The sequence below is a fragment of the Suncus etruscus genome, chromosome 17 (assembly GCF_024139225.1).
Source record: "Suncus etruscus isolate mSunEtr1 chromosome 17, mSunEtr1.pri.cur, whole genome shotgun sequence".
NCBI lineage: Eukaryota > Metazoa > Chordata > Mammalia > Eulipotyphla > Soricidae > Suncus > Suncus etruscus.
Window position 1 is genome coordinate 38,667,772 of NC_064864.1, and position 288,358 is coordinate 38,956,129.

Below are 288,358 nucleotides of genomic sequence, written 5' to 3' on the forward strand. Positions count from 1 at the left end.
GGGTCTTCAGAAGTACTATCTTCAGGCCCTACGTATGGTTGAGCTTTATGTTGCTTTCCCATTGTGATCTTACCCATGTTATGATTTTTTTTAATGTGTTATGATGTGGCTCATTGACTAGAAGAAATGTGCAGCTGCTCTATCATATCTAAGGGTCTGGGGCTCACTAGAACCCAGTGTTGTGGCACTGCTTGAGGCCAGTAATATGAGAGACTACCAGTGCTATGTGGTGGTGCATGATGGACCATATGGGATGCGGGGGTTTGAACCTGGATTGGTGCAAGGCAGGCACCCTACTATTTCTCTGATCCCTAATATGTGTACTAAAAAAGGTTAGTAGAACTTTTTTCTTAAGTGCACATTTCCAAATACATTGATTTTTTTTCTTTCTTTTGCTTTGTAGATAACAAAAATTATAATCTCTACATCCTAGTCTTTACTATGTTGTACGTACTATTTAAAACATTTTTATTATGGTAGTGTGAAATTGATTAGATGTATCATTAATAAATCTTTGTTTTTAGATTCTTTTTCTCCTCAATTAAATAGACACCAACAAAAACTCCCATTGATTATCAACTGATCTTCCAAACTGGAACTGAGATAACCTAATAATAATCTGTCTCTAAATAATGCTTCGCTGTTCAACATTGAGAATGTATTCATAATGTATTCATAATATGAGAAAAGTTAAGAAACATTTTCTCTCTTCCAAGAGACTATTTTGAGAGAAAAAAATTCCTTTTATGTATATACAGTATTCCCTTGCCTTAGAATGGAAAATCATTTTTTCTTTACTTCTTATGGAAATGAAATTTGTAACCTCTCTTGATCAAACCTAGAATTAATCAGGATGTAGTCTTTAATAAATATTTAGAGGCATGCCTGTAGCGTTGATTTCACCTATTTCAGTTTTCCCAATTAAGGTAAATATATTTTATAGGAAAGAATATTTTGAATGAAAAATAAACAATATGTTTATAATAGGTTTTATTATAACAGCTCATAGAAATGTAGTCCATATATTAAAAGAAAGAATATTTGTCTTTGTCTGGTATCTCCTAAATTCAGAGAAAATAAGTTAAAACTGAATTTTGAGTTGGAGTGATAGTATATTAAGTAGGAATCTTGCCTTGCAAGCAGGTAATCCAGATTTGATTCCTGTCATCTCAGATAGTCACAAGTCTGCCAGGAGTGATTCCTGAGTAAGTCTTGAGGGGCGTAAGGCTTGAGCACTGCTGGTTCTGATCCTAAACAAAACAAACAAAACTCCCCTGATTTTTTTTTTTTTGCAGAAAATGAAATAAAATGGTAGTGTTTTCAAATAATGAATGTATTTATACCTGACATTATTCTCTCATTTATCTGGACTGTTATAGTTGTTCTTATTATTGTAAAGTTTCTTTATTACCTATAAAATTTTCAATATTTTGGATATTATTAATTAGAGAAGAGATACATGGGATATTTGTGGGGCTTCCCAAGCAGTGCTCACGGCCTACCCCTGACTGACTGGATCTGGAAGCTCAGTGTTTGAGATAGGTGATGCTGGCCCATGTGCACTGTACGTCACTAGGAAAAGTAAACCCATATTGTGCAGGGATTGAATTCTGGAGCGCTTAATACTAGTCAGTCATTCTAGCACTTTGGGCTATCTCTCAGTCCTTTATAGCAGATATTTATCACATTATTTATATACATACATGGTTCTTTTTTCTTTTTTTGTATTTTTTTTGGGGGGGCCACACTCGACGGCACTTGGGTTATTTATAGCAGATATTTATCACATGTATTTATATACATACAAGGTTCTTTTTGGTTTTTTTTTGGGGGGGGCACACTCGACGGTACTTGGCTTATTCCTGGCTCTGCACTCAGAAATCATTCCTGGCCGGTTTGGGGGACCATATGAGATGCTGTGGATTGAACTCCGGTCTGTCCCGAGTAGGCCATGTGCAAGACAAACTGTCCTACTGCTGTGATATTGCTCCAGCGCTGTATTCTTGTTCTTTAAATGATTTCTACCAATTAGATAGTATTTGGTTTCATAAATATATTCATATATTTAGGGGTTTGAGTTACACTAAACAGTGCTCAAGGATTTCTCCTAGCTCAGCACTCAAGAATTACTCTTTTATTTTTCTTTCTTTAATTTTTCTTTTTTTTTTCTTTTTTTCTTTTTTGGTTTTTTTTTTGGGAGGGGTCACACCCAGCAGCATTCAAGGGTTACTCCTGACTCTATGCTCAGAAATTGCTCCTGGCAGGCTCTGGGGACCATATAGGATGCCAGGATTCGAATCATTAACCTTCTGCATGAAAGGCAAATGCCTTCCCTCCATGCTATCTCTCTGGCACCTAATTTTTCTTTTTTTCTTTTCTTTTTTTTTTTTCTTTTTTTTGGGCCACACCCGTTTGATGCTCAGGGGTTACTCCTGCTAACCGCTTAGAAATTACCCCTAGCTTGGGGGGACCATATGGGATGCTGGAGGATCGAACCGTGGTCCTTCCTTGGCTAGCGCTTGCAAGGCAGACACCTTACCTCTAGCGCCACCTCACCGGCCCCCCTAATTTTTCTTTTTTTATAAAAATAAAATTGACTCTTTTTGTTTGTTTGTTTTTGGGCCACACCCATTGGCAAATGCCCTACTGCAATGCCCCTAAAATACTACTTTAGCCTACTTTTGCCCTACTTTAACCCCTAAAATAAACTCTTTAATTGGCTCATCATGAAAAACACAGTCACAAAGATGTTCATGATTGGGTTACAGTCATACTATGTCCAACACCCATTCTTTCACTTGTGAACATTTCCTACCAGCAATACCCCATTTCCCTTCCATTCTCCCCCTTGACTTCTCTGCTGCCTGCCTCAATGTCAGAAATTTGTCTTCTTTATCTCTTCCTTTTTTCTTTTTATTTTAGACACTGGTTTGCAATATTGTTACTGAAGGGATATCATACTTATCACTTTCAGCATCCAGTTCTTGACCCGCGTGATCCTTTCCAATTCTCATTGTCATAGCGGTCTCATCTCTTCTTAATTGCCTTCCCTACTATTTGTGGCAAGCTTCGCTTCTTACCATGAACTGACTTCTGGCTCTTGTCTCCTTTTTTGTGGGGAATTATTACCATATTATTTTTTTACTATCCCACAAATGAGTGTGATCATTCTTTGTTCCTCTCCCTCTGACTCATTTCACTCAGCATTATGCTTTTGTATCCATCCATTTTGTATCCACTTTGTATTAGCAAATTTCATGATTTAATTTCTTCTAGCAGCTGGTAGTAATATGTTGTTCATTTATTTTGAAAAGTTTATTTATTATATTAATTGCTTTATTGAAAGACCATGTACTACATAGTCCATCATAATAAATTTGCTTCCATGAAAGTGGGAACAATTAATTAAAAAAAAAAGAAGAAAAGAACAGTAAGAAAGGGGCCGGAGAGATAGCATGGAGGTAAGGCGTTTGCCTTTCATGCAGGAGGTCATCGGTTCGAATCCCGGCGCCCCATATGGTCCCCTGTGCCTGCCAGGAGCAATTTCTGAGCCTGGAGCCAGGAATAACCCCTGAGCACTGCCAGGTGTGACCCAAAAACCAAAAAAAAAAAAAAAAAAAAAAAAAGAACAGTAAGAAAGAAAAAGAAGAAAGTAGTTCAGTAGTAAGAAAATTTGTGAAAATTATTGTATCTATCACTAGTTGCTATTTGCTTTCTGTTACTTCTTTTGTTTCTGAACATTCGGTGGCTTCAAATACATGTTGGTATCTAAATTGATATGGAATGACAGTATTAAAATTTTGGAATTGTCCTGCAACCCTGTCCAGGATTTCCAAGCACTGTGGCTGATACTGTGGCTTTTGTGGGCATGTTTTTGGTTGTGAGGAAATATGAAAAGTCCACACTGAGTCCAAAAAATCCTGGTTACTTAAACCCACATACTGGCATATTTGTAGTTTTTATCAAATTGGTATCTTGCAGAGAGCTGTAGTTGAGTGTTGAGGATGGGCAATTCTTTTTTTTTTTTGTTTGTTTTTTTTGTTTTTTGTTTTTTGGGGTCACACTCGGCAGCACTCGGGTTACTCCTGGCTCTATGCTCAGAAATCGCTCCTGGCACACTCGTGGGACCATATGGGATGCTGGGATTCAAACCACAGACCTTCTGCATGAAAGGCAAATGCCTTACCTCCATGCTATCTTTCCGACCCCAAGGCTGGGCAATTTTTAAGCAGCGATTATAAGTGGTTTGTGTTGCTAGTATTGCTTTTCAGTTTTCAAGATAGCCAGCTTTCAGTTATATGGCCAGTATACACATACTTTTTTTTTTGGCTTGGTTTGCATTTCATTTGAGAGTAGAATGAGTCTCTGGAGTTGAATAAATGCAGACGTGGCATTCCTAGGACATACTTCTCTAGATGTGCCATAGTTTGTTTCCATATTTGGATTATTGTGAATAGTACTGCAATAAACGTAGAAATAGAGGGCTTTTCTTCATTGTGTTTTGGGGCCACTAGGGCATATTCCCAGGAACAGTATTGCTGGCTCATAATGGAAGCTCAATTTGAGGAATGTCCACATTGTTTTCCAAAAAGGCTGGAGCAGTTGACGTTCCCATTAGCAATGAATGAGAGTCCCTTTCTTCTCACATCCATGGCAGCACTTTATTGTACTTCTTTCTGATGTGTGGTAGTCTCTGATACTGCACTTGTTTTGGGGGGGTGGGGGGAACACACCTGGTGACACTCAGGGTTTACTCCTGGCTATGCACTCAGAAATTGCTCCTGGCTTCGGGGACCATAGGATGCTGGGGGATCAAACCATGATCTGTCCTGGGTCAGCTGTGTGCAAGGTAAATGCTCTATCACTACGCCATTGCTCTGGCCCCATGCAGTGTTTTTGATATGCATCTCTCTGATAATTATGTAGAACATTTTTCATGTGCCTTTTGGTTTTCTGATTATCCCTTCTCATTTTTGATGTGATTAGATTTTCTTCTCTTGTTAAGTTCTGTGAATTCCTTGTATAGCTTAGATATTAACACCTTATCAGACGGATATTGGGTACATAAATTTTTCCCATTCTGTGGGCTGTTTTTGTATTCTAGTCCTCTTTTCCTTTGAGATACTGGTTCTTCTTAATTTACTGTAGTCCCATTTGTTTATCTTTCCTTTCACTTGTTATGTTTTATTTCATTCTTGAAGGTATCTTTAGCTTCAAAGTAATGGAGAGTTCTGCCTATGTTTTCCCTGAATACATTATGGTTTAAGTTCTGATACCAAATTCTTTTTTTTTTTTTTTTTGTGGTTTTTGGGTCACACCCAGCAGTGCTCAGGGGTTATTCCTGGCTCCAGGCTCAGAAATTGCTCCTGGCAGGCACGGAGGACCATATGGGACTTCGGGATTTGAACCGATGACCTTCTGCATGAAAGGCAAACGCCTTACCTCCATGCTATCTCTCCGGCCCCTGATATCAAATTCTTTAATCTATTTTGTTTAGACTTTTTTGTGCATGGTCTGAGTTTTATTTATTTATATTTATTTATTTATTTATTTATATTTTTAAAATATGGAACACTTCACGAATTTGCGTGTCATCCTTGCGCAGGGGCTATGCTAATTTTCCCTGTATTGTTCCAATTTTAGTATAAGTGCTGCTGAAGCGAGCATGAGTTCATTTTTTTTAAATATAGATGACCAGTTTATCCAACATCACCTTTTGCCCCATTCTGATCCTGCGTTTTTATCATAAAATCAATTTTTTCTTTTGGTTTTTGGATCATATCTGGCAGTGCTCTGGGGATACTCCTGGCTCTACACTCAGAAATTACCTTACTGCTTACACCACCACTCTGGCCCCAACAAAATTAAACTTTTAAGAAGATTGAAGCTTTCTCATATATCTTAGCTATTTTGCATAGCAGGAAAAATATTTGTGGTAAGAAATTATAGATGAAAGCAATTAGAGACCACTGTAAGTGTATTTAATTTTCTTTATTTAAATCACTATCTTTTCGAATGCCAGTGGGTCTGCAGCTGTACTCATAACATAACTGAATAATATTTGAGGATAAAAGGTTTTTACATTAATTATTTTAAGAAAGGAAGAATATGTTGATTCTGGTATTTATTTATAACCCTGTTTTCTTATTACTAACCTATGGCATGTTTTTAGAAAGAAATTTTAGCAAAAGATTGGAAACATAACACAAAAATGCTCAATAGGCATTTAAAAAGTGCCTATTAAAATATTTTGTCACGTTTGTTTCATTTCTTTCTTTTTTTTTTTTTTTTTGGTTTTTGGTGCCACACCCTTTTGATGCTCAGAGGTTACTCCTGGCTAAGCGCTCAGAAATTGCCCCTGGCTTGGGGGGACTATATGGGAGGCCGGGGGATCGAACCGCGGTTCTTCCTTGGTTAGTGCTTGCAAGGCAGACACCTTACCTCTAGCGCCACCTCACCAGCCCCAAGTTTGTTTCATTTCTTATTGATAGGGTTATGCATTCAAAAAAGTAGAGAATACTATAGTAATGGTTTTAAATGTTAGTAGAAATGTTGACAGTTATGACTATTTGGGTAAGATATGTTAGTAAAATGTTTAAATTTAACTATTTACTTTAGGTATCGTGTTAACAGCTAGCTATGCTCAGAGCTTATTTACGGTTCTGTGCTCAAGAACCGCTCTTGGAGGGCCCATGGGACCATATGAGTGTTGAGAATCAAATTGAACCCAGGTCAGCCACATGAGCACCTTACCCACTGTACCATCTCTCCAATTTAGGAAATTGTTTAAATTTAGATGCTATAGATGTGCAAAATAGATTGGAATCTAAAGCCAGCCTATCATAGGTACAGTTTTACCCTTGAAAAATATTTTGAAGAATGTTTCAACATTTCTATCAACGAACTGGCTAAATTATATTTTTTTGGTAGATTATTGAAAACTGGACTTTGATAGCTGATATCATAGAGGACAATCAAGGACATCTTCCTGTAATTTATCTAATAATTTATTGCATTCTTATTTATCCCCTCACTGTAATTTAGATTGCCTCTGGGATAAAAGTGGCTTTCTTTTTTTTTTTTTTTTTTTTAGTAGTGTTAACAAATTAAAGTATCTCTATCCCTTAGCATGGTATAATATTAATAATGATAAAGATTTAATAATAAAAATTGGAAAAAAATCTGTGCATAAAGTATATTTTTACTTACCTTAGGAATATGAAGCACGAACAGGAAGGATTTGTAAGCCACCACCTCAGTCCTTACGACGAAAGAATTTTGAATTTGAGCCCCTCTCTACCACCGCCTTGATTCTTGAGGATAGACCATCGTAAGTATGATCATCAGACACACAGTTTATATTTTTTTCTTTTCTTTTTCTAGCCACACTCAGCAATGTTCAGAGGTTACTTTGGGCTCTATACTCAGGAATTACTTTTGGTGGTGCTTGAGGGCCCATTACGGATGCTGGTGATTGAACCCAAGTTAGCCGTGTGCCAGGCAAACAGCCTACCTTCTGTCCTATTGCTCCAGCCTCACATGATTTATATTTTGAATTTAAATTTAAATTTCTTACTGTTTTACTTAAGGGATACAAAGAAATTAGACATTAGTTTTATTTTTTCTTTTTTGGAGAAGACACACAGTGGTTTTTAAAGAACACACACAGGGGATCTTAGGAGCTACTCTTGTTTCTGATACTCCTGGTGGTCTTGCTCAGAGAACCATATCATACCAGGGTTGAAATCTGGAACTCTTCAAATCTAGAAAGCATGTACTTGAGCCCTTTGACCTATTTCTTCAACCCTAGAAATGACTTTTTCCCCTTAATTTTTTATTTAAGTGTCAATTGAATATAACAAACTATCATAGAAGAATCCAACCCTTATACATATTTTCTATAAGTCTGTGAGCTGATACATGAAACATAAATCTTGGTTTTGATATTTGTATCTATTTCAGTTCCCCTCTGCCTTATTTTTCATTTCTTGACATTTAATCAGTACTTAAGGTATATATGTTTTTACCTTTTCTGCCATGTAGCTAACTATCAATCAATTGTTTAGATATTATTAAGAATAGATTGAGGGCCCGGAGAGATAGCACAGCAGCGTTTGCCTTGCAAGCAGCTGATCCAGGACCAAAGATGGTTGGTTTAAATCCCGGCTCCCATATGGTCCCCCGTGCCTGCCAGGAGCTATTTCTGAGCAGACAGCCAGTAGTAACCCCTGAGCACCGCCGGGTGTGCCCCCCAAAAAACAGAAAAGCAAACAAACAAACAAATAAGAAAACTGTAGTCTGAACAACCTTGTAACCATAGTGTTTTAAGTAAAAACCAAAACCAAAACAAAACAAAACAAAACAAAACAAAACAGAAAAAGAATAGATTGAGACAGTTGCCATCTTTGTCCAGGGCCAGCTACTCAAGAGAGATATAAATTAAAACATCGTGGGTACACCACCCACATAGCTGAAAGCTGGCAATCTTGTGAGGAGAGGGCGGGCCAAGCCCCTGTCCTGTCAAAGCCAAACCTGTTTTATTCATCACCCATAATTGCCACTTTCCCTATAGCCAGCCCTACTTCACCACTTCTCTATGACTCTCTAAGAAGACACCACTCTGACCAAAATTCAGATATACCAGTATTTGTGCTGATACCACCAGAGCTTTTTTAGAAAGTATGCAGGCAGCTCTTCCCACATCATCCTTCTTCCGGGAGGCCTGGCAGTTGAGAATATAATCCACAAAAGCTTATGTATCATTAAATAGTGCTTTGAAATCCTGGACAACTGTTTGTTTGATGTTGTCATCCCCATAGGAACACACCATGCCGATGTATAGTTGACATCACTTAGTGTTTGTAAACAAATGAAATAATAGAATGGACAGCTAACAAGAGCTTTCTAAATCTTCTGCCATATTGGAAATACAATAATTTTCATAAATTTGCTGACACTCTACTTTTTTCTTTTTGTTAAATATTCTTCTCTTTCTTTTTATTTTTTCTTTTTTCTTTCTACTCTTTTTTTTTTTTTTTTTTTGGTTTTTGGTTTTTGGGCCACACCTGGCGGCGCTCAGGGGTTACTCCTGGCTGTCTGCTCAGAAATAGCTCCTGGCAGGCACGGGGGACCATATGGGAAACCGGGATTCGAACCAACCACCTTTGGTCCTGAATCGGCTGCTTGCAAGGCAAACACCGCTGTGCTATCTCTCCGTGCCCTTTCTACTCTTTTCCCTTTCTACTCTTTTTTTAAGATAACTTTGTTCTCACTTCTTTGGAAACAAATGTATTTTTTTTCTATATATATTTTGTTATTTAGGTAACAATATCATAGTTGGGTTACAGTCACAAACAGAACATCCCCCTTCACCAGTGTAACACTCCCCCTCCCCCCTTTCCATCCCCTGCATGTATTCGAGACAGGCATTCTACTACAGTTATTTGTTTTTAAATTCAGTAAATTGTTTTTTTTTTTTTCCTTAAAGGATAAGAGTAAAAAAATATAGTAAAGGTGTGATAGTGGCAATCGCCATGAAACAAATGTATTTTCTAGTGACCTTTTTGGATATAAAATAATCTTCACAAATTTGCTTATTGTACTTTAGAAAATTATTTTCTTCTTTTTAATTTTATTCTAGTTTTTGTTTTTGGGCCACACCTAATGGAACTTAGGGTTTACTCGTGGCTCTGCACTTATAAATCTTTCCTGGCAGGCTTGGGGGACCATATGTGATGCTTGGGATTGAACCTAGGTCTGTTCCAGATTGGCAGCATGCAAGGCAAATGCCCTACTACTGTGTTATCACTCTGGCCCCATTTCCTCCTCCTCCTCCTCCTCCTCCTTCTTCTTTTTTTTTTTTGCTTTTTGGGCCACACCCAATGACACTCAGGGGTTCTCCTGGCTATGCACTCAGAAATTGCTCCTGGCTTGAGGGACCATATGGGACACTGCGGGAATCAAACCTTGGTTTGTCCTAGGTTAGTGCGTGCAAGGCAAACACCCTACTGCTTTCACCACCACTCTGGCTTCTTCCTTTTATTTTTAATTACTTTGCTCTCATTTATCTGGGAAAAAATGTATCATGGACAACTGTGTGGTGCATTGTCTTGAAATAAAGTAGAATAAAAATAGTAGATTGAGGCACTGGAGTGATATAGCACAGTGGATAGGGCATGTTCAATCATTGCATGTGGTTTACCTGGATTTGTTCCCTGGCATCCTTGATAGTCCCCGGAGCACTGCCAGAAATGGTCCCTGAGCGCAGAGCAAGGAGTAACTTCTGAGTACCACTAGGATGCCCCTAAAGCTTAAGAATAGATTGAATAGATTTTTGGGCTAGGAATGTGGTTCTGGTGTTAGAACACATGCCACATTCCTTGCTTACTGGAGAAATTTGTCTCTTGGTATTGCATAGCACCTATTCCTTAGCAGTGGCCCTTTGCCCCTGATCACTACTAGAGACAGCCTCTGCAACAAGTTTTTAAAAATTCTTAGTATCCAAGAGCTGGAGAGATAGTACTGTGAGTAGGACATTTGTCTTGTGTGTGCCAATTCCCAATATCCCATTTATTCCCTGATTACATCCAGAAGTAATTCCTGAGTCATTTTTATGGTTTTCTGCTCTTTTTGCTCTTTTTTATTTGATTATTATTGATATTAGATTGTGCTTGGGAGCTACTCCATGCTTTGTACCCTGAGGTCACTCCCAGTGTGTGGTGCTCAGGAGACCATGCAGTCCACGTGGGGATGGAACTTGAGTTTCCCATATACAAAGCATACACTTAGCTCATTACATGCTTTCTCTATTCCCAGTCTGCCAGTTATTCTGATAAACATAATAGTATCTTGATTCAAAAAAGAAAAGGGTGGATCTTTCTTAGAAATTTTAAGAAAATAAAGGCTAGACAGAATACACTATTTCTGATATCTTTGGTTTTCATTCTAAAAAATTGTGATCCTAATACTTATTTAAAGAATAAGATTTGGCTGAAATTTTTGTTTCTGGACCACATTCCATGGTGCTCATGGGTTATTCCTGGCTCTGTGCTGAGAAATCACTCCTGGTGGGCACAGGGGACCTTATGGGATGCTGGGAATCAAACCCTGGTTGGTAACATGCAAGGCAAATGCCTTCCCCACCAGTATTGTTGCTCTGGCCACTGGCTGAATATATTTATATTCACTTTCCATCAGTTAAAAAAGCTTTTCAGAAACTTTGTTACATGAACATGTCCACATTTTATTTTACTCTTGCTGGAAGGAGGAATTAAGCAGGTAATTGAAAGAGTGGCTAGATGTGTAAGAAAATACCAGGTGAGAGGTGTTTGGACTTTGGAGTGGTAATATCTGTGTAAGTCAGTATAAGCAAGTTCCCAGCAAGGAATTTAAATTCCTTCTTACCTACCAAGTCCTATGAGGATTAGCTTTTATCTTTTTCTGTTAAGTTTTGACTTTTAAACTTCAATGATATTATTAACCTTAAATATTTTTTGTAATTTCTACAAGTTGTTCCATGAAATTAAAACTTGAAATAATAGGGGATGATTGGTAGAGAACTTACCTTGTACCCAGCTAACCCAGATTCTATCCCTTACACTGCATGTGGTCCCCTAAGCACTGCCAGGAGTGAGCCCTGAGCAACACCAGCTGTGGCCCCAAAAAACCAAACCAAAACAAAACAAAATCTTGGAATAATATACTAGACAGAGGAATTTTATAATTCATGTTAGGTACAGTTGCACTCACCTCTGTGATATGATGTTTTTAAAATTTTTTGACTAGGGGCCAGACTGGTAGTACAGTGGGTAGGGCACTTGCTTCACATGCTGTTGACCTGGGTTCTATTCTTGGTATCCCGCATTTAGTCACCTGAGCACCATCAGGAGTGAGCCAGGAGTAAGTAAACCCTTTGTACCATTAGCTTTGACCCCAAAACAAATAAAATTGACTATCTGAAATAAACACTAATTTTAATAAATGTTAAAGCCTTTTTTTTTTTTTTTTTTGGTTTTTGGGTGACACCCGGTGATGCTCCTGGCTATGTGCTCAGAAATCGCGAAATTGCTCCTGGCTTGGGGGACCATATGGGGCGCCGGGAGATTGAACCCAGTCTGTCCTAGGCTAGCACAGGCAAGGCAGACTCCTTACTACTTGCACTACCACTCTGGTCCCAAGCTTTTATTTCTTTTATGATTTTTTTTAATCTGTGATATAGAGACTCAATAGCTACGATTCCACTCAGCATTGAAATTTTATAATTTAAAATATTGTTTAACTTATTTATTTGTTCGTTTTGTTTTGGGGCCACACCCAGCAGTGCTCAGGGGTTACTCCTGGCTCTATGCTCCTGATACGCTCTGGGGACTATATGGGATGCCTGGAATTAAACGTGGGTCCATCCCAGGTCAACTGCATGCAAGGCAAATGCCCTATCACTGTGCAATTGCTTTGGCCCGTTTACCTCTTTTTTTTTTGCTTTTTGAGCCATACCCGGTGACTGTCAGGGGTTAGTCCTGGCTATGCGCTCAGAAATTGCTCCTGGCTTGAGGGACCATATGGGATGCCGGGGGATCGAACCACGGTCAGTCCTAGGTTAGTGCGTGCAAGGCAAATGCCTTACTGCTTGTGCCACTGCTCTGCCCCCCCCCCCCATGTTTACCTTTTTAACTGTAAGAGGTTATTTTATTTTATGTTTGGTAATTGATTAATTTTTTTTTTTTGTTTTGCTTTTTGGGCCATACCTGGTGGTGTCAGGGGTTACTCCTGACTCTGTTCAGAAATTGCTCCTGGCAGTCTCGGGAGACCATATGGGATGCCATAATCGAACCTGGGTCTGTCTCGGGTTGGCCACATGCAAGGCGAATGCCCTACTTCTGTGCTATTGCTCCAGCATCTGATCAATACATTTTTTGCTTATGTAGCTAAAACAATCCCACAAACAGAAGCTCTTCATGGTGCTTGAATAATAGAATGCATAGTCATTTATTGGTCTGGTTCTACTTTTTGTTTTGGCTTTGAGGTCACATCTAACACCTGCCTTGTTGCTTGTGGGGTTATTTCCACCATTGGTTGAAGATCGGGGACCTTGTGGTATTGATCAAATCTAGGTCTCCTACATGCACAGCATGTGCTCAACATTTTCTTTGTCACACCCAGTGGCACTTGGGTTAATCCTAACTCTACACTCAGAAATCGCTCCTGGCAGGCCGGGGGATGCCAAGGATTGATGGGATGCCAGGGATTGAACCCGGATCCATCCCGAGTCGGCTGTTTCCAAGGCAAATACCCTACTGCCGTCCTATCACTCTGGCCCCTGTGTTCAACTTTTTTGAGCTATTTCTCCATCCCCGTACTAATTATTTATTGCTTATTTTTTCTATTGCTCTTTCTTTTTATAGAGATCCATCCTGTGGTGCTTAGAGCTATCAGGTTATAGATGGAGGTTCTCTGAGGTCATACAGTGCTGGGGTTCTAACTTAGGGAATTGTGTTTCATGTTAGGCATGCACTGTTATCTTTGAGCCATATTCCTGGCCCCTTCCATTTTTAACAATTGAATAGATAAGAATGGACACCTAATTTTTACTCAGGATAAAACTAGATGAAAGGGTATTGGTATCACCTGAATATTAGTTGATTTTTTTCTTCCTCAGAATAGTTGACATTTGGGATAGCTAACACCTATCTTTTCATAGATGAGAAGTTGAGGCAGAGACTTGTCTAATCAATATGCTTCCCTCTGTTTTTAGATAAAGTAGTTTCTGGTATCATCACTATTAAGGTAGTGATGGTAGAGGAGGATATGGTGCTGAAAGGTGGCAAAGTATTATGTTTGAAATCATATCATTTGCAGTACTGTAAACGACAGCATAGAAATTCATATATATATACATATTAAAAAATAGTGTTTTGCAGAAGCAGACTGATGGAAGGCAAATGGGTGGGGTCCATTGGTGAAGGGACATGGACACTAGTGAAGGGATTGGTGTTGAAACATTATATGTCTGAAACCCACTCATGAATAACTTTGTAATTTCATGGTATCTAATTAAAAAGATTAAAAAAAAATGTGTCCCCCAATCACCACCCAATGAATAAGGTAGTGCCTGAAGGAGTTTTACTTCAACATGAGCTAATGAAAATTTCTTCTGTAAAAATCAAAACGGTGTTACAAGGAAGGATATTTCCCTTGTGAATTAGCACTACTTTTCTTTTTTTTTTTTTTTTGGTTTTTGGGCCACACCTGGCAGTGCTCAGGGGTTACTCCTGGCTGTCTGCTCAGAAATAGCTCCTGGCAGGCACAGTGGACCATATGGGACACTGTGATTCGAACCAACCACCTTTGGTCCTGGATCGGCTGCTTGCAAGGCAAACACCACTGTGCTATCTCTCCGGGCCCAGCACTACTTTTCCTTTTTTGTCTCTATAATTTGTAGAGACATAATTATTTACTGCATAGAGGAGTGGTGAGTGGTGATGATGGGTGATGGATGTAGCAGGTGTGGCTTTGATAGGTTGGGACTTGGTCCACTCTCTCCTCTTTTTTTTTTTTTTTTTTTGTGTGTGTGGTTTTTGGGTCACACCTGGCAGTGCTCATGGGTTATTCCTGGTTCCAGGCTCAGAAATTGCTCCTGGCAGGCATGGGGGACCATATGGGACGCTGGGATTCGAACAGATGACCTCCTGCATGAAAGGCAAACGCCTTACCTCCATGCTATTTCTCTGGTCCCCACTCTCTTCTCTTAACATTGCCAGCTTTTGGCTGTCTGGTGTACCCATGATTTTTTATGGCTTGGTTTTATATCTCTTTTGAGAAGAGTGAGTCTATGGAGCTGGCCCTGTGCAACATGGGGACTGCCTGGTCATTTTATTAAACCAAAATACAGCCTCTTATTTAAAATGTTTGCTCTAATCAGTAGAACATCAGTTTGTTATAAAAGTTTACTTGCAAGGGGCCAGAGTGATAGCACAGTTGGTAGGGCATTGCCTTGCACATAGCCAAACCAGGTTTGATCCTCAGCATCTCATATGGTTCCCTGAGCCTGCCAGGACTGATTTCTGAGCACAGAGACAGGAGTAATCCCTGAGCGCTGCAGGATGTGACCCAAAAAGAAAACAAGCAAATAAACAAAATTTTCTTGCAGAAATAGATGGAAGGAAATAGTCCTAAATTGGAAATAATTTAAAATATTATTTACAAGGATACTTGTAGTACTACTAATCAATTAACTTACTAATTGAAAAGAGCTTATTCACATGGGTAATTGTAGTACTACTCATCAATTGAAAAACATTCTTAACAAAAGAAGTCAAACAATAGAATCTATACAATATACTTTAAAAGGTGAGCAGGTAATTTATAGAGATAGAAATCAAGAGACACACGTGCCTATGTAGGACATATATAAGTATAAAGTGCAAAGTAGTTACAAAGAAACTGAAATAATGGCCGTATTCTGTATCTTCATTAGTATTTTAGTTAACGCTGTTATGTACATTACTCAAATTCTTTAAACTGAGCTCTTAAAAGAAGTTAAATTATATGTGAAAAGTTATTGGAAACGCTTGTTCAATATGAAAATATTGAGTAACATGTTTAATAGTTAAGCATATATATATATATATACATATGATACAGCAATACCTAACACACATATTAATAATCTTGATTCAAATTTTATTCTGAAATTTAGAGTTTTTTTTTTAATTTTTTACTTTCTTAATGTCTGAAATGATATTAGCTTAATAATTTGTTATCACTGGCATTAACAAAAATTAGATAATAACTTTAAATCATGCCTTTAAAAATTGACTTAAAGGGACAAGAGGATAGGGTCCTGCCTTGCACACGACAAACCAGTGTTCGATCCTACGTATCTTTATATGGTCTCATGAACATAGCCAGGAGTAATTCTTTGAGTGCCAGGCCAGGAGTAACATCTGACATAACAGGGTGTGGCCCTAAAACTTAATTCCGTAAAGACTTTTATTTAAATCCCAGAAATCTTCCTGCCAAATCTGTGGAAGAAGCTTTACGTCATCGACAAGAATATGATGAGATGGTGGCTGAGGCTAAAAAGCGAGGTATGCAGTTTAACTTGAAGTTATATAAGTTACTGATTTTAATAGGAAATTAACTTGGTTAATCTCAAAAGGAAATTAGATGATGAATTGGTCAAGCTGGTAATTAAAGTGATGGTGATCATTTTTTAACTGAATTTTTCTTTGAAATAAAATATCATAATGGGATTATAATGGGGTATTTTCACAAGTATTTTCTTTTTTAGAACAAATACAAAGAGGAGGTCCTAGACTTTCTAATATGGTAGCTCCCACGTGAGATAAAATTATTTTTAAATGTGTGGATTTATATGATGAAATTTGTAAACCTCTACACTAAAACAGTATTAGTTGTTATTAACTGTTAAATTTTGAATTAAATTATGAAAAATTTTGATTAACTTATTAAATAAAAATAGAAAATTTAATAGAGTATCTGTTTAAGTTAATTTTTGTCCTGCAATATTTTTTTCACTTTTATAAAACAGATGGTAGAATTTTTAAAAAATAAGTTCCTTAATTAATCACTGTGAGATGCAAAGTTACACAGTTGTTCATTATGAGTTTCAGTCATCCAGTGTATAGAACGCTTCACCAGTGTACATTTTTCATGACCAACGTCCCCAGTTTCTCTCCCACCATCCCCCATGTCTCTTCTCAGTGTGCCAAGCACAGATATTTTTTATTGTGTCCTCTTTCTCTTTTTTAATAGTAGACACTGTGGTTTGCAGTATTATTACTCATAGGGTATCAAGCATATCACGTTGTCTCCTTTCAGCACCTCGTTCTTGTCCAGAGAGGTCATTTTCAACTATCATTGTTATTGTGGTCCCCTCTCTGTCCTAACTGCACTTCCCCACTTTGTGGCAACCTTCCTACCATGGATTGGTCTTCCCAGTCCTCATCTGAATTGTCTTTGGATATTACTATCATGATATCTTTTTATCCCCTAATATCCCACACCTGAGTGTGACCATTCTATGTCTTTCGCTCAGAAAAATACTCTTTGTATCTATCCATGTATAAGCAAATTTTCATGACTTCCTTTCTCCTAACAGCTGCATAGTATTTTATTGTACCATTGTACCTATTATACCATTTTGTCTATCTGCTCATCTGTTCTTGGGCACTTGTACTTGGATTATTTCCAGATTCTGGCTATTGTGAATAATGCATCAGTGAGCATTTTTTTGAGAAACATATTGACTTCCAAAAAGGCTGTACAGTCAACATTGCCACCAGCAGTGAATGAGTGTACCTTTCTCCCCACACCCGTGCCAGAACTGCTTGTTCTAGTTCTTTTGGATGTGTGCCAGTCTCTGTGGTGTGAGATGATATCTCAGTGTTGTTTTGATTTGCATGTCTCTGATAATTAATGATGTGGAACATTTTTTTCATGTACCTTTTGGCCATCTGTACTTCTTCTTTGAAGAAGTTTCTATTCATCTCTCATTTTTTGTGGGGTTGGATGTCTTTTTTTTCTTGTTAAGCTCTAGCATTGTCTTATACATCTTAGAAATCAACCCTTGTATTGGATGGTGAATAGTTTCTCCTAATTCTTAGGTAGTCTTTGTATTCTGGACACCATTTCCACTGAGGTGCAGAAACTTGTTCGTTTAATGTAGTCCCATTTGTTTATCTTTGCCTCCACTCACTTGGTCAGCGGTGTTTCCTCCTTGAAGATGCTTTCCGCTCCAATTTCATAGAGAGTTCTTCCTAGGTTTTCCTCTATGTACTTTGGGGCTTCAGGTCTGATATCAAGGTTTTAATTTATTTTGATTTGACTTTTGTGCACAGCATTTAAGAGAGGTCTGAGTTCACTTTTTTTCTTTGCATACAGCTGACCAGTTTTCCCAAGACCACTGGAGAAGATGCTTTCTTTGCTCCACTTCATATTTCTTGCCCCTTTGTCAAAGATTAATTGAGCCAGTACCTCTGGGTCAGTATAAGGAGAGTCAATCTATTCCATTGATAAGAGGGTCTGTCTTTATTCCATTATCATGCAGTTTTTATTATTACCAGTTTATAGTAGAGTCTGAAGTTGAGGAAAGTGATGCCTCTCAACTTCTTTTTCCCAAGGATTGTGTTAGCTATTAATGGAGGCCTTTTTGTTCCATGTGAATTTCAGAATGTTTGGTCTACTTCTTTAATAAATGTCCCGGGGGCTGGGGGCAGAGCGAATTGGCGCAATGGTAGGTTTGCTTTGCATGCTGCTGACCCATCTCGGATCACGGTTCAATCCCCTGGCGTCCCAGATGGTCCACTAACCCAGGAGTAATATCTGAGCTGAGAGCCAGGGGTAATCCCTAGTGTCACTGACTTTGCCTCACCCCTCAATATACCACAGGTATCTTTTTAGGGATTGCATTAAATCTGTAAACTCTTTGAGAAGTGTTGCCATTTTAATGATGTAAATCTTTTCAATCCAATCAGCCGGGGATATGTTTCCATTTCTTTGCCTCCTCTTTTATTTCTTGAAGCAGTGTTTTGTACTTTTCTTTGAATAGGTCTTTTACCTCTTTAGTTAAGGTGATTCCAAGCTGCTTGATTTTTGGAGGCATACTTGTAAATGGGATTGTTTTTTGATACCTCTTTCAATGTTTAGGAGTATTATTATTTTCCTGAGGTACATATTCCTCAATAATTAAGAAATGACCGTACCTATCTCTTTAATTGTTTGATCCTGATGTTCTGTTGTCTTATATTAGTATGGCCACCCCAGCCTTTTAAGGGATTTATTTATTTAAGAATTGTCTTGAATCTTTCACTTTGAGCCTGTTTTTTCCTGATCATTCAAATAAATGTGTTTCTTGCAGACAGCAGAACATTGAGTTCAATTATCTTGTTCATTCAGCCATTCTGTGTCCCTTAATCATTGCATTTAGTCCATTGACATTGAGAAAGATTATTTGGTGATTATTTGGTGATCTTGGGGCCTTTTATTTGGTAGAAGTTTGGTGTGTTTGGGGCTGTGTGTCTTATAAAGTGTCCCTCTCAGTTCTTTAAGGTTTGTTTTGAATCAATAAACGTTTTTCAGGTGCTCTGTTTGTGTCTGAAGCTATGTATTGTTCCTACATGAGAGTGTGGCTGTGTAAAGTGTGAAGTATTCTTGGTAAGGAGTTTATTTTGTTGTTTTTTCTTTTCACTATATCCCACCAATGCCTTTGGGCTTGAAAGGTTGCTTGTCAAAGAAATTAGGAGTTTCTTTTTTTTTTTGGGTCACACCCGGCGTTGCTCAGGGGTTACTCCTGGCTGTTTGCTCAGAAATAGCTCCTGGCATGTACGGGGGACCATATGGGACACCGGGATTCGAACCAACCACCTTTGGTCTTGGATCGGCTGCTTGCAAGGCAAACGCCACTGTGCTATCTCTCCGGGCCCAGGAGTTTCTTTTGATCTGATGTTTTCAGTATTCTATCTATGGTTCTCTTCCTTGTGACTAGAGTGTGCCTTGGGATGTTTTTATTTGTATCTCTTTTAACTGGTTCTTAGATGTCCAAGATGTGGGAGCATGTATTCTTCAGCTCTGGAAACTTACCAGCAATGATGTCTTTGACTATTGCTTATTCATAGGTTTGTTTATTTTTTTCTGTCTCTCATTGGATCCCCTATGAGTCTTATGTTGTTTTTGTTGAATTTATCCCAAAGTTCTATTATTATCCATTCATTTATTTTGAGGATATTTTCCACCTTCTGCTTGTTTATTTTATAACTTTTTTCATCTTCAGCTGTTGTCTGGAGGTGTTATGAGGTAATATTTGATTTTAAGGATTTTTTAGCATATTACTTTACTGATACTGCCTTGTAGTGAGTTTTAGTTTTACCTATCTAGTTTCTCAGTTCTGTCATTTTGGTTTGAAGTTTTCTCATTTCTACTCTTATATCCTCCTGAGTTGCATTGGTGTGTGTGTTCTTGTGTGTTTCATGGTTTCTTTGAATTCTTTGAACATTGTCAACATTTTCTCTCTAAAGTCCTTATTAACGTGGCTATATAGGTGCTGATGCTCATGCTCATTTGTCTTCAGAAGTACCATTTTCATTTAGTAAGGTAGGGTTCTTTGTTTGCTTTTCCATTGTGACCTTTGTTGTGATGTGTCTCATGAGTAGAAGAAATATGTGATCACTGTGATTGACTCTGTAGCCAGCCTCTTCTCTGTGCATATGGACCTACATTGAAAATGACTCTTCTGAGTCATAAAGAATACCTTGCTGCTCGTGTGTCTGCCTCAATTTCTTGGCTCTCTGTTCTTCCTCTTTTTTTTTTTGTTTTTGGGCCACACCCGTTTGACCCTCAGGGGTTACTCCTGGCTATGCGCTCAGAAATCGCCCCTGAGTTGGGGGGACCATATGGGACGCCGGGGGATCGAACCGCTGTCTGTCCTACGCTAGGGCTTGCAAGGCAGACACCTTACCTCTAGTGCCACCTTCCCGGCCCCCAATATATATATATTGGTTTTTGGGCCACACCCGGCGGTGCTCAGGGGTTTCTCCTGGCTGTCTGCTCAGAAATAGCTCCTGGCAGGCACGGGGGACCATATGGGACACCGGGATTCAAACTAACCACCTTTGGTCCTGGATCGGCTGCTTGCAAGGCAAATGCCGCTGTGCTATCTCTCTGGGCCCCATTCTTCATATTTTTAAGAAAATATTTTTTTCTTCTTTCCTCTTTTGTATTTTTCAGAATTTTCTTTTTCTCTCTTCCTTTCCTCAAAGATTGCTCCTTTTTCCTCTTCTACCTGTTTAATATTATTTTGTTTTTATAAAAGCCTCTTTTGTAAACTTAATAAAAGGAGAAGGGGGTTTGATCTAGCTTTTTTGCATTGAAATAATTATTACTTGTTTAAAACAGAAATTAAAGAAGCACATAAAAGAAAAAAGATAATGAAAGAACGATTTAAACAGGAAGAAAATATTGCAAGTGCAATGGTAATTTGGATCAATGAAATTCTGCCCAATTGGGAAGTAATGTAAGTAAGCAAACTTTTCCTGAATTCTAGTCTATCTCTAAAACTTTTATGTTTCTATTTCTATCATTTTTTTTCCAAGTTTGTTTCATGTTTTGCCTAAATTGTGCTATAAAGAAATGTATGAAAATATTTACATTTGTTTCTCTATGCTCTGCTTTGATAAATTACTCAGTCATAATACCTTCTTTTACTTAGCTTTCTCTGTGTCTGGCAGGTGCTTATATTCTTTCAATCCCATATTAAATGCTACTTGATTCATGAAATTTTATTTGATACTTTATTTCCTCAATTACCATATTTCTTAATTTTATATAACATCAACTACATGATGGATTATTAATGTAATGGTAAGATTTTTGCACAGAAGACATCAACTGTGTGTGTGTGTGTGTGTGTGTGTGTGTGTGTGTATTTTTTGGTTTTTGGGTCACATTTAGTGGTGCTCAGGGGTTACTTGTGGCTCTGCACTCAGAAGTTGCTCCTGGCAGGCATAGGGGACCATATGGGATGCTGGTCTTCGAACCATTGTCTGTCCTGGATTGGCTGCATGCAAGGCAAATGCCCTACTGTTGTTCTATCCCCCAGCCCCAATTGTATATATTGTAAGGCACATTTATTAAAGGTTAAAATAAGTAAAGTTATTTTAACATACTTCCCTCAATGAGTATATAGCATATAGTACAGTAAATATGATTTTACCTTTTTGTAGTGTCACATTAAACTTTGATACTAGTATAACTGTTGCTTTACTTTGCCTTTCTTTTTTGGGCAATGCTTACGGATTACTCCTGGCTTTACAGTCAGGTATTACCCCTGGTAGTGCACAGGTGGCCATATAGGTTGCTTGACATTGAACACTGACCAGCTGCATGCAAGGCAGCACCCTACCCACTGTACTGTTACTCTAGCTCCTATTTTGCCTTTGGTGATTTTATGTTTTTTTTGTGTGTGTGTAGTTCGTATCTTCTCTGTAGAGAAAGTTTAGATGTCTTCTGCAATAGCTAGTTTGTATAGGATATGCTTTAGGAATATGTTGACTATTGGTATGTTTTAATATTACAGTCTTTTGTGGGGGAGGTGTTTGGGCCATATCCGGCAGCGCTCAGGGGTTACTCCTGGCTCTGTGCTTCGAATTTGCTCCTGACAGCAATTGTTTATAATTGTTTATATATGTGATCTTGTTCTTGTTTGTTTGTTTTTATTGTTGTTTTCTTGGGGGGGGGTCACCTGCCAGCGCTCAGGGGCTATTCCTGGCTTTACGCTCAGAAATAGCCCCCAGCAGGCTCGGGGGACCATATGGGATGCCAGGATTCGAACCACCATCCTTCTGCATGCAAGGCAAACACCTTACCTCCATGCCATCTCTCTGGCCCCGTGATTTTGTTCTTATGTATCTATTTATCTGTCTATATTTATTTATTTATTTTTGGGTCATACCTTGTGACGTTCAGGGGTTACTCCTAGCTGTGCACTCAGAAATCGCTCCTGGCTCGGGGACCATATGGGATGCAGGGGATTGAAACAAGGTCCATCCTGGCTTGGCTGTGTGCAAGGCAAACAACCTACCGCTGTGCTATTGCTCCAGCCCCTCCCTTTTTTCTTTTTTCTTTTTTCTTTTTTTTTTTGGTTTAAGCAGCTAGAGAATGTTGTTTCCTTAAATCAGGAAATCAGGATTATACCTATAGATGAAACTGAAGATTCTAACATCTGTCTCAAAAGATTTGGTGTATTGGCATTACTTAATCTAAATTTTGTAAATATGTTCTTAAGGACCATTTGATCACTTGGTCATAAAATTGACAAAATATCCTGAAATTACTACATTTGTATAAAAGTAACCTTTTTTTTTTCTTTTCCCTATCCTTTTAATTCTAGGCACAGTACAAGAAGAGTTCGAGAATTGTGGTGGCAGGGATTGCCCCCTAGTGTTCGTGGGAAAGTTTGGAGTCTAGCTGTAGGAAATGAACTAAATATCACTCCTGGTTTGTATTCTCTATTCAGTTACTTGCACATAAACAAATAGCAATCTACAAAATCACAAAGCAAATAAGTAGATTAGCTATTTAAAAGGACATTATATTTATAATCTTGTTAAGCGCAAACTTTGTTCTCTGTCCCTCCTCTAAAATTTGTTTTTAAGATTATATTTTTAATTATATCTTTATATTTTATGTATAGTTATTTATATAGTTTTATATTTTACATATATTTATATGTCATATTTTATAAATAAGACTGTGGATTTTCCAGTATTTTTCAACCCTGAATAGTTTATTGATATCTGAATATGTTAATTGTAGGTAATATCAGAAAAGTTTGGCTTTCTAGAGAGCAATGGGTGAATAAATATATATAAGAAATAATAAAATAATCTAAGTATGGAAACATTTATCTTTCAAGGTTGCCCAGTCTCACCATGTCTACTACTCAATATAGTAATGGAAGTATTTGCCATAGCAGTTAGGCAACAAAAAGATATCAAGGGCATCCAGATAGGAAAGGAGGAAACAAGCTCTCACTGTTTGCAGATGACATGATACTATATTTACAAAATCCTAATGACTCTACAGAAAAAGGTTCTAGAAACTATATTCTTATAAGTAAAGTGGTAGGCTTCAGAGTTAATATGTAAAATCTGTGGCTTTTCTATATACAAATAATGAAAGAGAAGAAATATGACAAAAATAATTCCATTGGAGGGCCAGAGATATAGCACAGCGATAGGGCATTTGCCTTGCAGGCTGCTGATTCAGGACAGAGGGTGGTATGAATCCCAGAATCCCGTCTGGACCCCTTTGCCTGCCAGGATTGATTTTTGAGCACTGAGCCAGGAGGTAACCTCTGAGTGCCACTGAGTGTGACCCCAAAACAAAAAACAGCAAACAAACAAAAATAGCCCCATTCACAAGTATGCCTATGAAAATCAAGCACTTGGAATCAACTTAACTAAACAGGTGAAAGATATGTACAAAGAAAATTACAAAACACTGCTTCAAGAAATAAAAGAGGGCTGGTCTGAGTGCAGTGGTGTTTACAATTAATTGATCACAGCCAGTTACAGATTTCTTTGTTCCTTCTCCATTCCCACTTGACTAGCCTTAAAAAAGAAAGAAAGAAAAAAAGAGGAGTAAAGAAATGGAAAGATATCCTCAGCTCATTGGATTGAAAAGATTTACATCATTAAAATGGCAATATTTCCCAAAGCGTTGTACAGATTTAATGCTGTCCCTAAAAAGATACCTGTGACATCTTTTAAAGATAAAGATAGACCCTCTTTTCAGTGGAATAGATTGACTATCCTTATACTGACCCAGAGGTATATGATCAATTAATCTTTGACAAAGGGGCAAGAAATATGAAGTGGAGCAAGGAAGCATCTTCTCCAAGTGGTCTTGGGAAAACTGGTCAGCTGTATGCAAAGAAAAAAAAGTGAACTCAGACCTATCTTAAATGCTGTGCACAAAAGTCAAATCAAAATGGATTAAAGACCTTGATATCAGACCTGAAACCCCAAGGTACAAAGCGGGAAATTTAGGAAGAACACTCTATGACATTGTAGCGGAAAGCATCTTCAAGGATGAAACATTGCTGACCAAGCCAGTAGAGGCAAAGATAAACAAATGGGACTACATTAAACAAAGAAGTTTCTGCACCTCAGTGGAAACAGTGTTCAGAATACAGAGACTAGACTACCCAAGGATTAATCGGGAGAAACTATTCACCACCCAATACAAGAAGTTGATTTCTAAGATGTATAAGACACTGGTAGAGCTTAACAAGAGAAAAAAGTCATCTAACCCCACAAAAAATGAGAGGAGATGAACAGAAACTTCTTCAAAGAAGAAATACAGATGGCCAAAAGATACATAAAATGTTCCACATCATTAATTATCAGAGACATGCAAATCAAAACAACACTGAGATATCATCTCACACCACAGAGACTGGCACACATCCAAAAGAACTAGAACAAGCAGTTCTTGCGCGGTTGTGGGGAGAAAGGTACACTCATTCACTGCTGGTGGCAATGTTGACTGTACAGCCTTTTTGGAAGTCAATATGGATGTTCCTCAAAATATTAGGAATTGATCCTCTATATGTCCAAGCAATACCACTAGGAGTGGAATATACTCTAGGGTCCAACAAACACAAAGCTTTTAGAAAAGCCCTCTGTACTCCTTTGCTCACTGGTGCATTATTCACTATAGTCAGAATCTGGAAATAATTCAAGTACAAGTGCCCAAGAATAGATGAGTGGACAGACAAAATGGTACAATAGGTACAATGGTAGAATGAAATACTATGCAGCTGTTAGGAAAAAGGAAGTCACGAAAATTTGCTTATACATGGAAAGATACAAAGAGTATTTTTCTGAGCGAAATTAGTCAGTGGGAGAAGATACAAAGAGTATTTTTTCTGAGCGAAATTAGTATGAGAAGGATAGACATATAATGGTCACACTCAGGTGTGTGGGATATTAGGGTATTAAATTATTATATTATGTTAATAATATCCGAAGACAATTCAGATGAGGACTGCAAGGACCAATTCATAGTAGGAAGCTTACCACAAAGTAGGAGAGTGCAGTTAGGACAGAGAGGGGACCACAATGACAATGATAGTTGGAAATGATCTCTCTGGACAAGAACAAGGTGCTGAAAGGAGGTAACGTGATATGCTTGATACCCTATGAGTAATAATACTGCAAACCACAGTGTCAACTATGAAAATAAAAAAGAAATAGAGAAAAAAAAGTTTGTCACAAAGGTTCACTGCAGGGAGGGCCTGGGTAAAGGTGAGAGGGAAATGGGACATTGGTCCTGGGAAATGAAACTGAAACTCTATCATGAATAACTTTCTAACAGTATCTCATAACAAGTTGATCAAAGAATTCTTTTATAAATAAATTTTAAAGAGTAAAATAATTATAATAATGAAAATGAACCCAAATAATTAAAAATACTTTAGTAAACACTTTAGTGGTGAAAAATTTTCTTAGATTTTAAAAAATAAATATTAATGGCTCAGTATTTGCATATAACTTATTACCTTCTATATATCTAAGTTATTTCTAAATTTTTTATGATGACTAATGTAATATAACTATTATGCATTTATTGTGTTGAACTATTTAAGGAATAAAGACCAGAATTACATTTATCTTAAGTAGAAATAGTAGCCATTGTAGGCTTATCTATGTAATAGTTATTTCCATCTATTAATATGGGTATCACATATTGAGATCAAACAATAATGAAAATGAAACAGAAAGGAAGCTAGGTGAGAATAATAGTGTTTGTAATCGATCTAGTTAATTACTTTATAGTGGTCTAATTATTAGCAATGAAAAAATCTTATGGAATGGTTGTATGTTGAATCACTGCAATTGTTTGGAGTCCTCTAAAACAGATTTGTCCTAGTAATATGGATCTCCATGTTAAGTGCACTAAATCAGGATGCACTGCAGTATATTGTGTAATTTTGTTTTGTTTTGTTTATGAGTCACACCCAGCAGCACTCAAGGATTATTCCTGGCTCTATGCTCAGAAATCGCTCCTAGCAGGCTTGGGGGACCATATGGGATGCTGGGATTCGAACCACATAATTTCTGCATGCAAGGCAAAGGCCCTACTTTCATGCTATCTCTCTGGCCCCCATGTTGTGCAATTTTTTAAAATAAATGATACAGCTGTATACTTGTATATTTTCAACTTTGAAAGGGATTATGAGAGCTTTGTTACTATTGTTGTATTTGAGAAAAGAAGTTTATTTTCACCTTAATGTGTATGAAAACTCTTTGGAATCAAAATTCAAATGAAGGTTAAATGAAATAAAGAATGTTTTTAGTGGGGTGTAGAGATAGCACAGCGGGTAGAGTATTTGCCTTGTATGTGGCCACCTCAGTTCAATCCCCACATTTCATTATGTTTCCCCAAGCTCGCTAGACATAATTTCTGGGCCGCAAAGTCAGGAGTATCCTTTGAGAGCTGCCAGATGTCACTTGAAAACAAAGGAAAACAAAAGAATAGAATGTTCTTAATGTTTTGTCAACATATATATGTTGGATGTTAGACAGAAAACAATTTTATTCTGTTCTTTGATTAATGATACTGTTTTAATATAAAGTATAATTGTTAGAATGTAAAGACCACTATTATTTGAGAACTGAAAAATACTTTTGTTATGATTTAATAAGCTCTTGCATATGTAAAGGTGGAGCAACAGAAATGGAACCAAATAATGGAAACAACAGTTGGGCCCTTAATAATTTTAGGATGCAAATTTTGATTTTGACTCTGACTATAAGTAATGTTTTCAGTAGTTTTGTCTAGGGACCAGAGAGATAGTACAGTGAGTAGGACACTTGCTTTGCACATGGCTAACTTTAGTTTGATTCTTGGCATCTCATATGGTCCCCCTAATCTTACCAGATGTAACTACTGAGTGCAGAGCCAGGAGTAACACCTGAGCATTACTGGGTGTGGTTCAAAAACAAAACAAAACAACAAAAATAGCTTCTTTTTTTATTTTTAAATAATTAGCTTTGGCTAGTTTAAGTAGTTTTAGATAGCATGTCATGATGGAAAAGGCACTTTTGAAACAGAAGAAAGCAAGAACTAGAACTTATTGGTGGTTTGAAATGACTGGATAATTTATGTTGTTAAAGCATCAGTATCCTATTAAGTACGTGTTATTTTCTCCATTTTATACATTAAGAAAGCCATGTTTTAAGAACATCAGTGCTGGCAGGGATGTGGAGAAAAAAGAACTCTTTTTCACTGGTGGGAATGCCTTCTAGTCCAGCCTTTATGGAAAACAATATGGAGATTCCTCAAAAAGTGGAAATTGAACTCCCTTATGATCCAGCTATTCCACTCCTAGGGATATACCCTAGGAACACAAAACGACAATTCAAAAATCCTTCCTCACACCTATATTCATTGCAACACTATTTACAATAGCCAGACTCTGGAAACAACCAAGATGCCCTTCAACAGATGAATGGCTAAAGAAACTGTGGTACATATACACAATGGAATATAATGCATCCATCAGGAGAGATGAAGTCATGAAATTTTCCTATACATGGATGTACATGGAATCTATTATGCTGAGTGAAATAAGTCAGAGGGAGAGAGATAGACACAGAATAGTCTCACTCATCTATGGGTTTTAAGAAAAATTAAAGACATTACTGTAATAAGGCTCAGAGACAATAGAGTTAAGGGCTGGAAGGACCGGCTCACAATTTGAAGCTCACCACAAAGAGTGATGAACTCTGTTAGGGAAATAACTACACTAACAACTAACATGACAGTGTTAAAGAATGAGAGAAGTAGAATGCCTGTCTCGAATACAGGCAAGGGTGGGGGATGAGGGGGGCATTGGTGGTGGGAATGTTGCACTGGTGATGGGGGGGGGGTGTTCTGTTTATAACTGAAACTCAACTACAAACATGCTTGTAATCATGGTGTTTAAATAAAGATTTATTAAAAAAAAAGAAAGCCATGTTTCAGAGTACTCTTTCTAAAGTGTCACTAATATTTAAGTCACAGAGCTAGAATTTGAATTCCAAGTTTGAATTGTCTAATTGCCTAAAATGAATGTTTCTACTATTGCTTTCTTAGCATAAATATATCTTCCTGCCAAATATACAAATATTGGTTTTAGTTATCTGGATGACCACTCTGCAGCATTTAATTTACTTTTTTTTTAATTATGTAAAGGGTAGTTTTAATAGATTTAAGGACTTCAATTTGCTGCATTTTTGATGCCTGCGGTTTTTTTGTTTGTTTGTTTGTTTGTTTGTTTGTTTGTATTTGGGGCCACACCCAGTGACGCTTGGGTTACTTTCTAGTTATGTGCTCAGAAATTGCTCCTGGCTTGGGGGACCAAATGGGATGCCGGGGTATTCAACTTAATCCTAGGTTAGTGTGTGCAAGGCAGACACCCTACTGATTGCACCACTGCTCCTGCAGGCCCTGTTTGATGCCTACTTTTTAAGGGAGACTTGATGATAGGATTTTCTTTTTAACATTTTTAAGAGTAAAAACTAAAATTTGTCAGTATATTATTTTTTTGTCAGTAAATTTCTACATTATTTATGGATTTTCTTTCTCCTTTTTTTCGCCTCACTACAGAACTTTATGAAATCTTTCTCTCAAGAGCAAGAGAACGATGGAAAAGCTTCAGTGAAACAAGTTCTGAGAATGATACAGAAGGTGTGATTTAGTTTTTCTTTTTCAGTAAAATTTTCAGAATGAAATTCCAATTACTTGTAGAGAGTAGTATGGTTGTTTCTATGTGCAAGATACTACAGGGATTTCTTTAGGTACCGTATTTTCTGGCGTATAAGACGACTTTTGAAACAAATAAATGTCAACAGAAAATCGGGGGTCATCTTATATGCTGAGTATATCCCGAAAAATGTTTCAATATGCCACTAAACGAAAATTGTCTGAATATTGCCACAAAATGAATTTTCCAACTCGATCCTGCACCAATCACTGCAAGGCTGCTCGGACCGCCTCTCTAACTCAGCCAATCCAAGCAGGCTTTTTATGCATGCAAATTAGACAATGTTCTGGACCCAAATCTACACTGTATAAAGCCTGCTCAGATTGGCCAGAGTCAGAGAGGAAGTCTATTACAGTAGAACCTTTGAACCTTTGCTTGTTGTGATTGGCTCACTATGGTACATACACTTGCAGCACAGGAACGTTCTGTCTGATACAGCAAATATAGACCTAAACCTATGTTTCAACTGCAAAATTAGGGGGTCGTCTTATACGCCCAGTCATCTTATATGCCGGCAAATATGGTACATTATATTCTTTAATGTTAATGATTGTTAAGGAGATAGTATCCTGGATCACCTAACAGGAATCAGAGGCTCATTCATTTATGAAGATATAAATTTAGGTTTTGGATCTAGAGCCCAGAATTTTACAATAGTTGGACTAATAATGTATTTTTAGGACATACCTTTTAAAAATTAATGTTTTTCACATCTTTGTGACTTGTATCTCCACTCTATTTACCAATATTTATAATTCTTATTCCTTATTGTTAATTTTATTTACTTGTATATACCATCTCTTCTCTCACTCATCTTTTTTCCTAACAATCATTTTGGAGAAAGCAGGAAAACCTTTTCCTTGTTAACATAAATCATTGTTCATTAAAGGTAGCTGAATTTATTTCTGTCTTTTTGTCTTTAAATTATGGTGAGCTGTTTGTCAGGTTATTTTTTTTTTCCCCATGTGTTCTGTTTCATCGAAAGCAAAGTGCTATCTTGTAAGTAAAACTTTAAAAATGAACATTTCTGGTAGAGAAATTCTACATACTTTTTTTCTAAGTGTAGGGGAGGCATACTCAGCAGTGCTCAAGGGCTTATTTCTGGTTCTGCCCTCAGGGATCACTCGTAATGCAATTCAGGGGACTGTGTACTATGCCAGGGAACCATATGCTTATATGATTTGGGGTGATGTTGTTATTATAGATTAGCCCTTTGCATTATACTAGAGTTCAGCATGAGTCTCATTGAGTTCAAACCATATCTGTATCTCTGAATATTTTTGTCACAGTCCACTTTCTCTTCCGCAAGCCTTTTGTCCACAGCAAGCTAAGTTCTGAGTCCTTGTTTAGACTTGATAGATGCCCATAAAAAGAAATGGTCATTGGATAATCAAAAATAGCAGTTGGTATCTATCACCTAAGTCCTTTCTTGGATTTAAATTAGTTTCTAGACCTCTCTCAACCTACAACTCTGGTGCTCTTCTTTTCTTTTTTACTTTTCTATTTTCTCCCCTCCCGTCTCCTCTCCTTTTCTATTTCTTCTCTTCTCTTATGACACATAAAGAGGTCTTTTTGACTGTGTAAGTTTAGCACAAGACTCATATATTTTTCTAGCTCTTGAGCCATCTCAACAACCCTATGAATGTTTGTTTTAAATAATCTATTTTTGGAGAGAGAATATATACCTAGCAATGCACAGACACACTCTGGTTATGCTTAGGAGGCCAAACTCAGTGCTTCCATAAGTAAAACTTTATCTCTAACTCTTTGAATTATATCCTACTCTGTCCCTTTTATAGAAATAAGATACTTGAAATTTATTTTTCTTTATCATTGTTACTGTAAAAGTGGTAATCTGTAATAAAAGAAACCATCCTTGTTATTAAAAAAAAAGTGATAATCTGCTTTTACCTTTCATAATCCTGAAAGCAGAAATCCTTCAACAGGTAATACCCTGATAAATATACAAATTTTTCTTCATAAAAGAGAGCCTAAGATCCAACAAAAATTGAGTACCATTTCTTTTTAAGTTTTTGTTTCTTTTTCACCTTTTGACTACATTTAAATAAATTACTTGATATGTAATAATTTACGCTTACAAGTTTGAACTTGTAATAGCAAAATAATCACTTTACTTCACAAATGCAGGTGTTTCTATTGCTGATCGAGAGGCCAGTCTGGAATTGATAAAGTTGGACATATCTCGTACATTTCCATCTCTCTACATTTTTCAGAAGGTGAGGGTTCCTAATTAGTTTGTACCAACTTTGTAATTTAAAATTTAAAATTCAAAGGAACACTCTCAAAATAAATGGCTACTATTTTGTTTATTTTTGGACCATTCTCAGTGACATTCAGGCATCACTCCTGGCTTTGCACTCAGAAATCACTCCTGGCAGGCCTGGAGGACCATATGGGATGCTGAGAATCAAAATCGGGACAGCTGCATTCCAGGCTAATGTCCTACCCACTGTGTTATTGCTCCAGCCATAGGTTACTGTTTTTTAAAATGCAAAAGTACAGTAATTGTGAAATTATATTAAAAGATTAGAGTATTTTAAATGAATTTTTATTATTTTACTGATTAAATGCATTGTTGTTAACAGCATAGCATACATTACATATTCATCACCCATACATATAGTAGATAATGACTTTTTTTTTTTTTTTTTTTTTGTCTTTGGGCCACACCTGGCGTTGCTCAGGGGTTATTCCTGGCTGTCTGCTCAGAAATAGCTCCTGGCAGGCATGGGGGACCATATGGGACACCGGGATTCGAACCAACCACCTTTGGTCCTGGATCGATCGGCTGCTTACAAGGCAAACGCCGCTGTGCTATCTCTCCGGGCCCAGATAATGACTTTCTTTAAGATGAATTAGTTTTATTTTTGTAAGATAACTGAATTTTAGCATTTTTAACTATTACAGTGTAAAGAGCATAGTCTCAAAATTTAAAGATTTTAGAATTACTTTGAAATAGGAAGAAACTGTTTTTGTGTAGAGGCCTGTATAAAGTGTCTTATATTTTATAAGAGAAATGATCACATTCTATACATATTTCACAATTACCTGGTCTTCAAATGTGGAATTTTTTTATTGAGATAAAATGTGAAAAATATTTTCATGCTAAGATGAAAATTATTAAAGTTAATGCAATTTATGGTTGTTGGTGTTTTTTTGCTGAGATTATAGTCTGTAAAAGGAAGTAGTTTTGATCCTCTATGCACAATGTAGAAGACTTTACAATTATTTTCAAGTTCCTTTTTTTTATTATTTTTTTGTCACACCTAGCAGCACTCAGGGGTTACTCCTGGCTCTGTGCTCTGAAATTGCTCCTAGAAGGCACGGGGACCAATTGGAATGCCGGGATTCAAACCAACATAGGTCCTGGTCAGATGCTTGCAAGGCAAATGCCCTACCGCTGTGCTATCTCTCAGGCCCCATATTTTCAAATTCTTTCTTTTCTTTTTTGTTTTTTGGGTCACACCTGCAGCGCTCAGGGGTAACTCCTGGCTCTATGCTCAGAAATTGCTTCTTGCAGGCTTGGGGGACCATATGGGATGCCGGGATTCGAACCACCGTCCTGCTGCATGCAAGGCAAATGCCTTACCTCCATGCTATCTCTCCGGCCCCATATTTTCAAATTCTTAATCTAGAAGACAATAAGTTATTTTTGGGGATTTCTTTCTTTTTCTTCTTTTTGGGTGAAATTTAAATATTTATTACTGCTTTAGAAAATATTGGCACAGAGTATTTTGACTCTGAATAAATATTAACTTAATAATAGTTTAAGTTAAACTATTAATATTTAGAAAAGACTATAGTTAATCAATAAGTCAGTGAGAATTTATTTAATGACAATTATTTGTGTAGTTTGATTTCTAATTTTTCTCTCCAAAGGGTGGTCCATATCATGATGTCTTACATAGTATCTTAGGGGCATATACATGTTACAGACCTGATGTTGGTTATGTAAGTATTTGTTTCAATTATTTTCTTTTCTTGTAAATATTTATGTGTTCTAGTTTTCTTGTTTCTCTCCTCTTTTCCCATCTATTACTGGGCAATGCACATATACCTGAATGTGGGGTTGCACATTTAACTGTGTTGCTTACAAGAGTGATGCAACAAATGATTCTCACACAGTTGACTACAGTCCTCACTGAAATTTGTATTTCTTTTTTTTTGGGGGGGGGTTTGGGCCACACCCGGTGACGCTCAGGGGTTACTCCTGGCTATGCGCTCAGAGTCGCCCCTGCTTGGGGGACCACATGGGACGCCAGGGGATCGAACCACGGTCTGTCCAAGGCTAGCACTGGCAAGGCAGACACCTTACCTCTAGCGCCACCATGCTGGCCCCGAAATTTGTATTCCTTTAGTTGCAGTGCTTACACATTTGTTTATGAGGTATTATATGTGTATTTGTTGTTTTGATTGAATTACCTTGAAATATAGTTAAAAAGTTGTTCATGGTTGAGCTTTAGATATACAATATCCAACATCCATCCCTTTAACAGCACACATTACCTGCCACTATGTCCCAGTTTTCTTCCTACTCTTCCACCTGCCTGCCTCTATGGCAGACATTTTTATTCTCTCTTCTTTTTTTTCTTCATGTATATTACTTTATTTCCCTTTCAGCACCCACTTCTTGTCCAGAGTGATCATTTCCACTATCATTGTCATAGCGGTCTAACTGCACTCTATCTATCTGTGGCAAACTTCCTACTTTGGATTGGTCTTTCTGACCCTCATATCTATTGGCTTTTGATATTAATTCCATACTATGTTTTTATTTTTTTTAGTATTTGAGAACCTATTATTAGACTGTTTATTAGACTGTTTGCCTTTCTTTCTTTCTTTCTTTCTTTCTTTCTTTCTTTCTTTCTTTCTTTCTTTCTTTCTTTCTTTCTTTCTTTCTTTCTTTCTTTCTTTCTTTCTTTCTTTCTTTCTTTCTTCTTTTTTTTCTTTCTTTCTCTTTCTTTCTTTTCTTTCTTCTCTTTCTTTCTTTCTTTCTTTCTTCCTTCTTTCTTCCTTCCTTCCTTCCTTCCTTCCTCCTTCCTTCCTTCCTTCCTTCCTTCCTTCCTTCCTCCTCCTTCCTTCCTTCCTTCCTTCCTTCCTTCCTCCTTCCTTCCTTCTTCCTTCCTTCTTTCCTCTTTCTTTCTTCTTTCTTTCTTTCTTTTCTTTCTTTCTTTCTTTCTTTTCTTTTCTTTCTTTCTTTCTTATCTTTCTTTCTTTCTTTCTTCTTTCTTTCTTTCTTTCTTCTTTCTTTCTTTTCTTTCTTCTTCTTTCTTTCTCTTTCTTTCTTTCTTCTTTCTTTCTTTCTTCTTCTTTCTTTCTTTCTTCTTCTTCTTCTTCCTTCCTTCCTTCCTTCCTCCTCCTCCTTCTTCCTTCCTTCCTTCCTTCCTTCCTTCCTTCCTCCTTCCTTCCTTCCTTCCTTCCTTCCTTCCTTCCTTCCTTCCTTTCCTTCCTTCCTCCTTCCTTCCTTCCCTCCCTCCTTCCCTCCTTCCCTCCTTCCCTCCTTCCCTCCCTCCCTCCCTCCCTCCCTCCCTCCCTCCCTCTCTCCCTCCCTCCCTCCCTTCATTGTTTTTTTTTTGGGGAGGGGCCACACCCGGCAGTGCTTAAGGTTTACTCTTGGTTCTGCATTCAGAAATTGCTCCTGACAGGCTGGGGGACCATGTGAGATGCTGGGGATCCAACTTGGGTCTGCCCCATGTTGGCCACTCTGAAGGCAAATGCCCTGCTGCTGTACTATTGCTCTGGCCCTTGTTTGCCATTTTTCTGAAAGAGTTAGTTATGCTCTTCCAGAACCTATTCATTACTAATGCTGTCAGCTGAGGAATTTCATTATTCAATTTCATTTATTGCTTATTGTTAGTGTCCTGCTTCTCATTTCTCCATAATCGTTCCTTTCTTTTTTTTTTAGTTTTTGGGCCACACCTGGCGGTGCTCAGGGGTTACTCCTGGCTGTCTGCTCAGAAATAGCTCCTGGCAGGCACGGGGGACCATATGGGACACCGGGATTCGAACCAACCACCTTTGGTCCTGGATTGGCTGCTAAAAGTTTGGCTCTTGGGTCCGGTGAGGTGGCGCTAGAGGTAAGGTGTCTGCCTTGCAAGCGCTAGCCAAGGAAGGACTGCGGTTCAATCCCCCAGCATCCCATATGGTTCCCCCAAGCCGGGGCAATTTCTGAGCACTTAGCCAGGAGTAACCCCTGAGCATCAAACAGGTGTGGCCCAAAAAACCAAAAAAAAAAAAAATAAGTTTGGCTCTTATGATTTAATTGTTGTTGACTCTTCCTTGAATATTGATTTCTGTCCTTGACACCATGAATGCACCTGAGACCCCTTGGTCCCTGTCCCCTATACTTTCATATGTGTTTTACCTCTTCTACTCAATTTCTTTTCTTTTCCTCACTGTACTCTCGGGCATAATGTTCTCCACTACCCCAATTAAACCATTGCATTTCTTCATGCAGGTATTCTAAATGCCACATATAAGAGATATCATTCTGTATTTATTCTTTTTCTGGCTTCATTCAACATAATATCTATGTTGCAGAAAATTGCATGATTGGATCATTCTTTACAGTTAGGTATATTTGTGCCACATCTTAATAAGACTCATAAATATTTAATTTTAGTACTTGTTAAATATTGACTTAAAATGTTTGGGGGCTGTCTTCAAGTGGTGTTGGCACAACTGTTTAGCCACTTGCAAAAAACGAACTCAGACCCCCCCCTCCCGCTAACACCATGTACAAAGGTCAAATTAAAATGGATTAAAGACCTTGATATCAGACCTGAAACCACAAGGTATATAGAACATCACGTAGGTAAAACACTCCATGACATTGAGACTAAAGGCATCTTTAAATGTAAAAAAAAATTTTTTTTTTCTCGGCCACACCCATTTGATGCTCAGGGTTTACTACTGGCTAAGTGCTCAGAAATTGCCCCTGGCTTGGGGGGACCATATGGGTTGTTGGGGATCAAACCACGGTCCTTCCTTTGCTAGTGCTTGCAAGGCAGACACCTTACCTCTAGTGCCACCTCATCGACCCCTAAAGGCATCTTTAAGAAGGAAACAGCACTCTCCAAACAAGTGGAAGCAGAGATAAACAGATGGGAATATATTAAACTGAGAAGCTTCTGTACCTCAAAGGAAATAGTTCCCAGCATACAAGAGCCACCCACTGAGTGGGAGAAATTATTCACCCAATACCCATCAGAAAAGGGGCTAATATCTAAAATATACAAGGCACTGACAGAACTTTACAAGATAAAAAATATCTAGTCCCATCAAAAAATGGGGAGAAGAAATGAACACTTTGTCAAAGAAGAAATAAAATGGCCAAAAGGCAGTTGAAAAAATGCACCACATCACTAATCATCAGAGAGATGCAAATCAAAACAACTATGAGGTACCATCTCACGCCACAAAGATTGGCACATCACAAAGAATGAGAATAAGCAGTGCTGGCGGGGATGTGGAAAGAAAGGAACTCTCTTTCACTGCTGATGGAAAAGCTGTCTAGTCCAACCTTTATGGAAAGCAATATGGAGATTCCTCCAAAAACTGGAAATTGAGCTCACATATGATCCAGCTGTACCACTCCTAGGAATATACCCTAGGAACACAAAACTACAATTCAAAAATCCCTTCTTCACACCTATATTCATTGCAGCACTATTTACCATAGCAAGACTCTGGAAACAACCAAGAAACCCTTCAGATGAATGGCTAAAGAAACTGTGGTACATATACACGATGGAATATTATACAGCCATCAGGAGAGAGATAATGTCATGAAATTTTCCTATACATGGATGTACATGGAATCTATTATGCTGAGTGAAATAAGTCAGAGGGAGAGGGATAGACGTAGAATAGTCTCCCTCATCTATGGGTTTTAAGAAAAATAAAAGAAATTTTTACAACAATTCCCAGAGACAAAAAGAGAGGAGGTTGGAAGGTCCAGCTCACAATATGAAGCTCACCTAAAAGAGTGATGAGTGAATGAGGAAAGTAGAAAGCTTGTCTCGAGTGCAGGTGGGGGTGGGGTGGGGAGGAGGGAGAATTGGGACATTGGTGATGGGAATGTTGTGAAAAACAGAATGTTCCTGTGGAAAATTACCACCCCCTACCTTCTTTGTTTTGCTCATGGTATATAAGCTTGTTTCTCCCTCATTAAACTGGACTCTTGATTGGATCCTCGCCTTGAGTCTCATTATTTTCCCAGCCCCTCTTTTCATTTCAGGTCGGATCCTCTTCGTGACTCACGAATAACTCCGTGACTCCCCAATTCTCCTGCGGGCAGGGGTGGGGGGGGGATCGCAGTGAAGGGGGGTGTTCTTTGCATGACTGGAACCCAACTACAATCGTATTTGTAATCAAGGTGTTTAAATAAAGATATGAACTTAAAAAATGTGTGGGGCCTGGAGATACAGTTCATCTATAGAGCACTTGCTTTGCTTTTTTAAGGCCTTTGCATTTTCTACCCAGAACTACAAACAATAACAAAAACTCTTAAGGTACATCAAGGATATTTAAAAACAACACTGTAGTTTACTTAATAAAGAATATATGTGTATTTGAAAATAAAGTCAGATGGAAAATTCAAGTTTTTTTAAAAAAAAGTGTATTTGAAAATAAAGTCAGATGGAAAATTCAAGTTTTTTTAAAAAAGAAAGTGTATTTGAAAATAAAGAATATATATGTGAGCTCATTAATACTTTTATTCATTTTATTTTTTGGGTACCCCAAGCTATGCTCAGGTGTGACTCCTGGCTCTATACTCAAGAATTATTCTTGGTAATGATTGGGGACTATATGGGATGCCAGGGATTGAATCCAGCCTGGCCACATGCAAGGAAAATGCTTTATCCACTGTACTATCACTAACTACCCTATAGCTTATTATTATTTTATATAATTACATATTTATGATCTCAAGGGCTTACTATATAATTTCATTGTATTCATATTCATATTTGAAAGCTCCAAAGGCAATATTCTGTAGTGCCGAGTTTTTCTTTCTCTTTTTGATTTTAGCAGAACTGGTAATTGAGTCTATATACTGCTATACTCTCTCTCTCTATATATATATATATATATATTTGTTTGTTTTTTGGGCCGTACCCAACAGGGTTACTCCTGGCTCTGCGCTCAGAAAGCATTCCTGGTAGGCTTGGGAAACCATATGGAATGCCAGGGATCAAACCTGGGTCTGTCCCAGGTCAGCCATTCGTAAAGCAAATGCCCTACCACTATGCTATTGCTCCAGCCCCTAGTCTAAGTTTCTAATTTTGATGAGTTTTTTTTTTTTTTTTTTTTTTTTGGCCACACCCAGCGGCGCTGGGATTATTCCAAGCTATGTGCTCAGAAATTACTCCTGGCAGGTTCAGGGGACCATATGGAATGTTGGGAATTGAACACTTGTTCTTCCTGGGTTGGCTGCGTGCAAGGCAAACACCCTACTGCTGTGCTTGCTCTATGGCCCTCTTTATTCATATATTCTTTTTTTGGGGGGGCGGGTCACACCGGGCAGTGCTCAGGGGTTACTCCTGGCTCTATGTTCAGAAATCGCTCTTGGCAGGCTCCTGGGACCATATAGGATGGCGGGATTTGAACCACTGTTCTTCTGTGTCTAAGGCAAATGCCTTACCGCTGTGCTAGCTCTCCGGCCCCATTATTCATAGATTCTTTTTTTTTTTTTTTTTTTTTTTTGGTTTTTGGGCCACACCCGGTGACGCTCAGGGGTTACTCCTGGCTATGCGCTCAGAAGTCGCTCCTGGCTTGGGGGACCATATGGGGCGCCGGGGGATCGAACCGCGGTCCGTCTCCTAGGCTAGCGCAGGTAAGGCAGGCACCTTACCTCGAGCGCCACCGCCCGGCCCCAGATTCTTTTTTTTTTTTTTAACCTTTAAACGAGTTTATTTCTAGCAGAAAAAAGTGATGTTACATAAAAAGACACATAAAATTATGTGTATGTTATGATACATAATTACAAATAATGAGTATTATTAAATAATTACATACATGCTGCTTTTTATTGATAGTATTTTCTGTTCACTTCTATATATGGGAGAAATTGTTGTTTCCCGTGGAGTTTTTTTTATTAAATATAATTTTTATTTAATCATAGTGGCTTATATATCATTGACAATAATATTTTAGGTCCATATTAACATAAAATCAGGGGAATTTTCATCACCGAATTGTCATCCTTCCACCTCCGTTCCCATCCTGCCTCCCATATCCTCCTCCCCTCATCCCCGGGGCTGCTAGAATGAGTGGTCTCCTCTGTGCCTAGCTTACTTAGTGATCTTACACCTATTTGGTCTTGGTACCTCCCTTATTCCCCTCACCCCCAATTGGGAGGCGGGACTAGATATTCAAGTTATGCGGTTTTGTTTGAGAAGAGAAAAGTAATAACCTGGAGAAAAAAAAAAGAAAAAAAGAATCAGATATTCCGGAAATGGGCGGAGTCCTTCTAGAGGCTTTCATCCTTGGTTTGAGAGACGATATTCATATATTCTTTACTCTTCATCAAGGATTTTATATTTTTTTTGTTTTTTGTTTTTGGGTCACACCTGGCAGCGCTAGAGGCTACTCCTGACTCTACGCTCAGAAATCACTCCTGGCAGGCTTGGTGTACTATATGGGATGCCGTTTTCGAACCACGTCCTTCTGCATGCAAAGCAAATGCCCTACCTCCATTCTATCTCTCAGGCCCCTAGGATTTTATATGTATTCTTAAATAAAATGTATATTATGGGAAGTGCCCTGGGAGCTAGTGGTCAAGGGTGCATTCTTTGTATTCTCTTGGAACTAATATGGCTTTTCCTGAGCATTGTTGGTGTAGTACTGCTCATTGTGGGACTGGTGGCTCTTGAACTTTGTAAGAGTGGCCTGGTGGTACCAGGCACTACAGTGCCTAAACTATATTGTGTCCTCATCCTTGTAATGCTAACATTACACTGCCCAACCTGTTGGCCAAGTATTGCTGAATGTAGCCTATAAGTCCCTCGTTTCCTGAATAGTCTTTGGAAAGTCTCTCCAAAAGGGTTTAATTAAATTCAAAATTATTACTACTAATCTTTGTTGCTCCACATAATAAAATTCAAATATTTTATTCTCATATATTTGAAATTTTTCAATTATTTATCTTATATACTTTGTCCTCCTACTGGGCTGGTCCTTTTATATGATTTTGCTGATATATATCCATTTTGGAATGCTTTTTCTATATTCTTTCCTTCTGCTTTTCCAGGAATTAAGTTTCATTCTCTCAACCCACACAACCTCTTCTTTCTTGGAATTTCAGCAGCACTTTTTTTTGTTTGTTTTGTTTTGTTTTTGGGCCACACCCGGTGATGCTCAGGGGTTACTCCTGGCTATGCACTCAGAAGTCGCTCCTGGCTTGGGGGACCATATGGGACGCTGGGGGATCAAACTGCGGTCCGTCCTAGGCTAGTGCAGACAAGGCAGGCACCTTACCTCTAGCGCCACCGCACTGGCCCCCTCAGCAGCACTTTTTATCTATCTCTTTATGCATAGCTCTACCTCAAATAGAAGTAGGGGCCGGTGTGATAGCACAGCGGTAGGACATTTGCCTTGCACGCAGCTGACCGAGGATGGACCTAGGTTCTATCCCAGGTATCCCATATGGTCTCTCAAGACAGGAGTGAGCGTCCCTGGGTGTAGTCCAAAAACAAAAACAAACAAAACAAAACATCAAATAGAAGTAAATTCTACACCTAGCTTTCTACCTAACAATAAAAGTAAGCATCTGATTTAAAAAAATTTTTTTATTGATTCACCATTAATCATAAAGTTATTCATGATTGTATTTATGAAATGCAATGTCCCAACATGACCTCTTTACCAGTATCTAATCCCATCCTCCTGTGGCAATCCCTCCTCTGTCCGCAACCTCTTTTAGGCCCTGTGAGACACCTGAATTTTTTTTTAATTTTCTGATTCTATACTCTTGAGAGATTTTAGACTGAGAAAACATAGAGTAGATTGAACACCACCAAACTAGATTTCCATATAGTAAGTAAAAATAATACATTTCTTTTTTGTAATTTTAATTTTTATTATCTAGTCTTTGGGGCCATACCTCACAATGCTTGGTGTTTGCTACTGTCTGTGCACTTAGGAATTACTATTGGCAGTTCTTGGGACCATATGGAATCCTGGGGATCAAACCCTCATGTGGGATGCTAGGGATTGAACATGGTTAAGCCATGTGCAAGGCAAGCACCTTCCCTTGCATTATATACAATCTATCCAGCTCCTACTTTTTTCATTTTTTAAAAAAATGTTTCCTATTATTTTTTGTTATTTGTTATCTTTGGTCTTCTAAAAAAGACTGAACCTTGTTGATGTCAGACCACATGAAATGAAAAATTTGGGAGATTTTATAATTAGCTTTGTTTGGAAATTAAAATAAATCTTGGCTAATTTTACTTTGTAATATCACTTGTTAATAATTTAGAGACAACTAAAATATAAACTGTAGAATTATTATCGTAAGCTCATAGCGATTAATTTCTTTTCCTTTGTAGGTACAAGGGATGTCCTTCATTGCAGCGGTACTCATTCTAAACTTAGAAGAGGCAGATGCCTTCATTGCATTTGCAAATCTCCTTAACAAGCCATGCCAGTTGGCCTTTTTTCGTGTGGATCACAGCATGGTATGGGTATTTGGATTACATTATGCTTTTTGTTTGTTTATTTGTTTGTTCATATTTTTACTTTAAAGAAAATACAGACATGGGTGATATAATTGACTGTAATACATTTGTTTCCAGATGAGTGAGAGAAAAGTTATTAAAGAATAGAAAAAAGAAAAAGATAGAGAAGAAAGAAAAATTATAAAAAAGTACAGTGATAAGCAAATTTGTGAAGATATTTCTTTTATTTCCCAAAAGGCCATTAGGAAAGACATTTGTTTCCAGAGAAGTGAGAGCAGTTATTAAAAATAAAAGAATAGAAAGCAAAAAGAAAAAGGAAGAGAAGAAAGAATATTTAACAGAAAAATGTAGAGTGACAAGCAAATTTATGAAAGTGATTACATCTCTAAGAAGTCATTAAGACTATGGGAGGAGGTTTTAAGTAAGCTCTTTTTGTTAGCTGCCCATTCTGTTGAATTGGTGTGTTCCTATAGGGATTAATATGAAGATCTCCGGGAATTCAAATCACTATTACTGCTATTCTGCCTTTTGTTGGGCATGTTCTCATGCTAGGCCTCCCAGAAGAAGGATAATGGAGAGGAAGAGTGCCAGCACTCACTCCAAAAAGTCCTGGTGTTATCAGCCCAAATATCAGCATACCTGAAATTAGGTCAGATTGGTGTCTCCAAAAAGAATCAAGGATTATTGAGTCAGGGCCACAAGCAAAGTGGTAATTATGGGTGATGGATGAAGCAAGCTTAACTTAGGCAGTCCTCCCAAGTTTGCCACCTTTGGGTTGTGTGGTTGGTGTTCCCATGTTTTTTATGGCTTGGTTTCATCTTGTTCGAGAAAAGAGGAAGTCTATGATGGAGCTGGCCTGGTGCGAATACGGCAACTATAGTTTTGGGTGTGGTTACAGCTGCCAGGCCTTCCCGAAGATGTGGAAGCCCACACTTGTTACAAAGAAACCCTGGTGATAATCAGCCCAAATATTGATATATCTTAAGTTTGGTCAAATTGTTGACACCATAGAGAATTGTAGTGAATGGTGAGCAGGGCCATAGGCAAGCAGACATTATGTTTTCCTTTACTATTAGTCTATATCTATAATTGGATTGGCTTTTTAGAGTGAAAAGCAAAAATAAGAAGTTTATGATAATTTGATATAAAGTTAATTATTGTTTTATGTTTACTTGTTAAAGACTCAGAAAGACATTATGAAGTATGATTTTATTAATATGTCATTAACAGTTTGATCTGTTTTAGAGTATAGTCTAATAATTTTGTTGGTATTTCTATGTTTAGATGTTGAAATACTTTGCAACGTTTGAAGTATTTTTTGAAGAAAACCTCTCCAAACTATTTCTTCATTTCAAATCTTATAGTCTTACACCAGACATATACTTGATAGATTGGTAAGTCATAACATACATAAAATACAGTTAAAGGGCCCGGAGAGATAGCACAGCGGTGTTTGCCGTGCAAGCAGCCGATTCAGGACCAAAGGTGGTTGGTTCGAATCCCGGTGTCCCATATGGTCCCCCGTGCCTGCCAGGAGCTATTTCTGAGCAGACAGCCAGGAGTAACCCCTGAGCATCGCTGGGTGTGGCCCAAAAACCAAAAAAAAAAAAGAAAAAAAAATACAGTTAAAAAGAAACAGTATAACTATACTTTAGGACATTATTTAAATGAAAAAACCTTCCCTTACAAATAGGGAAATTCTTCTTTTTTGGGGGGGGGGGGGAACTCCTGGTTCTATGCTCAGAAATCGCTCCTGGCAGGCTCTTGGGACCATAAGGGATGCCGGGATTTGAACCGATACCTTCAGCATGTAAGGCAAATGCCTTACCTTCATGCTGTCTCTCCGGCCCCTCTTTTTGCCTTTTTTTTTTCCTAAGTCAGTCAAATTGAGCAGTGGGGGGGCGGGTTTATATACCAACTTTTGTGATACTAACGTTAATAAGTTCTGATAAACCATTGCCATAGGACCAACCTCTTTTTGTTTTTGTTTTTGTTTTTTGAGTCAAAACCGGTGGCTCTTAGTAGTCACTCCTGGCAGTGTGCTCAGAAATTTCTCCTGGCAGGCTCAGGAGACCATAGGGATACTAGAGATAGAATCCTGGTCTGTCACGGGTTAACTGTGTGCAAGGCAAATGCCCTACTGCTGTGCTATCACTTTGGCCCCAGGACATTTACATTTCTATAGTGATACGATTAAATAAATCAAGATTGAAATCAGAATCATTTGGTTTTTCTTTTCTTTAAGGTTAAAAGACTAGTTTTATTTGGAGGTACTAAGGAAAGGGAGGAGAGAATAAAGAGAGAGTAATAAGTAATGAGTAATGTACTCAGGAGAGAGTACACCAAAGGTAGAGAGAGCTCTAGTACAAACCCAGCATGAAAGCATGAAAATCCACATCTCAGGAGAGATGTGGGCCATATGTGCTTGGCATTAGATACCCAGGCAACACATGTCCAGAATCCCTCAGTTTGTGCTTTAGTTTTTTGTTTGGATAGGGGTTGTTGGTAGTCTTTCCAAGCATGCTCAGGGGTACTAAGGGCCAAACTGGACCAGCCTGGTCTGTTAGTCAGGTCTAGATACAGTGATACTTCGAGTCTAGCTTTGGGTCTTCCAGGGGCACATCAGCAGTCCTTAAGCAACCGTGTGGTACCAAAGATCAAAGATCAAACTCCTATCTCCCTGATCTCTTTCCCCAGTCTGTGTTTTAGTTCAACTTTAAAGATGGTAAATTCACTTAAGTTTTTAATTTATTATTTCCTATTACTCAATTTCTTTCGGGGAAGAAGCTATATCTTATTTGCCTTTTTGTCTTTAGTTAAATAGTATTCTGTTTATGTAGAAAATTTTAATGAATACATTAATAAAAATCTTCAACCCATACTCCTCTTTTTTTTAGGATCTTTACCCTCTATAGCAAATCACTACCACTGGATCTGGCCTGTCGAGTCTGGGATGTATTTTGCAGAGATGGGGAGGAATTTTTATTTAGGACTGGATTAGGAATCCTTCGGTTATATGAAGATATTCTCCTACAGATGGACTTTATTCATATAGCACAGTTTTTAACTAAATTGCCAGAAGATATCACATCCGAAAAGCTGTTCAACTGTATTGCAGCCATTCAGATGCAGAATAGCACCAAAAAATGGACTCAGGTAAAATAACATTTTTTATGCCTGTAATATTTTCAAATGTTAACAACTGAGTTACATAAGACTCTTAACTTATTTTTTACTTTGAAACAGAAATAGCTGTAAACATATTACTTCTCTTTTACCTTTTGAAACCTATGGCTTGATATTTAAATGAAGTCAAATTTTTGAGTTCAATAAAGTATGGCCTACAATAGCCATGTATTTGCTTGAGCAATTAAATAATTCAGTATTTTAAATATACAACAATCATATTAATTTTTTGCAATAGGAAGACTGCAGTGTACATTCAATGTACATACAATGAATGATTTTATATGCTTATACAATTTAGCTAAGCAAATATATTAGTTTATGTGACATAAGCAAGAAAGCATTATTACTGTATCTTTTTGTCATAGACAATAGGAAGTCTAATCTTAATTGCTTATAAAAATGAATGTAAGAATATTGATCTTACCAAGTGGTAATGACATTTGTAATAATAGAATATTTGGCAAGTGAAAAACGAATTCAGCTATATTATAAAATTGGATTTAAATAAAGAGAATTTGGGAATGGCAGTTTCTAGAGAACAGTTAAGCCAACTAAGTTTTACCTTGTAAGTAATAAGTATTTAACGCTTGAGTCTTGAAGGATTAATTTGTACTTTATATTAAATTTCTAGGTCTTTGCTTCTGTAATGAAGGATATTAAAGAAGGAGATAAGAACAATAGTCCTGCTCTGAAAAGCTAATCTTCAGTTGAAATATAAAATTTTTTGAGTAGAATTTTTTTTCTATTTATAAAACATGGAAGAAAATTTGGAAGAAATCTGAAAGAATGAAGACATGGAAAACTGCTGATTTTGAATTCCATGACCAAAGTAAATGAAATGAAATCTATTGACAGTATTAGTAAAAATAGTATTTTGTGGGGAAAGCCATTTGACAAAGAAGAAGGTTTAAGTGACTAGTTGATGCCTCATCATTTGGTGTGAACTGTGTAATGCAATAATTTTTTAAACAGTTTTGGAGTTCTGCAAGTTTTTATAACATTTTTTTTACAGTTACCACAAAAGCACTTTGGAGGTCAGGGCAGAATAATTAAATTACTACTTTACTTCCAAAATATTATTTGAAATAAATATTATAGTACATATAGCATCTCCATTTTCAACTTTTTAAAGGTTTATAAAATAATAGCGACTTTGATGATAAAGTCACTGAAGTTGTTAATCTTCATTCATAGGTTGGGCAAATTTGTGTTACTTAGGAACTGGAAATACTGGTTAGAGTTTTTTTAGCAGTTACTTAGGTGTTTTTTTTCCCATAGGATCATGTCTGTTTTTGAAGGAAAATTGTTTCTTTTCCATTAAGTATTCCCTATCATTCAAAGATATTTAACTTTCCTGTTTCTGGTCTAAGAAAGTAATCATTTAGTAATTTAAGAAAGCTAACTGGTAGAAGGGAAGTTCTTTGCACTTTATTGGACTGAAGACTTGATTTTTGGGAGTAAGCCCATAAACACAAATGAGGTTTTTCACTGGTAAGAGTAATAAGTAAATACATTCTAAGAGTTTAAAATATTAGCATGCTTTCTAGCAAGACTAAACATTTTGGTTAAAATCCCTTTATTGTCTGTTGTTAGAAAAATTTGTTAATTCCAGTTTGAAATTTGAAATCTTACTTTGTAGTCAGGTCCATGACTTGTAAAACACTGTATAATTATTTTTAATCAATGGAAATAAAAATAAAAGATAAAAAATTAACTTTTTCTTTCTAATGAGCCTAACTTTGATGACATAATGGATAAAGAAAAGTATTGATAAATTACTTTGAAGTTAAATGTTTGATTTTTGAACCTTAAATCACTTGAGTATTATGAGTGATATCTATGTGACATGTTGTTTTGTTAAAATTAGATTTATTGTATGTTTCTATGTTGCAGTTTGTTTTGAAACACTTAAGCATACTGTATGTATTAGTTGTATATAGTTTTCAAACTAACAAGCCTGAGATCCTTGTTAGTGTAACGACTGCCTTCAGGAATATGGGAGCAGATGATGCCCATTATTTTACCCATTTGTCTTTTTAGCCTACTGGTTCCATTAGTAGCTCTTTTCTGAGGAGTTTGCCTCATGGAAACTGGTAGTGTAATAAAATATTGAGGAAGTGCCCAGAGTCTTTATAGATTTTAGAATTACATTTTTAACTCTGGAAATGTGCTTTCTTGGTATTGGTGGTCTTAATTTAGAGAAAATATAATCCTTGGCGGTGATCTCATTGAGATTATGTTATCTGCCTAAACTTTGTGTTTCTATTTCTTGGGTTGGACCTAAGTTACTGCACTTCTTTTTCTCAATTTTATTATTGTACAGTTTCTTTACCTTTTAAGTATAAATGTGTATATAAAATGTAAATACAGGAATTCACTAAAAACCACTATTAACAATTATTGTGTAAATAAAACTTGTAAGAGTAGTTACTTGAAGTGTGTTTTTATTACTTTGGGGATATTTGATTTACTTACGTTTGGTGAAAAAATAAATAAAATTTAAGAAATGAACCCAGTCTCTTTAGACTGATAGTACTGGCAGCTAAAATATTGCTTGATATCATTTTTAAACCTCCTGTGCAGATATGGTCAATATAAATATATTTAAACATTTATAACATTTATAATAATTTTCAGGGTTGAAGAGAGAGTACAGGATAAAGCTCCTGTCTTATACATGGTCAACTCCAGTTCTGTCCTCTGTACTGTTGTGGAAAATCCCACCAAAAGCCAAAGGAAAATCAATGAGTATGTATTGAGAAGTGGTAGAATACTGTTTATTTTGCCAGTGGGCCCAGTGAGCTCAAGCTCCAAAGACTGAGCTCTGAACAAAGGTGAGAACTCAGTTTTATAGGAATATCTAATGGGGAACGAGGCAGTTGCAGGCAGCTGGTAGAAGAGTACAGAAGCAGAAATTTCCGATCATGTTACTTGCAAAGCAGAGTCAGCACAATTTCAAGGACACTCCAGACCAGGCTGCATCACAAATCAGTTAGATCGTCCTGTAATGGAGTTACAGCAATCGTGTGTACAGTGCATGCGTGTGTGTACAGCAATTGTGTGTATGTGTGTGTGTGTGTGCCTATTTTCCTCATCCCTGGGAGAATAGGTCCATTTTCATCAATACCACCATAGGTCCCTTAAATACAAAAGAGCAATCTTATTTCAATTAACTGATCATTTTCACCTTAAATTATTTCCTCCCGGGGCCGGGTGGTGGCACTAGAGGTAAGGTGCCTGCCTTGCCTGCGCTAGCCTAGGACGGACCGAGGTTCGATCCCCCCGGCGTCCCATATGGTCCCCCAAGCCAGGAGCGACTTCTGAGCGCATAGCCAGGAGTAACCCCTGAGCGTCACCGGGTGTGGCCCAAAAACCAAAAAAAAAAAAAAAAAAAAAAAAAAAAAAAAAATTATTTCCTCCCATGAGTCAGTCCTTTTTTTGTTTTTGTTTTTGGGCCACACCCGGCAGTGCTCAGGGGTTACTCCTGGCTGTCAGCTCAGAAATAGCTCCTGGCAGGCACGGGGGACCATATGGGACACCGGGATTTGAACCAACCACCTTTGGTCCTGGATCAGCTGCTTGCAAGGCAAATGCCGCTGTGCTATCTCTCCGGGCCCATGAGTCAGTCCTTGAGCAGAATAGGTTACTGTCTCCTCTTTGCATTCTTTTTTTTTTTTTTAAATATATTTTATTTAAACACCTTGATTACATACATGATTGTGTTTGGGTTTCAGTCATGTAAAGAACACCACCCATCACCAGTGCAACGTTCCCATCACCAATGACCCAAATCTCCCTCCTCCCCACCCAACCCCCGCCTGTACTCTAGACAGGCTTTCCATTTCCCTCATACATTCTCATTATTAGGACAGTTCAAAATGTAGTTATTTCTCTAACTAAACTCATCACTCTTTGTGGTGAGCTTCCTGAGGTGAGCTGGAACTTCCAGCTCTTTTTCTTTTGTGTCTGAAAATTATTATTGCAAGAATGTCTTTCATTTTTCTTAAAACCCATAGATGAGTGAGACCATTCTGCGTTTTTCTCTCTCTTTCTGACTTATTTCACTCAGCATAATAGATTCTTAAAACTCTGAGTAAAAACTCCCAGTTATGGGCCAGAGCGGTGGCGGCTAGAGGTAAGGTGTCTGCCTTGCAAGCTCTAGCCAAGGAAGAACCACAGTGGATCCCCCGGTGCCCCATATGGTCCCCCCAAGCCAGGGGCAATTTCTGAGTGCTTAGCCAGGAGTAACCCCTGAGCATCAAATGGGTGTGGCCCAAACAAAACCAAAAGCCCCCAAAAACCCCAGTTAGTCAAATTAGGGTGTGAGCAGGAGACAATGTTAAATAGCTTAACAACACACAACCCTTGGACCAACTTCTAAAATTCTTAATATGAAAATTAATGTTATCTCATTTGTATTCTAAAAGAATCCAGTAACTTACGAAGTTTAAAGTCATTTGTTTGCTAATTTTTTTCCATCAGTATCTTCAATAATGTTCTTGGTTTGGGTATATTTGATTTTATAAGCAGTATTTGCAGTGGATATGAAAAATTTCAATATCTTTGTATTAGTTAGAATTTTATTTACTTCTTTTAGTTCTGGGGGTGTTATTGGGCAGTGGTAAAGGTTTACTCCTGAATCACACCTGGCAGGGACAATGGCTGAGTGCCTGGCAAGTGTCACACCTGCTGTACTTACTATCTTTGACCCCAAAAGTTTTTTTTTTGTATTGCGTGTATATTGTTTTGATGTTTTCAAGTGTTCAAAACCTGAATTCTAATAAAGCTTTGGTTTGAACTTAGCTGCTTTACATATAAAAAGTAATAGGTTTTAAAATAGACTTTTGAGGGAAAGAACTTTGGGTAAGTTGTACACTGCAAGTTACTGATAAATAAGCTCTTAGGTACTTTGAATGCAAGAATCTTTGTCAAACTCCTTGAGTCCAGCTAGTTAGGTTTTACCATATGCATTTTGTTTCATATAATTATTTTCTACTACACATCAGAAAGGAAATCGACTTAAAAAAAAAAAAAACTGAATTGCAAGTCAGGGCAAGGTTCGGGTTAGGGGTTGGAGTCTTTCCCTGGCTTGCTAGAGACTGAGTTCGATTGTGGCATAGACCAAAATAATAAAATAAAAACCTGATTAAAAATAAGTGGCAAGTTAAGAGAAACAGCACAGCAAAGTATATTATTTGTGGAACATTTAAATAGCACGCCCACGATTTTTTCTTTGAGTCCGTGAATTACTTTTTCGGGCATACAAAGTTCCAACAGCAATCCCTTCTGTCCACCAGTGCCTCTAAACAGGAGCTCCTCTTCCCTCCCCTTTTCTTAGGGTCTGTGGTCGCTGCAGTTCCTGAGAGCATTTCCTGCAGAACCACCACCATCACCACCTTCCCAGCACCAGCTCCTCCTCTTCCACATGGGCCACTTCCCTCGGCCTTTGTCCTCCAACCTTCCCTTGGGTCCGCAACCCCCACCCGCCTCAGGCTTCCTAAACAGATCTCTAATCCGCCCTTTGTGCGCCTATAGTTCCCCAGCTAAGATCCTTGAAATCCCGCCTATTGGAGCTCATTTGGGCACACCCACAAGCCCTCTCGCTGCGCACACTTCCGCTCGGCCAGGTGCCTCGCGCAGAAACCCTCCCGCCTCGGTCGGGGAAGCCCATTAAAAAGTCGCGCGGCTGGGCCTGGGGGCGTGGTTTGGGCGGGGGCGTGGCCTGAACGCGCGAACTCTCGCGAGACCTGGGGATTTGCCGCGAAAGCCAAGAGCGCCTTTTCTTCGCCAGGTCCTCGGCCTCGGGCGTGAGAGAGAGAGAGAGAGAGAGGAGAGAGGCGGCGGTGTGCGTGTTGCAGACGCTGAGAGGAGGGACGCTGAGGTGTCTAGCTGCTACAGCCATGCCGGCGGAACAGCCCGGGAACAGCGCGGGGGGTGAGCTGAGGGGGCCTCCGGGGGCGGGCGGGCGAGGGCGGCGGAGTCGGGGCCACATGGAGGCGGGACGAGGCGTCGTGGAGGAACCCCGTTTGCACGGTGGAGGTGGAGGGAGGCGCGAGGCGTTTTGCGCTCCTTGGTCTCTGGGACGGGGCGGGTCGAGGTGGTCGGGGGGGAGTCCACTCGGCTTTCCGCGCTGCCTGGAGGCGCCAAGCCCGACTGTCCCCCGCCAGGGGCCTCCCCGGCCGGAGACGCGGAGGAGCGCGGGGCGCAGGCAGGCGCGGCGGACGGCGGGGTGCTGACAGCCGCGATGCTGCGGGAGGAAGAGCAGCTGGAAGCGGCGGGGCTGGAGCAGGAGCAGAAGATGCTCGAGAAGGTGAGCTGGCCCGCGGGCGGGGGGGAAGGCACTCGGCAGTGTTGGGGAGTGAGAGTGAGAGAGAGAGAGAGAGACAGAGAGAGAAAGAGATAGAGAGAAGAAGAAGAAGAAGAAGAAGAAGAAGAAGAAGAAGAAGAAGAAGAAGAAGAAGAAGAAGAAGAAGAAGAAAAGAAAAAGTGAATGAATGAATGAATACAAAGTGCCACAGTCCCTGCTTCTGGGATGGGACACCCCACCTTGAGTCCCGCAGCTTGCAGGGCCCAGACACTTGCTCTAGGTCTTTTGCAGTCCCTGGTGCTCCCCAGGGCTTCCTTCCCTCCCTGGCCTCTTTTGCTTTTTTTTTTTTTTTTCATGTTAATTTGGGCTCTTTCCTCCCTAACAGGGCTTGGGTGAAAGCAGGCTTTTCCAGTGCTGCTGTTTCACTCCTTGGCCTTCTTTCCCTACAGTTTATGATAGTTACTAAAAAAGCAACTTTTAATCTTTGGGTCCGTTAGATATGTTTAACTTCCCTGTAAAGGAAGTTCTGCATATTTTAGCTGTATGCCAGGGGGAAAATGGTAGCTACTATTACATCATTCCATTGCAAATTAAATGATTCCATTGCAAATTAAATGATTCTATTGCTACTATTAAAACGATTCTATTTTTAGTTACTTCCTTTCAGTATAATGTTGGTGTGGGAATTTTTGTTATCTCCTTTTACTTATGATGAAATGGGGTGGGGGAAGTACGGGGGTGTGGCACACACCAATTAACCCAGTTTTTGTCTTTAAATGCCTTTTAAGTATACACTCATGATGAAGATTTGTTTTTCTTTGTCTGGTTTTACACATGAAAGAACTAAGGCTAAGAGTTGGAGGTTGACCTTGTCTTACCTTTATTCTGAGTTCTCAGAGTACTTTGTTTTCCCCACTGTATATATACTTGATTACATATTTTTGGGTTTTTTGGGCCACACCTGGTAACACTCAGGGGTTACTCCTGGCTATGCGCTCAGAAATCGCTCCTGGCTTAGGGGACCATATGGGATACCAGGGGATCGAACCAGTCTGTCCTAGGTTGGGCGCGTGCAAGACAAACGTCCTACTGCTTACACCACTGCTCTGGTGTCTAGTTGATTCTTTTTTAAAGTCATTGCTAGTCAAGATTTACAAGTGATCTTAATGTTTCTATAGTTACTGGAAGGGGAATGATAGAAGTTGTGAGCTTTTATGGGGAGAGTTAAGTAAAAAATAAAGTTCAAAATGTATATTTACATAGACACTATGAGTAGTAAAAGACTAACTGACCTATTGATTTGTTATGGTATCTGCATGAATCCCTGGATTATAGGTGATGTTTTCCTTTTTAATAGATGACTCAGTGGATAGAGTGTTTAGCTTGCATATATGATGCACTACATCTAATTCCTAGTATTGCCTTCACTAAAATTTCTGTAATAGATGTGTATTACTTTCATAATTGCTGATATTTCTGTTTTAGTCATATTTTTTGTAGTGGAAAATTTTGAAAGAAATAGAGATGTCACCTGACCCAGGTTTGATCACAGGCACCCAATATGGTCCCAGTAGCCCACCTACTTCATACCTCAACTTAGTTATTTTCCTTTCAATTGAAGTTAGATTAGTTTGGCAAATTAGGATCTAGATTTGATTGTCCCCCCCTTTTTTTTTTTGGTTTTTGAGCCACACCCTATGACGCTCAGGGGTTACTCCTGGCAGTGTGCTCAGAAATCGCTCCTGGTTTGGGGGACCATATGGGAAGCTGGGGGATCTACCGTGGTCTGTCCTAGGCTAGCGCCACCACTCTGGCCCCATCTGTGCCTATTTATGTAAATAGTTTTATGAAAACACAATCATAATTGTATTTTTATGTATAGTCTATGACTAGAATTCTTATTCTAAAAGATAGAATTGAGTGAACACAGATGTTATAGTGCTCATATACTTAAATTTCTTTTTCCTATAGAAAAGTTTGTGGACAACTGAATAATTGTTTTCTCTCTCGTTCTTCTACAATTTCAATTTAATATCTTCATGATGAATTGAGAGATTCCCCCATAACCATTAGATTTACTATAGATCGTAGAAATCATTCAGTAAATTAATGGTTCATAAAAATAACGAAAGCAGATTTGTAATTGGAAGCTATTTAAAGTGAAACAAAAGCTAGAGCATGTAAAAAGAAAGCTACAATATCTGAAGAACACAATGATTTTAAAAGATCTCCCAACAAATCAGATTTAATATATGAATTCTTTGTACAGTGTGATTTAGGATTTCAGGGCACTCACCACAAACCAATTTCTGACCCTTTCATGAAATATTTTAGAACAGTTTTAAGTATTTAATAGTTTTAACTTCTAAGTTAAAACTGTTGATGCTCAGGGGTTACTACTGGCTATGCGTTCAGAAATCACTCCTGGTTTGGGGACCATGTGGGATGCCAGAGATCAAACCCAGGTCCATCCTGGGTCAGTTGTGTGCAAGGCAAACTACCACTGTTCTATTGCTCCAGCCTTAAAAATTATTTTTAAATTCTAAAAACACTGTTCTAGTCCCTAACCTGTGTAACAAATAAAATTTATTTATAAACTAAAAGTTTCACCAGAAGGATAGCACAGCAGTGTAGGGCATTTGCCTTTCATGCATCCAACTTCAAACGGGTGGTAGTTCAAAATCCGGCATCCCATATGGTCCCCAGAGCATGCCAGGAGCAATTTCTGAGTGCAGAACCAGGGTTAACCCCTGAGCACAGCGGGTGTGACCCCCCCTCCAAAAAAAAAAAAAAAACTTTAAAAGTTTGGCCAGAGTGATAAAACAGTGCTAGGGCATCTGTCTTGCATGTAGTTGACCCAGGACAGACCTGGGTTTGATCCCCAGCATTCCATATAGTCCCCTGAGTGCCACCAGTATATGACCCAAAAAAACAAAAAAAGTAAGTTAAATTAAGAAAAAGAGCTGGAGTGCATGCTTTGCATGTGTTAGGCCAGGATTTGATCTCCAGTACCTCATGGATTCCCCAATTTCACAGGTACCTCCAAGTATTAGTTTCCTATATTTCCCTATCAAACAAAACTTTAAAATTAAAAAATTCTAAATATTTACTTTCAAGCTTTAATTTTAAATATTTTAAAATAGTCCTTCAACTCAGAAATATTTTTGATTAAGTGAACTTCTTGTAAAACTTTACCTGGAAAAGATGTTAAACCTAAGAACCATTAGCCAGTTTCAGTATAGCTTATATAAAACATTATGTTGGAAAACTTGTCAGTAATTATGAGACTTTTTTTTCTGTATAGGCTCGCTTGTCATGGGATAGAGAATCATCTGATGTTAGATACCGCAGACTTCAACATTTGCTTGAAAAAAGCAATATTTACTCCAAATTTTTGTTGACTAAGATGGAACAACAACAGTTAGAGGTATGTATATCTGTCTGAATATGACTAATGTCATAATTATATTTAATTATAATTGAAATAGCTTTTGAGACTTTGCTGTGAAATGAGTAAATTCTAAGTGTCTTTGGGGGGTGTGCATAGCACTTACCAGCAGCACTCAGGTTATTCTTGGCTCTGTGCTCAGAAATCACTCATGGCAGGCTCGGGGGACCATATAGGATGGCGGGGATCAAACCTGGGTCTGTCCCAGGTCAGCTGCTAGCAAGGTAATTGCTGTTGCTCTGACTCATATTCTTTTTTTTTGTCTTTTTTTTTTTGGTTTTTGGGCCACACCCGGCAGTGCTCAGGGGTTACTCCTGGCTGTCTGCTCAGAAATAGCTCCTGGCAGGCACTGGGGACCATATGGGACCACCGGGATTTGAACCAACCATCTTAGGTTCTGGATTGGCTGCTTGCAAGACAAACACTGCTGTGCTATCTCTCGAGGCCCCTCTGACTCATATTCTAAGTTTCTAATTTTGATTCGGTATTTTTTTTGGCCATACCCAGTCGCGCTCACGAGTTACTCCTGGCTATGCGCTCAGAAATCATTCCTGGCCAGCACCGGGGACCATATGGATGCTAGGAATTGAACCCTTGTTCTTCCTGGGCTGGCTGTGTGCAAAGCAAATGCCCTATTGCTGTGCTAGTGCTCCGACCCCAAAGTTTGGTGTGTCCGTTGGTCTGTCTTGTCTTAAAGTAGACCTGTCACTTTGTCTTAAAAGGCTGGTTTTGATGACTTTTGACTTGTATAGGCATTATCATAATCAAGGAAACCTTTCCATCACATCCCAAACATGGTTCTCATTTCAGTGATCCCTAAACCTACTGATCTACATTTTTACTGTACTTTATATATTAGTATTGCTTTTTCTTGTGTTTGATGTAAATGAGTGTTTAATTCACATTTTTTATATTTATGTTTATTCCTGAGAAGCATCCCATTGTATGAATAATCAACTATTTTCCTCTCTATCTATTGAGTGGTTTTTCTTTATGACTAAAAATTAATTTTTTGTTGCTCAACTTCATTTTATTAATGAGATTTGACTACACAACTGACTTTGACTGCATCCCATCCAGCCTCTGAGTGTCATCACTGGCATGTGGTGGTATTCCGGTTGTCAGTCCTCTGTTCAGCTTTTTTGGGACACAGGAGGCACTCTGTCTCCCTCTAGCTATTTGCTCTTGGAGGAGCCCCCTCTCCGTGCTCTAATGCCACCACTCCGGCCTCTAGAGTCTAGCTTTATTAAACATCATACTGTTGGGGCTGTTCTAAGATATACTGTTAGAACCTTTGAGGGTTCGACTCTTTTTCACTTACGTTTTTTTTATAATTTTTATTTGGTGTGTGTTTGCTTGGATGATTTTCATCCAACCTTTGATTTTTTGAGTCTATGTTGTTCTGATTATTCAGATGTGTTTCTTAAAGGCAGTAGGATGTTGGATTCAGCTTTTTTTTTTTTTTTTTTTTGATTTTGGGTCATACCCGGCAGCGCTCAGGGGTTACTCCTGGCTCTATGCTCAGAAATTGCTCCTGGCAGGCTCAGGGGACCATATGGGATGCTGGGATTCAAACCACTGACCTTCTGCATGAAAGGCAAATGCCTTGCTCCATGCTCTCTCCGGCCCCGATACAGCTTTTTGATCCATTTTGCTACTCTCTTTTTTTTTTTTTTTTTGTTGAAATATAATTACTTTATTTAAACATTGTGGTTACAAAGTTGTTCATGGTTGAGTTTCAGTTATAGAATACACACTACCCTTTACCACTGTACGTTTACTGCCACAGATGTCCACAGTATAATAGAAAAGAACTTGGCAAATAGTATATATTCCACACCTGAAGATGGTAACATACGGCACCCTTATCTCTGCAACTGAGACCAGAATGACAATGAATATTAATACAATGATCAACTGAAACTATGGTACAGTGCTTTCATGGGACCAAGTTATGTATATAAACACAAAAATTATTTACCAGACAATAGCAAACATTAATATACATAAATTCTTTTTTTTTATTTATTTTTTTTCTGTCTCTTAATTGGTGCAGTGTACTTAGTCCATTGACCTTCAGAGAGATAATTGTCATTGGATTTAGTGTCATCCTTATGTAGGAGTTTGGTGTGTCTGTTGGTCTGTCTTGTCTTAAAGTAGACCTGTCACTTTGTCTTAAAAGGCTGGTTTTGAATCTGTAAAGTTTCCTAGCTGTTTATCTTTGAAGCTATGTATACTTCAAATCTGAATGTGAGTCTGGCTGGGTGAAGTATTCTAGGCAAAGCCTTCATTTCATTGAGTTTTGTTACTGTATGCCTCCACTGCCTTCAGGCTTTGAGGGTTTCTTGTGACAGGTCTGCTGTAGATTTTAAGAATGCTCCTTTGAATATAATTTCAGTCTTTTGATTTTGCTTCTTACAGTATTCTGTCCCTATCTATGGGATTTGTCATTATGACTAGAATGTGTCTTGGGGTACGTTTCTTTCGACTCTTTGAGCTGGTACTCTTCAGGTATGCAGGATTTGGTTGAATGCATTTTTTTTTTTTTTTTAGCTCTGTGAGTTTTTCTGCAATGATATCCTTGACTATTCTTCATGGAGGTTTTCTTCCTGTGTCTCTGGGACTCTGGTGATTATTATATAGTTTTTGTTGAGTTTATCAAAGACTTCTATTTTTGTCTGTTCATATTCTTTGAGGATGTTTTTTTCATTGTCTGATCTTTTCTTTTAAGGCTCTTTTTCAGTCTTTTCTGTGTGTGGTGTTGTTAGGCATCTCATCTTCCAGCTCAATGATTCTGTCCTCAGTTGCTGTAACAATTGGACAGACTTTCAAAAGAGGTTTTCATTTCGCCTAACAAATTTTTCAGTCCTGTTATTTCCATTTGAAGTTTTCTCATTTCTATTCTCTTTTTTTTTCCCCTGGCGTCAGCTCCACCATATCTCATTTCTATTCTCTTAATCTATTGATTATTGTGTTTTATTCAGTTCCTTCCATGCTTTCTTTGAGTTCTATGAGGATCCTCCATGTTTCTTCTCTAAATTCCTTATCTGAGGATAAATAGGAGGTCAGCACTTTTCCAGTTATCAGAGCTCAATCATTTTTCATGTATGGTGGAGGCCTGCATTGTTTCCTCATTGTGTGGTGTTTTCTTTTTTCTTTTTTTTTTTTTTTTTTGTGGTTTTTGGGTCACACCCGGCAGTGCTCAGGGGTTTTTCCTGGCTCCGTGCTCAGAAATTGCTCCGTGCTCAGAAATTGCTCCTGGCATGCACGGGGGATCATACGGGACGCCGGGTTTCGAACCGATGACCTTCTGCAGGAAAGGTAAATGCCTTACCTCCATGCTATCTCTCCGGTCCATGTGTGATGTTTTCTAACTGTTGTGCTGGGGAATGATCTTTGTGTGTGTGTGTGTGTGTGTGTGTGTGTGTGTGTGTGTGTGTGTGTTGGGTCACACCTGGCAGTGCTCAGGGTGTGTGTGTGTGTTGGGTCACACCTGGCAGTGCTCGGGTTATTTCTGGCTCCCCTGGAGGCACGGGGGACCATATAGAACCGATGACCTCGCACCTGGCAGTGCTCAGGGTGTGTGTGTGTGTGTGTGTGTGTGTGTGTGTGTGTGTGTGTGTGTGTGTGTGTGTGTGTGTGTGTGTGTGTGTGTGTGTGTGTGTGTGTTGGGTCACACCTGGCAGTGCTCTGGGGTTATTTCTGGCTCCCTTGGAGGCACGGGGGACCATATAGAACCGATGACCACCTGCATGAAAGGCAAACACCGTATCTCCATGCTATCTCTCCGGCCCCTGTTTTATTTTTTTTAACCACAATTAGACGTACTCTGGTTTACTCCTACCCAATACTTGATCTTTTTTAATGTGGGAAAATGCTACAAAGATTGAACCTAGACCTCTGGCATACAAAATTTGCACACTAGCTCTTTAAGATGGAACTTTGCTTTGTGATTTTTTTTTTTGGTTTTGTTTTGTTTTGTTTTTGGGCTACACTCAGTGACACTCTGCAGTTACTCCTGGCTATGTGCTCAGAAATCGCTCCTGGCTTGGGGAGCCATATGGGATGCTGGAGGATTGACCATCCTTCGTTCTGGGTCATCTGTGTGCAAAGCAAATGCCTTACCATTGTGCCATCGCTCTGGCCCCTGCTTTATGATTGTTACTAGTTTTTTTTGTGTGTGTGTGAACTAAGTTACTTGAAAAGTATAATTTATACATTGCATTTTCTTGTGATAATAAGAAACTATTATTATCTTACAGGAACAGAGGAAGAAAGAGAAATTGGAGAGAAAAAAGGAGTCTTTAAAAGTTACCAAGGTAACAAGCTCAAATAATTTGCAAACTTTTTATTTTGTAAAATTTTGTGTAGCTTTGGGGCCACATTCAGTTATCCTCAGAGCTTATTCCTAGTACTGTTTACGAATCACTCCTGGTGGAGCTTGGTGGGTGGCATATGCAGTCCTGGGGATAGAACCCAGGTTGACTGTGTGCAAGGCAAGTGCCTTACTGGCTGTACTATTCAGTTCTTTAAATTTTATGTCTTTGTAATTTTATTTTGTTTGTTTTTTTGTTTTTGGGTCATACCCAGCAGTGCTCAGGGGTTACTCCTGGCTCTGCACTCAGAAATTACCTGTGGCAGGCTCGGGTACCATATGGGATGCCAGGATTTGAACCACCGTCCTTCTGGATCCGAGGCAAATGCCCTACCTCCACGCTATCTCTCCGGCCTCACATCTTTGTAATTTTATTTATTTATTTATTTTATTTTATTTTTATTTTTTTTCATCATCTTTGTAATTTTAACCTTTTTTGTTCTTACCCTATCTTTGTATTTTTTATTCTTCTAGGGGCCATACCCAGTAGTATTTGTCTTGTGTAGCTCTGTCTGATATTGAATCCAGGGTCTCACATACTTTACATTTGCTGTTCTATTTGAAGAATAACTCTGGCTCTTATAACCATCATAGAAAAAGCTAAATGGAAAAATGAAAACCCATTTTTCAGCATTTTATATATGAAAGCCTAAAAAAGAAACTTTAAATAGAAGACAAAGTTATTTTTTAGAGGAAGTAATTCATTTGTTCATTCAGTATAGTCACTTTATAGAATGTATGCATGAATAAAAATTATCACCTTAGGGCCCGGAGAGATAGCACAGCAGCGGTTGCCTTGCAAGCAGCTGATCCAGGACTTAAGGTGGTTGGTTTGAATCCCGGTGTCCCATATGGTCCCCCGTGCCTGCCAGGAGCTATTTCTGAGCAGACAGCCAGGAGTAACCCCTGAGCACTGCCGGGTGTGGCCCAAAAACCAAAAAAAAAAAAATTATCACCTTATATGTAATTAATATCTATTTGAATTAAATTTCAGAGCTTCCTGTAACTTTTTATGTTAAGCTACCTTTATTAGATAATAACAAAATGGGGACCAGAGAGATAGCATGGAGGTAAGGCATTTGCCTTGCATGTAGAAGGACCTTGGCTCAACTCCTGGCATCCTATATGGTACCCTGAGCCTGCCAGGAGCGATTTCTGAGAGTGTAGAGCCAGGAGTAACCCCTGAGCACTGCTGTGTGTGACCCCAAAAAACAAAATACAAAACAAACAGACAAAAAGAAAATAACAAAATTCTCCTTTGTAAAATTGAACTTGGTAAAGTCATTTATTAGATCTTTATTTTTTTCTTCTTCTTTTTTTTTTTTTTTGGTTATTTTGGGCCACACCCGGTGGTGCTCAGGGGTTACTCCTGGCTGTCTGCTCAGAAATAGCTCCTGGCAGGCACGGGGGACCATATGGATCACCGGGCCAACCACCTCTGGTCCTGGATCGGCTGTTTGTAAGGCAAATGCCGTTGTGCTATCTCTCCGGGCCCCAGATCTTTATTTTTAGCAATGAAAACAGTTAGATAGCAAATATTGTTTGACTGTTGTTACTTCTAAGAACTTACAAGATCATTTTAGCAGTATTATACTTAAAAGATGATTTTCTTCACCTTTATTCCCTCCTTAATTGAGCCTTAATTTCGCCTACCAAGTTTTTCAATCCTGTTATTTCAGTTTGAAGTTTTCTCATTTCTATTTTCTTATCCTATTGATTATTATTTGTGGTCAGGTAGCTGCTTTTTTCTTGTGGTACTGGGGATTGAACTTTAGGCATGCAAAGCAGGTGTTGTACCACTGAGTACATCTTGAGCCCTACCTACTCTATCCAAACGATTTGGATGTTTTCCTTTCTAATCCTCTGACTTTTTTTGCTTCATTTTTATTGACATGATTTCTCATTTACATTTTCTGACTCTTTTCCAAATTGCCTTTTAAGACTTTCTTTGAGACTTATAATTCCTTTTCTACTTTTAGTTAATTTGTTTTACTGTTGTTGTTTGGAAGCAACAGGTTTTATTTGAAAATTCTGAGGAAAGGAGAGGAGAAGAATGGGAGAGTAATGTGCTCAACAGAGAATGAGGGCTTCTCTAAATGTAGAGAGTATAGAACTTAGCACGGAAGTAGAAAAGTCCAATTTCAAGAGGAGAAAATACAGGTGTCATGTGCATAGGCCTAAGGAGCACATGTGCCTTTACTAATTGTTTCTAAAGCTAGCATTCTTTTTCTATTTTCACTTTCTATTTGTTTGTTTTTTTGTTTTTGGGCCAAACCCGTTGATGCTCAGGGGTTACTCCTGGCTGTCTGCTCAGAAATAGCTCCTAGCAGGCATGGGGAACCATATGGGACATCGGGATTCAAACCAACCACCTTTGGTCCTGGATTGGCTGCTTGTAAGGCAAATGCCGCTGTGCTATCTCTCTGGGCCCTTCACTTTCTATTTATAAATTTTCTAGAAATTGATAATATCTCCTAAACTATACTGAATAGCTGTCATAAACTTAAAGGTGATACTTATAGTAATTTTAAGATAAATTCTATATCTTGTTTTGTAGGATAAAAGTTCTAATGTGAAAAGTGAAGAGAATCCAGGTAAAACTTACTTATTCTATTTTTGAAAATATGTGTTCTATTTTTGAAAAATATTTTCACTTTATTATAAAAATGATTTTATTTTTTTATAGTTGTGAGGAAGAAGAGAGGACGAGAAGATGAGTCATATAGTATTTCAGAGGTTATGTCAAAAGAGGTAAAAACAAAATTAAGTATTGAAATAGTAAAATAAATATTGAACTTGGTGTGAAAAGTATTTTAATATGTTGCATAACTTAGTATTCAGAAATGTATTTTAATCTGGAATAGAATCAACCTCAGAGATTGTGTGATGAAAGACACAAAATATGATAAAAACATTATTATGAGTAGTGCATCTTTAATTGGTGGGTGGATTTCCTGGGACCATCAAGAACAGACATTGGATTGTGAACTGTTTTAAAGCCATAAAGATTTGTTGTAGTTAATAACTTGTTTTCTCAATGTGTTGAATATTTTAGATATTCTCACTTCCTTGTTAAAGGAGCACGAATTAAGTGTAATTAGAAACTGTGCATTTTTTTTTTACCTCAGAGTCTTATCTTGAAAACTTTGTTGTTGTTTTTTGTTTGGTTGTGGTTTTTGTTTTGGGGCCACACCTGATGACTCACAGGGCTTACTCCTGACTGTGCTCAGAAATCACTCCGAGCAGGCATGTAGGAGCATCTTTAATTTAGACAAACCATAGGCATTACTTAGCTTTTTATATTTTATCTGAAAATCAAACTTCTTAGCTCCTCAAAGTATAAAATATACCGTCTCAGGTCTAAGGAAATATATTAAAGGAGTGTATTAAGTCCCAGGTATTTCTGGGACTTAATCCTAAGTGAGCACTTAGCTTAGAGAGACCCCCTAACATAAACTGGTTATAACTAAAAAGCTGGCTAGAAAACTCACAATGTTTGTTTTTAACCTAGGCACTCTTGACTTTTTTTTTTTAGTTTAAAATTAAAAGAAACTAGGGCTAGGAATGTAGAATGGCAGGTAGAAATAGTTATTTGCCTTGCTTTAGCTTACATCCAGTGAGAAATATCTAGAAATGAGTATTCAATCACATTTAAGTATTGAGTGGAATTGACAGCATGTGGAGGGGCTCTATGTCATCTGAGGAAGTGGCAGCTAAGTTGGGTCTTGAGGGATAAGTATTAATTCCTTTATAGATGGAGGAAAGGAAGAATTTTATAAGAGTAAAAACAAGGTAAGCAAAAAAAGACAGTTACCTGAAGACAGAGGAGACCCCAGATATTTGACAAGTTGGGAAAAACATGAGCTAGAGCAGTAGTACAGTAGGTAGGATGCTTACATTGTATGCTGCTGACCCAGTTTTGATCCCAGGCATTCTTATGGCCACCTTACCACCATTAGGAGTTATTCCTGAGTGTAGGTTAGAGCCAGTAAGTAATCCCTGAGCATCTCTGGGTGTGTGTTCTCTCCTAAAAAAAAAAAAAAATCCCAGATATCACACGTGGTTCTAGTTGTGAATAAATAAAACAGTGTCAAAGGCCTGAGCAAAATTACAGCTGATGAGGCGCTTGCCTTGCACATGGTTGACCTTGGTTCAATCCCTGGCATTCCATATAATCCCAGAGTACCACCAGGAGTAAGTCCTGAGGACTGGTAGGTATGACCCAACACACCCCACTCCTCAAATAAAAATAACGAAAGGATGAAGACATAGAGCCCAGCAATGTCACACCCTGCGGTTTTCAGGGACCAAATGGGATGCTAGGGATTAAGCCCAGGTTGGCCACATGTAAGGCAAACACTACCCACTATACTATGATGGTTCCAGCTCAGGTATTTTCTTTTCAGTGAGCTATAGCTATAGCTGCTGTGTTTTTTATTTGTTTAATAAAAATACTCATAGATGGCAGTGTGTGATATTTTTCAGTCATGTATTTCTCCAAAATGGTTTTGCTTTTCTAACCTTATAATGTCATCTCTATCCTCAGTTCCATATATACTGTATTTTTTGCTCTATAAGATGCACCTGACCATAAGTTTTTAGACAAGGAAAATAAGAAAAAAATGTTCTAAAGCAAATGGTGCAATACAAGATTCCCTCAGGAAATGACCGTTGGGAATAACTAGCCTGAGTGGCTAAAGTATATTTACAATTTGCCAGTCCACAACTGGTTAAACATTTACCTAATCTTTTTTTTTTAAACATTAGAAAATTAAAAAAACAAGCTTCAGCTCCAGGTGGCATTCGCTCCATAAAACACAAGGCATTCTCCCTCCCTGGGTATGAAAAATATCCCTCCTTATGGTATGAAAAATACAGTAAATTCTCTCAGCTTTAGAACATTAAGAGCTATATTTAGATAATTCTTTAAAAACATGTGTCACAACTATTCACTAGCATGTCCTGTCAGTTTTTTTAATCTTAAATTTGAGATGTGTTTGTTTCCTTAATGCAAACTTATTTTGTTATCTGAATATTATTTACTCTTTAAAATGTATCTGAGTTTAATGTTTACTTTGTTGACTTTTTCAGATCATAAAATGTAGCATAGCAGTCTCAGAAGACATCATATAATAGTTTCCTAATTCTGTGATTGTTTGCCAAATTATAAAATCAGCTCTAAGTAAATTTTAAACTCAGAACTGTAAACAAATGACCCTCAATAAATTTTATTTTAATTAGCGAATATACTCAGCAGAGTAGAGTTGGCTTGCAGGTTGGAGTTTTCTAGCTCCTATTCTGGAGGATTGCTGCCATTTATGAAGTTGGACTTACGTAGCTCAGTCAGATATACTGATTTTTCTTTTTCTCTTTTTATTGGAAAAGTCATGGTGCCCAGAAAACGTCTCAGTTGAGTTCAAACCATGTGTTTTGAAGTTAATGTAACAATTCTACTCTTTATGATTTTCCCTGGGAAGAAGGGCCCAGAAGATGGCTCAGGGGAAACGTGAGGTTAATCCCTGGTGACACTCTGACAATCTTATATCTAAGATCTCTGGCAGAGAGGCAAAAAGAAAAAATTAGGGTGTAAATATCTTGTTTGGGGGGAGTGTTCTTGCTTTTGTTTTGGGGGCCATAGTCATTTTTCACAGGGCTTACTGTTAACTGTGCTGAGGAATCACTTGTCGCTGAAGCTCAGGGAAACCATACCTGTGCCCAGAATTGAACCTAGGTTGGGTCCATGCAAAAAAAGCACGTTACCCAATGTGTGCTATCTTTTTATCCCTTGTTTTTGATTGTTGTCAATAATGTAGGTATTTATGAAGCTCTACAGGTTTATTTGCCATAAGGACCACCAGCTTGAGGTTTCTAGTATAATTATCTTGACATTAGTAATAACAGGATGATTAAGTGAGTAAAAATAAGCCTTATATTATTTTGGTTTTGTATTTTCTAGGAAATCTTGTCTGTGGCTAAAAAAAATAAAAAGGAGAATGAGGTAAGAGATTTATCAGATTTGCTTTCCTGACCCTAACTCTTATTCTTAGTGTGAATTTTATTTCTTAGCCTTAATTTTCTTAGCCTTAAAATTAGCTTACTTTTGATCCTTGTATGTTTTTTATATATGAGCTCTTGGCATTTTGTTTTCTATTTCTGAAGTGCATAAAATAGGTAAGTAAGGGAGTTCCTATAAGCATGTAGATATATAAGTTCACTTACATATTTTACAGTTTTTGGAAACTGTTATCTGTATCTTGTTTCTACCATTAAAGATTTTCTTTGGTTTCATGAAGAAAATACTTGATCACACTGACTTCTCTTTTGTGTAGAGAGGTTTATATAATTACTCGCTAAGTGCCTATCCAGGTTATCCAGAGAACAAAAATGATCATAAAAGGAAATTATTCACGAAGGGGAATATGATGTAATTACCTATCAAAGGTTAAGGGAAAAATGGTGACAAATAATTGATAGATACAAAATATGCTCTTTGAGTACCACCATAAAATACCTTTTATTTTTGGATCATTTTAAAGATTAGTTTATGGTTGTAATTTTTTTGTGTGTGTGTGGTTTTTGGGTCACACCCGGCAGTGCTCAGGGGTTATTCCTGGCTCCAGGCTCAGAAATTGTTCCTGGCAGGCACGGGGGACCATATGGGACGCCGGGATCCGAACCGATGACCTCCTGCATGAAAGGCAAACGCCTTACCTCCATGCTATCCCTCCTATCCTATCGCGAATACTTTGCGCCTAGCACAGATGTCATTTCCCTGCTCCTGCCCGCTGTTCCTTGCATTATCCGAGGCCTAGGGGAGAGAAGGGAGAGAAGTTTATTACAGAATTAGATTTTGTCATACCTTCATCATGACTTCATCATAGCCTGCAGTGAAGAGAAAGATTGATGATGAGCACAGACAATTTTAGGAAAAGTGGGAGACACAGTATTTCTTTGTTGAGCACAGAGGCATCCCCACATGTCTTATTTGCTCAGAGAAAGTTGCAGTGCACAAGGAATACAACTTGAAACACCATTATTCAACTAAACATGCTGAGGAATGTGCAAAATATCAAGGAAATGAGAGAGCCAAGCGGGTTGTCAGTCTTAAAGCATGTCTAATGAGGCAACAAGATTTCTTCAAGAAAGCAACCAAAGAGAATGTTGCATCAGTTGAAGCCAGTTATATGGTTAGTGAGATGATTGCTAAGGCAGGGAAACCATTCCCAGAAGGAGAATTTGTTAAAAAATGCATGTTACAGGCTGCAAGTATCTGTCTGTCTGGAAAAGAAAGGTCAGTTTAGCAAATTCAGCCTTTCTGCCAACACTGGCAGAGCGCATTTCTGACATGTCAAGTGACATTTATCAACTGTGTGAGAAAGCCAATGCTTTGATGCATGCTCAGTTGCTCTTGACGAGGGCACAGATATAACAGACACTGCGCAGCTCACAATTTATGTCCATGGTGTTGATTGCAATTTTGAATTGACAGAGGAGCTGTTCACAATTATTCCAATGCATGGCCAGACCACCGCTAATGAGATATTTCGGCATCTGTGTGATGCCATTGAGAATGCAGGTTTGTTGGAATAATAACCGATGGAGCGCCATCGATGACAGGGAGGAAAAATGGACTGGTGGCACTTGTTCAAAAAAATCTTCAAGAGGAGGGTGTAGAGAAGGCCATTGCTTTTCACTGCATTATCCATCAGCAGGCCCTTTGCAGTAAATGCCTGCCGTGTGACAATGTGATATCTGTTGTTGTGAAATGCATCAACCAAATCAGATCCAGGGGCTTAAAGCACAGGAGGTTCTGTGCTTTTTTAGAGGACATGGAGTCAGAATATGGAGATGTGCTCTATTTCACCGAGGTACCTTGACTCAGTAGGGGAAATGTTCTGAAAAGATTTTTTCAGTTGAGAGAAGAAGTGAAAGCCTTCATGGAGAAGGATGGGAATGCTGTTTCTGAGTTGAGTGATCACAAATGGCTCATGGACTTAGCTTTTCTTGTTGACATCACACATAAGCTGAATGTACTAAACAAGATGTTACAAGGTCCGGGGCAGTTTGCCTATGACAACGTGAGAGCATTTTCCACAAAACTTGTGCTATGGAAATCCCAGCTCTCTCAGACAAACCTTTGCCATTTCCCAGCATGCAAGGAACTTGCGGATGCAGGCATACCATTCAGCTGTGAGAAATATGTTGATGCTATTTTTAAGCTAGAGAAGGAATTTGATTACAGATTTGCAGACTTCAAAAAGCACAGAGCCACTTTCCAAATTTTTGTGGACCTCTTTTCCTTTGATGTGCAAGATGCCCCTCATGTGCTTGAAATGGAGCTCAATGACCTGCAATGCAACTCTGATCTCAAAGCCAAGTTCAGGGAGATTAGTGGAAAAGCAGACATGCATGGGCAATTTTTGAGAGAATTGCCTCCCAGCTTCCCTGAGCTTTCCTGATAGAGTCCCACCAGGGAAGGCCTGGATTAGGGGAGGAAATAGGGGAACGGCTGGAGGCCTGCCAAGCCTCCCAGCACCCCCCAAGCTCTGGAGAATGCCTCCGTTATAGCGTATCCCCTAACCCCATACCTGGGAAGAGCTTGCCTCTAGGATCAAGGCACCAGAAGCCAGCTATCTGCCCAGCCCCTCCCTCTGCTCCTCCCCCCTAGAGTGGGGCGGGGGAGAGGGGACCCCTAATAGAGTCCACCTGGAACCCACAGCAGGCCATATGTATGTAGTTTTGAGACAAAAAGTTTATGTTTTTCTGGTTGACTTCTCCCTTTTAATTGGTTTAATCTCATTTTTGTATTTTTTCATGAGTTGCTATATTTTTGCAGTGTAAATGATACTACTAACCAGTACAATCTGTTATTGTGATGCAGTGTCACAAACAGATGTCTTTAGATGTTTAAAGTGTTTTTAAATTTTCTTTTACTTTGAAACTGTCCCTGTAATAGAGTGAATCATAGAAAACAGAATGGAGTGAATAGAATGAAAGAGAAAACAACTTTTTAAGCTCCTTTAAAGAAATCGGGTTCTTTTTGGGTTTTTTTTTTGGGGGGGGGCACACCTAGTGACGCTCAGGGGTTACTCCTGGCTATGTGCTCAGAAATCGCTCCTGACTTGAGGTCCCTATTGTACGCGGGGGGATCGAACAGTGGTCTGTCCTAGGCTAGCGCAGGCAAGGACGATCCCTTACTGTTTGCACCAGTGCTCCGGCCCCAGAAATTGATTTTTTTTTTTATTTCAGACATTAGCTGTTGTTGAAAGTTATCAATAAAGTGGTGTAATACATTCTTTGGTAGCATATCTTTGAGGCTTCAAAGAGGGTTACAAGTATGTTTTATTTAACAATTTTATTGTTTAAAGGTTCTTTTTTGAAATTTGTGATTGTGTGATAACAAGGTAACTGTCTAAGGTTTTATTCTTGTTGCTATTTTTCCTTGCTCTAAAATTTGGTAAATTTTTATTAATCAGTATGCTTTCTGAAAGAGGGTAACAACTTTATGTCAGACTTCTCAAAACTTTTCTCTTTAGGATCAGAGCTCCTCTTCTAATCCCTGTGTAGAAGATCTTCAGAAAAACAAAGATTCAAATAGTGTAATTAAAGACAGATTGTCTCAAACTATGAGACAGAATACAAAATTCTTCTATGACCCAGTAAGGAAATGTAATGGAGAACCAGTACCTTTTCAGCAACCAAAACTTTTTACTGGGGGAGTGATGCGATGGTACCAAGTCGAAGGCATGGAATGGCTAAGGGTAATGAATTAATTTTTTTTTTATTGTAAGAATTTTTCAAGAGACAATTGATTAACATATTGAGGTAAACTGACATAACAATATACTAACATAACATAACATATAATTAATATGATATAATACATGTAAATCAAAGAACATTTCTGAATAAAACACAATTTTTTTTATCATAATGACATATCTTTTACGATAGTATTTTAGGTACATATTAACATTGAATCAGGGCAATATCCATCACCACCAGTGTTGTTCTCCCTTCATCCCTGTTCCCAAGCAGATATCCCTTTCTCCCTCCTTTATCCCCCAGAATGCTAGTGTAACTAAAAGCATATATGTTAACACTAATGTAAACCATTTTTTTTTTTTGCAGTTCCAGATATTTTTACTAGTGGTTTCTTAAAGGTCAGAGGAGCACTGTATAAACAATGTTAGAGTGGCAATTATCATTTGTATGGGCCCACAAAAGTATGGGGGTCATGGAAAGGAAAATCTTCTGGCCTAAGTACAAGGAGACCCTACCCCTGAAGTTTTCTGACATAAGACCATTTCTAGGCTCCAGGCAAACTAGTTTGTCTAATCCAGGTCATTGTAGTACCCATACAGTTACATTTTTCACAGTCTCTGTTGTTGGTATTCTGTTTCTGTATTGAAGGTCCTGGAATCTGTGTATCCTACATTGAAGTCAGGATGGTGCGGAGCGGCGTCTAATTTCAACTCACAATTAAAGGGCAGTGCAGAAAGCCCTGTCCAGTATGCAGACTGTCATTGTTGTTTAAATCTTCTCAGTTTTAAGGGAAGACTCTTTTTTGAGTAAATCGATGTCAGAGCAGCAGTAGGGCCTTCCCTGGTAGAGGATTGCTTCCAGGTGATGTCATAGACAACTTTGGATGTTTCATAGATGACTTCCCTGGTTCAGGGGTGACTGGAAAATGCCCAAACCTCTGAGGCCTGTGCCAGTTCATCATGTCAATGTTCAGGGTGTAAGGTTCCATTGCACCACAAGATTTGTGTGTTCCTATCTCTATTAGACAAGAACTTATTTGTATGTATAGTATTTTCCATTTTAATGTGCCCATGCAAACAAGGAATAATGCTACCTGGCGTTATCAGCGAATAAGGAGGCCGCAAGAACAAGTCCAACAATCCCCGTGACCTGGTTCAAGCATAAGCATTAAACTGAGGGACTCTTTCACCAACATTCCTTATTGAACAGTTCACAAAGAGAAAAAAGATAAAAAGTGGGGGAAAATAAACAATCTAACTTAAGACAGTGGACACAATTGTCACCGTTTAAGAAAATTTGTGTGTTCCCATCTCTATAAGATAAGAACATGTTTGTATATAATTTCCCATTTAAATGTGCCTATGCAAAGGAAGAACAGTATCACATGGCGAGATTGGTGCCTATAGGGATGCTAGAACAAGTCCAACAATCCAATTGACTTGGTTTTTATATAAACATTAAATGGAGGGACACTTTTACAAATTTCCTTATTTAGCAAATAACAAAAGAAGAAAAGATGGAGAGGGACTCTTTCACCAAAATACCTTATTGAACAGTTCACAAAGAGGAGAAAAGATAAAAAGTGGGGAAAATAAACAATCTAACTTAAGACAGTGGACTCAGTAGTTACCATTTATGGGAATCAGAAACCTAGTATAGTAGCAACCGAAATTACACAGTAAAAGAAGGAAGAGGCCGTTGAGAGTAAACAAGTAGGTAAAGAGTACTGGCTTCTTCCCAGCCTGAGAGTCCATCCACTCATTTTTATTTTGAAAATATTTGAATTAATATTTTTTTAAGATAAGATTGGTTTAGTTACATTTAAGCCTTTCACATAATCTGATATCATGCAACTGTATGTAAATACTAAAATTATTTAACCACCTTAAATACTTGAAAAATAAGTAATGTTTTTAACGACTATCATGACTTGAGTGTGATCCTAACTTAAAAATATTATGTCTTCTATTTTTCTTTTATTGGTAAAATGACCAGCTAAATTCAAAAGACATACATATCCTAATTTAAATACTTTGTATTATTTTATCTAGATGCTTTGGGAAAATGGAATTAATGGCATTTTAGCAGATGAAATGGGACTGGGAAAGACAGTTCAGTGCATTGCTACAGTTTCATTGATGATTCAGAGAGGAGTACCTGGACCTTTCCTTGTATGTGGCCCTTTGTCTACACTTCCTAACTGGATGGCTGAATTTCAAAGATTTACACCAGAAGTAAGATGGACTTCCTTTTGTTAACTATATTAATATATTGTTTTATTGCCTAAACTAAATGGATGGTTATATTTCTCTATAACTTACTTAGTTTTTGGTTTTGGGCCACACTCAGCAGCACTCAGATTACTTCCAGACTCTGCACTCAGAAATCACTCCTGGCAGGTGCAGAGGGACCATTTTGGATGCCAGCAATGTGCAGGGCAATTGCTGTACCTGCAGTGCTGATACACGGAGGGATCTGGACTTTGGGGTCACTTTAATGATGGTTGGTCTAATGGTGGGAAACTGACATGGGTGTAATAAGTATACAGTTGGTTCTGGAGTTTACATGCACACTAGGGATCAAACTAAGGCCCTTTCACATGCATATTTTACTACATCAGTTATCTCTTTGGCCCTGTTTGTGACCTTTTTTTTTATTCTATTGTAGATTATTTTATTAGAAAAATTTATTGAAAAATAAAATTAAGATTAATAACTTTTATTGGACTTTTCATTTTATATTTTCCAAACTGTTGGGTGTTTCTGTTTTATATTAAAATTATCATAACTCAACGTAAAACTTTTCAGATTCCTACGATGTTATATCATGGGACCCAGCAGGAACGTCAGAAATTGGTAAAAAATATTCACAAACGGATAGGAGCACTACAGATTCATCCTGTGGTAATTACTTCATTTGAAATAGCCATGAGAGACCGAAAATCATTACAGGTACAAATAGCTCTCATTAAATTCTTCATAATCTGCCTAAATCATAACTTTGATTATTCAAATATCACCATGCAGAAGCACTTAATTATTCTGGAAGAAGTAATAGCTTATTTTGTTTATTCATTTAGAAACTGTAAGTTTATATCAGTAGTAAAATTTTGACAAAGCCTGTATTCTTTAACAAAATTCAAATCTATTGTACTTTAACCTATTGTCATATCATTTAAAATGTATTAGTTTTCTGGGCCTAAGTGATAGAACCATAACACAGCAGATAGCCCAGTTTGGTCCCCAGCATTCCATATGATCCTGCGAGCCCACCAGGAGTGACTCCTGAGTACAAAGTAAGTATGGCTCCAAAACAAGCAAGAAAAAAAAAAAATATATATATATATTTATATATACACATATATATTAACATCATTTTGAGATAGACGTGCCTATGATTATATTTACAGATATGTCTGACATGTAGCTTAAGTATATAGAATTTATTTATTAAATTTTAATAAAAATAGAATATGAAAAATTTTTAGAATCAGTCATTTATAGCATATTTTCATAGCTGTTTTCTTATTCTTAGCTACTTTAGTGCCCATATTCTGTAATATAATTAGAAAATTGAATGTTATTCTCATCAATTAAACATGTTTCCCCTTTATTATTTTCATTTATTGTTTTGGTGTTAGTGAATTGTTTGGTTTCTGTGCTCTGTGTTACACAGAGCATTACACTTGGCATTTGGGCATCTGGGATTAAATCCAGGCTTGTATATACAAAACATGCCCTCTGCCATCCCACCCTCCTTTAGTGTTTTGAATTTTTCCCTCAGTGCTCTTCTTTCTTTTCTCCCCTCTCCTTATTCTCCTTTTTTTCTATATCATGTATTCACCTCTTTTACAGATAGTTCATCTTTTGACTAGCATATCAAATTTTATTTATGTTCTGATGGAATATTGAATTGTGATCTATACTTAGATAAGCTCAGAAGATTAATATAAAACTTTTGAATGTCATCAGAATTATTTCTATGATTTATACTGTTTACAGGAAAAAGTAGTGTAGATATCTATGAATTGTCTAGTTATTTTACTCTAACCAAGGTTATACTGAAAAAATATATATACACTGAAAATACAAGCTTATACTGAATTGTTTGCTTATATAGTAGCCATTTGCCAATGGTTACTAGAAATTTTATGATTTTTATTCTCTAAGATTAATTCAAGATTTCTAACTTAAGTAATTGAAAGGAATGATATATTCTACAATTTGAATGGGTTTGAAAACACATTGGAATAAGTAGTAAATTATTTTTATATGTTTTTCATAATCATATCACTACATTTATATAAAATATCTAGAATTGGCAAAACTTTGTGAACTATATGTTAATGAAGCTAAAATAATGAACACACAGCTAATATGATATCATATGCAAGGAAAATGCTAATGGTATTTAACTTTTCATAAAAGGAATGAGAACTTAAAAAATAAATAAAAAAATAAAAAAAAGGAATGAGAAGTTACAAAATCTTAGAAATTGGGTATAATAGTATAAAAATTAACAGGACTTTATTCTCTGAATATTATAAAGTGAAGAGATCTTAAGTGTATAATAGGTTGACTTCAACTTTTTGTTCTGACTATATTAGTTTTAGAAAGTAAATTTGTCCCATGAAAAGGAAAACATGATCATCCTTATACAGAAATGGCATCTAATAAAATGGAATATCTCTTAATACAGAGAAGTTTTATTTTCAGATTTTTTTGGAGGAGTTGTAAAATCATGTTTAATTATTTTTCCCTCTATTTTCTAGCATTGTTACTGGAAATACTTAATAGTAGATGAAGGACATAGGATTAAGAACATGAAGTGTCGTCTAATCAGGGAGCTAAAACGGTTTAATGCAGATAACAAACTTCTTTTGACTGGTACTCCCTTGCAAAACAATTTATCAGAGCTTTGGTCACTGCTAAACTTTTTATTACCAGATGTTTTTGATGATTTGAAAAGGTAGGTAAGCCACTATTAAAAAAATTTTGTTTTTCATTTTATTTGGGCCACATCCAATTATTTATGGGTTAATCCTTGCTCTGCACTCAGAAAGCATTCTCTGTAGGCTGAAGGGAACCATATTGGATCCCGAGTATCAGATCTATTTCTGCTGAGTACAAAGCAAGTGTCCTACCCACTATACTGTCTGACCCCTAGAACTATTTTCTTTATTACTTTTTTGCTACGTTCACCCCTATGTAAGGAACTCTGACCCTGAGACCAAAGGAGAGTCCCAGTCTCGAGGCCCTAGATGCTGCACCTTTTAGGGAGGGTCTGGGAGGGCGTCATTTTGAGAGGCCCTAGTTGCCTGTACCTACCAGGAAGGTATGTACCCACATAAAAAAGGCACTGAGAGACCTTGGTCGCCTATCCATGAGGCACTCAGGGAAATGGGGAAAATGACAAGGGACATAGTGTATATATTATTTGAGATATAACTTCACTAGCATCCTCAGGACTTTTCTTTGAGCCTCTCTTAAAGACCACTCTGATTTCTGTAAACCCACCTTGCCATGAGAAATTATGTATGCTTAAGCAATTCCTTATTAGTCTTACAGAATTATTAACCAACCTCAAATCTAGCTTTGCTGTTAGCCTAAGTGCAGTCATATTTAGGGTTAATATTTCAGGCCCCAGCTCAGAATGCATGAACTGGAACAGGGCAAAACAATTAAAAAAAAAAAGTCCACTTTTTGAAAATTGACCTTGCTAGCAAAAACCAGACAAGATAGCAAAAGCAGCAGGGAACATAGAAGGCTGCTCTGGGTTGGTAAAGAGCAAGTTACACTGTGTATTTTGTGAGAATTAACAGTTAGGTCTACAATTATACCTTGCCAAGAAATTGAGTTTAAGTAGTCCAGATTAACATTGAACAAATGGAACAAACCCTATTTCTGAGCCTCTGAATCTCTGCCAACTTTTGTGCACCCACTGTCCTGACCAAGCAGGCTTACATTTTTCTTTTTAGTATTTTGGTCTCCTGAGTGTTTTCAGGGCATATATCTAACTTTTGCACTCAAGGGTTCAGTGTGACATAGCTGAAGACCAAATATGGCACCAGGGACTAAAACCTCTATGGCTGCATTAAAGGCAAGCCATTTACTTAAAATTCTATCTCTGACCCCAGGAAAGCAAATTTAAATGGGAATATAGCTTTTAATTGTTTTACTTTAATAATACTCATATAGTTAGCAAATTCTGCTTTAAGGCCAGGCTCTTACCACTAGAGCATATTATTAAACAAGAAAGGTTTCATGTTTTGTGCAGTCCTTATAAGTTAGGACATTGAGGATACTCATCTCAATTTATTTAAAAATATGATTCAGTTAGCATTTCTTCCAGTTGGATTTATTAACAATATAGTACTACCTAGTATAGAATATAAACCATGCAAGTTATTTATGTTGTGAATGACTATGAAGATTCATAAATGAATCAGGACTTTTAAATTTTATTCGTATAATTAACCATACATAATTATTCACATAAGTTAATTTTTAACATTGACAGTATTTTATATTCGGAAGAATAAAAAGTATTTAGTAAAATAACAAGATATATATGTTGAATTTTAAAAACATGGTTATATGGGGGCCAGAGAGAGAGCATGGAGGTAAGGCTTGAATGCAGGATGGTGGTTCAAATCCCGGCATCTCATATGGTCAGTACCCTATGCCTGCCAGGGGTGATTTCTGAGCTTAGAGCCAGGAGTAGTCCCTGAGCGCTGCTGGGTGTGAACCAAAAACAAAAACAAAAAAACATGGTTATATTATGACACTGGTTTTCAAGAATAGCTTTTGTATCAATAGCTCATTAAAATATTTCATAGGGAAATATTTCATAGGGGGGAAATATTTTATAGAATATGCTTGTAATGTTAATTTTTGTGGTGGTCTTACTGTAAAATAATTTTTATGTTGTATATCAAGGACAAAAGTCTTAAGGTATAATCCATACTTTATGCACAGTTAATATAAAATTTAAAATAATATGTTTACTTGACTTATGTGATAGGCTAATTGGACTTTTTTCTCTTTCAGCTTTGAGTCTTGGTTTGATATCACTAGCCTTTCTGAAACGGCCGAAGATATTATTGCAAAAGAAAGAGAGCAGAATGTATTACACATGTTGCACCAGGTTTTGACCTTTATTCTTGTGCTTTAATATAAATAGAATTAAAAAAGACCTTAGAGATGGCTTATTCAGTTCTTCTTAGGAGATGTTGAAAAACACGACTAGGAAATTTTCTCTATTTAAAGCATTTTGTTTTTTTTTTTTTATCAGTTTCTATTTATTTTTTTATACTCTGATGCCCAGGACTTACTCCTGTCTCTTTGTTCAAGGATCACTCCTGATAGGGTTCAGGAGCCAAATGGATGCTGGAAATCAAACTTAGGTCCGTCACTAGTAAACCATTCCTGCACACTCCTTGTACTATTGCTCTGATCCCTTAATGGTTTTTAGTAGTTGGGCCACACTTGGTGGTGCTCAGGGATTACTAATTACTCCTGGTATTGTTCAGGGGACCTTATGAGTATGCAAGAATTTGAACCCCTGTCAGCCATATGCAAGCCAAATGCCCTACCTACTGCTCTGTTGCTCTGATCCTTACTGTTTTTATTGTCCATTTTATTTATTTATTTATTTATTTATTTATTTATTTATTTATTTATTTATTTATTTATTTAGGTTTTTTGGGCACACCAGTTTGATGCTCAGGGGTTACTCCTGGCTAAGTGCTCAGAAATTGCCCCTGGTTTTGGGGGGACCATATGGGACGCCGGGGGATAGAACCGCGGTCGCGATCTTTTCTTGGCTAGCACTTGCAAGGCAAACACCTTGCCTCTAGCGCCACCTCGCCAGCCCCGTTCATTTTATTTATTTATTTATTTATTTTTTTTTTTTTTGGTTTTTGGGCCACACCCTGTGACGCTCAGGGGTTACTCCTGGCTATGCGCTCAGAAGTTGCTTCTGGCTTCTTGGGGGACCATATGGGACGCCGGGGGATCGAACCGCGGTCCGTCCTAGGCTAGCGCAGGCAAGGCAGGCACCTTACCTCCAGCGCCACCGCCCGGCCCCACATTTTATTTTTAATGTCCTTTTTATGCCTAAAGGTTACTTTTAGGTTTGTCATTATTCTCAAATAAAAAACATTTATTTATTTATTTTTCCTTTTTGTGTTACTGGATTTTAAAATCCAGAATTCATGCAGACCAGGGGTTGTCTGTAACAATACTTTCTTTTCTAACCTTGGTTGAATCCTTTGACACTGATCCATGCAGTGTCTACACCTCCTTTCACATTGCTGCCTTTGCATAATGTGGGCATAAGCAACTTCTCAATTGTGCCATGACAATTTAACTTGGTTGCTTTGATACGATTATTACTTTCAAATTTTTGGGTTTTTTTTATTTATGTATATTTTTAATATATGTGTAAGTCATTTGTCTTTACACAAAAAGGAGAGTAATTTCAAATCTGAAGTTGTAAGACATAGAGAGGAAAATTTATGCCTATGTTTGGTAGATCAGACATTCAGATATTCTAAAAGTAGAAGCCTATAATTTAATACTAAGAAACAGATCGGTTGTACTTTATAAAAATACTTTTGTTTTTTGGGACCACCAAAGCAATGTTCAGGGGCTACTGGCTCTGCACTCAGGAATTACTTCTAGTAATACTTGAGTGACCATTTGGGATGCAGAATAGTGAACCTGGCTCAGCCACATGCATGACAAGCATCCTACTCACTGGACTCTCTCCAGCCCCACTTATAAAACTACTTTAATAATTTTTATGTTGTTGTTTTTGTGTTTTGTTTTGTTTTTGGGCCACACCTGGTGACACTCTCCTGGCTATGGGTGCAGAAATTGCTCCTTTCTTGGGGAATGATATGGGATGCCAGGGATTGAACTGAGGTCTGTCCTGGGTCAACCGTGTGCCTGGCAAGCGTCCTACTGCTGTGCTACTGCTCCAGCTCCTATTTTAACTAAAGAACCATGATTTACAAAATTACTGATAGTTGAGTGGCATATATTTCATCAGTTCCACCTCCAGTGTCAACCAATGTTCTCATACTCCCATCACCCACTTTGTTCCTCCCTGCCTCCTTCTCTGCCTGCCACTTTGACAGTTAAAAAGTTTGATGTCTGCATCTTAGATCTCATTGTCTTTTTTTTAAAAATTTATTAATCGAGGTGCTGTGATCTACAATACTGTTAGTGGTACTTCCCTATGCACATAATTCCAACACCACCACCACTGAACTGTTTTATAATATTCAAGGTGTTCTAGAATTTTTTAAACTTTGTAAACTTAGTGATGTCTAAATACTCTGAATTTATCATGTGGTGATTTGATCTTAAAGTTCCAAGGAGATGTGCTCACTTTGGCAGCACATATACTAAAATTGGAACGATACAGAGATTAGCATGGCGCCTGCACAAGGATGACACGCAAATTCATGAAGCTTTCCATGTTAAAAAAAAAAGTTCCAAGGAGATAAAATAATTCATATCAACTTTTGATAGTTTACAGTACTTAACATAGAATAAAAAGTAAGAAAAAGAGAAAGAAATGGGAGTATATTTTGTAAAAGTACAGAAATGTTTTAATATTCATGTTTATTTATGTTTCATTTTAGATTCTAACACCTTTCCTATTGAGAAGACTGAAATCTGATGTTGCTCTTGAAGTTCCTCCTAAAAGAGAATTAGTGGTTTATGCACCTCTTACAAAGAAGCAAGAAATCTTTTATACTGCCATTGTAAATCGTACAATTACAAACATGTTTGGAGCTAGTGAGGTATAGTGGGGATTTGAAATCACACTATAAATTACAGTTAGCATAGGAAATTTCATGATAGATTTTAATCTTGTAGTTCTTAGATGCAGGATTTATTTAATTTGGTTTTTCTTCCCTCTCTTTGTTGTTACTGCTGAGATGGGAGTTATACCATTGGTTGTCTTGACCTTGATGGCTCTATGGAACCCAGTGATGATGGTATGAATCTAACTGACCTTATTCTTGCAAGGTAGTTTCTCTATCACTGATCCATATACCTAGGAGCAATGTTTTTTTTGTTTTTTTGTTTTGTTTTTGGGCCACACCCAGTGACGCTTGGGCTACTCCTATGCACTCAGAAATTACTCCTGGTTTGGGCGACCATATGGGACGCCAGGGTATCGAACCGCAGTCTGTCCTAGCTTGGCGCTTGCAAGGCAAGCACCCTACCACCTGCGTGACTGCTTCGGCCCCAAAGATAGACTTTTAACTAAATTATAGGACATTAGGCCAATAGCAAAATTTTAGTAATATTATCTACCAAAATCCAAGTGACAGTAATACATTTGTATAGTTACCGAGAAGACTTGTTATAATTTTTGATTCTTATTCCAAATTATCTTAATAGTTATATTTTTTGTGGTTGAACATTTGTACAAATGCACATGGGTTGGAAATAAATGTGTGAAGGACATGCCAGCCAACCAAATAACTGTCCTATTGCATTATGATAGCTAAAAATTTATAATAGTATTTTTTATTTATTTTTTTGTGGTTCCAGGAAATCAAACCATCTGTGAGATTCTCACCCTCCATGAGAATTTTACTCTACCACTATTCTACATTCTCATCACCCATTACTATAATTGAGAGAAGTATGTTAGTCACTCACTGTATTTAAGGAGAAGGAATTCAAATATAATGTTCTCATATCCAAAGATTAGGAAGACTTTTAAACTTCGAATTTTCATTTACTTTTGGGGGATATACCCAGTGACACTCAGGGATTACTCCTGCCTATGCACTCAGAAATCGCTCCTGGCTTGGGGGACCGTATGGGCCAGGGAAATAGAACCGCCTTCCGTCTTGGGTTAGCACTTGCAAGGCAAATGCCCTACTGCTTGCACCACCACACCTGCCCCCATAAATTTTCTTTTCTTTTTTTTTTTTTTTTTTTTTTTTTTTTGGTTTTTGGTTTTTGGTTTTTGGGTTACATCTGGCTGTGCTCAGGGGTTACTCCGGGCTCTTATGTTCAGAAATTGCTCCCAGCAGGCTCCAGGGACTATATGAGATGCCAGGATTCGAACCACAGTCCTTCTGCATGCAAGGCAAACACCCTACCTGCATGCTTTCTCTCTGGCCCCAAGTTGTCATAATTTTATTTTATTTATTTTTTTGGTTTTTCGGGCCACACCCGTTTGATCCTCAGGGGTTATTCCTGGCTAAGCACTCAGAAATTGCCCCTGTCTTGGGGGGACCATATGGGATGCCAGAGGATCGAACTGTGGTCCTTCCTTGGCTAGCGCTTGCATAGCAGACACCTTACCTCTAGTGCCACCTCACCGGCCCCAGTTTTCATAATTTTAATTTAATGACTTAGATCTGAGTTTTGCTTTATTGTAATGCTTTTCTATTATGTGCAACTTAGGCTCTCTTCTCCCATTTTCTTTTACAATTGAAAGGAAGGTCTGGTGGCTGATAAGATAGTTCATAGAACTTGGGGACTTCATTGAAGTGCAAGTTCAATCTGGAAGCAACAAAATGTAGCCCTGATGGCCCCCAACACTGCTTGGACAGTCCTTAAAAAAAAAAAAAGATAAAAAGGATCTTACTCGGAAAATTAGAATAATTATATATTACACCTGTCTAAAGAAATTACTCCCGCAGCGCAGTATTGTGGAGCCCCTGTTTCAACCCTCAACTATAAAGAAATGCTATTAAAAAATGTCCCCTATAGTTATTACTTTCATTGGAGGTCTGAAGGCATTTTTTTTGGCTTGTTTTCAGGTACTATCACCAATTTTGTTTATAAAAACTGTGTGTGTGTGTGTGTGTGTGTGTGTGTGTGTGTGTGTGTGTGTGCGTGTGTTAGAATTTAAGGGTATATACTAAAGATTATTCTTTTAATTTGTTCTTTTTAAAGGTAGAAACGGTTGAGCTAAGTTCCACTGGACGACCAAAACGACGAAATAGGAAGTCAGTAGATTATAGCAAAATAGATGATTTTCCTAATGAATTGGAAAAGTTGATTAGTCAAATACAGCCAGAGCTGGAACGAGAAAGGTGATTGTAAGATTTATTTAAGTATCCTTTAAATTAGCATTGATTTTTTTAAAATATTCTTATGTAAATGGATTGTGTTCCTGATAGGAATGTTGTGGAAACAAATATCCCTATAGACTCTGAAGTTAATCTGAAGTTGCAAAATATAATGATGCTTCTTCGTAAATGCTGTAATCATCCATACTTGATTGAGTACCCTATAGACCCTGTAACACAAGAGTTTAAGGTAAATATTTTAATTCCCATAAATTTTTCATGTTGGGGAGAGGTTTTTATTGTTCAATATGCTGTTTGATGAATGACATTTTTATTTCATCTAGTAAAACTATTTTCTCCAGAAACCTAGAGTATTAGAATGAAGATTATTTTCTGTGTTCTCTAATCTTTTTATTTGTATTTCTTACGTGACCAGAATATTAAATAAGGTTACTACTACTGGAAAATTTTCAGTAATATTGGGTTTTCATTCTTCTACTTTTTAGTTTCAAGATAAATATAAACTCTTTAGTATTCCTTTCAATTATTAAATATTCGGCTTATCAAGTCAGCCTGGCCATCCATAATTTTCAACAAATAGCCCTAAAAGACAACCCAAAAAGTTGATATGAGTTGTGAACTTCAGATGAATGGAATTGCTTTCTTGTGCAGTTGGTAGGAAAGTAGTGTACTTTTAAAGAAAGAAACTGCTTTTCAGTAACCCTCTATGATAGAGTTGATAGCAGAGTTTATAATCCATGGCAATATTCAGGTCTATTTTTATTTTTGTAAGGAAATATGTTTTACTTTATTTTTCCAAGTAACTATTATTTTTGTTTGTTGGGGGAATATACATGGTAGTTCTCAAGGGTTGGTTATTCCTGACTGTACTCAGAGATCACTCATGGAGGGCTTGAGGTACCATATGAGATGCCATGGATTGATGCCAACACATTGTTGGCCATGTGTAAGACAAGAATCCTACCCACTGTACTATTCCTGTCACTCATCTATACTCTTTTTTTTTAGCTCTATTGAAACATTAATTTTTATATATATATGTATATATAATATTTACTTAAGCACCATGATTACAAAGCATGATTGTAGTTCAGTTTCAGTCATAAACAGAACATCCCCCTTCAGTGCAACATTCCCACCACCAGTGTCCCTCCTTCTCTTTCCCAACCCCTGCCTGTATTTGAGACATTCTACTTCTCTCACTCATTAGATTATCATGATAGTTATTAGTGTAGTTATTTCCCTAACTGAACCACTACTCTTTGTGATGAGCTTCATATTGTGAGCCAGTCCTTCAGACCCTCATCTCTATTATCTCTGGGCATTATTATAATAATGTCCTTAATTTTTCTTAAAACCTACAGATAAGTGAGACTACTCTGTGTCTCTCTCCCTCTTACTTCACTTATTTTGCTCAGCATAATAGTTTCATGTACATCTATATATAGGAAAATTTCATCACTTATCTCTCTTGATGGCTGCATAATATTCCATTGTCTAGATGTACCACAGTTTCTTTAGCCATTTATCTGTTGAAGGGCATCATGAGTCTGACTATTATAAATAGCACTGCGATGAATATAGGTGTTAGGAAGGGATTTTTGAATTGTATTTTTGAATTACTAAGGTATATCCCTAGGAGTGGTTTAGCCGGATCATATGGGAGCTCAATTTCCAATTTTTGAGGAATTTGCATATTGTTTTCCATAAAGGGTGGACTAGAGGGCATTCCCACCACAGTGAATAAGAGTTCCTTTCTCTCCACATCCCCACCAGCACTGATTGTTCTTAATTCTTTGTAATGTGTGCCAGTCTTTGTGGTGTGAGATGGTACCTCATTGTTGTTTTGATTTGGACCTCCCTGATGATTAGTGATGTGGGGTATATTTTCATGTGTCTTTTGGCCATTTGTATTTCTTTTTTGAGCAAGTGTCTATTCATTTCTTCCCCCCATTTTTTGATGGGGTTATATGTTTTTTTCTTGTTAAGTTCTGTCAGTACCTTGTATATTTTGGAGATTAGCCCCTTATCTGATGGGTATTGGGTGAATAGTTTCTCCCACACTGGGTGGCTGTTGTAATAGCTAGGCATTATTTTCTTTGAGATGCAGGTGCTTCTGAGCTTAATATAGTCCCATCTGTTTATCTCTGCTTCCACTTGTTTGTTGAGTGTTGTTTTCTCCTTGAAGATGCCTTTAGTCTCAATGTCATGGAGTGTTTTACCTACCTGTTGTTCTATATACTTTATGGTTTCAGGCCTGATATCAAGGTCTTAAATCCATTTCTTTTTTTTTTTTTTTTTTTTTGTGGTTTTTGGGTCACACCCGGCAGTGCTCAGGAGTTATTCCTGGCTCCAGGCTCAGAAATTGCTCCTGGCAGGCACAGGGGACCATATGGGACGCCGGGATTCGAACTGATGACCTCCTGCATGAAAGGCAAACGCCTTACCTCCATGCTATCTCTCCGGCCCTTAAATCCATTTCTATTTGACCTTTTTACATGGTGTTAGATGGGGATCTGAGTTCGCTTTTTTGCAAGTGATTAACCAGTTGTGCCAACATCACTTGTTGAAGAGGCTTTCCTTGCTCCATTTTGGATTTCTTTTCCCTTTATTAAAGATTAGTTGATTGTATGTCTGGGGAACATTCTTTGAATACTCAAGTCTATTCCACTGATCTGAGGTCTGTTTTTATTCCAATACCATGCCGTTTTGATAACTATTGATTTGTAATACAATTTAAAATTGAGGAAAGTAATGCCTCTTATATTCCTTTCCCAAGGTTTGCTTTAGCTATTTATGGGTGTTAATTTTTCCAAATGAATTTCAGGAATTTTTGATCCACTTCTTTGAAGAATGTCATGGGTATCTTTAGAGGGATTGCATTAAATCTGTACAATGCTTTGAGGAGTATTGCCATTTTAATGATATTAATCCTGCCAATCCATGAACAGGGTATGTGTCTCCATTTCCTTGTGTCCTCCTGTCTTTTCTTTTCTTTTCTTTTCTTTTCTTTTCTTTTCTTTTCTTTTCTTTTCTTTTCTTTTCTTTTTATTTCTTTTCTTTCTTTCTTTCTTTCTTTCTTTCTTTCTTTCTTTCTTTCTTTCTTTCTTTCTTTCTTTCTTTCTTTCTTTCTTTCTTTCTTTCTTTCTTTCTTTCTTTCTTTCTTTCTTTCTTTCTTTCTTTCTTTCTTTCTTTCTTTCTTCCTTCCTTCCTTCCTCCCTCCCTCCCTCCCTCCCTCCCTCCCTCCCTCCCTCCCTCCCTCTTTCTTTCTTTCTTTCTTTCTTTCTTTCTTTCTTTCTTTCTTTCTCTTCTTTCTTTCTTTCTTTCTTTCTTCTTTCTCTCTCCTTCCTTCCTTCCTTCCTTCCTTCCTTCCTTCCTTCCTTCCTTCCTTCCTTCCTTCCTTCCCTTCCTTCCTTCCTTCTTTCTTTCTTTCTTTCTTTCTTTCTTTCTTTCTTTCTTTCTTTCTTTCTTTCTTTCTTTCTTTCTTTCTTTCTTTCTTTCTTTCTTTCTTTCTTTCTTTCTTCTTCTCCTCCTCCTTCCTTCCTTCCTTCCTTCCTTCCTTCCTTCCTTCCTTCCTTCCTTCCTTCCTTCCTTCCTTCCTTCCTTCCTTCCTTCCTTCCTTCCTTCCTTCCTCCTCCCTCCCTCCCTCCCTCCCTCCCTCCCTCCCTCCCTCCCTTCCTTCCTTCCTTCCTTCCTTCCTTCCTTCCTTCCTTCCTCTTTCTTTCTCTTTCCCTCCCTCAACAATTTTGTAACCACAGTGTTTATCAAAAACAAATTAAAAGTACGTGCAAAAAAATGAAATTAGAGTTCAGTGGACATAGGTAAGCATATATCCTTTTAATATTAAAACACTTTTCAGAAATAGATAACAAAAGTAAAATCACTAAGACATGTTCATTCAATTTTTGATTTTCGGGGGATTCTTTTTTGGGGGGAGTTTATATCAAGTTTTTTAAAATAAAATATTTAAGCACTATGATTACAAGTGTGATTATAGTTGGGTCTCTGTCATAAACAGAACCCCCCCTTCACCAGTGCAACATTCCCACCACCGTTGCCCCCCACCTTCTTCCCCACCCCTACCTGTATTTTTTACAGTTACTTTATTAGATGTGAGCATGCATAAGTATATCACATATTTTTATACATACAGATATACATGAAGTCATACAAATTGTGAGAATAATAGAGCATGAACTTGAGATCATTTGGAATCTAGGCATTGAGATATGTAGGTCATCTGTTCTACAAATTGAACCACATCCCTAGCCTCTTCTTCCTTTTTTCTTCTCTTCTTTTTCTTCCTCCTCCTCTTGTTCTTCCTCTTCATCTTCCCCTTATTCTTCTTACTCTTTGCCTTATTCTTCTTACTCTTGGTTGCCTTATTATTCTTACTCTTTTTCACCTTATTCTTCGTACTTTTCCTCCTCTTCCTCTTCTCACTCTTCCTCTAAGTCCTCATATTATTCTCTTCCTGAATCTCTGGGACTTCAATTATTCCTATGTGGTTTCCGTTGAGTTTATCAAAGACTTCTATTTTTATTTGTTCACATTCCTGAGCAGTTTATCCATTGTCTGATCATTTTCTTTTTTTTTTATAATTATCTTTATTTAAACACCGTGATTACAAACATGATTATAGTTGTATGATTACAGTCATGTAAAGAACACCCCCCTTCATCAGTGCAACATTCCCACCACCAATTTCCCAGATCTCCCTCCTCCCTGATCATTTTCTTTAAGGTTCTCTTCCAGTCTCTTATGCTGTATGGAGTTTATTTCTTTAATTTCTGCTGATAATTTTAGCCAGAATAAATAAGCTTCAACACATATACTAAGTTTGGAGGGAAGTATGGGAGAAAGGTTAGTGGAAGTGATTATGGATATTTTAAAACTTCATGTAACGCCAATGGTTTTATGTTCTAGAATATATATTCCTTGAAAAATAACTTCTGAAAAATATCAAAATCAGTTTAGTTTTGTAGTGCCTTCTCATTAAAAATTAGACTGTTCATGTGGTTTTTATTTTAATAAAACTTAAATTATTAATTGCCATGACTAATTTCTTTCATTGCCCATTTTCAGATTGATGATGAATTGGTAACAAATTCTGGAAAGTTCTTAATTTTGGATCGAATGCTGCCAGAGCTAAAGAAAAGAGGCCACAAGGTGATACTTTTAATTATGTTTTGTTACTTAATTACCATTCTGCAGTATAATAAAATAAACACTGAAATACATTTAAATTTTAGGTGCTGCTTTTTTCACAAATGACAAGAATGTTGGATATTTTGATGGATTACTGCTACTTTAGAAACTTCAACTTTAGTAGACTTGATGGATCCATGTCTTACTCAGAGAGAGAAAGGAATGTAAGATTTATTCATACCTAATTTTTTATGCAACTCCTATATTCATTCAAAATAGATCCACAGATTGATTTAAAGCTTTGAAAGACAAAAATTTCTATGGTAGCATTAAAATTAAGTATTTTGATTTAGTATAAATAAGTTTTAACATTTCTCAAATACAAATTTTGCCACAAACATAGGAAAATTTCTTAAACTGTCACTGTAAGAGTATAGAATTATTTTCCCACACTTTGGTTCTTTTTTTTGGGGGGGGGGGGCAGGGGCACACCCGGCAGTGCACAGGGTTACTCCTGGCTGTATGCTCAGAAATAGCTCCTGGCAGGCACGGGGGAGCATATGGGACACCGATATTCGAACCAACCACTTTAGGTTCTGGAACGGCTGCTTGCAAGGCAAACACTGCTGTGTTATTTCTCCAGGCCCCACACTTTGGTTCTTAACTGCACTCCAGTATTTTTTTTTTTTTTTTTTTTTTTTTTGGTTTTTGGGCCACACCCGTTTGATGCTCAGGGGTTACTCCTGGCTATGTGCTCAGAAATCGCCCCTGGCTTGGGGGAACCATATGGGACGCCGGGGGATCGAACCGCGGTCCTTCCTTGGCTAGCGCTTGCAAGGCAGACACCTTACCTCCAGCGCCACCTACCCGGCCCCATGCACTCCAGTATTTTAATGATTAATTTCAAGCATATCGTATTTTCCAGTATATAAGACAAATTTTTAACCCATGACAAACTTCTTAAAAATTTGCGTCATCTTATACGCTGCTATACAGCATGCTGAAACTTACCATATTTTCCGACGTATAAGACGACTTTTGAAACAAAAAAAAGTCAACCGAAAATTGGGGGTCGTCTTATATGCCGAGTATATCCTGAAAAATGTTTCAATATGCCGCTAAACGAAAATTGTCTGAATATTGCCACATAACGAATTTTCCAACTCGATTCTGTTCTAATCACTGCCAGGCTGCTCGGACCACCTCTCTAACTCAGCCAATCCAAGACCCGAATCTACACTGTCAAAAGCCTGCTCAGATTGGCCAGGGTCAGAGAGGAAATCTATTACAGTATATCCTTTGAACCTTTGCTTGTTGTGATTGGCTCACTGTGGTTCATACAGTTGCAGCACAGGAACATTGTCTGATACAGCGAATAGAGGCCTAAACCTATGTTTTAACTGCAAAAATTAGGGGGTCGTCTTATACGCCGGAAAATACAGTATTCCAGCTTCAGGGATGAGTGACAACCCCCCCCCCCCCCAATCCCTGCATCCCATCCAGGTGCTAAACATCATCAGTCAGTCCTCTGCTAGTCCTGATTATTTCAGGGCACACAGAGGAGCTGAGTTACTGAGCCTAACAGCGATGATACTTGGTAGCTGGATGGAATGCAGTGCTCAGTAACTCAGCTCCTCTGTGTGCCCAGTGCTCAGGCCTCTGCTTGTTCTGATTCATCTTTCAGGGCACACAGAGGAGCTGAGTTACCAAGTGCTGTATCCCATCCAGCCACCAGGTGTCATTGCTGGTCTGTGGCTTTCCAGTGCTCAGTCTGTTCAGCTTTTATGGGACACAGAAGAGGTGTTCTGTCTCCCTCTAGCTGTTGTATTAATCATTGCACCCCCCAGCTGCTCTTGGAGAAGTTCCCTCTCTCTGCTCCCAATGTAGATCACAATTAAAAAGATCACTTACAAATGACAAGTGTAAAATGATGGCACTCCAAAGTCTAGCTTTATTAAACATACACTGTTAACCTTTGAGAGTTCTACTCTGTTTCTCTTACCTTTTTTTTTTTTTTTTTTTTTTGGTTTTTGGGCCACACTGGTAACGCTCAGGGGTTACCCCTGGCTATGCGCTCAGAAGTTGCTCCTGGCTTGGGGGACCATATGGGACACCGGGGGATCGAACTGTGGTCCGTCCAAGGCTAGCGCAGGCAAGGCAGGCACCTTACCTCTTGCGCCTCCGCCCGGCCCCTCTCTTACCTTTTTTTAAATTTCCATTTGGTGTACGTTAAAAGAGAAGTAGTCTTATACAGTGAATATAGCCCAAGCCCTATATTTTAACAGGAGAGTAGGGGTTCGTCTTATACGCTGGAATATACAGTATACCAGTTAGAACTATTATATGCCAACCACCTATAAATACATCTGTAACCAACCATCAAAATTGTACTATTTAGTTTTTGTCACATTCATGTGAAATAGTATTCTTTACTGTATATGTTTTGACATGTTATTTTTGTGATATTAGACTGTCAATACACAATAACAGATAATACATTGTCTAATTTAGTATTGTACCCTAATAAGAGACATGTATTCTATTGCTAAGTACATCCTCATCCTCAGCCTACCATGTTGGTTTCTCAGGTTTTTGCATTTATATCTTTTTTCTTCTAGATGCACAACTTCAACACAGATCCAGATGTTTTTATCTTCTTAGTGAGTACACGAGCTGGTGGCTTAGGCATTAATTTGACTGCAGCTGATACAGTTATCATTTATGATAGTGATTGGGTAAGTTGGAAGTATAGCAATATGTTGATATTTTTATTGTGAATTCTTATATATTTAACACTTAAATTTCTCTGTTTTGAGAAGGTATTGCCAGGTTAAAATACTTTCTTCAGGGCCCAGAGAGATAGCACAGCGGTGTTTGCCTTGCAAGCAGCCGATCCAGAACCAAAGGTGGTTGGTTCGAATCCTGGTGTCCCATATGGTCCCCCGTGCCTGCCAGGAGCTATTTCTGAGCAAACAGCCAGAAGTAACCCCTGAGCACTGCCGGGTGTGACCCAAAAAAAAAAAAAAACTTTATTCAGCCTGGAGTTTTTTTTGAAGCAATTCTAGAAGTCTACATAGAATTAGACACTATTTTAAAGTGTCTGATTGAGTCGTGCATGCTAACTTTATCTCCATAGTATGTTATATTTATTTTAATTATACTTTAACTTTTTTTTTTTAACTTTTAAGAATCCCCAGTCTGATCTTCAGGCTCAAGATAGATGTCATCGAATTGGTCAAACAAAGCCTGTTGTTGTATATCGACTTGTTACAGCAAATACTATTGATCAGAAAATTGTGGAAAGAGCAGCTGCTAAAAGAAAACTGGAAAAATTGATCATCCACAAAAGTAAATAAAACTAAATGTAGTTCTTTTTTTTGCTTGGTTTATTGTACTGTGAATTTAAAAATCAACCTATTTTGGGGCTGAAGAAGTGGTGCAGTGATAGTGCGTTTGCCTTGCATGCGGCTGACCTAGGGTGGACCACGGTTCTATCCCAGGTGTCCCATATGGTCCTCTAAAGCCAGGGGCATTTTTGTTTTGTTTTGTTTTGTTTTGTTTGGGCTACACACATGACGCTCAGGAGTTACTCTTGGATAGGTGCTCAGAAATCACCCCTGGCTTGGGGGACAATATGGGACGCTGGGGGAATCGAACTGTGGTTCGTCCTAGGTTAGCATGCACAAGGCAGATGCCTTATGCCCTGTGCCACCACTCCAGCCCCATCCAGGGATGATTTCTGAGTGCATAGCCAAGAGTAGCCCCTGAGTGTCACTGGGTGTGGCCCAAAAACCCAACCTATTTTGATTTTTTAATATTTTATTTTGATTTTAAGTGTAAATTTTAACATTTTAAATTTTTGCAAATGTTTTCCAGATCATTTCAAAGGTGGTCAGTCTGGATTAAATCAATCTAAGAAATTCTTAGACCCTACGGAATTAATGGAATTATTAAAATCTAGAGATTATGATAGGTGAGTTTTTTTAATTTTGGGAAAATGCAGTTCACTGTTTTGATTTGTCATACAAACTCAGGTATTTTCTGTTCTATAGAGAAGTAAAAGGATCAAAAGAGGAGGTCATTAGCGATGAAGACTTAGAACTGCTATTAGATCGAAGTGATCTCTTTGGTAAGTATCACAAATTTTGTCACATTATTAATATCATAACACCTATAATTGTTTGGTCATACTTCTTTTACTGAGAACATACTTTTAAATATTAATATTTTAGAGAGTTTGCTCCAGAATACCATCCCAGCCCAGAGAAAGAAATTTCTTTATTTTATAGAGAAAATAAAATATTTTTTTTTATTTTAAACACTGAATTACAGAATTGTTTGTAATAGTTATTTCTGGCATTCATTTTATTATATATATAATTTTTTTTAATAATTTTTATTTTGACCAATGTCGATTACAAATTACAAATCTTTCACAGTAATATTTTAGGTAAGTAGTGACATTGAATCAGGGGCATTCCCACTACCAATGTTTTTTCTCCACCCCTGTTCCCAGCATGTTTTCCATATCCCCTTCAGTTGCCCCCCAGGCTACTAGTATAAGTAGTCCCTCTGTCTAGCTTGTTATAAATTGGGTATTGATTCTGTTGTCATTGGCTTTGGATTTGGTGTTTAAGTCTGATCATGTTTTATTTCTACTCCATGTTCATATGACTCTTTGGTCTTGGGTACGTACCCTCCATTATTTCCCCCTCAATTTATGAGGCAGAACAAGATGGTTCAAGTTATGTGATTCTATTTCAAGGAAAGAAAAAAGGGGGGGGGGCAAAAATCAAACAAGCAAAAAGCGGGAGGAATTCTTCTAGAGGCTATAAATATCAATTTAATAGAAGGGAAAATGGAAGGAAAACATAACATTACAAAAACATAACTACAATGACCAAAAAGAAAAAAAAATCCAAAACAAAAAACCCCGAAAAGCACCACAGCAATAAAGACAACAACCAAATATTAACCATGGTCCTGAAATAAAAACAAAACAAAGCAAAAAAATAAAAACAAACAACAATAACAAAATAATTTGTGCCTTTTTTTTTTTTTTTTTTTTTTTTGCATAGGCACAGTTAATACTGGGGAGATCAGAAAGGGAATTCCCTTGGCCTAAGAGATAAAGGGTCTCTCCATCCTTGAAATATACTGTCATGGGATTAACTACATACAGACTCTGTACATGCTCTTTAATCTCCCCTAGGTTCTTTTGTGGTGGCTGGAAACTATCTGCTCAGTCGTGGATGATAAAATCAGGCCTCTGTAACTAGAGCCTAGGATGGAGTCTTTCTTTATGGTTCTAGAAGTTCTGTTCCATCAATCTTCTGTAGTTGGTGGTCTTAGTTTTTGCACCGATCCTAGGATGAAGCCTAGGATAGAGTCTTTCATTATGTTTCCAGAAGTTCTGCTCAGTTGCAGTTGTCTCAGTCAGACCTCTGGAATGAGAGATCTTGGTTGTTGTACAGATCATAGGCCAAAACCTAGACTAGGGTCTTTTTTATTGGTCTCAGGATAAGTTCTGCCCAGTCATGGTTTTTATGATCAGTCTTCTGTACTTAGTGATCTTTTTTTTTTTTTTTTGTGGTTTTTGGGTCACACCCGGCAGTGCTCAGGGGTTATTCCTGGCTCCAGGCTCAGAAATTGCTCCTGGCAGGCACGGGAGGACCATATATGGGACGCCGGGATTCGAACCGATGACCTCCTGCATGAGAGGCAAACGCCTTACCTCCATGCTATCTCTCCGGCCCCTTTTTTTTTTTTTTTTTTTTTAGTTTTTGGGTCACACCTGGTAGCACTCAGGGGTTACTCCTGGCTCTACCGCTCAGAAATCACTCCTGGAAGGCTAGGGGAACCATATGGGATGCCAGGATTCGAACCACCTTCTATATGCAAGTCAAATGCCCTACTTCCATGCTATCTCTCCAGCCCCTAGTTAGCAATCTTGGCTTTTGCACAGATCAAAGGATGACATGTCTTCTGATTTCATCTTATCTTTAGGTGGTGAGATAAGACAACCTGCTCTTAGATAAAGTTGTTGCCATTTCCTCATTGTCAGGATGTCATATCAAAACTGGTGCATGTTGGTGTCAAAGCAGTAGTAAGAATGTCCCAGAGGGAGTTTGGTTCCTAGAGCTGTTGTCAAGAATTATGTCAATTCTGTGTCTGAGATCTAGGGTTCGGGGTTGGAAGGTCACTGTCTAAGAACATGGCATATGTTCCAGGTGGGAGGCGCCCTGTATTTTAAAATGTATGAGTTCTTATTCCTAGTAGATAATAGCTTGTTTCTATTTGTAAAATTTCCCCATTTTTAGTATGCCTTTGCAAAAAGAAAATGTGCTATATTATATTGCTGGTGCATTTGGGGGTGAGAGTGTCAGGCTCCCTCATCTCTGTGCCTTGGTTTTGACCTGAGGTTTTATCCCAGGCAAGATGTTTTCTTGTAATTTTTTGTACCAAGCAGAACCAAAACAGGTGAAGTTAAGGAAGAGAAGGGGAAAAAAAAAGACAAAAATAAAAATACACACAAACACACACACACACACACACACACACATATATAAAGGAAAAAATAAATAAAAATGAGTTAAAAAAAGTAAGGGAACAAAGTTATGCAGGAGACTACCTTACATTTGGGGATAAACAGGTTGAGAGAGGTAGTATTATTGAGGTCTTAAACTTTTAAAGGAAATATGGGCTTCCCCATTATTTTTTGATTATTCTTGTGGGGGTGGAATGCAGGGCACATTTTCATCACACTCCCTGGTCTTGTTGAGTTTGAGAAGTGATTTGCCGCAGAAAGGACTTGGGTAGAGTTCTTGCACAGGGGGTCCTTTTGAAGCTGAATCCAGTATCAAGCAACAGTCCACATTTGTGGCGGGGGGCGTGTGAGAAGGAGGGCTACAGAGTATGAGTCAGCAGAAGTGTTGGTTGTAGTTTCTTGCTGGGGGATGAGCTGTAGGGCTGAGTATCCTTTTGTTTGGGAGCTAGGTGATGTGTTAATGGGACAGGAGATCAGTCTTGATACCTAATGGGTTAAGAACTGAGGGTAAAGATGGTTAATAAGGCGGGATATCAGATTGGGATTGGGGGGGTGAAGGGATAGTAGGATTTTTGAAGGGGGAGGAGGAGGGATAGTCTATAGGAGGAGCTATATACACTATAGGCATGGATTCTATACAATTTAGGTTTGGCTCTGATAGAGGAGTCCTCTCTATGTACTTATGTCCACATAAAGACATATGTTAGTGATCTACCTATTCTGAAGGTGTTAGAGGTCTGACACTAATAGGATGGGTCTGAATTCTTAAGGACTGGTTTAATTAAGATAAATAATTAGCTTATGAAAGGGAGGTGTTGAATTAATTAATTAACGATGGGGCTGGATGGCGATGGATGGAGGCCTTTGTGCTTAGGCCCCAGCCACGTGGCTTCATCCCCATTCAGCTGGCGAATTCCAGGCCCAGGTAATTGGCGTAATCAAGACTCACTCACATGCATGCTTCAGGAAGAATCATCTTTATTTATGCCCTTGCCACCACAGGTGTGTGGCCTATGTCAACCTTTTAAGCATTCAGCTATATTTTGCTAGCCCTGCATCTTATCTCCTGTTAGCCATCTTCCCTTTGGGCTCCATGCGGCCCAAAGATCCAAAAGCCAGGAAGCCAAGCCGGGCCAAGAGAGAAACGGCAAAAGGCAAAAAGCGCTGAATCCCTTTCGTCCCAGGCTTATCTAACTTTTTCCCGACCCCTCCCAGGAATGGGAGGTCTTGCAGGTAGGGTCACACCTATTATCCGGTTAAGACCCCTCCCAGAAATGGGTGGGTCTTAGGGTACACCACATTTCCCCCTTTTTTAAATATTTTCATGCGCCAACGTAATAAAGTGAAAATTAATATACCAGCCCTTTTCAAAAACATATCATTTGCAAAATATACTTTACACCTGTAACCTAAAATTCTATTAATGCTTTTTTACCAAGCACTATTTCGGAACTTTCATGTTCCTATATTTTTAAACTATATTGGGGGAACTTCACTGTTCCTATATTTTTCCTATACACAAGTACTTCAGCATACATGCATAACATACATTTTAAAAACAGGCTAAGTACATTAAAATACACAGTAAAACATTTTGCAATTGAAAATATTAACTTTGAAAGACAACAAAACACATTTAAATTATAAAGAAAATGACTTAAGACAAAGATGCAGGTGGTTAGAAATTAGATGTTTAAATGAGCTAAACTGAATGACTTCCCTTTTATTTTTATTTTTTAACTACTAAGTAAAACTTATCCCATTACCAACTATGAGTGAAATATTACTACCCACTAATTTTCTACACCTAAAACCATAGTTCAGATGATTAATTTGTCCCACGTTGATCTCACCACGTGGCTTCTTTAAACTTTTAAAGTTCAGATGTTTTGTCCCACGCTGATCTTACCACGTGGCTTTCTTCCGTAGTTCCAGGCTCCGCTGCCGGTTTGTGATCTGGAGCGAGGATTTCAGGTTTTTCGCTTTTCCGGGCAAAGCTGAGCCCAGCCAAGGCGATTCCAGCCGAGATCCCAGCCGAGCCGAGCTGCTTGGAGCTTGCCGCTTGGAGCTTTTTGCCGCAGGGGCTTCACCGCTGCCTTTTTTCCCCTCTGGGAGCACTTTGGATGTTCAGAGTTCCAAGTGATTTAAACTAAAAGTTTAGTTCGAAATTTCCAAAGTCGAAATCCAAATTCAAGCCAAAGGTCATTTTCAGAAAATCAGTCCACTTTAAATACAGTCTTTTTTCTCCTCCGTTTCCAATTTAAGCTTTTAATAAGTTTTTGTAGAGGCCGAGGTTTTTGGTTTTTGTAACAAAGTTTTAGTTCTGGGCCTTGGCCAGAGGTGGTGCAAGCTTTCACCTCTTTTGTTTTAATGGCCTTTGAACCCCCAGATGGGGTGTCGGCCATTTTTAAAAATGGTTGCACGTGGCCCAGGGTTTTGGGCTCAGTGCACCCGACAAGAGCCAAAATTAAACTGAAAAGCAGAAATGTTACCATTGTTGCTGGTTTCTTGGGTCCAGGATTCAGGTCAAAGTTCGGAGCGCCAGAGAGCAAAAGATAAGAGCGAGGAGAAAGAAAAAGTACATGAATATAGTAAAAATAAATTTAAAAACAAATAAATCAAATAAAAGAAATTGGATCGGTTCGTTAGAGTTGAGAGGTTTTCCCAGTTTCTACGCATTTCATCAGTGATGGGGTTGGGCCTTGCTAAATGGAGGTTTCAGGGTTAGATAATGGCTGGTGCAGTTTTGGATACACATAGGTTTCGAGTCTTGAGTACAAAAAAATGTGTTAATGAGGCCTACCTATGCAGGTGGCTACCCTATGTAGTATTGTCCACTGCATTTTATGTATCAACGTTCCTTTCCTAATGAGAAATTAACAGTATGGGTTTTATTTTACATAGATTGAATTAATGAGAAGGAAGAAGAAGAAGAAAGGGGAGAAGGAACGAAGTAGTAGAAGAGAGAAAGAAAGGGAGAGGAGATGTTAATTTACCAAAACATGTTTGATGAACAGGTCCTGTAACATGTCTGTGGTTCACAGTTGACTGTTTCAGTGGTCTGAATGATCATATGCTTCAGGTCCTAATAGAGGACATAAATCATAGGAAAAGGGTTTATTGGGGTGTTTTATTAAGACATTTTCATAATGCAAACTGAATATGGTATCTAGTATGACTGAGCACCAAGGTGTAAATTGGGGTGTCCACCCTTTGTATCCAAGAATCCATGTGGACAGAGAAGCTGAGAGGTTATTTTATACCTAGCAAGATTAAGGCATCAAAACATATTGTTAGGAAATGCTGCTGCTGGAGTCTCTGGCTTCCAATCATATTCTTCACCTGTATGTGTGTATGAGCTCCCTAAGACATTATTATAGGCCTTTGTAGTAAAAGCCTGATTATGTACCTGTTAACTCTAAACCTTTGCTATTTATATATATATATATATATATATATATATATAATATTTGGGTTTGGGGGCCATATCCAGCGTTGCTTAGGGGTTACTCCTGGCTCTGTGCTCAGGAATTATTCCTGGCAGTGCTCAGGGGACCGACTGGAATGCTGGGAAGCACACCTGGGTTGGCTGCCTGCAAGGCAACTGCCCTCTCCACTGTGCTATTCCTCTGGCCACAGCGTTCAGTTTTTTTTTTTTTTTTTTTTCAAGAAAACTGGGAAATTTTATTTATTAAAATTTTTTATTATAACAGCATGATTTACCAAGTTATTCATCATACGGTTGTTTTAGGCATCACATGTTCCAATACCAATCTCACCACCAGTGTGAACTTCCCTCCACCAATAGCTCCAGTTTCTCATCCACCACCCCAGCCTTCCCCAATGCAGGCATAAATATGATTACTTTTTTTTAAATTAAATAATTTCTTTATTTAAACACTGTGATTGTAGTTGTAGTTGTGTTTCAGTCATAACAAGAACACCCCCTTTCACCAATGCCCTGATCTCTTCCCTCTCCCCCACCCTTGTATTCGAGATAGGCTTTCTACATCCCTTACCCACATATGCTTACTTTACACTGTTACAACACAAAAGCAAGTGGGATGAACTTAGCTGAAGAAAAGTGAATGTGTGATCATTGTGATCATTGTTTTATCTCACTAGGGTGTCACTTAAGTCATTGAGGGATTACTGAACTTGGTGGTAGTTGAGTTTTTTTTCCTACTGTTTTGGTTCACTGAGCCTGGTGGTCTTCCATGAGACTTTCCCATCAGATTTACTGTGATCTTTCAGGACTGACACTACCATACAATTTGGCGGTGTCTAAAAGCCATGTCCCTGGTTCAGTCGTGAGCTGGGCCATTGTTGTGTGCTGAACTATGTGGGAGGGTGTCAGGGGAGGCTACAAGCTGCTCTCTTCAGGCAGAAAGGGAGAATCTGCTCACCCCAGTTTGAGAAGGCCCGAGTTGTCAGCCTGGACCAGTCTATTTGGGAAGAGTCAGCTACATCACATTCCTTTGGAATTTGGTTGTGGCTCTGACTCAGCATTTCTGGCAAGTTCCCAGCCAGAATACCCTCCAGGTATTCTTTGAGGACCCTAAATAGTGGGGAGGCTACCATGCAATGATTCAGTGTGTTCCAGAGCATAACTCAAGCTGGGGTCTTCACCCCTAGTGCTTCTGACCCAGATTCCAGTGAGGTGCATGTGCGTGTGCATGCGTGCGTGCGTGCGTGCGTGCGTGCGTGCGTGCGTGCGTGCGTGCGTGCGTGTGTGTGTGTGTGTGTGTGTGTGAGTGAGTGACTATTCTAAACTCTCCTGGCAAGTGCAGGGAAGCAGTCTCAGGATTCATAACTGATACCTTGATGCAGGACGGTTGGCTAAAGAGGACACAATTTTGAACTTACGAGTAACTGCCACTCTGTGCACTTGTTTTGAAGTAAACATTGGTGGAAGATAAACTTACCTGAGGGACTGGAACAATTATACATCTAGGAGGTCATTTGCCTTGCATGCTGCTGACCCAGGTTTGATCTCCAGCACCTTTTAGGGTCCCCTGAGCTCCTCCAGCTGGCCCGCCGGGGAGCGTTCAGTTTTTTAAAGATCAGTCACACCACCAATCCTGCCACCATTGTTTGCATTTGCTCAATTTCCTCAAAGCCTGCTCCATGGCAAATAAAAATAATTTACTTAAGATTGCTTGGAATAACTAAATCGTAATAGAATTATATATATATATATATATATATAATACTTATTGAGACCAATGTGAATTACAAATCTTTCACAGTTATATTTATGGTATGGAGTGACAGTTAATTAGGGCAATTCCCACCACCAGTGTTGACCTCCCCCCACCCCTGTTCCTAGCATGTATTCCATACCTCCACCCTTAATCCCCTGGACTTGTAGTGTAACAGGTCCCTTCTGTGTTTAGCTTGTTGTAGTTTGGATCTCTTGATTCTATTGTCGTTGGCTTTGGGTTGGGTAGTTAGGTCTGATCATTTTTTATTTCCACTCAATGTTAGTGATACTGCTTGCCTCTGGTACCATACACTTTTTTTTTTTCTCAATTTATGAGGCAGAACAAGATGATTCATGTTCTGTGAATCTGTTGTAACAAAAAAAGCAGGAAGGAGCCCCTGTCTAGAAGCTATGAATATAAATTTAAAAGAAGAAAGAAGAACGAACAACAAAAAAAGGAATGGGGACTGGTGTGGCAGGTTTTTTGGGTTTGATTTATTGTTGTTTTTATTTGTTTGTTTGTTTTTTCTTGGGCACTGTAAGTATTGGGGAAATTAGAAAGGGAATTTCCTTGTGCTAAGAGACACAGGGTTTCTCTGCCCTTGAAGCATACTGTCATGGGATCAAATATAGACTCTGACCATCTTTATTGTTGAACCCCAAGGTCTTTTTATGTGCCAGCTGCCAGGAAATGTTCTCTGCAGTTGTGTTTGTCAAAGTAAGCCTTCTGTAATTAGAGAGCTTGGTTTTTCTGATGGAATTATTAAAAAAAAACAACAAACAAACATTAAAAGCAAATTTGAAAATAGTGCTCCCTTCGGCAGCACATATACTAAAAGCAAATTTGAAAATTGTCCTATCTTGCAGTGGGTCATGTTATGTCTGAAGTTTACTAAGTTATTTATTACTGGTGTAGCATTCTCTTTTTGTTTTGTTTTTGGGCCACACCCAGTGACTCTCAGGGGTTATTTCTGGCTTTGCGCTCAAAAATCTCTCCTGGCTTGGGGGAACATATGGGATGCCTGGGATTGAACTCAGGTCCATCTGGGTAACCTGCGTGTAAGGTAAATGCCCTACCACTGTGCTATTGCTCTAGCCCCTAGTTGAGCATTCTGTTGTTGGTTTTATTTTTGGTCTTATGTGACTTTTGTGATAATTTCACTTTTAATTTGATTTATTTCTACTGGGAAGACAGTATTAACATGGAGGTGTTAAAAATACAGTGCAGAAAAGTCCTGCACTATTCACAATAGCCATAATCTGCCAGAAAACAGATGAGGGGTTAAAGAAATTATGGTACATCTACACAATGGAATACTATTCTTCTGTTAGGAGAAATGAGGTTATGTTATTTGCTTATAATAGGTGAATATCAAGAGTATTATGCTGAAAAAAATGAGTCAGAAGAAGAGGGATAGGCATAAAATGATCATACTCATTTTTGGGATATTAAAAATAAATAGTATGATATTAATATCAAAAGATAATAAGAGACCGGACAAGAAGATGGGAAGCTTCTCACAAAAAGCTAGAGAGATCAGTTAGTTTAGAAGAGACCACTATGACAATGATAGTTGGAAATTATCACTTTGGACAAAAACAGTGCTGAAAAGAGAAAGTGATATGTATGATATTCCTTTGGTAACAATATTATAAACCACAGTGTCTAAAAGAAATTCAAGGAAGAAAAGGACAGATCCAAGTTAGAGTCTTGGCATCTCATATAGTCCCCCAAGCCTGCCATGAGCTATTTCTGAGCGCAGAACCAGGAGTAACTCCTGAGCGCCGCCAGGTGTAGCCCAAAATAATAATAATAAAAAAATTAAAAAGAAGTTCCAGGGGCCGGAGAGGTAGCATGAAGGTAAGGCGTTTGCCTTGCATGCAGAAGGATGGTGGTTCGAATCCTGGCATCCCATGTGGTCCCCTGAGACTGCCAGGTGTGATTTCTGAGCATAGAGCCAGGAGTAACCCCTGAGTGCTGCCGGGTGTGACCCAAAAACCAAAATAAATAAATAAATAAAAAATAAAAAATAAATAAATAGATAAAAAGTTTCAGGGGTTGGAGCAGTGGTGCAGTGATAAGGCATTTGCCTTGCACATAGCTGACCTAGAACATACCATGGTTTGAGCCCCCGGCATCCCATATGGCATCACCAGGAGTAACCCCTGAACGTCACCGGGTGTGTCCCAAAAAACAAAAAAAAAAATTGCAACAGCCATACTCATGTTCCAGAGTCAACCACCATGTCTACCCATCAGCCAGCATCAAATTCCTCTATCAAAAGAGGTAAAACAAGCAGCAAAACCCATGGATATACCAGTCTTTCTGTAGCTGATCGCACTAGGGTCAGGGCCCCTCACCCTGCTGAACCCCTGGCAGTTGCACACAGACCCATCCTTACAACCATTACCACTCCAATGGCCCAGCTTCGTTTCTTTTCCACGAATCTCAATATTCTCTGCATTGATTTCTAAATGCCAAGTATTCCAGGGATACCAGTCTTATGGCCTCCTTGGAGATAAGCAAGCCACCTACCCCCCAATCAGCCTTTGTATTTCTTTTCTTTTTTGGTTTTTGGGCCACACCCGGTGACACTCTGGGTTACCGCTGGCTATGCGCTGAGAAATCGCTCCTGGCTTGGGGATCAAATGAAACACCTGGGGATTGAACCAAGGTCTGTCCTAGGTCAGGTGTAGGTAGTCCCACCATAGCTTTATTGAACCACATTTCTTTGGTTTTTGAAATTTTGGTCAGAAAACTCACTTCCCATTGTCTATTAGGTAGTGTATAAATATCTTTTTATGTTTTTATAATTAAAATCTGAACTGTCTCAATGTTGTGTTTTTCCCCCTTAGAAAAAATGAATTCCTCAGAACATATTAAAGAGAAGATGGGGATTTTCAAGATATTAGAAAATTCTGAAGATTCCAGTCCTGAATGTCTATTTTAAATTGGAGTTAAAGAATGTCTTGAAAAATTACTTATTAACATCTAGTAATGTACTTCTCTTGGTAAAATTCAGATTGTTCACTTGTTTGATTGCATCAATTAACATAAAAGTAACAGGTGCCATTGTGTAATAGATGGTAATTTACTGAGCCTTGTTAAGAGAAAAGAAGTATACACAGAAAATTTATGTTTTTGACTAAATGTATACTTTACCACTGCCAGAATTATACAGTCTTCCTGTGGAAGTATAATAAATGTTTTTTTTATTTCCTTTTAACAGTACACTTTATGGTTTTTTTGGGTACTTCAGTAATGGGGTAGGCTTTTGATGAAGCAAGTTTGAGATTCTGTTTTCAATTTGAATACAGACTTGCTTGGTTTATATTTAAGGTCTATTTCTATCAAGTAGTTAATATTTGATCTGATCACCTTATTTTCCTAAAAATTGAAGAGTAAAATAATAGTAGCAAAAGTGTAGTTGGGGTTCTGATTCAGCATTATTAAGCTAACTTGGTTTCATTTACTAGTATTACATAAAGACATTATATAATGAATATAACTGAAGATTGAGTTAATTTTTCAGATCCTGTTCTGCTATTTTGAACTTGCAATACATTTTTATTTGGTTTTCTCATTTAGCCTTGCCAAGTTTACTTCACTTTTTTTCATATTTTAGTAAATGGCAATTTTTTAGTTACTTAGGGTAGAAATCTTGGTGTCATTCTTGACAACTTACCTTTTTTCACTTTTTGTATCTTGTTATTTAGTAAAGTATGTTGACTCTCTTTGATAAATATGTCCAAAATCCTGCCATATTTTACTACTTTTGTTTGTTTCATTTGTTTTGGGGCCACATCCGCACAGGGGTTACTTCTGGCTTTGAGCTCAGAAATTGCTCCAGACAGGCGTGGGGGGACCATATGGGATGCCGGGGATTGAAACCCCCCCCACCCCCACCCCGGTCCATCCTGAATCATCTGCGTGCAAGGCAAGCATCCTATTGCTATGATATCACTCCGGCCTCCCCATATCTTAGTAATTTTATATTATTGCCATTCTTTTTTTTTTTTTTTTTTTTTTTTTTTTGGTTTCTGGGCCACACCCAGCGGTGCTCAGGGGTTACTCCTGGCTATCTGCTCAGAAAGAGCTCCTGGCAGGCACGGGAGACCATATGGGATGCTGGGATTTGAACCAACCACCTTAGGTTCTGGATCGGCTGCTTGCAAGGCAAACACCACTATGCTATCTCTCTGGCCCTATAATTGCCATTCTTATAGCAATATACTTGATAACTTTACTTTCTTCCTTCAGTTCTTTCAATTGCTCCTCAGTCATACAGAGTTAACTGTTGCAGTGCAACCAGATTATCAATGCAAAATGAAAGATAACTTTAAATCATCTTTTCATATCAGTGCAGGTATATAATAATTTTTGGATAGGTTAATAATTATTTTATTTTTGTTTTGTGTTTTGGGGGCTATACATGATGATGCTCAGGATTTACTCCATACTCTATGTTCTGGTGTCAGACTCCTGGCAAGCCTAACTCTGGGACCATATATTGGAGGTTGAACCTGGGTTGGCTGTGTGTAAGACAAGCACCCTGCTGACTGTACTGTTTAGATCCAATAATAATTGAATTATTGGTATCAATAACAATTGGATATGTAAATATTGTCTAGATAAAAGTGATAATGCAGATTTATTTTCATTCTTATATAATATGCATCTCTGGGTATAATAGTTCTCAACACATCAGTTCTGTAGAAGTGTAAATCCCAGCTTGCTTAACTATTTGTTATTCAAGTATAGCTTTTTCTTCATCTCTAGATCAATTACCAAATTAATTTCTTCTTTATTCTGCTTATTACTGAGGATTCTTTTTTTTTTTTTTTGGTTTTTGGGCCACACCCAGCAGTGCTCAGGGGTTACTCCTGGCTGTCTGCTCAGAAATAGCTCCTGGCAGGCACGGGGGACCATATGGGGGGACACCGGGATTCGAACCAACCACCTTTGGTCCTGGATCGGCTGCTTGCAAGGCAAATGCCGCTGTGCTATCTCTCCGGGCCCTACTGAGGATTCTTATTGTGTTTTTTGTTTTGTTTGACACCACTGTTTAGTGGATGCCATTTCCTTTCCCTTAATTCAGTCCCTCATTTTGAGGAATATATCTTCTGCTATCTTCCTCAGAAGAATTAAGGGAAGTGAAAAAAAAAACATTGTCTGAAACACTCTGTCTAAAATTTTTTACTTTGGTGAACAGTTTTGGTTTTAGATTATGAAAGTTAATTTCAGTGTTATAGATAGCAGTAATATCATTTTGATTCAGCCCTTTGAATTGAGAAGACCTTTTGTTAATAGAAATGTCTAATATACCTTTGTCTCACAGAGTTGTGAAATATCTTGTTTTTGCTGTGCATTTATTTATGTTTTGTTAACCCAGCTGTAAAATCTTCCCAGTTTTAAAAATCTTTCATTCTTTACATTGTTCTGGGAATATTTTTATCTCATTTTTAAAAATTAAAACATTTTTGATTGAAGTAGCACATGTTTAGAATTTATTTTATGAGGTTCTTTCTTTGTACAACCATGTACAACTGTTTCTTCAAAGTCTTTGGTGGGGGGTTGTTTGGGTTCTGGGTCACACCCAGCAGCACTCAGGGGTTACTCCTGGCTCTGTGCTCAGAAATCACTCCTGGTAGGCACGGGGAACCATATAGGATACCAGGGATTGAACCAATGTTTATCCTGTGTTGGCCGCATGCAAGGCAAATGCCCTACTGCTGTATTCTCTCCAGCCCTTCAAAGTAATTTTTAAATTTAGATTCTACTTGTGTTTTTGGAATTTCTTATATTTCTTGAAATTAAATAATGGGTTGTACTGTGCTATGATTCTATAGGCCATATATTTGAAGTTTCCTAAGTTGGCTCTTTCTATAGATCTTTTTCAGAGAGAAATAGGCTCATATTTTGTTCTGTGTAGGTATAGATTTTGTTTTCTTCTTAATTGTGAAGAGGGGCTGGGCATAAAAGATCTTCTCATTCAATTAATAGACCATTACCAGTTTTTGTTTTGGACTTCGGTCATAAATATGTAGAATTTTCCCTTTCAGAATGTTTTCTTCCATAATGAGGAGTGGTACTTTCACAAAGGATGAGATATTGGAGCTTAACTTTTTTTCAACCAATTCTTGTTGTTTGTTTTTTCCCACTGACAGCCTTTATCCAGAATTGAGACAATTGTCTAAATTATTAAGACAGTTACTTGGTGCAGTTGCTTTCAGTTTCCAAAATATCTGTGTTGTTATTTCTTTTTCTGGGGATGTAATGCCCCATTTATTCTTTCACTATTAACTCTTTTGACTAATCTCCCTATTCTATTAGAACAGTCCATGACTCCATCTTCACAACTTAAGATATTGCAACAAATGCCCTTTCTTTGTCTTGTATACTGCTTTCTGTAACTTGATTAAATTATAGTGAAAAACATATAGCTTTATTTGTTCAGTGAATAATTTATATTATTAGTTCCTGAAAACAGAGAGGAGGTATAGTGAGGGCCAGAGTGATATCAGAGCAGTAAGGTATTAGCCTTGTACATGGCCGATCCGGAATGGAGACAGTTTTGATCCCTGGCATTCCATATGGTCCCCCAAGCCTTCCAGGAGCGATTTCTGAGCACAGGGCCGGGAGTAATCCCCAAATGCCACCAGATGTGGCCCTAAAACAAAAAAGAAACAGAGAGGGATAGTGAATGTTACTTAATTATTTCTAAGCAATAAATTCTATGAAGACTTTTACTGATATTTTATCATTCTATACCTTTTGTTTTGTTTTGGGGCCACACCCAGTGGTGCTCAGGGGTTTACTCATGCTATGCATTCAGAAATCACTCCTGGCGTGGGGGACTATATGGGATGCCGGGATTTGAACCACTGCCCTTCCGCATACAAGGCAAACGCCCTACCACTGTGCTATTTCTCGGTCCCTCCAGTTAATTTTTTAACCCATAACTGTTTATTGGGCCCAAGGAATCATGGTTAAGAATCAGATTTACAAAATATTTGATATTTGGAATTGTCATAAAATTGTTTATAACTGTTGATAATTTTAGAAGAGTTTTTAGAAAGGTTAATTGAATTAACTTTTTAAAAACCTAGGAAAGCATTGCTTTTTCTTTTTTTTTTTTATTTTATATCACTTCATGTTAAACTTCTAAACAAGTCGGATTGAAAATTTAAAATTATAGTCTCCAGTGAATACAAGGTTGTTGTACATTACCATGCATGTATGTAACTGACCCGTTAGATCCCTGGCCATACAGGATATCCTGAGGTATGTATGCCTCAGGTAATCCTTACCACCACAGGGCCCAAGCAACACTGCATTCTTGGTCCTCTCATTGAACTGTTAGCCTAGTTGGCTTGGCCTCCTGAGCATACTGATTGGCAGACCCACCCATTACCCTCCCACCCCAAAATTAAATAGATAATGTTGGTATTTGGTCATACCTGGTGGCGCTCAGGGGTTACTCCTGGCCCTGCACTCAGAAATCACTCCTGGCATCAACTGAGAGAGACTATGAGTGTCGCCTTTGCGTGTTTTTCTACTGTCCTGTGTCCTGAACCTCTCCTGAGTGGGCCGAGAAGGGCCTAGCAAAATCATTCTCCTAGAGTTTCTCAGGCTGGAAAGCCAAAAAACACTGAGTCCCAGAGTGAAAACTGGCCATAGGGGTAACTGTCAGAAAGGCAGGTCCTCTGTCTGTGACGTCAGGCCCAAGGAATCTGCCCCTGCTGAGTGATTACCAACTGGGAGAGACTGTGAGTATCAGCTGTGCGTGTTTTTCTACTGTCCTGTGTCCTGAACCTGCCCTAGAGGTTCCAGAAGAGCATGGCCATACAGCTGTGCACACTTTCTAACGAATGAACCCCACCGTAACATGCAGAAAAATCTATATACTATAAATGTGACAATGGGGAAACTTTTCAGTCAAATACCATGCACAGAGAATGAAGATGATAGCTCTGATAACATAAAAAAAAATACCAACCATCTATCTGATTAACCTCTCAGATAAGGAGTTTAGAGTAGAACTATGGAGGATTCTCATGGAAATCAAAGAAAACATAGCTCTAGCTGAAAAAAAAAAAAAAAACACAAAGAAATCAGAAAACTCCAAACTGAAATAACAGATCTGAAAAACATGGTAGCTCAACTGAAAAACTCAATGGACAGCCTCTCCAGGAGGGTAACAGCAGCCGAGGACAGAATCAGATAAAATGCAGAACAACTCCATACAGCAAAAGAGACTGAAACAGGATCATGAAGGCAAATGATCATATAATAGAAAAAGTACTCAAAGAATGTGAACAGATGAAAATAGAAGTCTTTGATAAAATCAACAGAAACAACATAAGGATCATTGGTGTCCCAGAAGCCTAGGAAGGGAATCCACAGGAAGAATCAACAAAGACATCACAGACAAACTCTCAGAGCTAAAGACTGCATGCAATCAACTCTTGTGTGCCTGAAGAGCACTAGCTAAAAGAGACCCAAACAAAAACACCCCAATACACATCCTAGTCACAATGAATTCCTTACAACCAGTAAGGAATAATACATTTACAACTGGGTAGACACTTTTGTTGGAGGTGACCTTGAAGTACAATTTAACCTCTTGAGTGATTAGAACTAAGACAAAGTACCAAATCACTTACTGATCTGATCTATTTGATCAACAGCAGAGGTTATCTTAAGCTTAACAGTACAATCCACTAGTAGTAGCTCCTATAAACAATACAGTTTATGACCTCAGTGTTGAATCAGAACATCCCAATGACGCAACAGCTCAACAGTTTATTTATTCAACAAAGTCTTATCTCTGATCTAAGTTCAGACCAGAGAAATCCAAGTTGTATCCTAGCAAATATTTCTCTGAATACAAAAAGGACAAGAGAAATAGAGCCAACTCCTGTTGGTGTACCTATCTGAGACCCTGGATTTGGTGTAGATACCTGAGACCCACCCATTTCTGGGAGGGGTCTTGGGAACTGAATATTAGGTGTGACCTTACCTGCAAGACCCGGCCCATTCCTGGGAGGGGTCTTGGAAAAGTTAGATAAGCCTTGGACCGAGAGGATTCGGCCCCCTTTTCTGCGCTGCTGGGCGCTCTGGCTTTTGGGCCTCTGTCTTTTGGTCTTTGACCAGCATGGAGCCCAAAGGGAAGATGGCTAACAGGAGATAAGATGCAGGGCTAGCAAAGTATTGCTGTGCTTGAAAGGTTATGAGTAGGCCACACACATGTGGTGGATAGGGCATGAATAAAGCTAATGGTTCCTGATGCCTGTCTCTGGATGAGTCTGATTTTCGCCTTTCACCTGGGCCTGGGACCCGCCGGCTGGATGGGGTTGCAGAGCCACGTGGCCTGGAATGGCATCCACCACCATCCAGCCCCATCCTTAATTATTTAATACAACAAACTCCTAAGTGCTCTGAAAACCCAACTTAATGCCTTGTTCTACGACAGGGTTCTAAGAGTGGTAGAGCCCAGCAACCTATTACTATAACCAGTGGTTCAGTTCCTCTATATCATTTATAGTTAAGCATAGTTAATCACTAATAATTGTCTTTCTTGCAGACCATTCTTAATCCTGATTGAAAAGTATTAGGCTACATACAAATACAAAAAGGTATAAATATTGTTAGATATTATAGCCTTCTCCAACCAATTGTCAGTGCCAGAAAATTACTAAAGAATCATTGTGCCTCCTAGCATCACTTATTTATTGCAGCACCATTCCTAGCCCTAACTTTCACCTTAACAATAAGATTCCCAATACCTATGCCATACCCTCTAGTCAGTATTATATCCAGGCATATTATTAGATCATTATTCAACTGTATGTATATGGCAATGTTTCATTTAATAGTTTCATGGTGACTAAAAATATAAAATACAATATCATGACGATACTTATCTCTAGCCACAACCAACCACAACTTCAACCCTAATTTTTAATTTTTTTTAGTTTTTGGTTTTTGGATCACACCTGGCAGCACTCAGGAGTTACTCCTGGCTCTATGCTCAGAAATCGTTCATGGTGGGCTTGGGGGACCATATGGGATGCTGGGATTCGAACCACTGTTCTTCAGCGTCTAAGGCAAATGCCCTACTGCTGTGCTATCTCTCCGTCCCTTCAACCCCAATCTTAATTTTTAATTTATTTTTATAAAATTTCTCCATGTTTTACCAATTATAAATTTTTTTTGTGTACGAGTTGCTAATATTTTTTTAGGGGAAAAAGATAGGGTAGACTAGAGTTTAGGTGCTTCACTTGCACAGAACTTATCTTGATTGGATTCCAAACAACATTGAAGTGATTTCAGAGCCAAAAGTAAGCCCTGGAACTGCCAGGTGTGTACCCCAAATCAAAATTAATTAACCAAATTTCTTTATATACTAATATGTTTCTTTCATTTTAAGCATCGTGATTAGAAAAATGTTTATTGTTGTGTTTCATTCATAGAATGTACACCATCCCTCATCTCCAGGGCACTCCCACCCCCACCGATGTCTTCCGTTTCCTTCCCACCCCTGCCTGTCTCTAGAACAGGCAATTTGTTTCTTCTCTCTCTCTCTCTCTCTCTCTCTCTCTTTCTCTCTCTCTCTCTCTCTCTCTCTCTCTCTCTCATTTGCACTATTGTCAGTGGAGTGGTGCCTTGCATGTCACTTTTGTTTAATTGCCGAGTTCCTTGTCTAGAGTGATCATATGACCCAGCAATCCCACTGTTGGGTATCACCAGGACAGGAAAATGTCCAAAAGGATGTATGCACCTTACTACCCATTATAGCACTCAGTACAATAGACAAGACTTGGAATCAACCTAGATATCCAACAACAAATGAGTTGATTGTGAAAATGTGGTGTATATAAGTTTGTGTGTGTGTGTGTGTGTGTGTGTGTGTAATTGAATACAACATAGCTCTAAGAAATGATGCAGTCATGCAATTTGCTGCAAAATAGGTGGAATTGGAAGATATGTTAAATGCAGTAAGCCAGAAGAAGAAGGATAAGTACAGAATCTTTCACATATGTGGTATTTAGAATAATTGCATGAAGAAATGCAGTGGGAGTTGTCTCAAACACCCTTGGCCCCAGAGGAGAAAGAAAGAAATTGATTGGAGGAGAAACACAAATATGGAAGGATGCGGGCTAGGGGCCAAGTGGTCTAAGTGCATTGGTGGAGTTAAAAAAAAAAAAAAGGATAGAATTAAATATCTAAACCAAAGGCAACAACAATAGAATCAAACTTCAGCAATCTAAACTTAAAATGGGCCTATTATACTGGCGGGCTGAGGGTGATGGTGGTGGTATGGGGTGCACTCGGAGAACATTGGAGGGAGGTCAACATTGGTGGTGGGCTTGGCCCTAATACATTGTATGTCTGAAAGGACTTTAAATCACAGTGGTTTCAATAAAATTAAAAATTACTGTACTGGTGGAACTTTTCTTGGTTTTGTACTCTTGATATTATAGAACTAAACTTTAGTGCTACCATGTTTATTCAAGTCATACTGTAATCATTAATTTAGATATTTGGAAAGTCAGATTGTAGCAAATCAACTCAGTATTCATAACCCATTCTAAATACAGTAACTGGTCAGTTTCACACATCAAATAATTTATTATAGCTTACTATATTTTTGCCTATATTTATTTTTAATTTAGATTTTTTAGGGGAGAGTAGGGAAGGACACACATAGGGTGTTTGTTTGGATACTAGTGGCTTGTGTTTAGGAGTGACCCTGGCAGCGCATAAAGGAACATATGTAGTATAGGAGATTCAACTGGATTGCTTGCATTGCAAAGTAAGTACCTCTATACTATCTTCAGCCTACTATGTTTTTTTTTTTGTTTTGTTTTGTTTTTTTGGGTTTTTTTTTTTTTTTGGTTTTGGGTTCACAGCCAGCAGAGCTCAGGGGTTACTCCTGGCTCTCCGCTCAGAAATCACTCCTGGCAGGCTCGGGACCATATGGGATGCTGGAATGCAAACCACCGACCTGCATGCAAGGCAAATGCCTTTACCTCCATACTATCTCTCTGGCCCCAGCCTACTATGTTTTAAATAATGTAAAATGTTCATTTCAAGGCCAGTTTATCGTAACATTAGCTATATTATTGCAATTGATCACTTTTCGGTGTCATTGGTTACTCTAAAAATAATAAAAAATTTCAATTGTCAGCTTGAATCCAGATTTCTAGTTACTTGCATCAAAAGATTTATATCAGTAGTGTTGAATGTACATTAAAACTAGGACCTGGGGCCAGAGAGTTAGCATGGAGGTAAGACATTTGTCTTTCATGCAGAAGGAGGGCGGTTCGAATCCCAGCATCTTATATGGTCCCCCAAGCCTACCAGGGGTGATTTTCTGAGCATGGAGCCAGGAGTAACCCCTGAGTGTTGCCAGGTGTGATCCAAAAACAAAAACAAAACAACCTAGGATCTGAAGAGATGTTGGTCTGGAAGCAAACGTCAACACAGGAAATCTACATAGAGAAAGGGTGCAAGAACTGATTCAGGAATTCCAACATAAAAGCGTTCCACTCCTACGAAGAAAGGCAGTTTAGTGGAGGAAGACCTGAGAATGGATCCCTGCCTCAGAAGAACCAGACCACAGCCTAGGATAGAGTATGAATACTGAGTTAGGTAGGCTCCAGATATCCAACACAATATATACATACATATATACATATAAGTATATATACATATATAAATAGAACTGATTTGCTTCTTCATACTTTAGGCAGACAAGAGTTGAATTAGTGAGAATGTTCAGAGTTCAGGCTCAGCAATTGGCCAAATAAGAAGAGAAAGCTTAACTGTATCCATTTATGTTCCTGGTGCTCTGTACCTTGTGTTGGCTCCGATCAGGAAACGGGAAAGTGAAGTTCCCACCTTGCTGTAACCTCTCCCAATTTATTGGAAATGTTCTACAGTGAGATGGTAAGTACATCAGCAAATCCATAAGCAGTGTAATTATGCTCATGCTTAAAGTGTAAGTAGAGGCCTACCCAATGGCTCCACACCATGTGCCACTTCTCACTGGCTACCCTCTACTTGGATTACCCCATGGCACTGTCCTCCTCTTGACCCCAAAACCATACAGATGTGCTAGCATCTGACATCATCCTTTTTCCCCATTAATTTCAAGTGTTTATGGTTTTGGTATCTTGCCACCTTCACAATTGCCCTCTATGTGAATAGGATAACTATTCTATATGAAAGTTGAAATAACATATTAGAGCACTGACAGATTATAGTGTAACATTGTACTGAAATACAAAGAAATATTTTAGAACTCAGATAATTGGGAATATGAATCTCAAGTTTTAGAAGCCACAAACCTTTAAAAACAATGAAGAAGCAAAGTCACATGTTCTGATAACAGGGTCACCAAACAGTCTTTAACAAATGTTTTAGCTCAACCCTCATCAATGAGGAACTTAAAGCAATGATTTATGAAATGGCTGTGTAAATAAGACAATCATTGGAAGAAATATTAAAAAAACTAAAAGATGAACTGATTCAGGGTATCAGAGTCCATACAAACATATTTGAGGGAGTTAAAAATACAATAGCAGGGGCCAGAGTGGTGGTGCAAGGAGTAAGGCGCCTGCCTTGCCCGTGCTAGCCTAGGACAGACTACGGTTCGATTCCCCCGGCATCCCATGTGGTCCCCCAAGCCAGGAGCGATCTGAGCGCATAGCCAGGAGCAACCCCTGAGTGTCACCATGTGTAGCCCAAAAACAAAACAAAAAAAATTGCATAACAATTCAATATGTGGAGGGCTGTATTAAAGATATTGAAGACAAAACTGACAAAGAATGAAGTAAAAATAAAGAATAAAGATAAATGAATGGAATAGAATGTAAGATATGTGATAGATAACAGCAAGAAGAATAATCTTTGCATCATAGAAATACCAAAAGGATAGGAATAAAAAGAGAAAGGAGAATGACTGGCAGAAGAAATAATCAAGAATTTTTCTGGATAAAGGCTCTTGCAGAGAGTCAAGAGATTCAAAGAGCACCAAACAAAACAAACAACGAAGATTCATAATAATCGTGGCCGGAGTGGTGGTGCAAGTGGTAGGGTGTTTGCTTTGCACGTGCTAACCTAGGACGGACCGCGGTTTGATCCCCTGGCATCCCAGATGGTCCCTCAAGCCAGAAGCGATTTCTGAGCACATAGCCAGGAGTAATCCTTGAGCATCATCAGGTGTGGCCCAAAAACAAACAAAATATTCATAGTAATCAAAACAATAAATCAAAAGATAAAGACAGACTGCTTTAAAACAGAGGAGGGGAATAAACCTGAAATATGAGTAACAACCTAAGACTTATAACAGACCTGCCATATGATATCTTACAAGCCAGAAAAGAGCAAGAGGGCATCCCATGTAGTCCCCTAATGAGCCAGGAGTAATTTTTGTGTAGAAACCAGAGTAATTTGTGAGTTCTCACCAGGTGTGGCCCAAAACAAAACAAAAAAGATGTAAGATCCATCTATAATAAACCCACAGCCCAGTATCATTTTTTTTCCAATATCATTCTTTTTGAGGGGCACAACTGGTGACGTTCAGGGGTTATTCCTGGTTATATCCTCAGAAATTGTTCCTGGCTTGGGGGACCATATGGGGTTCCAGGAGATCAAACTGAAGTCTATCCTAGGTCATAATGTTCAAGGCAAATGCTTTACCATTGTGCCACCACTCTGGCCCCATCCAGTATCATTCTTAATAGTAAAAACCTGAAATCATTTCCTCTGAAGTCAGGCACATTGCACGTGATGTCCACTATCTCCACTTTTATTCAATAAAGTATTAGAAGTCCTGATTGACACGGTACTTAAATATTTTATTATTATTATTTATTATTATTATTATCATCATCATTATCTTTTTGGGTTTTGGGTCACACCTGGTAGTGCGCAGGGGTTACCCCTGGCTTTATGCACAGAAATCGCTCCTGGCAGGCTCCGAGGACCATATGGGATGCCAGGATTCGAACCACCACCCTTCTGCATGCAAGGCAAATGCCTTATCTCCATGCTATCTCTCCGGCCCCAAAGATTTTGTTTTTTAAGTACTTGATGTCCAACTATACCATCCAGAGGGAAGACCAATCAGAGGTTTAAAAAAAAACTTAAGTTGGGAATGGAAGAAACTTCTCAATATAGTCAAGGCCATTTACCACAAGCCCATAGCAAATATACTTAATGGAGAAAAATTGAAAGGCTTGCCCCTAAGATCTTGCACAAGACAAGCCTGCCACTCTCACCACCCCTATTTTTCACATTATTGGAAGAACTTGCCAAAACAACCAGGCAAGTAAATTATATCAATGGCATCCAGATAGGAAATGAAAAAGTCAAACTGCCTATTTGCAAATGACATAATTGATAATATATTTAGAAAATACTGAATACTCTACCCAAAACTCTTGAGAACAATAGATTCATATAGCAAAGAGGCAGGCTGCAAACTAACATAAAAACCAATGGCCTTATACACAAATAATGATAGAAAAGAAAAAGACAAAAACAACCCCATTCACAATAGCACCACAGAAATTCAAATGCCTTGGAATCAACTAAAGATGTGAAGGACCTATACAAAGAAAACTATAAATCACTGCTTCAAGAAATAAAAAAAATGGAGGCATACACCCTTTTCATGGGTGGGAGGTTTAACATAAATAAAATGGCAATACTCTGGAACCAAAGCATTATACACATTTAATGCAATCCCTCTAAGGATACCCAGGACATTCTTCAAATAAGTGGATCAAACATTCCTGAAATTCATTTATTTGTTTGAATAAATCAATGCCCAAGAATAGATAAATCAATCCTTAGGAATATAAATCACATTCCCCAACTTTATATTGTACTACAAAGCAATAATCATTACAACAGCATGGTACTAAAATAAAGACAATTGAATAGACTTGAGTATGCAGAGAATGACCCCTAGGCATACAATTAATTAATCTTTCTAAAGGGGAAAGAAGCTCAAAATGGAGCAAAGAAAGCCTCTTCAACAAGTGGTGTTGGGATACTGGTCTGCCACATGCAGAAAATCTAACTCAGAGCCCTAACACATTGTGCAAAGGTCAAACCACAATGGGTTAAAGACCTTGATATCAGACTATAAGGTACATAGAGGAAAATTTAGGCAAAAACCCTGCATGACATTTTGAAACTAAGGTCATCTTCAAGGAGGAAACATCACTATCCAAACAAGTTGAAGCAGAATTAAACAAATGGGACTACATTACACTGAGAAGCTTCTGCATTTCAAAGGAAATAGTGACTAGGGTAAAGTGGTCACCAACGAAATGGAAAAAACTATGCAGATAATACCCATAAGGGGCTAATATCTGAGATATACAAGGTACTGACAGAACTTAACAAGAAAAAAAATATATAACTCCATCAAAAAATAGAAGAAATACAGATAGCCAAGAGGCATATGAAAAAGTGCTCTATATCACTAATCATAAAGGAGATGCAAATCAAAACAACAGTGAGATCTCATGCCACAGAGATTAGCACACATCACAAAGAACAAGAACAATCAATGCTAGCATGGATGTGGGGGAGAAAGGAAGTCTCATTCACTGCTGGTGAGAATGCCATCTAGTCCAACCTTTCTAGATAACAATATGGATATTTTTCTTAAAGTGGAAATTGTGCTCCCATATGATCCAGCAATAACCACTCCCAGGGATTTTCTATAGGACCACCAAACAATACAATAATACCCTCTGCACTCCTGTGTTCATTGCATCACTGTTCATGATAGCCAGAATCTGGAAACAACCTAGAATCTGACAACAGATGAGTGACTAAATAAATGGTGGTATGTCTACATAATGGAATATTATGCAGCCATTAGAAAATGACATCATTAAGTTTGCCTATAAAGTGGATGGACATGGAGACTATTATGCTGAATGAAATAAGTCAGAGGGAGTGATAAACACAGAATAGACTCATCCATAAGATTTAAGAATAATAAAAAGACAGTATAATTATAATACCAGAGACGATAGAGATGAGGGCTGGAAGGACCAGCCCAAGATGTGAAGCTTACCATAAAGAGTGATAACCACAGTTAGGAAAACAGCTACACTAACAACTACTAATAATAGAGATAGACAATGATAGAGAGAGAAATACAATATCTGTCTTGAAGACAGGCATGGGATGGGGGAGGAGGAAAATGTAGGACATTGGTGGCAGGAAAGTTACACTGCTAAATGGTGGTGTGCATTTTATGGTTAAAACTCAATTATGAGCATTTTTGTAACCATGGTGCCTAAATAAATAAATTATTCTTATTAAAAATAAAAATGTCCTGGGGATGGAGAGATAACACAGCAGTAGTGTGTTTGCCTTGCACGTGGCTGATCCAGGACAGATGGTGGTTTGAATCCTGGCATTCCATATGGTCATCTGTACCTGCCAGGAATGATTTCTGAGCACAGAGCCAGGAGTGCTGCTGAGTGTGACTCAAAAACAAAACAAAAAAAGTTGTGATTGAGCAATCAAACAAAACAAAAATAAATCATAGGGGAATGTATAATATTCTATGTATATTTCTGTATATTTTATATGTGCATAAATAATCTAATGGAAATAAAAATAATATAAAAATTGGAATAACAAATGCTCAAAGACAACTGAAACTGAAAATTCTTCAATAGGATGTATATACCATGGGAAGGGCATGATGGGACACTGAAACAATGATGGAGATAGGAGGATACTGAGCTGGTGCTAGAATGTTTAATTTAAGAAACCTTATGAAAAAAGTTAAAAGGAACTAGCTCTTACTGTTTGATATATACTTTTATTTTCTAATAAAATTGTAAATATTAATATTAAAACATTTAAATTTATTTGAAAACATAAGAATTTGGGGATCAAAATGAGTTCAGGAAAAAACATAGAGGGACAATTCCTGCCTCTCAGCTACAGCAGCAGTGGCTGTAACCCCAGTGGTTGATGTCCAGGAAGGCACGTAGGGATAGAATTTGATTCCCTCCTTGGAAAGTGTATCATCTCCCCAGGTGTGCAGACCCAGCAAGAAGAAGAGAGCCAAAGAGCAGCTACACTCCATGGCTGCTCACTCCTCCTAGTCAATGAACGCCAGCACCAGATGTAGAAAACACTATACTACAACCGTGACAAGGGCGAAACAATGCAGACCTCCACCATGCTTAGAGAATGAAAGTGATAGCTCTGATGACCTGAAAAGTACCAACCACATAGTTAGCCTCTCTGATAAGGAGTTTAGAGAAGAATTATAGAGAATGCTCAGAGGTCTCAAAGCCTGGATTCAACTGGAAGTGCTACAAATAAGAAGATGATATGAGACTTAAAATGAGAAATAACAAAAAACTTGGTCAGCAAAATGAAAACCTAACTTAAAAGACTCTCCAAAGGAATAATAGCAACTGAAGACAGAATCAGTGGGCTGGAATGTATAACAACTTCATACAATAGAAGTTGGAAAAAATAGTAAAATGAACAATCAAGCAATCCTCAAGGAATGTGAACAGATGAAATAGAAGTCTTTGATAAACTCAACAGAAACATAAGAATCATGGGCCAAAGCAATAATGTAGTTAGGTCGTTTGCCTTGCACGTGGCTTACCCAGGATGGACCTGGGTTTGATCCCTGCTGTTCCATATGGTCCCCTAAGCCAGGAGTGATTTCTGAGTGCATAGCCAAAAGTAACTAACCCTTGAGAGTCATCAAGTGTGACCCAAAAGCCAAAAAAACAAAAAAAGGAAGGAAGGAAGGAAGGAAGGAAGGAAGGAAGGAAGGAAGGAAGGAAGGAAGGAAAGAGAGAGAGAGAAAGAAAGAAATGAAGAAAGAAGAAATAAAGAAAGAAATGAAGAAAGAAGAAATAAAGAAAGAAAAGAAGAATCATTGGAGTCCCAGAGACCCAGGAAGAAAACCTCAAGGAAGTATCAGGAGTCAAGGATTTCATTGTAGAGAAACTCCCAGCACTATAAAAATGCATGCCCCAAGAGTACTAGCTAAAAGAGATCCAAAGAAAAGCACATCAGAAACAACCTAGTCACAATGACAAATCCTACAGATAGGGATGGAATACTGAAAGTAGCAAGATTAAAAAGAGAAAATACATTCAAAGAAACATCTCTAATATTTTCAGCAGATATGTCACAAGAAACCTTCAAGACCCCTGAAGGAAGTGGTGGACTATAGTGACAAAAACTCAATAAAATTAATGTATCTCCAAAAGTATTTATTTTACCCAGCTGGACTTAAATCCAAGTTTGAAGGAAGAACACACAGCTTCACGAATAAACAACAGCTTAGGAACTTTACAGACTCAAAACCAGCCTTAAAGGACGAACTGAAAGTTTTACTTTAAGACAAGATAGACAGGGCCAGAGCAATAGCAAAGTGGTAGGGTGTTTATGGCCAATCCTGGACTGACCCCATTTCGATTCCCAGCATCCCATATAGTCTCCCGAGCCTGTCAGGAGTGATTTTTAAATACATATCTTTATTTAAGGACCATTATTACAAGCATTTTTTGTAGTTGAGTTTCAGTTATATAATATATAATATATATATCCCCCTTCATCAGTGCAACATTATCATCACCAATGCCCTCCATCTTTCTCCTCTCCCACTCCTTGCCTGCATTCAAGACAGGCATTCTATTTCTCTCACTACCATTGTCATGGTAGTTGTCAGTGTAGTCATTTCTCCAACTTAACTCACCACTCTTTGTAACAAGCTTCATATCATGAGCCAGACCTTCCAGACCTCATCTCTATTGTGTCTGTGTATTATTACAATATTTGTTTTACTTTTATTAAAATCCATAGATGAGACTATTTTGTGTCTATGTGTCTCTCTCCCTCTGACTTATTTCACTCAGCATAATACATTCCATGTCCATCCATGTACTGTATAGGAAAATTTCATGATTTCATCTCTTTTGATAGCTGCATTGTATTCCATTGTGGATATATACCACAGTTTCTTCAGCCATTCATTCATCTGTTGAAGGGCATTTTAGTTGTTTCCAGAGGCTGGCTATTATAAATAGCACTGCAATGAGTATAGGTGTGCAGAAGGTATTTTTGTGTTGTGTTTTTCTGTTCCTAGTGTATATCCCAAGGAGTTATATAGCTGGATCATATGGGAGCTCAATTTCAGGTTTTTTGAGGAATCTCCATATTGTTTGACTAGATGGCATTCCCACCAGCAGTGAATGAGTTCTTTTCTCCCCACATCCATGCCAGCAGTGATAGTTCTTATGTGTGACAGTCTCTGTGGCGTGAGATGGTACCTCATTGTTGTTTTGATTTGCATCTTCCTGATGATTAGTGATGTGGAGCATTTTTTCATGTGTCTTTTGGCCATTTGTATTTCTTATTTGAGGAATTGTCTGTCCATCTCTTCTCCCATTTTTTGATGGGGCAGGAGTGATTTCTGAGCATAGGGCCAGGAGTAGCCCCTGAGTGCTGCCAGGTAAAATTCCATGACAATGATCTCTCTCAATGTCAATGGACCAGTTAAGAGACACAGAATGGCAAAATGGATAAAAAAAAAAGTGAAATACAATGTTTTGCTGCCTATAAGAAAGATATCTGAATAGTCAGAACAAGGACCTATACAAAGAAAACTACAAAACACTGCTTTAAGAAATAGAAGAGTACACAAGCAAATAGATACATATACCATCCTCATGGATTGGGAGAATTGGCATCATTAAAATGGCAATATTCCTCAAAGCACTATACAGATTTAATGCAATCCCTCTATGGATACCCATGACATTCTTCAAAGAAGTAGGTCCAACAGTCTGAAATTCATTTGGAACATTTAACACCCACAAATAGCTAAAAACAATCCTTGGGGGTAAAAGAAGATTGGAGGCATCATTTTCCCAAACTTCAAATTGTATTACAAAGCAATAGTCATTAAAACAACATGGTATTGGAATAAAGTCAGGACCTCAGATCAATGGAATAGTTTTGAGTATTTAGCAATGTTCCCCAGACATACAACCAATTAATCTTTGTAAAAGGGGCAAGAAACAAAAAATGGAGCAAGAAACTCTCTGACAAGAGGTGTTGGGACAACTGGTCATCACTGAACCTCAGCCCCACGCAACTTGTGACTCCCTGGGCTCTACTTTGTTGACTAACCCCTCCCCATTGGTGGTAAACAGTTTACATGAAAGGCTGTATGTAAATATAGATATAATGTACAAAACAAGCTGGTGTGAAACAGTATTTATAGTTGTGTGAAGTAAGCACAACTTCCTGTTTCTATTGTTCAGAAATAATTAATTATGGTTATTATTTCCATTGTTCAGAGGTAATAACTAATGGTTTCTTTAGAAAAGATTTTGAACAAAGAGAAAGTTATCCAGAAAAACTTTCTCATGGAGTAGTTGGGACTCCCTGGTTGCAACTGAAGTGTATGTCATGTTATCAGATAAGAACACCTTTAAGAACCTTGAAAAACTTGCCCCTTCTCCCTACGCAAAGGTCCTCCTTCAGGACCTGCCCACACATGCAAGTATTTCCTATTAAGTCTCTGTCTTTTGCTTCTGATTAGAAAAATTCTTGTATTGACTTGAATGGCATTGTCCATCCAAGGCACCGAATTTCTTCTCTTTTTTAATTGGTCAATATTATTATGCTGAACCTTGGATTCACTGAAGTTGAAACATTATAAAAACAAACTATTATGACCCCTATGTTAATCAATGGCTAGCATAATAATTAACTAGATGAACTTATTTGTAAAGTCATAGTAGGGGTGAATCACAAATCACAAATGAACCTTCAGTAAGTGTGGTGAACCTGGGTGAATTGCACATTTGCTTGGTGAGAAGCTTGCAGAAGCTGAGAGGTGTGAGTCTATCACCTCTTTTGTGTGCTGTTGCTATCCCTTTGGTTCAAGTACTCAAGATGTGAACCCACCTTTCCTAATCTTTAAAATGGGAATATCAGGCAATGAATTAATGATTGTAAGATATAACAATTTTTACAAATTTTCTTTTACTGAAGTTTTCTTTGATTATTTCATTAGCCATTTAGTTGTAACAATAATTTTTTCAGTTATAAAGAAAAACAACACCCTCCTTTACCAGTTCACCTTCCCACTACCAATGTCATCCATCTCCCTCCTCCTCCACCTCCACCTGTCTTCGAGACAGGCATTCTATTTCTCTCACTCACTACCATTGTCATGATACTTAGTGTAGTTGTTAATGTGGTTATTTCTCTAACTGCACTTACCATTATTTGTGGTAAGCTTCATATCGTGGGCCAGTCCTTCCAGCCCTCATCTCTATTGTCTCTGTGTATATAATTTTGTGCCTACAAAGGGGGTAGATTTGGGGGGATGGAAAGCTGGGGCAATGACAGAGGAAATGTTACACTGGTAGTGAGAATGGTGTTAGAACATTGAATGTCAGAAACAACTGGGTTATGAATAACTTTGTAGACTTTGTTAAAAAAATTTTAATGCAAAAATAAAATGGGGGTAATTTTATTTCTTTCAGTAATGATTAAGAGAGTCAAAGAGAATGGAAGTGAAAATTTAATATTTTAATTCATTTAAACAATAACAATGAAGCACTTTATAAGGTTATGACAAAAATTGAATTGTTACTTGCTAAAGGAGTGTAAAAACAAATCCACTAATTATGTTAGAACAAATTTAATGGTATACTGACAGAACTCATGTATGTAAGGAATTGCTATTAGTTATCTAGTTAATTTATAAAATCTCATTGCCAAATGCCATTTTTTTTTTTTTTTTTTTTGGTTTATGGGTCACACCCGGCAGCGCTCAGGGGTTACTCCTGGCTCTATGCTCAGAAATTGCTCTTGGCAGGCACAGGGGACCATATGGGATGCCAGGATTGGAACTACCGACCTTCTGCATGAAAGGCAAACGCCTTACCTCCATGCTATCTCTCCGGCCCCAGCCAAATGCCATTTTTTTTTATCAGTTTGGCTGGTAGTGATGATTCTGGGCCTATTCAGCAAAGTATCTGCATCCATGCTCCTTGAGTCTCCCAGGCTTTCCTCCTTTTTTTGCCTCATCCCTGCCAGCATTTATGGTTTATAGACTTTTTCATATAGAGCATTCTTGCTGATGTGAGGTAATGCGTCATTATCATTTTTATTTGTATTTCTCTAATAAGTAATGCTTAATATTCTTTTTGTCCTTATTGTTTGTTTGCTTGCTTGCTTGCTTTTGGGTCACACTCAGGAGTTATTCCTGAATCTGTGCTTAGAAGTCACTCTTAGAAGGCTTGGCAGGAAAACCATATGGACACCTAGAATTGAACCTGGGTTGGCTGTACAGGGCCCTATCTGCTAAGGCCCTACCTCTCCCCATTTTTGATGATTTATTGATTTACTTATTTGAGCTTTGCAAGTGCTTTATATGCAAAGGACATTTGCCCTTTGTTATAACATGTGTAAATGTTTTTTTTTTTTTAGTAAGTGAGGTGTCTTTTTATTATAGGCCTCATTTCTCTTACAATGAAGGCTTTTCATTTGATTAAGTCCTTTTTGTCTCTTTCTGCTTTTGTTTTCTTTGCTAATGTATCATATTATTAAAGACTTATTTGAAGTCAAGGTCTTGGAGTGTCCTTCTTCTATTTCTCTCAATGTATTTTATAGAAATGGGTTTATATCAAGGTCTTTAATCCATTCCAATAAGTATAAATATGGGTAAATTTCTTCTTTATTCTTTTTAAAATTTTTTGCATGTTGCTATTCAATTTTCTTATCACTATTTCCTAAAGAGGGTTAATCTCTTTGCTCTGTTTTTGTTTCACTACCATAAAGTTTTGGTTCCTATAGTTTTGTAATAAAGATTAAAGTCTATGAATGCGATGCACCCATCTGCTCTTTTGGCATGATTGATTTAAATATTCTGTGAATTTTATGTTTCATTCACATTTAGAAGTATGTTATATGGCTTTGAAAAATGCCATGGATGGGGCCGGAGAGATAGCATGGAGGTAAGGTGTTTGCCTTTCATGCAGGAGGTCATCGGTTCGAATCCCGGCGTCCCATATGGTCCCCCGTGTCTGCCAGGAGCAATTTCTGAGTCTGGAGCCAGGAATAACCCCTGAGCACTGCCGGGTGTGACCCAAAAAAAAAAAAAAAAAAAAAAAAGAAAAATGCCATGGAAATTTTTATATGAATTGTGTTGCATCTGAAAAATACCTTGGATAAGAAGGTCACTTTATCAATGCTTATTGATTTTTAACCTATAAACAAAGGATGTTTCTCTTCTCTTGTGTCTTCTATTTATTTCAAAAGTGAGTTATAATTTTCTTTAAATATTTCATTTTCTTTAAGTTTATTTGTAAATATTTAATTTTTTGACATGCTTGTAATTGGAACAGTTGTTTTTATTTCTTCCTCATCATAACAGTGCTGGGAACAGGGGTGGAGGGAGGACAACACTGGTGGTGGGAATGCCCTTCATTCACTTTCACTATGTGCCTCAAATATTAGTGTGAAAGAATTGTAATTCACTTTGACCACAATAAAAAATTTTAAAAATATATTGAAAGACCTAAAAAAAAAGAACATAACAAAGTTTTTTTGTGAAGTATTTATATTTTCTGTGTACAATATTATGTCATCTGAAAATAGTGGTACTTTGATTTTGAATTACTCCTGGAGATGTTTGGGAGAACATGGTGATGCCTTGGATTGAACTTAGGTCAGCCAAGCACAGGCAAACATTTCACTTTCTGGCTGTACTACCTTTTTGGCCTCTTTTCATTGAAAAATTTTGACCTTATTTATCTCTCTCTCTCTCTCTCTCTCTCTCTCTCTCTCTCTCTCTCTCTCTCTCTCTCTTTTGGTAAGTGTAGCCGGGGAGGGGTGTTGATTTTATTGAATATTTTATAGAACCAATTCTTGATTTAATTGATTCCTTAAACTTTATTTTTTAATTTACATTTCATTGATTGCAACTCAGATTAAATTTTTTGAACTTCCTACTATTTTCAGCTTCCTTTGTATTCTTTCCTAGTATCTGTAAGTGTAAAATTAGGTTATTATTTGTTCTTGTTTCCTGTTGAATGGCTGTAATGCTATGAACTTCCCTTTTTAGTACTGCTTTGCTAATCTCATAAGGTCTGGTAATTTGTGTTTTATTTGTATTCATGATCTTTTCCTTTCTTTTCTTCATCATTTGTCCAATGGTTATTCAGTAGTGTACAGTTCAATTTATGGTGTGTTTTTCTCAGCTTTATGTCGTAGTTTATTCCCAAATTAAAAGAACTGTGATCTGAGAGAATATTTGATGTGGCTTCTATTTTCTTGATTTTATGTACACTTCTTTTTGGTGTCACAATGTTTTGTTTTTCCTAAAGAATAAGAGGGTGGACAAAAATGGGGAGAGGAGGAGCTGGAGAGATAGTACAGCGATAGGGCATTTGCTTTGCACACAGCAGACCCAGGATGAACCTGGGTTTGATTACGGGCATCCCACATGGTCCCCCAAGCTTGCCAGGAGTGATTTCTGAATGCATAGCCAGGAGTAACCCCTGAGGGCCACTGGGTGTGGCCCAAAAACCAAAAACCAAAAAAAAAAAAAATAGGGAGAGGAAATGAACAGATACTTCTTTGAGGAAGACCAACAGATGGCCAACAGACATGTGAAAACATGTTTATCATCACTTATCATTAAGAAATCCAAATCACGACAACAATGAGGTACCATCTTTTACACCACATATTTTTCTTTTTCTTTTTCTTTCTTTTTTTTTTTTTTAGTTTTTGGGCTACACCCGGCAGTGCTCAGGGGTTACTCCTGGCTGTCTTCTCAGAAATAGCTCCTGGCAGGCACGGGGGACCATATGGGACACCGGGATTCGAACCAACCACCTTTGGTCCATGATCGGCTGCTTGCAAGGCAAACACCGCTGTGCTATCTCTCCAGGCCCATACCACATATTTTTCACATATTAAAAATAATGGGAACAATCTCTGTTGGTGGGGATGTGGTGAGAAAGAAAATCTCATCGATTTCTAGTGGGAATGCTTCCTGGTGCAGCCCCTATAGAAAACAGCATGTAGAAGTCTCAGTTGCCATATGACCCAGCAATCCCTCTCTTGGGTATATATCCCCAGGACAGAAAACCATTCATCCAAAAGAGTGTATACACACCTCTATTTATTGCAGTACACAGGAAAATAGCTAAGACTTGGATGTCTAACAACAATGCATGGATCATGAAGATGTGGTACATATACACAATGGAATACTACATAGCAGTAAAAATGATACGATCATGCAATTTCAGCAACATGAATGGAATTATAAGATATGTTAAATGAAGTAAGCCAGAAGAGGAACAAAATACAGAATGATATCACTTATATCTAGAATAACATCAAGAAGAAACACAATGGTCTAAATGATAGATATCTCGAACACTGTAAGTGCCAGGGTATAGCAAGAAGAAGAAAATGAATTGAGTGGAAGGGGAGAAACACAGAAGCCTTTATTCTCTTTTATACTTCAAAGAAACCTGCAGCAATGGATACAGATGTTTAGATTGAAAGTGTTCATTCATGGGGCCGGGCGGTGGCGCTAAAGGTAAGGTGCCTGCCTTGCCTGCACTAGCCTTGGACGGACCGCGGTTCGATCCCCTGGTGTCCCATATGGTCCCCCAAGCCAGGAGCAACTTCTGAGCACATAACCAGGACTAACCCCTGAGTGTTACCGGGTGTGGCCCAAAAACCAAAAAAAAAAACCAAAAAAAAAAAAAAAAGAAAGTGTTCATTCAAACGTTTATTATAGAGATCTATAATAATATTTAAATGCTTTTATCCACAAAAATAGGTACAGAATGTGTTTGGAAGCCAGGGACTCCCACTACAGTGCTCACTATTAGAATGTTTTAGTGTTTTAATTTTATTATGCCTATAATAACTCTTTAGCTTCTTTGTCCTCAGTGGTTCTTGGAGTTATAGTTTGGTTGCCCTAGTTTCTCATTTCAGTACTATATTAGCTCCATACAGTGCTAAATATAGTAATATCTTGACAAAATACTCTAATTTGTGCATTTTCCATTTGATTACACCTGCTATTATGATCTATTATGTCCACAGAGACAATTGAAATAGGCTACTGAACACCATTGACTTTTTTTGGGGGGAGGGCACACCTGGTGATGCTCAGGGACTATTCCTGGCTATGCGCTCAGAAATCGCTCCTGGCTTGGGAGACCATATGAGATGGTGGGGGATCAAACCACAGTCCATCCTAGGCTAGCGTGGGTAAGGCAGATGCCTTACCACTTGAGCCACCGCTCTAGCCCCAACCGTTGACTTTTTGTTATGGTCCCTGTTCATTGAATATGTTTTTGCAACTTTTTAAAATTCAAACCAGTTTACTATTATATCACAATGTCCACATGCTTAGTTTGCTTTGAGGAAAGGAATCTGGATGCTTGAGACTCAGTAAACGGTACTTTATGGAGTAGACTCCTCTTACAGTGTTCACTATCTTATTGCTTAGTAATCTATATATGAAAATTATTATTGTTTTAAGAATGCTCCATGCACAATATAACCTCAGAAGCTTTTATTTAACAAAGTTTTCATTCACCATTGATGATTTGCCTAGACACAAAAAAATATTTTTCCTTGATGGGTCAACCTCATATTTTTTAAGTGCTCTGACCCATTCCATAAGGGTCAGTTCTTTAATGGCAACCTATGAATCAATCTTCAATGTCTGTCAGTGTGTGTGTGTGTATGTGTGTATGTGTGTGTGTATGTGTGTGAGAAAGAGAGAGTGTGTATGTAGTGGACACTCTTCTAATCTATATTGTACATAATGCCTGCTAAGTTGTATACATTCCCTGGTATATATAATCCCTCCTTTTCCCCCTTCCCTGCCCACTGCCTTAAAAATCCTCTTCTATATTCTCACCCTTTCAACCTTGATCCATTATCTCTCCCTATTTAACCCCCTTTGCACTCAGTTCTTAATTCCTCAGGAATCAGAACTTTTCCCCTGTTCCAGAAAACTGCCAGCCAGCTCCGAAAGTGAAAGGACAGCCACCTACCCTGCCTTGACACAGCCAGGAAGAAGCTGTCGCCACTGTTCCTACTGACTCATTCTATGTGGCCCCTTTTCTTCTATCTCCTCTCACTTTGGGTTCGGCTTCAGAGAGATGTTCAGCTTGAAGATGCTACCTGATCCCTGACTTCTGCAAACTGTTTTTCAGACTCCACAAAACCACAGGGCAGGGGCCGGCTTGCCTTGCAAGCGCTAACCAAGGAAGGACCGCGGTTCCATCCCCCGGCGTCCCATATGGTCCCCCCAAACCAGGGGCAATTTCTGAGCATTTAGCCAGGAGTAACCCCTGAGAATCAAATGGGTATGGCCTGAAAAACCAAAAAAAAAAAAAAAAAAAAAAAAGACCACATGAATCCTGGCATCCCATGTGGTACCCTGAGCCTGCCAGGAGCGACTTCTGAGTGCAAAGCCAGGAGTATCCCTGAGCAACGGACGTGACACAAAAACCAAAACAACAAAAAAGACTTAAAGGGGGTAGCTATATTTCTTATAAATTTGTAGATGCATTTCCTTAATAATTATAATGCTTAGTGTATATTTTTATTTGTAGAGGTAGATTTCCCCATTCCTCTTTTGGATCTGCTTAATAGGATATTCTAATAGATAAGCCTCTCTTGGGATCTAAGTTTAGGTTACAACCAGCTTATGGAGATTGTTTAGCTTATTATTTTTACCCCATTAGCATCATGTGGCATTATTCCTTTTTGCCTAGGCACATTAAAATGGGGAAATCTTACATATAAAAAGAAGTTCTTATCTAATACAAATAGGAACTCATAAATTTTATAGTGCAGGAGTGCCTTTCACCTTGAACATTTGTCATAGTGACTTAACTTAGGCCTCATCTGATTGGACATTGACTGTCCAACCCCAAACCTTAGCTTCCAGCCTTGGAACCTGCACGGTTTTCTGCACCAGCACCAGGATTCAAACTTCCACTAGGAGAGGTCCTAATGCCACCCTGACACCAATTTTCTCCAGTGTAGGCTCATATGACATCCTGATGACCAGAAAACAGCAGTAAATTGCTCTAAGGGCAGGTTTCCCTGCCTCTCCATCTAATGATGAGTTGAAATCAGAAGACACTCCATGACACCATCAGCTTCAACATAGGATCTATGCAAAAACCAAGATCTCTAATTATAGAAGCCTGACTATGACAACTGTGACTAAGTAGACTTTCCCTGAAACCATGAAGAAAGACATTAGGGGTGGAAAGTTAGTATGCCTGTAGCCAGTCTTATGACAATATGTTTTATGGGTAGAGGCACTTTTGTTTTTGTTTTTGTTTTTGTTTTAGGCCAGGGGTATTTCCTTTCTAATTTCTTCAACTTTTGCTATGCCTATGCAAGGCACAAACAAAAACAACAACACAACAACCTGCCACCCCCTCTTTTTAAAATTTTATTTGTATCTTCTAGATAGGGGCTCTCACCTTTTTGATAGAACCTTGGACCATGAATTACTGTTTTACCTCATATTTTAATGTCTTTCTACAAATTGAGAAAAGGAGAAAAAGTGGATGGGGTCAAGTGGTCTCAGGTGCATTGGTGGGGAAAAAATTTCAGAACTAAACATTCAAGCCAGAGTCAATAACAATAGTTTCAAAAGACACAGACTATAACAATCTAAACTTAAAATGGATCAATTACACTGATAGACTGGTGGCTAAGGTAGGAGGTATGGGATGTATGCTTGGAACTTTCATGGGAGGAGATCAGGACTGGTGGTGGGAATAGCTCTAATTTACTGTCGTTATATACCTGAAATGAAGGACTTGTAACTCACAATGGTCTCAATAAAAATTTAAAAATAAATGAATAAGAGTATGGAGAGATAGTACAGCAAATAAAGTTCTAGTCTTGTACATAACCAACCTGAGTTTGATCCCCTGGCATGTCATAGGGTCCCTGAATCCAATCAGGAGTGATTCCTGTGTGTAGAGCCAGGAGTAAGCCCTGAGAACCATCAGGTTTAGCCCCAAATAAAACAAATAAACAAGAATGATTCATGAGCACTGAAGAAAAATGTGAGAAATGTTTACTAAATTTGTAGTAGATGTCTACTAAATCTGTCTTTTCCTTATTTATTTTCTCTTTAGTTTATCTATCCAATGATAAACTGTGGTAGTATAATATCTTACTACTGTTGTATTGCTGTCAATAGTTTTATTTATGCCTGTAGTTGCTTTATGTATTTTGATGATCCTTTGGTGCATATAAGTTAAAAGGTGTTTTCTTGGTGTATGAATTCTTTGGTAATTGAAACATGTCCGTCTTTGTCTTATTTGGGAAGGCACACCCAGCAGTGTTCAGGGATTACTTCTGGCTCCATCCTCAGAAATCACCCCTGGCAGGCCCTGGAGATCATATGGAATGCTGGGGATTGAACCCGCACCAACTGTGTGCCAGACCAATGTCCTTTCCTGCTGTGCAGTGGCTGCTATTTCTGTCTTTTGTTACCTTTTACACTGAAATCTATTTTTTGGGGGGGAGGGTCACACCCGGCAGAGCTCAGGCTCTATGCTCCTGACTCTATGCTCAGAAATCGCTCCTGGCAGGCTCAGGGGACCATATGGGATGCCGGGATTTGAACCACCGACCTTCTGCATGCAAGGCAAATATCTTACCTCCATGCTATCTCTCCGGCCTCTGAAATCTATTTAATCTAATACAACCATGCCCAACATTTTTTAGTCTACTGTATGTATAATTGTTTTTATTTATTTTTTAAGACTGTTTATCATGGCAATTAAAGTCTTTTTTATAAGTAGCAGAAAGATGGGTTCAGTTTTCTGATTCATTTAGTTACTCTGAGGGACTATGGCCTCACCTAGAAGGGGAGAAGTGAGGGCACTAATTGCTGCTAAAAGTGTTGTTTATGGAGGCCAGGGAAATAGATCAAAAGGCTGGAGGACATGCTTTATATATGAGAAAACTGGATTCAAGCATTGCTTAGAATGGAGGAATGCAGACATTAGTGGTCAGCATGGAGTTGGAATATTTGTTTTTGTTTTTGTTTTTTCGAGCCACACCCGTTTGATGCTCAGGGGTTACTCCTGGCTAAGCACTCAGAAATTGCCCCTGGCTTGGGGGGACCATATGGGACGCCAGGGGATGGAACCACGGTCCTTCCTTGGCTAGCGCTTGCAAGGCAGACACCTTACCTCTAGCGCTACCTCACCAGCCCCGGGGTTGGAATATTTTATGCCTAATAGATACTATTATTTCTATTATATTTCTATACTTATAGTCTCTTAAGTAAAATTGGAAAGCAGAAAAACCATTAACTTTTGTACTAATAAAAGATAACACTACTCAGTTATAAATATACTCAGTCAAGTTTAAAGGTTACCTGAAGAAACTACTCTGACCCTGATTTTAATAAAGTCATGTAATTATTAACTAAGTGTATTTGAAAAAAATCTCAATTTACCTGGAAATAATGAATTATACTCCAAAGTTAATTAACTTGGTGATCCTGGTGAATATATTACAATGTATATCAAATCTTAGTTTAATTCCTCATAATGAAATATTAGGTATGCAATAAGGACACAGGAAAGGTAACTTGTTCTTTCTGTTTACTCCTTTTCTTATTTGAAAAAAAAATGCAAACTGTGGGACCAGAGCAATAGCACAGTGGTAGGGTATTTGCCTTGCATGCTGCCAACCTGGGATGGACCTGGGTTCGGTCCCCAGATCCCATACGATCCCCTGAGCCTGCCAGAAACTATTTCTTTTTCTTGTATTTTATTTTTGTATTTATTTTATATTTAATTTTTGAGACCATTGTGAATTAGAAGTTGTTCACAGCTGTACTGCAGGCATATAGGGACAGTGAATCCTATAGAACCATATCCGTGGGTCCCATCCAGTTTTTTTTTTCTTCTCTCAATTTGTGTGAAGACATAGAAATATGAGATAGAACAAAATGATTCAAGTTCTAAGTTTCTATTTAAAAAAAGGCAGCAGCCCCTATCTAGAAGATATAGATGAAATTAAAAGAATGAAAAACAAACAACAAAAAACAAAGGGAGGGAGCAGATGTGGCAAGGTGTTGTTTGTTTATTTGTTTGTTTGCATAGGGGCAGTAAACATTGGGGGAAATTAGAAAGGAAATTTCCTTGGCCTAAGCAATACAGGGTGTTTTCACCCCTGAAGCATACTGCCATAAAATTCCGGGCATAGGTTCTGGGCATGTTGGTTGTCTAATCTCAATGACTTTTTTTAGGGTCCCAAGAAAAGTTCTGCTCAGTCACGGTTGTCAAAGTCAATTTTCTGTATTTAGAAATCTTGGTTTTTGCACAGACCCTAGGACGGAGCATCCAAAAATGATTTTTGAGTGCAGAGCCCGGAGTAACCCCTAAGCTGCCAGGTGTGGCCCATAAGAAAAAAAAAGTATAAAAGATACAAATTGTAATATCATTTTTTTTAGTTTTAGTACACACAAAGGTGTTTGAGTTCAATTAAGCATTTTGTGCATATTTTTGCATTTTATGTACATCTCTACATATGCAGCTCTTAGGAAAAATGAAGTAATGAAATTTGCTTATAGATGGATGAATATGGAGATAATTATGCTTAGTCAAATGAGTCAGAGGGATAACGATAGCTATAGAATGATTACACTCATTTGTGGGACATATAAAAAAGATAGTATGAAAATAACACAAAGATAATAGAGATGAGGACCAGCAGGACCAGTTCATGATAGAAAGCTTGCCACAAATAGTGGGGAGTGCAGTTAGAACAGAGAAGGGACCACTATGACAATGATAGTTGGAGATGATCACTCTGGACAAGAACTGGGTGCTGAAAGGAGATAAAGTGATATACACAATACTCTTTTAGTAACAATATTATAAGCCACAGTGTCTAAAAGAAAAAAGAAAATGAGAGAGAGAGACAAGAAAAATGTTTGTCTCTAGGGCCAGAGAGATAGTAGACTGGTAGGGCTTTTGCCTTGTATGCTGCTGACTCAGATTCTATCCCTGGCATCCCATATGGTTCCCTGAGTCTGCCAGGAATGATTTCTGAATGCAGAGCCAGGAGTAACCCCTGAGTGCTGCTGGGTGTGTCCCCCTCCCCAAAGTCTGTTCCAGAGGTAGGCAGAGAAAGGTGGAAGGAAAACTGGGGACATTGGTGGTGGGAAATGTGCACTGGTGAAGGGTTTTGTACATTGATTGAAACTCAGTCATGATCAACTTTGTAGTGGTGCATCTCACAGTGATTCAATTAAAGAATTTATTTTTTTGTTAGTTTGTTTTTTGGGGTCACACCTGGCTTTGCATAGAGGTAAGGCTTTTGCCTTGCATGCAGGACAGTGGTTCGAATCCTGCATCCCATATAGTCCCCTGAGCCTGCCAGGAGTGATTTCTTTCTTTTCTTTTTTTTTTTTTTTTTTTTTTTTTTTTTGGTTTTTGGGCCACACCCGGTGGTGCTCAGGGGTTACTCCTGGCTGTCTGCTCAGAAATAGCTCCTGGCAGGCACGGGGGACCATGTGGGACACCGGGATTCGAACCAAGTACCTTTGGTCCTGGATCGGCTGCTTGTAAGGCAAACGCCGCTGTGCTATCTCTCCGGGCCCCAGGAGTGATTTCTGAATGTAGAGCCAGGAGGAACCCCTGAGCGCTGCCGGGTGTGGCCCAAAAAAACAAACAAAAAAAAAAAAACACTCAAATAAAAACCCCCCAAAACCCAGAAAAGTATCTTAGTATTAGATAAATTATTTACATAACACATATTTAAGATACTGATTATTTTTAAAGTAATAATTTTCAAATAGATTAATTTATAAATAGATTAATGTAATTTAGAGATATGACATTTCTAGTATCAAATTATTTACTTTAGTGTTTATAAACCATGGCTGCATGTTGGAATCACTTCTGAAGAATTATTTAACTTGTTTTTCTGTGTAGCCTAAGGAAGCCAGAATCTCTACTAAATTCATTGGATTGAAGATAATATGGACTAAAGTATTTCATTTTATCAGTATTTGCACATCAAAGTCCACTCAGGAGAGAGTATAAAGTGGATATAATAAATTGACCTCTTCATAGCTCAAGAGACACGAGTTGAATTAGTGGAGAGTGATCGTTAGATTTCAAGTTCACAGTCATATAAGCAGAGAAAGCTTCAATGGATCTATTTGTGTTCCTGGTGCTCTGTATCTCCTGTTGGCTCCTTTTTGCATTCTGGAAACAGAGTTCTGAGAAAAGACATCTCCCTCCTGGCCCTACCCCTCTCCCAGTTCTTGGAAATATCTTCCAGTTAGATATTAAGGATGTCAGCAAATCCCTGATCAATGTAAGTATTCTGTATTCTCCTCCAGTGACTTCAGAGGGTAAGTCAATTAGTCCAAAATTTAAAAAATAATATGTATTCTTGGTGACACCCTAGTGAAATTGATCATTGAAAACAACTTTATTTCCTAAAATTATTCACAGTTCTTTTGCCATTTCCAATGTTTTATTATCATAAATAGTGGAATAAAATTATGTATTAGTAAAGAAAAATGTAGAGTTTCAAAAATTTATGCATTTACTTACAGAAAATTTGAAAATGCTGTTTTAAATTGGTGAGAGTATGCTATCATTATACCGAGAAGAGATTGAATATATTGATACTATTGTCACTTCTTTACCATAAATAAAAATAAAGATATATTTATAATATAAAATATTTATAATATAATATATTTATAATATAAAATATTATAAAAGTTGTAAGTAAACTGTCCTCAAAATGTAGGTCGTTAGTATGTGCATAGGGGTATGCATTTGTGTAGTGTGTTGACATTTCTCCAGCTGATCAAGGATGTGTGTACATGTATGTATTTGACATTTTCCTAGCTGGTGTAGGTGTGTGTGTGTTTTGCTGACATTTCCCAATTGATCAAGGCCCAGGATATACATAGCCTATTTGGGGTTCTCTTGGTGAATAATAACTTTCTAGAGACATTGAAAGCCTATCTAAAACTTATTTGTGGCCTAAAGATATTGCACACATCTTTATTTTTCCTATTTTCAAAATGGGATGGGAAAAATATACAATGGGGAGTTATAGTTCAACCAGTATGGCATTTGCGTTGCATGCCGATGACTTGGATGCAGTTCTTCTTCTTCTTTTTTTTTTTTTTTTTGTTTTTGGGCCACACCTGGTGATGCTCCGGGGTTATTACTCCTGGATATGTGCCCAGAAATTGCTCCTGGCTTGCAGGACCATGCAGGATGCTAAGGGATTGAACTGCGGTCCATCTTAGGTCAGCTGTGTGCAAGGCAAGCTCCCTACCATTGTGCCACCTCTCCAGTCCGTCTTTAGGTTTTTCTAAGTATAATATGTCATTTGTAAACAGTGGTATATTAAATTCTTCCTTTCCTATGTGGATGGCCTTGACACACACACACACACACACATACACACACACATTTGCCTATTTGCTATGGCAAGGAATTTCATTACTATATTGAATAGAAGTGTTAGAAGGGGGCAACCTTATCTTGAGCCAGATTTATGTATCTGATCTTCCACAGCACCAAGTCTATTCTCAGCTTCTGATACCCTGTCCCAGAGCTTATCCATTTTGTCATTCACTCCGTTTGCTGACATTTTTAGGCCTGTTAGTTGACATGTTATTTCAGTTTGGAGTTTTGTGATTTCTGTCTTCATATTTTCTTGGTTCTTATTACTGTTCTGTTCAACTCGATCCATTGTTTTTTTGAGTTCGTTGAGTATCTTCCATATTGCTAGTCTAAAGTCCTTATCTGAGAGGTTGATTAGTTGGTTGGTCATTATCTAGTCATCAGAATTGTCATCTTCATTCTCTATGTCTGATGCTGGCCTGCATTGTTTCCCCATTGTTACACTTGTATTGTGGGTTTTTCTATGTGTTGTGGTGGTATTCATTGGCTATATGATGCAGGCAGCACACTCCTCTGGCTTCGTCCTTTCTGGATGGGCCAACTTGCCTCTAAAGGAGGGGAGTCCTCCGTGGATGAAGCCTCACATAGGATCAAATCTTAGGCCTGAGCACACAGCTGAGAAGACAGTCCGGAGGGAAATGCTTGCTTCTGTGATCCAGCACAGTTCTTAGTGTGATTTTTCCTTCTTGTTGCGACGGTGTTCTTTTCTTAGAAAGAGCGTACAGCCGCATAGCAAAGCGTAGCCAAAGTGCTCTGCTGGAGCCTCTTTTCGGCCCACTCCCAAGAGGTTCATGCAACAGGATAGTAGACAGACACACACAGGCAGCACTCATAGTTTTTCACAGTCGGGCCCCACTGGGCAGGCGTAGTTTTCACTCGCTCGCTGGGCAGCTTCAGAATGCAGTATTTTTGGGGTTCGCTTCCCAGGACTCTGAGGAGAGCTTCAAGAATTCAGGAAAAACAGAGAAGCACAGAACAGGGCTCCCTTCAGGTCCTCAGTTTCCTCAGAAGAAGCACAGCAGGGCGGAGACTCTGCAGGTAGAGCAATCAGCACTCTGCCTGGCTACCCCCACAGGCAGCCATTTCTTACTCGCTCGCTGGGTAGCTTCAGAATGTAGTTTTTTGGGGGTTTGCTTCCCAGGGCTCTGAGGAGAGCTTCAAGAATTCAGGAAAGACAGAGAAGCACAGGACAGGGCTCCCTTTAGGTCCTCAGTTTCCTCAGAAGAAGCTTGTGCCAGATCTAGAGGAAAGTCTTTTAGTTGTTCCCTGTTGATTATAATGCTTTACATGAGCTAGTGATAAATGGCTTTGATTATATTGAGGAAGTTTGCTTCAATTTTCATCTTGTTGATACTTTTCATCATTAATAGGTACTTGGCCTTGTCAGATGCTTTCTCTTCCATAGTCAAGATCATATGACTTTTATATTTTGTTTATATGGTGTATTATATTGATTGACTTACATATGTTAAGCCATCCTTCAATCTCTGGACTGAATACTACTTGATCATGGTGTATGATCTTCTTGATGAGTTGTTGGATTCTATTTGCTTTACTTTCAACAGCTTTCCCTAGCAACTTTAACCAGGTTGCCTCTTCTTATTTAAAGGTAAGAATCACAATTTATTCACTGCATTAGGAAGTGTGAGGCACTCAAGTATCGAAAATCTATGTTGCTCAAGGTAGCTGATATAATCAAGGGTCAGGAATGAAGCCCAGTGGGAGAAAACTTGCCTTAATTGTTTGAGGCCCTAGGTTTGACCCCAGAAAACCAAATAAAAACTCAAACAAACAGGGACCAGGGAAAGTAGTTGAATTGTGTATTAAAAAACTTTGACTACTCTATTCCTTAGCTTAGTGATGTTCTTAAATTTTTTCATGCTTTATCTTATTGAAGTTCTCTTTTACTGAGTTCTCATATCACACTTAACATTATTGGGACTGTTGCTTAAAATTATTAATCAAGAAATTTAGAGAAGAAAAAAAGAAATTTAGAAAGCTCTGATGTCTTATATCAACTTCCCAAGCCCACTGGATTTCAAAACTATATAAATTGCTGGTCACTAGCAACTATGGATCTATCTTATCTTGGTAACATGTTTTGTATTCATTCATTGGTGCAGGTAATTCCCTCATTTTCTTCATTATGTCTAGTGCTATACAAGGGTAGTGGGTAAGACCTGTATTCAAGTAGGCCTTGGTAGCAGTTGGTAATTCATCATAATAAAGTCCAGTAGTTATTCTGTAGCTTTATGGGTCTGGATATTTGGTAATGTCATAAGATTCTTGCAATTGGTATAGTACTAAGATAAGATGAATCTGTATTGAGACTCAGGGTTCATAGTTGCTAATGAATGATAATGGGTATAGCATTAAAATTCAGTGAGTTGGGAAGTTGTTGAAGATCTGTGGTACAGAGTGTTCAATAATAGCTATAATACTGAGCAGTAAGTAATGCATAACTACTGAGGGATTTGAGGTTTCCAGCACCTGGCATGTTTCACCAAGTTTTAGTGGGCCTTGGCTGTAACCAAATATTTAAAATCATGGCCCCGACATGGGGGGTTTGGGGATATTCCAGGCCGAAGGCCTTCTCCCTAGCTTGGGGATGCTGGGAGGCTAGGCAGAAGTTTTAGTGGGCCTTGGCTGTAACCAAATATTTAAAATCATGGCCCCGACATGGGGGGTTTGGGGATATTCCAGGCCGAAGGCCTTCTCCCTAGCTTGGGGATGCTGGGAGGCTAGGCAGACCCCCAGTCATCCACTTCTTCTTCCCCTGGTCTCCAGGCCTTCACTGGGTGCCAACCCAGACAGTCAGAAAGGTGGGTTCTGGGAGGATTACTCTACAGGGGTCTCCAGGCTATCCCTGCCCTTGCCTCAGCACTAGGGGGGAGGGCACAGGGAGGAGGATGGGTAGATGTCTGGCTTCTGGTTCTCCACCAAATTCTTTTTTGATCTGAAAGCTAGCTCTTACCAGCATGGGGTTTGGGAAGACACCAGGCCAAAGGCCTTCTCCCTAGCTAGGGAGTGCTGGGAGGCTAGGTATGCTTAGCTGGGTTGCTGGACTGCGCTGATGCAGTCACAGACTATTTATTTTTCCTCACCAGTCTACATTTTCAAAATCACATGGGGGCTAGTGCACCTGTGCATACAGTATTTACTAATAGTAATCCCTATGATTATGGGTTTTTTGAATATGCAGAACGTCCATCTTGTATATTTCCCTTTCTCACACCCCTACCAGCTCATCTCTAGTCCTTCATTCTCTCACCTCCAACCATCATTACCCCACATTTACCCTTTTTACCGTCAGTACTGACAGGTCAAATCACTGTCTAAAGTGGTACACCGGATTTATCAACCCTCAACTATTTCAAAAGACATAAAAGGGACACGTATATGTCTTTTGAAAATTTTATTTTTATTTTCCCCACTATTTGTCTGTTCTTCCCTTTGTGATCTGTTCAATAAAGAATTCTGGTAGAAGAGTCTCTCAGTTTAAAGTCTATGTTTGAACCAAGTCACGGGGAGTGTTGGACTTGTTCTGGTGGCCCCTTTATGCACCAATAATGACACTTGGCATTGTTCCTCTTTTGCATAGGCACTTTAAAATGGGAAAATACAAACAAGTTCTTATCTAATAGAGATAGGAACACACAAATCTTGTAATGCAATAAAACCTTAAACCCTAAACATTATCATAATGACCTGGCTCAGGCCTCAGAAGAATGGGCATTCTTCATTCACCCTTGAACCAGGGATGCCACCTATGAAACAACCAAGGTTGTCTATAACATCTCCTGGGAGCAATACTCTACCAGGGAAGACACTACCGATGCTCTCACATTGACCTACTCAAATGAGACTTCCCTTAACACCCAGAACACTAAACAACAGCAACAACAACAACAACGATGATGACCTGTTTCAGGACAGGGCTCTCTGCATTGCCCTCTAATTGCAAGGTGAAGCTAGAGGACGCTTCACAAAATACTGACTTCGATGTAGGATATGCACAGATTCCAGGATCTTTAACTACAGAAACCTGACACCAAAAGCAGCGACTGTGTGAAAAAGAAAAGTGTATTGGCACTACAGACAATGACTTGGGTTGGACAACCTAGTATACCTGGAGCCTAGAGTTGGTTTTATGCCAGAAAACTTCAGGGGTAAGGTCTCCTTGCATTTAGGCCAAGGCTTTTCCTTTCCATGCCTCCATATTTTGCTGGGCCTATGCAAACAACAATTGCCACTCTAACACCGTTTTAGCTGTGCTCCTTTGACTCCAATCCTTAAAAAACCACTTAAACTATTGAGGTTAACTTAAACTAATATGCATATGCACAAAACTGTTAAAAAATGCTATGCCTTCAATGTTAAAGGAGTTACATAAATTTTCTGGCTTTAGATTGCTTTGCTAAGAAATGTTATAATGTACTACAATCTGGGGACTTGAGGGACAAAGTATTTGTGCATGGGTTTTGTTTTATTTTTCTTAATGCTCTTTGGCTGAAAGTTCAAAAATTAAGGTGTCAGCAAGGGCATTTCTTCTGAGAATTCTGTTTATGGGTTTATTTTCTTCCCACTGTAACTTTATCTTGTCCTCTTTCTTTGCATCTTTGATCTCATAATAAGAAAAATAAAATATTAAAAAAATCATGGCCTGGAAACACCTGTTCAGAAAATCAGTCAGTCAGTCCTTGGAAGCGTCAAGAGTTTGAGCTTATAAATTCTAGAGGAAGCCTGTCTATCACATTTGAATAAACCTGGTATTAACCTAGAATTTAGTATCTAGATACTTCTGTACTTCAAGTTTGTAGAAGTCTGAATAGTGACAAAGGTGCATAGTCACAAGAGCTAAGTTGTGGCTATATACCAAGTTCAAACTCACTGGATGTGTCATAGGATATCAATTTTGGAGCATGTGAAGGCACCTGTTCATCATGCTTTAGCATTCTATAGTGGCAGATATCAAGAGCTGGAACCTAGAAATTAAAAAGGGAAGTTGTACAGCAATTTTGAATAGACCTAGTGGAAGATGGAGGGGCTTTGGGTTTAATTCTGTAATGAGGCACCTGAGCATCAACATAAAGAGGCCTAAGTGACAACCAGGAATTCAATGTATCTAGTACTTGACAGCTGTGGTCACACCAACTATGTGTGTCTTGAGAAATTGTGGAGCAGTAGGCTTAAGAGGAAATACAACACAAGACAGAGAGTGTAAAGCCCTCAAGTCTGGATGGAACATCAGTTAATGGGAGACCCTTTGCTAGTTGAACATACTTTGAGAGGGCCACAGAGTGTTTTATGTCTATAGGTATGTTGCTAGCAGTCAGATGTTTGGTTAGCATTGGTTAGTTTGGTTAAGCAAGTATTGCTCATCTATTACAATGGGACGGTTAGAACTCACTTTAGAAACTTTCCCTCAGAATCTGTTACTAAGAAGAGATTTTTCTGATTTCAGTTTCCTTGTTTGTAAATAGGGTAGAAAACCACGTTTATTTTATGATCAATGTATATGATTAATTATAACCTTTAACTTGGCCATCGTTTGGACATTTCCTAGGTTATTCATAATTGCCAGCTATTACAGTAAAATTCATATTTGTTTTAAATGGAAAATGTTTTAGAATATATGATAATGTCTTCTTTGACTCTCATATTTATCTTTTTATTCCAGCTCTCAAAAATCTATGGCCCTGTGTTCACTGTATATTTTGGCATGAGGGCTACTGTGGTTCTGCATGGATATGAAGCAGTGAAAGAAGCCCTGGTTAATTTTGCGGAAGAGTTTTCTGCAAGAGGAAATTTCCCAGTAGCTGAAAGAATTAATAATGGAAATGGTAGGTATGAATGTGTTTGTATATATACTAATGAGGGAGGAGAAGATGAAAAGCAGCAAGATATCAAAAGTGTGTGGCTGTTGAAATAGTTACACCTGTTAGTTTCCTTTCTTGCTTAGGGCTTCTTTTATAACTTTGTATTTTCTCTTCTGGTAGGAATCATTACCAGCAATGGGAAGAAATGGAAGGATATCAGACGCTTCTCTCTTATGACCCTAAGGAATTTCGGGATGGGAAAGAGGAGCATTGAGGATCGTGTTCAAGAAGAAGCCCACTGCCTTGTGGAGGAGTTGAGAAAAACCAATGGTGAGTGATACAAAACTAACTGTTACCCTTTCTAATAACATCCTTAGAAATATTTCAAGTGCAGCCAAAATTTTCACTAAGCTATTGGCTGCTAGTTCTCATGCTGTAGGGAGGATATGAGACAGAAAATATTAAGGGGATTTTGTGTGTCTATGCTTGCTGTTTGTGTACCTCATATTTTGCATTCAATGTTAATATTAAAGAGTCTGTCATATGATTCTCTCTTAAATCTGTTCATTTGTTTTAAATAGGAAATCATGAAAAACAGTATATATTACCTATATAATATATGACAATTTTGAGATTATTATTTCATTAGCATTAGAAATTTATTTGAGTACCATATTCATTATTGATTTGTAAAATAGTCTATTCCTTCATAAAACTATTCATTTTCCATATCTTAGATGTCATTTCTTTGATGTTATTTTATTATTATAATATTATTACTTATGTATTTTTAATTTTATGTGTATTATGTGCAATGTTTGAAATTTATTTCCAGTTTTGAGTAATTTCTCTTTTTATTTACTATAGCTAAGGTTTGTCAATTTTTTTATTTTTTTCTTACCAATCCCACTACTAATGTCAACTTCCCTCTACCAATATTCCCAGAGTGCTCCCCATACCACCACCCCTACACCCTAGCCTGCTAGCATCACAGGTCTGTTTTTGATTTTTGGTTGTTAAAGTTTTGCTCTCGTGATTTTGTTGTTGTTGACTCTGGCTTTGATATTTAATTCTTTCCTTCCTTAATACCACAAATGCATCTGAGGCCCCTTGCCTCTCATATTGTTGTTTCTCCTCTCCCACTCAATTTCTTTTAATTTCCTTACCATACTCTGGGGCCTAGAGTGTTCTCAGCGACCCCCATTTAAGCCACTGCATTTCTTTAGGCAGTTATTCTAAATATCAGATACGCGATAAAACATTCTCTTTCTTTTTCTAGCTTACTTTATTTAGCATAATGTCTTCCACTTTCATCCATGTTGCAGCAAATTGTGTGATGGCATAATTCCTTACAGCTATGTAGTATTCTACTATATATATGTAATGGTACATATATATGTACATATATATATGTATATATACATGTATATATATACATGTATATATTGTATATATACAATCCACTCGTTGTTGTTGGACATCTAGGTTGATTCCAAATCTAAGCTATTGTACTGAGTGCTGTGATAAATAGCATTTTGCATATATCCTGTGGAGCAGTGTTTTTCCATTCTGGGAATAGATAGCCAAAAGTGAGATTCTGGGTCATATGGTCAATTGATTCTTAGTTTACTGAGAACCCTTTATACCATTTTCCATAGGGGTTGGACCAGACAGCATTCCCACCAGCAGTAGAGTTCTTTTTAATGCAAATTGTTCCCAGTATTTTTGATATGTGACAACCCCACTGGTATATGATGATATCTCATTGTGGTCTTAATTTGGAGTTCCCTAATGATAAGTTATGATGAGAAGTTTTTTCAAGTGCCTGTTGGCCATCTGTCTTTTTCAGAGAAGTGTCAGTTCATTTCCTCTCCCCAATTTTGATGAGGTTTTTAGATTTTGTGGGGTTAATTTTTGCAAGTACTTTGTATATCCTAGACAGCAAACCTTTATCTGATGTGTTGAGTGTAAATGTTTCTTTTATTCAGTTAGCTATCTTTTAGTTTTAGCCCTGTTTCTTTTGCCATACAAAAACGTTTTAGTTTGATGTAGTCTCATTTATTCAGATTCAATACTATATCCCTTGCCTTTGGCATTCTATCACTGAAAACTCCTTCGAGGTAAAAGTCTTGGAGTGTTCTGCCTCAATAAACTTTATAGGTTCAAATCTAATGTCAAGGTCTTTGATCCACTTTGAACTGACTTTTGTGTAAAGTTTGAGATATAGACCAATGTTTAATTTCTTACACATGGTTATTCAATTGTTCCAACAACATTTGTTGAAGAGACTTCTTTTTTTATAATTTTTCTTTACTCAAACATCTTGATTACAAATATGATTGTGATTAGGTTTCAGTCATGTAAAGAACACCCCCTTCACCAGTGCAACATTCCCACCACCAATGTCCCAAATCTCCCTCCATCCCATCCCACCCCCACCTGTACTCCAGACAGGCTTTCCAGTTCCCTCATTCATTCAGTTGATTATGGTAGTTCGCTGTGTAGTTATTTCTATAACTGCACTCACCACTTTTTGTGGTGAGCTTCATTAAGTGAGCTGGAAGTTCCAGCCCTCCTCTCATTGTCTCTGAGGATTGTTGCAAAAATGACTTTTATTTTTCTTAAAACCCATAGCTGAGTGAGACTATTCTGTGTCGCTCTCTCTCCCTCTGACTTATTTCACTCAGCATGATAGAATCCATGTACATTCATGTATAGGAAAATTTCATGACTTCATCTCTCCTGATGGCTGCATAATATTCCATTGTGTATATGTACCACAGTTTCTTTAGCCATTCGTCTGTTGAAGGGCATCTTGGTTGTTTCCATAGCCTGGCTATTGTGAATAGTGCTGCAATAAATATAGGTGTGAGGAAGGGATTTTTGTATTGTATTCTTGTGTTCTTAGGGTATATCCCTAGGAGTGGAATAGCTGGGTCGAATGGGAGCTCAATTTCCAGATTTTGAAGGAATCTCCATATCGCTTTCCATAGAGGTTGGAATAGACGGCATTCCCACCAGCAGTGGATAAGAGTTCCTTTCTCTCCACATCCCTGCCAGCACTGATTGTTCTCATTCTTTGTGATATATGCCAATCTCTGTGCTGTGAGATGGTATCTCATTGTTATTTTGATTTGCATCTCCCTGATGATTAGTGATGAGGAGCATTTTTTCATGTGCCTTTTGGCCATTTGTATTTCTTTTATTTTATCAAAGTGTCTGTTCATTTCTTCTCCCCATTTTTTGATGGGATTAGATGCTTTTTTCTTGTAAAGTTCTGTCAGTGCCCTGTCTATTTTGGATATTAGCCCCTTATCTGAAGGGTGTTGGGTGAATAGTTTCTCCCACTCAGTGGGTGGCTCTTGTATCCTGGGCACTATTTCTTTTGAGGTGCAGAAGCATCTCAGCTTAATGTATTCTCATCTGTTGATCTCTGCTTCCACTTGTTTGGAGAGTGCAGTTTCCTCCTTGAAGATGCCTTTAGTCTCAATGTCATGAGTGTTTTACCAACATGTTGTTCTATATACCTTTTTTATTTACATATTTTTCTTTTTTTCTTTATTTGAACATCTTGATTACATATATGATTGTGATTAGGTTTTAGTCATGTAACTTTCCCACTACCAATGTCCCAAATCTCCCTTCCCACCCCTACCTGTACTTCAGACAGGCTTTCCAGTTCCCTCATTCATTCACATGAGTATGGTAGTTCTCTGTGTAGTTATTTATATAACTGCACTCACTTTGCGGTTCTATATACCTTATGGTATTAGGTCTGATATCAAGGTCTTTAATTCATTTGGATTTTACCTTTGTACATGATCTTAACTGGAGGTCTATGTTCACTTTTTTGCAAGTGGCTAACCAGTTCTGCCAGCACCACTTGTTGAAGAGGTTTTCTCTGCTCCACTTAGGATTTCTTGCTCCTTTGTCAAAATTTAGGTGATTGTATGTCTGGGGAACATTGTCTGAGAACTCAAGCCTATTCTACTAATCCACAGTTAAGTAAGGAGGATGTAGCATATCTAAACACCCCCATCACTATTGAGAAAATTGAAACTGTAATCAAACATCTGCCCAAAAAGAAAATATCAGGCCCAGATGGATTTCCTAATGAATTCTTTTAAGTCTTTCAAGAGGAGCTACTACCACTCCTAGCCAGGTTCTTCCATGAAATTGAAAAAACGAGAACACTCCCAAACAGCTTTTATGAAGCCAACATCACCTTGATACCAAAACTAGACAGACATGCTGCCAAAAAGAAAATTACAGACCAATATTCCTGATGAATGCAGATGAAAAGATCTTCAACAAAATCCTGACAAATAGGTTCCATTGCATCATCAAGAAGATCATACACTACGACCAAGTAGGTTTCATCCCATGAATGCAAGGATGGTTTAACATTAGTAAATCTATCAACATCATACACAACATCAACAACAAGAAAAATAAAAATCACATGATCATATCAATAGATGCAGAGAAAGCATTTGATAAGGTCCATCACCCATTCTTGATCAAAAGTCTCAGCAAGATGGGAATGAAAGGAACCTTTCTCAATCTAGTTGAAGCCATCTACCACAAGCCAATGGCAAATATTATCCTCAATGGAGAAAAACTAAAAGCCTTTCCTCTAAATTCTGGTACAAGACAAAGCTGTCTGCTCTCACCACTCCTCTTCAACATAGTACTGGAAGTTTTGCTATAGTGATCAGGCAAGAAAAAGATATCAAGGGAATCCAGATAGGAAAGGAAGAAGTCAAGCTCTCATTGTTTGCAGATGACATGATACTCTACTTAGAAAACCCTAAAGACTCTACCAAAAAGCTTCTAGAAACAATAGACTCATATAGCAAGGTGGCAGGCTACAAAATTAACACACACAGAAATCAATGGCCTTTTTATACACCAATAATGATAGGGAAAGGAAGGATGTCAAGAAGGCAATCCCATTCACATTAGTGCCACACAAACTCAAATACCTTGTAATCAACTTGACCAAAGATGTGAAGGACAAAAAAAACTATAAAGCCCTGCTCCAAGACATAAGAGAGGACACACAGAAATGGAAACACATACCCTGCTCATGGATTGGCAGGATTAACATCATTAAAATGGCAATATTCCCCAAAGCATTATACAGATTTAATGTGATCCCCTTAAAAATACCCATGACATTCTTCAAAGAAGTGGATCAAACACTTATGAAGTTCATCTGGAACAATAAACACCCTCGAATAGCTAAAGCACTCCTAGGGAAAAGGAAAATGGGAGGCATTACTTTCTCCAACTTTAAACTGTACTACAAAGCAATAGTTATCAAAACAGCGTGGTATTGGAATGAAGAGACTTCTTTATTCCATTTCTTGTTCTTGAATCCTTTGTCAAAGATTAATTGATTAACTTGGGGGTTTGTAACTGTATATTCTTTTATGACCCATTAGTCTGAAAGTTTGCCTTTATTCTAATACTGTACTATTTTGATTACTATGTTTTGTAGTAGAGCTTCAAATTAGATAATTAGATGCCTCCCAATATTTTTCTTTTCGATATGGTTTTGGCTACCCTGCTCTTTTATGATTCATAATGATACAGGTCTAGATAAAAAGAAAAAGATAATTAATATTAATAATTAACACCCTAAAGTCACACCTTAAATATCTGGAAAACGGGCTGGGCGGTGTCGCTAGAGGTAAGGTGCCTGCCTTGCCTGCACTAGCCTTGGATGGACCGCGGTTCGATCCCCCGGTGTCCCATATGGTCCCCCCAAGCCAGGATCGACTTCTGAGCGCATAGCCAGGAGTAACCCCTGAGCATCACCCGGTATGGCCCAAAAACCAAGAAAAAAACCCTGAGCATCACCGGGTATGGCCCAAAAGCCAAGAAAAAAAAATCTGGAAAACCAACAACAAAGGAATCCAACACATGCAAAAGAAAAATAAAACCAGAGCAGAAATCAATGATATGAGAACAAAGAAAACAATACAAAGAATCAATGAAACCAGGAACTGTTTTTCTTTTTTGAAAGAATAAACAAGATAAACAAACCATTGGTAAGACTCACAAGGAAAAAAAATGAAAAAGTGGGGGCACAGTGGTAAGGCATTTTTCTTGCACACAACCGATCCAGGATGGATAGTGGTTTGAATCCCAGCATCCCAAATGGTCTCCCATGCCTGCAAGGATCAATTTCTGAGCACAGAGCCAGGAGTAACTTCTAAGTACTGCTCGATGTGACTCAAAAACAAACAAAGGGAGGAAGGAAGGAAAGAAGGAAGGAAGGATTGAAGGAAGGAAGGAAGGAAAGAAGGAAGGAAGGAAGGAAGGAAGGAAGGAAGGAAGGAAGGAAGGAAGGAAGGAAGGGAGGGAGGGAGGGAGGGAGGAAAGGAGAGAAAGTGAGAGGGAGGAAAGAAAAAAGAAAGAAAAGAAAAGAAAGAAAGAAGAAAGAAAGAAAAGAAAGAAAAAAGAAAGAAAGAAAGAAAGAAAGAAAGAAGAAAGAAAGAAAGAAAGAAAGAAAGAAAGAAAGAAAGAAAAGAAAGAAAGAAAGAAAGAAAGAAAGAAAGAAAGTGCTCAAATAAGGGGTCGGAGAGATAGCACAGTGGTAGGGCGCTTGCCTTGCACACAGCGATCCTGGACGAACGGTGGTTCGAATCTTGGCACCCCATATGGTCCCCTGAGCCTGCCAGGAGCGATTTCTGAGCACAGAGCCAGGAGTAATCCCTGAGCACCGCCGGGTATAACCCCCCCCCACAAAAAAGAAAGTGCTCAAATAAGTCAGATGATAAATGAAAGATGAGAAATTACAACAGGGGGCCGGAGAGATAGCATGGAGGTAAGGCGTTTGCCTTTCATGCAGGAGGTCATTGGTTCGAATCCCGGCGTCCCATATGGTCCCCTGTGCCTGCCAGGAGCAATTTCTGAGCCTGGAGCCAGGAATAACCCCTGAGCACTGCCAGGTGTGACCCAAAAACCAAAAAAAAAAAAAAAGAAATTACAACAGAACCCTCAGAAATCCAAGACATTATGAAAACTTATAATGAACAACTGTACTCTATTAAGCTAGAAAACCTAGAAAAAAATTGACAGATTTCTGAAAACATATAATCTCCCAAAACTGAATTAAGAGGAAGTAGATAGCCTAAACAGAAAATAGAACCATAATTAAGGATCTCTTAAGACTAATATCCCAGGACCTGATGAATTTACAGTTGAATTTTATCAAACACTCAGAGAAGAATTATTACCATTGGCCCTTAAACTCTTCCAAATATTTGAAGAGACAGGATTCCTCACTAATACTTTCTATAAAGCTGATATTATGCTGACTCCTAAAGCTGGCAGAGATGTTACCAAGAAAGAAAACTACAGACCAATCTCACCAATGAACATCAATGCAAAAAAAAAAAAAAAAATTCTCAACAAAATCTTAGCAAACCAAATCCAACAGCACATCAAAAAATTCTACATCATTTCCAAGTATGTTTCATCCTGGGTTTTGAGTATGGTTAAATATACACAAATCAATCAACATCATGCACCACATCATTAAAAGCAAAGATAAATATCAAAAAATCATATCAGTTGATGCAGAGAAAGCATTTGACAAGATCCAATACCCGTTCATGATTAAAACCCTCGTAAAACAGGGATGGAAAGAACCTTTCTCAATATAGTAACAACAATCTATAAAAAGTCCATAGCCAACATTATTACTCTTAGCCATGCTCTCACTTGGCTGTAGTCATGTTCTGATCATGCTTACATGTTAAGAATGATACCTGTTTGAAAAGTCCTCAGTGTACAGCGAGTTGTGTTGACTCTGAGATTTATACTTAGGTACTCTGTGGACATTTTTCTGTGACCTTTAGTGTCGCATAACAGCCCTTGATGGGGCTGGCTGATGGAGGGATGGAGGATGAGGTCTTTCTCCTTCAGCTCGGTCCACACGTCTGCCACTCTGTTCAGCCGGCGGTTCTGAGGTGAATGCTGTGGGTAGAAAGCTAACAGGCAGTCAGGCTTCAGGCGATATCAGCTTTATTCAGAGGATATGGCTGAAGCCAAAAGACCCAGAATCTGCTCCAGAAAAAAAGCCACATTATTACTCTTGGAATTGCTTTGCTGCAAGCCATTACTGATGTGTTGGTTTATGTTTATTGAATATTTTACTGTTAAGGGAATTTGTATGTGAGATATTGTTCTTAAGTTTCTAATATTTTTCTTGATACAACATGAGTGTGTATTTTCATTTTTTAATTTTGTTTTAAATCTTTTTCTGTTCTGTAGCATCACCATGTGATCCCACTTTTATCCTGGGTTGTGCTCCCTGCAATGTGATCTGCTCTATTATATTTCAGAATCGTTTTGATTATAATGATCGACATTTTCTAAATTTAATGGAGAAACTTAATGAAAACTTCAGTCTTTTGAGTTCACCATGGTTGCAAGTGAGTCTAAAATCTTTCCTTTTTTGTTTTTTTGTTTTTTTTTTGTTTTTTTTTTGTTTTTTTTTTGGTTTTTGGGTCACACCAGGCAGTGCTCAGGGGTTATTCCTGGCTCCAGGCTCAGAAATTGCTCCTGGCAGGCACGGGGGACCATATGGGATGCCGGGATTCGAACAGATGACCTCCTGCATGAAAGGCAAACGCTTTACCTCCATGCTATCTCTCCAGCGCCTCCTTTTTTGTTTTTAATTTTATTTGCAGCACTGTGATTTGCAATACAGTCTATGCTACATATTATTATTTTTATACATTGTTCATTGTATAGATTGATCCAACATATGAATCTTGTTCCACACATTGCATACATTGGTCTCTGTGTACATTGTTTCAACAAATACCTTTCACCAGTGCCCACTCTCCCCACCACTGTCCCAGGATACCTCCATTCATCTTTCTCTACTCCCCTTGGCAAGATCAGTTCTGTAAGCCAACTTTCTGGTTCTTCTACCTTTGATTATTTGCTATTCCCTTACTATGTTTATGTATCTACCACACATGAAAGAGAGAATTCTGTAGGATTTTATGTGTGAAGCAAGAAGTATTTATTGAAACTTATATAGAAAGATGTGAAGAAAGAGAAGCAGGGGAGAATATAATATGTTCCAGAGAGAATACAGGCTTCTGCATATTGGAGATAAGCAAAGAAACAGATGAGCACATGAGATACATATTCAAAGGAAGAGCACAGGCTTGATGAGTACACCAGAATTTTTCTTGGAGTTTTTTTGTTTTACTTTGTTTTTTGGGCCATGCCTGGTGATGCTCAGGGCTTACTTCTGGCTATGCACTGAGAAATCGCTCCTGGCTTGGGGGACCATATAGGATGCCAGGGGATCAAACCACAGTCCATCCTAAACTAGCACTGGCAAGGCAGACACCTTACCACTTGCGCCACTGCTCTGGCCTTGCCAGAATTTTTCTGATTTAAGAATAATGTGTACTATTGTCTTCAATAAGTACAAATGTCTAGTGCACCAAACTGTTGAAGTAAAAGTGTACACCATAATATATATTCAGAGTTTAGTTATGTAGAATACTTTAAAATTAGCAAGGAAAATTCTACTCATAATATGAAATTAAAATTCAATTTGATCAAGCCTGTTTGGTATTTTTAATTCTACACAACCCCAAAACCCAGTTTTCATAAATTGTATGTGTATTTCCTAAAAATTGAGCACATCACTAAGTAAACTTCCTGATCCCTTTGTCCACAAATAATGCAAACAAAATATTAATATATTAGTTGCTAGCAATATACAAACTTAGGGAAAAAGAATATCTCATTCAAGTATAGTGCATTTAGAGCCTTATAAATAATGTTAGGAAATACTAAGTTAATCTTTTTTTTTTTTTTTTTTTTTTTTTGGTTTTTGGGCCACACCCTGTGACGCTCAGGGGTTACTCCTGGCTATGCGCTCAGAAGTTGCTCCTGGCTTCTTGGGGGACCATATGGGATGCCGGGGGATCGAACCGCGGTCCGTCCTAGTCTAGCGCAGGCAAGGCAGGCACCTTACCTCCAGCGCCACCGCCCGGCCCCCTAAGTTAATCTTTGATGTCCTTTTTTGATTTTCTAATGGTCAAGATATTATTTTGGCATGATAAAGTGATTGGTTTGATGCTTTACCAACCACAAACAATTATCACAAACTTACCATATGATTAGATAAGATTCTCTGTCTGTTGCCTTCATATATGATATGACCCAGGCATATCACTACTCTGCTCCCAGTTATTGTGAATGTTAAGTTGAGAAGTGCTGTACGATATCTTCAAGATTTCCACTGTTTGAAGCTGTGAGTCAGAAAAAGCAATAACTGTATTCTTTATCAGGATACTAGATTTTCTGCACTCTATTCCCCACAAGATGTGAATCTTAGTGTTTGTATACACTATTTAAAGAGTGCAGGGAAGAACTGAAGTAAACAATAAAAGAATTAGGGGCCAGAGAGATAGCATGGAGGTAAGGCATTTGCCTTCCATGCAGAAAGTCATCGGTTTGAATCCCGGCGTCCCATATGGCCCCCCTGCCTGCCAGGAGCAATTTCTGAGCATGGAGCCAGGAGTAACCCCTGAGCACTGCTGTGTGTGACCCAAAAACCACAAAAACCACAAAAAAAGAAAAAAATTAATATTAGATGTTCTTATATTATTAATATAATGTGTAAGTATAGAAAATATTATCGTCTTGATTTGCTGGTCAGAATTTTCTTCATCAAACACATCTATCACTGTATAAATTATAAATAACTAAAACAAAATTTCCTTCTAAGGCAGAGACCATGTTTAAAATATTCATGAAACTTTTTTTAGCCAAAGTTTTCAATATAGTAGATGTCTTCCTAAAGGGTTTCACAAATAAGACTGGAGACAGTTCAGGGGCGAAGGCACTTGCTTTGCACATGCTGATCCTGGTTTGATCCCTAGTTTTTCTGGAGTAATTCCTAAGCATAGAACCAGGAGTAAGCCCTGAGCACCAGTGGGAGTGCACCCACTCATGAAATACTGAAGTTAAAAATTTAATAAACTAATTTTTTTTCTTTTAGATATGTAATGCCTTCCCTGTTCTCCTCGATTATTTCCCAGGAAGCCATAACAAAGTATTTAAAAATGTTGATTTCATAAAAAATTATATATTTGAGAAAATAAAGGAACATCAAACATCTCTGGACATTAGTAATCCTCGGGACTTTATTGATTGCTTCCTGATTAAAATGGAACAGGTAAAATGCTACTGGCAGTTCCGTTACTTGATTATCTAAGCACTTTGTGGTTTATTAAAATTCTATATTTACCAGGGATAATTCTGTTGTAAGGCAAATGAGGTTGACAAGGTCTTTTGCTATTTGTTACATAAATAAATATAAACTAAACATGAAAGGGGTAAAATTAAATGGTTAAGGTAAGCGTGATAGTTTGATTTGTTTATTTAGGACTTACTCTACTACTGTGTCACATTTAGATAAATTTAATTCATGGTACAGAATTACACCTTAAGTGAACTAGCTACAAACAAGTTATAAATTGCAAAATATCACTCCATAATTGAGGATGGGCTATGGTCATTCCACACTTTATATGGAAGAGTAAAACAAAAATGACTTAATTTTTCTAAGTTTTCTGTATGTCTGGTAGTTGGAAATAAAATTTAATTTGTTATTGGTAAAAGCAGTTGGTAAATTTCAAATAAATGAATAATATGTATATAGGAATAGAAGGAATGGGAATGAGTAAGTGAATGAAAGAGAGAAACCTCAAATGATATAAAATGGCATAGGTACAGAGCTGGAGAATGATATTTCTTTTTTTTTTTTTTTTTTTTTTTTTTTTTGGTTTTTTGGGCCACACCCGGTGACGCTCAGGGGTTACTCCTGGCTATGCACTCAGAAGTCGCTCCTGGCTTGGGGGACCATATGGGATGCCGGGGGATCGAACCGCGGTCCGTCCTAGGCCAGCGCAGGCAAGGCAGGCACCTTACCTCCAGCGCCACCGCCCGGCCCCAGGAGAATGATATTTCTAAGTATAAATTTTGCATCTTCAATTGAAAAGACAATTTTCTAGCATAAACTTATACCATATTAAAAAGTCAATAGTTTAAAACTGGGGCTGGAAAAATAGGACAGCGGTAGTGCATTTGTCTTGCATGTGACCAACCCAGGATGGTCCCAGGTTCTATCCCTGGCATCCCATATGGCCCCCCGAGCCTGCCAGGAGTGATTTCTGAGCTCAGAGCCAGGAGTCACCACAAAGTACTACTGGGTGTGCCCCACCACCCAAATCAATGGTTTAAAACTGACAGCACACAATTTAGTAATCTTAACTGCATGGTTTGTAGGAAGTTTTGAAATAGAGAAACATGTGTCTTTCAACTTTGTCAATTTTTGGTAGGACATGGGTTTGGGTTACACTTGTCTGTGCTTACTCTGGCTCCTAAGACTCAGGGATCACTTCTGGTGGGCTTGAGAAACCATCTGTTTGCTGCAGATGGAATCTGGGTCAGCCTCATGCAAGGAAAGTACCATTGTACTATTTCTCTGGCCTAACTTTGTCAGTAAAAAATTTTGTTTAGCTTTTTTGTGGTCCCTTGACTTTCAATATCATTTTATGACAAGTTTTTCAATTTATGTGAGAAGACTAAGTAAGGCTTTTTGATATGTTGACTTATCCTTATGACAGAATGTTATTTTTCAGTTACTAAATCTGGAAAAATTATTAATCACATTCAATCATTTCTAGGAAAAGCACAATCAAAGCTTGGAGTTTACTTTAGAAAATTTGACACTTACAGCAGCTGATCTATTTGGAGCTGGAACAGAGACAACAAGCACTACTCTGAGATATGCTCTTCTCCTCCTGCTGAAGTACCCCGAGGTCCTGGGTATGACCAATATAGTAGATAGACACATTGCAGAAAATATCTTAAAAGATCTTGGGGCCAACCAGGTGGCGTTAGAGGTAAGGTGTCTGCCTTGCAAGCGCTAGCCAAGGAAGGACCACCATTCGATCCACCGGCATCCCATATGGTCCCCCCAGGCCAGGGGCAATTTCTGGGCGCTTAGCCAGGAGTAACCCCTGAGCATCAAACGGGTGTGGCCCCCCAAACAAAAAACAAACAAACAAAAGATCTATATGTGTTGGGACTGGAGTACAGTGGAAGGGCATTTGCCTTGCATACAACCGACCCAGGATGGATGGTGTTTCGAATCTCGGCATCCCATATGGTCCCCTGAGCCTGCCAGGAGTGGCCCCTGAATGCCGCCAGGTCTAACCTCCAAATCCCCCCCCCAAAAAATCTATATGTGTTTTCCATCTTGATTCTCTTAGAATAGTATCGATAATTAAATATCTGCATGGCAAAATTATGAAGGTATAATGGAAAATCTTTTGGTGGAGTCTTGGGGTGCCACATCTGGTAGTGCTCAGAGGTTACTCCTGGTTCTGTGCTCAGTAATTATTTGTGGTAGTGCTCAGGAGACCATAGGGATTCTGGGATCAAACCTGGGTCAGCCACGTGCAAGACAAATGTACAAATGTACTATCACGCCTGCTCCTCTTTTTTGGCGGGGATACACTTGGCAGTGTTTAGGGTTACTCCTTGCTCTACATTCAGGAATAACTCTGGCAGTTCTTAAGGAACATTATGAGGTGCTGGGGATTGAAATTGAGTCAGCCACTTGCAAAGCAGTGCCTTAGTCTCTATACTATCTCTCTAACCCCACAGTAAGACATCTTAGTAAAATATAAGAAGATGCTGTGAGAGAAGTGAAGACACCACTGGTAGTATAAAAAGTGATAAGGCAGTGTCTGGATTTTTAAGGAGGTTATTTGTGTCAGCCATACCAGTATCAATTTAATGGGGCTGCATTTTAGATTCACTATGAAACAGTCCTTTTGAAGAGAAGATAGTTTATTTAGAGATCTCTATTATTCTGAATGTATGGTATAAAAATGGAACATTTTCTTACCATAAATTGGTGGAAATTTTAGAAATCTAGTGTTTGTTGGAGAGAATTCCAAGTGAGAGATATGTTAAAAAAAAAGTTAAATTCAGAAGCCAAAAGATAGCACAGTGCTTAGGGACCTGCTTAGTATGCTCTAGACCTTTGACTTTCATAGCTACAATGTACCCTGAGCATCACTGAGTACAACTCTGAATATCCCAGAGTGCCACTGGATGTGATTCTAGAGTTCCCCAGCCTTGACACCCTGGGCCTTCAGAATATCATATAAGAAGGAAACCGAGCTGGGACCTGCTGGCATCCTAACTGCTGTACTATCTTTTATCAGTTTCTCCCATATGATGAGAGAGGGTTACTCCCCAGAGTTGCTGAATCTATAAGAACATAGATCAGCAACACTACAAAGAAAGGTACAGCATTACCTGCACGGCTGGCAAGAAGGATTAAGAATACATTTACCAGGGGGCTGGAGAAATAGCATAGTGGGTAAGTTATTTGCCTTGCACATTGCTGACTGGGGTTTAAATCTCAGGCATCCCATATGAGCCCCTGAACCATCTAGGAGTAACTTCTGAAAGCAGAGCCAGGAGTAACCACTGAGTATACCAGGTGTGGTCCAAAACAAACAAACAAACAAAATAATCCATTTACCAAATTTAGAAACTTTATTTTTTAAATTTCTGTGTCCTGAATTCAACAGTCAGATTAAAAACAAAACAAAACAAAAAACACTCCAGAGTGAAAGACTTCTGGAGAAAAGACCTCTTTTGTTTTGTTTCGGTTTTGGTTTTTGGGCCACACCTGGTGACATTCATATTCCTGGCTATGCACTCAGAAATCGCTCCTGGCTTGGGGGATCATATGGGATGCTGGGGGATCAAACTGCGGTCCATCCTAGGTCAGCTGCGTGCAAGGCAAATGCCCTACAACTGCGCCAATGCTCCGGCCCCAATACCTTATTTTTGCCACTAGAAAATTCTCTCACTAAAGAGAAAATTACAAATGTGCACTGGTGAAGTGTGGTGTGCATTCTATAAAACTCAATCATGAACAACTTTGTATCCATGGTGTTTAAATAAAATAATTAAAATAAAAATAGTAGTTGGGGTCAGAGAGATAGCACAGCGGTAAGGTGTTTGCCTTAGACGCAGAAGGACAGTGGTTCAAATCCCAGCATCCCATATGGTTCCCCGAGCCTGCCAGGAGCAGTTTCTGAGCATAGGGCCAGAAGTAACCCCTGAGCACTGCCACGTGTGAACCAAAAACCAATAAATAAATAAATAAATAAATAAATAAATAAATAAATAAATAAATAAATAAATAAATAAATATAGTAAAAAGAGAAATTAAAAAATTTTCAAAGAGATATTACAGGTCATATATAATGGATGAAAATTCATGAAAGTATCAGAGTTCTCAGGATTAATTCTCATTGTGTATCAAGTCAAAAGAGAGATATTTTCAGATTTGTATATTTTATACTTTTTTCTCTCTCTTATCTTTCAATTGAAAGTAAAAAATTATGTCAAAGAAAGGCATAGAATTAGGAAAACTCATGAGAAAAATAAGTGTCAAAAAGGTCTGCAGGTGGGGCTAGAGCGATAGCCCAGCCAACCCTGATCTGGTCCCTGGCATCCTATATGGTCTGCTGACCCTTCCAGGAGTGATTTTTGAGCACAGAGCCAGGAGTAATCCTTGAGCGCCACCAAGATGTGGCTCACCCAAATCAAAACAAAACAAAAAGCCTGTGGGATGCCAAGCCTAGAGAATAATCATGTCAAAATTAGATTATAAATAGACTGAGGGGAGACGATAGGAACTATAGAGAAGTGAGAAATCATCCAAGGTTTCCTCATAGTAGGGAAATTATTGAGTGAAACATCTATTTTCTTATTTGTAAATTATTTTAAATACAGATGTATAAAATGATGAATTGAATTGGAGAGATCTGATTAGGTCCAAGAAAGTATTCCAAGTAATTGTTGTCTTGCCTGGGAGCATTGTTTATAAAAGAAAATTTTATTAGTGTTTGTGGTATAAACATATTGGGAGATATAGAATTAAGGAATATATGTTATTTCATATGATTTAAGGATGAAAGTGACCAGTCTGATCTCTATACCAGCTAGAGAAGTAAAAGATATAAATAATCAATAAAGGAAATATAAAAACACATAAACAATCGGGCATATTATTAATTTTTAAAGCCTTGTTATATTTTAATATAAAACAATGTTTGATTTTTTTCTTGAACTTAAAAATTTTAATTTTAATGTAATTATATTCTAATTTTTTAAGTTCGGTTTTTGGATTATACCTGGTGGTTCCCAGGGGTTATTTCTGCTCTGTACTACTGTCAGGCTCAGGGGAACATTTTAAATGTAGAGATTGAACCTGAGTTAATTGTGTGCAAGGCAAAAGCCCTAACTGCTCTGGCTGTGATGTAATTATGCTCTATTTAAAAACATTCCTGTTTCTATTTATATTGTCATGTATGCTAAAAATAGATAGGTATGAACTATCTTGTTTGACTTATAAGAAAATTGTATTTATCTATATAATGAAAATGATCTATGTCTAAGTGCATTTCTTGATACAAATGATGTTTTGATACTTTTTAATTTCTGATATTTTATTTTATTGAGACCATTGTGATTTACAAGTCCTTTTTGTATTTCAGGCATAGAATGACAGTGAATTAGGGCCATTCCCAACATCAGTGTTTATTTCCCTCCACCAGAGTTCCCAGCATGCATCCCATACCTCCACCCTTAGCCCCCTGGACTGCTAATGTAAACAGGTCCTTTTTGTGTTTAGCTTGTTATATAGTTTGGGTCTCTTGATTCTATTGCCATTGACTTTGGCTTGGGTATTTAGTTCAGACCATTTTATGTTTATATATATACATATATATGTATATATGTGTATATATATATATATATATATATATATATATATATATATATATATTGGGTTTTGGGTCACACCCAGTAGCGCTCAGGGGTCACTCCTGGCTCTACACTCAGAAATCGCCCCCAGCAGGCTCGGGGGACCATATGGGGTGCTGGGATTCGAACCACCATCCTTCTGCATGCAAGGCGAACACCTTACCTCCATGCTATCTCTCCGACTCCATGTTTTTATATTTTTATAAGTCTTTTTCGTGCATACTTGAAGTATGACTTGAATTTTTATTTTTTCATGAGTCATAACTTGTATCTTATCAGCTAAAGCCCAACAGGAGATTGAGCAAGTGGTTGGCAGACACCGGAGCCCCTGCATGCAGGACAAAAGCAGCATGCCCTACATGGATGCCTTGGTGCATGAGGTTCAGAGATTCATTGACCTTGTCCCCCTCAACCTGCCCCATGCTGTGACCCGGGACATTAAATTCAGAAACTATATTATCCCCAAGGTAAGATATTATTTTTTTACTGATATCACCTCAGAAATTTCCTTTTTCACATTATGGGTATCTAATCTTGGGTATCTAATGAACATAAAAAGACAGATGAACAAAAATAAAAATAGACATGTCTGTTGCCTATTTATATATCTTCCTTAGAGTGACATCATTTTGAATCTTCTGCTTATTTTTAAATTGGTTTGTTTGTGAGTATTTCTTTTTTGGTGGGGAGATTGGGCAACTCCTGGTTGTGGTAAGGGCTTACTCCCAGTTCTGTATTCAGGGACTCCTGGATGGACTTGGGGGACAAGATGGGGTGCTGAGGATTTACTCTGGGGTGACTGAACACAAGACAAATGACTTCCCTGCTATACAATCTCTCTATTCTTTTGGTTTCATTGATGAATTGTAAATTTTTTATCTTTGGAATATTTATCCTTTGTCCTATAACTGGTATATAAATATTTTATCCTAGTTAGTAAGTTGTCTTTTGGTTTTTCTTATGGTACTTTGTTATTTTTAAGTTGTACTTTGTTATTTTTAAGTTGTACAGCCAACTCTTCAATACATTTTGAGTTAAATTTTTATGCAGGATATAAATACTTCATTTCATTTTTATAAATAATTTTTGATAACTAAAATGGGTAAATTCTACTAATAACATGTCTCTCTTGACACATGGGAAAGACAGAAAAAAACTGAGTATTATACAATGCCATAAATAACTAGCTATTGCAAAGGTGTTTGGGAAGAAGAAAGTAAGAGGGAGGTATAGTAAGACAAATGTATGCATATTTATTTATTTATTTATTTTACATAAAGCCATTTTATTAGGTAAATAGGAAGGAAGAACATTCGCAAAAATAATCAGAAAAGAGGCTGGAGTGGTGGCGCAGTGGTAGGGCATTTGCCTTGCAAGCGGCTGTCCTAGGATGGACTGCAGTTCGATCCCCCCAGCGTCCCATATGGTTCCCCAAGCCAGGAGCGATTTCTGAGCTCATAGTAAGGAGTAACCCCTGAGCGCCACCGGGTGTGGCCCAAAAAGCAAAACAAAACAAAATAAGAATAATCAGAAGCCACTAAGTACACTAACAAATGATTAGATTTCCCACTCACAGTTGAAAGGATTTATGAATGTAAATAATTTCTCTCATTGAAAATACTATGATGCATAAATGTTTAGAATGTAAAAGATAGCACCAAACTCTCTCAAATTTTCCTAAGAGCAACATAATGCTTGTGCGTGCTTATTCAGAGACACAATTTTATGAATAGACCATGGGTTAGGAATTATGTATCCAGGAGGTATCATCGTGTCTCAAATATAAAAAAAAATGAGACAAGTAAAAGATCTTATGTATAATTCATAATATTTTGGAGGAACCAAATGTGTCACTAACTGGATAGTGTACAAAATAGTTAGTGACATCTTTGCAGTTATTATCACCAAAATCACTGAACTTTATATTTAATATAATTTTTATTTGAATAGTAGTGGGTTACATATCGTTCACAGTAATATTTTAGGTACATATTAACATTGAATCAGGGGAATTCCTGTCACCGAATTGTCCTCCCTCCACCTCCGTTCCTGCCCTGCCTCCCATATCCTCCACCCTCACCCCCGGGGCTGCTAGAATGAGTGGTACCCTCTGTGCCTAGCTTACTACTTAGTGATCTTACAACTGTTTGGTCATGGTATTTCCATTATATCCCCCTCTAATTGGGAGGCGGGACTAGATAGTTCAAGTTATGTGGTTTTGTTTGAAGAGAAAAGTAATAAAATGGGGGTAAAAAATCAAATAAAATCACTGAACATTTTGTGTAGAAATATATCATCCTGCATTTGAGACTGGAGTACTTTTTACCAATGACAACAGGTGTACTATTTTTTTTTTTTTTTTTTTTGGTTTTTGGGCCACACCCGTTTGACGCTCAGGGGTTACTCCTGGCTATGTGCTCAGAAATCGCCCCTGGCTTGGGGGAACCATATGGGACGCCGGGGGATCGAACCGCTGTCCGTTCCTTGGCTAGCGCTTGTAAGGCAGGCACCTTACCTCCAGCGCCACCGCCCGGCCCCCAGGTGTACTATTTTAGGGGGTCCTCCTATTTATTACAGATAGGCTACTTAAGAAGAGAAATAGAATAACATTAACATATTGTCTGTATTCTTGCATTTCCTTCACATTACCTATATAAATGAGGTTTTATGTGTTTTTCCTTAGTTTATAATATTATGTTAGCTATAATAATTGTTCCAGTTACCTTCATATAGCAGCATGAGGCAAAATTTAATATTTTCTAATGTCTGAGTAGTAGTTCATTGTTTTTATCTATATGCATTCTTTATCCATTCTTCTGATGTTGGGCATTTGGGTTGTTTCCAATTCTTGGTTATTGTAAATAGTGCTGCATTAACATAGATGTACATATATATCTTTGGAAATGTTATTTTGTTGGTTGTTTATGTTTTGGGGCCACACTGGCAATGCTCAAAGGTTACTCCTGGCTCTGCATTTAGAAATACTTTCTGGTAGGCTTAGAAAACTTTATGGAATGACAGGGATTGAACACAGGCCATCCACGTGCACTCTATCAGCTGTATTATCTCACCCACCCTCCTTGTGGGGTTTTATTGAGCCATACTTGACTGTATCTTACTTAATTGTGCCTGCTGTATCTGACTGCATCTTACTGTAGCTTACTCCTAGCTCCCCTTAGGCATCACTCCTAGTGATTCTGGATGATATGCAGAGCTATTATTGACCTAGTCTGGGCACTATGCAAGGCAAGTGCCATAACTGCTATGTTTATGACCCAGGTGGACATATGTTCTCTTATATATTCAATTATATATATATCTATATCTATATATAGATATATATATATATGTAGTTTTGGGGTCATAGTAAGAAACATTTGGGGATTTATTCTGACAATTGCAAATCATTCCAGGGAGTGCTCAGGGGACCATATGAAATGCTGAAGGTTGAACCCAGGTCAGCTACATGCTACATATTGTTGTTGAGTTTTACTAATTTTTATATGTCTTGGATATCAGCCCCTTACCAGATATGTGATGTCTAATTATGTTCTCCCTATTCATTAATATGCCACATCATCTTATTGTTTCTTTTACTTAGCAAAAGGTTTGTAGTTTGATGTAAACACATCTATTAATTTTACTTTTGTTTTTCTGCCATTGGAGTTTAAAAAACTAATACAGGGGCCGGGCAGTGGCGCTCGAGGTAAGGTGCCTGCCTTACCTGCGCTAGCCTAGGAGACGGACCGCGGTTCGATCCCCCGGCGTCCCATATGGTCCCCCAAGCCAGGAGCGACTTCTGAGCGCATAGCCAGGAGTAACCCCTGAGCGTCACCGGGTGTGGCCCAAAAACCAAAAAAAAAAAAAAAAAAAAAAAAAACTAATACAAAAAAGTCCACTTTTATTTTTCTTCTATATGTTTTGTAGTTTCTGCTCTTAATATATAACACTGTAATCTATTCTGAATTATGTTTTGTTTGTGGTGTTATATAATGGGCTACTTTCTTTTCTTTTCAATATCACTATCCAGTTTTCTGAGCAATATTTATTGAAGAGAAATACATTGCTGATTGTCTGTCTCTCACACATTTCTTTCATCACCAAAAATGCTTTATGACTCAGATTATATGTGTTTTATTTCAGGGTACAACTGTAATTACATCACTGACTTCTGTGTTACATGACGACAAAGAATTCCCTAAAGCTAAGGTGTTTGACCCAGCCCATTTTCTAGATGAGAATGGAAAATTTAAGAAAAGTGACCACTTCTTAGCTTTTTCAGCAGGTATTAAATTATATTTCCTGGTTATTCAGCAAAAAAATTCAAAGGGATTTAGTGACAATGAAAAGTGCCCACTCTAGGGATAGCAGGCTATTAATCCGTAATCATAATACAATCTCAAAGCCTAAATATTTTCTCTCATTCTGATACAACTTTATTATTGGACCAGATTACAGAGGGTATTTGAGAATTCATTCATTCATTCATTCAGTTCTTCCAAATTCAGAAAGAATTTTTGGACCAACAACTTAAAATATAAGCGAAGAAGGACTTTGGGTTTTTGTTTGTTTTAGAGGGTTGGTATTTTTGTTTGTTTGATTGGTTTTGGTTTTGGACTTATTCTTGCCTCTGCACTCAGGATTCACTCCTGGTGAGTTTAGGGTACCATCTGAGATACCAGGCATTGAGTCCGCAGCCATGTGCTGGGCAAATACCCTATTACTGTGCTATCTCTTTGGACCTGAGAAGTGCACTTTAGAAAAATAAAATAGTGTAATATAAAACTTGAATTTTTTTGATATATTGGAGATTATTTAGTATAGGTACAGGGTAAGAAAAGAGTCAGAGAAAATGGGCAGATCATCTAATATATTTAAAATAGAAAAATGCTACTAGTGAATCTTGTTTCTAGAAAAATGTTGATGGTAACTTAAATACAAAAACAAGAGTCTTAATGTGTAATTATTAAACTTTTTTCCTTGTGCTCATCTTAATAACAGTTGAAAGGACACCTTTAAAATAAGTCAATGTGTGCATACTTTTCACACATCTGTCAAATCATCCTGCCTTCCATTTATCTATACAACCATTCTTTAAATTGTTAGTGCATATTTTTTGATAGCTAGAATCAGAATTCAAGGACCAACTTCTTTTTATATTTGCTCTTCTCAGGAAAACGTTCGTGTGCAGGAGAAAGCCTGGCCCGCATGGAATTGTTCTTATTCCTGACCACCATTTTACAGAAATTTAACTTGAAATCTGTGGTTGATCTTAACGACCTTGACATTACCCCTGTTATGAATGGATTGACTTCTGTGCCACCATTTTTTAAGATCTGCTTTGTTCCGGTGTAAGGAGAATACAGCGTCTATTTCTGCTATTATTTTGTTTGAAATCCCCTCTATTTGGAGTGTGGTTCACCTCTTTCCTGAAATGTTATCTTCGTTCTTTCTTTCCCTCAAAGTCCCTTTTCTCAAGACTCAAAAACATCTGACCTTCATTAAAGATGTTTTTGCAGTTTCTCTTCAACTGTTATTTTTTTTATACTCTGTAACATATATATGTGCTCATACTTTCTAAAATACAATTATAACATCAATATGCTCATATTTTTTGAAATTGAAATAGTCATTATGAAATAGTGCAGGAGGATTGGTGCATACCAATATACAGCAATTACTCCTCATTTTGTCTTAAATTTTAAAAAAATCCATAATTTTATGACCCAATTTCAAAGTCCCTTCCTCTGCACATAATGCAGGTACAATTACAAAGCTGTTCATGATTGTTTCATACATTCAATGTCCAACACACATTCCTTCACAATGGTGTACATTTCCTGACACCAATATTCCTATTTTCCCTCCACCATCCCCATTGCCCTCATCCCTCAGTCTAGCACAATGGTGAAGGGAAGTGTACAAATTTGTTGAGGGTGTGATACTACACTGATTTAAGTAGGAAACACTGCCATCAGACTGGAGTAGTAGTACAACAAGTAGGACACATGCCTTGTATGTGGCTGACCTGCTTCAATCCCTGCCATCCCATATAGTCCCCCACACCCTTCCAGGAGTGATTCCTGAGCTCAAAGCTAGAAGTAATCTGGAGCACTGCCAGGTGTAACCCCCAACCTCCAAAAACCTAAACTAAAACAAACAAAAAGAAACCCTGCCATTAACAGTTTTGTAAGTCACAGTGCCTTAAATTATCTCCATTTTATTTTATTTATTTTATAAGTTTATCGAGGAGCCACAGATACATTCCACAGCCAATGTCATAGTAGTTAATTGGTCAGCTCCATAGTTCATTTTATTCTTGAAAGAGATGAAGCCACGGGCCAGAGCGATAGCACAGTGGTAGGGTATTTGCTTTGCATTCGGCTGCCCAGGACAGACCTGGGTTTGATCCCTGGTGTCCCATATGGTCCTCCGAGCCAGGAGCGATTTCTGAGCACATAGCCAGGAGTAACCATTGAGCATCACTGGGTGTGCCCCCCTCCCGAAATACAAAAAGAGAGATGAAACCACGCCATGAGAATTCATGGGTACACTAGTCTTGTAGCTGAAAATTCTGGGGCACTCTAGCTTGTGGGCAGACCAACACCCTACCTTGCTGAAGCCTTGGCAGCTGCATCCAAACTCCTCTATTACCACCATGCCAAGGGCCCAAGTTTCCCCTGATCTTTGCAGAGACACCTAATCAACAAAATCTCCAAGTATGCTGTTTGGGGGGTTTGAGAACTCAGGGTTTTATCAGAGTATTCGAGTGGGGCAGCTTCTTCCCACCCTTGTTGTCCCCGCCCTCCGTACTTCCAGAAGCAATGGCAACACCCAAGACCCAAGACCCATAGCTGCCTCCAAGTCAGCTCCTGGGCTTAGCTCCACAGATCCCAGAATTTCTGGAACATGCAGTCACATACATGATCATGTGACAATTCCAAGTTTTTCAATACTGACACCCCAGTAGGAAGGCACCAAATTAGACATCAAAGTATCAAAAAGACCATTTAAGATTAACAAACAAAACCAATAACACCAAATATTCAACTAGCAACTAAACAGCTTAGCAAACCTTCAGATAATGACTTAATGATCCTATTGGACATATAACAATTTTCACAAATTTTCTTTTACTAAGTAGCTTATTTTGAGAATTTTATTTTGATTTAGTTATAATAAGTACATAAATTAAATTATTTCATGCCTACTAAAGAGACAAGATTGGGGTTTGGGTGAGAAATTGTGGACAATGGTGGAGAAAATATCACACTTGTGGTGGGATTGGTGTTAGTACATGGAATGCCAAAAAATTGTATTAGAAAAACTATATAAAACATCATTTTGAAAAAAGTAAAATAATTTTTATTTTTATTTATTTCAAATTTTACTTATTTTTGGGTTTTGGGCCACATCTGGTGCCACTCGAGTTACTTCTAGCTCTGTGCTCAGAAGTCGCTCCTGGCAGGCTAGGGGGACCATATGGGATGCTGGGAATTGAACCCTGGTTAGTCCTAGGTTGGTCATGTGCAAGGCAAACACTCTACTGCTGTCCTATCTCTCAGGCTTAAATAAAGTAAAAAAATTTTAAAAAAGTTTATTGAGGCACTGTGATTTACAAAATTGCTCATTTACAAAATTGCTAGGGTTTCATGCTTATAATGTTCCAGCACCACACCCTCCACCAGTGTTGGCTTCCCTTCATCATTGTTCCACTGTCTCCCCAGTCCTCTGTCCCCTGTACCATAGGAAGCTCATTGTATTAAAATTTTTTTAATTAAAAAAATTTGAAACACCATGATTTGCAGTCTTTTAAAAATTAATAAGGAGAGAGGTTTGGGACATTGGTGGTGGGAATGTTGCACCGGTTAAGGGGGGTGTTCTTTACATGACTGAAACTCAACTGCAATCATATTCGTAATCAAAGTGTTTAAAGATATTAATAAAAAAAGTAAAGAAAAACACAACACATACAAATATTTTTAATTAAAAAATTTGAAACACTGATTTGCTGCATTTAAAAATATAGCATATTAACAATATATTATTAATTATTTTATATATTATATACAAATTATTATAATTATTATATATTGATTATTATATATTGACAATTAATAATATATAAAATTTATTTTAAAATATACCATTTAAAAAATAAACATTTTTAAAAATTTTTATTGTTCTGTTATATTCAGCAAAAAGAGAAACTGGCATAGATGCAGTAAAATTGATAATATTTATTTTAAATTTTCTGTCATTTCATCACAATCCTTTTGATAGAATTTACTGTTAATTATATTAATGTAAATCTGGGGACTTATTGTACACAATGACTATAGATATTTAGTTTTAGCAAATTTAGGTTAATATTGTCCAACAAACAAGAGAACTTTTCTCCTTATTTAATTTATTTATATGTAAAATGATGAACTTTATCAAATTAAATTTGTTTGTTTTGGGGCCACACCCAGTGAGGCTCTGAGGGACCATATGGGACTCTGGGGATCAAGCCCAGTTCATCCTGGGTTAGCTGCTTGCAAGGCAAATGCCCTACCACTGTGCTATTGCACTGGCCCCTAAATTAAATATTTTTAATTAAAATTATAGCATACGATGTCATAGAACATAATGAGAATGTAGTGTACTCTGTTTGTGGTAATCTTGTCCCATAATTCCATGAGATGGCAGGCTCAGTCTAGATAAATTGAGTGTGAATTCTGATGGTAATGATAGTAGAGATCCTTTCAGAGAAGGAAAATAGTGTTATGTGCATATGTGTATGCATGTACATTTGTACATTTTCATATAGTTCAACAAAGAAATAAAAGGCCTCCATTTATTAAATGAATTGTCTTATTGTGATTTAACTTTGAAATAATCATTTCTCATTTTGCATTTATTTTAAACTAATATACCTTTTCTTTAGAAAATAATTTATTATTATAAAACCATGATTTACAAAGTAGTTCATAATACAGATGTTTCAGGCACTCAATTTCTAACACCTATATTACCACCTGAGTGACTTCCCCTCAACCCATGTGCCCAATTGTCTACCCATTACCCAAGCTGCACCCCTTAACAGGCACTATAAATTTATAATGCTTGCTTCAACAAAAAAGCAAATGGAATTATCAAATAATAGGTCAATAATAAATATCTAATTTATGTAAAACAATTTTTATTCACTTGATAAACATGCAAAGTAATCAATGGTTGAATTTTAAGCATATAATATTTCAACAACAATTCCACCACCAATGTCTCTTTACCAAATTCCCCCCATATTCTACCTTTTTCCCTGCCAGCCATCTTTTCTGTACTTTGCAGCCTGCCACCTTGACAGGCACATTACAAAGTTCTGGTGTTGCAGTTTAGATTTTCAGTGTTGTTCAACATGTCCCTTGGATATATATGTGTGTGTATATATATATATATATATAACTATATAGAAAGTTATAGCTATAGTTAGAATACTCTCCCACATCACTAGAATGACTGATGCTACTGTTCCCCTACTGCTTCCCTTTCTCATTTTATTCCCCCCTTAATTTCTTTCCTTCTCTGTCTTTCTCCTCTCTAAACTCTAGGGTCAAAGGCATCACCATTACTACATTATATTTTTCTTTTCTTTTACTTATTTATTTTTCTTTTATTTTTTTTATCGTAAGAATTTATTCAAGAGACAAAATTGATTAACATAATGAGGCAAACTAACATAACATAATATAGTGACATAACATAATATAATTGATATAATAATACATGTAAGTCAAAGAAAGTTTGTGATTAAAAACACAATTTTTTTCCATTATGGCTTACATATCTTTCACAGTAGTATTTTAGGTACATATTAACATTGAATTAGGGGAATACCCATCACCAACTATGTCCTCCCCCCATTCCAGTTCCCTTTCTACAACCCATATACCCCACCATCACCCCCCACCCCCGGGCTGCTAGAGTAGGTGGACCCCTCTTTGGCTTACTATTAGTGATCACATATCTGCTTGGTCCTGGAACCCTTCCTTGTTTCCCCCCTCTATTTAAGAGGCAGAGCTAGAAAAATCGAGGTAACTACTATTTTCTTAAATAACTGAGATGATTGGTTTTTTCTACAATGAACACATAACTCCTTCGAATATTAGTGGCATTGGGAGGGGAGATTCCCCAGTGATGCTCAGGAGCCCCAGGGAACCATTCCCAGTTATCTTTGGTTAGTAGATGATAGATATTGTAGGTCAGGTTCTTGGATCTGCAAAAGTAGGATCTGTTTAGAATCTGTTACCAGAATCAGATAAGGGCAACAATTAGGGTCCATTAAGTCATTAGGGGGGGGAGGGTAACAATCCTGTGGTGCAGGTAATCTAATTCTGGATCTTAAACATGAAAAGCATGCATTCTATCCATTTGAATTATGTCATTGGCCCTATAAACTATCCATTACACTTATATATTTATATTTTGCCATTATAGCTTAAGTAGTAGAGTTACACTACTGTTTAAGTTTATACTATTGATATCCAAAGCTGCTACACACCATCATCACTAAAATGCCCATAATCCTCCATCCCTGTCTACTATTTCACTTCTGGTCTGACTTCCGACCCCCCCCCCCCATTTGCCTATTATTTGTTGATTGAGAGCTATGTGCTCCAAATCCTCCACCTATGATCTGTATTACTTCTAGTCAACTACATGTACATTTCCTCCTACTCCTCCCCACAAACCTGGAATGCTCAGGTCTGTAATCTAGAGCTCAAAGGGTTTCAGGTCCCTGTTTTGTAGATTAGTGATAATAGCCTGAAAGCTTACCATACAAATAAATCTGTGCTGACAAGATAAACTATTAGATTTTTTTTATTTTTATTTTGATCATAGTGGCTTACATATTGTTGACAATGATATTTTAGGTACATATTTACATAAAATCAGGGGGGATTCCCATCACCAAATTGTCCTCCCTACACCTTCGTTTTTGTCCTACCACCCATATCCTCTTCCCTCACCCCCAGGGTAGCTAGAATATGTGGTCTCCTCTGTATCTAGCCTACTGCATAGCAGTCTTGCACCTGTTTGGTCCTGGTGCCTCCCTTGTTTCCCCCTCTAATTGGGGGGGCAGGACTAGCTAGTTCAAGTTACGTGGTTTTGTTTGAAGGAGAGAAAAGTAATAAACTGGGGTAAAAGTCTAATAAGCCGAAAATAAGCGGAATTCTTCTAGAGGCTCTCAACATCGGTTTGAGAAACGAAGGAGAGAAAAAAGGTGAAACATTCCACCAGTACAAAAAGAAGTGTCAAATATCCAGTGAGGACTCCAACAATAAACACAAGCACCCAAAAAAAAAAAAAAACCCACAAAAAACAAAAAAAAACAAAAAAAAACCCCACAAAAACAAAAACAAAAACACAAAACAAAACAAAACAAGCAAACAAACAAACAAAAAACGCTATGGTCTTGATATAAGAAACATGGCATAGGATATAAAGAAAGAACAGAAAGGAAGAGAAAGAATAAGTATAACTGGGAACAACTTCAATTATCACACCCAAACAGAGAAATTGACCAAAAATAGATAGGTAAATAAAAAAAATAATAATAAATGAAAATAAAATAATATATAAAAAATAAATAATGTTTTGTGCTTTTTGTTTTTTTCCCTCCTGCCCAGGCACAGTAAATATTGGGGTCATTCGAAAAGGAATTCACTTGGCCTAAGAGATATGGGGTTTCTCCGCCCTTGGAGTGTATTGTCATGGGATCAACTATAGACTCTGTTCAGGATCATTTACTCTCCCGGTGGTGCTTTTGTGGTATTTGTAAGACCTCTGCTCTGTCCTGGGTGATACTATCAGGCCTCTGTGTCTAGGGATCTCAGTATCTACACAGATCCTCAGTATCTGCACAGAACCAAATAAAGCCATAAAAAAATGGGGAGATGAAATGAATAGACACTTCTCTGAGGAAGACAAAAGGATTGTTGGAGACAGTGTCCTGTCAGAGATCAATTTTTCTGTCTTCTGTCATTTATGCAGCCTTTTTCACCTAAGGCTGCCTACGTGCAGACTTTGCTGTAAGCTCTTGAGCTAACAGGAAAGGTATTTTGCAGCTACAGGAGATTTTCTTTGAAGCCAGAGAGAAAAGTAAACACCCCGATACCATCCCCAGATTTAGGTGACTCCCTTTAGCTTCTTTCCGGAGTTAATGGCTATGCTACAAAAACTTGCCCCTTCACAAACTGCTGTTAGCTCCAGATAAGTGAGCTGCAGACCCCACTTTAGAGTCATAGGGCAATCCTTTGAAAGCTGCTGACTTGGGAATGATTGTAAAATTGTCACTCCTTCTCCCTCCCCTCTGGAATGATTTACTGCCTTTGTTCCATGGCCTTTGCGCCAAAAAGTATGATTGACATGTCTTTTTACCTGCCCATTTCTCCTCCTCTATATAAGAGATGCTGGACCCCAATAAAGGCACCTTAGACCGGTTATTTCGCCTGAGGTCATTATTACTAACCTCTCTCAGATTTTTTACAGGTGTGGTTGTTCTTTTAACCCAGCAAAATAAAGGTGCGGACGTCCAAGAGCCTCCCAGCCGCTCCCCGCTGGCCGGGCCCCTCCGGGGGGCTCACAGGACCCCGCAAAGGATGGCCAACAAACACATGAAAACATGCTCACCTTCACTCATCATCAGAGAGATCCAAATCAAGACAACAATGAGATACCACCTTACACCAGTGAAAATGGCTCACATTAAAAATAATGGGAACAATCTCTGTTGGCGGGGATGCGATATGTAAGGAACTCTCATACACTGCTGGTGGGAATGCCCCCTTGTCCAACACCTATGGAGAACAGTCTGGAGAGTACTCAAAGAACTCAGAATTGAGCTGCCATTTGACCCAGCAATTGCTCTCCTAGGTATATACCCCCAAGTGGGAAGGACATTCATTCCAAAATATGTGTGCACCCCACTATTTATCGCAGCACTCAGTGTAATAGCCAAGTCTTGGAACCAACCTCGATGTCTAACAACAGATGAATGGATCATTAAGATGTGGTATCTATACACAATGGAATATTACATGGCAGTCAGAAATGATACAATCACAGACTTCGCAGCAACATGGATGGACCTAGATCATATTATATTAAACGAAGTAAGTCAGAAGACAAAAGAGAAACACAGAATGGTAGCACTATTCTGAAGCACCCAGAACACACATCTTATACACAACTAATACTCAACAATCAAATAACAGGGTTTAACAGGGTAGAAACTCCAAACACTGCAATAGTCAACATATACTCAGGAGCAGTGCCCAAAATACTTGAAAAAGGAACAACGCAAACTCTTGACTACACATTATTCCACAAAGAAAACAGCAACACCAAAAACTGCACCGTAGAGAGAACAGGTATGTAATCAATCTTCCACGACAAAGGCCCACAATCACTTAGAGATAGTATTCAGGAACACAGGTAAAGAACACCACGGGAAATTACTGTCTCCAATGGAATCATCCCATAACACTACGTTTTAATGCCTTTATCTTACAATATTTAAAATAACCTCTCAGCTTTTATATCCACAGGCATCCTTGAATACAAATGGCGGATAAACTAAGATGGCAGCGCGGGATACCACACGAGATACCATACCTAGCTTGCACTATGAGATGGCCCCGAGAAAACACTTTAACATAAACTATTATATTTTTTAAGTTGATCTCTTTAATTTTTTCTTAGATATATCTTATTAAATTAATATTATATTACATTATAGAAGTTTAAAGAGTAAACAAATAATTTTTGTATATGCTTCATTTTTATATTCACCATCAAAAGAATTGTTTATATTCTACATACAATAAATTCTTCTACCTTATTTATCTGTACCCTACCACTTAATTGAACAAATGTAGTTGTCAGAGCAGTTATTTTTCATACTGTGCTCACCACCCTTTGTGGCAAGCTTCATATCATGGGCTGGTCCTTCTGACCTTTCTATTATCTCTGAGTATTATTGCCATACTGTCTTTTATTTTTGTATATCCCACAGAACATAGTTTGTACTTAATAAAACTAAAAATTCAACTGAGACATGATTCCTACTGGAATTCATTATGGTATCCTGAAAATTTTTTTTTATCAACTTATTTAGCAAAAAAGACACAACAGGTGTGTCTTGAATAGTTTTATAAAAACAGAATCAAATTACTAAACATGTTACTCTAAATATTTATTCAAAAGTAATTTCTTTATACTTAATGGTTGACCTTCAAATATTGACCTCAAGAATAACAGAGTCTGAGAGCTTCATGACTAAAATTGAAAAAGACACCCAGTCAATGAAACTCTCAGGTATACTGATCTTCAGACTAAAAAATCTGGGATTATCTTGAAGATTTCAACACACCACTCTCATGTGAGGCAGAATATCAGTAAGTACATAAGAGCCTTGTATGAGAAATAAGAACTGGGACTATTGGGCTCAAAAAGATGAATACATGTTCTCTTCAGCACATGGAACATTCTCCAAGGTAGATCACCTTTTAGGATGAGAGAGAGAGAAAGAGAGAGAGAGAGAGAGAGAGAGAGAGAGAGAGAGAGAGAGAGAGAGAGAGAGAGATGAGAGAGAATGTCACAGAGGTAGACAAGGGAGAAGGTGGGAGGACAGGAGGAAAACTAGGGACATTGGTGGGAGGAACTGTGCACTGGTGAAAGGTATTATGCATTGTATGACTGAAATTCAATCATGAAAAAAATTGTAACTGTGAAAAAATTCAATTGTATTATTACCAAGCTTTTAACCATGGTATTTAAGTACATAATTTTAAAAAGGCAGAGTAAAAGTCAGTGAAAAAGAAACCAGGAAAGCAGCAGAAAGAATCTATAAAACTAGGAGCTTGTTCTTCAAAAAATAAACAAGTATGGACAAACCATTGGCAAGACTCACAAGGAATAAAAGTGAAAATGCTCAAATAAATCAGAATAAATGAAATGTAGAAATACAACAGAACTCCCCAAATCCAAGACAACATAAGCACTTACTATAAACAACTGTACTCATTAAGATAAAGAATGTAGAAGATATCTAGAAACATGTAATCTCCCAAAATTAAATGTAAAGGAAGTCGATAGCCTAAACAAGTCAATTACAAGAAATGAAATTGAAGAGAAATTAAGACTGTCCCCAAGAATAAAATCCCCTGGTTTATACATGAGTTTTATCAAAGATCCAGAGAAGCACTAACATTGACACTCACCTCTTCAAAAATATTGAAGAGGCAAGAACCTTCTCTAGTACCTTCTATGAAGCTAACATCATGTAGATTCCCAAAGCTGACAGAAATACAAGAATAAAATTACAGATCAATCTCACTGATGAATATTAATGCAAAAATATTCAACAAAATCTTAGCAAACCAAATCAAACAGCACATTAAAATTTATGCATCATGATTTGTAAGAGAAGCCTCAGGCTCCAAAATGAGGACCTTGAGTGACACAGATCAAGAAGCAGCCTTCGAAACAGGAAATAATCCACAGTGAATGGGTGCCAGAATGGGTTCAGGAAGTCCAACACACAAGTCTTTTGCTCCTAAGAAGGTAAAAAATTTAATGAAGGAAAACCAAAGAATGAACCCCTGCCTTCCTGAAACCTGGGTTTTTATTAGTAAGAACTAGACCACATAGTAGGGTTGAGAAGGAATACCAAATAGGGAGTGACCCAGTAATCCAATCATCATATCACATCCTAGGGTAGAGTATGAATACCGGGTAGGGGAGGACCCAGTAATAGAATAATAATCAAATATGTTTCATCTTAGCTATGCAAGGATGGCTCAATATACACAAATTAACATCAAACACTACATCAGTATTAGGAAAGGTAAGAACTCTTATAATCATATCATATGATGCAGAGAAAGCATTTAACAAGATCCAACACCCATTTATAATTGAATCCTCAGCAAATTTCCTCAGCAAGCTTCCTCAATATAGTAACAACTATCTATAAAAAGCCTATAACCAATATTATTTTATTTTATTTTATTTTTTGGTTTTTGGATCACATCTGGTAGCTCTCAGGGGTTCTCCTGGCTCTACACTCATATATTGCCCCTGGCAGGCACAGGGGACCATATGGGATGCCTGGATTCAAACCACCGTTATTCTGCATAGAAGGCAAATGCCTTACCTCCATGCTATCTTGCCAGCCCCACCAATATTATTCTTAACGGTGAAAAATTGAAAGCATTCTCACTGAGGTCAGGCAAATATCCATCGTCTCCACTCTTATTCAACATTATATTAGAAGTTCCAGCAAAAGCAATCGGGTAGGAGAAGGAAATCAAAGGAATCCAAATTGAAAAGAGGAAGTCAAATTATCTCTATTTGTAGGTGTTATGATTGAAAACCCTAATGAGTCCACAGAAAAGCTCCTAGAAACAATGAATCAAACAGCAAACTGTCTGACTACAAAGTCAATGCACAAAAATTGGTTACCTCCCTTATATAATATTGAATTATTGGAGATCAAAGACCATTTAAAAGTGTCAAAAGCCATCGAGTACCTAGGAATCAACTGAACAAAAGATGTGAGAAACCTATATTATGCAAAATTCAAAATATTTAATAAAGAAATTGAGAATGTCTTACAAAATAAAAAACACATTTAATAAACAAGGATTGGAAGAATCAATAATATCAAAATAGTCATCCTACCTAAGCTCTATGTAGATCTAATGTAATCACTTTACAAATTTTGGCAAAATTTTTCAAAGAATTAGAACAATAAATAATTAAGTATGATGTCATAAAGTTTCTAAATAGCCAAAAACATACTAAAAATAAGAAACTGGGAGGCATCTCATTAGCTAACTAGAAGATGTACTACAAAGCAATAGTAGTAAAATAAACCATTGTACTAAAATAAAGACAGACTTTCTATCTGATAGTTCAGAATATACTATCCATTGAGAAACCCCAAGTGTACAGTCAACCAATTTTTGATAAAGAAACCAAGAACATGAAATGAAATGAAGACAGCCTCTTCAACAAATGGTGCTGCAACAATTAGAAAACCACAGGTAAGAAACAAAAGCTGAGTACGTATTTCATACCTTAAGCAGAAGTCAAAGTGGGTAAAAGACCTTGAGATCACACCTGAATTTATTTCACTTTTGGGTATCTATCCCCAGCACAGAAAATCATTCATTCCAAGGGACATTTGCATACCACTATTCATCACAGCACTCAGTACAATAGCTAAGAGTTGATATCGACTTAGATGAAGATGTGGTACATATGGACATCAACTTAAGGAATGATGCAATCATTCCTGTAATTCATTCCTGTAATTGCAACATGGATGTAACGGATGATACCTTGTTAAATGCTGTAAGCCAGAAGAAAGATAAATACTAGATAAATCACTTATTTGTGCTATTTAAAATAACTGCTTGAGGGAATTCAATGTATTAAAGGGAGATTGCCTAGAACACTCTTGGCCCCTGTGTATAGTGAGGAGAAGGAAAAAATAGAGTGAGGGGAGAAAGATAGATGTGAAATAATGGAAGACTGGGTTCAGGGGATTAAAATACAAGAAAAAACTAAACATCCAATCTATGGAATCAACAACACTGAAGCCATGAGACCCAAACTTTAACAACCAAACTGACTGTTAAAATAAACCAAAAAGACTGTTAAAATAGAAGTCTGGTGGTGGGCAGAGGTATGGAATGCACTTGGGAACATTGATGGAGGAAGATTGATACTTGTGGTGGGATTGGTGCTGAAACATAGTCTGTTTAAAATTCAACTATGAATAATTATGAAAATAGCTTTGGTTTAATTAAATTATTTTTAAAAGAAATTTTAGATTGTGTTCTTGTGAGGACATAAAAAGGATGCAAATCTAAACAAGAAAACTGCAACAACAAAAAAGAGTTCTAGGGGGGTTGGAGTGATAGCACAACACTTAAGACATTCACTTTGTGTGGTAGTTGAAAGGTACATGTTAGAAATATAAGTAGTGAAGAAACCCCAAACCTTTAGAGGCCAGAAATTCCAAGAAAAGGTACATATAATAAACTGAAGGCTCTTACATTAGTTATGGGAATGCCTTCACCATTCAGGGAATGCCCGAGGGTGGTAGTCCTTCTATACAGTCTCCTATCTATTATCCTTCCCTGGAGGAAGACAATCCCCAGAACTTATTACGTAAAACTTCTTTATTCCTCACTTTCCCTTATTAAGTTGTAAACCCCCTCAGGTTTTGTTTGTTATCTATTCTTCTTTCTATGACCAGTGATTGTTGAACAATAAATATCCAATGGAAAGGACAGTCAAGGCTCTGTCAATGAGGCAATTAGCCCCCTGAACCCATGCTTTCTCTCTAGTGTCTGTCCTATTTACTTGATCCTCACTGGACTCTGCTTCAGACCTGTTCACTTGGAGCAGGACTCTGGCAGTGGTGCTCTGACTAGGGACCTGGAGCAGTGGAAGAGATCAGATCTGTGGAATTGAAGAAATCAGTAAGGACCCAGATCATAGAAGAGGAGTACCCCCTACCAAGGGTGAGTGTTCTGGGAATTGGTTAATAAGGGTTATAATGGGGAACAGTACTTCTAGAGAAGAGTACATTTATATTATAAGGTCACTACTGCGTAATACAGGTTATAGAGCAGCTCTGTAATCCTGTTTTTACAAGGGACCTTAGGTTTGAAGCAGTGGAAGAAAGTTATCTTGGATTTAAGAACAGCCCTCAAACAACGAGTATCTATATAAATAACCACGTGCCCCCTTGCAAACTTATTTTTTGGGGGGCCACCCCTGGTGACTCTCAGGGTTTACTTCTCTCTATGCGCTCTGAAATCGCTCCTGGCTTGGGGGACCATATGGGATGTCGGGGGATCAAACCGTGGTCCATCCTAGGCTAGCGCCAGCAAGGCAGACGCCTTATCGCTCTGCGCCACAGCGCTGCCCCCCCCCCCCTTGCAAACTTAATTTACTTAGTTTTAAATTCATTAGAATCAAGAGAAGATGGGCTTTAAAAATGGGGGAGAGATAGCACAGCGGCGTTTGCCTTGCAAGCAGCCGATCCAGGACCAAAGGTGGTTGGTTCGAATCCCCGTGTCCCATATGGTCCCCTGTGCCTACCAGGAGCTATTTCTGAGCAGACAGCCAGGAGTAACCCCTGAGCACCGCCGAGTGTGGCCCAAAAACCAAAAACCAAAAAAAAAAAAAAAGGGGGGGGGGGAGGTAATTGTGACAGTAGTGAAGAGGGGGAGAGTCAGTCCCACCCCATGACTGCTAATAACTATCAGTATTCTCACAGATATCCGAGATATGAATAAGTAAAGAATATTTGTACTGAGGGTGTAATTCAAGAAAAAACAGTCAGGGATCTGGTAGATGCCAGGATTAAAGTCTCCTTAGCATTAGCATAACACTGGCCTCAGACTTGGTCATATCAAACCATCTCAGTAATTGTATCTGACCTAGGATCAATGCATATTCTTCAGTGCAAATTCTTCAATGTCAAATGTTTGAGTTAAAAATTGGCACCTTACAACTCTATATGGTTGCAAAAGCTATTTATTTATGGATGTAAGATCTATTGCAACAATGGGGAATATCTTTAAACATACTAGACATCTTAGTCAAAGCCTGCTTAAGGAAATACTTAAATACCTCTTAAGATGAGATCCTAATGAAAAAAATCTTTAACCAGGCTATTATGGATATTTGTCTTAAACCCATACACTTGGTATGGAATTTTACTCCAGTTATCTGGTGGTACAATGATCCTTAAATTACGAAAAAAAATGAGTGAGCTAAATGAGCTTATAAAATAATTTGTTTAGATAAGAAACCTTTTCATAGTCTTTGAAACTCCTTAGATTTTGTGATGTATAAAAAGACAAAGATATGGAAAAGTCTGGATATTTAGAGAATAGTAAATGCAGCAATTTAATCTATGATACTTTAACACCTATGAGACTCACTGACAATGATGTCTAGAAATGGGAAATTACAGTAACTGATTTAAAGTTTATTTACTAACACTTGGGCAGAGGCCACTAGCGTAGCCTCTCCCTGTGTCTAATTACCTCTCTCAGAGCAGGAGAACTGATAATGGTGACATCTCACAGTCTTAGACCATACCTGCCGTCATTATATCAATAAAGCCCTTTGACCCATTTCCATGTAAAACAGGCTGTGATCTGGAGTGTGAGTTTGGGAAAAAAAGTAAGACACAGTTCCAGTCAGCTGATAGGACTAATTTTGCCCTAGGAACTGTTTTTTCCTTTCTCAGCCCCACATCAGTTTCATTCCTGCCACCTTAAGATGGGTCAGAATAACAACTAGATCAATTGATTGATGAACAGGTAGAGGAATATTAAAGCCAGATTGGAATTTGAAATAGACATTTTCAGGTACAGACCTGAGTGAGTTAGTGAATATATGAAATAAACAGCATAATCCCTAGAGATCAATGATATACAAACCAACAGAGAAAGCTGAAAGTGTTCTAAACAGGTTAATGATTTTATAAAAATTTGAATTCTTGTTCTAAATATCCTATTAAGAAAAATGTAGTGTATAGAGACTTGGAATTCTTGAGCATCAGAAACTATTCTTTAGAAAGAACATCAGAGTCAGAGTCAAAGAAAAAGTGAGATTAGCTATAGTATTTTATCTTGAAGGCCCAAAGCAATTTTAATTGGAAATCAGGCATTTTACAATTAGAGGTATAACTTCAGAAAAACTGTGACCTCTTTACAAAATTATTAAAATCAAATTAATATGTCTGATAGATTAAATATGTTTTCTTGTACTGCTATCTAAAATTCTAGTGAGAGCTGAACACTTCTATATTTAAATGTAGGTATTTCTTTGCTTATGCATAAAATTGATGGAATATTTAACTCCAAAATATTTAAAAACTAGTACAAATATATTAATTAAGACGTTAAATATCTATAATATTTAGTATCTAAAGTTTTTGAAAATTAAAGTAAAAAGAATTGATTTTGAGAAAAGTTACAGCATGAAATAGAAATAAAGGAATGTATAGAAGGTTTAAGGTTATGTTGAATGGAAAGAAACTGTGGTCAGATTAAATTAATATAGAGAGATCTTTAAATTGTGTCTTTAAAATTATTTTAATACTCATGTTTTTAGAAAAACTGTGAAGAATCTTATATATTCTAAAATATAGGCTTGGCATGGAACTAAGAACAAAATTGTAACATTATTAGAAAAATCGGTCAGTTTAAATTAATTAAAGGAAATCTAAGTTTTCCACATAGAACTAACAATGCTTTTTTTTAAATCATTAGTTAAATTATTAAGGGCCATCACCCAGGGGCCTACAGATGACCCTGGCTCAAGGAGCCAGAATTGTCAATCTTTTGGCTAGATTTTAACTCTGATAGATAAGGCACCGATTCCCTCAGATGATCATCCAAAATGAACAACTTTAAGCTATTTATTTCAATGTTAAAAGGACAATTGACGCAGGCAGGACTTAGCATAACTCCTAACAAAATTCAGGAGGAATATTCAACTTAATACCGTGACCACTTACTGAATAGGATGTAAAAAGTACAGCTCAGGATTGATTTCAATTAAGTATCTTAATGTATTTTCAGGAAACAAAAATTTGGTTGGCCTACGTAGGACATACCCTATATATGGATTAAGGAATTATTAACATTTTTAAAGGTTTAAATTTTCTATTGAAAATGCAAGTTGAATACTTGAATAGCCCTCTTCACCTGGTCACAAGTTGCAGAATCAGAATTAGGGGACATTTACTTTATAATTATGTTGTGCAGTTATGAGTATCCCTAAAAAGTATAGCCAGACAATAGCCCAGCATATGTGTCTTAAAAACTTAAAATATTTTTCAACAATGGTTTATAACATTCTATCGGCATCTTTTATAAAGCTATGCAGAAAGAGCCAAAGCTTCACTAAAAACTCAATTATAATAACAAAAGGGGAAGAGCAGGTTCCCCAAGCAACAAATATAGAGAGCCTTTTTAACTTTAAGCTTATTTTTTTGATTTTTGTTTTTGTTTTTGTTTTTTGAGGTCAAAAATCACTGCAGTGGAAAAACACAGGCAAAAGAACAGTAATAAAATCTATATTAATCAACCTATTTGGTTTAAGAATGAAGAAAAAGTGGAATAGAAAAAGGATGGGAGCCAGGGGCCAAGTAGTCTTAGGGCATAGGCAGAGAAGAAAAGGAATGCTGATTATGGGAATGACCCTGACACACTGTGTATTTAAAATTCACCTATGAATGACTTTATAGCTCATAATAGTTGGAAGGAAGGAAGGCAGGAAGGAAGGAAGGAAGGAAGGAAGGAAGGAAGGAAGGAAGGAAGGAAGGAAGGAAGGAAGGAAGGAAGGAAGGAAGAAGAAAGAGAGAAAGAGAGAAGGAAAGAGAGAAAGAAATCAAGAGAGAAAGAAGAAATAAAGAAGAAAGAGAAAGAAGAAAGGAAGGAAGGAAGGAAGAGAAAGAAGAAAGAAAGAAAGAGAGAGAAAGAGAAGGAAAGAGAAAGAAAGAAATCAAGAGAAAGAAAGAAGAAAGGAAGGAAGAAAAAGAAAGAAGAAAGAAAGAAAGATGAAAGAAAGGAAGATAGAAGAAAGGAATAAAGGAAGAAATAAAGAAAGAGAGAAGGAAAGAGAAAGAAAGAAATCAAGAGAGAAAGAAAGAAGAGAAAGAAGAAAGGAAAGAAGGAAGAGAAAGAAGAAAGAAAGATGAAAGAAAGAAAGAAGAAAGAAAGAAAGAAAGAAAAAGAAAGAAAGAAAGAAAGAAAGAAAGAAAGAAAGAAAGAAAGAAAGAAAGAAAGAAAGAAAGAAAAAGAAGAAAGTTTAAAAAAAGAAAGAGGGGCCGAATTAGTGGCGCTAGCCTAGGACAGACCGTGGTTTGATCCCCCAGGGTCCCATATGGTCCCCCAAGTCAGGAGCGACTTCTGAATTCATAGCCAGGAGTAACTTCTGAGCGTCAACTGGTGTGCCCCACTCCCCCCAAAAAAGAAAAAAAATAGTTTAAAAAAAGAGAAAGGAATACAAAGGAGGCATATGTAGTAGGAAGCTACATGTTAGAAATATAAGTAGTGAAAAAACTCCAAACTTTTAGAGGTCAGGAATTCTGAGAAAAGGTACAGTTAATAAACTGACGGGCTCTTAACACAAGTTATGGGAATGCCTACGCCATTCAGGGACTCTGCTTCAGACCCGTTCACCTGGAGCAGGACTCCGGTATCCTTGCATGTGGTCGACTGGATTCAATCCTTGACCATATGGTCCTATCAGGAGTAGTTTCTGGGTGCAGAGCCTGGAGTGACCTCTGAGTGCAGTTGGCTGTGGTTAAAAAACAAAAGCAACAACGATAAAAAAAAGGCTTTAAGTTTTTTCAACAAAAATGATCCTAAAGCAGTCATAGTATTTAGATAAAGGAACTTTGGCTAAAGGATATAGATCATTTTATTTTTAATCTTTATCAGGAGATCAAAGCCTACTCAAAAATAATTGTAACTGTCTACTCAGAAAGGCACAAACTGATTGAACAGAAACCTTTATTTTAAAATCTTTACATTTCAAGTTCAGAGTTCTACAAGAAGAGAAAGCTTCAATGGATCCAGTTCTGTTGCTGGTGTTCTGTCTCTCCTGCTTCCTTCTCCTCTCCCTCTGGAAACAGAATACTAAGAAAGGAAAGCTTCCCCCTGGCCCTACTCCTTTCCCAATTATTGGAAATATTTTACAGTTGGATGTCAAGGATATTTGCAAATCCCTGAGCAATGTAAGTATGACAATAGTCATTCCTCCAGTGACTTGAAATGTAACTTAATTAGACAAAATTTGAAAGGTAAAATATACTACTTGTGGTACACACTTAGAGTATACTCACTATAAAAATGGTTGTTCCAACTATTTCCTGTTATTTTATATTTTATTTTATTGTCTTTATAATACATAGTGAAATAAAGCAAAGTATTTATGTGTAGAGAATTAATTAGGTTTATATGTTATCCTCAAATTTTAGTGTTACTTTAGACTGCAGTAGATTAAAATATAAAATAACATGATAATATCATTTCAAAAAAAGCAAAATGTATCATCTAATATTGGCCTTCTTTACCAGCTCTCAAAAGTCTATGGCCCTGTGTTTACTGTGTATTTTGGCATGAAGCCTGTTGTGGTTCTGTATGGATATGAAGCAGTCAAGGAAGGACTTGTAGATCTGGGTGAAGAGTTTGCTGGAAGAGGTGATTACCCAGTAATTGAAAAACTTAATGAAGGAAATGGTAGGTGTGGGTGTGTACATGAGTAGTATTAATAATGGGGGTGAGAAAAGATGAAAGATAGGAATTTGTGTTCTGCAAAATTTGGTTCATTTGCCTCATTTCCTCTTCACCTACAACATTCCTCTTTTTCTGTTTCCTCTCATAGTTGGAATAGTGTTCAGCTCTGAAAAGGAATGGAAGGAGCTCAGGCGCTTCTCTCTCATGGCCCTACGGAATTTGGGGATGGGAAAGAAGAGCATTCAGGAAAGAGTCCAAGAGGAAGCCCACTGCCTTGTGGAGGAGTTGAGAAAAACCAATGGTAGGTTGATTCAGTGCTCTGTAACCTTGGCTTTAAGGGTGTTATTTATGCTACATTTGCCCTTGGAAATTTTTCAGGCACAGCAAAATGTCTTTTTAGGGGTAGCAGTTGTCTATCTTCATGTGTCATAAAGGAATCTGATTACTTGTGGGCCACATCTGGAAGTGCTTGAGCATTCTCTAGAGTCTGTTTTTCAGGGGTTACTTCTGGTGTGTTTCCAGTCTACTGCTAGCAAGACAAGCACATTCCCTGCTGTACTATTACTCTGGCCTCAAGGAGGAGAATGAGAAGCAGAGTCATTGAGACTTGTGCTTTGGTGCATCAGTGTCTTACAGTAGACCATATTATCTTACTGTAGACCCATTGTTCTGCATACAGAAATACGAATATAACAAATGAAATGGTATTCATATAATTTTTTTCTTAAAACACATAGATAAGTGAGACTATTCTGTGTCTCTCTCACTCTGAATAATTTCATTCAGCATAATAGCTTCCATGTTCATCCATGTATAGGAAAATTTCATGACTTTATATCTCATGATGGCTGCATAATATTCCATTGTGTATATGTACCACAGTTTCTTTAGCCATTCATCTGTTGAAGGGCATCTTGGTTGTTTCCAGAGTCAGGTTTTTGTAAATAGTGCTGCAATGAATATAAGTGTGAGGAAAAAAAAATTTTTTTTTTGGTTTTTGGGCCACACCCGGCAGTGCTCAGGGGTTACTTCTGGCTGTCTGCTCAGAAATAGCTCCTGGCAGGCATGGGGGACCATATGGGACACCGGGATTTGAACCAACCACCTTTGGTCCTGGATTGGCTGCTTGCAAGGCAAACGGCGCTGTGCTATCTCTCTGGGCCCAGGAAAAGATTTTTGTATTGAATTTTTTTGTTCCTAGGGTATATCCCTAGGAGTGGTATAGCTGGTTCATATTGGATCTTTATTTCCAGTTTTTTGAGGAATCTCTATATTGTTTTCCACCAAGGCTGGACTAGATGGCATTTCTACCAGCAGTGAATGAGAGTTCCTTTCTCCCCACATCCCCACCAGCACTTATTGTTCTTTGTGAAGTGTGCCAGTCTCTGTGGCTTGAGATGGTACCTCATTGTTGTTTTGATTTGCATCTCCCTGATAATTAGTGACATGAAACATTTTTTCATGTGTCTTTCGGCCATTTATATTTCTTCTTTGAGAAATTGTCTGTTTAGTTCTTGTCCTCATTTTGATGGTGTTAGATGGTTTTTTTTCTTGTTAAGTTCTGTCAGTAACTTGTATATCTTACGTATTAGCCTCTTAGCCTCTTGTCTGACGGGTAATGGGTGAATAGTTTCTCCTGTTCTGTGAGTGGATTTTGTATCCTAGGCACTATTTCCTTTGAGGTGCAGAACCTTCTGAGCTTAATATAGTCCTGTTTGCTTATCTCTGTTTCCACTTTTATGGAAAGTGCTGTTTCCGCTATGAAGATGCCTTTAGTCTCAATGTCATGGAGTGTTTTATCTATGTGTTGTTCTAAATACCTTATGGTTTCAGATCTGATATCAAACTGTTTAATCCATCTGGATTTGATCTTTGTGCATGATGTTAGATGGGGGTCCAAGTTTGAATTTTTTGCAAGTGTCTAACCAGTTGTGCCAACACCACTGTTGAAGAGGCTTTCCTTGCTCCATTTTGGATTTCTTGCCTCTTTCTCAAAATGTAAATGATTTTATGTCTGGGGAACATTCTCTGAATACTCAAGCCATTGATCTGAGGATATGTCTTTTTTTGGGGGGGAACATCACTGTATAAGAGAATATACAGTAAGGGTTATAGCTGTTAAGGGAATACATACAAGATATTCAAAAGTTATATACGTGTCCCTTTTATGTCTCTGAAATAGTTGGGGTGTGTTAAATCCAGTGCATCACTTTGATGTGATTTGGCTTATGCAGTCTAATAACTATCTGGCAATGGACCCATATCAGGAAAAATCCTTGAGCTGTGACTTCTCAGAAACTGAGTCTCTTAGCAAACAATGGCCTACAATGAAGGAAGGTGGAGGGAAGGAAGCCTCTGAGAATAGATCAATAGCAACAGAGTATTGGGATCTTCTTAGGCTGAAAGTCTATCATATCACTTAGGATGTGGTTTGGCAGCTGGCTTTGTGTGGGAATAATGATCTGCTTCTTGAGGAGCCAAGAACTGAAGATAAAAAGGGTTAAGTGTGGGGTAATGATGGTTGGGGGTGAGGGAGTAAAGGACTAGACATGAACTTGTAAGGTGGTAGGCAAGTGCAGAATATAATATGAACATTCTGCATCTGAAAAACATACATTAATCAGAAAGTATCCTATTAATTTATATAATACACACAGGGGTGCTAACACCCAAGTGGTTTTGAAAATGGAGACCAGTGAGAAAAAAAGTTGCTAGTGATTGCCCCAGCCCAATCCTCTTTAGAATCCTTCCCGGCACCCACCTTTCTGGCTGCCTGGGCCAGCACCCAGGCATGCCCGTGGAGTCCAGGAGGAAGGGGGGAGATGGCTCGAAACCTTCCTGGCTTCCCAGCATCCCCCAAAGTAGGGAGAGGGCCTTTGGCCTGAGGTCTCCCCACACCCCATGCTGGCGAGAGCTAGCCTCCAGAACAGAAAAGGATTCGGTGTAGAATTGCAAGCTAGAAATCCCCTAAACTCTTCCCCACATGTGCTGGGTGGGGATGGGGGTAGGCCTGAGGTTTCCCCCAAAGGTTTTGTCTTTATTCCAATACCATGCTCTTTTAGATAACTATTGCTTTGTAATACAATTTAAAATTGGTGAAAGTAATGCCTCCCATATTCCTTTTTCCCAAGGATTTTTTTGTTTTGTTTTTGGGTCATACCTGGCAATGCTGAGAGTTACTCCTGGCTCTACACTCAGAAATTGCTCCTGGCAGGCTTGGGGGACCATACGAGATGCCTGGATTTGAACCACCGTCCTTCTGCATGCATGGGAAACGCTTTACCTCCATGCTATCTCTTTGGTCCATTCCTAAGGATTTCTTTAGCTATTTGTGGGTGTTTATTGTTCCAAATGAATTTCAGGAGCGTTTTATCCAATTCTTTGAAGAATGTTATGGGTAGGGTATCTTTACAAGAATTGCATTAAATCTGTACTATGTTTTGGGGAGTATTGCCATTTTATGATGTTAATCCTGCCAATCCATGTGCAGGGTATATGTTTTTATTTCTGTACGTCCTCTCTTATTTCTTGAAGTAGGATTTTGTAATTTTCTTTGTATAGGTCCTTCATGTCTTTAGTTAAGTTAACTCCAAGATATTTGAATTTGTGTGACACTAATGTGAATGGGGTTGTTTTTTAATGTCCATTTCTTCTTTATCATTATTGGTGTATAAGAAGGCTATTGATTTTTGCATGTTAATTTTGTAGCCTGTCACTTTGCTATATGAATCTATTATTTTTAGAAGATTTTTTGGTATTTTGGGTTTTCTAAATATAGTATTATGTCATCTGAAAACAGTGAACACTTGGTTTCTTCCTGATGTCCTTGATATATTTTTCTTGCCTAATAACCATGGCAAGTACTTCCAGTACTATGTTGAATAGGAGTGGTGAGAGATAGTAGCCCTGTCTTGTACCAGATTTTAGAGGAAAGGCTTTTTGTTTTTCTCCATTGAGGATAATAATATTTGCCATTGGTTTGTGGTAAATGGCCTTAACTATATTGAGAAAAGTTTCTTTCATCCCCATCTTTTTTTTTGTGTGTGTGTTGTTGTTGTTTTTGGGTCACACCTGGCAGCGCTCAGGGGTTACTCCTGGCTCTACACTCAGAAATCACTCCTGGCAAGCTCGGGGAACCATATGAGATGCCAGGATTCGAACCACTGTCCTTCTGCATGAAAGGCAAACACCTTACCTCCATGCTATCTCTCCAGCCCCTCCTCCCCATCTGGATAAGAGTTTTTTTTTTGGACCTTATCAAAGGCTTTCTCTGCATTTATTGATATGATCATATGGTTTTTAATTTTCTTGTTGTTAATATTGTGTATTATGTTGATTGACTTATGGATGTTAAACCATCCTTGCATTCCTGGGATGAAGCCTACTTCATCATGATGAATGACCTTGATGAGGCATTGGATCCTATTTGCTAGAATTTTGTTGTGGATCTTTGCATCTGTCTTCATCAGGGATATTGGTCTGTAATTTTACTTTTTGCAGCATCTCTGACTGGTTTTGTTATCAAGGTGATATTGATTTCATAAAAACTATTTGGAAGTGTTCCTGTTTTTTTTTTAATTTCATAAAAGAGCTTAGCAAGAATTGGCAGTAGTTCCTCTTGAAAGGTTTGAAAGAATTCATTAGTGAATCCATCTGGGCCTGGGCTTTTGTTTTTGCGCAGACCTTTGTAATTTTCTCAATAGTGATGGGGGTGTTTAGATATGCTACATCCTCATTATTCAGCCATGGAAGGTTGTAAGAGTCCAAGAATTTATCCATTTCTTCCAGGTTCTCATGTTCATGGCTTAGAGTTTCTCAAAGTAGTCTCTGATTACCCTTCGAATTTCTGCAATATCTGTAGTGATCTCCCCCTTTTTATTTCTAATATGGGTTATCAAGTTTCTCTCTCTCTTTGTGAGTTTTGCCAATGATCTATCAATCTTGTTTATTTTTTCAAAGAATCAATTTCTGCTTTTGTTGATTTCAGATTGTGTTTTCAGTTTCCACTTCATTGATATCTGCTCTAAGCTTTGTTATTTCCTTCTGCCTAACTATTTTTGGTTCCTTTTTTTGACAGTTGTCTAATTTTTTTCTTGTTCCCACTCCCCCATTTTTTTTTGTGGTTTTTGGGTCACACCCGGCAGTGCTCCGGGGTTATTCCTGGCTCCAGGCTCAGAAATTGCTCCTGGCAGGCACGGGGGACCATATGGGGCACCGGGATTCGAACCGATGACCTCCTGCAAACGCCTTACCTCCATGCTATCTCTCTGGCCCCCCATTTTCTAATTTATAAGCTGCATCATTAAGCTATTTAGGTAGGCCCCTTCTTCTTTCCTGAAGTGTGCTTGCTTAGCTATACATTTTCCTCTCAGTACTGCTTTTGCTGTGTTGTATAGATTCTGATAGTTTGTGTCTTCATTGTCATTTGTTTCCAGGAAAGTTTTGATTTCCTTTTTGATTTCATCTCAGACCCACTGGTTGTTCAATAGTAGACTGTTTAATTTCCAGCCATTAAAGTTTTTCTTCTGTGTACCTTTATAGTTCACATTTAATTTCAGAGCTTTGTGGTTAGTGAAGGTCGACTGCAAAATTTCTATCCTCTTGATTTTATGGAGGTATGTTTTATGTGTAAGCATGTGATCTATCCTGGAGTATGTCCCATGTACACTGAAGAAGTATGTGTATCCAGATTTCTGGCAATGGAGTGTCCAATATATATCTACTAGGACTCTTTATTCCATTTCTCTTTTCAAGGCTAGTATACTTTTATTGGGTTTCAGTCTGGTTGACCTATCAAGGGGTGTCAGGGCAGTGTTGAGGTCTCCCACAATTATTGTGTTAATATTGATATCTCTTTCTAATTTGTCAATAAGTGTTTAGATATTTTGCTGGCCTCTCATTGGGTGCATATATATTTATAGTGTGATTTCTTCCTGTTGCACATATCCTTTGATTAGTATGAAATGTCCATCTTTGTCCCTTACAACTTTTCTGAGTCAAAAGTTTGTGTCATCTGATATTAATATGGCCATTCCAGCTTTTTTTAAGGGTGTTGTTTGACTGGATAATTTTTCTCTAGCCTTTGATTTGAGTCTATATGTATTCTGACTATTCAGATGTGTTTCTTGTAGGCAGCAGACAGTTGGATTCATATTTTTGATCCATTTTGCCACTCTGTGTCTCTTAACTGGTGCATTTAGCCCATTGACGTTGAGGGAGATGACTGTCATGGGATTTCATGTCATATTCGTGTATAAGTTTGGTGTGTCTATTGGTCTCATTTTAAAGTAGACTTTTCAGCTTTTCTTTTAAGGCTGGTTTTACATCTGTAACATTTCTGAGTTATTGATTATTTATGAAACTATGTATCCTTTTCTCAAACCTGATCGTGAGTTGGGCTGGGTGCAGTATTCTAGGTGAAGCATCCATTTTATTCAGTCTTGTCACAATATCCCCCACTGTCTTCTGGCTTGAGGGTTTCTTGTGACATATCTGCTGTAAATCTTAAGGATGCTCCTTTGAATATAATTTCCCTTTTTTATCTCACTGCTTTCAGTATTTTTTGTAAATAATTTTTATTGTGACTAATGTGAATTACAACTATTTCACAATAATATTTCCAGTACATAGTGGCATTGAATCAGGGGTATCATACCACCAGTGTTATCCTCCCTCCACCTAGTTCCCAGTATTTCTCTTCTTTGTCCCCCAGACTGCTAGGGTAACTGGTCCCCTCTATGTAAAGCTTGTTGAAGTTTGGGTCTTAAATCTGTTGCTGTTGACTTTGGGTTTGGTGTTTAAGTCTGATTCTTTTTTATTTCTACTCCTTGTTCATAATCCTGTTTGGTTCTGGTACCATCCATTTATCTTTCTTCTCAATTTATGAGGCAGAACAAGATTATTCAAATTATGTGGTTCTGTTTGGAAGAGAAAAACAAAAACAAAAATAAAAAAATATTGAGGGGAGTCGGTCTAGAGGTTATAAATATCTATTTAAAAAGAGGAAAGAGGAAAAACATAACAAACAAAACAAAAAATAAAAAAAAATAAAAACAAGGAAAAAAAACTAAAAACCTACAACAAAAACAAAACAGACAAAACAAAAAAAGAAACAAAAATCACACAAAAGACCCAAACTAGCAACTACAGAAAAGCACCACAGCAACAAATACAGTAGCCAAACAATGACCACAAGAATGAACGAAGAAAAAAAGAAAAGAAAAAAGGAAGGAGGGTTGGTGTGACAAGGTTTTATTTTTTTGTTTGTTTGTTTTGGTTTGGTTTTTGCATAGGCACAGTAAATTGGGGAAATTAGAAAGGGAATTCCCTTGGCCTAAAAGATACAGGCTTACTCAGCTCTTGAAACATACTTTCATGGGAATAACTACAGGCTCCATACATGCTCCTTTACACATCCTATGAACTTTTTATGGTGCCAGGAAACTTTCCACTCAGTTGTGGATGATAGATTCTGGCCTATATCTTGTGATCTTGGTATTCACAAAAATCTTAGGATGAAGCCTAGGTTAGTGTCTTTCTTTATGGTTCTAGCAGTTCTGTTCCATCACTGTTGTTGTAATTGGTCTTTTGTAGCTGGTGGTCTTGGTTTTTACACAAATCTTAGGATGAAGCCTAGGATAGTCTTTTATTATGATACCGAAAGATCTGCTCTTTCGCTGTTGTCAAAGTCAGACCTCTGGAAGTAGAGATCTTGGTTATTGTACAGATCCTAGGCTGAAGCCTAGGCTGGGGTCTTTCTTTTTGGTCCTCGGATAAGTTTTGCCCAGTCATGTTTATCAAAGTCAGTTTTCTGTAGTTAGCGATTTTGTTTTTTGCACAGATCAAAGGATGCCATGTCTTCTGATTTTATCTTACTGTTAGGTGATTAGATAAGACAACCTGCTCTTAGATCAAGTTGTTGCCATTTACTGTGAGGAAGTCATACCAAAACTGGCACAAGTTGGTGCTAGGTTAGTATTAGGAGTTTCCCAGAGGTAGTTTGGTTCTTGGTGCTGTTGCAGGGAACTGAGTTCATTCTATGTCTGGGCTCTGGGGCTCAGGATAGGATGGTTGCTGTCTGATCTCATGGAGTCTAAGTTGGGTCCACATGACCCATGTTCAGAGTGGGAGGTGCTCCTGTATTAAAAATGTATGAGTTCTTATCCCTAGTAGATAAGAACTTGATTCTGTACATAAAATTTCCCCATTTTTAGTATGCCTTTGCAAAAAGGAATGGTGCCACATTGTATTGCTGGTGCATTTGGGGAGTATGTCAGGCTATACAATCTCTGTGCCCTGGTTTTGATCTGAGCTTTTATCCCTGCTTTCAGTACTCTATCTCTATCTGTGGGATTCATCATTGTGACTAGGATGTGTCTTGGGGTGCTTTTCTTTGGGTCTCTTTTAGCTGATATTCTTCCCACATGCAGGATTGTATGCACTCCTTAGCTCTGGGAGTTTCTCTGTAATGATGTCTTTGACTGTTGATTCTTTCTGAAGGATCTTCCTGAGGATCTTCTTCCTGGGCCTTTGAGAATTCAATGATTCTTATGTTGTTTCTGTTGAACTTGTCAAGGACTTTTATTTTCATCTGTTCACATTCTTTGTGTACTTTTTCCATTGTTTGTTCATTTGCTTTAAGGTTCTTTTACAATATCTTCTGCTGTATGGAGTTGTATGGAGTTGTTCTGCATCTCATCTTTCAGTTCACTGATTCTGTCCTCGGCTGTCCTTGTCTGCTGTGGTGCCTCTAGGAGATATTTTTTGCTGGGTCTTTCTTGACTTCTCAGGAGAATTTCAGGAGACAGAAGAGCAAATGTGCGGAGGCAGTGAGAGATTTTTTTCAGGCTTTCTCCTTGTGGCTCAGCACATAGTAGGGGTCAGACACCTTCCCCCTTCACAGACAAAGAGAGGTGGTACCTATCTGCTGTGAAGGCTCTAGGAGACAGTTTTCGCTGGGTCTTTCTTGGCCTTCTCAGGAGAATTTCAGGAGACAGAAACATAATGATCAGTATTAATAATAATTTAAAATCCTTATTCTTGCCTTTAATATTTGTGCTTAATTTTCCATAAGCTTTTCATAGAAAATATTGGATATTAATATTTTTAAGTATTAAACAATGTAACTATTAAATACTTTTAAATGTACTAAAAGAGACAATTTTGTAAATGAGTAAAATATTTTAATTGTTTTCTGTTAATTAGATTTAACTATCAGATGGTTTAAAATAAAATTTGTATTTATATTTAGAACATCAATTTGCTACCTAGGTTGAAATAGTACATGCAGATTTAATGAAAAAGTTATCTTTCAATTTTTTAGTGTTAGCATTTTCTTGTTAAGGGAATTTTTAGGGAAGATTTTACCTTAAAGGCTGAATTTTTTCCTTATTCATTATCTAAAAACAGTATTTCAAGTGCATTTATTTTAATTGTATTTTAAAATATTCTCTGATACTTAGCTTCACCTTGTGATCCCACTTTTATCCTGGGATGTGCCCCATGCAATGTGATCTGCTCCATCATTTTCCAGAATCGCTTTGAATATTCAGATCAAAAATTTCTAGACATGATGAGAAGATTGAATGAAAATAATGAAGTTCTGAGCTCTCCATGGATTCAGGTGAAGCCTATATTCCCTTTTACTTAAGAATTATTTATGTGGGGCTGGAGTGGTAGCACAGAGGTAGGGAGGGCATTTGTCTTGCATGCAGCTGACCAGGAAGGATCTGGGTTCAATTACCGGCATCCCATATGGTTTCTGGAGCCCTGAGCGATGTTTGAGTGCAGAGCCAAAAGTAACCCTTTTTGGGGCCGGAGAGATAGCATGGAGGTAAAGAGTTTGCCTTGCATGCAGAAGGTCGGTGGTTCGAATCCCGGCATCTCATATGGTCCCCCGAGCCTGCTAGGAGCAACTTCTGAGCATAGAGCCAGGAGTAACCCCCTGAGCACCGCCGGGTGTGATCCAAAAACCAAAAAAAAAAAAAGTAACCCTTTTTCATTGCTGCGTATGGCCACAAAACAAAAACAAACAAACAAAAAGAATTATTTATGTTGTTTCCTCCAAGATATCAAACCTCTATCAGGGGTTGGCAACCTTTAAGACATAAAGAGTCACTTGCACTTGTTTCTAAAGGAAAAAAAAAACCTGGGAGCCGCAAAAACATCATGACACTTAAAACAAACACAGCACTGCATACATTGTTCTTATCTTAATGCTATATACAGGGATGGTGCAGTTAGCTGTCAATCTGAAGAAAAAAATAACTTTTCACTTAACAATATAAAACACATATTTGTGCAAATTAATAGCCAATTAAAATATTTACATGATACCGCTCCCCACACCCTTGTTATCTGCCCTGCTCTCGGAGCTGCGGCAAGCTTCAAAAGAGCAGCATGCAGCTCTGGAGCTGCGGGTTGCAGACCCTTAGATGCACTAATCCAAGAAGTAAATATGTGAATGACAAAGCCCTGCAGAGTTTATAGTCTCATGAACTGCTTCTCTGTGAATTAAGCCTTTGCCCCTTAAATATAGGCAGTTAAATGCTTAGGATACATTTCAAACAAAGAACTGAAAATAATCCAACTGAAACTGAGTCATGTTTTCTTTATGTTTTCTCATAGTAAGTTCCCCAAAACATGACCATTTTACTTTTACAGACTCATATTAAAACGTTTTTATTACCCACAAATATTATCTTAGAATCAATAATGAGTGACTTCTTAATTCTACTAGATGCAAAAAAAATCTGCACTTAGGAAAAGAGAAAAATATACTTTCAGGCAATACTATGGTTGTGATATTTATGCCTCAGTGGCTTCCTAATTAACAAAATAATTGGGGAGTGGTTATAATTGTAATTTTATGATATTTGATACATTTTATGGTAATTGAACTGATGTGTCTGTACTCTGTACCAGCACCAGCAATCAAATCTGGGGGGGGGGGGGGTCCTTAATGCCATCCTGGCACTGACTTGCTCAAGGTTAGGTTCATATGATACCCTAATGATGAGGAAACAGCAACAACTTGCTCTAAGGGCAGGTTTCTTTGTCTTACCACCTAACGTTTGCAATCAGAAGACACTACATGACACCCCAGCTTTGACATAGGATCCGTGCAAAAACCAAGATCTCTAATTATAGAAGCCTGGTTGTGACAATCGTGAATAAGTAAAACTTTTCCTGGGACAATGAAGAAAGACCTTGGGGGTGGACAATTAGTATTGTAATGTTTATTTAGTTGTTCTATAGTTTTATAGTAAGATATAACTACGTTGTTAGCTTTTGCTTTCTAAGATTTACTGCCCAGGAACTTCTGGCCTGGGAAGAGGTAATAAAGTAATTCATTACCATTCATTCCTAGGCCCCCTGATGCTAAAGGCAGCTGACATTGTCCTAGGTTTCCAGGCACCTCCAGACACCTCTGCCCCCCCTGGCAGCCAAGCTAGATAAGCCGGTGCCAGGGAAGGGGGCCGTGTGTTGTGTGCTAGAATTAACGTAAACCTGTGGAATGTTGGGATATCACCCTTTGTAGTTTTGTGTAACTGACTAAGATGTAATGGAATAATCTGAAAGGTATAAAAACCTGCTCTCCCCTGTACTCGGGGTTCGAGACAGCTTTTTGTGCTCGAATCCAGGCCCGCCTGTAATAAAGCAATCTCCAAAAATTCACTGGTTGACTCGCCTCAATTTTTGTAGTTCTAACAGTATTCCTGGAGCCTGTAGTTGGTCTTATGACAGTATGCTTCAGGGTAGAGATATTCTGTTTTATTAGGCCAAGGAGATTTCCTTTTTAATTTCCCAATGTTTTCTGTGTCCATTCAAAGCAAAACAAACAAAACAAACCTTTCATTTCTGCCCATTTAAAAAATTATTTATATCTTCTAGATAGGGGCCTTTTTCATAGAACATTGGGACGTGAATTACTTTATTTTACCTCATATTACTATGTCTAATACAAATTGAGAAAATAAAAAGTAAATGGGGCCCAGGGGCCATGCGGTTTCAGGTACATTGGTTGAAAAAGAAAGGTCAGAACTAAATACCCAAGCCAACATCAACAACAATAGAATCAAGAGACACAAACTATAACTATCTAAATATAAAATAGATCTGTTATACTAGTAGAATAGGGCCTAATGGTGGAGGTATGGGATGTATGCTAGGAACATTGCTGGAGGGAGTTCAACACTGGTGGTGAGAATGGCCCTAATTCATTGTCATTATATATCTAAAATACAGCTATTAAGAACTTGTAAAAAAAATAAAAAAGAACAAAGGAGTATTATTTGCTTGCCTTGCACAAACTGATCTAGGTTCACTCCACAGCAGCACTTGTGATCCTCCAGCCCAGATAAGAGTGAACCTATCACAAGGTCAGGAGTCAGGAAAAGTCTGAGCATTGTTTGGTGTGGCTTTAAAAAAAAAAAAGTAAAATATCTAAATGTAACTCCTAAGCACACTCAGTATCTCCCAGAGTATCTCTTAGGTGTCGCCAGAAAACCACAAATTGTGATTTAAAGCAATTCCAATATTTTTAAGAGTATATGGAAGAATTAATATATACTTGACAGAACTGATAAATTCCTTTATTTTATAAATATTATAAATATAGGGTATGATTAACATATTGATCATCTGGTTATGCATTTCTTTATCAAATCATTCATCAACATACAAATAATAACTATTTCAAAATAAATATTTTCTTTCAAGACAAGGACTTCTAAGTGAACACAGGTATAATGCAGGTTATAACCAAGTTTGTGTTTATATGTATTTTTGAAATGTTTATTATTTAATTAACCATTATTTTCTATCCTAGATCTGCAATAGTTTCCCTATTCTCCTTGATTATTTCCCTGGAATTTATAAAAACATAGCTCGAAATTTTGCATATTTTAAAAGTTACTTTAGGAAGCAAATGATGGAACATCAAGAGTCCTTGGACATTGATAATCCTCGGGACTTTATTGATTGTTTTTTGATCAAAATGGAGCAGGTAAGAAGTGAATAGAAGCTGATTTACTTAATCATTGATGCACTATGTGGTTTATTGAATAGCTCTGTATTTACTGGGAATCTTTCAAGAATTAAAAAAAACTATGCTGTCAAGTACTTTCACTATGCTTTATGTGCATGAATCTACTCATAGCATTAAGGAGGATGTGAATTAAAGTGTTTAAAAATAAATAGAATACACTGTCCTGTTCTTCAGTAACTAATAATTTACATGAGAAGTGAGAAAATTATGCTTCAACTGGAATGAAAACAATTACAGTTAAATTACAAAATATATCATTAATATGAAGATGGACATATCACATACACACAATGTGTAAAGAAAGGAAAAAGAGGTCTCAGGCCTATGCCTTATATATCTGGAGGTTGCAGATAATTCAAAAATATTTTCAGAAAAGATAGGGGAAGGAATTTTAAACATGTCAATATTGCATATAACTATACATAGATATATGCTTTGAAAATATAAAAGGAAAAACTAAATAAATATAAAATAGAAGCCAATTGATATGGAGGTGGAAAGTTGTATTTGAAAAACACAAATACTTTAACATTTATTGAAAGAATATTTCTCCCACATGAGCATTCGTAATATCTTGTGAAAAATAAGGTAACTGAAAATATGATGAATAATATGTTTAGAAAACAATTTTTAGTCTTACTAGCTTTATAGAAACTTGAATTTTAAATTGTGAAACTGTTATTTTTTTATTTTTTTTATTTTTTTTTGGTTTTTGGGCCACACCCTGTGACGCTCAGGGGTTACTCCTGGCTATGCGCTCAGAAGTTGCTCCTGGCTTCTTGGGGGACCATATGGGACGCCGGGGGATCGAACCGTGGTCCGTCCTAGGCTAGCGCAGGCAAGGCAGGCACCTTACCTCCAGCGCCACCGCCCGGCCCCGAAACTGTTATTTTTTAAAGATTGTTGTTTTGGTTATTCTGAGTCCACTGAATTTTCACATGCATTTTAGAAGCTGACTATATATGTGTGTATATATATTTTAGTGGCGTGTCACACCCGGTGCCGCTCAGGGGTTACTCCTGACTGCTCTCAGAAATTGCTCCTGGCTTGGGGGACCATATGGGACGCCAGGGGATTGAACCAAAGTCTGTCCAAGTTAGCGCATGCAAGGCAAACACTAGCACTTGTGCCATCACTCTGGCCTCAGCTATATATTTTTAAGTGAAGCAAGATAGGTTTTATTGAATAAAACTTACTTAGGATAGTACGAGAGGAGGAAAAAAAATGTAGTGCGTTCAAGAGAGAACATGAGCTTCTCCGGAGTAGAGACAAGCAAGCAAAGAAAACCAGAAACAAGCAGTTAGTGTTGAAGAGAAAATACAGGCTTCAAGAACAAGCCTAAAGTTGCCAATTTCTGAATGGAATACAGTGGGAAGTATGATAGGGATTTCATTAAGCCCGTAAAGTATCCAAGGATAATTCTAATTTAAAAACAGTCATTTTGTTGAATTCACAATTTGTGAAACCTTTAGCTCTAAATGCTTTCTAATGTTTCCATCACTCCACAAAGTTGTACCATTTCCATAACTTTCTAAACCATCCACATCATATGTGTCAACTTGAATTTCATGTTCATTCTCTATGGATTTGTACATTATGTACATGTAATATAAAAATTCTTGTAGCATTTTTTTTACCTTCAATCACCAAATATAATGAGTTTTGAAGGTTCAGGTAAGTCATAGAATGTATTAGTATTAAGTTTTCATGGTCAAAATACTTAGTTCATAATGCACCATTTAATATACATTCTCCTATCAATTCACTCACTGATAAAAATTATCAAGTCACTCATTGATAAAAATTTTTGTTGTTTCTATTACTTGGGACATGAATAATGCTGCTATATAAGCACGAACACAATTTTTTTCATGGCTATATCTTCATTTTGCAGGGTACACTAAAGTAAAACTAATAGGGCTTGTGGAATTTTATATTCAATGCTTAAAGTAACAGTTATTTTTACACTGATTCTATTATTTATAATCTTAGCATCAATAAGTGAGGGTTTCTATGTTTTAAATATTTATATATACTTATAAATATTTATAATCATTAATGATATATTGTTAATGATTATATATTAATTAATGGTTATATACTATGTGATTTTTATTTACATTTCTTAACAAGGATATTGAATAAATGTATGTGGGGTTGCTATGTTTCCTTGGATTATTTTTGGCTTATTCTTTTGCAGTTATGGGGGTTAAATTCAGTTTCACTCACACAAGTCAAATGCTCTATGACCAAACTACTTATCTAACTCTAAACATATTTTTGTGGTCTTTTTTTAAATGTCCGTTTATATATCTTTTTTTTTTTTGACATTTTAAATTGCTTTATTTAAAGACCATAATACAGGTTGTTCACAGTATTTTTTTACAGTTGCAAAGTATGCATGATTGAATTTCAGTTATACAATGCACAACACCATTCACCAGTGTATGTTTTCTGCCACCACTTTCCCTAATTTCCTCCTGCCCTGCTGCATCTGAGTGAGATATTTTCTTTTCTCTCTGTATAAGTATATATACACACACATATATATACACATATATGTGTATGTACATATATTTTTTTTCTTTTCCTTTTTTTTTATAATAGCTTATTTTTATTGAAGATCAGAAGTTAATATACGGTTAACATTATTTCTGCACACAACTTTCCAACAGTACCCCCATGGCCTGAGCGCTTCCAACCTTCACAGTAGCCCAAGGGCCCCTTTCATAATAGCTCAATCCAGGGCCTATTTTAGTAACATAGGATTGAAACATAAACCAATCAGATTTGTACAAGTACAACAATTTTAACCAATGGGAGCATAAACACATTTTGATGGCGGGAAGGATAAAGAGGAACCTGGCATGATGGGGGGAGGGGAAGCAAATTCTTAAACAAATAGCTAAATGATATTTACGCAAATACAATTATTTGTTTAGCCTATTTTCCATTTAGATCTATCTTTTGTGCAAGCAATAAGGATCATAATTTAAACTTTACAAAAACATATCAATAACTACATACTTGAGAGCAGTTATAAAACCAGGTTCCATGGAAAGGTTAAGGCATCTGGTTAAGCCAGATTCTTTGTGCTGAGCTAAATTTATTTGCAGAGTTTTCTGTTGGTTCGGGGCTATGCAAACTTTTGTGGCTTGAATCAGACAGGCGGTGGAAAATTCATTCAGAGTTCCTTTGATATGTGGGGTGCTCGATCTCCCACATCTCCCCCTGTTTAGTATACAATATAGAAGGGACAGACGTGCCTCGGTGGACTGGCCACACTGGGTGAAGAGGTGTGGGGCTTCCAGTCACCGCATCTGCTACCCTTGATTCAGTCGTTTCCAAAGCTTGGCAAGGCACAGATTGAGGTCTATGCGCCAGCTCCTCGATAACTTCAAACTTAAATGGGGGAGAGTTGGCAGGAGGGCCGTTTATATATCTTTATTGAAGAAATGGCATTGAAGTTATTTGCCCTTTTTCAGTTGGGTAGTTTTTCTCTATTTTTGACCTATAAGAGTTATGATATATTTGGACATTACACCATTATATAGATGTGTATTGTAATTATTTTTTTATTATGTTGTCATGACACAATCCTTGATTATATCTTTGATGCATAATTTTTTAATTTTCATGTAATCTGAGTTATCTATTTTTGTTTTTTGTTATTCAGTGCCATATCTAAGAATCTATTCTCAAATGTAAGAATCTGTTATCAGATTTGATGTAAAGAAGATTTATTCTATATTTTCTTTATATATTTTATAAATATATATATATATATATATTTTGGTTACAGGGTTGGGTCTTATTTTAACATTTTCATCATTTAGGGGCCAGAGAGATGTACAAAAAACTAAGGAACTTGCCTTGCATTCAGCTGACTCTAGTTTCATACTTGGTCTTTATATATTACTTTGAGCATCACAAGAATGATACCTGAGCACACACCTAGGGGCAAGTACTGAACACTGCTGAGTATGATCACAAAACAAAACAAAAACAATGATTTGGGGCTGGAAAGGTAGTATAGAAGTTAAGGCACTTGCCTTATAGACAACCAAAAGGAGAGAACTGCCGGTAGTGAGTTCTAAGCACCATCAGATGTATCCTTCAAAACCCTACCAAAAATATCAGACCAAAGAACCCCACAAAATACATGCAACTAAAGAAACCTGGTTTTAGCATTTTAGGTTATTTTTGTATATAGAGTTATACAAGAGTGCAATTCCATTTACTTAAAAGTTTTTTTTTTTTTTTTTTTTTTTGTGGTTTTTGGGTCACACCCGGCAGTGCTCAGGGGTTACTCCTGGCTCCATGCTCAGAAATTGCTCCTGGCAGGCACAGGGGACCATATGGGACGCTGGGATTCGAACCAATGACCTCTTGCATGAAAGGCAAACGCTTTACCTCCATGCTATCTCTCCAGCCCCACGTACTTAAAAGTTTTTATTTAGTCACAGTGAAATTACAAAGTTACTTACAATTGGGTTTCAGGCATACAATATTTCAATCAGTTCCTTCACCAGTGTCCACTTCCTTCATCAATTTTCTACACCTCTATTTGTCTCACACCAGTCTCTTCTAAATTAGGCTTTTTGTAATGTTTTATTTTTTATTTTATTGTTTTTTGGAGAACCACACTCATGGGTTACTTCTGACTTTGCATTCAAGAATCAGTCTTGGTGGGCTTGGGGGACCGTATGGAACGTTAGGGATTGAATACAGGTCAGCTACAATGCAATGCAAGGTCCTTACCTGCTGTACTTATCTATCTAAACCAAGAGGCCCTTTTGATATATATATATACATATACTTATATGACTATAAATATATATCAATTTTTGAACTGTGATTTACAGTACTACTCCTGATAGGGTTTCATACATGACACTTTATCACTTCAGCACCACCTCTTCCTCCTAATTGAATGCAGGGTTGTGGCTTCCCATGTGGGCTGCCACATACGTGGCCACAAGATAAACTCTCATCCTCATGAACTTCCCTGAAATTTCCCTGGCAGTGGAGGAAGGCTGACAGTGACATAGGAAAGAAATACCTTGAGACTAAAAAAGAAATCATGGGGCCGGAGAGATAGCATGGAGGTAAGGCGTTTGCCTCTCATGCAGAAGGTCAGTGGTTCGAATCCTGGCATTCCATATGGTCCCCTGAGTCTGCCAGGAGCAATTTCTGAGCATAGAGCCAGGAGTAACCCCTGAGTACTGTCGGGTGTGACCCCCTAAAACAAACAAACAAACAAACAAACAAAAAAACAAAACAAAACAAAAAATAAAAAAAAGAAATCATGGTAAATCAGTGCTAAAGTCCTCCAGGCCTTGAGAATGAAGAATGAATCTTGCAAACACAATCAGTAATAATCCCTTATATAACCTTTTTGAAATGGAGGTAAGAGAAAATGTTTAGGATGTTCAATGAGTTCAGAAATAAAGAAATGTACTATATTTAGCCATTGATTGACAGGGACACAATTATGTAGAAATGTAAATCATTCAAAGTATTTACTCTGCTTTTTTATATTCATATATAGTCTTTATCATATCATTTCACCTTATAATTAGAAGTACATCATAAAATTATTGAATGTGTTATATGATAATTTGTGACACTGTATTGTCTTTATGAACTTGTTGATGACTAGGATATATTTAAGAGATGCTATATTAGCTAGCTTACAATTTCAAATCACTCATAATATTTAATTCATATAAATTTTAAATGCAAAATTAATAAAAGCTACAATTAAGAAAAACTTACTATAGTTCTCATAAGAAGTGGATTTATTCCCCATCCAGAAAATATGATGCTAGTGTCAATTAGTACAGTATTTGAATATCTGGAATAACAGAATAAATACCTTCCACTACAGAGTATTTTATAATAGTCCTTAATTCATTAATTTTTCCTTGCATCACAAGATGTTGTCTAGTCTGTTCCATCTTAGTTTGGATTAAAAAGGAAGAATAGAAGAAATAATTCAATCAGCTTACTGATTATTTCTTACTGATTAAAAGATGTTGTATGTGAAACAATCTAATATACAGAACTTTTACATAAGGGAAAAGATATTGGACAATTAGCTTTTGGTCACTTGACACTGTTTTATTATGCCATTGGTATTTTTTTTCTAAAATATACCTGGAATCTTATATATAGGCTTAATTGTATCACAATCTGAGCTATATTAGATCAACTATAATTCTGGAAAATTATTTTCTCAAATAATTTTATAAAATTTTTCTTAGAAAAAGCAGAATCAAGATCAGTTGTTTTCTTTAGAAAACTTGGTGACTACTGTATTGGGTCTATTTGGAGCTGGGACAGAGACAAGTACCACTCTGAGATTTGCTTTGCTCCTGCTGCTAAAGCACCCAAACATCACAGGTATTGTCTGCATGGTGGGAAGGGAAATTTTAGAGACTCACTATAGACACAGCAAAGGCACATAAGAAAATCTTGTTTCTCTTAGAGAAACTTTATTATTCTATTGTCTGCTACCTGCTTAATTTACCCAAATGTAATGAAGAGGAAATTATAAAAATCTTTATATAATCAGGGAGCATGATTAGGATAAATAAAATTACAGGATAAACAGTCACTGAATTTCGTGAAGGTTTTCTGTGATAAATGCGATACAATATTAATCATGAACTGGCAAGAATTGATTATTTACATTTATGAAAAATTAGTTTCAACAATACCTGTACTATCAGAGATATATTCTACACTGTTAATGAACTATCAGAAGCCAGGGAATGGAAAATAAAAATATCCATCCCAATGCAGATAGAAATGTTAGAAATCAACTATATATTGTGTGTATCCTAAATAATTTTATACATATAAAAGTACTGTTAAGGTTTATATTCATAATAAATACAATAATATTTAAGATTTCATTGTTTTTCCATATATTACTTATTATTTTAAATTGCTTTATTTAAATACTGTGTTCCCATGTTTGGTCATAATATTGTTGGGCTATTTGTTTACAGTTACAAAGATGTTCAGGATAGTTTCATTCGTGCATGTACTTAGTTTCCTGCCAGCAGAGTCTGTTGTTTTAATATAAATTAAAGAGTCCTAGTGTTGGTGTGGGGATGGTTAGGCCTTTCTCAGCTGGCTGGGCCCAGCTTCTGCTGCCCCAAGAGTCTGAAAGCGAGGGTAATGGCAGAGAAAGTCACAAAGCAATCAGATAAAATTCCAAGAGTCAGCCAGCTTTATTTCTCAGTCCTATCTGCCATGTACATTTCCTCACCTGGCTTCTATACTAAGCCTTTTCCTAGCAGCTACTTCTCTACTTCTGGCTCTCTGGGCTTCTGTCTCCTTTTCAGCTGCTTTTTCCAAGCTTCCTAGCTGACTAACTTACCCTTTGCTGAAGCTACTGCTGCTGCTTCTTTGACGATGCTCAATTGCTGATGCTGAAACTGATGCTGAATATCTCTGTTGAATCTCACTATTCATTCTCACTTCTGCTTATTCTCGCTTCTGTCTATTCTTGCTTCTACCCCATTTCTCTCTCTAACTGTCCTTCTTAATCCCTCTCTCCTCGAAAGTCAGCCTCCTTTACCTGCCCATTCCAGGTGTGGGCAGTTCTGATTATTCAGGTGGAATAAATAAGAAGTTGGGGGAGGAGACACCCACATTCTCCACCTTTTTTGTGTTATTACAGAAGCACTATTGATAAGTCTATAACATCTAAGTTTCTTTTCATAAGCTTCTATAAACAAAATCACAAGAACATTTCTGTAGATAATAGTTTGAAAATGAGCTGCTACATAAGATACACAATATAACATAGCAATTGAGAAGCATTGTGGATTCCCATGCTTCTCCAGTTGCTTCATGGGTATTCATGAACTATGACTTTGATCTACAAGGAAGACTTTTATGAGAACTTTACATAATGTACAATGGGAATTATGAATTATTATGGAGCTTATAATTGGTTCCTTGACTCATGTTTTAGGGTAGGAACACCCTGTTACTATGCCTAAAGTTTTTTTCTTTACATTTTTCTTTTTGATGCACCTATGCAAATTATTGCTATTCATTTGGTATTTTTTCCCTTGTCTTTTTGGGTCTTTTGCTTACTTTCTATTATTTATTTAGAGAATTATTAAGGGGGAATATTAAGTAAATTTTTGCCTTTTGAAGTGGTCCCTATATGTTTCCCATTTATTATTGCATCTCAATCAGTTGGTATGTTCCCCTCCCCTACGGGAGAGGCTTGAATTTTGGAATTGAATAAATTGAAGGCAGGAGAGCTGAGCTGGGGCTGTCATCTTGGCTTGTAGTTCACTTGTTGGAGTGACTGGCTTGTGGGTGAACAGCTTGCAATGAAAATTTTCTTGCCCGCTATTTCCTCTATTTCTTTTTTCTTATTTTTTTTATTTTTTATGACTTTTGAATATTGCCTTTTATTTTTTTCTTCTTTATTTGAACATCTTGATTACATAAATGATTGTGATTAGGTTTCAGTCATATAAAGAACACCCCCTTCACCAGTGCAACATTCCTACCACCAATGTCCCAAATCTCCCTCCATCCCACCCCACCCCCACCTGTACTCCAGACAGGCTTTCCAGTTCCCTCATTCATTCACTTGATTATGGTAGTTCTCTGTGTAGTTATTTCTATAGCTCTACTCACCACTCTTTGTGGTGAGCTTCATGGAGTGAGCTGGTGTTCCAGCCCTCCTCTCATTGTCTCTGGGGATTGTTACAAAAATGACTTTTATTTTTCTTAAAACGCATAGATGAGTGAGACTATTCTGCGTCTCACTCTCCTTCTGACTTATTTCACTCAGCATAATAGATTCCATGTACATCCATGTATAGGAAAATTTCATGACTTCATCTCTCCTGACGGCTGCACAATATTCCATTGTGTATATGTACCACAGTTTCTTTAGCCATTCGTCTGTTGAAGGGCATCTTGGTTGTTTCCAGAGCCTGGCTATTGTGAATAGTGCTGCAATAAATATAGGTGTGAGGAAGGGGTTTTTGTATTGTATTCTTGTGTTCTTAGGGTATATCCCTTGGAGTGGAATAGCTGGGTCGAATGGGAGCTCAATTTCCAGATTTTGGAGGAATCTCCATATCGCTTTCCATAGAGGCTATACTAGATGGCATTCCCACCAGCAGTGGATAAGAGTTCCTTTCTCTCCACATCCCCGCCAGCACTGATTGTTCTCATTCTTTGTGATGTGCGCCAATCTCTGTGGTGTGAGGTGGTATCTCATCCACATTTAGATTCATTGCAATTTAACTGTATTTAACAAGTGTTAGATATAAAATTTATACCTCCTAGTTTTTACTATGTACAGACTAGATTTTCTTAATATTTTGAGAAATAATTTCTGTATATCACTTGTGCTAATATGTAGATGTGCAGAGATGAATCTTATGTTTGAAGAGATTTAGTACATCAATAAATTCTAAAATGTAGCTGATGCCTATAATGATGTTGGGACATATGCAATGCCTTGAAATGTGATACACATGAGATACTCATTGTACTCTTTATTTTATGAGTAAAAATTGTGTCTTCTCAGCTAAAGCCCAGGAAGAGATTGAGCGTGTGATTGGCAGACACAGGTGGCCCTGCATGCAGGACAGGATGCCCTACATGGATGCTTTGGTGCATGAAGTCCAGAGATACATTGACCTTCTGCCTAACAGTTTGCCTTATGCAGTGACCCAGGACATTAGATTCAGAAATTACTTTATCCCCAAGGTAAGACATGTTTCAATTATTCTGAGCTGATGGCTCTATTCAAAAGGTTTCCTTTCACAGTATGTACCCAACCATATATGAACACAAGAATTCAAAAAAATGTAATAGATTGATTTTGCATATTCATTGTTGGTCTTAGCGCCTGCTAAAGACAATAGAGCATTTTGTAATGAAGTAAACGAATTAGAGCTGTCTCTCTTCCTTTCAGCACAGATCCCCAAAAGTCACAACAATTTACTTATAAAATTTTATAGTTTTAGTGCTTACATTTCATTGATTTTTCTTCAGGTGAGTTTAAATTTTTATTATAATTAATGTTTATAATGGTTATTTCAATTCAGGGAAGATGATACATAAAATTTTATTTTTATTGTGAAATAATAGTCATGTTTCATTTTATTTCTTTATGAATATACAATTATTTTGACAGTAATAAGAAACTATTGGCTTTTGCTTCTTTTTTCTCAATGTGTGACCTACTTTATTATTTGTTTGTTATTAATTACTTCATTTAGGCACATTGGTACAAGGCTGTTTATAATACAGTTGCAGGGTATATTTTTTTACAGGTATAAAGTTGTTCATGATTGATATCACCATTCACTGGTGCCCATTTCCCACCACCAATGTCCCCACTTTTCTTCCCTCCAGCCCTCATGCCTGCCTTGGAGCAGACAGTCTCTCTTTCTCTCTCTCTCTCTTTCTCTCTCTCTCTTTCTCTCTTTTTCTCTCTCTCTCTCTTTCTCTCTCTCTCTCTCTCACATGCACACACACACACATTCCCCCCTCTTTAAACACTGTGGTTTGTAGTATTGTTAGTGGGGGGTATCATGCATATCACTTTATCTCCTTTCAACATCCAATTCTTGTTCAGAGTGATTATTTCCAATTATCATGTCATAGTAGCACCCTATCTGCACTAACTGCACTCCTGCTATTTGTGGGACACTGTGTATCATGAACTGTTCTTCCAGGCTCTTATCTATATTGTCTTTGATATCATTAGATGGTATATATTTTGATTTATATTCCACAAATGAGTGAAATCATTCTATGTCTACCCCTCTGACTTATTTTGCTTAACGTAATACTCTCCATTCATCCATCTCTTGCTTCTTATTTTTGCTTTTTAAGATTATGTAGAATTTTTAATATTAATCACTTAGAATATATGTGGTAATACTTTTAATTGAGTTACAGATATCTTACATTATAAATTTAAGGTTTGTAATCTAATTTTACATTAAAGTTTTAAAAACTAAAAATACACTACATGCATATTGTTGTATATTATTTCTGCACTTATATGCATGTATGCATATATATACTTATTAATACCTTAATAATTCAGTGTGTACATTTCAGTAACAACTTATTTTATGTTTAAACAGTATCATAACATCTATACCTAAATCATCAAGAATAAATTAATATTATTTATTTTTTATTTTCAATTATGTATCTAAAGAGCAGCATATAATTTGGCTGAACTTTCCCTCTAATTTTCTATTATTAGTTGTTGCCTTTTTAAATTTCATTTAGGTTTGTGATGTTTGGGACAATAGGCATGCAAAATAGTTCTGAACCTTGTTTTGTGTGATTGTTTTCCAGAGATAAGATTTCAGCAATAATTTTGGCAAGAAAAGCAAATAGATGCTTTGTATGTCTCATGTAAACTGACTGGAGAAGTCAGTTTCAGTGAGATAACGTAACTTATGCGATTATTTATTAGTCTGTTCCGCTCATTTTTAAAAAAGAGATATCTGTTTGAGTTTTCCCCCTATATTTCTCTAATATGAAATTAAAACGATGCTTTAGTAAATTAGAAACAAGATAGAATAATAGATTTAGCCTAGATTGATAAAAAAACTGCTTGAATTCATGATCTTATAATGGTTATTGCAAATAATACCTTATTTAACTTTATCAAACGTTCTATACTGCTAGGTAGGATGAATCTATAAAGAACTTTAAGCCATAGTAAAAAATGTTTTGAGGTAATCTTAGTTTATAATAACATAAATGTTTACACATGCTTAATGTACGCACTATACTACCACCAAACTGAAACTATGTCTCCACCACAGTCCAATAGTTACATTTGTCCCATTCCCCTCCACAAGGTAATTTCATTTCTGTGGGAAATCTTAGGGACTGTTTTCATTCCAGTAGTCTATTCCCTTACCTTATTACTTCAACACATATGAATGAGGGCGCCCAGTATTTGTCTTTCACTTTCTGACTCATTTCACTTCTCATGACACCCTCCACTTTCATTAAAGTTGAATTAAGAAACAATAGTTTATCTGTCCTCATAACTGAGAATATATATACAGAATACTTAATTCTGTATATTTTCCACATTCATCTGTCACTGAGCACTTAGTTGTTTCCAGATATTGACTATTAGAATTCATGCTGCAGTGAACATAGCTGTGTACATGTCTTTTCAAGTGAGTGCTTCTGTGTTATTGAAATAAATAATGGAAGTACAATTTTTGTGTCATATTGTAGTTTTGTTTTAGTACTTTTAGAAGTCATCATCCTGTTTCTCATAGAAGCTGAAGCAGTTTACATTCCTACCAACACTGAAGGTTCCCTTTGAACTATATTCCTGCCAGCTCCTGTTGCATCTGATCATGCTGATATGTGTGACTCACTGGTATGAGTTGCTATGTATCTCACTGACATTTTTATTTGATAATCACTCTATCATTTTTATCTCCTCCCCACTTTTGTTGACTTTACTGCAGTTTGCTTGTTTAAATATTTTTTCATATGTCTAATATGTAAATCATTTACACATTAAACAGAACGCATTTTTATGTTAGTGACTTTTCCTCACAGGGCAGAACCCTTACAGATTGATGTATTTTAATTTGTTTACTATCTTTTGGTTCTCTTATTAAAAAATTGAAGAACTAATAGAAATCAGTATCATTATTTGCCTATTTTTCCCTGAGTGTATTTTGTAAGTCACAAAATGTGTGTTTTATCTAAATCCTCACCCCATTTCTTTGGCCACACCTGGCAGATTCAGAGGTTATTCCTAGCTCTGCACTCAGAAATCACTCCTGCTGGTTAGGGGGACCATTGGAGATGCCAGGGGTTAAACCCAGGTTGGCCACATGCAAGGCAAACACCCTACCCACTGTGGTATCACTCTGATCCCAGCCTTAATCCATTATTAATTATTTTATGTGCATTGTGCAAGAATGTGCTACCTTTTTTTTTTCTGTTAAGTTATGTCATACTGATAAGTAGTCTTGATGCCAGGATCATGCCAAATGACCAGTGTATAGTTTTAGCAATGATTAGGGAGTCAGACTGTGCCACTTATTGAACTTAGGGCTTCTCACACCCTGAGCCTTATAGCCCAAACATTTTTTACAATAGTGCAGAATTATTGTTTTATATTTGCATTATGCTACACAATGCCACCATCAGCGTGTGCTAGATACCTTCACTATTATCTGAATGTTTCCTTCCCATCAGAATAATAAGATCACACTTCTATTGACCATAACTGTGGTTGTTTTAATTGGAGATTTTATAATTACTTGCATATTTTTACATTCTGTAAATGATAGAAAAAAACATTACATTTGTATTTTTTTATTCTGATTCACATCACTTAGCATGAGTTTCACTGATTACGTCCATGTTTCTGTGAACTACAAATTTTGATCTTATTTCATAGGTGAGAAGGATTCCATTGTGTATATGTACCACAGTTTCTTTATGTATTAATTGTTGTTTGACTTGGTTTGCTTTTAGATATCCGCTATTGTAAACAGTTCTCTGATGAACTTATATGTACACATATATGCAAAGATTCTGAACTAAATACTAGCAAATATAATCCTGCAACTTATTAAGAAGAGCACATAACATGACCAAATAGGATTCATCCCAAGATGTAATAATAGTCAACCAATGTGATACACCATACCAATACAAGAGAAAAAAATTATATGACCATATCAATAGATGCAGAGAAAGAACTTTACAAGATCCAGGACCCATTCATGGTAAACAAACAAACAAACAAACAAACAAAAAACCCCTCTCAATAAAATGGGAATTGAAGGGACTGTATTTGACATAGCCAAATCACTTGCCACAAGCCCAAAACAAACATTATAGCTAATGGGGGAAATGAAAAGTCTTTTCTCTAAGATTAGATACAAAACAAGGAAGGTTGTGCAGTCTCAAAACTTCCAGTACAGTGCTGGATGTACTTGCCATAGCAACTAGGCAAGAAAAATATATTAGGTTGTTTGCCTTGCATCGAAAGAGAATGCTCTCATTATTAGTGAATGCTGTGATACTTAGAGAACCCTAAATACTCGACAATAAAACTCCTAGAAACAATAGTTTTTTTTTTTTATAGCAGAGAGGAAGGCTACGAAATTTTTTGTTTTTTACTTTTTTTGACCACACTTGGCAGCACTTAGGGTTACTCCTGGCTCTGGGCTCAGAAATTGTTCCTGACTTGGGGACCATATGAGATGCCATATGAGATTAAACTCACATTCATCTTGGGTCAGCCATGTGCAAGGCATATGTCTGACTACTGTGCTTACTTTATCCCCCAAGGCTACAAAATTAACATGCAAAATGTCATGACTTTTTCATATGCAAACAATGAAAAAAAAGGCTTTCCCAACTGTGCCTCAGAAAATTACATTTTTGTGATCAGCTTAAACAAAGAGGTGAAAAAAATATATAAAGAAAACAACTTCAAGACAAAAACAGAGGAAAAGAGCTGTATCTATAGCAGAGTGGATAGGTTGTTTGCCTTGCATGCAGTAGACCAGAGTTTCATCTTTAGCACCCCATCTGGTCCCTCAATCCTGACAGGAGTAATTTCTGAGTGCAGATCCATTGAGCGGCACAGAGTGTGGCCCCAAAACAAAAACAAACAACATAAAAGAGGGCACAGAAAATGGATGCACATTCTTTACTTATGGATTGGGAAGATGAATATCATCTAATGGCAATAATTCTCAAAGCATTACAAAATTTCAATGCATCCCTAAAAGTATACCTAAGAAATAGTTCAAACACTTCTTTTAAAAGCAATCCTTGCTTTCCCTCCCCGGTGCAGGGAGAGTCGAACTGAGACCTGAATCAAAATGTCCCTCATCCAGTGGAAAGCCCAACCACGCAGACATCTTGCTCATAAACTTACAGTATGTTTCAGAAGTGGAAATTATTAATGACCGAACAGAAACCCCTCCTCCCCTAGCTTCACTCAATCTTAGTAAGCTTGCCAGCAAAGCACGAACAGAGAAGGAGGAGAAGCTGAGCCAGGCCTATGCAATCAGCGCTGGGGTCTCCCTAGAGGGCCAGCAGCTCTTCCAGACCATTCACAAAACCATTAAAGACTGTAAATGGCAAGAAAAAAACATCGTAGTCATGGAAGAAGTTGTTATTACACCCCCGTATCAAGTGGAAAACTGTAAAGGCAAAGAGGGGAGTGCACTGAGCCATGTACGGAAAATAGTTGAAAAACATTTTAGAGACGTGGAAAGCCAAAAGATACTGCAGCGTTCACAAGCCCAGCAACCACAGAAGGAGGCTGCCCTGTCATCCTGAGTCCACACACACGGACACTCTTCCAGCGTCCAGCCACGGAGGCGGCGGTGGTGGCTTCGGCGGAGGCAGGCCGGGGGAGGGAAGGGATCCTATATTTCTTGTTGGCTCTTGTTAACAGAGGGCCAGCATTTCCAAATCTTAGACTTGAACAAACAAAACACCCAACAAAAAAGAACAAGAGAATAAAAAAAAAAATAAATAAAAGCAATCCTTGGAAAAAGATGATGAGAGGTATTATTTTTCCCACACTACAAAGCAGTAGTAAAAACCAAATAAAGACAGGGCCTCTGACAAATGGAATAGAATAGAAAATTCAGAGAATAACCCTCAGGTATAAAATCAATTAATCTTTGATAAACAAGCAAAAGCTATGAAGTGGAGCAAGGAAAGCTTCTTCAACAAGTGGTGTTGGGAAAACTGGTTGACTACATTTTAAAAAATGAGCTTAGACTTCTTGCTGACCTCCTAACAAAAGCCAAATTAAAGTGGATTAAAGACTTTGATATGTGATTTGAATCCCTAAGATAGACCATCAAAAAATGGGGAAAAGAGATGAACAGAATATTCCTCAAGGAAGAAATCCAATTGGTCAAAGACACATAATGAAATGCTCTGTATCACTAACTAGCAAATGCAAATCAAACCAACAATGATATTCCACCCCACAGCAGAGACTGGCATTCATCACACACACACACACACACACACACACACACACACACACACACAATTAGTGTTGGCATGAATGCAGAGGAAAAAAGAACTCTCATTCACTCCTGGTGGATATGTAAACTGCTCTAGTCTTTTTTGAAAAATATTATGGACATTTCTAGAAAAAAGCTAGGAATTAAACTGTACTACAATCCAGCAGTTACACAACTGGAAATATACCCTAACAACTCCAAAACACAACACAGAAAAGACATCTGCATTCTTATGTTCATTGGTGCAGTATTCACATGGTAAAATCTGGAAACAACTTAAGTGCCCAGGAACAAATGAATGGATATAGAAACAGGTATAGATAGATACAAAAATATCTATACAATGGAATACTACACAACCTTTAGAAAAAAATGAAGTATGAAATTTATTGACATATGGATGGACATGGAGAGTATCATGGTAAGTGAGTTGAGTCAAAGGGAAAGAGACAAACATACAATAATTTCTCTCATTGATATCTCTCAATGAGATATAGTTTTTATATATAAACTTAAAAATTTCTACATAATATACTTTTATTATACTTATATAGAAATTTATATGTTTATATGTTATAATGTATAGAAAATATTTATAACTATATATCTATTGTATATTATTGTATATAAAATTATATGTATATATATTATATTTCTTATTGATATATCTTATATATAGAAGATTCAGAAGACTGTGGTACTTTGTAGGAAGCTCTGTACAAGTGGGTCATGGTGGAGAAGGAGGGCAGTTAGAACATAAAAGGGTCTACTATTACAATGATAATGAGAGATGATTACACTGGACAAGAACTGGGTGCTGAAAGGGGATAAAGTGATGTGCCTGATATCCTTTCAATAACAGAAATGCAAACCACAGTGCCTAAAAGGTGAAAATGGAGAGGGGGAAAGTGTCTGTCATAGAGTCAAGCTGGGGTGGGGTGACTGAGGATGATGAATGAAAATAGATAATAGTGAAGAGATGAATGCTTGAACATTATATAACTGAACTTGGTATCTCATTAACAATATCACTACCACTAGATTTTTACTTATCCTTGTTTATTTTTTGCTATATTTGGCTCAAAATACACTGACATTTCTGGGAACAAGGATTTCTTATCTATATTATAAGATGAAATAAATTAGAGTATTCCAGATTCACAACTCAGTTTATATTTATTATAGGGCACAACCATATTAATATCACTGACTTCAGTCCTACATGATGACAAAGAATTTCCCAAACCAAAAGTGTTTGACCCTGCTCACTTCCTGGATAAGAGTGGCAATTTTAAGAAAAGTGACTATTTCATGGCCTTTTCAAAAGGTAACAAATTCATATTCAACAAGTAACAAAATTTGTGTGCTTAGAAGACAAGATACATTTGGGGAATTAATTTGAAATTTATTCAATACCTCTAAATTGCTCTTTATTCTAAAGGATAAAACATCAATTTTAGTATCAATGCTATTTTCTCTTTGTGTTAATAACTGTTAATAATCCATCTCATTGGAACGTTGGGTATATTATTCAGTTCTTTAAAAAGTCAACAATACAATATAATCTAGGAACTACAAAACATAAATTAAATGCATTTGCAGGGCCAGAGAGATAGCATGGAGGTAAGGTGCTTGCCAGGAGCAATTTCTGAGCATAGAGCCAGAAGCTGAGAGCTGTCAGATATGACCCAAAAATCCAAAAAAATAAAAAAAATTAAATGCATTTGAACCAAAAATAACTGTCATAGAAGACTAAAATTTCTTGGTGTGTTGGATTTTGATAAAGGTAGGTACATTTATAGCAGATAAGAGAGGTTATTAAGAATGAAAACAGCCCTTTGCGCACGGCGTTTGGATCGGACCCTCTGGCGTGCCGGCTGGAGGAGTGAGTGAGGAGGGGCTGAGGGAATTCCTGTCTCTTTGCGCGTGCGTTTGGGTTGGATCCTCTGGCGTGCTGGCTGGAGGAGGGGCTGAGGGAATTTCTGTCTCTTTGCGCGCGGCGTTTGGATCGGACCCTCCGGCGTGCCGGCTGGAGGAGGGAGTGAGGAGGGGCGGAGGGAATTTCTGTCCCTTTGCGTGCGGCGTTTGGGTTGGACCCTCCGGCGTGCCGGCTGGAGGAGTGAGTGAGGAGAGGCTGAGGGAATTTCTGTCCCTTTGCGCGGCTTGGGTCGGCACCTCCCCCCAGGGACCCCTGCGTGCCAGCCGGAGAGGGTTGAGTGACTCCCTTCCCCCAGGTGGGTGCCTAGAAAGGCAAGTTGAACGACCCGAATAGACGGGAGAGATAGGGCCAACCATCTGGACTTGCAGGTGATCTAGAGCAGTCCACCCCCCTGGACCCTGGAGTGGACCAGGGACTCCCCAAGGGTGAGGACAGAACCTGAAGGGTTGGACTGAGGGAACCCTTCAAGGGAGGCGTGGAGGGGGCGGAGCTCCATTGACTCCCAGAGAAAGGAGGGGGGATTGAGTGCTAGGCTCAGCAGCGCCAGTAACCATTGTGGCCAGGAGTAGAACTGCACCGCTGACAGAAATAAGGAGCAGAAAGGGAAAAGACCCACAGCAGGAAGGCTGAACTCTAGGTAGCAAAGGGGAGGAGAAAGGGCTAGGCTCAACAAACCCACCCAACAGGCCCCTCTAGAAACACCGTCAGGAAGAGGACCAAAGCAGGCCAAAATTAGAAGCCACAGCACTCCAAAATACACCATTAAATACAAAGAACAATGCCTAAATCAAGGAGATCTCTAATAACTGGAGACACCATGACAAACCCTATCAAATTTCCAAGTCCACCAAAACGCACAGATCCACGGGAAGAAGACCTAAAAGCTGTCATGAGGAAGGAAATGCAAGAATTAATAAAAGAATTGAAAGAAACCCTAGCAACCGAGTATAAGAAATCCATGGACGAACGAATCAGCCAAATTAAAGAAGAAATGTCAAAGAACATGAGAGATTCCATACAAAAAGAAGTGAAGGAATTAAAAGACAAGGTAACAAGCCTTACGAGCAGAAACACAGAGTTGGAGAAGCACATCGAAGAACTCGAAGGAAAACTGCAATCAAAAAATGATAAAGAAACCAACAAAGAAATAAAAGGCAAAGCACTGGAAGGAAAAATCCAATATCTAATGAACAAGGACAAAAGAAACAATCTAAGGATTGTGGGTATACCAGAAGGGGAGGAAATAGGGAAGGGGGAAGAACAGGTAGTCAGGGAGATAATAACAGAGAACTTTCCCACCCTCTGGAAAGACAAGTCAGGAAAAATCCAAGAAGTCAAGAGAGTCCCTAATAAAATAGACCCTAATAAACCCACACCAAGACACATAATAATCCAAATGGCAAAAAACAAAGAGAAAGAGGAACTCCTGAAAGCAATAAGGGAGAAAAAAACCCTCAAGTACAAAGGAAAGGACATAAGAATCAAACCGGATCTTCCATTTGAAATAATTCAAGCAAGAAGACAGTGGAATGACATATTTACACGACTGAATGACAGAAATTTCCAACCCAGGGTCTAATACCCAGCAAAACTATCATTCATATGGGAGGGCAGACTAAAAACATTCTCAAACATGAACGAACCTGAACTATTTGTGCAACTAAGCCGATCCTAAGCGACTTACTCAGAGATGAATTACACAATCCAAAACCCCGATTGTAACAACAACCACTCCACACAATACAACTGCACACCAGTCCTCTCTATCAATAATTTCTCTAAATGTGAACGGACTAAACTCTCCATTTAAAAGACACATAGTAGAGAACTGGGTTAGGAAAAATAAACCGGACTTCTGCTGTCTGCAAGAAACACACCTACAGTTACAGGATAAGCACAGGCTTAGAATAAAAGGATGGAAAGTAATTATTCAGGCCAATGGAAAACAAAAAAGAGCAGGGACAGCCATCCTTATATCAGACCAAATTGTATTCAACCTCAAGAAAGTGATCAGAGACAAAGAGGGACACTACTTACTAATCAGGGGAACATTAGATCAAGAAACACTAACCCTGGTCAATATCTATGCCCTAATGTAGAGTCAGCAAAATATGTGAGGCAACTACTGGCAAACCTGGAGAAACACATGAAGGGAAATGTGATAATAGTAGGGGACCTCAATACTCCACTATCACCACTGGACAGATCCACCAAACAGAAAAATAGCAAAGAAATAAGAGCTCTAAATGAAAAATTAGAAGATTTAGGGCTAATAGATTTATATAGAGCCCTCCATCCCCAGAAAGCAGAATACACATTCTTCTCAAACCCACATGGAACCTTCTCCAGAATAGACCATGTATTAGGATACAAAGCCAACCTATATAAGACCACAAAGGTAAGGATCATAAGAAGTACCCTTTCAGATCACTATGCAACAGAGGTTAAAATTGATGTCAAGAAGAAGCAATGGAGAAAAACTAGTACCTGGAGATTAAACAACATGCTGCTCAACAACAGCTGGATCAAAGAACAACTCAAGGAAGAAATAAAAAGATTCCTTGAGACAAATGACAATGAAGAGACAATATGTCAAAATCTATGGGACACAGCAAAAGCAGTAATTAGGGGGAAACTCATAGCAATACAGGCCTACGTCAAGAAACAGGAAAATAACAAAACCAACAGTTTAAAAGATCACCTCAAAGAATTGGAACAACAGCAACAGAGAAATCCAACCACAACCAGAAGGCAAGAAATAATAAAAACCAGAGCAGAAATAAACAACATCGAAACCAAGAAAACAATACAAAAAATCAATGAGACCAGGAGTTGGTTTTTCTTTTTTTTTTTTTTTTTTTTTGGTTTTTGGGCCACACCCGTTTGACGCTCAGGGGTTACTCCTGGCTATGTGCTCAGAAATCGCCCCTGGCTTGGGTGGACCATATGGGACGCCGGGGGATCGAACCGAGGTCCTTCCTTGGCTAGCGCTTGCAAGGCAGACACCTTACCTCCAGCGCCACCTACCCGGCCCCAGGAGTTGGTTTTTCGAAAAAATAAACAAGATAGACAAACCATTGGCAAAACTCACCAAAAAAAAGAGGGAAAACACCCAAATCAGCAGGATCACAAATGAAAGGGGAGAAATTACAACAGAACACCAAGAAATACAACATATCATGAGATCATACTATGAACAACTATACTCAACTAGGCTAGAGAACCCAGTAGAAATCGACAGATTCTTAGACAAACACCCTCTTCCAAGACTGGAAAAGGAAGATCTAGAAAGCCTAAACAGACCAATCACCTCAGAGGAAATTGAAGATGTAATTAAAAAACTCCCTAAGAACAAAAGCCCAGGCCCAGATGGATTTACAGGTGAATTCTATCAAACATTTCAAGAAGACTTACTACCACTTTTCCATAGGCTTTTCCAAACCATAGAAAAAACAGGAATCCTCCCCAACTCCTTTTATGAGGCTAATATCACACTCATTCCCAAAGAAGGCAAAGACACCACCAAAAAAGAAAACTACAGACCAATCTCACTAATGAACATAGATGCAAAGATACTTAACAAAATCTTAGCAAACCGAATCCAACACTTCATCAAAAAGATCATACATCACGACCAAGTGGGATTCATACCAGGAATGCAAGGTTGGTTCAACATACGCAAATCAATCAATTTGATACATCACATCAACAACACGAAAGACAAAAACCACATGATCATATCAATCGATGCAGAGAAGGCGTTTGACAAAATCCAACATCCTTTCATGTTAAAGACACTCAGCAAAATAGGGTTAGAAGGAACTTTCCTCAAGATAGTTACAGCTATATATGAAAAGCCAACAGCCAACATTATACTTAATGGCGAGAAACTAGAAGCATTCCCACTAAGGTCAGGAACTAGGCAAGGCTGTCCACTCTCTCCACTCTTATTCAATATAACCTTAGAAGTTCTAGCAATAGCAATCCGACAAGAGAAGGGAATCAAAAGAATTCAAATAGGGAAAGAGGAACACAAGCTATCTCTATTTGCCAACGATATGATGATATACATTAAAAACCCTAAAGAGTCCACAGTAAAACTCCTAGAAACAATCAGCCAATACAGCAAAGTGGCTGGATACAAAGTCAATACACAAAAGACAGTAGCGTTTCTATATACAAAAAATGAAGTTGAGGAGAGAGAGATTAAAAATACAATTCCATTTAAGATAGTATCAAAAAATATCAGGTATCTAGGAATCAACCTTACAAGAGAAGTGAAAGACCTATACCAGGAAAACTTCAAAACACTCCAGAAAGAAATTGAAGACGATCTAAAGAAATGGAAGAACATCCCATGCTCATGGATAGGTAGAATTAACATAATCAAAATGACTATCCTACCCAAACTCCTATATAGATTTAATGCAATCCCTATCCAAATCCAGACACAATTCTTTAAAGAATTAGAACAATCATTTACAAAATTCATCTGGAACCACAAAAGACTCAGGATAGCCAAAAACATACTGAAAAACAAGAAGCTGGGTGGAATCTCCTTACCTAACTTGAAACTATACTATAAAGCCATAGTAATCAAAACAGCATGGTACTGGAACAGAGACAGGACCTCAGACCAGTGGGTCAGGACAGAATTCCCAGACATAAACCCCCAGGTATATAGCCAACTAATATTTGATAAAAGAGGCAAGAATCTGAAATGGAACAAAGAAAGCCTATTCAACAAATGGTGTTGGCACAACTGGAAAACCACATGTACGAAAGTGAAAATCAACCCATACCTCACTCCTTATACAAAAGTCAACTCAAAATGGATCGAAGACCTTGAAATCAGACCCGAATCTATAAAGTTTATTGAGAATAAAATAGGGAGAACACTCGAAGACCTATATATCAAAAAGGTCTTCGAGAATGGAGCACCAATGGCAAGAACCTTAGCAGCAAACATAAACAAATGGGACTACATCAAACTAAAAAGCTTCTGCATGGCGAAAGAAACCTTACTTAATGCAAGAAGACAGTTAACAGAATGGGAAAAAATCTTTTCACTAGACATATCAGATAAAGGGCTGATATCTAGAACTTACAAAGCACTCAGAAAACTGAGCCCCTCAAAACCAAATAAAGCCATAAAAAATGGGGAGAAGAAATGAATAGACACTTCTCTGAGGATGACAGAAGGATGGCTAACAAACACATGAAAACATGCTCACCTTCACTCATCATCAGAGAGATCCAAATCAAGACAACAATGAGATACCACCTTACACCAGTGAGGATGGCTCACATCAAAAATACTGAGAACAATCTTTGTTGGCGTGGATGTGGTATGAAGGGAACTCTCATCCACTGCTGGTGGGAATGCCCCCTAGTCCAACATCTATGGAGAACAGTCTGGAGAGTACTCAAAGAACTCAGAATTGAGCTCCCTTTTGACCCAGCAATTGCACTCCTAGGTATATACCCCCAAATTGGAAGAACATTCATTCCAAAATACGTGTGCACCCCACTATTTATCGCAGCACTCAGTATAATAGCTAAATCTTGGAACCAACTGCGATGTCCAACAACAGATGAATGGATCATTAAGATGTGGTATCTATACACAATGGAATATTATATGGCAGTCAGAAATGATACAATCACAGATTTTGCAGCAACGTGGATGGACTTAGATCATGTTATGTTAAACGAAGTAAGTCAGAAGACAAAAGATAAACACAGAATGGTAGCACTATTCTGAAGCACATGGAACATACATCTCAATCACAACTAATACTTAACAATCAAATAACAGGGTCTAACAGGGTAGAAACTCCAATCACTGTAATAGTCAACATATACCTGGGAACAGTGCCCAAAACACATGAAAAAGGAACAACACAAACTCTCGACTACACATTATACCACAAAGAAAACAGCAACACCAGAATAGCAGCATAGAGAGAACAGGTACGTAATCAACCTTCTACAATAATGGCCCATAATAATCCTGTAGAGATCGTATACAGGAACACAGGTAAAGAATACCAAGGCAAACCACTGACTCCAATGGAAACATCCCATAAAACTACGTATTAATGCCTCTATCTTACTATATTTAAAATAACCTCTCAGCTTTTCTGTCCACAGGCGTTCTTGGATACAAAGGGCGGACAAGCTAAGATGGCAACTCGGGATACCACACGAGATACCATACCCAGTTTGCACTACGAGATGGCCCTGAGAAAACTCTTTAACATACACTTTATCTCTAGGTTTACCTTCTTTTAGGGTTTCAAGCACGTGACCAGTCAGACCACCGAAGCAGTAACAGCGATGTACAGACCCAAACTACATGCTCTATTCACTGAACACATTCAAGCAAACCAGCATTCCCTTGCTATATTCTCCTCTCTTCTCACCACTTTCTCGGTTATTTTTTTCTTTTCTATTCTTTTCTTTACTTTCTATCCTTTCTCTTATCCCTTTCTTTCTAATGTATTTTTCTCTTTTCTCCCTCCCTACCCCTTCCATACACCTTACCCTTTCCCCCCTCTGGAAATCCAACTATCCCTCCACCCCTCAATCCCATCCAGACCTCCCTCTATATTAAAACACTTCACCCTCAGTCCTTAATCTATTAGGCAACAAGATCGACCTCCTACCCCAACGAACCAGTACCCAGCACCCAAGAGAAGGGACACCCAGTCAAACCCACACCTCATCCCGGGCAAGAAAAGACAGCCAACTCCCCTGCGGACTCATGCTGCGAGGCCCTCCCTACCAACTCCCCCTAACGTGGACTGTTTCTTGAAACCGGACCTAGGTCCAAAAGTATCCCCAATGCAAGAACTCTTCCAAGAACTCCCTGCCGCAAATTTTTACCAACCTGAAGAAGGTCAGGGGGTGTGATAGGAAGATGCCTGGGAACCCACACATCACAAGAAAAACCCAAAAGACAATGGGAAAAACTGTACTTCCAACATAGGCATAAGACCTGTAATACACCACCTCGTTACCTGCTCTCCCCCAAATGTAAGGTGGTCTTTTGCACCACTTTGGTCCTTTAAAAACTTCGCTAACTCATTTTAGTTCTTTTTTTCTCTCTTAAATTTATTTATTTATTTATTTTTTAAATGTTGGTCCTATATATACATTTGCGAGCACATACATTTTTATTTATTTTATTTTATTTTATTATTTTTTTTTTATCATTTTTGGATATGTGACCTGTGTCTGTTATCCCCTCTGGCCACCCCCAATCACACCGACAATACAACGTAGCTCCACCTCCCACTGCAAAGACACACTAAATAATGGGGAAATCTTACATATAAAAAAAGAGCTCTTATCTACTAGAGATGGGAACTCATAGTTGTTTACAATACAGGGGTATCTCCTACCTTGAAAATATGTCATGTGGAATCACTTAGATCTCAGATGATTAGATGCCATTCATCCAGCCTTGAACCCTGGATCCCAGACATAGAATCGGCACAGCTCTTCACAACAGCTGCAGGAAACAAACTCCATCCGGGACAGCCTTAATACTGCGGGGTCAACAACAAGGGCCAGCTCTAACATGATATCCTGACAACGAGGAAAATGTGAACAACTTGACCTTAGAGCAGATTAGCCTACCTTACCAGCTAACGTCAAGACAAAACCAGAAGACTCGGCACCCTTTGGTAGGTCCAAAAGCCAAGATCGTGACTTACAGATGACTGGCTACTAGAACCACGACCAGACAGTATACATCTTGGGACCAATAAAAAAGCCCTAGTTTAGGGATTGAACTATGACTTGCACAATAAGCATGATCCCCAGTCCCAAAGGTCTGACAGAGACAGCTGCAACAGAATGGGCCTTCTGGAAGCACAAAGAAAGACGCTAACCTAGGTGCCATCCTAGGTTCAGTGCAAAGACCAAGGTCACCAACCACAGAAGATGGACTAAAATGACACTGAGGTAACAGAACCTCTAGAACCACAAAGGCTGACTTCACCATAAGTCCTACCTCAGGATCTGTGCAGATACTGAGACCTCTAAACACAGAACTCTGAGTGTATCACCCTGGACAGAACAGAAGTCTTCCACACACCAAAAAACACCACCGGGAGAATAAATGATCCTGAGCAAAGTCTAGAGCTGATCCCATGACAGTATACTCCAAGGACGGAGAAACCCCATATTTCTTAGGCCATGTGAATTCCTTTTCGAATGACCCCAATATTTACTGTGCCAGGGCAGGAGGGGAAAAAACAAAAATGCAAAAAGCACAAAACCTTGGTATTTTATATATATATATATATATATATATATATATATATATATATCTTTTACCTTCATTTATTATTGTTATTATTATTTTTATTTACCTATCTATTTTGGTCGATTTCTCTGTTTGGGTGTGATTATTGAAATCGTTGTCCCCAATTATACTTATTTTTTTCTATTCTTTTCTTTTCCTTCGTTATGTGCTATGTCATGTTTCTTATTTCAAGACCATGGCGTGCTTTTGGTTTGTTTGTTTGTTTTTATTTTGTCTTTTGTTTGTTTGTTTTGCTTTGTTTTTCGTCTGTTTTTTGTGGTGCTTATCGATATAGCTGGAGTCCTCACTGGATAATTGACACTTTTTTTGGTACTGGTGGAGTGTTTCACCTTCTTTCTCTCCTTCATCTCCCAAATCGATGATGAGAGCCTCTAGAAGGATTCCACCCGTTTTGGGAGTATTAGACTCTTACCCCAGTTTATTTATCTCCTCCTTTTCAGGCAAAACCACGCAACTTGAACTAGCTAGTCCTGCCTACAGTTAGAGGGGGAGATAAGGGAGGCATCAAGACCAAACAGGTGCAAGACTACTAAGTAGTGGGTTGGATACAGAGGGGACCACATATTCTAGCCGCCCTGGGGGTGAGGGAAGAGGAAATGGGAGGTAGGACAAAATCAGAGGGGTAGGGAGGGCAATTTGGGGATGGGAATCCCCCTGATTTTATGTAAATGTGTACCTAAAATGTTATTGTCAACAATATGTAAGACACTATGATCAAAATAAAAATTATATTAAAAAAAAGAATGAAAACAAAGAAAAAAGGAACAATAGATTAGCATAAGAAGTTACTACTAATGCATGTGCATTTATAGAAAAATAATAAAAGTTTAAAATGTCAAAATAACAATTATGAGTTTACTTAATGAACATTTGACAAAATGTTGGATCTTAGTAAACACTTATTTAGAAAAGAATACATGTTAAGGTAAGTGAGAATGCATATAGGTCTAACTTTTGTCAATCTGTCTATTCAAACTTTCTGCCTTTAATGCATCCTTTCAACCATTCATCAGATAAGAATTTTATATTTTATTTCTGCCAAACAGAAAAGGTGTTCAAGACATTTTTGCACTCTGTGCTTACTCTTTTCAGGAAAACGAGTATGTGCTGGAGAGAGTCTGGCTCGCATGGAGCTGTTTTTATTTCTCACCACCATTTTACAGAATTTCAACTTGAAGTCTGTGGTTGACCCCAAGGACATTAACACTACTCCAACTTCCAATGGATTTGTTTCTGTACCCCCTAACTACAAAATCTGCTTCATTCCTGTATGAAGAACAAGAGACTATGTGGGTTTTGCTGTGATGCTGTCTTTAACTTTTGATCACCTAGGATGTGTTTAACTCTTCATCATTTCCTGAATTTGCCTAGTATATCTCCCTTTATTTTCATCAATTCTTTCAAGACATAGGAACATCTAACCTTAATAAAAAGAGAATTTCTTTAATATTAATGCATATATATAACAATTATTTCAATAATCTATAATGCTTGTACTGGGAAATATATATAATATGTAATATATAATATATATATACTAATACTGAGTTGTTCTGTGTATATGGCACAGAAAGACTATTAATGGATGTCAATTGTTTATACCAATGTTTCCTCTTTGTATGGTCTAAATAAAACATAATTTGATGAGTAAATTGATTATTGTACCTTTATATATATAATGCAGGTAAGAAAATAAATAAAAATAATATAGAACTAGAGAGATTGTATAGCAGGTAGGGCAGTTGCCTTCCACATTGTGGGTCTGGTTTTGATGCCTGGCTCTTCACCATAGAGTCCCCTGAAAACCACCAGGAATGATCCCTGGAGTACTCCTGGAGACAGGAGTAAGCCCCAAGCACTGCCTGGTGTGGCCTTTCACTCCCCAAAAGAAATGAAAATGATACAAACAATATATTCTTACTTTAATAATAATTTGCACAAGAAAGAGCTCATGCAGCTCTTTTGGCTGGGTATCCAGGCATTCATTTTGAAGGAGCCATTTATTTTGAAGCTATTCAAAAGCAGTTTCATTCTGAAAGGAGATACTAAAATAAATGATGAGGAATCGTTTTACCAAAGTAATTCATGAAGAATTATTAACAAAAACAAACCAGAAACCAAGGAATTACAATAATAGAATTGATATTGGCAGCCAATGAAAGCAAAACTTCTTAAAATAATTAATTGAGCACATAATTCCATAACCAGTCTGCTCTGAACTTAGAAAAAAATACAAATAAATGTCTAATATCAATTTTAACAGAATGTCATCATTTGATTTCACTGAAATTCAAAGTATAAAACGTTGTCATGACCAACTCCATGCCAAATATTTGAGAAGGTTAATGAGCTAAAGTTACTTAAGTACCCACTCTGACAAAAGGCCAAATTTCAGGATACATATAACACTCATAAAATCAATAACTCCAGTGAAATACTGGGCAGGGATCTAAACAGACACTTCCTCAAAGAAGACATAGAGATGTCTAATAGGTACATGAGAAAAAAGTGCTCATCATTGGTTATCAGAGAAATGAAATAAGAATGTTACTAAATTATCACTCCAGAATAGTGACAAAGGTTTCTAGAAAACATTCATAAGTAAATAATCCCTGTGGGTAGGAAAGTTGTAATAAAGAGCCCTCATTCACCATTCGGAGGACTGTGATGTTGTGCTTCCTCATCAATGACAAACAAAATAGAAAACTGTCAAGATATTTTAAGTGACACATGATAGATGATCTATCATTTTCAATCCTTGTTATGTATCCCAAGAATACAAAAATTGTTTTTAAAATGTGCGTAATTATGTCACCAGAGTGCTGTGTAGGAGTACCAAAATATGAAAGCAACTCAAATGTCTGTTGACATTGCATGGATAAAGAAATCGTACTATGTACACATAATTGTATACTACTCAGTTATGACAAAAAAAGAAAGATGATATATTGCTGTTTGTTAGAACTTGGATAGGTGTTAGATAATCAGAATAAGTCTGAGAGAAAGGAACAAAGATGCAAACTGATATCACTCAATATAATTTATAAGGAAACTTGAAAGAAAATGGCAATATGTAAGTGCTATCATAAGGCAACAGAACACAAATAAAGATACGACAAGGCGTGATTCAATCTAATACTCAGAGATGTTCAATTTTAATTTTATTAAAGTTTATTGGTGTTTATCTCCTTCAAGATGCTTCAACTAGAATAACCTCTATCAACAACAAATAACTACATAGGGTTTATTTATGTTAGCAAACTCTATGCTTGTCATTGTCCTACCCCAACTCATTTAATTAATATTGCTTTCATTTCTCATCTTCTCCTCTCTTAATTTCTTTCCTCCTCTATCCTTGTCTCTAAGCCTTGGGGTCAAGGGTGATATAGGTATCCACCATTACTACATTACAGTTTTCTTATAGAATAAATTATTTTTTACATTTATTTTCTCAAATAATTGAGATAATCACTTTCTTCGGGTGATTTAATACACAACTCCTTCAAGTATTAGTGGCAATGGGGTGGTGAGGGATATTCCCCAGTGATGCTCAGGAGCCCAAGAGGACCATTCATAGTTATCTTTGTCTAGTAGATAATAGACCTGGTGGTGGGTCAGGTTCTTGGACCTGAAAATGGAAGATCTAGTTTAGGGGCTACCAGACCAGATAGGGTAGTTATTAAGGTCTACTAAGCCAATACTCAATGATATTAGGGACTGGGTGCCAATTCTGTGGTGCTGGTAATCTAACTCTGGACCTTGAACATGAAAAGTGTGCATTATACCCATTTGAATTATATCCTCAGCCCTATAAACTTCTCATTATATTTATTTATTTATTTATTTATTTATTTATTTATTTATTTATTTATTTATATTTTGCCATTACAGTTTAAGTAGTAGGGTAACACTACTGTTTAAGTTTGGGTATTGATACCCAAAGATGCTGCACACCACCATCACTGAAATGTTCATAATCCTCCTTCCTTAACTACTATTTCACCTCTGTCTTCTGGCTCATCCCGTTCACTTATTATTTGTTGATTGATAGCTTTGTGCTTCAGATCCTCCATCTTTATTACTTCCAGTCAACTACATCTTTCCTCCTACTTCTCCCCACAAACCTGGAATGCTTAGATCTGTAATCTCATGCGCAAAGGTTTTCAGATCAATGATAATAATCTGAAAGTTTATCATACAGATGAATCTGTGCTGACAAGGCAAGTTCTTAGTTTTTTAAAAAATGATATCTCGGGCTGGAGAGATAGCATGGAGGTAAGGCATTTGCTTTTCATACAGAAGGTCATTGGTTTGAATTCCGGCATCCCATATGCTCCTCTGAGCCTGCCAGGAGTGATTTCTGAGCATACAGCCAGGAGTAACCCCTGAGCGCTGCTGGGTGTGACCCAAGAACAAAACAAAACAAAACAAAACAAAACAAAAAAAAACACAAAAAAAAGATTATCTCTTTAAAATTCTTAGATATGTTTTTATTAAATTAGTATTATATTACATTATAGAAGTTTAAAGAGTAAACATAAATAATTTTCTGCATACTCTTTTATATTTACCATCAAAAGAATAGTTTATATTCCATATACAATTAATTCTTCTATACTATTTATCTATACTCTACCATTTAATTGAACAAATGTATTTGTCAGAGCAGTTATTTCTCTTATTGCGCTCACCATCCTATATGGCAAGCTTCATATCTTGGGCTGGTCCTTCTGGCCATCATTTCTATTTTCTCTGGGTATTATTAGAGTTTTATGACTACTCTCGTAAAAGACACCTAGTCAATGAAACTTTCAGGTATACTTATATTAAGACTAAAAAATCTGGGCCACCTTGGCGATTTCAACACACTTATCTCACCACTGGATAGATCCATGAGGCAGAATATCAGTAAGTACACAAGAGCCCGGTATAAGAAACAAGAAGTGCTGGGATTAATGAGTCATCTATGATCAAAAAAAAAGATTAATACATGTTCTCTTCAGTGCACATGGAACATTCTCCAGTATAAATCAAACTTTAGGACATAAGTCTAACTTACATAAATTCACATCGTAAGAATCATGACAAGCACCTTATCAGAACACAATGATAGAGAGATAAAAAAATTGACCATAAAAAGATGTTAGAGAAACTCTAACACCCACAGATTAAACAATGTGCTGCTTAATAACAGAGGAACCAAATAAGAAAACAAGCAAAAATTAAAATATTCTTTGAGGCAAAACCTAAACTATCCAGAAAACTAAGAACAAAGTATTCTGAACACTTGTAGAAAGAAAGAAATAATAAAAAGCAGATGAGATTAGCAAGAAAAAATATCTAACCCCATCCCAAACTGGAAAGAAATGAAGAGACATTTCCTGAAAGAAAAAAACATATAGCAAAAAAGCAAATGAAAAAAATGCTCTACATCATTAATAATCAGAAGATGCAAATAAGAACGAGATATCATTTTACACCACAGAGACTAGCGCACACCACAAATTACAAGAACAACCAGTGCTGGTGCAGAATATAGACTGGCCGAGGTTTTTTGAAAACAAGATGGATATTCCTCAACAAACTAGAAATTGAGCCTTCATATGTCCAATAATACCACTGCTAGGAATTTACCTTAGGAGAACAAAGACACAATGCAGAAAAGTCCTCTGCATAGGTATTTTCATTGCAGCATATTCACAATAGGCAGAATCTGGAAACAACCAAGGTTCCAAGACAGATAAGTGGCTAAAAAAAAAAACAAAAACAAACAAACAAAAAAAAAAACAAAAAAAAAACTCTGGCACACTTATACCAGTGAGGATGGCACAAATCAAAAATAATGGGGCCAATCTCTGTTGGTAGGGATATAGTAAGAAGGGAACTCTCCTTCACTGCTGATGGGACTGCTGCCTGGTTCAACCCTTGTGGAAAACAGTATGGAGAGTTCTAGGTAAATTCAGTATTGAGCTGCTATATGACCCAGCAATCGCACTCCTGGTTATCTATCCCCAAGATAGAAAGACATTCACCCAAAAATTTGTATGCACACCACTATTCATTGCAGCACTCAGCACAATAGCCAAAATTTAGAACAAATCTAGATATCCAACAACAGATGAGTGGATCATGAAGATGTGGTACTTACACATCTTGGAATACACATAATGGAATACTACATAGCAGTAAGAAACAATACAATCATGAAATCTGCAGCAACATGGATGAAACTAGAAATATTATGTTAAATGAAGTAATCCAGAAGAAGGATAAATACAGAATGATATCAATTATTTGAAGTATTTAGAATATATACCATATATACATATATTACTCCATGAAGAAACACAATGGTCTATAGTAAAAACACCAAATACCGTCAATGCAAAGAAACCAGCAACTAAGAAAACAGCTATTGAGGGTGAACAGGTGTTCAATCAAGCTCTCACTACAAAGCCTATAATAATGTTCTAATGTATTTATCCACATAACCAGGTGCAGAATGTGATTGAAAGCCAGGGACTCCAACTGCAGTGTTTACTATCAATATGTTTTAATGCCTTAATTTTATTAGGTATAAAATAACTCTTCAGTTTATTTGTCCACAGTGGTTCTTGGAGACATAAGGTGAAAACCTAATTTTGTAAATTCGACACTCAATCATATAGTGCTCATTATGACAATGTCTTGATAAAATACTCCAATTTACACATTTCATTTTGATTATGTCTTCTGTTAGTTGGGATAATTATGCTTAATCTAAAATTCTCCAGCCACAATCTAATCCTGAAAGCTTCATTACGTAAAGTTCATCCCAGTCTTTGATGAAGTGCCTAGAAATTGGAAAACCTTCCCACTCTGAGGCACTGGCTCTAATTTTTTTTTACTTAATTTTCTTTATTCTTTTCATCTTCTCTTTTTCATTTTCCTTTCTCTCTTAATATATATTTTAGCTATTTATTTATCTTTTCTTAATTCAATTATTTCTTTTTTAAATTTTTTTTAAATTTATTTAAACACCTTAATTACATACATGATTGTGTTTGGGTTTCAGTCATGTAAAGAACACCACCCATCACCAGTGCAACATTCCCATCACCAATGTTCCAAGTCTCCCTCCTCCCCACCCGACCCCCGCCTGTACTCTAGACAGGCTCTCCATTTTCCTCATACATTCTCGTTATTAGGACAGTTCAAAATGTAGTTATTTCCCTAACTAAGTTCATCACTCTTTGTGGTGAGCTTCCTGAGGTGAGCTGGAACTTCTAGCTCTTTTCTCTTTTGTGTCTGAAAATTATTATTGCAAGAATGTCTTTCATTTTTCTTAAAACCCATAGATGAGTGAGACCATTCTGCGTTTTTCTCTCTCTCTCTCTGACTTATTTCACTCAGCATAATAGATTCCGTGTACATCCATGATAGGAAAATTTCATGACTTCATCTCTCCTGACAGCTGCATAATATTCCATTGTGTATATGTAACACGGTTTCTTTAGCCATTCGTCTGTTGAAGGGCATCTTGGTTGTTTCCAGAGTCTTGCTATGGTAAATAGTGCTGCAATGAATATAGGTGTAAGGAAGGGGTTTTTGTATTGTATTTTTGTGTTCCTAGGGTATATTCCTAGGAGTGGTATAGCTGGATCATATGGGAGCTCGATTTCCAGTTTTTGGAGGAATCTCCATATCACTTTCCATAAAGGTTGAACTAGACAGCATTCCCACCAGCAGTGGATAAGAGTTCCTTTCTCTCCACATCCCCGCCAACACTGTTTATTCTCATTCTTTGTGATGTGTGCCATTCTCTGGGGTGTGAGGTGGTATCTCATCGTTGTTTTGATTTGCATCTCCCTGATGATTAGTGATGTGGAACATTTTTTCATGTGTCTTTTGGCCATGTGTATTTCTTCTTTGTCAAAGTGTCTGTTCATTTCTTCTCCTCATTTTTTGATGGGGTTAGATGTTTTTTTTCTTGTAAAGTTCTGTCAGTGCCTTGTATATTTTGGAGATTAGCCCCTTATCTGATGGGTATTGGGTGAATAGTTTCTCCCACTCAGTGGGTGGCTCTTGTATCCTGGGCACTATTTCCTTTGAGGTGCAGAAGCTTCTCAGCTTAATATATTCCCATCTGTTAATCTCTGCTTTCACTTGCTTGGAGAGTGCAGTTTCCTCCTTGAAGATGCCTGTAATGTCCTGGAGTGTTGGGGACTGACTTGTTTGAGGACATTTTGCTGTTCTCTCTGCCATAGCCCAGCTTTTCACCTAAAAGCAATATGCAGTCTTGCTGTAAATTTTTGAGCTAAGAGAAAAGAATGTGCAGCTGCAGGACATAATTTAGCTCTAAGCCCGGAGGAGAGCAAAAGCTGCCTGGTACCTTATCAGAAACTAGGCCTCACTCCTTAAGACCACATTCTGGAGTGAACTAGGCTGTTATCAATAAGTGTATGCTACATTGTCTGTTCAAGATCACTGAGGCAAGCACATCTTGCACCACCTCCTGATAGTTAAGCAATTAGGAATGCAGCTGGAAGGTCACTAGAAATTTCCATGGAAACAGCACGTTCATCATAACTTGAAGGTCATCCAGCCCCCTAGCCCACTGCCCACTTCCTTATTTAGAGAATGCCTAACTTTCTTTGTTCCTTGAAACCTGAAATATATCCTTGCCTTGTATGGGCCTTCGCGCCAAAAGTATGACTGACATCACCTTTGTACTGCCCCCTTCTCCTTCACTATATAAGAAGGAGCTGTAGCCAATAAAGACACCCTTGAACAGTGAGACGCTGCCTTGGGTCTTTATTATTAACCTCTCACAGATTTTTTACAGGTGTGGTTGCTCTTCTGCTCAGCAAAATAGGAGTGCGGTTGTCTGAGAAGCCTTCCCAGCTAATTCCTGCTGGCCGGGCCCCCCTGGGGGGCTTCAGGACCCTGCATTTTGGCGCCCAACGCTGGGCTCGAAGATCACCGCCACACTCCGAACGACTACAGGTCGGCGAGTCTAGAGCTCCTTCGTAAATCGCGGAAATTACCTCATCAGGGTAAGCGTTGAAACGAGTTAGCCTTAATCAAATATTTAAACTGCAGTTTTTCCAGTCGTTCCGATCGCCGCCCCTGATTGGCTTTTGGGGCTTAACCCATAGGATACGCTACCATGGGTAATTCTTTGAGTACTGAACTTAAATTCATTAAATATATACAGTCTGAGTTGAAAGCCAGACATATAGAGGTTACCAAAAAAGATATTTGTAATTTTTTAATGTTTTGTTTATGATGTTTGCCAAAAATCTAGTTTTCAGGTTCCTGTCGCTTTAAATCTCTCAGTTCCCTCCCTCCTTTAACCCTTCATCTTCACTTCTGCCGCTTCAACCTCTGTGCTAATCCTGTTAAAGCCGCTGTTTTTTTCCCTGAGCAGCTCTCCCCGGCGGGCGGGCGAAAATTCCGCCGCTTTCCACCTACTACCTTTCCTGTCTTTCTCCCTAATAAAAAAAGTCTTTCTCAGCCTACTCAGTAGCCTCTGCCGCTAACAGTCAGCCACTCTCCTAACCTTGCCTCCAGCTTTTCTGTCGCTGCAAAACTAAAAGCTGCCTTTAAAAATCTCCCTGGCGTTTCTCCTACCCTGCCATAGCCTGCCTCAGCTCCGTCCTTGCTCCGTCAAAGTTTTTACTCCCCTCCTTAGCCAGCAATTGCAACAATACAAAGCCTTTAATTAAAAAAGCCACACAGCTGTTTCAAGCCGTGTGACTCCAGCCCCTTACACGCTCTCCTGCTTGAAATCTATTGGGGGCGGCGCTGTCTCCCCCGCTGAAAAGCTGAACTCTTGCAAAGTTAACTTTTTCTCCGCAGTAAAATCTTTCCTTCCAGCAAGCAAGCACAGATTCTAATCTCTGAGCTCATCGCTGGCTTCACCTTAAAGGGACAGCGCCCATTTTCCAAATCCCAGCTTAAACCCAGTTCCACACGTGGCAACAAACTTTTGCTACTCCCCCCCCCTCTTGGCCATGCGGCCGCTTCAGCAAAATTCAGCGAGCAGGGCGAAAACCTCCCATCCCTTACTATACAAATGCCTATCTTCCCTCAGGCTTTTATAATTGTCTCTCTGGTGCTACAAATGTTCCTTTTTCCTGAGTTGGGATGCCTAAGTTGAAATGTTTTTCTAAATATAAAGGCCACAGTTGGTAAAATTAAATGTGTTACAAAATGTCATAAATATAAAGTTTGTAAAGTGGTTCAGGTCATGGGCATTTTTTAATAGTTTAAGCTCCTTAATCTGCGTTTAAATAACATTTTGTAACATTTTTAACTTTGTTTTTGAGGAATAATTTGTAAATATAACACAGGTGTCTTTCTTACCTCTGCATTGGAAAAAAAAAAAAAGCAAAACTCCTTTGTTAAAATTACTGCACATGTTTAGAAAGTTAATTTTTTAAGAACTAAAATAATACAAGTGAGCAAAATAAGTTGGTCAGCTTTCCTTAACAATAATGTATAAACATTCCAAAACTCTAAGCTAAGCCTAAGCTCTTTTGAATGCATATAAATATAGCAAAATAGCATTGCCATTTGAAAAACTTAAACCAAATAATCTAAACCTTAAAAGTGGTTAGGCAGTTCAAATAGTGGCATAAAAGCCATTTCAATAAAAAAACAATATAATAACTAGTTAAATAAATTTGTTCATAAATTATTGTTCATAAACTTAAACCTTAAGTAGCTTTATTTCTTTTCTTAATTTCAAGCTTAATTTTAGACTCAAAGGTAAGTACAAATAATTTTGCATTTTCCAAGTTTAATCTTAAGTTGTCTCTGTTCATGTTGTGGTTAGCCCTTTTTAAAATAATATTGTTAATTAGTATCATAAAAGTAACTAAATTTTATAAGCAAATTAACAAGTATTAAAAATAATTTTGGTCTTAAGCTCTAGGTGTGTAAATGCATCAAATGTCTTTAACTATATTTTATAATGTCTAAACATTTTGTCAATTTGGTATCTAATATTTTTTACAAATTATTCACTTTAAGTCTTCAAAGTAAAAACAGTTGTTTTTTAAAGTCAGTTTTTTATACCTTTAATAATCATAGTTCATGCTCTTGTGTTTAATCATAAAAATTTTAACACTTTATTACAGCTGTTTTACTATTCTACTGTAAAACCAATTTATAACAAACCTGTTCCTTTACAGCAAATGATATCATACTTCAAAGTAAAAACTCCTTCTACAGCGCTCATTTTTTAACTGCTAACATTTTCCTTCATGATTTAAACTTCAAATTAAAATTGTTTTAAAAATGTTTTGTGTTAAAGCTAAACCTTAAAATTTATTTTCAGCAGTTCCACTCCAGCTACGTTAACAATTTTTTACAAACATGCCGGCTAAATATTTAAAAGCGCTTGTCAATTTTTCCAATGCAAATTTTAAATAAGTCCTCTTGTCTGTTCATGTGTGTGTGTTATGCGTGAAAGTGGCCACAATGTTGTGTTTCGTGTTTGTTCTGTCTGTCTATTTGTTATTTTTGCATTTCATATAAATACAATTTTTAAAGCCTTATCCATTTTTAAAATTTCAATTAATTTTTTTACCTGGCTTAGTCTCGTCATCTATAAACTGTGAAATCCTGCCAAAAATCCTGTGCTCAGCTAGCTTTGTTCTATCAGCATGGCAAAAAAGGTAGGGGATGGTAAACCCCAAAAATTTCTCAAATGGCCATCAGGAATAACTTTTTCCTGGAGAATTTCTGGACTTTGCAATCCCCAGTTTTTCTGCTGTGTGTAGTTAAGGCCAATACTATAAGGCCAAATGTGGCTAGAAAAAGAAGCATCTAGCTTTAAAATAATAACTAAGAAGTTTAAAAAAAATCATTTAAGTTCAGTTTAAAGGCTTTTGAACAATTGGCTATCATTAATTATAAGATTTTTTAAAAGTGCTAAAGTCTGGCAAAAGTCAGAAGGCATTCCTGTGGCATTCAAAAATAATCATTTTACCTCCTGCCAAGTTGTTTTCTTATAGACCTCCTACAGCTTCCTGCAGTCCTGTCCTCATTCACTTCAAAAAAGCCTGCCACCCCACCTGCTAGCTGCCATTACTGCGAACCTGTTTCTAACTGACTCTGCCTAAAGAAAATGCTGAAATTGGTACTCTGCCTGGCTGTCCTTGATGCCCACTGCCACCAACCACCCCCTTCGCACCAAGGCTTCATTAATTTGTTTGCTCCACTTCACTCTCCCTTGCAAGACGATGACAACACCTCTGGTTCCTTCTCTTCACCCTTTGCTGCCCATGCTGTCCTCCGGACCCCCCTCCTCTTCTCAGCTCATCCTTGTCATGATCAACGCTTCCGCCCTCCGCCCAGATGCAAACGCCTTCGGTACCTGCTATTCACCCACCTCAAACCTCATCCTACAGCTGGTCAACGCCTCCACCATCACCGACCCTGCCTGCTTTGGCAACCTCCTGCCTGTCTCTGACCCCTTCGCTCTGCAATCCAGCCCCAAGCCTCACTTCAGCATCACCTTCAAACAGGTGGTGAAACTTGAACTTTGCCTTTTGGTACCCAATATAATTCCCCCTATTGAAAATTGTGATCAAATTCTTGTCATTAATTCCTCCTTTTAGTTCATAATTGCCCCCAATTTAACGTTTCTTGCCTGTTTCACTGGTTTATCTCCCCCATTGTTTCACATTTGTTTTTTCAGTCCTAAAACTACTGTGTTTTCATTGTTTTAATGCCTAACTTACCTGTCAAACCTGCTCTCACCCTAGCCTTAATCATAGGCCTGGGTGCTACCGCTGTAAGCACAATAATTTATTCATTGGTTCATACTCTAAAATCTGTCAATGCCTTAAGTATAACTGTTGTTAATAATGTTTACAAACTTAAACTAAGTTTACAACACTTAAAGCACATTGTTAAATCCCTAGCAAAGATAGTGCAGCAAAACCACCATGCTTTAATTTAGTTTCCTTTTTTTTTGAAGAAAGGGGGAGTCTGTGTAGCCCTTAAGGAACAATGTTGTATTTTTAAAGACAAAACTGGATTAGTTAGGGACAGCGTCCAACATATTGGTGATGGTATAAAAGATTTTGAAAAACATTTCGGTGAAGAACAAGGCTGGTACCAGGATTGGTTTTTCTCTTCTCCTTGGTTCCACACAATCTTGTCCACCGTTGTGGGCCCTCTTATTAGCCTCATGCTGCTCTTTTCTCTTGGCCCATGGATTTTCCGCAAAATTACTGCCTTTATTAAAAACCAGGTAGATGAAAAGGCAAAAACCTCTATTCAGGTTAACTACCAGCGTCTAACCCCGTGTGACTCCTGTGAAAACTTGGCTTTAGTCACCAAGCCGCCTTTCCAGCCACTAAGTTTCCAGGAGATAGAGCGCATAGCTAACAGACGGAGCTCGCTCCGGCACTTGTGCTCTCGGCTGTGGAGACACCTACGACGGGATTAGCAAGGTCCCAGTTAGGGCACGGCCCAAAAAGGCTACAACGCATAATTCGGATCTCTGCGCGCACCCACGGCGCTTGTAGCCACCTTTTAAATGCGGCTTTGGCCGTGTCCGACCTGGTCAAACCTTGTATGCCTAAGACACGGTTCTTCCACCCGCTCATGACTTTCCTTCTTTTATTAGAAGAGAAAGGGGGAGATGTTGGGGACTGACTTGTTTGAGGACATTTTGCTGTTCTCTCTGCCATAGCCCAGCTTTTCACCTAAAAGCAATATGCAGTCTTGCTGTAAATTTTTGAGCTAAGAGAAAAGAATGTGCAGCTGCAGGACATAATTTAGCTCTAAGCCTGGAGGAGAGCAAAAGCTGCCTGGTACCTTATCAGAAACTAGGCCTCACTCCTTAAGACCACATTCCGGAGTGAACTAGGCTGTTATCAATAAGTGTATGCTACATTGTCTGTTCAAGATCACTGAGGCAAGCACATCTTGCACCACCTCCTGATAGTTAAGCAATTAGGAATGCAGCTGGAAGGTCACTAGAAATTTCCATGGAAACAGCACGTTCATCATAACTTGAAGGTCATCCAGCCCCCTAGCCCACTGCCCACTTCCTTATTTAGAGAATGCCTAACTTTCTTTGTTCCTTGAAACCTGAAATATATCCTTGCCTTGTATGGGCCTTCGCGCCAAAAGTATGACTGACATCACCTTTGTACTGCCCCCTTCTCCTTCACTATATAAGAAGGAGCTGTAGCCAATAAAGACACCCTTGAACAGTGAGACGCTGCCTTGGGTCTTTATTATTAACCTCTCACAGATTTTTTACAGGTGTGGTTGCTCTTCTGCTCAGCAAAATAGGAGTGCGGTTGTCTGAGAAGCCTTCCCAGCTAATTCCTGCTGGCCGGGCCCCCCTGGGGGGCTTCAGGACCCTGCACTGGAGTGTTTTGCCTATGTGCTGTTCTATATATCTTATGGTTTTGGGGCTGATATCGAGGTCTTTAATCCATTTGGATTTTACCTTCGTACATGATGTTAGCTGGGGGTCTAAGTTCAATTTTTTTGCAAGTGGCTATCCAATTGTGCCAACACCACTTGTTGAAGAGGCTTTCCCTGCTCCATTTAGGATTTCCTGCTCCTTTATCAAAAATTAGGTGATTGTATGTCTGGGGAACATTTTCTGAGTATTCAAGCCTATTCCACTAATCTGAGGACCTGTACTTAATCCAATACCATGCTGTTTTGATAACTATTGCTTTGTAGTACAGTTTAAAGTTGGGGAAAGTAATTCCTCCCATATTCTTTTTCCCAATGATTGCTTTAGCTATTCGAGGGTGTTTATTGTTCCAAATAAATTTCAAAAGTGTCTGATGCACTTCTTTGAAGAATGTCATGGGTATCTTTAGAGGGATGGCATTAAATCTGTATAATGCCTTGGGGAGTATTGCCATTTTGATGATGTTAATCCTGCCAATCCATGAGCAGGGTATGCGTTTCCATTTCCGTGTGTCCTCTCTTATTTCTTGGAGCAGAGTTTTATAGTTTTCCTTGTATAGGTCCTTCACATATTTAGTCAAGTTGATTCCAAGATATTTGAGTTTGTGTGGCACTATTGTGAATGGGGTTGTTTTCTTAATGTCCATTTCATCCTTATTACTATTGGTGTATAGAAAGGCCATTGATTTTTGTGTGTTAATTTTGTAGCCTGCCACCTTGCTATATGAGTCTATTGTTTCTAGAAGCTTTTTGATAGAGTCTTTAGGGTTTTCTAAGTAGAGTATCATGTCACCTGCAAACAGTGAGAGCTTGACTTCTTCCTTTCCTATCTGGATTCCCTTCATATCCTTTTCTTGCCTAATCGCTATAGCAAGTACTTCCAGTGCTATGTTGAATAGGAGTGGTGAGAGAGGACAGCCTTGTCTTGTGCCAGAATTTAGAGGGAAGGCTTTTAGTTTTTCTCCATTGAACATAATATTTGCCACTGGCTTGTGGTAGATGGCCTTTACTATATTGAGAAAGGTTCCCTCCAGTCCCATCTTGCTGAGAGTTTTGATCAAGAATGGGTGTTGGACCTTATCAAATGCTTTCTCTGCATGTATTGATATGATCATGTGGTTTTTATTTTTCTTGTTATTGATGTTGTGTATTATGTTGATAGATTTACGGATGTTAAGCCAGCCTTGCATTCCTGGGATGAAACCTACTTGATCATAGTGGATGATCTTCTTAATGAGGCATTGAATCCTATTTGCCAGGATTTTGTTGAGGATCTTTGCATCTGCATTCATCAGCGATATTGGTCTGTAATTTTTTTTTGTTTTTTTTTTTAACTTTATAAATCACAGATCTTTAATACAATATTTTTTTTTATTTAACCACCTTGATTACATACATGATTGTGTTTGGGTTTTAGTCATAAAAGGAACACCACCCATCACCAGTGCAACATTCCCATCACCCAATTCCCAAATCTCCCTCCTCCCCACCCAACCCCCGCCTGTACCCTAAACAGGCTCTACATTTCCCTCATACATTCTCAATATTAGGACAGTTCAAAATGTAGTTATTTCTCTAACTAAACTCATCACTCTTTGTGGTGAGCTTCCTGAGGTGAGCTGGAACTTCCAGCTCTTTTCTCTTTTGTGTCTGAAAATTATTATTACAAGGGTGTCTTTCATTTTTCTTAAAACCCATAGATGAGTGAGACCATTCTGCGTTTTTCTCTCTCTCTCTGACTTATTTCACTCAGCATAATAGATTCCATGTACATCCATGTATAGGAAAATTTCATGACTTCATCTCTCCTGACAGCTGCATAATATTCCATTGTGTATATGTACCACAGTTTCTTTAGCCATTCGTCTGTTGAAGGGCATCTTGGTTGTTTCCAGAGTCTTGCTATGGTAAATAGAGCTGCAATGAATATAGGTGTAAGGAAGGGGTTTTTGTATTGTATTTTTGTGTTCCTAGGGTATATTCCTAGGAGTGGTATAGCTGGATCGTATGGGAGCTCGATTTCCAGTTTTTGGAGGAATCTCCATATCGCTTTCCATAAAGGTTGAACTAGACAGCATTCCCACCAGCAGTGGATAAGAGTTCCTTTCTCTCCACATCCCCGCCAACACTGTTTATTCTCATTCTTTGTGATGTGTGCCATTCTCTGGGGTGTGAGGTGGTATCTCATCGTTGTTTTGATTTGCATCTCCCTGATGATTAGTGATGTGGAACATTTTTTCATGTGTCTTTTGGCCATGCGTATTTCTTCTTTGTCAAAGTGTCTGTTCATTTCTTCTCCCCATTTTTTGATGGGGTTAGATGTTTTTTTCTTGTAAAGTTCTGTCAGTGCCTTGTATATTTTGGAGATTAGCCCCTTATCTGATGGGTATTGGGTGAATAGTTTCTCCCACTCAGTGGGTGGCTCTTGTATCCTGGGCACTATTTCCTTTGAGGTGCAGAAGCTTCTCAGCTTAATATATTCCCATCTGTTAATCTCTGCTTTCACTTGCTTGGAGAGTGCAGTTTCCTCCTTGAAGATGCCTGTAATGTCCTGGAGTGTTTTGCCTATGTGCTGTTCTATATATCTTATGGTTTTGGGGCTGATATCGAGGTCTTTAATCCATTTGGATTTTACCTTCGTACATGATGTTAGCTGGGGGTCTAAGTTTAATTTTTTGCAAGTGGCTATCCAATTGTGCCAACACCACTTGTTGAAGAGGCTTTCCCTGCTCCATTTAGGATTTCCTGCTCCTTTATCAAAAATTAGATGGTTGTATCTCTGGGGAACATTTTCTGAGTATTCAAGCCTATTCCACTGATCTGAGGACCTATCCTTATTCCAATACCATGCTGTTTTGATAATTGTTGCTTTGTAGTACAGTTTAAAGTTGGGAAAAGTAATTCCTCCCATATTCTTTTTCCCAATGATTGCTTTAGCTATTCGAGGGTATTTATTGTTCCAAATGAATTTCAAAAGTGTCTGATCCACTTCTTTGAAGAATGTCATGGGTATCTTTAGAGGGATGGCATTAAATCTGTATAATGCCTTGGGGAGTATTGACATTTTGATGATGTTAATCCTGCCAATCCATGAGCAGGGTATGTGTTTCCATTTCCGTGTGTCCTCTCTTATTTCTTGGAGCAGAGTTTTATAGTTTTCTTTGTATAGGTCCTTCACATATTTAGTCAAGTTGATTCCAAGATATTTGAGTTTGTGTGGTACTATTGTGAATGGGGTTGTTTTCTTAATGTCCATTTCATCCTTATTACTATTGGTATATAGAAAGGCCATTGATTTTTGTGTGTTAATTTTGTAGCCTGCCACCTTGCTATATGAGTCTATTGTTTCTAGAAGCTTTTTGATAGAGTCTTTAGGGTTTTCTAAGTAGAGTATCATGTCGTCTGCAAACAGTGAGAGATTGACTTCTTCCTTTCCTATCTGGATTCCCTTGATATCCTTTTCTTGCCTAATCGCTATAGCAAGTACTTCCAGTGCTATGTTGAATAGGAGTGGTGAGAGAGGACAGCCTTGTCTTGTGCCAGAATTTAGAGGGAAGGCTTTCAGTTTTTCTTCATTGAGGATAATATTTGCCACTGGCTTGTGGTAGATGGCCTTCACTATATTGAGAAAGGTTCCCTCCATTCCCATCTTGTTGAGAGTTTTGATCAAGAATGGGTGTTGGACCTTATCAAATGCTTTCTCTGCATCTATTGATATGATCATGTGGTTTTTATTTTTCTTGTTATTGATGTTGTGTATTATGTTGATAGATTTACGGATGTTAAACCAGCCTTGCATTCCTGGGATGAAACCTACTTGATCGTAGTGGATGATCTTCTTAACGAGGCATTGAATCCTATTTGCCAGGATTTTGTTGAGGATCTTTGCATCTGCATTCATCAGTGATATTGGTCTGTAATTTTCTTTTTTGGTAGCGTCTCTGTCTGGTTTAGGTATCAAGGTGATGTTGGCTTCATAAAAGCTATTTGGAAGTGTTTCTGTTTGTTCAATTTCATGAAAGAGTCTTGCCAAGATTGGCAGTAGTTCCTCTTGGAAAGTTTGATAGAATTCATTAGTGAATCCATCTGGACCTGGGCTTTTGTTTTTCGGCAGACATTTGATTACTGTTTTAATTTCATCAATGGTGATGGGGGTGTTTAGATATGCTACATCCTCTTCCTTCAACCGTGGAAGATTATAAGAGTCCAAGAATTTATCCATTTCTACCAGGTTCTCATTTTTAGTGGCGTAGAGTTTTTCAAAGTAGTTTCTGATTACCCTTTGAATCTCTGTCATATCAGTAGTGATCTCTCCTTTTTCATTCCTGATACGAGTTATCAAGTTTCTCTCTCTCTCTTTCTTTGTTAGGTTTGCCAGTGGTCTATCAATCTTGTTTATTTTTTCAAAGAACCAACTTCTGCTTTCGTTGATCTTTCGGATTGTTTTTTGAGTTTCCACTTCGTTGATTTCTGCTCTCAGCTTTGTTATTTCCTTCTGTCTTCCTATTCTTGGGTCCTTTTGTTGAGCATTTTCTAGTTCTATTAGCTGTGTCATTAAGCTACTCAGGTAAGCTCCTTCTTCCTTCCTGATGTGTGCTTGCAAAGCTATAAATTTTCCTCTCAGTACTGCTTTTGCTGTGTCCCATAAGTTCTGAGAGTTTGTGTCTTTATTGTCATTTGTTTCCAGGAACCTTTTTATTTCCTCCTTGATTTCATCTCGGACCCACTGGTTATTGAGCATGAGGCTGTTTAACTTCCAGGTGTTAAAGTGTTTCTTCTGAGTCCCTTTGGAGTTCACAAATAATTTCAGAGCCTTGTGGTCAGCGAAGGTAGTCTGCAAAATTTCTATCCTCTTGATCTTATGGAGGTATGTTTTATGTGCCAGCATGTAGTCTATCCTGGAGAATGTCCCATGTACATTGGAGAAGAATGTGTATCCAGGTTTCTGGGGATGGAGTGTCCTATATATATCCACTAGGCCTCTTTCTTCCATTTCTCTCCTCAGGTCTAGTATATTCTTGTTGGGTTTCAGTCTGGTTGACCTGTCCAGTGTTGACAAAGCCGTGTTAAGGTCCCCCACAATTATTGTGTTGTTGTTGATATTATTTTTCAGATTTGTCAACAGTTGTATTAAATATTTTGCTGGCCCCTCATTCGGTGCATATATGTTTAGGAGAGTGAATTCTTCCTGCTCTACGTACCCCTTGATTAATATAAAATGTCCGTCTTTGTCCCTTACAACCTTCCTGAGTATAAAGTTTGCATTATCTGATATTAGTATGGCCACTCCAGCTTTTTTATGGGTGTTGTTTGCTTGGATAACTTTTCTCCAGCCTTTTATTTTGAGTCTATGTTTGTTCTGACTATTCAGGTGCGTTTCTTGTAGGCAGCAGAAGGTTGGATTGAGTTTTTTGATCCATTTAGCCACTCTGTGTCTCTTAACTGGTGCATTTAGTCCATTGACGTTGAGAGAAAGAATTGTCCTGGGATTTAACGCCATCTTTATTTCAAAATTTGGTGTGTCTTTTGGGTAGTCTTGTCTTAGATTAGGTCTTTCAGTTTTTCTCTTAAGACTGGTTTTGTGTCTGTGAAGTTTCTGAGCTGTTTTTTGTCTGTGAAACCATGTATTCTTCCATCAAACCGGAAAGTGAGTTTTGCTGGGTATAGTATTCTGGGTGAAGCATTCATTTCATTCAGTCTTGTCACAATATCCCACCACTGCTTTCTGGCATTGAGCGTTTCTGGTGACAGGTCTGCTGTAAATCTCAGGGAAGCTTGCTTGAACATGATTTCCCCTTTTGATCTTGCTGTTTTCAGAATTCTGTCTCTATCTGTGGGATTTGTCATTGTGACTAGGATGTGTCTTGGGGTGATTTTTCTGGGGTCTCTTTTGGTTGGTACTCTTTGGGCATGCAGGATTTGATCACATATATTCTTTAGCTCTGGAAGTTTCTCTTTAATGATGTTCTTGACCATTGATTCTTCCTGGAAATTTTCTTCCTGGGTCTCTGGGACTCCAATGATTCTTAAGTTGTTTCTGTTGATCTTATCATAGACTTCTATTTTCGTCTGTTCCCATTCTTTGACTAATTTTTCCATTGTCTGCTCATTTGCTTTAAGTTTTTTGTCCAATCTCTCCTGCTGTATGGAATTGTTATGTATCTCATCTTCCACAGCACCAAGTCTATTCTCAGCTTCTGATACCCTGTCCCAGAGCTTATCCATTTTGTCATTCACTTCATTTACTGACTTTTTCAGTCCTGTTAGTTGACATGTTATTTCAGTTTGGAGTTTTGTCATTTCTGCCTTCATATTTTCTTGGTTCTTATTAGTGTTCTGTTCAACTCGATCCATGGTTTCTTGGAGTCTGTTGAGCATCTTCCATATTGCTAGTCTAAAGTCCTTATCTGAGAGGTTGATTAGTTGTTCAGTCATTATCTGGTCCTCAGAATTGTCATCTTCATTCTCTATGTCTGATGCTGGCCTGCGTTGTTTCCCCATTGTCACACTTGTATTGTGGGTTTTTCTACGTGTTGTAGTGGTATTCATTGTCTATATGATGTAGGCAGCACACTCCTCTGGCTCCTCCCTTTCTGGATGGGCTGACTTGCCTCTAAGGGAGGGGAGTCCTCCGTGGATGAAGCCTCACACTGGGTCAAATCTTAGGCCCGAGCATGCAACAGAGAAGACAGTCCAGAGAGAAATGTTTGCTTCTGTGATATAGCGCCGTTCTTAGTGTGATTTTTCCTTCTTGTTGCAATGGAGTTCTTTCCTTAGAAAGAGTGCATGGCCGCGTAGCGAAGCGGAGCGGCCGTGCTCCTCTGAGCCTCTTTTTGCCCCACTCGCAAGAGTTTCACGCAAGAGGACAGTAGACAGACATAGAAAGGTCACACTCACAGTCTTTCACAGCTGAGCCCCACTGGGCCGGTGTACTTTCGCGGATTTTCCCCGCCTGGTGTCACACACAGGGAGCCAGCTTTTGCAAAGGTTAGCCGGTTTTTATCTGGTCTGTAATTTTTTTTTTTTGTAGCATCTCTGTCTGGTTTAGGTATCAAGGTGATGTTGGCTTCATAAAAGCTATTTGGAAGTGTTTCTGTTTGTTCAATTTCATGAAAGAGTCTTGCCAAGATTGGCAGTAGTTCCTCTTGGAAAGTTTGATAGAATTCATTAGTGAATCCATCTGGACCTGGGCTTTTGTTTTTGGGCAGACATTTGATTACTGTTTTAATTTCATCAATGGTGATGGGGGTGTGTAGATATGCTACATCCTCTTCCTTCAACCGTGGAAGATTATAAGAGTTCAAGAATTTATCCATTTCTTCCAGGTTCTCATTTTTAGTGGCGTAGAGTTTCTCAAAGTAGTTTCTGATTACCCTTTGAATCTCTGTCATATCAGTAGTGATCTCTCCTTTTTCATTCCTGATACGAGTTATCAAGTTTCTCTCTCTCTCTTTCTTTGTTAGGTTTGCCAGTGGTCTATCAATCTTGTTTATTTTTTCAAAGAACCAACTTCTGCTTTCGTTGATCTTTCGGATTGTTTTTTGGGTTTCCACTTCGTTGATTTCTGCTCTCAGCTTTGTTATTTCCTTCTGTCTTCCTATTCTTGGGTCCTTTTGTTGAGCATTTTCTAGTTCTATTAGCTGTGTCATTAAGCTACTCAGGTAAGCTCCTTCTTCCTTCCTGATGTGTGCTTGCAAAGCTATAAATTTTTCTCTCAGTACTGCTTTTGCTGTGTCCCATAAGTTCTGATAGTTTGTGTCTTTATTGTCATTTGTTTCCAGGAGCCTTTTTATTTCCTCCTTGATTTCATCTCGGACCCACTGGTTATTGAGCATGAGGCTGTTTAACTTCCAGGTGTTAAAGTGTTTCTTCTGAGTCCCTTTGGAGTTCACAAATAATTTCAGAGCCTTGTGGTCAGCGAAGGTAGTCTGCAAAATTTCTATCCTCTTGATCTTATGGAGGTATGTTTTATGTGCCAGCATGTAGTCTATCCTGGAGAATGTCCCATGTACATTGGAGAAGAATGTGTATCCAGGTTTCTGGGGATGGAGTGTCCTATATATATCCACTAGGCCTCTTTCTTCAATTTCTCTCCTCAGGTCTAGTATATTCTTGTTGGGTTTCAGTCTGGTTGACCTATCCAGTGTTGACAAAGCCGTGTTAAGGTCCCCCACAATTATTGTGTTGTTGTTGATATTATTTTTCAGATTTGTCAACAGTTGTATTAAATATTTTGCTGGCCCCTCATTCGGTGCATATATGTTTAGGAGAGTGAATTCTTCCTGCTCTACGTACCCCTTGATTAATATAAAATGTCCGTCTTTGTCCCTTACAACCTTCCTGAGTATAAAGTTTGCATTATCTGATATTAGTATGGCCACTCCAGCTTTTTTATGGGTATTGTTTGCTTGGATAATTTTTCTCCAGCTTTTTATTTTGAGTCTATGTTTGTTCTGACTATTCAGGTGCATTTCATGTAGGCAGCAGAAGGTTGGATTGGGTTTTTTGATCCATTTAGCCACTTTGTGTCTCTTTTTTTCTTTTTTCTTTATCTTTATTTAAACACCGTGATTACAAACATGATTATAGTTGTATGATTACAGTCATGTAAAGAGCACCCCCCTTCACCGGTGGAACATTCCCACCGCCAATTTCCCAGATCTCCCTCCTCCCCACCCCCCTACACCTGTACTCGAGACAGGCTTTCTACTTCCCTCATTCATTCACATTGTTATGATAGTTTTCAGTGTAGTCATCTCTGCAACTACACTCATCACTCTATGTGATGAGCTTCATGTCCTGAGCTGCACCTACCAGCCCTCATCTCTCTTGTCTCTGAGATACTGTTAAAAATGTCCTTCATTTTTCTTAAAGCCCATAGATGAGTGAAACCATTCTGCGTCTTTCTCTCTCCCTCTGACTTACTTCACTCAGCATAATAGATTCCATGTACATCCATGTATAGGAAAATTTCATGACTTCATCTCTCCTGATGGCTGCATAGTATTCCATTGTGTATATGTACCACAGTTTCTTCAGCCACTCATCTGTTGAAGGGCATCTTGGTTGTTTCCAGAGTCTGGCTATTGTAAATAGCGCTGCAATGAATATAGGAGTAAGGAAGGGATTTTTGTATTGTATTTTTGTGTTCCTTGGGTATATTCCTAGGAGTGGTATAGCTGGATCGTATGTAAGCTCAATTTCCAGTTTGTGAAGGAATCTCCAAATTGCTTTCCATAAAGGTTGTACTAGACGGCATTACCACCAGCAGTGAAAAAGAGTTCCTTTCTCTCCACATCCCCGCCAGCACTGCTTGTTTTCCTTGTTTGTGATGTGCGATTCCTCTGAAGATAACCATGACATTCTTCAAAGAAGTGGATCAAATACTTCTGAAATTCATCTGGAACAACAAACAACCTCGAATATCTAAAGCACTTCTTGGGAAAAGGAATATGGGAGGCATTACTTTCCCCAATTTTAAGTTGTATTACAAAGCAACAGTTATCAAAACAGCATGGTATTGGAATAAAGACAGACCCTCAGATCAGTGGAATAGGCTTGAGTACTCAGAGAAGGTTCCTCAGACATATAACCACCTTGTTTTTGATAAAGGAGCAAGAAATCCTAAATGGAGCAGGGAAAGCCTATTCAACAAGTGGTGTTGGCACAACTGGTTAGCCACTTGCAAAAAAGCGAACTCAGACCCACAGCTAACACAATGTACAAAGGTAAAATCCAAATGGATTAAAGACCTTGATATCAGAACTGAAACTATAAGGTATATAGAACAACATGTAGGTGAAACACTCCAGGACATTGAGACTAAAGGCATCTTTAAGGAGGAGACAGCACTTTCCAAGCAAGTGGAAGCAGAGATAAACAGATGGGACTATATTAAGCTGAGAAGCTTCTGCATCTCAAAGGAAATAGTGCCCAGAATACAAAGGCCACCCACTAAGTGGGAGAAATTATTCACCCAATACTCATCAGATAAAGGGCTAATATCCAAAATTTACAAGGTACTGACAGAACTATATAAGAAAAAAACAACTAACCCCATCAAAAAATGGGGAGAAGAAATGAACAGACACTTTGAAAAAGAAGAAAGGCAAATGGCCAAAAGGCACTCTGTGTCTCTTAACTGGTGCATTTAGTCCAGTGACGTTGAGAGAAAGAATTGTCCTGGGATTTAACGCCATCTTTATTTCAAAATTTGGTGTGTCTTTTGGGTAGTCTTGTCTTAGATTAGGTCTTTCAGTTTTTCTCTTAAGACTGGTTTTGTGTCTGTGAAGTTTCTGAGCTGTTTTTTGTCTGTGAAACCATGTATTCTTCCGTCAAACTGGAAAGTGAGTTTTTCTGGGTATAGTATTCTGGGTGAAGCATTCATTTCATTCAGTCTTGTCACTATATCCCACCACTGCTTTCTGGCATTGAGTGTTTCTGGTGACAGGTCTGTTGTAAATCTCAGGGAAGCTTGCTTGAACGTGATTTCCCCTTTTGATCTTGCTGTTTTCAGAATTCTGTCTCTATCTGTGGGATTTGTCATTGTGACTAGGATGTGTCTTGGGGTGGTTTTTCTGGGGTCTCTTTTGGTTGGTACTCTTCGGGCATGCAGGATTTGATCACATATATTCTTTAGCTCTGGAAGTTTCTCTTTAATGATGTTCTTGACCATTGATTCTTCCTGGAAATTTTCTTCCTGGGTCTCTGGGACTCCAATGATTCTTAAGTTGTTTCTGTTGATCTAATCATAGACTTCTATTTTCATCTGTTCCCATTCTTTGACTAATTTTTCCATTGTCTGCTCATTTGCTTTAAGTTTTTTGTCCAATCTCTCCTGCTGTATGGAATTGTTATGTATCTCATCTTCCACAGCACCAAGTCTATTCTCAGCTTCTGATACCCTGTCCCAGAGCTTATCCATTTTGTCATTCACTTCATTTACTGACTTTTTCAGTCCTGTGAGTTGACATGTTATTTCAGTTTGGAGTTTTGTGATTTCTGTCTTCATATTTTCTTGGTTCTTATTAGTGTTCTGTTCAACTCGATCCATGGTTTCTTGGAGTTCTTTGAGCATCTTCCATATTGCTAGTCTAAAGTCCTTATCTGAGAGGTTGATTAGTTGGTTGGTCATTATCTGGTCATCAGAATTGTCATCTTCATTCTCTATGTCTGATGCTGACCTGCATTGTTTCCCCATTGTCACACTTGTATTGTGGGTTTTTCTACGTGTTGTGGTGGTATTCATTGTCTATATGATGCAGGCAGCACACTCCTCTGGCTCCTTTCTTTCTGGATGGGCTGAATTGCCTCTAAGGAAGGGGAGTCCTCCGTGGATGAAGCCTCACACTGGGTCAAATCTTAGGCCCGAATATGCAACAGAGAAGACAGTCTGGAGAGAAATGTTTGCTTCTGTGATATAGCGCCGTTCTTAGTGTGATTTTTCCTTCTTGTTGCAATGGTGTTCTTTCCTTAGAAAGAGTGCACGGCCACGTATCGAAGTGGAGCGGCCGTGCTCCGCTGGAGCCTCTTTTTGACCCACTCGCAAGAGTTTCACACAAGAGGACAGTAGACAGACATATACAGGTCACACTCACAGTTTTTCACAGTTGGGCCCCACTGGGCCGGTGTACTTTCGTGGATTTTCCCCACCTGGTGTCACACACAGGGAGCCAGCTTTTGCAAAGGCTTGCCGGTTTTCATGCTCTGTAGTTCCTCCCTGAAAATGGCCTCTGGGCGAGCGAGTTTTCTGGAGCCTCTTTTTGCCCCACTCGCAAGAGTTTCACACAAGAGGACAGTAGACAGACATATACAGGTCACACTCACAGTTTTTCACAGTTGGGCCCCACTGGGCCGGTGTACTTTCATGGATTTTCTCCGCCTGGTGTCACACACAGGGAGCCGGCTTTTGCAAAGACTTGACGGTTTTCATGCTCTGGAGTCCCTCCCTGAAAATGGCCTCTGGGCGAGCGAGTTTTCTGGAGCCTCTTTTTGCCCCACTTGCAAGACAGTAGACAGACATATACAGGTCACACTCACAGTTTTTCACAGTTGGGCCCCACTGAGCCGGTGTACTTTCGTGGATTTTCTTCGCCTGGTGTCACACACAGGGAGCTGGCTTTTGCAAAGACTTGACGGTTTTCATGCTCTGGAGTCCCTCCCTGAAAATGGCCTCTGGGCGAGCGAGTTTTCTGGAGCCTCTTTTTGCCCCACTTGCAAGAGTTTCACGCAAGAGGACAGTAGACAGACATATACAGGTCACACTCACAGTTTTTCACAGTTGGGCCCCACTGGGCTGGTGTACTTTCGTGGATTTTCCCCGCCTGGTGTCACACACAGGGAGCCGGCTTTTGCAAAGGCTTGTCGGTTTTCATGCTCTGTAGTCCCTCCCTGAAAATGGCCTCTGGGCGAGCAAGTTTTCTGGAGCCTCTTTTTGCCCCACTCACAAGAGTTTCACGCAAGAGGACAGTAGACAGACATATACAGGTCACACTCACAGTTTTTCACAGTTGGGCCCCACTGGGCCGGTGTACTTTCGTGGATTTTCCCCACCTGGTGTCACACACAGGGAGCTGGCTTTTGCAAAGGCTTGCCGGTTTTCATGCTCTGGAGTCCCTCCCTTAAAATGGCCTCTGAGAGAGAGAGTTTTCTGGAGCCTCTTTTTTCCCCACTCGCAAGAGTTTCACGCAAGAGGACAGTAGACAGACATATACAGATCACACGCACAGTTTTTCACAGTTGGGCCCCACTGGGTCGGTGTACTTTCATGGATTTTCCCCGCCTGGTGTCACACACAGGGAGCTGGCTTTTGCAAAGGCTTGCCGGTTTTCATGCTCTGTAGTTCCTCCCTGAAAATGGCCTCTGGGCGAGCGAGTTTTCTGGAGCCTCTTTTTGCCCCACTCGCAAGAGTTTCATGCAAGAGGACAGTAGACAGACATATACAGGTCACACTCACAGTTTTTCACAGTTGGGCCCCACAGGGCCGGTGTACTTTTGTGGATTTTCCCCACCTGGTGTCACACACAGGGAGCCGTCAATTATTTCTTAATGCTCAGACCCAACTTATGAGGTTCAGGCCTCCAACAACAACTTATGAATAGGTCTCTAATGTCTGTCTATAAGTGGGTGTGAGTTTGTGTACAGTGGACTCCTTTATGTCTGCCCAATTTATATTGTAAATAATCCATGCCTATATTGTATATAGCCCCTCATATATTATCCCTTCTCCTCCTTAAGAATTTCTTCTATCCTCTTGTCCCCCAATCTTGATCCATTATCCCTCCCTATTTAACTCTCTTTACCCTTAATTCTTAACTCATTAGGTTCCAAGACTGACCTCCTTTTCCAATAATCCACCACTCAGCTCCCAAAGCAGAAAGACACCCCCTCAGTCCCACAGTTTATATCCCAGCTAGAATCTGAAACCACCACTTTGGTGACTTATTCTAAGTGACCTTTCTTCTCACACACCCTCTAAATGTGGAGTATTGCATGCTACTGGGTTCAGCTACAGAAAGACCCCCAGCTCAAGTACACTAGCTGATCTCTTAATGCTGCAAACCATTTCTCAGACTCAATAAGACCACAGTGTAAGATTAAAATGTGCCCTGGGGACTGGAGTGGTGGCGCTAGAGGTAAGGCATCTGCCTTGTAAGCACTAGCCTAGAATGGACCACAGTTTGGTTCCCCTGGTGTCCCATATGGTCCCCGCAATCCAAGAGCGATTTCTGAGTGCATAGCCAGGAATAACCCCTGAGCATCACATGGGTGTGGCCCCCAAAAACAAAAACAAAAACAAAAACAAAAAAATGTACCCTGGATCTCACCCCAACCCAAGAATATCTCAAAAGACTCAATGGGGATATATATTTTTCTTTGTATGTTTAATACCTCAATAGTTATACCTCTTATTGTGTTTATTTCCAAATGTAAAGGTAGCCTCCTCCATCCCTTTTTATTATTATATTTTTATCTTACTTACTTACATACATTTTTTAGTTCACTTGCTTTAGTTCTATTTGGTATGAAATTCTAGAAGAAAAAGTCTTGCTTGGGACAAAAGCTTAGGTCAAAACTATGGTATAGAGATTGTATAGCTGTCATTCTTACACCCAAATGCACAAGCAATATAATATGGTACTGTTCCCTTTTGCATAAACATACTAAAAAAGGGGGAAATTTTATGTATAGAAAAAGTTCATCTACTAGGGATAAGAATCCATAAATTTTATAATACAGGGTACCTCCTACCCTGAACATTTATTATGGGGACTTGATTTAGAATCCATGTGATTGGACAACAACTGCCCCATCCCAAACCCCAGACCCCAACTGTAGAACTGACACAGTTCCCTGCAACAGCACCAGGAATCAAACTCCCCCCGGTAGTTTCTAATACTGTTCCGTCACCAACTTGTGCCATGTTGATATAACATTCTAACGATGAAGAAAAATCAACAACTTGATCTAAGAGCAGATTGCCCTACCTCACCACCCAACCATAAGATGAAATCAGAAGACACTTCCTGATCTTTAATCCATTTTGAGTTGACTTTTCTGTACAATGTGAGGTATGAATCAGTCTTTAATTTCTTACACATGGTTATCTAATTGTCCCAACACTATTTGCTGAAAAGACTGTCTTTGTTCCATTTCAAGTTCTTGGTTCTTTTGTCAAATATTAGTTGATAATATATTTGAGGTATGTCCCTGGATATTTTATTTTGACCCATTGGTCTGAGACTCTGTCTTTGTTACAGTACCATGCTACTTTGATCACTCTGAATTTGTAGTAAAGCTTCAGGTTAGGTAAAAAGATGCCACCCAGCTTTTTGTTTTTAATATGGATTTGGCTAACCTAGGTCTTTTGGTTCTACATGAACTTTATACTTGATTTTTCTAAGTCATTAAAAATAATGTAGGGGCCGGGCGGTGGCGCTAGAGGTAAGGTGCCTGCCTTGCCTGCGCTAGCCTAGGACGGACCGCGGTTCAATCCCCCGGTGTCCCATATGGTCCCCCAAGCCAGGAGCGACTTCTGAGCGCATAGCCAGGAGAAACCCCTGAGCGTCACCGGGTGTGGCCCCCCCATAAAAAAACAAAAAAAATAATGTATTGGGCCAGAACAGTGGTGCAAGTGGTAGGGAATCTGCCTTGCACGTACTATCCTAGGATGAACAGCTGTTCAATACCCCGACATCCCCTATGGTTTCCCAAGCCAGGAGTGATTTCTGAATGCATAACTAGGAGTAACACCTGAACGTCACCGGGTGTGCCCCCTCAAAAAATAAACAAACAAACAAAAAGATACTTTTTTTTTTGGTTTTGGGCCACAATGAAAATTCCCTAGTGTACAGTCAATTAATTTTTGACAAAGGAGCCAAAAAATGAAATAAAATGAAGACAGTCTCTTCAATAAATAGTGCTGCAATAATTGGAATACCATAGGTAGAGATTAAAGCTGGATACATGTTTCATACTGTACACAAAAGTTAAAATGGGTAATGACCTTGAGATCACACCTGAATCTACCCAGCAATTTTTACTTTTAGTATCTATCCCCAGGACAGAAAATCATTCATTCCTTAGGACAATTGCATATTAGTATTCATCAAAGCACCTAGTACAATTGTTACTAGTTTGTATCAGCCTAGATGCCCCTAAGCAGACGAATGAATTATGAAGATGTTGTATATATGTATATCAGCATTAAGGAATGATAAAAAAAATCATTTCTGTAACTGCAATTGGATGTAACTGGATAATATGTTAAATGATGTAAGCCAGAAGAAGGCTAAATACAAGTTTATATCATTTATTTGTGGTATTTAAAATAACTGCCCGAGGGAATTCAATGGTTTAAAGGGAGGTTGCCTAGACCACTCTTGGCTCCGTTGTATAGAGAAGAAAAAGAAAGAAATGAAGTAGAGGTGGAGAAAGACAGATGTGAAATAATGAGGGACTGGATTCAAGGTATTCAGTATATTCAGTACAAGGAAGAACTAAATATCCAAATGATGAAGTCAACAATACTGAAAGCATGAGACCCAAATTTTAACAACCAAACTTAGAAAGAACCCGTTAAGATAGAAGTCTGGTGGTGGTGGGAGGTATGTGATGCACTCCGGGAACATTCATGGAGGAAGGTTGATTTTTCTGGTAGGATTGGTGCAGAAACATTGTTTAAAATTCAACTATGAATAATTTTGTAAGTAGCTATGGATTAATTAAAATGCTTTATTTTTTTCAGGTCACACATAGTGATGCTCAGGGGTTACTCCTGGCTATGCGCTCTGAAATAGCTCTTGACTTGGGGGACATATGGAATGCCAAGGATTGAACCTGGCCAGGTCAGTCCTGAGTTAGCCGCATGCAAGGCGAACGCCCTACCGCTATGCTTTTGCTCCAGCCCCAACTTTAAAAAAAAAAAAATTTCAGGTTGTGTCCTTGTGAGGAATACATTGACAGATGACCTGAAGTATATAAGAAGAACGCAAAACTACACAAGAAAGCTTTGAAACAAACAAACAAACAAAAAAAAAGAATTCTAGGGGGATTGGATTTATAATACGATGGGTTCGGCATTCACCTTGCATGTAGTCGACCTGGAATCAATCCCTGACCTGTCAGGAGTAGTTTCTGGGTGCAGAGCCTGAAGTAACCCCTGAGTGCCACTGAGAATGGCCATAAAAGAGCAACAACAATAAGAAAGTGTTCTAAGGGCTGGAGAAGTGACAAAAGCGGTAGGGCATTTGCCTTGCATGTGCTAACCTAGGACGCACCGCAGTTTGATCCCCTGGCATCCCATATGGTCCCCCAAGCCAGGAGTAATTTCTGAGCACATAGCCAGGAGTAACGCCTGAGTGTCAAAGGTGTGGCCCAAAAAAGCAAAAAAAAAATGTTATAGGCTTTAAAATTATTTTAAAAAAGATCTTAAAACTATATCAAATTAAATCAGAATTTTGATAGTTATTAAATTAAAGGAAGTTAAATTAAGTAAAAGAATAGTTATTGGACTAAAGGAAAAATGAACTTTAGCTAAAGGCTAAAGTTTTATTTTTACTTTTATCTTTATCAGACTATCAAAGTCCACTCAAAAAATTTAACAGACTGCCTACTCAGAAAGGCACAAATTGAATTAGGAGAAATCTTTATTTAAAAACCTTTAGATTTTAAGTTCACAGTTCTTCGAGTAAGTAGAGAAAGCCTCAATGGATCCAGTTCTGTTGCTGGTGTTCTGTCTCTCCTGCTGCCTTCTCCTTTTTCTCTGGAAACAGAATACCAGGAAAGGAAAGCTTCCCCCTGGCCCTACTCCTCTCCCAATTATTGGAAATATCTTACAGATAGATGTCAAGGATATTTGCAAATCCCTGAGCAATGTAAGTATGTTTTACACTCCTCCATTGACTAGAAATGTAACTTAATTAGACAAAATTTGAAAGGTAAAATATACTTCTTGTGGTACACACTGAAAGTATACTCACTATATAGTTATTTTAACTATTTTCTGTTATTTTAAAACTTTATATTCTATTTAATTGTCTTTATAATATTAGTGAAATAAAACAAACTGTGTAGAGAATCAATTAGGCTTATACAGTATTCTAAAATTTTAGTTTTATTTTAGACCGCAATAGATTAAAATTCTATAAATAACATAATAAAATAACATAATAATATCATTTAGAAAAAGCACAATGAATGATCTCATATTGACTTACCTTTTGCTTTCTTTCCCAGCTCTCAAAAGCCTATGGCCCTGTGTTTACTGTGTATTTTGGCATGAAGCCTGTTGTGGTCTTGTATGGATATGAAGCAGTGAAGGAAGCAGTGGTAGACCTGGGAGAAGAGTTTGCTGGAAGAGGCGATACCCCAATATTTGAAAAACTTAATGAAGGAAATGGTAGGGGTGTGTGTGTGTGTGTGTGTGTGTGTGTGTGTGTGTGTGTGCTTGCGTGCACATGAGTAGTCCTATTCATGGGAGGTGAGAAAAGATAAAAGACAGAAATTTGTGTTCTGCAAAATTAGGACCATTCGCCCATTTCCTTTTCAGCTACATTTCTGTTTTTCTTTCCTCTCATAGTTGGAATAGTGCTTAGCGCTGGAAAAAAATGGAAGGAACTCAGACGCTTCTCTCTCATGGCCCTACGCGATTTGGGGATGGGGAAGAAGAGCATTGAGGACAGAGTCCAAGAGGAAGCCCACTGCCTTGTGGAGGAGTTGAGAAAAACCAATGGTAGGTTGATTCAGAGTGCTGTAACCTTGACTTTAAGGGTGTTATCTATGTTTCATCTGCCTTGGAAACTTTTCAGGCACAGCTAAATGCTTTTTTAAAAGGTAATAGCTGTTCTCCTGTAGCATGTGGGAAATCTGTTTGCTTGTGGGCCTCGCCTGGAAGTGCTGAGGGCTTCCTCTGGAAACTGTTGACAGGGATCACTCCTGGTGTGTCTCCAGTCTACTGCTTGAAAGGCAAGCACATTCTCTGCTATATTACTTTGGCCTTAAGAGGGAGAATCTGAAGCAGATTCAATGGAGACTTGTGCTGGTTCACCTATGTTTTACTGTATATAGACCATTGTTCTGCATACAGAAATGCTATTCATACAATTCTTTACTGAACTAATTGTAGACCATAAACCACATAGAAAACTTTCGAGTTATTTAACAAAAGAATATAAGTAATAAATTTACTCCTATTTTAAAACATTTACTAGGAATACTTTGTCAAGTACACAAGTAGAACTGATCCAAAGATATTATTAAAAAATAAAAAAACAATTCCATTCAAAAAACAGATACGAGACAAATGTATTCCTCATTGGACTATATTTATATGGTCAATCTCACAGACATGCCTGAGAGTTAATTCAGAACCCAAGCATACAATTCAGGCCAATAACAATGCCATCTTTGGTTTCAATCAATAGAAAATGATGGTATAATTCTCATATCTAGTGGTTTCATTGCAAAGACAGCACTACTTAAAATACCAGCATTAATATTATTTATTATTAATGTGTTTTCTGATGAAATGTGTTGGAAATATAAACAGTGCTTTATATATATATACACACACAAAGTTAAAAAATGTTTTATTGAACTGTTTTTTGTATCATTATCAGTAACTGCTTACCTGACTTGTTTAAGTGGACTTTGTCTTTGTTTTCAGTTTACTAAACTTTGCTCTACCTTTTTTTTTTGGGGGGGGGGGGCGGCACTCAGCAGCGCTCAGGAGTTACTCCTGGCTCTACACTCAGAAATAGCTCCTGGCAAGCTTTGGGGACCATATGGGATGCCGGCATTCGAACCACAGTCCTTCATGCATGCAAGGCAAACACATTACCTCCGTGCTATCTCTTCGGCCCCCAAACTTTGCTCTATTTTTGTGTTACACTAATATTGTAAAGGAAAAAATATTTTCTTTTTTCTTCTAGATTCTTTCTTTTATTCCTTTCCTTCTTTTCTTTCATCTTTCACCCCTCACTCTCGATCTTCCTCCTTCCTTCCTTCGTTCCTTCGTTCCTTCGTTCCTTCCTTCCTTCCTTCCTTCCGTTCCTTCGTTCCTTCCTTCCTTCCTTCCTTCCTTCCTTCCTTCCTTCCTTCCTTCCTTCCTTCCTTCCTTCCTTCCTTCCTTCCTTCCTTCCTTCCTTCCTTCCTTCCTTCCTTCTTTCCTTCCTTCCTTTTTGTTTTCAAAGCTGGCTATTCTCAGGGCTTATTTCTAGCTCTTTTCTGAGAAGTCAGTTTTCACAGGTTCAAGGGACCATATGGGATGCCAAGAATTAAATTCAAGTCACCCACATTTGTACAGGCAAACATCCTACATGCTGTGCTATTCCTCCAGTCCCTACATTATTTTTTCTAATGATCTCTATAAACAAATCATTTAAAAATTTTAGACTGTATGCTCTTACCTTTAATATTTATGCTTAATTTTCTTAGGTTTTTTCACACAGAAAATGTTAGATATTGTTTTTAACTATTAAACAATATAATTGCTTTATTAAATATTTTAAATATACTATTTAGAGACACTTTTTGTAAATGAGTAAAATATTTTAATTGCTTTCTTTTCTTTTCTTTTTTTTGTTTTTGGTTTTGGGGCTACATCCAGTGACACTCTGGGGTTACTCCGGGCTATGTGCTCAAATATCGCTCCTGGTTTAGAGGACTATAGGGTTGCTGGGGATCAAACCGAGGTCCGTCCTGGGTCAGCCCTACCACTGCACCATTGCTCCAGCCCCTTAATTGCTTTCTTTTAATTAAATTTAACTGTCAGATGATTTAAATTTTTTGATTTATATATAGAACATCAATTATATACCTAGGTTGAAATATACCTAGTATATGCAAATTTAATGTAAAAATTATCTTTCAATTTTTTTTAGTTTTGGGATTTTTTTAAGGGAGTTTTTAGGGAATATTTTACTTTAAAGGTTGAGTTTTTTCTTATTCATCATCTAAAGACAGTATTTCATGTGCGTATTTTAATTCTATTTTAAAATATTCTCTGATTATTTAGCTTCACCTTGTGATCCTACTTTTATCCTGGGATGTGCTCCATGCAATGTGATCTGCTCCATCATTTTCCAGAATCGCTTTGAATATACAGATCAAATTTTTCTAGACATGGTGAGAAGATTTAATGAAAATAGTGAAGTTCTGAGCTCTCCATGGGTTCAGGTGAGGCCATTTCTTTTTCTTTTACTTAAGAATTATTTATGTTTCTTTTACAAGATTTTAAACCAATGTTTGTTGTGCCTATTCAAAACCAAAACAAAACCAAATAAAAAAAACAAAACACAAAAAATCAACCTGCCACACCCACCCCAGTTTTAAAATGTTTATTTATATGTTCTAGATAGGGGATCCCGCCTTTTTCATAAAACCTTGGGATATGAATTATTTTGTTTTAACTCATAGTATTACTCCTGACAAAAGAAAAGTGGATGGAGCCTAGAGGGTCAAGTGGTGTCGGGTGCATTGGTTGAAAAAAATAAAGGTCAGAACTAAATATCCAACCGAAGTTATTGACAATAAAATCAAGAGACCCAAATGATAGCAAGTTAAACACAGAATGCACCTACTATACTAATGAACCAGGGAGCTGAGTCTGGAGGTATAGAACGCAATCTGAGAACATTGGTGGTGGGAGGTCAACACTGGCGGTGTAATGACCCTAATTTATTGTCATTATATGTCTGAAATAAAACTAGTAAGGACCTGAAAGAAAAAAAAATAGAAGGGCCAGAGCAATAGCATTGCATGCAGCTGACCCAGGACAGATCTGGGTTCAATCCCCAGTGTCCCAAGTGGTCCCCTGAGCCAGGAGTGATCTGTAACCCCTGAGCATTACCGGGTGTGGCCCCAAAACCAACCAACCAACCAACCAACCAACCAACCAACCAACCAACCAACCAACCAACCAACCACCCAACCAACCAACCGAAGAAACAAACAAGGGGGATTATCCGCTTGCCTTGCACAAACTGATCTGGTTCACTCCACAGCAGCACTTGTGATCCTCCAGCCCTGTTAAGAGTGATCCTATCACAAAACTGAAAGTCAAGAGGAAGCTCTAGGTATTGTACAGTGTGGCTTTAAAAAAAGTCAAAAAAAAAAAAAAAATAAAGTGTAACTCCTGAGCACAGAGTCATTAGTATCTCCCGGAGTATCTCTTGGGTGTTGCCACAAAACCACAAAATGTTAATCTAGTAATTCCAATATTTTAAGAGTACGTGGAAGAATTAATATATACTTGATAGAATCAATAGATTCTTTTATTCTGCAAATATTGTAAATATAGGATATAGATAACATATTGAACAGCTGGTTAAACATTCCATCAGCATACAAACAAATAGTAGCTATTTCAAAAATAAATATTTTCTTTCAAGACAAAGCTATTTAATTGAATGCAGGTATAATGCAGGTTATAACCAGATTTGATATTTATATGTATTTTTTAAATGTTATTATTTAATAAATCATTATCTTCTATCCTAGATCTGCAATATGTTTCCTATTCTGCTTGATTATTGCCCAGGAATTTATAAGAAAGTAGTTAAAAATGTTGTTCATTTTAAAAGTTATATTATGGAGAAAATTAAGGAACATCAAGTGTCCTTGGACATTAATAATCCACGGGACTTTATTGATTGTTTCCTGATCAAAATGGAGCAGGTAAGAAGTTAATGAAAGTTCATTTACTTAATTATTTATGCACTTTCTGGTTCATTGAATAGTTCTGTATTTACTGGAGATCTTTCAAGAATTATAAAAACAATGCTCTCAAGTGTTTTCACTGTGCTTTATATGCACGAGTCTACTCTAAGCATTAAGGAGGATGGGAATTAAACTGTTTAAAAAATAAGTAGTATACATTGTACTGTTCTTCAGTAACTAATAATTCACATGAGAAGTGAGAAAATTATGCTTTAATTGAAATGAAAACAATTACAGAAAATGTCAAAATATGTGCTATATAATATATGTTAATTAATATGTTATCATATGTTATAATATGTACATATTACATACATATAATGTATAAAGAAAGGAAAAAGAGGTTTCAGGCTTATGGCTTTAATGTCTGGAGTGTTCAGAGAAACCTAAAATATTTTCAGTAAAGATAGGGGAAGGAATTTCAAACATGTCAGTAATGCATATAAATATACATAGATCTATGCTTTGAAAATATAAAAGGAAAAACTAAGAAATATAAAATAGAAGTCATTGAAATGGAGGAGGAAAATTGTATTTGAAAATATGAATACTGTAACATTTATTGAATGATGAGATTAGATATAATTAGATATAAATTATTAGTTTTAATTACTAGCTTTATAGAAACTTTAAATTTCAATTGAGAATCTGTTATTTTTCAAGATTGTTGTCTTGATTATTCTGGGCCCACTGAATTTCTCATGCAATTTAGATGAAAGTTAACTATATATTTTTAAGTGAAGCAAGGCAGGTTTTATTGAATAAAACTTAGGAGAATATCAGAAGAGGAAAAAAAGGATGTAGTGTGTTCGAGAGAGAAGAACATGGACTTCTGCATAGTAGAGATGAGCAAGCAAAGAAAACTAGAAATAAGCAAAGGGAGAACACAGGCTTAAACAACAAGCCTAAAGTTGCCAATTTCTGAATGGAATACAGTGGGAATTATGATAGAGATTACATTAAGCCCATAAAGTATCCAAAGATAATTCTAATTTAAAAATGGTCATTTTGTTGAATTCACAATTTGTAAAACCTTTAGCTCTAAATGCTTTCTAATGTTTCCACCACTCCACAGAATTGTACCATTTCCATAAAGTGGTCACTTTCTAAGCCTTCTACATCATATGTGTGTACTTGAATTTCATGTTAATTCTCCATGGATTTGTACATTATGTATATGTAACATAAAAATTCTTGTAGCATTGTGATCTTTTGTTCTACCTTCAATCACCAAGAGTAATGAGTTTTGGAGGTTCAGGTAAGTAGTATAATGTATTAGTACTTAGATTTTATGTTTGAAATACTTAGTTCATAATGCACCATTTAATATATATTCTAATATGTTTTTCAATTCATTCATTGATAAACATTTTTGTTGTTTCTATTACTTGGGTCATAGTAATGCTGCTATATAAACACGAGCACAATTTTCTTCATGGCCATATCTTCATTTTGCAGGGTACACTGGGGTAAAACTAATAGGACATGTGGTAATTTTATATTCAATGCTTAGAGTAATAATTTTTTCATAATGACTATAGTATTTATAATCTCACAATCCATAAGTGAGGATTTCTATTTTTTTACATATTTTCATGCATATTTATAAATATTTGTATTCACTAATGATAACCTACTTAATGTTAAGAAGCATTCCATTTGACTTTGATTTACATTTCTTAACAATGATATTGAATAAATGTATGTAGCTTTGTTTCCTTGGATTATTTTTGGCTTACTTTTTTGTAGATATGGGAATTAAGTTCAGTTTCAGTCACACAAGTCAACTGCTCTAAAACCAAACTACTTGTCTAACTCTAAATGTATTTTTATGGTCTTTTTTATATCCATATATATTTATATCTTTATTGTAGAAATGGCAATAAAGTCATTTGCCATTTTTCAGTTGGGTTGTTTTCCTCTATTTTTGAGCTATAGAGTTATTAATATATTTGTACTCTATGCCATTATGTAGGTATGTAGTGTAAATGACTATATTGTCATAACACATCCTTGATTATATCCTTTAAAGCATATTTTTTCAATTTTTATGTAATCTCATTTATATATATTTGTCTTTTGTTATTCAGTGTCAAATCTAACTATTATAAGATTTGAGGTAGTGAAGATTTATCTTATATTTTCTTCATACCATTTCATTTACAGGGTTGGGTCCTATTTTAACATTTCCATCATTTAGGGGCCATTTTTCCCTTAAAAATTAAGCGACTTGCCTTGCGTTCAGCTGACCCTAGTTTCATACCTGGCCTGTATATATTACCTTGAGCATCACAGGAGTGATCCCTGAGCACACACCTAGAGTCAAGCACTGACCACTCCTGTGTATAACTACAAAAGCAATGATTTGGGACTGGAGAGTTAGCACACCAGTTAAGGCATTTGCCTTATAGGAAACCAAAAGAATAAATGCCAGGAGTAAGTCCTAAGCACCATCAGGTGTTCTCTCAAGACCCACCATAAAACCCAGACAAAGAAACCCACAAAATTCATGCAACCAAAAAACCTGATTTTATCATTTTAGGTATATTTTGTATATAAAGTTATACAAGAGTTCAAGTCCATTCATTTACTAAAAAGTTTTTATTTAAAAAAGTTTTTATTTAGTCACAGTGAAATTACAAAATTACATATAATAAATTTCAGACATAAATGTTTCAATGAGTTTCTTCACCAGTGTCCATCCACTTCCTTCCACCAAGTCAACTCTCCCATTTGTCTCACATCAGTCTCTACTAAAACAGGCTTTTTTTCCTTTTATTTTATTTTGTATTGTATTGTTTTTTCCTAGAGCCACACCCAGGGGTAGCTTCTGTTGCACAAAGGTTACTCCTGGCTCAATATTCAGTCCTGGTGGGCTTGGGGACAATATGGAATGTCAGGGGTTGAACAGAGGTCAGCCACAAAGCAATTCAAGGACCTTCCCTGCTGTACTATCTATCTGCCCAAGAGGCCCTCTTGAGATATATCTTTAGACATATATTTATATTAGATAATATCTAAATTATAATTATATCAATATTTATTAATTATAAATACATATATTTATATATAAATGACATATCTTCATGTATATAAAAGACCTATATTTTTAGACATATAGTTATATATGTATAAATATATATGTCTAAAGATATATATATCAATTTTTGCACTGTGACTTACAGTACTGCTGTGATAGGATTTTGTATATGACACTTTACCACTTTAGCACCACCTCTTCCTCCCAATTGAATATAAGAATGTGGTTTCCCAAGTGGGCAACACATAGATGGCTTCCCACATGAACTCCTTTGAAATCTCCCTGGCAGTGGGGAAGACTGACAGTAACATAGGATAGAAACACCTGAGACATGAAAAGAACCATGGCAAAGCAGTGCAAAAAACCACCAGGCCTTGTGAATTAAGATTGAATCCTGCAAACACAATCAGTAGTAATCCCTTATATAACCTTTAATGTGGAGTTAATTCCCTCATTCAGTATCATTTTGTTATGATAGTTCTCAGTGTAATTATTTCTGTGATTGCACCAAACAATCTCTGTGGTGAATCTCTGAATGAGAAAAGTAGAAAGCCTGTCTAGAGTATACGCTGGTGTGGTGTGGGGAAGAGGAACACTTGGGATATTGGTGATGGGAATGTTGAGTTGGTGAAGGTTTTTTTTTTTTTTTATGTATTTTAAAAAGGAAAGAAAAGAAAAGATAAGGCCTCCCAATGCGTACTACAGGCTGTGTTCTTTACACTGACTGTATAGAAAGAGGAGGTGCAGTAAATGCACCCCATATACACCTCAGCCCAGGCCCTTTGCCTGATCTGTATTGTGAATGGGGAGACATGGAGGAAAAAAAAAAATTAAGTGGAGTTAAGAGTGAAATGCTTAAGATGTTCAGTGAGCTCAGAAATAAAGGAATGTATTATGTGAAGCCATTGAATAACAGGGACACAACTATGTAGAAATTAATATTATTCAAAGGATTCACTGTTTTTTATACTCATACATAGTATTTATCATATAATTTTCACTTTATAATTAGAAGTACATCATAGAATTATTGAATGTGATATTGATCATTTGTGACACTGTATTGTTTTTGTTAATTTGTTGATCACTAAGATATATTTAAGCCATATTAGCTAGCTTACAATTTTGGAGTGCTCATAATATTTAGTTCATGTAAGTTTTAAATACAAAAATTACAAAAGCTACAATTAAGAAAAAAACTTACTAATAGTTCTCACAAATAGTGGATTTATTCCCCGTCCAGAAAATATGATGTTAGTGTCAATTCATACAGTATTTGAATATCTGGAATATCAGAATAAAATGTCAGAATTAAATACCTTCCATTACAGAGTATTTTATAATAGGCCTGAATTCATTAATGATTCCTTTCATCCCAAAATGATGTCTACTCTGCTCTTCCATTTCAGTTTGAATTACAAAGAAGGAATAGAAGAAATAATTCAATCAGTTTTCTGAATTTCTCACTGATTTAAAGATGCTGCATGAAAAACAGCTTAATGAACAGAACATTTACATAAGCAAAGGATAAGACAGTGGAAATTAGCTTTTAGTCACTTGAGCTACATTGCTTTATTATACCATTGGTAGTTTTTTTCTAAAATATATCTGAAATCTTATATGTAGGCTTACTTTGTATGACAATCTGAGCCATCTTGGGTCAACTATAATTCTGGAAAATTATTTTCTCAAATAATTTTATGAAAATTTTTTTAGACAAAACAGAATCAAGATCGGGTGTTTTTGTTAGAAAACTTGGTGATCACTGCATTGGATCTATTTGGAGCTGGGACAGAGACAACAAGTACCACCCTGAGATTTGCTTTGCTCCTGCTGCTAAAGCACCCAGATGTCACAGGTATTGTTTGCACGGTGGGCAGGGAAAAATTTAGAATGTCTCGATAGACACAGCAAAGGCACACAATAGAATCTTGTTTTTCTTAGAAAACCTTTATCATTTAATCATCTGCTACCTGCTTAATTTTCTCAAATGTAATGAAGAGAAAATTATAAAAATCTTTATATAATCAGGGAGCATGACTAGGATAAATGAAATTACAGTGTAAAATAAAAAAGAATAAAAAAAAGAATTGGATTTTATAGGAGGTTATTTGTGATGAGATATTCATCATGAATTGGCAAGAATTGCTTATTTACTTTTATCTGAAAAATTAATTTGAATAATATCCATACTATCAAAGATATATCGTATACTGATAATGCACTGTCAGAAGCCAGGAAGTGGAAAATAGAAATATTCATCTCAAATCAAAAGTAAACATTTTAGAAGTTAATTACTTTATTTAAGCACCGTGGTTATAAAATTGTTCATAATTGCATGTCAGTCATAGATCATCACTAATCACCACCAGTACACTTTTCCTGCAACCATGTTCCAGTTTCTTTTTCAATATTCTCTTCTTTATTTCTGGGGCAGGAATTTTGCTTTTCTCTGTGTATCTCTCTGTGTCTCTCTGTTTCTGTCTCTCTCTCTCTCTTTACCTTTTTACACTGTGGTTTGCACTATTTTTTTAAAATTCCCCCCCCCCCCAAATCGTTTGCACTATTTTTAATGAAGGAATACCATGCACGTCACATTTTTCCCTTTTAGTACCCAGTTCTTGTCTGGAGTAATCACTTCCAACTGTCATTGTCATAGTAGACCTTCTCTACTCTAATTGCATTCACTGCATTCTGTGACAAGCCTCCTTCCATGGACCGTCTTTTTTTTTTTTTTTATATCCCACAAATGAGATTTTTCTATGACTATCCCTTTTCCTCTGACTAATTTTATTCAGCATAATACTATCCATATACATCCATGTATAAGCAAATTTCATTACTTCACTTTTTTCTAATGGTTGCATAGTATTCCATTAGGTGTATATACCAAAGTTTATTTAGCCACTCACCTATGCTCAGGCATTGGGTCGTTTCTGAATTCTGGTTATTGTAAATAGAACTGTTATGAACATAGGAGTGCAGAGGGCATTTCTACATGATGTTTATGGATTCCTTGAGAAGAATGGTATTGCTGGATCATATGGAAGCTCAATTTCCATCTGTTTTGAGGAATAACTATATTGTCCTTCAAAATGACTGGAAGACTCTACATTCAACCAGGGGTAAATGAGAGTACCTTGCATTCTTTCCAGCACTGGTTTTCTTGTATCATGCCAGTCTCTGTGGTGTGAGATGATATCTCATTATTGTTTGGATTTGCCTTCCTGATTATTAGTGATATGGAACATTTTTCCATGTGCCTTTGGCCATCTGTATTTCTTCTTTGAGAAATCTCTGTTTAGTTCTCCCCATTATTGGATGGGGTTAGATTTTTTTTTCTTGCTAAGTTCTATCAATGCTTTGTATATTGTAGATTTAAATTCCTTATCGGATGGGTATTGGGTGAATAGTTTCTCTCATTCCATGGGTAGTCTCTGTATCCTAGTCACCATTGCCTTTGAGGTATAGAAGTTTCTCAGGTTAATGAAGTCCCATTTGTTTATTTTTGCTTTCACTTGCTTGGCCATTCATTTGATTTCTTGAAGATGCCTTTAGCTTCAATGTCATTGAAAGTTTTACTTGTTTTTCTCTATGTACCTGATGATTTCAAGTCTGATACAAAGATCTTTAATTCATTTTGATTTGCCTTTTGTACAGAGTGTTAAAGAGAATTGTGCGTTCACTTTTTGAATGTACTTGACCAGTTTTCCCAACACTATTTGTTGAAGAGTTTTTTTTTTGTTCAATTTTTTTCCTTTATCAAAGATAAATTGATCTTATTATACCATGGGTCAGTCTCAGAATATTGTTTCAATGTCTACTTGGTTCAGAAGTTGAAGGAATTCTTGGTGTCTCTGTGCAGGAAGGTATGTGCATGAAGTTGGCAATGTGGGATCAAAAAATTCAGACACTTGGAGTGAAGTTCCATCTTGTCTCTTTATTCTTGTCTTCTCTCTGAGCTAGAGCAGAATATTTATACAAATTTCTTGGTAATCCATCACAATTGCAATCATTACTATTTAGTTCTTTCACTGGACTAGACAAAATCCCCAGGATAAGCTGCATTTTTAACTTTACCAAATACAGGGCAGGACACAGCCTCCAGCCTCTGTGCTTCTTCAGCAGAGTCAGTACCTAGAGACTAGATATTGTGTTGCCCTTGCTCCAGTGCATGTATTCTGAGCTAAGGCCTAAAATATTAACCTTAAATTTACTGCACTTGGGCTAACAGAAAAGCTAGGTTTGAGGGTAGTTAATAATTCTGTAAAGAATAAATAAAGAATACTTGCATCTAACATGGCGTGCTTATAGAAATCTGAGTGGTCTTTAAGAGAGGCTCAAAGAAAGCCCTTAGGATGTTAGTGAAGTTATGTGAGAGTAATATTTATGCTACATTCCCTTTTACCTTGATGTATCATGGACAGGTGACCAAGGTCTTTTAGCTTCATAATGCTATACTTTTTGTAGGTACAGACAGCTTTTCAAGCACCCTCCATTGCTGGTACATGCAGCTTTTTCAAAAGACCCTTCTGTTAAAGGTACAGGTGACTTGGGCCTTCTCAAATTTGGTGCCTTTGGCCTCAGAGTCAGAGTGGGTGGATGTAACAATATTAAGTCTATTCTATTGATCTAAGGGTCTGTTTTTATTCCCATATCATGTGGCTTTAATGACTGCTGCTTATAAGTTGGGGGAAATTGATCACTCCTATCTTCATTTTCCCAACGAATGCTTCTTGATTTGTGGACATTTATTTTTCCATACAAATTTCAGGAGTGTTTGGCCCACTTCTTTGAAAAATGACATGGATATTGTTTTAGAGATTGCATAAAGTATGTATAATCTTAGGAAGTATTGCCATTTTAATGATGTTAATTCTTCCAAACCATGAACATGGTATATATTTCCACTTCCTTCTATCCTCTTTTTATCTTGAAGAAATGTTTTTTTAGTCTTTTTTGTATAGGTCTTTCGCTTCTTTAGTTAAATTGACTCCAAAGGACTTAATTTTCTGAGGAACAATTGTGAATGAGATAATTTTAAAATATATTTTAATATAATATATTTTAATATAATATATTTTAAAATATATTTTCATCTTTCATTATTTGTGCATAAAAGCCATGACATTTTTGGTATTAATTTTGTAGCCTGCCACTTTACTCTAAAAGCCAGAAGAAATAATGAGCTAGAAGAATTTAGGGAACTTGTTAAGAATGAACGTAACAGGGAAAGTACTAGACCAGGCCAGAAAAACAAAAAATTCAAAATAAATTAAAATCTATTTTAAATTTTGAGTCAATCAAAATAGATTGATTATGTAGATATCATTGGAGATACCAAGATTAAGAGATAATTGATTACCAAAGGTCTCCTAATATTACCAATTATTAATATAATTATTCATATTATTATTTATATTTGAAAAGAGCTATCCATCAATATTATTATAGTAAACTATTTTGTTTTTGCTTTTTGGGTCACACCTGGTGATGTGCAGGGGTTACTCCTGGCTATGTGCCCAGAAATCACACCTGGCTTGGGGGACCATATGGGATGCTGGGGAATTGAACCGCAGTCCATCCTAGGTTAGCGAGTGCAAGGCAAATGATCTACTGCTTGAGCCACCTCTCTGGCACCCATAAAATATTTTTTAAATGGTTTTGTTATGATGGCATGCAGAGGCGGGTGTGGTGGCATGGGATGGACTCTGAAAACATTGTTGGAAGAAGGTTGACCCGGGTTGAGGGATTGGTACTGAAACATTGTATGTCTATAACTCAGCTCTGAACAGTATTGTATCACAATAAAAATTAAGGCGCAGCAGAGGGGCCTGCCAACAGGTGAGTATAAGAATCATGGGAGTACCAGAGAGGCAGGAAGAAAATGCCAAAAAAGAAGCAACAATCAAAGACATCATTGTTGAGAAGTTCCCAGAACTTAAGAGTTCATGCACCCATATCCTGAATGCCAAAGAGGAACAGCTAAAAGAGACCTAAATAAAAGCACCACAATGAAGAAAACCACACAGAGAGATAGAATAGTGAAAGCAGCAAGAACAAAGATGCATCCTTAAGATTTACAGCATATTTCTCACAAGCAACCCTCAAGCCTAAATGCAATAAAAGAACTAATTAAAATGAACACCTCACCAAGAATACTTCACCTAATCAAATTCAGGTTTTAAGGAAAGACACACTGATTCATAAATAAATAATAGCTGAAGAAATTTACAGACTCAAAACAACCTTTTTTAAAATAATATCTTTATTCAACCACCATGATTACAAACCTGTTTGCAATTGGGTTTCAGTCATAAAAAAGTACACCCCCTTCACCAGTGCAATATTCCCAATACCAAAGCCTTCCAATCCCTTTCTCCCCCACCCTGCCCAGATTGAAGACATTCTATTTCTCTCACTACTATTGTCGTAATGGTTGCTAGTGTAGTTATTTCTATAGCTGCACTCACCACTCTTTGTGGTAAGCTTCATAGTTAGGGCTGGTCCTTTCATCCCTCATTTCTATTGTCTCTGGGTATTATTACAATGCTGTCTTATTTTTCTTAAAACCCATAGATGAGTGAGACACAGTGAGACTGTATCTATCTCTCTCCTTCTAACTTATTTCATTCGGCATAATAGTTTCAATGTTCATCCAGGTATAGGAAAATTTCATGACTTCATCTGTCCTGACAGCTGCATAGTATTCCATTGTGTGTATGAACCACAGTTTCTTTACCTTTCATCTGTTGAAGGGAATCTGGGTTGTTTACAGAGTGTGGCTATTGGAAATAGCGCTGTAATGAATATAGGTGTGCAGAAGGCATATTTTCGTTGTGTTTTTGTGTTTCTCGGGTATATACCTAGGAGTAGTATAGCTGAATCATATGGGAGCTCAATTTCCAGGTTTTTTTTTTTTTTTTTTGAGGAAACTCCATATTGTTTTTTCAGTAAGGTTCTAAAACCATGCACAAAGGTCTAATCCAACTGGAGTAAAGACCTTGATATCAGACCCGGAACCATAAGGTATGTAGAACTACATGTAGGTAAAATAAAGGCATCTTCAGGGAGGAAGCATCACTCTATAAACAAGTGGAAACGGACTTAAACAAATAGGACTATATTAAGCTAAGAAGCTTCTGAACCTCAAAGATAATAGTGAGTAGAATACAAAGGCCACCACAGAATGGGAGAAAGTATTCACCCAATACCCATCAGACACGGGGCTAATATCTAAGATACACAAGGTACTGACAGAAATTAACAAGAAAAAAAATCTAACCTCATCAAAAATGGGGAGAAGAAATGAGCAAACACTTCCTCAAAGAAGAAATACAAATGGCCAAAAGGCACGTGAAAATATGCTCCACATCACTAATCATCAGGGTGATGCAAGTCAAAATAACAAAGAGGTACCATTTCATGCCACAGAGACTGACTGGCACACATTACAAAGAACAAGAGCAATCAGTGCTGGCAGGAATGTGTAGAAATAGGAACTCTCATTCACTGCTGGTGGGAATGCTGCCTAGTCAAACCCAACCTTAAAAGAACTGAAGGGTGTGCTCTAATGCAAACAAGCCTAACAAACACACCAAACTTCTACAAAAATATGGCACAAAACACTATGACAATAAACTCTCTCAACATCAAGGGACTAAATGTACCAGTTAAGAGACACAGAGTGGCAAAATAGATAAAATTGAATACAACATTTTGCTAACAGTTTTGCTAACATTTTGCCAAGTGGAAAGAATGATTAAAAAAAAAATGGGACTATGTTAAACTGAGATGCTTCTGCACTTCAAAGGAAATGGTGATTACTTGGAGAATCTTTATATCCCCAAACAAGAGAACCTAGATAAAATGGAAAAATTCTTGGACTTCTATACAATTTCCAAAGTTGAACCAAGATGATCTGGAATACCTGAACAGACTTATCATTATTGAGGAAATTGAAATGGAAATCAAACGACTTCTCAAAATCAAAACCCTCAGATGCATTCACTAGTGAATTCTTTCAAACCGTTCAAGACGACCAACTGCCAATTCTTTGTAAGTCCTTCCAGGATATTGAAGAAATATATAAACTCCCAAATAGTATTTTTTATGAAGCTAACTTCAACTTGATACCAAAAGTAGAAACACCATCAAAAAGAAAAAACATCTGTAGACCAATATCCCTGACGAACACAGATGCAAAAATCCTCAAAAAATACTAGCAGATAGAATACAACAGATCATTAAGATCATAAACCATGACCACATCGATTTCATTCCAGATATAATAGGATGGTTTAATATATGCAAGCCAATAATACAATACATCATATAATAAAATATCATATGATCATATCAATAGATGCAGAGGAATCATAGGACATGGTACAGCATGCATTCATAATAAAAATTCAACAAGATGAGATTGATAGAACTGTTAGCAATATAGTCAAGACCATTTAGTACAAGCAATGACAAACATTATACTCCATGGAAAACACTAAAAGCTTTCTGGCACAAGACAAGTTTGCCTCTTCTTGCTACTCCTATTCAATATAGGAGTTTTGTAAGTATTTGTCATAGTCCAGGCAAGAAAAATATATCAAGGGCATCCAGATAGGAAAGGAAGAAGTCAAGGTCTCAATATTTGTAGATGACAAGATACTCTATTTATAAAAACCTAAGGACTATACAAATAGATTCTAGGGACAACAGATTTAGATAGCAATGTGGCAGGTTACAAAATTAATATGTAAAATTCATGTTTTTTCCATATATAAATACAAAAGAGAAGAAAGAAACATTTTAAAAATAAGACTGGGGCCTGAGCTATAGCGCAGTGATAGGGTGTTTGCCTTGCATGCGGCTGATCCAGCATGGACTGGGTTCCATCCCTGGTATCTCATATGATCCCCAAGCCAGAAGCGATTTCTGAGCACATAGCTAAGAGTAACCCCTAAGAGTCATTAGGTGTGGCCCTAAAACAAAAAAAAACAAATAAAAAATAAAAACATAATAATCCCATTCACAAATATGTCTCAGAAAACCAATACCTCTGGGTATTATTCCACTTCATACTATTATTACCATAGGCAATAATACCCAGAGACAACAGAGATGAGGGTGACCAGCCTATGATATGCAGCTTACCACAAAGAGTGGTGAATGCAATTAGAGAAATAACTACACTAACAAATATCATGACCATGATAGTGAGTGGGAAAAACAGAATGCCTCTTTCGAAGACAATAGGGGGTGGGACAGAAGACATGGGGGAGGGCATTGGTGAAGGGAAGGTTGCAATAGTAAAGAAGGGTGTACTTTTTATTACTGAAACCCAACTACAAACATGTTTGTAACCATGGTGCTTAAATAAAGATATTATTATTATTTAAAGAACAAACAAACAAACAAAACAAAACAAAAAGACAGAGAACGGCCCACTAGGATAATAAAACTTAGAAATGATCACTGAACAACAACTGGATACTAAAAGGAGATAAAATAATAGGCATGATACTAACTCTGTAACAATATTGCAAATCACAGATTATAAAAGGAAAAGAGAGAGAAGTAAAAAAGAATGTCTGCCCTTGAGACAGGAAGTGGGTGACTGTGGGAGGGAAACTAAGGAAATTGGTGGCACTAAATATGCAATGGTAAAAGGTGTATGCCTAAAATACAATCGTGAACAATTTTTCAGTTGTGAAAAAACTGTATTATGAACAGTCTTGTAACCATGTTGTTTAAATAAAGTGATTAATTAAATTAAAAAATGAAAGATAATCAAATACCTTGAAGTCAACTTAACAAAAAAGGTGAAAGATCTCTATAAAGAAACCTACAAAACACGATTTCAAGAACAAAATACTACTTCAAGAAATTTTACAAAAAAAACTAAAAACCACTACTTCAAGAAAGAAGACACAGGAAATGAGACATATATCTTTCTCACAGATTGGGAGGATCAACATAATTAAGATAACAATACTGCCCAAAGCATTTTACACATTTAAGTAATACCTATACGAATACTTATGACATTCTTTAAAAAAGTGGATTTACCACTTTTGAAATTCATTTGGAACAATAACCATTCATGAATAGCTAGAGGAATCTTTGGAAAAGGAAAGTTGGAAGTATCATTTCCCCCCAATTTATATTGTATTGTAAATCAGTAGTCATTAAAACAGCATGGTGCTGGAATAAAAACAGACCTTCAGATCAATGAGATAGACTTGAATATTCTTAGACTGACCTGAGGTATATCGTCATTAATTTTTGGTAAAGGGACAAGAAATATAAAGTGGAACAAGGAAAGACTCAACAAGTGGTCTTAGGAGAACTGATCAACTACATGAAAATGAGTGAACTCAGATCTCTTTTTAACATCATGCATGAAGGTCATTAAAATGAATTAAAGACCTTGATATCAAATCTGAAACTGTAAGGTACATAGAGGAATACATAAGCAGAACATTTCATGACATTGAAGCTAAAGGCATCTTTAAGGAGAAAACACCGTTGGCCAAGCAAATGGAAGAAACAAAGATAAACAAATGGGACTACCTTAAACTGAGATGCTTCTGCATTTCAAAGGAAAGGGTGACTAGGATACAAAGACAATCCACGAAATGGGAGAAACTATTCACCCAATATTCATCAGATAAGGGGTTAATATCTAAAATATATAAGATACAACTAAGCACAAAAAAAAAAAACCCAACAAAATCTAACCCCATCAAAAATTGGGGAGAAGAAATCAATAGCCATTTCTTCAAAAAATAAGTACAGATCACCAAAAGAAACATGAAAAATAAGTTCCACATTTCTAATAATCAGCGAGATGCAAATAAAAACAATAACAAGATACTATCTCTTGTCACACATCACAAGTATAAGAACAATGAGTGCTGGACCAGATGTGTGGAAAAAAGGACTCTCATTCACTGCTGGTGGGAATGTAGATTGGCCCAGCCATTTTGGAAAACAGTATGGATATTCCTTAGTAAACTAGAAATTGATCTTTCATAAAATTCAGCAATTTCATTCTTAGGATATACATGTGGAATGCCAAAATACCATACAGAAAAGCCCTCTGTATTACTACTTTTATTGCAGCACTGTTTACAATAGCCAGACTCTGGAAACAACCCAAGTGCCTGAAAAGAGAAGAGTAGCTAAAGAAACTGTGTTATTTTTACACAATTGAACACTACACAACTGTTAGGATAAAAGGAGTTAGAGAATTTGCTTATACATGGATAGAATGGATATTATTATGCTAAGTGAAATGAGTCAGAGGGGAAGGGATAGACAATAATCTGACTTGTTTGATGGATATCAGAATAATAAGTAATAATATGGTAATACTATCAGAGGCAGTAGAGACGAGGGCCAGGAGAACCAATCCAAGGCAGGAAACCTGCAACAAAGAAACTGAATTAGAGCTAGGGTACAGAGAATATACTATGACAATGAAAATTGGAACTGATCACTCTGGACAAAAATGGGTTCTGACAGGGAGAAAGTAATATATTCATGGTCCTTAATTGACAATATTTAAAACCACAGCGTCATAAGGGGGGAAAAGGGAGAGAGAGAGGAGTGAAATGAGATAGGCAGGGGGAGGATAGGAAGGAAAATGGGAAAATTGGTGGCAGGAAAGGGTCAAGAGTGGTGTACATTGACTGAAATTCAAACATGAACAATTTTGTAAGCAGGGTGCTTGAATAGGTTAAAATAAATTAATTAAAATTAAATTAAGTAACAAAAACTAAATAGATTAAAATAAAAGTAAATCAATACATAAAAATTAAATATAAATAAATAAAATAAAAGTATTTGAGTATGAACTGAAATAAATATGCATGATTAAATGGAATCAAGTATCCAAACGTTAGCATAATAGTTGAATTACCTGCACATTTGGTTTGTGTAGTCATGGTAATGTTAAATTAATATTCTGATAGCCCAAAACAATGGTCTAAGCATATTAGAGAAATAGAATAAGGATAATTATGTGTGTAAATGTGTTTATATACCTCTACATGAAATATGTCTTTTGGACAAAGTGGTAAAGATGGTAAATTTTAACTTCCCATACCATGAATCAAATATTGCCTAAAAATAGGTAAGAAATATAAATGGATTTATTATTTAGAAATAAGAGCATAGACCTCAGAATAATCTATTAGCAAGTGCAAGTTGCAATTTTGGCAAGATATAGGATAAAAATAAGGGTCTTGAAAATTGAACATATAATACACAAATATGCTACAACACTCACATTTAGATTCATTGCAATTTAATTGTATTTGACAAATATTAGGTACGATTAGAAATATTACTTTTCTATGTATACAGACCAGTATTTATTAAATATATTAATATTTTAAGAAATAATTTCTGTATTTCACATGTGCTAATATGTAGATGTGCAGATATGAATCTTATGTTTGAAAGAGAGTTATATGCATCAGTAAATTCTGAAATGTAGCTGATGCCTATAATGATGTTAGGACATAAATAATGCCTTGCATGTCCTTAAAATGTGAAAATTGTGTCTTCTCAGCTAAAGCCCAGGAAGAGATTGAGCGTGTGATTGGCAGACACAGGAGGCCCTGCATGCAGGACAGGAGCAGTATGCCCTACATGGATGCCTTGGTGCATGAAGTCCAGAGATATATTGACCTTCTTCCTAACAGTTTGCCTCATGCAGTGACCCGGGACATTAAATTCAGAAATTACTTTATCCCCAAGGTAAGACATATTTCATTTATTCTGATATGGTGGCTCTATTCAAAGGGTCCCCTTTTCACAGTATGCATCCAACCATAAATGAACACAGCGCTCAAAAATGAAATAGATTGATTTTGCATATTCATTGTTGGTGTTAGTGCCTGCTAAAGACAATCTAATAGAGCATTTTGTAATGATGTAAAGGAATTAGAGCTTTCTCTCCTCCTTTCAGCACAGACATCCCAAAGTAACTATTTATAAAATTTTGTAGTCTTAGTGCTTACATTACAGTGATTTTTTTTCAGGTAAGTTTAAGTTTTTATTATAATTAATGTTTATAATGGTTATTTCAATTCAGGGAAGATGTTACATAAGATTTTAATTTTATTGTGAAATAATAGTCATGCTTCATTTTATTTCTTAATGAATATGCAATGATTTGAACAGTATTTAATAAGAAAATATTGGCTCTTGCTCTTTTTTCCTCACTGTGTGACCTACTTTATTATTCTTTGTTATTAATTACTTCATTTAAACACTGTTGGTACAAAGCCTTTTATAATACAATTGTAGGTTTTTTTCACAGATACAAAGTTGTTCATGACCGAGTTTGACTCATGAAATGTAAAATACCCTTCAACAGTGCGCACACTTGCCACCACCAATGACTTCACTTTCCCTCCCTCTCGCCCTCATGCCTGCCTATGGGGCAGAAGTCTCTCAGTCTCTCTCTCTTTCTCTCCCTCTCTTTTTCTTTCTTTCTCTCTCTCTCTTTCTCTCTCTCTCTCTCTCTCTCTCTCTCCACACACACACATATACACATCACTGCATATCACTCTATCTCCTTTAAACATCCAATCCTTGTGCAGTGATTATTTCCAATTATCTTTGTCATAGTGGCCCCCTCTGCACTAACTGCACTCCTGCTACTTGTGGGACACTTCGCATCATGAATTGTTTGTCCTGGTCCTTATCTCTATTCTCTCTGATATCACTACATACTACATTTTTTTCTTTATGTCCCCCAAATGAATAAAATCATTCTATGTCCACTCCCTACCTCTGACTTATTTTGCTCAACATAATACATCCCATATCTATCCATACATCTCTTGCTTCTATTTTTGCTTTTTATGCTTACGTAGAATTTTTAATGTTAATCACTTAGAATATATGTGGTAATAATTTTAATTGAGTTACAGACATTTTACATGTTAAATTTAAGGGTTGTAATCTAATTTTACATTAAAGTTTTAAAAGTTAAATATAATACATACATGCATAGTGTATAATATATTTATTTTTGAACTTATATGCATTTATGCATATGTGTACCTTTCAACACCTTAATAATTCATTTCAAAATAATAATACATTTTAAAAGCAACTTATTTTATGTTTCAAACAGTATCATAACATCAATACCAAAATCATCAACAATATATTAAAATATAATTTTAATTTTGAATTATATATCTAAAGAACAGCATAAAATTTGGCTGTATTTCCCTCTAATTTTATTTTTTATTTTTATTTTTAATACCTTTATTTAAACACTTTGATTACAAATATGATTGTAGTTGGGTTTCAGTCATGTAAAAAACACCCCCCCTTCAACAGTGCAACATTCCCATCACCAATGTCCCAAATCGCCCTCCTCTCCACTCCACCCCCATCTGTACTCTAGACAGGCTTCCTACTTCCCTCATTCATTCACATTGTTATCAACGTTCTCAATGTAGTTATTTCTCTAACTGCACTCATCACACTTTGTAGTGAGCTTCATGTCGTGAGTTGGACCTTCCAGCCCTCCTCTCTTTTGTCTCAAGAAACTCCCCAAGAGCAAAAGTTCAGGTCCAAATGGATTTACAGTTTTTACAGGTGAATTATACCAAACATGCAGAGAAGAATTACTACAATTGAACCTCAGGTTCTTCCAAAACATTTAAAAGACAGGAATCCTTCCTAACTCTTTTTATAAGGTTAGGAGTCATCCCTAAAAGTCATCCCCAAAGCTGGCAAAGACACCTCCAAGAAAGAAAATTATAGACCAATCTCACTAATGAACATGGATGCAAAAATCCTCAATAAAATCTTAACAAACCAAATTTAATAATACATCAGAAATATTATGCACCTTAACCAAGTGGGTTTCATCTGAGGGATGCAAGGATGGTTCAACATGTGCAAATCAATCAACATTATACAAAGCATCAATAATAAAAAAGATAAAACCATATGATCATATCAATCAATGCAGAGAAAGCATTGGACAACATCCAACACTCATTCATGATGAAAAACTCAGCAAAAATAGAGTTGGAAGGAACATTTCTCAAGATAGTCATAGACATCTATAAAAAGCCCACAGCCAACATAAAGAAACCATTAAGGAATGGTGAAAAACTGAAAGCAATCCCACTAACGTCAGGTACTAGGCAAGGCTGTCCACTATCTTCACTCCTATTCAACATAGTTTTATCAGTTTTAACAATGGCAATAAGACAAGAGAAGGAAATCAAAGGAATTCAAATAGGGAAAGAATTATTTTGCAGATGACATGATGATATACATAGAAAACCCTAAAGAGTCCACAGTAAAGTTTCTAGAAACAATTAAACCAATACAGCAAAGTGGCTGGCTACAAAGTTAATACACAAAAGATAGTAGCATTCCTCTATACAAATAACGAAGCAGAGGAGAAAGAGATTAAAGTGTTGATCCCATTTAAAACCATATCCAAAAATATCAAGTACCTATGAATAAACCTGACAAGAGAAGTGAAAGACCTGGTGCTGATGTAGGAAACCATGTTTGTTTCCATACGTGGTATCCATGATTCAGGGCAAATGATCAATGTCCAATCAACTGGAGTCTAGGCAAGTAACTATGCTAAGTGTTTAGTGTGTAAGGTCCCACTGCAGTATAAAAATTTTTTTATGTTCCTATCTCTATTAGATAAGAACTTGTTTGAATCTGTTAACTTTTCTCATTTTAATGTGCCTATGCAAAAAGGGACAATAAGAGTCCTTACATTTTATGATACAGGGGCACCTCCCACCCTGAACATGTGTCATGAGGACCCTACTCCATATGATCCGACAAAGACCATCCAGTCCCAAACCCCAGATTCCAAACAAAGACCTGGCACAGCTCTCTGCAACAAAACCAGAAACAACATTCCCTCTGGGGAATCCCTAATACTACTCTGACACCAACTGCAACAGGTTGATACAACGACCTGACAATGATAAAACAGCAAAAATTTGATCCAAGAGCAGGCTTCCCTATTTCATCACCTAAAGATAAGATGAAATCAGAAGAAATTCCATCCTTTGATCTGCACAGAAACTAAGATTACTAATTACAGAAGACTTTGTCAACCATGACTGGGCAGAACTTATCCAGGAACCAATAAGAAATCCTAGGCTTTGGCCTAGGATTTATATAAAAACCAAAAATCTTTAATCCCAGAGTTCTGACTTTGACAACTCTGACTGAGCAGACATTCTGGTGCCATAGGAAAGACTCTATCCTAGTCTTTGACCTAAGATCTATGCAAAACCCAAGATTATTAATTGCAGAAGACTGATTACAACAAGAGAGAGGGAGCAAATCTTCTAGAACCACAGAGAAAGATTCTATCCTAGACTTTGTCCTATGACCTATTGAAATACCAAGATCTCAAGCTACAGAGGACTGATTCTATCAATCATAACTGAGCAGAAAGTTTCCTGGCACCATAAAAAGACCATGGGGTTCAATATGAGCTTGTGTAGAGCTGTAGTTGATCCCATGACAGTATGCTTCAGCATGGAGAAACTATATCTCTGGACCTAGGCCAAGGGAACTCTCATTCTAACTTCCCCAATATTTATTGTACCTACGCAAAAAACAAACAAACAAAAAACAAATAAAACAAAAACAAGAAACAAAAAACTACGAAGTCTTGCCAGACAAGCCATTTGTTTTTCTTCTTTCCCTCTTTTCTTTCTCCTATTTTTTTCCTTTTCTTATCTTTCTTGTAATTGTTGTTTTGGTGATGAATTTTTGCTGCCTCTGTTGTGTTTTTTTTTTTGTCATAGCTGTTTTGTTCTTGTTTTTTGGTTTTTGGGTCACACCCAGTAACGCTCAGGGGTTACTCCTGGCTATGAGCTCAGAAGTTGCTCCTGGCTTGGGGGACCATATGGGACGCCGGGGGATCGAACTGTGGTCCGTCCAAGGCTAGCGCAGGCAAGGCAGGCACCTTACCTCTTGCGCCACCGCCCGGCCCCTTTCTCTTCTTTTTCCAACAGAACCACAGAACTTGAATCATCTTGTTCTCCCTCATAAATTTGGGGGGGGGGAATGGATGGTACCAGGAGCAATCAGTCATATGAACATTGAGTGGAAATAAAAAAAATGATCAGACTTAAGCACCAAACCCAAAGTCAATGACACAAGAATCGATATGCAATCTACAACAAGCTATACACAAAGGAGACCTGTTACACTAGCAGTTTATGGGCAAAGGGGGGAAAGTATAGGATGCATGCTGGGAACAGAGGTGGGTGGAGGACAACACTAGTGGCTGGAATAGTTCCAACTCACTCTCACTATGTACCTTAAATATTACTGTGAAAGACTTGTTATTCACTTTGATCACAATAAAAATATTTTAAAAAAATTAAAAAAAGATCTTAGACTTCTTTCTGACCTATACAAAAGCCAAATTAAAGTGGATTAACGACCTTGATCTGATATCTGTATACTTAAGGTACATAGAAGAAAACATAAGCAGATTTCTCTATGACATTGAAACTAGAGGCATTTTTAAACGATGAAATGCCACCGACCATGCAAGCCAAAATAAATATAGAAAACTTCATTAAATTAAGAAGCTTCTGTACTTGAAAAGAAACCTAGATCAGAATACAAAGACCAGCCCACAATCTGCAAGAAATCATGTTGTCAACACTTATCTGGGAAACCTCATCATAAATAGTTAATATCTAAGATATATAATCACATGTGGAACTTTACAATAAAAAAGCCTCTAATCTCATAAAAATGGGGAAAATATGAACAGAATATTCCTTAAGGAAGGCATCCAAATAGTCAAAAGGCACATAAATAAATGATCTATATGTCTAATCTCTAGCAAATGCAAATGAAAACAACAATGAGATACCACCTCACACCAGAGACTGGCATTCATCACAAAAATTTTTTTGTTGGCATGGTTGCAGAGGAAAAAGAACCCTCATTCACTCCTGATAGATATGTAAACTGATCCAGTATTTTTGAAAATAATATCGTCATTTCTAGAAGGGGGAGGGCTGTTAGGACATAGAAGGGTCTATTATGATAATGATAGTGGGAGATGATCACTCTGGACAATAGAAAGCCTGTCTAGAGTACAGGTGGGGGCGGGGTGGGAGGAGGGATATTTGGAACATTGGTGGTGGGAATGTTGCACTGGTGATGGGAGGGGTGTCCTTTTATATGACTGAAACACAACCACAATCATATTTGTAACCAAGGTGTTTAAATAAAAAATATTATTAAAAAAAAAAGAACTGGGTGCTGAAAGGAATTAAAGTGATGTGCCTGATATACTTTCAGTAACAATACTGGTGAAGAGATGAATGCTCCAACATTGTGTGACTGAAACTCAGTCATAAATGACTGTAACTTGGTATCTCATTGAATTTCAACAAAAATATTTGAATAAAGGGCCTGGAGAGATAATATGAAGGTAAGGCGTTTGCCTTGCATGCAGAAGGTCGGTGGTTCAAATCTCGGCATCCCACTGGTCCTCCAAGCCTGCCAGGAGTGATTTTTGAGTGTAGAGCCAGGAGTAACCCCTGAGCACTGCTGGGTGTGACCAAATAACAAAAAAAAAACAAGAAAAAGAGTTTAAGTAAATAAATATCAAGAAATAAAAGAAGAAAAGCAAGCTGCATGGTTATGCTAAGCATCACTCTTCATTACTGTGTTTATGTAATAGTAATTAAATATAATATTAAATATTATTTATTAGATCACATTTTTATTTATAAAAGTTATATGCAGGGGGAGCTGGAGCAGTGGCGAAGCAGTATGGCATTGCCTTGCCCATGCTAGCCTAGGACAGACTGCAGTTCTATTCCCCGCGTCCCATATGGTCCCTCAAGTCAGGAGCGATTTCTGAGTGCATAGCCAGGATTAACCCCTGAGTGTCACCGGGTGGGGACCCAAAACAAAAACAAACAAATAAACAACAAAGCCATATGCAGGAACACTAAACTCTTCCAGTTTTATACATACTTCTATTTTATCTCTGATCCACTTTAGAATTAGTGAAAATAGAAAGAAGAAAATAATACATGTAATTAGTGTAAGTGTAATAGTGTCCAAATGTGGTGATAGCCAGGTTGTATATACAAGCCTGGAATTCTAGATCTCTTGTACTCACTACCTCAAATGCCATTGGAGCCCTCATTCACAATATCACTACCACTAGATTTTTACTTATCCTTGTTTATTTTTTGTTTTATCTGACTCAAAATACACTGACATTTCTGGGAACAAGGATTTCTTATCTATATAATAAGATTGAAATAAGTTAGAGTATTTATTCCAGATTCACAACTCAATTTATATTTATTATAGGACACTACCATATTAATATCACTGACTTCAGTCCTGCACGATGACAAAGAATTTCCAAAACCAAAGGTGTTTGACCCTGCTCATTTCCTGGATAAGAGTGGCAATTTTAAGAAAAGTGACTATTTCATGGCTTTTTCAACAGGTAAAAAATATTTACTCAACAGTAACAAATTAATTTTTGTGTGCTTAGAAGACAAGATACATTTTGGGAATTAATTTGAAATTCATGCAGTACCCCCATTTTGCTCTTTGTCTTTTAGTTAAAATATCAGTCTCAGTCTCCATACTATTTTTTGTGATAATAATTGTTAATAATCAGCTCATTGAAACTTTGGGTACATTATTCAGTTATTTAAAAAGTTTAATGCAATTTAATCTAGGTACTACAAAGCATAAATAATATGCATTCGAATCATAAATAACTTCATAGAAGACTAAAATTTCTTGGTGTGTTGAATTTTGATAAATGTAGGTACATTTATAGTAGACAAACAGGTTATTAAGAATGAAAACAAAGAATATGGAACAACAGGCTAGCATAAAATGTTACTACCAATAGATGTGCATATGTGCATTTGTAGAAAAATAATGAAAGTTTAAAATGTCAAATAGCAATTATGAGTTTATTTAATTAAATATTTGACAAAATATTGGACCTCAGTAAACACTTACTTAGAAAAGAATACATATTAAGGTAAGTGAGAATAAATATATATCTAACATTTGTCCATATGTTATTCAAATTTTCTTCCTTTCATGCATCCTTTCAACCATTCATCAATAAGAATTTAATATTTTCTGGGGCCTGTGAGGTGGCGCTAGAGGTAAGGTGTCTGCCTTGCAAGAACTAGCCAAGGAAGAACCTCAGCTCGATTCCCCATATGGTCCCATATGTGTCTCATATGGTCCCCCCAAGCCAGGGGCAATTTCTGAGCCCTTAGCCAGGAGTAACCCCTGAGCATCAAACGGGTGTGGCCGAAAAACCAAAAAAAAAAAAAAAAAAAAAAAAGAATTTAATATTTTCTTTCTGCCAAACATAAAAGGTTTTTAAGACTTCTAAATAAATTCTGTGCTTGCTATTTTCAGGAAAACGAGTATGTGCTGGAGAGAGTCTGGCTCGCATGGAGCTGTTTTTATTTCTCACCACCATTTTACAGAATTTCAACTTGAAGCCTGTGGTTGACCCCAAGGACATTGACACTACTCCAAGTTCCAATGGATTTGTTTCTGTACCCCCTAACTACAAAATCTGCTTCATTCCTGTATGAAGAACAAGAGACTATGTGGGTTTTGCTGTGCTATTGTCTTTAACTTCTGATCACCTGGGTTGTTTACCTCTTCAGTATTTCCTAAAATTGCCTCGTATATTGCCCCATTTTCATTAATTCATTATTTCAATTTCATTATTTCAAGAAACTTCGATTAAACTTCCATTAAAACAGCATTTCTAATGCACATATATCAGTTATTTAAATAATCTATAATGCATGTACCGGGAATTATATATATATATATATATATATATATATATATAATATAAATAGATATGTACCAATACTGAGTTATTCTGTGTAGAAAATATGACGCATAAAGACTATTAATAGATGTCAATTGTTTATACAAATATTTTTCCTCTGTATGGTCTAAATAAAAAATAATTTGATGATTCAATAAATAGATTATTTTACCTTTATATATACTGCAGGTAAGAAAATAAATAAAAATAATATGTAACTAGAGAGATTGTATAGCAAGTAGGACAGTTGCCTTCAATGTACTGAACCTGGTTTTGATGTCCAGAACTTTACCACAGAGTTCCCTGAACACCACCACAAGTGATCCCTGAGTAGAGATGGGAGTAAGCTCTGAGCACTGCCTGGTGTAGCCTTTCACCCCCAAAAGGAATGAAAATGATGCAAACAATATATTTTTACTTTAATAATATTTTGCACAAGAAAGAGCAAAATAAAGAGCATGCAGCTCTTTTGGCTGGGTATAAAGATATTAATTTTGAAGGTACTCAAAAGCAGTTTCTTTCTGTAAGGAGATAACTGAAATAAATGATTGGGAAGCATTTTACCAAAGTAAAATATGAAGAACTATTAACAAAATCAGACCAGAAACCAATGTAATTACAAGCATAGAAACACTATAGGCAGTCAATGAAAGCAAAACTCCTTAAAATAGTTAATTGAGCTCATAATTCCATAACCAGGCTACTCTGAAAATAGGAACAATACAAACATAACTGTCTAATGTCAAATTTAACAGGACACCATCATTTGATTTCACTGAAATTTAAAGTATAAAAAGTTGTCATGACCAACTCCATGCCAAATATTTGAGAAGGTTAATGAGCTAAAGTTACTTAAGTACCCATTCTGACAAAAGGCCAAATTTCAGGATACATGTAACACTCATAAAGATTAATTACTCCAGTGAAATACTGGGAAAGGATCTAAACAGACACTTCCTTAAAGAAGACATACAGATGTCTAATAGGTACGTATATGAAATAAAAGTTCTCATCATCATTAATATCAGAGAAATGGACATCAAAATGTTAATAAATTATCACTCCAGAGCAGTGACCAAGGTTTCCAGGTTTTTATTTTCATAAAAATAGCTCCTGTCGTATAAATGGTGTAATAAAGAGCCCTCATTCACCATTAGGACTGTGATGTTGCGCTTCATCATCAATGGCAAACAATATGGAGACGTGTCAAAAAATTTTAGAGACACATGATATATGATCTATCATTTTGTATCCTTATTATATATCCCAAGAATACCAAAAAAAGAAACCCACCATGTTTTCTAAATGCCCATAACTATGTCATAATAGTGTGTAGGAGTACCAAAATATGAAGCAACTCAAATGTCAGATGACATTGCATGAATAAAGAAATTGTAGTATTTACACATAATTGTACACTACTCAGTTAAAAAAAAAAGGAAAGATAATATATTGCTTTTTCTAGAACTTGGGTAGGTGTTAGATAAACAGAATAAGTCCAAGAGAGAGGGGCAAAAATGCAAATTGATCTCACTCAATATGGCTTATAAGGAAACAAAGAAAGAAAATGGCAACATGATCTGCAGTGTTTTGATTTCTAGTGAAATTTAGAGGAGTGATATTATTGGATCATAAGAAAGCTCAATTTCTAGTTTTTTGAGGAATATTCATATTGTTTTCCAAAAAGGCTGAACAGGTCACTGTTCCCACCAGCAGTGAATTAGAGTCCCTTTTTCCCTGCATCTGTACCAGCAATATTTGTTCTTGTTCTTTGTGATGTGTGCCAGTCTCTGTGGTGTGAGATAATATCTCATTGTTGGTCTGATTTGCATCTCCCTGATGAATAATGATGTAAAGCATTTTTTTTTCATGTGTTTTTTGGTCATATATTTCTTTTTTGAGGACCTGTTTGTTAATTTTTTCTTCCCAGATTTGGATGGGGTTAGAAATTTTTCTTGCTAATCTCACCGCTTTTTATTAATTATTTTCTTCCGTAAGTGTTTGGGGTCTTTTGTTCTTGGTTTCCTGGGCTTTTACATTTAGATTATTGATTTTTATCTTCTTTCCTTATGTATGCTTGTATTGCTTTGAGTTACACCTAATTACTATACTTTTGGTATAGGACATAGATTTTAATTTTTGCTTGATTTTCATTGGTTCCACTGTCATTAAGCAGCACATAGTTGTCTCCAGGTGTTAAAGTTTCTCCACATTTTTTTTTTTTTTTTTTTTTTTTTTTTTTTTTTTTTTTTTTTTTTTTAATTATGAGAACAAGGGTGCAAAGTAAGAGGACAAGGTAAAGTTACAGTGGAAGGACAATCACCCATAACATAATTCTCAGAAGTCCCCTTGCTGATATATTAACTTTGAAATTTCAGCCAAAGAACATTAAGATAAATAACACAGAATCCATGTACAATTACTTTGTCCCTCAAGTCCCCAGATTGTAATACATTATAATATTTCTTAACAGTACACAAGGCAATCTAAAGCCATAAAACTTACGTAACTCCTTAAACATTACAGGCATAGTATTTTCTTACATTTCCATATACATGCATATTAGCTTAAGTTAACCTCAAATTTTAAGTGAGTTCTTTTTAAGGATTAGAGTTAAAGGAGCACAGTAAGAATGGTGTTAGAGTGGCAATTGTTGTTTGCATAGGCTCACCAAAATATGAGGAACATGGAAAGAAATAACCTTGGCCTAAGTACAAAGAGACCAGACCCCTGAAGTTTCCTGGCACAAGACCAAGTCTAGGCTCCAAGCAAGCTAGATCGTCCAATCCAATACATTGTCTGTAGTGCCAACACACTTTTATTTTTCACACAGTCTCTGTTGTTGGTATCATGTTTCTGTATTAAAGATCCTGGAATCTGCATATCTTACATTGAAGTCAGGACGTGGAGCATCCTCTCCTTTCACCTCACAATCAAAGGGCAATGCAGGGAGCCCTGTCCTGTAAGCCGGTCGTTGTTGTTGTTAAGTCTTCTCAGTGTTAAGGGAAGTCTCTTTTGAGCAGGTCGAAGTCTGAGCAGTGTAGGTCTTCCATGGTAGAGGATTGCTTCCAAGTGATGTTATAGACCAGCCTGGATGTTTCGTGGATGGCTTTCCTGGTTCAGGGGAGAATGGAATATGCCCTTTCTTCTGACGTCTGTGCCAGGTCGTTATGTCAATGTTCAGGGTGTAAGGTCCCTTTGCACTACAAGGTTTGTGTGTTCTAATCTCTATTAGATAGGATCTTATTTGTATTTATACTATTTTCCCATTTTAATGTGCCTATGCAAATAAGAAGCAATGCCACATGGTGTTATTGGCGCGTATGGGGGCCATAAGAACAATTACAATGATTCCATTGACATGATTCAATCATAAGCATTAAACTGGGGGACTCTTCCACCAAAATTCCTTGTTAAACAGCTCAAAAAGAGAACATAAAAAGTGGTTAGAATCATCACTATATAAGACAACATTTAGTAAGAATTATAGCTGTCAGAGAAAAAACACAAAATATTCTAAAGAAATACGTGTCCATTTTATGTATCTTGAAACAGTTTGGGGTTGTCATACACAATGCACAGCTTTGGACTGTGATTACGATTCTACACTACTGAAGTTAAAAAGAGAAAACTAGATTAGTGATGTTTGAGAAGGGGTTAGAGAGTTAAGGAGTGAAAAAGAGCTTTGTAGGGGTGTGGGAAAGGGGAGAATACAAAATAAACATTCTGTGTACGGAAAACATAACATAAGAATAAGGGATATTCTGAATACATGAAATACATGAAGTACGCGCGGGGGCGTAAGCCCCCGCGCGGTTCTGTAGTTTTTGGATGCCTAGGGAGGAATTTCTCACCCCCTCCCCCCAAGGCCCGATTAACCAGGCGTGGCCCTGAAGACCCGCCTGGTGTAGGGGGAATCATGCTCTCCTGGACAAAGTGGTCAGCCCAGGGTCCTATGGCTAGCTGTCCTCCCCAGAGCCCCCATCATACCAGTCAAAAGCCCACGAAATCCTGGCATGTGGAGTGTTCTGGTCCCAGCCGAGCCTCTGTGGTTTTTGGATGCCTAGGAAGGATTTCTCACCCCCTCCCCCCAGGGCCCGATTAACCAGGCGTGGCCCTGAAGACCCGCCTGGTGTGGGGGAATCTTGTTCCCCTGGACTAAGTGGTCAGCCCAGGGGTCCTATGGCTAGCTGTCCTGCCCAGAGCCCCCAACATACCAGGCAAACACACCAAGAAATCCTGGCATTCGGAGTGTTCTGGGCCCAGCCAAGGCTCTGCAGTTTTTGGATGCCTAGGGAGGAATTTCTCACCCCCTCCCCCCAAGGCCCGATTAACCAGGCGTGGCCCTGAAGACCCGCCTGGTGTGGGGGGAATCATGCTCTCCTGGACAAAGTGGTCAGCCCAGGGTCCTATGGCTAGCTGTCCTGCCCAGAGCCCCCATCATACCAGTCAAAAGCCCACGAAATCCTGGCATGTGGAGTGTTCTGGTCCCAGCCGAGCCTCTGTGGTTTTTGGATGCCTAGGAAGGATTTCTCACCCCCTCCCCCCAGGGCCCGATTAACCAGGCGTGGCCCTGAAGACCCGCCTGGTGTGGGGGAATCTTGTTCCCCTGGACTAAGTGGTCAGCCCAGGGGTCCTATGGCTAGCTGTCCTGCCCAGAGCCCCCAACATACCAGGCAAACACACCAAGAAATCCTGGCATTCGGAGTGTTCTGGGCCCAGCCAAGGCTCTGCAGTTTTTGGATGCCTAGGGAGGAATTTCTCACCCCCTCCCCCCAAGGCCCGATTAACCAGGCGTGGCCCTGAAGACCCGCCTGGTGTGGGGGGAATCATGCTCTCCTGGACAAAGTGGTCAGCCCAGGGTCCTATGGCTAGCTGTCCTGCCCAGAGCCCCCATCATACCAGTCAAAAGCCCACGAAATCCTGGCATGTGGAGTGTTCTGGTCCCAGCCGAGCCTCTGTGGTTTTTGGATGCCTAGGAAGGATTTCTCACCCCCTCCCCCCAGGGCCCGATTAACCAGGCGTGGCCCTGAAGACCCGCCTGGTGTGGGGGAATCTTGTTCCCCTGGACTAAGTGGTCAGCCCAGGGGTCCTATGGCTAGCTGTCCTGCCCAGAGCCCCCAACATACCAGGCAAACACACCAAGAAATCCTGGCATTCGGAGTGTTCTGGGCCCAGCCAAGGCTCTGCAGTTTTTGGATGCCTAGGGAGGAATTTCTCACCCCCTCCCCCCAAGGCCCGATTAACCAGGCGTGGCCCTGAAGACCCGCCTGGTGTGGGGGGAATCATGCTCTCCTGGACAAAGTGGTCAGCCCAGGGTCCTATGGCTAGCTGTCCTGCCCAGAGCCCCCATCATACCAGTCAAAAGCCCACGAAATCCTGGCATGTGGAGTGTTCTGGTCCCAGCCGAGCCTCTGTGGTTTTTGGATGCCTAGGAAGGATTTCTCACCCCCTCCCCCCAGGGCCCGATTAACCAGGCGTGGCCCTGAAGACCCGCCTGGTGTGGGGGAATCTTGTTCCCCTGGACTAAGTGGTCAGCCCAGGGGTCCTATGGCTAGCTGTCCTGCCCAGAGCCCCCAACATACCAGGCAAACACACCAAGAAATCCTGGCATTCGGAGTGTTCTGGGCCCAGCCAAGGCTCTGCAGTTTTTGGATGCCTAGGGAGGAATTTCTCACCCCCTCCCCCCAAGGCCCGATTAACCAGGCGTGGCCCTGAAGACCCGCCTGGTGTGGGGGGAATCATGCTCTCCTGGACAAAGTGGTCAGCCCAGGGTCCTATGGCTAGCTGTCCTGCCCAGAGCCCCCATCATACCAGTCAAAAGCCCACGAAATCCTGGCATGTGGAGTGTTCTGGTCCCAGCCGAGCCTCTGTGGTTTTTGGATGCCTAGGAAGGATTTCTCACCCCCTCCCCCCAGGGCCCGATTAACCAGGCGTGGCCCTGAAGACCCGCCTGGTGTGGGGGAATCTTGTTCCCCTGGACTAAGTGGTCAGCCCAGGGGTCCTATGGCTAGCTGTCCTGCCCAGAGCCCCCAACATACCAGGCAAACACACCAAGAAATCCTGGCATTCGGAGTGTTCTGGGCCCAGCCAAGGCTCTGCAGTTTTTGGATGCCTAGGGAGGAATTTCTCACCCCCTCCCCCCAAGGCCCGATTAACCAGGCGTGGCCCTGAAGACCCGCCTGGTGTGGGGGGAATCATGCTCTCCTGGACAAAGTGGTCAGCCCAGGGTCCTATGGCTAGCTGTCCTGCCCAGAGCCCCCATCATACCAGTCAAAAGCCCACGAAATCCTGGCATGTGGAGTGTTCTGGTCCCAGCCGAGCCTCTGTGGTTTTTGGATGCCTAGGAAGGATTTCTCACCCCCTCCCCCCAGGGCCCGATTAACCAGGCGTGGCCCTGAAGACCCGCCTGGTGTGGGGGAATCTTGTTCCCCTGGACTAAGTGGTCAGCCCAGGGGTCCTATGGCTAGCTGTCCTGCCCAGAGCCCCCAACATACCAGGCAAACACACCAAGAAATCCTGGCATTCGGAGTGTTCTGGGCCCAGCCAAGGCTCTGCAGTTTTTGGATGCCTAGGGAGGAATTTCTCACCCCCTCCCCCCAAGGCCCGATTAACCAGGCGTGGCCCTGAAGACCCGCCTGGTGTGGGGGGAATCATGCTCTCCTGGACAAAGTGGTCAGCCCAGGGTCCTATGGCTAGCTGTCCTGCCCAGAGCCCCCATCATACCAGTCAAAAGCCCACGAAATCCTGGCATGTGGAGTGTTCTGGTCCCAGCCGAGCCTCTGTGGTTTTTGGATGCCTAGGAAGGATTTCTCACCCCCTCCCCCCAGGGCCCGATTAACCAGGCGTGGCCCTGAAGACCCGCCTGGTGTGGGGGAATCTTGTTCCCCTGGACTAAGTGGTCAGCCCAGGGGTCCTATGGCTAGCTGTCCTGCCCAGAGCCCCCAACATACCAGGCAAACACACCAAGAAATCCTGGCATTCGGAGTGTTCTGGGCCCAGCCAAGGCTCTGCAGTTTTTGGATGCCTAGGGAGGAATTTCTCACCCCCTCCCCCCAAGGCCCGATTAACCAGGCGTGGCCCTGAAGACCCGCCTGGTGTGGGGGGAATCATGCTCTCCTGGACAAAGTGGTCAGCCCAGGGTCCTATGGCTAGCTGTCCTGCCCAGAGCCCCCATCATACCAGTCAAAAGCCCACGAAATCCTGGCATGTGGAGTGTTCTGGTCCCAGCCGAGCCTCTGTGGTTTTTGGATGCCTAGGAAGGATTTCTCACCCCCTCCCCCCAGGGCCCGATTAACCAGGCGTGGCCCTGAAGACCCGCCTGGTGTGGGGGAATCTTGTTCCCCTGGACTAAGTGGTCAGCCCAGGGGTCCTATGGCTAGCTGTCCTGCCCAGAGCCCCCAACATACCAGGCAAACACACCAAGAAATCCTGGCATTCGGAGTGTTCTGGGCCCAGCCAAGGCTCTGCAGTTTTTGGATGCCTAGGGAGGAATTTCTCACCCCCTCCCCCCAAGGCCCGATTAACCAGGCGTGGCCCTGAAGACCCGCCTGGTGTGGGGGGAATCATGCTCTCCTGGACAAAGTGGTCAGCCCAGGGTCCTATGGCTAGCTGTCCTGCCCAGAGCCCCCATCATACCAGTCAAAAGCCCACGAAATCCTGGCATGTGGAGTGTT

The 288,358-nt window shown here is 38.0% G+C and overlaps 4 protein-coding genes and 3 non-coding genes across 7 annotated transcripts; 6 read left to right on the forward strand and 1 right to left on the reverse strand.

The window, feature by feature from the left end:
• Positions 1 to 5,560: 5,560 nt before the first annotated feature.
• Positions 5,561 to 5,667, reverse strand: LOC125995361 (U6 spliceosomal RNA). The gene has a single exon (XR_007490900.1). It is a non-coding gene; the product is annotated as a U6 spliceosomal RNA (small nuclear RNA).
• A 1,574-nt stretch (positions 5,668 to 7,241) lies between these two features.
• On the forward strand, positions 7,242 to 47,645 carry TBC1D12 (TBC1 domain family member 12). The gene is made up of 11 exons (XM_049764311.1): positions 7,242 to 7,330; positions 15,984 to 16,085; positions 20,911 to 21,028; positions 22,904 to 23,010; positions 29,170 to 29,250; positions 31,475 to 31,563; positions 33,227 to 33,298; positions 41,902 to 42,030; positions 43,315 to 43,424; positions 44,928 to 45,186; positions 45,851 to 47,645. Exons 2-11 carry the CDS (start codon positions 16,061 to 16,063, stop codon positions 45,917 to 45,919), a joined length of 1,059 nt encoding a protein of 352 aa, XP_049620268.1. The 5' UTR covers positions 7,242 to 7,330; positions 15,984 to 16,060; the 3' UTR covers positions 45,920 to 47,645.
• A 3,474-nt stretch (positions 47,646 to 51,119) lies between these two features.
• On the forward strand, positions 51,120 to 101,302 carry HELLS (helicase, lymphoid specific). Its single transcript, XM_049790400.1, has 22 exons — positions 51,120 to 51,258; positions 51,360 to 51,529; positions 54,831 to 54,953; positions 59,237 to 59,293; positions 61,907 to 61,943; positions 62,036 to 62,100; positions 65,306 to 65,347; positions 68,886 to 69,110; positions 71,166 to 71,348; positions 71,922 to 72,065; positions 73,886 to 74,082; positions 76,164 to 76,260; positions 78,767 to 78,928; positions 81,051 to 81,190; positions 81,278 to 81,416; positions 86,273 to 86,356; positions 86,440 to 86,559; positions 88,954 to 89,070; positions 89,524 to 89,683; positions 90,212 to 90,308; positions 90,388 to 90,464; positions 100,942 to 101,302. Exons 1-22 carry the CDS (start codon positions 51,120 to 51,122, stop codon positions 101,034 to 101,036), a joined length of 2,670 nt encoding a protein of 889 aa, XP_049646357.1. The 3' UTR covers positions 101,037 to 101,302.
• Positions 78,503 to 78,606, forward strand: LOC125995414 (U6 spliceosomal RNA). The gene has a single exon (XR_007490948.1). It is a non-coding gene; the product is annotated as a U6 spliceosomal RNA (small nuclear RNA).
• A 31,010-nt stretch (positions 101,303 to 132,312) lies between the features above and the next one.
• Positions 132,313 to 161,912, forward strand: LOC126033848 (cytochrome P450 2C19-like). The gene is made up of 9 exons (XM_049790880.1): positions 132,313 to 132,544; positions 139,340 to 139,502; positions 139,659 to 139,808; positions 147,765 to 147,925; positions 150,526 to 150,702; positions 152,216 to 152,357; positions 156,666 to 156,853; positions 160,530 to 160,671; positions 161,560 to 161,912. Exons 1-9 carry the CDS (start codon positions 132,377 to 132,379, stop codon positions 161,739 to 161,741), a joined length of 1,473 nt encoding a protein of 490 aa, XP_049646837.1. The 5' UTR covers positions 132,313 to 132,376; the 3' UTR covers positions 161,742 to 161,912.
• Positions 161,913 to 251,624: 89,712 nt separating this feature from the next.
• Positions 251,625 to 280,610, forward strand: LOC125994862 (cytochrome P450 2C19-like). The gene is made up of 9 exons (XM_049764389.1): positions 251,625 to 251,906; positions 252,268 to 252,430; positions 252,611 to 252,763; positions 255,047 to 255,207; positions 256,531 to 256,707; positions 261,506 to 261,647; positions 272,367 to 272,554; positions 279,167 to 279,308; positions 280,253 to 280,610. The coding sequence occupies exons 1-9, from the start codon at positions 251,739 to 251,741 to the stop codon at positions 280,432 to 280,434; spliced, it is 1,476 nt and encodes a 491-aa protein (XP_049620346.1). The 5' UTR covers positions 251,625 to 251,738; the 3' UTR covers positions 280,435 to 280,610.
• On the forward strand, positions 260,473 to 260,605 carry LOC125995565 (small nucleolar RNA SNORA51). Its single transcript, XR_007491065.1, has one exon. It is a non-coding gene; the product is annotated as a small nucleolar RNA SNORA51 (small nucleolar RNA).
• Positions 280,611 to 288,358: the final 7,748 nt, after the last annotated feature.

Bases quoted from the DNA above. Each gene is read 5' to 3' on its own strand.
- TBC1D12 (XM_049764311.1), top strand. From the start codon at position 16,061: ATGGTGGCTGAGGCTAAAAAGCGAG. The intron at 16,086-20,910 runs GTATGCAGTTTA...TGTTTAAAACAG, and splicing joins GGCTGAGGCTAAAAAGCGAG to AAATTAAAGAAGCACATAAA. The intron at 42,031-43,314 runs GTATGGGTATTT...TTCTATGTTTAG, and splicing joins TTCGTGTGGATCACAGCATG to ATGTTGAAATACTTTGCAAC.
- HELLS (XM_049790400.1), top strand. From the start codon at position 51,120: ATGCCGGCGGAACAGCCCGGGAACAGCGCGGGGGGTGAGCTGAGGGGG. The intron at 59,294-61,906 runs GTAACAAGCTCA...CTTGTTTTGTAG, and splicing joins AGTCTTTAAAAGTTACCAAG to GATAAAAGTTCTAATGTGAA. The intron at 62,101-65,305 runs GTAAAAACAAAA...TGTATTTTCTAG, and splicing joins CAGAGGTTATGTCAAAAGAG to GAAATCTTGTCTGTGGCTAA.
- LOC126033848 (XM_049790880.1), top strand. From the start codon at position 132,377: ATGGATCTATTTGTGTTCCTGGTGCTCTGTATCTCCTGTTGGCTCCTT. The intron at 139,809-147,764 runs GTGAGTGATACA...TCTGTTCTGTAG, and splicing joins GGAGTTGAGAAAAACCAATG to CATCACCATGTGATCCCACT. The intron at 150,703-152,215 runs GTAAAATGCTAC...AATCATTTCTAG, and splicing joins TCCTGATTAAAATGGAACAG to GAAAAGCACAATCAAAGCTT.
- LOC125994862 (XM_049764389.1), top strand. From the start codon at position 251,739: ATGGATCCAGTTCTGTTGCTGGTGTTCTGTCTCTCCTGCTGCCTTCTC. The intron at 256,708-261,505 runs GTAAGAAGTTAA...AAATTTTTTTAG, and splicing joins TCCTGATCAAAATGGAGCAG to ACAAAACAGAATCAAGATCG. The intron at 279,309-280,252 runs GTAAAAAATATT...TGCTATTTTCAG, and splicing joins TTTCATGGCTTTTTCAACAG to GAAAACGAGTATGTGCTGGA.